General features: G+C 43.6%; 4 protein-coding genes and 1 long non-coding RNA gene across 16 annotated transcripts in view; 2 read left to right on the top strand and 3 right to left on the bottom strand.

The window, feature by feature from the left end:
* DCLK1 (doublecortin like kinase 1) overlaps positions 1 to 66783 on the bottom strand; it is a 310171-nt gene extending 243388 nt beyond the window's left edge. Inside the window, exons 1-3 of one of the 3 annotated variants that reach the window (XM_075919170.1) lie at positions 65791 to 66783; positions 60670 to 61059; positions 39610 to 39956 (exon numbers count right to left, since the gene is read on the bottom strand). In XM_075919170.1, the coding sequence (XP_075775285.1) occupies positions 39610 to 39956; positions 60670 to 61045 (723 nt within the window). In that variant the 5' untranslated portion in view covers positions 61046 to 61059; positions 65791 to 66783. The remainder of the gene's footprint in view (positions 1 to 39609; positions 39957 to 60669; positions 61060 to 65790) is intronic. The other 2 variants (XM_075919169.1, XM_075919171.1) reach the window with 2 other exon arrangements.
* A 38531-nt stretch (positions 66784 to 105314) lies between these two features.
* On the bottom strand, positions 105315 to 169469 carry CCDC169 (coiled-coil domain containing 169). The gene is made up of 8 exons (XM_006120552.4): positions 169337 to 169469; positions 164174 to 164256; positions 154411 to 154521; positions 154287 to 154327; positions 132038 to 132136; positions 131770 to 131823; positions 121810 to 121886; positions 105315 to 112270 (listed from the first exon to the last, which is right to left on the bottom strand). The coding sequence occupies exons 1-8, from the start codon at positions 169411 to 169413 to the stop codon at positions 112168 to 112170; spliced, it is 645 nt and encodes a 214-aa protein (XP_006120614.2). The 5' UTR covers positions 169414 to 169469; the 3' UTR covers positions 105315 to 112167.
* Positions 169470 to 169562: 93 nt separating this feature from the next.
* LOC102450402 (uncharacterized) lies at positions 169563 to 175288 on the top strand. The gene is made up of 3 exons (XR_012900709.1): positions 169563 to 169703; positions 171611 to 171708; positions 175081 to 175288. It is a non-coding gene; the product is annotated as an uncharacterized LOC102450402 (long non-coding RNA).
* Positions 175257 to 196507, bottom strand: SPART (spartin). 6 transcript variants are annotated; one of them, XM_075919165.1, is made up of 10 exons: positions 196313 to 196507; positions 195741 to 195812; positions 193846 to 194672; positions 191984 to 192181; positions 190340 to 190444; positions 187781 to 187910; positions 185072 to 185266; positions 181292 to 181450; positions 181114 to 181204; positions 175257 to 176553 (listed from the first exon to the last, which is right to left on the bottom strand). In XM_075919165.1, the coding sequence occupies exons 3-10, from the start codon at positions 194668 to 194670 to the stop codon at positions 176364 to 176366; spliced, it is 1893 nt and encodes a 630-aa protein (XP_075775280.1). In that variant the 5' UTR covers positions 194671 to 194672; positions 195741 to 195812; positions 196313 to 196507; the 3' UTR covers positions 175257 to 176363. The 6 variants fall into 6 exon arrangements, with proteins under 6 accessions (XP_075775280.1, XP_006120608.1, XP_025039114.1 ...); XM_025183331.2 differs by lacking the exon at positions 195741 to 195812 and adding an exon at positions 178989 to 179049 and having other exon boundaries at positions 176414 to 176553; XM_006120546.4 differs by lacking the exon at positions 195741 to 195812.
* A 110-nt stretch (positions 196508 to 196617) lies between these two features.
* Positions 196618 to 284276, top strand: CCNA1 (cyclin A1). Of its 5 annotated transcripts, none has more exons than XM_075919166.1 (12): positions 196618 to 196696; positions 202331 to 202496; positions 228531 to 228603; positions 261730 to 261800; positions 275131 to 275308; positions 278463 to 278706; positions 278878 to 279002; positions 279961 to 280184; positions 281321 to 281525; positions 282350 to 282463; positions 283255 to 283388; positions 284003 to 284276. In XM_075919166.1, exons 2-12 carry the CDS (start codon positions 202474 to 202476, stop codon positions 284052 to 284054), a joined length of 1443 nt encoding a protein of 480 aa, XP_075775281.1. In that variant the 5' UTR covers positions 196618 to 196696; positions 202331 to 202473; the 3' UTR covers positions 284055 to 284276. The 5 variants fall into 5 exon arrangements, with proteins under 5 accessions (XP_075775281.1, XP_025039108.1, XP_075775283.1 ...); XM_025183323.2 differs by having other exon boundaries at positions 196645 to 196780; XM_075919168.1 differs by lacking the exons at positions 196618 to 196696; positions 202331 to 202496; positions 228531 to 228603; positions 261730 to 261800 and adding an exon at positions 273872 to 274108.
* The last annotated feature ends 4082 nt before the right edge of the window (positions 284277 to 288358 follow it).

Raw genomic sequence — 288358 nt, 5'->3', positions numbered from 1 at the left:
ATGGTAGGACCAAGCACTGTCTAAACCAGTGGTCTCCAACCTTTAATCATAAAAATCACTTTTTGAATTTAAGTGCAATCCAGGATATATCTCAAACCCAAATACCCTTGCCCCACCACCTTCCTGCCCCTTCTTCAAGGCCCCACCCCTGCTCACTCCATTCTCCCTTCCTATCACCAGGCAGGGACAACTACAGGCAGGTTCTCCTTAACCCCCCTGTGGAGCTGTGTGCTTCTGAATGGCAACATGCTTCTGGACAAGAGGCAAATTGCAGTTCTCTCCTATAAAGAGCAGATGAGGAGTTGCATATTTTCCTACTGCTGGAAAGCAGCTGCTGCTGCATATTTTTCTGATCCACTGAACCCAGCTCTCAGACAGACAGGACAGACAGAACAGACAGACACAGACACCTGAGTGGTCCCAGCCATGTGGCAATTATCCAGGGCTTACTGTTTGTTGCCTGACATGCATCAGTCAAGCTCTGTCACAGTTACCCCTTGTCTTTCTTCACCCAGCCACCACTGCTGGTCTGGATCTCACACACAACAAGACAGGCTGTTTTGGTTTCCCCATCCTCTACCTCTGTGCAGCAGTCCATGCCTAGAAGCTACTTCTCTGAAGACCACACTTGCTTGTCAACTTATCCATTTCTTCGTCTCCCATTTGTTTGTTGCAGCCATGACTGGTTTTTTGTTTTACTAGGTTAGCGTAACTTTTTGGAGGCAAGATAGTCACATGTGAAGCACATACTACAATATGGAATCCTATCTTGTACATTGAGGTTTACACAATTTTATACTCCAAGGTTGGCTCAAATAAGAAAGATTTTAGCAAAAATGACACCACATATTCTAATCAGAATGCCAGCCCATCACATCAAAGTGGATCAGCAGAAGACTCCCAAATTAGTAAGTACAAGCATTAATTCCTCAAATATTAACACACCTAAAGCTATAAGTGCCTTTTCATTACCACTGTTTAAAACACTTGACAAGCAGGCATTGTAAAATCATATAATAAAGTCACATGTTCATTTCCAAATTAATTGCGAAGGACACACAGACTTGAATATCTATCTTTTCCTCCTCTGCCCTTAAATCTCAGCAGACACACATTGACTATATTCCACTAGTAAAGAAAGGCCACACATTTGACCACACTTCTGAGTCTAGCCAAGGCACTCACACGAGCACATCTCATGTGTGCCTAAGTTGAAAACTGCTCTAAATTCCTGTGTTTTATTTTGGACCACAGTTTTCCTTATGAATTCTTACACCCTACTATGCAGCAGATATTCAATTCACCTACAAAACCCCACACAGACATATGGCTGCTCAGGTTCTTTCAAATAACCAGTAGATTGGGATTCAGGAGATGCGATTCAATTCCCTGCATACCCACAAGTCTGAACGATCTCGGGCAAATCATTTAAGTGTCCTAGTCTTGCAGAGACACAACTTCAATGAGACTGACTATTCATGAGTGAACCTGAACACTAGTTTTTTCTCCCCATGATTCAGGCCTTAATATCTTTATGAATCAATTCCTCACCTCTAAAAATGGAGATTATGCTTACAGATATCCCAGGTAGTGCTCTGAAAAGGAATATAGGGGTGTCTATGAAGTGCTGAGATACTAGTGTCATGCAAGTGCTTTGACAAAGAGGGCCTCACGTATACTCCTAGGTACTTTGGGGGGGGGGGGGAGAAATCAAATACCCAGTGTTGCTGATCTGCCACTGTTACTTAAATTAGATTCATTTCTTTCGTGGTCTGCTATTACAGTAAACTGCTGTGAAGGACCAGCAGAAAATCAAAACTGGCTGTTGAAAAACACAAGTACGTGAACCTGTCTCCAATGCTCTAAAATTGATTGTACTACTGTTTTCTCTTTAACAACAACGTAAACAAAGACCAGTAGTTTCCATACATAGAGACATAGGATTTCTTTCCTTCAAACAGCAGTAAGCTGCCTATAAGAACTGCTGAAGTTTCAGATTTGAGTTAGCAATATTACGTATACATGTTTTAACAGCCTTGTAACATCTGATGTCTCCTCAGATGGGGAAGAGGGAAATCAGAGTTATATTGATGTTTGTTTTTTGTTTTGGATTGAAAATACCTGAATAGGATCTGATTTGTGTGCATGGTATAAAAGCACAAAGCAAAATAAATTAATATTCAAACAGCAGGGAGTTATATGCACCCCTGGATGATGATAGTGCAGGTACCTCTGCACAGTGGTTGCAGTCAATGTAGCTCTGCATTAAAAGCTTCTGACCCAGAAGAATGGTAAGTAATGGGATGAGCAGATGGACCAGCCTTCTGGCAGCTGATACCCAGAGGAGTCCAAATTAGAGTACTACCATTCCTGTCTGCATTGTTCCAGGACTGCTGTTTGTATACAGTTTACATCAAGAGCCTTCACGTTAAGGAGGGACATTTCCTCTCCCCCCCCCCCACTCCCATATCACATTTTAATGCAGAGTATCAACAAAATTTAAGTTTTGAAATTCTTCGGTTGATTTTTGTCGATTCTGACATAAATCTGAGTTATTGCTGCTGCCTTTATCTAACCTGTTTTTTCTATATAACTATATCCCCATTTGTATCTATTTGGTACCATATTTTTATATCTTTGTCTATACACCACTGGAAACCCAACACCGACAGATAACACCATCGCACTTACTGTGCCACCACATGTAATCTGATTTTGCATAAAATGGTCAGTGATGCAGGCAATGCCTGCATCACTGACCACCATTTACTTAACACCTCCCAGCCTAGTTCCAGCCCAGCCAGTCCCTATAAGCTACTCAGTTCAACACAAACCAAGAAAAAAATCCCAATAAATTTAATTTAAGAGGTAACTACTCCATTTCCTTCCAAACCGACAACATACAGATGCAATTCCCACCACAGCAATAGTATGTTATAATAGGAGCTGCACAGCCAAAGGGAAAATAAAAACCCCAAATGCATCTCCATACAAGGATATTTCCTGCACTTTTCCTAGAGGGACTATATGGACAGATGCTACCCAGCATGTTTTGTGAATGGTTCCCATTCCTCAGCTGACAGTATCCAAGGTTACATTAGCATTCAAGGAGTTTCTCTCACATACGTAATCCCAAATCTGGCAACCAGCTGGACATTTATTCTATCAAATCTTCAGCCTGTAACACAAGGAGGCATCCCAAAAACTACAGTTCTCTTGCTCCAACTGCCAACTCATTCAGGCCAAGAGTTACATTTCTGGTGCAGAACTTCAAAGCAATAATTCTAAGGAGTATTTACACTATGGATTGCCTGAGATAGATTTTACAAGGTACATGGAAAAAAGGAACCCATGGTATGATATTCTCCACTTTCCCCAGGCATGTTCCACCCAGTGTAAAGAGTCCAGTTGCAACAATTTTCCTCTGTCAGAGAACAATAGGAAGTAGTCCCTCCGAATGAACCCTTCGCTACCTGTTCCTCCTAGATGGTGGATACAGCGTGGTCTAGACTCTGATATTACTTTTTACCAGTATGAATCCAGAGTCACTCCAGTGATTTAAATGGGGTGACTCTAGACATATGCTGGGGTCATGGGAGTTGAAAACTTGCTACAGACAAAATAGCAGCTTTAAATTCTGAAATCTTTTTATCAGTCTGTGCATGCATAATATCATTTAAAACATTTTAGCATTTCAAATTTAGATTATCACTCAGTACAACATATTGATTACCTGTGCTGTTAATTTTCTCTAGGGCACCTGTTATTGTCCATTGTCAGAAGAAAGGATACTGGGCTAGATGGACCTTTAGTCAGAGCCAGTATGGCTATTCTTATGTTCTAATTTCAAAGGAGGCATCAAGAAAACTGGTGCAACAGTCTGGAAGTGAGAACAGACATTTCTGTGACACTTTTGTAACTGGCATTGCAAAGTATTTACTAGGGATGTAAGCAACTAGTCGATGAGTCTTGACTACTCACCTCCCCCCCCGCCACTTGCTGCCGGTTCCCCCCCCAACACAGTCTCTGCGGGGGACAGGGTGTAGTGGGGACCGGGCATGAGAAGGGAAGCAGCTGATTCCCGGCTAGCACCTAGTCTCAGATGCGCTTCTGCTTAAAAATATTAAGCGCTGACAGGCTCTCTTAATACATTTTAAAAGGCTAAAGCGCCGCAGGGGGACCCAGTGTGAGCCGGGACAGCTGACTGCTGGCTCCTGCAGGATCCCACCCATTGTGCACCAGGCTTTTAAATGGATTAAGAGCCGAGAGGCTCTTAATCCATTTAAAAGGCAGAGCTTTAAGGGAGCTAACCCCACTGTGGCTTCCCAATTATCAACTAGTCAATGAAAAGTCCACCAACTAGTTTATTAACTGATTAAATTTAACATCCTCAGTATTTACCTACAAAATACTATACTTGATCTTAGCCTTAAACAGGCCGTTCTCACTTCAGCCACTACTCCAGAGAACATGCTTCCATGCTGATGGCATTCGTTACAAGTTTGTTTAATGCATTTTTAAGTCAACTCCTCCGGGAAGAATTGTCTGCCTCCTACTCTGTTTTACCTGCATGTTATAGCAGTCTTGGATCACGACCCAACACATTTTGTTCATTTTAAGAACATGTTCACTTCTGATTTGACAAAATGCAAAGAAGGTACTAATGTGGGATTCTAAAATATGCTAAACCACTGAACAAAAGGCTTAAAAATTTGAAGAACCTTACAAAATATGAGAAGGATGAGGAACATGCTTTCAGAAGAGTCTTAAAAGAGCAGCACTTGATGAGGAAACTACAGAATCCACCACACTACAGAAACTACCAAAAAAGAAAAATCAACCTTCTGCTCGTAGCATCTGACTCAGAGGATGAAAATAAACTGGCTGTCAGCCAGCACTGCTTTGGACCATTAACAAGCAGAACCTGTTAGCAACACCAGTACAACAGTACCATGCAAATGTCTGTTCTCGCTTTCAGATGACACTGAAAACAAGAAGCGGGCAGCATTATCCCCTACAAGTGTAAACAAACTTGTCTGAGCAATTGGCTGAAAAAGGAGGATTAAGAGCACTCAGACTCTACAGTTTTACATTCTTTTATTTTTGAATGCAGTCATTTTTATACATGATTCTACATTTGAGAGTTCAACTTTCATGATAAAGATTGCACTACAGTACTTCTGAGGCAAATAAAAAATACCATCTGTTTAATATTTTTATTACAAATAGTTACACTGTAAAAATGATAAATTAGCAGGGTACCATTTGTATTCTTTAGTGTAATAGAAAGCAGTATATTTGGAAATGTAGAAAGGCATCCAAAATATTTCAATAAATTATGTTTTAGTATTTTGTAGGTCAAAGGAATACCCTTTTGACTGATGTGAAAGCAACCTCGCACAGGTAATGATTATCTCCATTTGTGATGTTAGGGAATCCTATATTTACACAATTTTAACCAAAAGCGAACAATTATGCATGGATATTCTTTTAAGTGGTTACCTTTGCCATTGCCAGATAGAAAAAAAATCATCATCTACAGTCTGACACCGAGCCATGAGAAACAACAGTTAAAATGTGACTTCATATTATCTACTAGCATGTTTTATTTAACAATATTATAGCTACAAATTAACCAAGGTCAACACTATGGTACCTGGCTGACTTATTTACAAGTCAATTTCCTGCAACCTTAATGAGATGTTCAAGATTATCTTGAAAACTCTAATTTTTCCTCCCATTTTTGAGGTGCTTAAAAAAAAGTTACACAAAGAAAGAACTAAAGATATGTGTTCAGTGGGGATAATCTGTGTATAAATTTCAGCAAATGTGATTTTTCTTGCTAAAAAAACAAAGACAAAGTGATATCTTTTGAATACGAAAATTACATACAATGATAATGTGATGGGAGGTGTAACAAATACCCTGTCATCAACTTTCTGACACACGTTTGTGGCTCAGTCACCATTTATATATGGACATAGGCCCAGAAGAACTAGAGTACTACATAAAGTAACTGATATCAACAAGAAGCAAAGTGTGCTGGTGACAGGGAAAAGCATTTTAGTCTTTGATCTTTTTGTCCTTCCCTTTTTGGTTCTACTCAGCTCAGCCATCCTCCCTCACTTTTTATCTTTTTATTTACCCCTTGTGATTTTGACAGATGTCTCATAGTCATTGGCCTCTTTTCCAGCTTTTACCTATGGTGCCTTCTGCCAGCCAGTTGCCTGGATCACTTTGACACAGTCTGCCATACTACAAACTCATCCTAGAATTACATCCCTAAGCCACTTTTATGCCCACCCCAAACACTATTCTCCCAACAAAAAAGCATTAATGCAACAGAAGACTACTTTTTAAAAATAACTATAAAAACAAATCTGCAACATAATGGAATTAAGATGTCACTATCGACTATACATAACCAAGAACTCTACATCAGCCTTTATTGCCCATTTATCCAATTTTCCTTCAAACACTCCAGTATTTTCTCACGCCATCCTTATGAATAGAAAGAATGCTCCAAATATCTGCAGTGCCAGTATACCACCTGCTTAAAACTCATCTCTGCTGAAGTGCATACAAGTCATTTGACAAAGACTAGACAGCTGATGAGCTGTCACTGCTACTTATTATACTAATCATATTTTGAGTTTCCCCTTATTTGTTGTGTCGATCTTTTGTGATATATTTAGATTGTAAGCACTTCGGGGCAGAAACTGTCTCCATTATATGTGGGTCTGTATACAGTGCCTATCACAATAGATGGCTCTGCAGTAGAAAACAAAACGATAAGCACCAACTACAATGCTGTCTTTTACTTGCCTTTCACCTTTCCTCCTCAGGCTTTGCATTGGCTGTTTATCCTATTTCCTCTGTATATTCTCTCTGAATAAGATTCCTCATGTCTGTAAATCAGTCATGTTGAATATAAGAGTGATAGATGCATAACAAATACCTAAGAGGCTATAATATATATATTTTCCACATATGTGCCTGAGTATTCCCCCCAAATTTGGGGAAGTTGATAGGCAGATCCAAAACTGTGTGCTTGAATGTCTTTGCAATCCAAAAAGAAACATATGGATTGTTTTCAAGTGTTGTTTTCAAAATCCTGCTTTCACAAGACATGACCTGGAGCTGAAAAAGCGGTGTATTGGGTCATTTCTACCTTGACTAGATAACACTTGTATTCAGGAGGATAAACTAATTATCAGAGAGACATTGTTTTCTTCAAGAAATGAAATACCTTCCCTACGTGAAAATAGGGACGAGGCCAGGCTGTAAATAGTTTAAATAGCAATAAATCTATTTAAAGCACCTATCTACCTCCAATATTCACTAATCAATAACTGGAGTTACTCAGAAAGGCTGGTCTCAACTACAGATGGTTAAAAGAAACTAAAAAACAGCCAACAAATCAAAAACTATCAAGCAAAAATATATTTGTCAGACACTATCTAAAATAAATAAAATTTACAACTTATTTTCATCAAAACCAAAAATGAAGTCATTTATCATCCTCCGCCCACCTAACATTTTTCAGTAGAAAAACTCAAGAGGAAGAAAGCCAACTATAGTAAAAGATTAAATATGTTCAATAAAGATGTTCATGGAAAAATTGTTAATGGATGAAAAAGTAGTTCCTTTTCAAATCCTGAGACACAAACTTAAATGACATTTTTCACAATTCTCCCTCACCCACCATTTTTAATCAGCTGTCATTTAACTTTAATATTGATAGCCAAAACAGCCTAAATGATTCAAAATATTTGTTTCCATAAGTACAGTGGAATATTTTGTTCCTAGCAAAACAGAAGTCTCATCTGGAGATCAACAGAAATTAAGCTTCCCTGTTGGGGAGGAGGGGAAAATCTATAACAACGCTTACAGTATTTCACAGAATGTGTTATTTACTCGATGGGGCTTTGGGTCAGGAAATGTTTCCTCTGAAAGAAAGAATCAGACACACATAGTATGTGATATACTGATCAAAGCTGTGTTACCAGAATTGGTTCTGATGCATTATGTCATAATTTATGTGGAATCTAAAATACTTTACAATTCTAATAGATTGTGGTAATATACCACAGCGATCAAGCGGGATAAAGAGTGAATAATTAAGGCAACTGTTCAAGTGAAAACTTGACCAGGATGCCCAAGGTTACATGTGGTTTGAAGCATAAAATGCAGTTCTTAGCATTAGGTAGTTCTTTGACCAGGGGCTCTCTCTTGTTGTCTTGAATAAGCAAAAATGATGATTCTAATGGGCTGCAAATTCCCAAAGCTTTAAGCACCATTAAGTATACTTCAGTTGAATAATTTCACACAAGGGAATTTTGTAAAATCGTAAAACAAATTTTGTCCTTGCTCATCACTAACTGCTACTTAGCCAGACTCATCTTTACCTGGCCTTAAAAGTCTCCTCAGAGTTCTTAAAGAATTATATTTTCTATTACACTAGATTTAACCTTATCAGTTCCCACTTAAACCATTTGAAATAAGAGAAATGTAAGAGTTGGGAAATCACACAACAAAAGACTGCTGCAGTGACTAATCTGTTTTGGTCATGTAGCCAGTATTTCAATATGCAGGTCCTCAAGTTACCGGTTGCAAGCTCTAGTAGAGCTTTTTCCTCTTCCTCAGCTGTAAAATGATAAATTCAGGGCATCTATGCAGCTTTGACATCAAGAATAACCAAAAGGCACAACATGTGGAGCAGAGACTGGCTAGCCACAGGAACCAATCTTCAGTAAAAGAAGTGATTATTTTACCTCTGAATATGGCAATGGTGTTACCATTGCTAGAATATGGTGTCCAGTCCTGGTGTCTGTAATTCAAGAAGGATGTTCATAAATTGGAGAAGTTCAGAGAAGATTCACAAGAAAGACTGAAGGATTAGAAAACCTGATAGTGAAGTGCTCAAGAAGCGCAATTTAACTCAGAGAAAAGTTAAGGGATGTCTTGGTCATAGCCTGCAAGTTCCCATACTGGGAGCAAAACTTTGATAATGGGTTCTATATCCTAGCAGACAAAGGTATAACAAGATCCAGTGTCTGGACTTTGAAGCTAGACAAAAAGTAAGACGGGAAATAAAGCATACATTTAACATTGGGATAAACTGTTTACCTAAATGGACGTTGCATTCTTCATCACTGACAGTTTTTCAAAAGATGCCCTCTAGTTTACACAGGAATAATTTTGCATAAGTTCTATGGCCTGTATTATACAGGAGATCAGACTAGATCAGCAGTGCTCACCTGTGGCGCTCGGGCCACTTGCAGACCACTGAGCACATAGCTACAGCCCATGACATCCTCAGTAGTATTGAATGCAACCCACAGTGGCAAAAAGGTTGAGAAGCACTGAACTAGATCATCACATTAGGTGCCTTCTGACCTCAGAATCAAGCCAGATGTTTCAGAACCATCCCAAATAGGATACAGTTAGGTTAAGACATTTTAAAAAGTTAGGTTTGTGATGAGGTTCCCACACCACTAATGGCATCTCCTCCTGGGCATCATAGGTTCTGCCAGGTGCGGTGTTCTCCTTTCTATCCACCTCCCTAGCCATCAGTATACCCATCTTCTCTCAGTCTGCAGCCTCTCTCGTTCTCGCGGGATTCAGTCCATGGCTTGATCCTCCAGCCAGTTCCCTACCCTTCCGTGAAAGTCAATTCTTTTGGGCCAGCTGTCATATCCAACATCATGTGCCACTAGCCAATGGCTGCTGGAACCCAGCCAACTCTCTCTTACAGTGGATTCCAGCCCAGGGACCCTATGAAATGCAGCCAAAGCCTGTACTGTCTTGGCCCTTGCTGCTCCTTCTGGGGGGCTTCTTCCTACATAATTCGCTACTTCCTCTCTGGGTCTGCCCACCTTCCAATTCTCTCCTCTCAGGGAATAGCTACAGCCTACCTTCCTGCAACTGCCGTCTGCTTCCAGCTCTTGGGCCTTATACAAGCCCCTCCTCTTCTTGCCCAACTAAGCCTTCAACTAATTCCTGGCCTCCTTGTAGCTTACATCTCTCCCCCACTTGCTGCTAGACTAATTTACCCTCTCAGACCCCAAAAAAGGTCTTTATCCTTTAAACAGCAAAAATTAAAAACAATTTAATTCAAATTTTGTTTAATAGTTTCTACATTTTCACTACTGTAACCATCTCCTCTCCGGCCTCACTGACTCATCTTCCAGTCTACCCAAGATACAGACACACACACACACACACACACCCCATTCCAACCATATCATCCCCTTCCCTGCCTGCATTATATTAAATTCAATCTTTCCACCTTTACTAATGAAATATCAAAGTTGCCCCGAACTCCAGCCCTGATTTCATTTCCCCTGTCCTATGCTTACTAATTGATTAACTGATGAATCTAGAAGCAAAAGCTTATAAGTTAATGCTATAGACTACATGCATTTCACCCCCCCCCCCCCCCCCCACACACACACACCCCTCTTGCCAGTACATTTTTTAGCAGCTGGCCAAGTCAGAATAAATTTGTTTCACCTTTTTCACACAGTAAGGGTACGCTTATTTCGGCTATTTCAGGTTACTAGAGGTATTCTGGAATAACTACCCCGTGTCTTAACAAGTCACCTGTTATTTTGCAATATTTTTCAAAATAACAGGCGTGCTATTTCAGCATCCCTGTAACCCTCATTCCACTGTGTAAATATGCCAAATTTCAAAATAAGCTATTTTGAAATCTAAACTCGAAATAAGAGAATTTGCATAGGGTAAATTGCATCTTATGTCAAGTTTAGGGTGCTATGTATTTGCATCCTGAATCAAATCAATTTCAGTTTGAGTTTCTCTTACTATATAATCAGACAATGCTTTAAGAATTTTCATAATATACATTTTTAAAACAAAAACATTTCTCTCTTTCTATTTTTAAACAAAGCTTTTGCTTGTGGAAGAGAAAAAGATGTGAGTATACTTAAATCACAGCCTACCATGTAGACCATTATATCTTGTTGTTTCCTCGTTTGCCCCATCTGTTGTCTCTAGGGGTGTGTCTAGACTACATGCCTCCTTCGACGGAGGCATGTAGATTAGCCAGATCGGAAGAGGGAAATGAAGCCGCGATTAAAATAATCGCGGCTTCATTTAAATTTAAATGGCTGCCCCGATCTGCTAATCAGCTGTTTGTCGGCAGATCGGGGGAGTCTGGACGCGATGCCCCGACAAAGAAGCCTTTCTTCATCGACACAGGTAAGCCTTATGTAGTCTAGACACACCCTGGGAGCTTACAACCTAAGTATAGATAAGAGACATAACCCATCTTTTTTCCCCTGCTTTGTTGGTACAGTTCATAGTGCAAGGGGATTGTGGTCCCTAACTAGAGCACATTGGGGCCATGGAATTACGAGTTATGATAATTTTAAGAAAATTCTGGAGCAGTACAAGTCTTAATGCTCACTGAGTATTTTATAGCAGGTAAAGCTACTAGTTAAAGTTATCTAACACTTTCTAGAATAAGATCTTCGTTTCCATTGCTTATAAACTAAACCAGTCTTTCATTGTTTGGTTTGGACTGAAATTTTCTACGCCAGGAATTTATTTCTAAATGAAGTTTCAGTGAAAACAGTCCAGAGATTTCTGAGAATTTTCTTCGTTTTAAAAAATTCTTGCAACTCCTTTGCTGAGATGTTCTAGTCCCTCTCTTCTTTGAGCAGACTTGAAATTAGGGTCAACCTGGTATCAGGGATGTGCTTCTTGCTCTCCCCATCAAACTCCACCTGAGTCTGGCCAAGTGATAAGCCTCTAAGGAAGCTGCAGTTTGCACACAGTCTCAGTAGAGGTTTATAAGAAGCTGACAGCTAAATTTTCTGAATATTTCATCCACACAAAATACATTCCATCCCCACACGGCTCCTTTGTGTCAGTGAAATTGCGCAAGTGGAATTTCTGTTCTACAGGCAACTGATGTTTCAAAATCCATTTTGGTCTGAATTAGAAAGAAAATAGTGAAAACCTCTGAGAACTTTTTATTTGGAAAAAAAATCACAATATTTCAATGTCAAAATGCATATAAACATCAAAACACTGACTATCTAAATGAAAGTCAAAATGTTTAGAATGATTAGATTTCCCTGTCAAAAACTACATGTTCCCAAAAACATTTCAACTTAGACAAAACTGCATTTTCCTCACAGCAAACAATTCCATCGAACAGTTTTTAACCACGTCTAATTTTGAGACAATGAATAAACAAGATCCAGTTTAGTGATTCAGAGGCCATGCAAATTGTATTCTAGTTGATCCTCTCAGCTCCTGGGGACTTGCTTCTGGTGCCAGGAACGGAGAGCAAGAGCAGGAAAGGCTGTCTCTTCTGTACTCTCAGCGGCCCTCATAGTGGTAACCAAGCTGCACCAGGGGCACTGAAAGAGGAAGCTACCTAACTTAACTAGAAAGAGATGTCGAGCAGAGTCAGGATATTAACAGGCACTGCAACCAGCATGGCATGGAGGGGACAGAGCAAAAGGGTCTATAACTAAAACACCACATGGCCCTCCAGAATCTGGAACTGAACCCAATACTCCTGAGTCTCAGTGCTGCTCTGCTGTTTTTCACAGCCATTTTCTAGACATTAGCAATGCATATTTCAGTCCGTGTCATGCTGTTGCAGTCAGCAGAAGCTGGAGCACACTCATTACATATTCTTTAAAAAAAAAAAAAAAAAAAAGGCAGGGGAGGGAAAAAGAGAGGGTTCTATAACAGCTCCAGGACTCAGCTTTACAGGATTTTAGAAATTGTTCCCTACTGTGGTCAGAAATAGCCCCAAAAGAGAACGGTTTGACCCGAGGTGGGGGGTGGGAGTAGCGGGGAAGGGGGGAGAGAAGAGAATACATTTTGTATTCTGTGTTATAATGAAAATCAATCATTTGAAAATGTAGAAAAAACATCAAAATATTTAAGAATAATAAATTTCAGTTGGTAATGTTTAACCGTGAAATAAACTATGATTAAAAAGATGAATTATCCCAGGCCAGTTCTTTAAATATCAAAGTTCTCTCCTAGATGTTTATGCTGATTGTTTCATTGAGCTAATAAAAAAATTATATATCTATGTGCAAACTATTCTTTTGAGCTCACAGGAAATCCTGGCATTCTTGAAATGATATTTGCCATGGATTTCAATAGGCCAAGTTTTTGCCTTAGAAGCCACGTCACAAATTTCTCTAATCTGGAGTGAACACATTTTTGCTCACACATTGGCTTCCTTTGTCGTTAGTTAAACACAGGCTGAAAAACTGCAGCACTGGCATCATCATTTCAATGAGACCCAAAAGAAGGCAAGTGTCCAGCAGAGATCCATCAGCATTTTTAGAGATAAAGCAACTCAATGGTGTGTTACCAGTTGGAGTTTGAGGCAAAATTAAAAGTGCCATTCTGCTGTGACCATGTATTCCAACAAATATCATTTGAGATGGTATGTAATGTCTTCAGCTGTACCATGACCCCTGTAGGGATGGGCATGAATCCCAAAATGCAAATTGAGAATTTGCCACATTTGGAAGCACAAGGATTTGGCATTCACCTACTTTGGCTTCTATTGCTGGATCCTTCTCTTGGGCTCCTTGCCCAGTCCTTGAGGGGAGCACAGCAGGATGCTCAGCATCTCACCTCTCTACTCTGTATGGTGGGTAAAATGTGCCTGGCAGTACATTCCTTCTTTCCCATTGGAGGGGGAAGCTAGGATACCTCGCCTCTTCAGGTACATTCTCCTTCTCCCCATCATGGAAGCCCCCTTTCCTATCACCTTAATCCCAATCTAGCCTTCCTATCCTTCAATCCCAGTCTGACTGAGGGGAGGGATGGAGAGCAAGTGCAAGTAATTAAGTGTCCAGTTCTTGAAATACTGCTTGGATCTCTTGGCAAAGCAGAAAGTATACTGAAAGCAAGTTCAGATTTTAAGAGGTATTTAGGCACCAAAAAAAAAAATAGAGATGGGCCTCTAGTGAGGTCTTTTGAAAATCTCTAATGAACTCTTATTGAAATGAATAGGAGTTCGGTACCTGCTAGGTGCTTTTGAAGAGTGCTACTGAGAAACCATCTTTTGGCAGCTTTAAAAGTCTGTCCCAGAGTATCTAGCAGTAGTATCACGCAGCTACTCGTGAGAAATAGCTAACCCATGGAACGATGGATCCAAGCCCTGGAATCAAAGGTCTAACAGCAAATTGCTGATCATTTGTGGGTCAGCAGCCACACAAGTTGCTTTCTCCCAAATGTGACCTCAAATCTCTTTACAATGGCCGATGGTCTTATGTGTTTTCTTCCAGATGTATTTTTAAAATTATAATTCAAAGGGCTGTATTAAACATCTCTTGTATGGCCACGGATTGTTATATGAAAAACAGGCCTCTTTTAATAACTACTCTGCTGCTGAGTGAAGACGTAGGGTAGGGCTGGGAATGTGAGTTTGTTTTGTGAGTTTGTTTTGTCTGTTTTCTGAATCCTAAACTAAGTAGTTGTATGGGAAGGGGGCAGAGTAGTAAAGGAGCCCTGTGGGATACAGCTAACTACTTGAGGAGGTGGGAACACATCAAGAGCTAAATTCCTAATCTGAGAGTATGTGGTGGAAGAAAAGGGAGGGGAGAAACATTTTGTTTAGTTACAGTAATGTGATAGGCTCTTCCAGTCTCTTGTGCTCTCAAATTAAATTGGTTCTGACACATTGGTCTATTCCATTCTCAGATATCACATACACTAACCTAGGTGTCCTGGACTTTTGCAGAACGTTTTGTTCTTTGCCCTTCCTTGAATATTATGTTTGTATATAGCTTGGAGGGATAGCAAGAACTTCAAGAGCCTTCAGAAAAGTAGCATCCCCCACATTAAGTTTCTAGCCTGCAAGACCACGGAGAAGAAGAACTTGAAAATGTTAATGCAAAAGACTCAGGAAACAGAAAGCAGATAAAAAACCACACCCACAACACTTGTTAATTTTAAAAAACCATTATTTTAAACCACTCATGATTTCTGGGGACTTGACTCCCAATACTGAATGTTCGGTGTTGGAGATACTGGCACAATATTAATAGACACCGAGAAGGAAAGCATGTGTAATCAGAGGATTCCAGTACAAGTGTAAAATCCAAGCAAAACATGTCATGATAATACTTTGTGCAGCAGGATACTCAGATTAACTAAATGGAATTATTTTGATTATAAGTAGGAAACGATGTAGAAGTTGGTTTAAGATCCGATGTTAGATTTCCAAGTTATAATGAAACAAATACCACAGTTCAGCAATATGGCTAATGCCACCAAGACACAAACTACAGAAAACGATATACCTGACAAACAGTGATTCCTTACACCAGGGAAGACACTGTACAAAACACAATAATTACTAAAACCATTGGAATTTATGGTGTGAAAGCAACTGGCTCAGGATAGCAATAAACTGCACAGGAAATAAAGTCCGGATGTATCTGTAGGAGATATACTCCAACACAAACAGAAATTAGAGATACCTAGATTCCAAGGCCAGAAGAGACCACTGTGATCATCTAGTCTGACCTTAGGGCCACAGAACTTCCCCAAAATAGTTCTAGAGCATCTTTCAGAAGAAGCATCCAATCTTGATTTTAAAATGGTCTGTGTGGTGGGGCAGCTGCCCCACTCTGGTAACAGAAGGGTTAAACACAAACAAGAAGGAGCCTGCACAAAACCCAGCCAATCATGCCAAGCTAGAGGGAAGCCAATGCCTGTAAGCCCTATAAAAAGGCTGCAGCACAGAGAGGAGCTTATTCAGGTCCTGGGACCAGCAAGGGAGAAAACCAAATTCCAAGAAGCAGAGCAGCACCTTGGACAGAGCAGTGCTGGGCAGGCTCAGAGGAGCACAGAGGAAGCTCCAACCCAGTGTTTCCCACCAGAGTTCGCAGACCCCTGGGGTTCTGCAGACCATCGTCAAGGGTTCCGTGAGAAATCGTGGAATAAATAAATAATTTTTTTCCTTACAGCGTAAGCGGACATAACAGCTCTTTACAAATAAATTTTCTTGACAATACTTTAGCGGTAATTGAATTGCGCTCCCCACGGTCAACTTTTTCTGGCCAAGCAAACGTTTTCAAAGGTAGGGGTTCCTCGGGATATGAAAAATTATTTAGGGGTTCCTCCATGGGAAAAAGGTTGGGAATCACCGCTCCAGCTTCATAGGTCCAGGCCCTCAGCCTGGCAGGCAAGGGATGAGAAGCTGCAATGACTACAGGGAAGTGGCCCAGGAGACATAGGCAGTAGAGGGCAGTTTTATGCTGCTGCTAGAGGATCCCTAGGTTGGGACCCATAGTAGCGGGAGGGCCTGGTTTCCCCCTCCACTTGCATCTCATCGAGCCACAGAAGAGCATAGCCCAAAGCAGACTGCGGCTTGCCCCTGAGCTGAGGGACTAGACTGGGGGTTGCACTTGGCTACAGAAGCAGGTGCAAAGGCAGAGAACTTGGTTGAGTCCCCCAAAAAGGGGGGGGGGAGAGAATCAGAGTTGAGGGCACAACCAGCTGGTTCAACCATATTTTATACAGTATGAGCCTTGATCTGTCTGAGGATGATCATTTGTTACAAGAGGGCAATGCACCCCCCCCCCTTCTTAACCTGTTATTTACTAGAAGTTATTCTGTTAGCTCCATTGGCAGAGTGTCCGAAACCACGATGGGAGGATGATCCCGTCTAGTGGTCAAGCCGTGGCAGTGGTGCCTACTTGTCAGATCCATGGCTTCAGATCTGGAATCTGGGGTTCACAGTGGAGCTGGAGCAAGGCTGGTATAAAAGCAGGGCTAGAACAGGTCTGGAGCAGGAGCAAGGCTGGATCAGGGTAAGGCTTGAGGAGACTATTGCCTCCTATCAGCCATAAGACCGCTCCAAGCCCTGAAATTAAGCAGACTGAGTGTTATTCTTCCTGTAAGGCTTATAGATCTGCCCTGAGAGTCACCATTTTCTGGCTTGTGGGTTGACTAGATCCTAATACAGGAATGACATCACCTTCCACAGAAGTCAGCATGGTAAATCCAAGAGTCCCAACCCTGCTGATAACTGTTGTAACTAGGCCTACAAATCCACTCTCACGTAAGAGTACATGAAAGCTCATAAGGTGTAATAACCAATAACAAATTTTAATAAAAAGTTAGATTCAACTTGTTTTGATAGCGAATGTTATAAACAGGTGCAAAAGGAACAGACGGACTAAATTAGTTGAAATGGAAAAGGCCACATTGATCTAATGCACAGACTATGTGGAAATTATGCTTGTTAGAAACAAAAGACATATGACCAATGAACTAAAATTGGTGTATCAAATCTCTCACCTACCTGGTGGACAAAATAACACGGGAATGGGCTATTAAAGCCCTTAAAGAAAGACTTTAGGGGACAAAATGAAGAGTAGACCAAGAATACTGAAGCAAGCCTCACCACCACGGCTGCCACTCCCACCATCTCCTGAAACCTGATGCCTTACACACCAGAGAGGTCCTAACCAGAGACAGAAACCTAGGAAATACCACCACCTCTGCTGACTCCAGTTGAGCCACAGTCACCAGCTGGGATGATTGGATAGGATTTTAACTGCAATGGCAGGGATTCCAGCCCATCTCTACTAACTTCCTGTCTCTGACCCAAAAAGACCATTAGCACCATCTTTGATACCACCTAAGAGACTATAAAATAAAGTTGATTTCCCATCCCAAACTCTGCTCTAAAAAGAAAAAGGCACAAAAGACGTTAAAATAAAATCCTTACTTAATACTTCACATTTCAAATGCTTCAGCTTTTCCCCCCTTCTTTTCCATACGTTTAATAAAGGCTAAAAAGGTGTTTTAATGGTGTGTTTGCCCTAGTACGGAGCAGGCAAAGTCAACATATCAAACACCAGACATTTAACACTATTCAGTGCTGGACAGTGACTGGTTTAGGAGAATACCTTTGATTTACATAATCCCTCTACACTACTACAACATGACTATAGCTAGCTAGCTTGTACAGGCACCCTTAATTCTGACATTTCCTAACTACTGAATGCATGATTTTTCAGCCTTAATAATGTTCTTTTAATGGTGGAGTGAGTGTGTGTTTGTTGGAGAGATTGACTTTGCTATCTCATGAAAATGTTGCTCTCAGAGTACCGGCAAGGAGAGTCACCAAAACCCTTCAACAGCCTCAAATACATATAAATTCAATGAGCCAAATCCATCCCTAGTACAATACAATGAAGTCAAGAAAACAACATCAAAGAAGAATTTGACCTATTTTCTGTGTTGGGAGATCTAGTAAGCCTCATATAAGCAGGGAAAAGTCTGTGCAGTTTATCCCTTTCAAGGTCAACAGGCAGATAAATGGATTTCTCCCTCCTTCTGTATTCTAGTCCCACTCATAATCCTCTGAGGGACATAGCATCCTGACTTGCAATGAATTATCACTTTCAGTCAAAGCAAGTGGGCCTGCTCGGGTCAACCAAACTTTAAAGAAACTACCATATGGTTATTCTTTGTTTATCTCTTGACACTACGATCATCATGTCTGACCTCCTATATAGGAGTGGCTATACAACTTCCCCAAAAGAATTTGTAGCAAATAGATCTTTCGGAAAAAGATCAAACATTGATTTAAAAATTGTCATTAATAGTGAATCCACCATGACACTTGGTAAATTGTTCCCGTGGTTATTCTCACCACTAAAAATATACAATACCCATGTTACTTTATGGATGCAAAATATGGTTAATGAAGAGTCTTGAGCAAAAGCAAGACACATTTGAAATGGAAGTGTCAGCATCGTATCCTAAACATGACAGGACCCCATACCAAATACCTAACATTCTTCTCTATGGAAAAGTGCATTATGTGAGATCATGGATGCCTGGACAGGGTATAAAAACCATAGTCAGTTCCCCATCAGGCTAAAAATGTAGTCCAAAAGAGAAAAAAACCCATGATATTGATGTAATCTGCTTAAAGTTCGGTAGAGCTGAGGTTATCGGAAAAACTTAAACAAAGAACAGTCTTTCAGCACCTTAGAGACTAACAAAACATGTAAATGGTATCACTGAACTCCATTCATCTGAAGAAGTGGGTTGTGCCCATGGAAGCTCATGATACCATCTACCATGGTTTGTTAGTCTAGCAGCATCTTAGAGACTATTTGTTGTTTAAGTTTTTCCAGTTACAGACTAACGCAGCTACCCCTGAAGCTTTTGACACGGGGGAAAGAGATGATGGATCAATTCAGCACCTCCTGGATGGTGAGTCATCTAAGCACATCAAGAGAGCACTCACCTGTCAAGCATTAGATACGGTTTCTAATGAAATGCATCTCTGCTGTCAGTATTCCCATTTGATCTTAAAAACAAAGAAAAACTATTCTTCTTCTAAAGCAAAAATTGACATTTGGGAAGGCTGAGTCACTACTTCTAGTAGTAAAACTGTCACTCAGAAGATTAAAAATCTAACCACAAAAACATCAGTTCAGAGTACTAGTATATAAAGTGGTAAATTGCTTTCAAATCTCCCATCAAAAGAAAGTTAAAAATCCATCCAGAGAGGAGTGTTTAGGCCATTTTTACATTTTACAAGACCAGAAGTTAAATGTTTAAAGAGCTTTATGTTTTGTATTTTTTAATGTTGTTTGCTATACTTCTAAATTATCACAAAGGCAATCAAAGTTGAGTGTAACAGATCGCTTCATAAGGTCACAAATATTAAGCGCTTTCCTGCTTCAAATTTAGTTCAGTTTGCTAATGTGTGAAATAATGCATTTTTAAAAATTCAAGTGATTAACTATAACCCCAAAATTGCAGTTCTACAAATTCTCAGTCAGATTTTTTTTTTTAAAATATGTACTACATAATTGTCCCTTGTCTCTCTAGAGATGGTTAAGATTGGGTATAACTTGGAATAAATGAGCAACAGGAAAAAACAAGCATCTTAAATCCACAGTTAAGCCCTGCTCTTGCTCACAATCAATATGAAGGCCTCACTTTAGACTATCAAGCTTTGCACTGGTTTATCAGCGCCAAGAATGAAATCACTCAGTAGCAGTGTCCCTATCCTTTGTGCTGCAGAAGCTGTTCCTTGGCAACCTGTGCAGACAATCAAGTTACCACGGAAACATGAAAGACTAATTTATATATAAAAAAACCCACTATGAAACAAAGCAACTGTGAAGACAACACTAACCGCACAGGGTAACTCTATTCTGTATCATTTTCTATTGAATTCCTATCAGTAGACATGACAAAATACTCCCAACATAAGCTATGATAAAATTGAGCTTCCAGAACACTAATATTTCAACACACAAAAGCAAGTTGCCACCTCCTTTTTTGTGATTAACTAGCTAATGCATCTAAAGATCAGGAAAGCCGCTTTCATTTTTCTATTCTACATTAATATTCCCTTCCTTTAAAAAGAATTTCTTATTCAGCGATGGACTTTAACGTAATAACTTGCAGTAGAAACGTTAACACCACAAAAAGCCGTACTCTGGCTGTCAATTACACAATGAGTAGATAGATTTTTATTTAATTTGAAAAAATATTACCTACCATAGCAAGATTTCATAGTGAGACCATCCTTTCAATATGTATCACTAAGAGAATTTTGCAAGCAATTTTTATTAACTCTTTAAATTCACAACATACAAGCATTTGTGCTACGTTTGAGTACTCAAAAAGCATAAAGACTGACTTAACTGACCAATCAGCACATCAACAATATCACACCCAAATTATTCAGAAAATAGTTTATTCCACACAGGAGAACAAACTAAGCACACTTACACGTTTTGAAGGCTAAATATACAGAACTAAAGATTTGCTTTTGAATTTAGCTGCTCTTCTCAACTGCGAAACACTTATATAAAACAATTCCTTGTGAGATGTTCAGTGAGTTGCAAACACTGGTATTTTCACTCACAACTTGGTGTCACCATGTTTGCCAGGCCTGAAAAAAATGGAATGGAAAAGCAGACTGAGAACAACCACCTCATATCCACCAGTGGTATTTTTTTTTGGGGGGGGGGGGGGGGGGAGTTAGGTGTATAAATTAAACCACTTACTTTGCAGCTTTAATTTACAAGCCTGGCTAAAAGGCAAGCAGTGCTCACCAGGATCTATTAGCATTGACGGGAATACTGGAATCAAGTTTTGAGAGGGACAAAATGTTACTCAAAATATTTTTTCCAGTGTATTAATCGTAAATATCTTATTACTAAACTAGCATTCTTCAAATCCCACAAATACTAGTACATAAAGTTTCTCTTTTTTTTAAATCAGATTTTAATAAGCAAGTTAGCAGCAAGTCACTGAGCCTTTCTAAAGCTTGAGGATTCATCATCATCTCAACTACTGTCATCTGTTGGACCACTAGATAAATTGACACTAGCCTCTGCAGAAATTCCTTACTATATTTAACAACTTCATTACTGCCATCCATATTTGTGTTTGTACCATGCAGGTTTTTCCTGAGACATTCAGAGGGCACATGTTCTCCTGCACTACCAAACATTTAGGTTACCATTAGAGAAACCTAGAGTACAGAAGACAAAGTCAGACACAACATGAACAGTTTATTTCCAGTTTGAGAACAACTTATACCTCCAGATCAGCGGCACAGCCATGGGTACACGCATGGCCCCACAGTATGCTAATATCTTTATGGCTGACCTAGAACAACGTTTCCTCAACTCCCGTCCCCTTTCACCCCTTCTCTACCTACGGTACATCGATGACATCTTTATGATCTGGACACATGGCCAAGAAACACTGGAGATATTCCACAGAGATTTCAACAACCTACACCCCACCATCGACCTCAGCATTGACCATTCTACACGAGAGATCCATTTCCTGGACACCACAGTACAAATCAACAATGGAAAATTAGACACCACTCTCTACAGAAAACCCACTGACTCATACAGTTACCTACATGCTTCCAGCTCCCATCCAGAACACACCACACGATCCATCGTCTATAGCCAAGCCATTCGATACAACCGCATCTGCTCTAATCCCACTGACAGAGACCAGAAGCTTCAGGATCTCTACCAAGCATTTATAAACCTCAACTACCCACCCCGAGAAATAAAAAAGCAAATTGAAAGAGCCAGACGAATACCTAGAAACCATCTACTTCAAGACAGACCCAAGAAAACTAACAATAGAACACCACTTGTCATCACCTACAACCCCCAACTTAAACCTGTCCAACACATTATCAATAAACTACAGCCTATACTGGAACAGGATACCATACTCCAAGAGGCTCTGGAAGACAGACCCATTGTCTCCTATAGACAACAACCTAACCTCAAGATGATTCTTACCAACAACCACAGGACATACTACACTAATACCAGCCCTGGTACCTTCCCTTGCAACAAACCCCGTTGCCAGCTTTGTCCACGTATTCATTCTGCTGATACCATTATTGGACCTAACCAAGTGAGTTATAAGATCAAGAACACATATTCCTGCGCATCCAGAAATATAATTTATGCTATCGTGTGCCGAAAGTGTCCGTCTGCTATGTACATTGGACAAACATCTCAGACACTTTGCCAAAGGATTAATGCCCACAAAACAGATATCAGACAAGATCACAAAGAAAAACCAGTTTCTTGCCATTTTAACCAGAAAGGACACTCTCTCAATGACTTAATCACCTGCATTCTGCTACAAAGACCTTTTACATCTGCATTTGAAAGAGAATCCTCTGAACTGTCATTCATGTTAAAATTCAACACTCTCCGGGAAGGAACGAACAAATGCACAAACTATCTTACCCATTACCAAGATAGCTTCCCCACTTATCACCTCTAATACCATTAGCTCACAGACGTCCCACTCTCCCCACCTCTAATATCATCAATTCACAGACACTTACCTTCCTTCCTCCCCTCCCCCCCGCATCCCCCTCCTGTTCTGAAATGTGATTTGTCCTTTTCATATGTGTTCATTTTTTTTTAATTATATCCTTTGGTATATATGGTTGTGACTATTTTCTTCCACTATTTGATCTGAGGAAGTGGGTCTGGCCCACAAAAGCTCATCATCTAATAAACCATCTTGTTAGTCTTTAAAGTGCTACATTGTCCTGCATTTTGCTACAACATGAACAGACTTCCCTAGCCACATGCTATCAGAACCCATATTAGCAGAGGTCAGAGATTCAATTACACAATTTAACAATGAATGTTAATCTTGCTCATCATGCCTTATCACAGTGCAAATGTTTGTGTATTCAAATAGCAGAAAAAAAAAACCACATCTTTGACTACCTTCAAAGCTGACAGTGAAAGACTTCTGCATCACCCAGGTATACTTCTCAGGCTATGTGTTGGAGGCATCCGAAATCAGCTGTTACTCATTTCTCAGTTTTCAAAAGAGAAATGGCCTAACATTACATAGCACAAGATATTGATCATCATCAGCTGTTACATGTATATTTGATTATTCAGGAAAGACTTATGACCTTTCACATAATTCATGAAGTGTAACACAGTGGTGGAATATTTATCTCTCTAGGTTATATATCCCTGATAGAATCCCATTTTTATCATTCTGATAGGACTTGGGGTGGGAGGGAGGGGGAGAGACAAGCCTGTCACTGCTGGTGTGGCAGGGAGACAACAGATTCCCCTCACTCTAAACACTTACACGAGAGGCCTAGTGCCAGCCCTGTCCAGGCCCCTATGGCCTGGTGCGCACAGCCCTGTAGGAGCTCTGATCCCAGATCTGGTTCGGGGAGACATGCCGCCTGCCCCACGCTGCTGCTTTGGTGCTGCCAGCTAGTGCAGCAGGAAGACGGGTACCAGGAAAACAGCTAGGTGCACCACTCCAAGGCTCTGTGGGGCTGGAGCTGCAGGGAAAACAGGGCTGGTGCTCTAAGGCAAGGTGGGGGAAGCACCCTGAGCACAGGCAGGGGCACCTATGCCTAACTTTCCTAGCCTCAGTGGGCACCAAGCCCATTCCTGGGGTGTTAGAATTCCCCCAGGAGTCCCTTGTAGGGTAAGAGATTTGCTGCCAACATCTGGCTTGTGGCATTCAAGGGGTCACAGCACACTTGGGGCCAGTGGTTGGGGCTGCGTGGCAAGGATAGAACAGTGAAACAACATTAATCAGGAAGATGTTAAGGGAGGAGTTACTGTATGCTCATCTATTGTCTAATAATTTTGTTCTTTGCTATAGTTTTAATCAATCAGTTTGCCCAGTAGTGAGGCCAGGCTTCTCTGCCTGTAATTAATGGGATTATCTCTGGAGCCTTTTTTAAAATTTGGCATCACATACGCTAGCCTCCAGTCATTAGGTACAGAAGCAGATTTAAAGGACAGGTTGCAAACTACAGTTAGCAGTTCTCCAATTTCACATCTGAGTCCCTTCAGAACTCTTGGGTGAATGCCATCTGGTCTTGGTGACTTGTTACTGTTTGTTAATTTGTTCTAAAACCTCCTCTAAATGACACCTCAATCTGGGACAGTTGCTCAGATTTGTCACCTAAAAGGAATGGCTCAAAATTGGGAAATCTCTCACATCTGTATTCATGCAGACAGACGCAAAAACACCCATTTTGTTTCTCCTTGGTAGGCTTATCCTGGAGTGCTCCTTAGCATCGCGATTGTCCAGTGGCCCATTGTTGTTTAGTAGGCTTTCTGCTTCTGATGTATTTTTTTTAAAAGTTACTATTATTTTAGTCTTTGGCCAGCTGTTATTCAAATTCTTTTCTGGACTTCCTAATTATATTTTTACACTTCATTTGTCAGAATTTATGAGCCTTTCTATTTTCCTCACTAGGATTTGACTACCACTTTTTAAACAATGCATTTGTCTGTCCCTTTCTCTCTGGCACTTTTTTGGATCTCTTGCAATGTTTTTTAATTGGGGGTTTAAATTGAGCCTCTATGATGATATTTTAAAAGTTTCCATGCATCTTGAAAGGATTTCACTTTTGGCACAGTAGCTCTTAATTTCTGTTTAACTAACCTCCTCATTTTTGTGTAGTCTCCCTTTCTGAAGTTAAATGCCGCAGTGCGGGGTTGCTGTAGTGTTTTTCCCACAACTGGGATGTTAAACAACATTATATTATGGTCGCTATTACTAAGCAGTTCAGCTATATATACACACACTCCACCACCATCTCTTGAACCAGACCCTGTACTCCATTTAGAACTAAATCAGGAATTGCCTCTCTCCTTGTGGGTTCCATGACTAGCTGCTCCAAGCAGCATTGTCTTCCATCCTAAAGTGACATGTACCTAGTCAATATGAGGATAGTTAAAATCCCCCATTATTATTGAGGTCTTTTTATTTTTGTATCTTCTCTAATTTCCCTGAACATTTCAGTCAATCACAATCACCGTCCTGGTCAGATGATCGGTAATATCTCCCTGGTGCAATATTCTTATTGTTAAAGCATGCAATTACAGTTCTATGATGAAGAGATTCTATGATACAGTTTGATTCATTGAAGATTTTTGCTTCATTTAATTCTGTGCTTTCTGTAAACATACAGTGCCACTCCCTACCAGGGCAGCCTATTGTGTCTTTCCAATATATTTCATACTCTGGTATTACTGTAGCATATTCATTATCCTCATTCCGCCAACTCTACTATATCAATATCCTCATTTAATGAAAGGCACTCCACTTCATCCATCTTCTTAGACTTCTAGCACTTGTAACTAATAAATACTTGCTTACAAAAATCAGACCTAATACAGGCAGTCCCCGACTTACGCGGATCCGACTTATGTCAGATCCGCACTTACGAACGGGGCTTTCTTGCCCCGTAGGTCGAGGTAGTGGATTGCTACCTGTGAGCTCCGGGGCGAGAAAGCCCCGTTCATAAGCTGCTCTGGTGCCCCTGGTCTGCTGGAGACCGGCTCCAGCAGACCAGGGGCACCGGGCGGGTTCCCGCGCTTCTGAGGCTTTGCCAGAGCAAAGCCTCAGAAGCGCAGGAACCCGCCGCTGCTGCCGCTTCAGTCCGGGTGCCTGTGGTCTGCTGGGGACCGTACCCAGCAGACCACAGGCACCGGGACTGAAGCCGCAGCCGCAGGGGGGGGGGGCATCCCGCGCCTCTGAGACTTTGCCAGAAAAAAGCCTCAGAGGCGCGGCACCCCGCTGCGGCTCTGCTCCCGGTGTCCCTGGTCTGCTGGGGGGGGACGGGGCGCGGCTAGTGTGCCCCCCCCCCCAGCAGACCAGGCTTTTGTTTTGGACCCTGGAGCAGAGCAGCTGGGGCGCTGCGGATTGGTCCTGCAGCGCCGCTCTGGGCACTACTGGACCAACCCGGCAGCACCCCAGCTGCTCTGCCCAGGTCCTGATTCAGCTGCTGCTGGTCAGTTTCAGCAGCGGCTGAATCAGGACGCCTGGGGCAGAGCAGCTGGGGTGCTGCTGGGTTGGTCCAGTAGCGCCGAGGAGCGGTGCTACTGGAGCAACCCAGCAGCACCCCCAGCTGCTCTGCCCCAGGCGTCCCCAAGTCAGCCGCTGCTGAAACTGAACAGCGCTGACTACAGGAAGCCCGAGGCAAAGTTGCTCTGCCCCAGGCTTCCTGGAATCAGCGCTCATCATTTTCAGAAGCAGCTGACTTGGGGAAGCTTGGGGTTCTTAAGTTGAATCTGTATGTAAGTCAGAACTGGCGGTCAGTTTCAGCAGCGGCTGAATCTGGACGCCAGTTCCGACTTACAGATTCAACTTAAGAACAAACCTACAGTCCCTATCTTGTACGTAACCCGGGGACTGCCTGTACATACATGTTATAGAACATTACTGAAAAATTACTTACTGTCTCATTTTATCATATAATTATAAAATAAGTCAATTGAGATATAGATCTTGTACTACCATTGCAATGTATAGTCTACTACGGGGTGGTCATTCGCAGCTTGTGAGCTACATGCGGCTCTTCAAAGAAAAAAAATTGCTGCTCCCACACCTGCAGCTCTTAAAGGGGCTGTGCAGCAAAGTGAAAGCAAGGGTTTCTTGAAGAGCTGACACTCCTTGCTCTCTCAAAGAGCCAGAGCCAGAGTTGTGGCATCCCATGCAGACTTCAAAATGGCAGCCTTAAAAGGGCAATGCCTGCTCTTCTCTTTTTGCTCGATTAAACACAGTGTCTGGGGTGGGGCTTTTTTTTTGGGGGGGGGGGGGGAGGAAGGGCTTAACTTTTTTCCTCTCCTCAGTTCTTTGTGCTGCATCCACCACTATTTTGGCTCTTTGTCTGTAACGGGTTAGCCGCCCCGGTCTACTAGAATCATAGACTACCAGAACTGGAAGGGACATCAACTCCAGTACCCTGCCTTCAAGCACTGTCTAGATCATCCCTGACAGAAGTCTATCTAACCTGCTCTTAAATATCTCCAGAGATGGAGATTCCACAACCTCCCTAGGCAACTTATTCCAGTGTTTAACCACCCTGACAGTTAGGAAGTTTTTCCTAATGTCCAACCTAAACCTCCCATCCTGCAATTTAAGCCCATTGCTTCTTGCCCTATCATCAGAGGCCAAAGAGAACAATTTTTCTCCTTCTTCCCTTGTGACAGCCTTTTAGATACCTGAAAACTGCTATCACGTCCCCTCTCAGTTTTCTCCTTTCCAAACCTCAACAAGTCCAGTTCTTTCAGTCTTCTTTCATAGGTCATCTTTTCTAGACCTTTAATTATTTTTTATTGCTCTTCCCTAGACCTTCTTCCATTTCTCCACTTTTCTTGAAATTTGGTGCCCAGAACTGGACATAATACTCCCAACGGAGAGCGAATAGCACTGAGTAGAGCAGAAGAATGACTTCTCGTGTCTTGCTCACAACATTCCTGTTAATACATCCCAGAACGGTGTTTGCTTTTTTTTTTGCGCGCAAACTGTGACTCATATTTAAGGTTGTGGTCCACCACGACCCTTAGATCCCTTTCTAGCAGTACTCCTTCCTAGATAATCACTTCCCATTGTGTATGTGTGAAATTGATTGTTCCTTCCTAAGCGGAGTACTTCGCATTTGTCCTGTCTGAAGGACCACAATTCAAGAATGTGTGTATTTTATGTAATGTCTCATTTAAACAAAGAAACATAAATGACAAGTTGTTTCTTCTGCAGCTCCCCATTTACATAATATTAGGACCAAACAAATTACTGATATTTGTTAATCTCTAAGGTGCTACAGGAATACTTTTTTTTTTTTTTTTTTTTTTTTTTAAAAGGGGGTGTTGAGTGGCCTTCCTGCACAAAAGAAACTCACCCAAAGATAGTTACAGGAGGAATATGTAAAGTATTAGAGGGGTAGCCATGTTAGTCTGGATCTGCAAAAGCAACATGAAGTCCTGTAGCACCTTATAGACTAACAGATGTATTGGAGCATAAGCTTTCATGGCAAAGACCCACTTTGTCAGATGCATGCATCTGACGAAGTGGGTCTTTGCCCACAAAAGCTTATGCTCCAATACATCTGTTATTCCTCCTGGAGCACCTTATAGACTATGGGAATTTGTATTTTTTTGTTTTGTTTTTGAAGTGGAATTTATTAAAGGAGAGCAGTAAGATCTTCATTTTGCGGGGGGAGGACGGGGGGGGGAGTTTTTTGGGCGTGGAAGAGGCTCACAAAGAGGCAATGAATTCCAGATAAAAAGCAGCAGTACCTGTGGGGGGGGGGGGGGAACAACCCACTACCAAAAGTGATTTTCAACAAAACAGTAGATATGAACAAGGTAACACAGCAAGCATCTGTGGGATTACACGGTTATAAAATGTTTATGCCATTATAAAATTTTTTAGGAGTTTACTCCATTCTCTAAATTTCTAAATCAAACTTCTAAAAATAATTTAGAGACAAACCAGGAATCAAAAAAAGGCAGCAAAATATACATGAGGTATGACAAATGTCTGGAACTAGTGATGCAACACATTCAATCCTTGATACATGCCTTATCATAACTGCTGCAGCCTTCCCCAGGAGCACATAGGCTAACACAGGGGTGGGCAAAAGGGCCTCTGTAGGCCGGATCTGCCCTGCCAAGCGGGTGGATCCAGCCTGTGGAGGCCCTGCTGCTCCCTTGCCTCCAGGGCAATTAAGGCCTGGGGGCAGGGGAGTGCACAAAGCCTACTCTGCCCCCACCCTGCAAGCAGCGCTTTGAAGTGCTGTGCACTGCTCACAGGGTGGGGACGGAGCAGAGAAGGCTTTGGGCACTCTCCTGACCCCACGCCGTAATTGGCCTGGGGGCAGGGGAGCATGCGAAGCCTCCTCCCGCCCTGCAAGCAGCACATGGCCCTTGGAAGTGCTGCGTGCTGCTCTCAAGGTGGGGGGAGAGCGGAGGAGGCTTTGTATGCTCCCCCACCCCGAAGTCAATCAGGGCCTGGGGACAGGGGAGCTGTGTGAAGCTTCCTTCACCCTGCCCCTGTCCTGTGAGGAGCACGCACTCCCCTGCCCACAGGCCTGATTGACCTGGGGAGGGGGGGGGGGGGGGAAAGAGTGCCAAGCCTCTTCTAGGGCATGGGTGCCTAGTGGGAAGGGGGGCAAAGGGGCTCCCCCACCCCAGACCAATCAGGGTCTGTGGGTGGGGTAGCCCCGCTCCTTCCTGTTTAGGCCCCACCCCTTTCCAGGGTGGCCCCAGGGCAAAAGTTATTGCCCACCCCTAGTCTAATGGTTTATTCTAGCCCCACTAGCCTTCCCCGGTGCTGCAGCCATTCTCTCCCAACTCCTAAAGGAATGGGGACCCTTAAAGGAGGGCTACTCTTCGTTGGGACAGCCCCAAAAAAGTCTCTCACCTTGAGATTCAGAGAGTTACGTTCCATTTGAAAAGTCGGCTACATGGGCTTCTACTCAACTATGGCTTAACTCTTCAAATCAAAGACATGCTATTCTGGCTATTCCATAAAATGCCCCCGGACAAGACTCTTTTCACTTAGTAAGTACAACTTATACAGTTTTAAGCTCTAAAGATTCAGAATAGTTTTGCATAGTAGAAGTTTCACAGATTGGGCATTCAATAGAAAAAAAAAACCCAAATCCTCATAAAACCACCAAGACAGGATGTCCAACAACCCTTAGGATTTTACTTTTATCTTGTTTTTATTTAAATAGGAATTTTACTTTTCATGAAGTCCAACTCTGCTTTCCAAGCCTTCTCTTTCACTAGTTCCTTTAGCAGCCCACCACACTGCGCCCCTCCCTCCCCCCCAGCCCAAGAAAGACACCAAGCTTTTCTGGCAATTTCACACTCCTTCCATTTGCATTTTTTTCTATTCATGAACTACTGTAACCTGCTGTGCAGATTGAGTCCTTATAGACTTCTTCATTCCCTACCTGTAACTTCAGGAGCTCAGTCCTATTGGGAAAGTGTGATGAACCGCCTCAGCAGTTAGTTGTCATCCGGAGGGAACAGTTTTAGAACTGAACTGTTGGCCCTTATTAAAATGTTTATAGAAAATAAACTTAGCATAATGTACAAATTGCAAAAACTGGAATGGAATGGTTTCTACTGAGAAGGGCATATGAAAAAGTGTAGCACCCATGCCATTAATAGTTGTACCAGGAAGGGATGACTAAAAAGATGTATTAGTTTAAAAAACAAAACAAAAAAAAAATCAGAAGCCCCATTTCATAGCATTCCTTTCTACATGCAGAAAGATGGGAGCATTTTTAGCCTACAGGTAATTGTATTAATTAGTTACTAAATCCGATTGGGTCTGCACAGGGGGAAAATGTCAACGGGCACTGAGAACAGCAGGGGGTCAGAACACAGTCAGAAGAGATTATGTCAAGTAACACTTGCTACAGGATTTAACATAGTAGTTTAAAGCTTAAAAAAAGAAAAACCTCATAAGGCACATAAGTCTAGGAGTTCACAGAACGTACTAACTTGGTGAAGTACAAGGAAAATTCAAGGACTACATAAATACCAGAATGGTCTCTGCAACTTTAGGATCCAGTCCTATTCCTACTGAAGTCCATAGGATCCAACCCTTACAAAGTGATGATATTGCATGCAGAGTAAGGTGACAGATGTAATTCTGAAACAGACATGCATGGCAGATTTAATTTAGAAACAATCATTCCAAGCGACAGAGTATAGTGTCTGGGATGCCAGGATATACAACAACCACTATTCTATGTAATTCTGATTGGATTGTGTATGGCTATAATCTCTGACATCATTCAACTCTAAACTGTGCTAATTAAACCGAACGCAAGTTTTACTATATTTACCAAAATGCCTTCTAGTGCATTTGAAAAATCATGGATTCACCACAATTCAGCCTTCATCTTTATTCATAGCAAAAATAGTGTTGTCCAGCCAATGTGCTTAAATTCCATAGACCCAATAAGCCCCGTTTTCAACAGCGCTTAGACTCCTGGGAGGTGAAGTCTTCTGAAAATCTGGTGTCTCGCCTAAATTTTCTCCACACACAGATTTTTAAAAATATCCACATTTACACTGAGTGAATGAATGCCTTCGTCCTTCACCAATGTGAGTCTTTTTACTTTAGTTTCCTGCAGCTATATAAGATGGGTACAGTGCCAAAATATTTCACATGCAGACATCAATACACTGTCTACTCTCTCAGACAATTGCTCAAGGCTACCAATTATCAGACTATTAAAAACCAGAAAACAGTTTTATTGTGAAGTTATAAAAAGAGAGCCCTCCATTTTCTGAGGCATCACCAAAACGGCCTTCAACTCTGTTGAGATAGAAAAGTAGCATGAAATAATAGTACATACTCCTTTATTCCTGTCATTGCAAATTCTCCTTGACTGCCACATTCCTGCAATCACTCACCCACAGACTTATCTTTACTATTAAGAAATGAATGAGGTTATTGACAGCTTTAAGCATGTGTATAGTGTGTGTGTAAGACCACACCAGTGGCTGAAGGGTGTTGAACAACAATACAACTAATCAACAGTACACAGCCTAACAGTTTTTAATTATTACTCTCCCAGGCAAGTCAATTTTTATTAAACTATTCACCAGCTAGTTACTGGTGACATCATAACATGAACCTATGAACCCAGAACAAAAACCACACACTAATATAGGATATACACGGCAACACATTCAAGAGCAGAAGAGCTCTCTCGATACAGGAATGGGGCCTAATATTTTTTAGTGCAAAATGCAAATTTTTCTAATTCTCTCTTATGAAAGAAGCATAACAAAAAGTGTCCAGAGGATTTTCACATTGGAAAGTGTGGTGATCAAAATAATAAAAAGTAATAGTTACAGATTAGGTAAATAAAGATTGAGCAGCTTAGTTTTTTTCTTCTGGGGTCACTATTAAGGATTTAAATTTAGGTCCATGAAGAGCAAGGAAAATACAAAAGACAAGAAGAGAAGACTACACATTAACAAAAGATCCCCTGCCATTTTGATAAACCTATTGTTATTTGTACAAACAAAGAAAAAGTAGCACTTGAAAACTTTGAGGAAAGGGGGGAAAACTAACTGCATAGAACCAACTAGATAAAGGCTATCAGACTTCCTAAGAACACACAGACTATATCTTTAAAATGCCGGAGTAATTTTCAGGCTTCAAACACAAGTAGTCCTGTGGCATCTTAAAGACTAACAAAAATATATTAGTATCATGAACTTACCTGAAGAAGTGGGTTTTGCCCACAAAGGTGCCACAAAACTACTCATTGTTTTTAAAGAAATGGGATCATGAGCTTTCTTAGGTAAAACAGACTAACAAGGCTACCCTTCAGACATTTTTCTGGCTTCAGAAGGTCTCCTTTAGTCACATTATTGACCACAGTATTCTCATGTGATTTTTTTTAGGGGTGAGGATCAAACACTTGAAAAAACTACTTCCATTTTAGATCTTTATGAAAGATCTAAGTTTGATAAAGAATAAAACAGTCTTTGTGCTTCCCAGAATCGTGTGTGTGTGTGTGTGTGTGTGTGTGTGTGTGTGTGTGTATATATATATATATATATATGCCAACTATTCAGTATTCAGTAACAATATTGTTTGTTTCAATTTTTCAGTAACAATTAAACCATGTCATACAAAGAGTTAATAACATCACTGTTGGTGAGTGTAGTAGGACCACCGAGATTTTGACCTTGGGTGGTTTCTTTTAATTCATTTTTCTAACCACAGGTCTGGGAAGCAACTACATAAGAAATAAAAGTCTTCAGCAACACTCCACATCACCTTTTGTTGTGTGCCTTCAAATTTTAAAAAAGGTACCCTAATATGGAAATAAGGCATTTACTCTTAAAAGCTCTCAAAACTCAAAGTTGCCAAACAGGCTAGTTTCTATGAAGAACCATCAGTCACACTTAGTATATAGGGGGGACTATACTTAAGAGTTAGAAATGGCTCAGTTTGTGTGTCTTTTTTTTTTTTTTTTTTTTTTAAGTTAAACACAAAAGATTCCCTGACAAGAACCAGATGCCCTTATAGCATAACATGCACTGCAAGAGAACACCCCCTTTACACATTTCATGTTATGTTCATCTGCAAACCCTCAGCGTGGTTCAACAGTTTCTCTTTGAACAGGAAAGCCAAAGACGACCGTATTCTCTTAATTTTTCAAAGTAAGAATACAGTTCATAAGACATGCTAAATATCAGCCTTGGCAACTCGTATTGTGAGAAATGGAGCAACACAACTATCAGCATTAGTTTAACAGAGAACCAAAATGAAACAATTGAACACACACTCCTTGTTTTCAATTAGGAATAGGCATCTGTCTACTCCTTTAAAAAAGAGGCACCCAATTTTTTAAAATTTTAACAATTAAATTGATCAATCAATGTCATAAACATACCACCAAAGCAATACAGCCTTCTGAAGCCAGAAGGGGAAGTCAGCTCATTTACCATATTCTGTTTTCACATTACGATACCCTCAATTGCCAAAGAGCCTTCTAGAATCCTCCAAGGACCTTTTACTGTAATGTGAAGCTTCTCCCAGAATGAAGAAACCATAGCATGTATTTAGAAGTGAAGTCCCACTCTTCTTCAGGAAAGATAATTATTAAATTCTTCGAGGCCCTTCACAGATTATCCACACACTACCTATTATTTTAGTTTTATAAAGATGTCAACTCCCGCCTCTAACTGTCCCACAGTGTCTTTGGCCTTTGTCCCTTACTTATGATTTTCAAACAAGCACCTTTGGGCTTTTTCCCATGCAGCCTTCATGCTAAGGAGGAGCTCCCCATCCACAAAGCTACCTCTTTATCCTTCTTCAAATGCCTCAAGAAGCTGATGTGATGCCTGCAAAAAGTGACAACAGTTAAGTCACTGGTATCCTGTGACAACTTGTACCAGGAAGGCCAAAATGGCCTCCTTGTTTCATTGTGCTCCTCAATATTGCTGTATTGATCTGCATAGTCTTCTGTTTTATTAGCCAAATGAAACAAGGTCTTATATGCAACACAATGGCATTTTTCTGTTTATAATTTAATCATTGCATCTAATCAGTTCTAAAATTTCAGAAAGTGTTCTAGGGCATCAGTGGGCAGAATGTATTTGAGTGAAAAATGTATTTGAGTGAAAAATCTAAGAGCTGAAAATGACACGAGGATCATAACAGAGCCTGACATCTGGTTAGCATACTCAGAAGCTCCTACCGAGAATTACAGGATTGATCAAAGAGCTGATTGATGGCTACCAATAGCACCTTCCACCATTACAATACCCCCCTTTTCAGCTCTGACCAGTCTCCCAAAAGAGTTTTAAAATATTCATTCTGAAGGACTTATTTCTGCCTGAGAAAGAAATGGGAGGGAAGGGGACACAGCATCTGCTACAGAAAAAGAAGAAATTCAGGGACTTCCTGCCACCTGTGTAAATAAAGTAGATGGGATACACAGGGAGCTTCTGAGGGGAAATCACAAGAATGCCACATGTCCCTAACACATGCAATAAATTCAGTGTGGAGAAGCAATGAAATCTGTGACCTTCTAGTACTTACTCCACTACACATTATATAAACTCTTTGAGGCAGCAAATGTCCCTGTTTCAGGCTTCTAGATGCTACCACACCAATACATCTTTCAAACAGCTCTAGCACAAGAAATAAAAGTGCCTCAGTCCTAACCAAGAGTAGCCAGCTCAGTGTAGATTTGGTTTCTTAATTGAAAATGACAAGATTAGACTAACTATAAAACCTGACGTAGATCCCTAGCTGAGCACCACTCACTCAAACTCTGGCATCTCTAAAATTTTAAAAGCTACCATTCAAACAATGCATCTCTGGAAATATGTTACAGAATAGCTATTGCCTCAATATTAAGCAAGATAGGCAAAACTGTTCAACTGGGGGTGAACAAAACAAGGTAAAGGAAAAGTACCTTCTTCATTCATGTCTGGTTGCAGATGTACAGTGACAGACAGTCTCCAACCAACAATAAAACTCTTGTTAATGACCTTTGTGGATGAGCAATTCATATATGCTCCTCTCATAAGCTGATGGGTTTTTAGAAAAAAGGAAATACTGTGCAGAAAGAATTTCTGGACTAACTTTTGGAAGAATAATCTTAAAAGAGCCTTACTTTCTTAATTACTTTTTTTGGCTCAAGGAGCTTTACAGTTTTGCTGTTTTTTTAAAAAATGAGATTTGTTTTAAATCACTAATCTCAGATTTATTAGGTTTAGCTGCATAGTGCAGGGCTGGGGTTACGTTTTCTAGATCCTTTGCAACTCCCAGCAAGATCTGCTAATGGGGTCTTCAACTGTATGTACTACTGAAAACATTTTGGCTTTATCATGGATTTTCTCCCAGTAAACATTCACAATGTGAACTTAGCAATAAAGTAATCCATTATCATGTTCCTAATGCCATACTGGAGAAAATAATTTTGGCAAAGTAAATGGAGCAACTGCCTAGCCCGGGAATGGGGGAGGGGAAAAAAAAAAATCAATAACTTCCCCTTATGCAGAGGTGACCAAGTTGTTCCTGCTGAGTGCAATATCATTGATTTCCCTTTCTACTAGAACGATGCTTTATTCTCTCTGCAGACAGACAGTGGGGCATGATTTTGTCCCTCTTACTAAAGGTTAGGCAGCAGACTATATTAGTTCAATAGAACACACTAGGACAAGAAGGGCACCTTTGTCAGGGCGCCCGTCTGAAGAGTGCTGCAGTAGCTACAAGGTTTATTGGCTAAGGACACAGAATCTCTGAGAAACATCGATTTGAACTTGTTTCACATGTCACTGCTTGACAAGGAATCCAGACGACCTATAATATCACATTTAGAAACATCCAAGTCTTCTTCTGTACATCAACTAACCAGTCCTATTTCAGATTTCCAATGGCAGAAGAAGGAACAAGGTTTTTCTGTTTTTGTTTTTGTTTTTTAAAGAAGATAGTTTGACTAGGTTCCTGCTTAGTTTTGGTTTGTTTTTCTGAAGGATGAGGATGGTAGAATGAAGTGGATGAGAGATCACAACACCACTTCCCTTAAGGCAAATTTAAAAATAAGCTTTAAAAAACTTTAAGTGAGAAAAGACACATTAGATTGCTGCCCCTGCAAGATTGAAATCCTCAACCGTGCTACAACACTCAGCATTTACACAGTGCTTTATAAAACAGAGTGCTGTGCAAACATTAATTGACCCTCCCCCCCCCCCCCTACACACACACACACCCATCCCTGTGAGATGAGCAGGTGCAACTTTTTTAAAAATAGGTATAAGCGGAAGTTATCAAGAAATTAAGACACTACTTGTTCAAGGTCACAAAGCAAGTTGTTTGGCAAAGCCAGAGCTCAGGAGTTCAACACCCAACCTCTTGCTCAACTTTAGGCAAGTTAGATTGACCCAGTTACATTGCTCAGGGGTGCAAATCCACATCCCCGAGCAATGCAATTAGGCCAAACTCACACCTGGTGTAACCAGTACTAGGCTGATGGAAGAATTCATCCATGAATCTAGTTATTCCTAAGAGGTGGATTAACTACAGTGATGGAAGAACCTGCTCTGTCAGGGCAGCAATGCTACAGTGTAGACATTTACAGCAGCTGTGCCACTGTAGAAGTAGATATTCTTAGTCTATGCTGCCTTGTGTCACAAAACCAGTACCCTATGGACAGCAGTTCTGCTAAGTTCCTCACACATACACTTCAACCTGCAATATGGTCCCTCAGAGTTGAATGCCACATACAGTCAGTCTCTGCCTTCTTTGCCCAGGCTGCCAATGAATTAGTTGCAAGATGTATATTTCAGATGCACACCCTTAAACAAACCAGGAACTGGACTTCTATCACCAAGAAGCGCTACATGGAGGTTACTGAACATTAACCTGCAGATGGGAATGGCTTTTAGTCACTGCTGACTTGGCCCCTATTTGAACTGGTATTTGAGGTAAAATGTTATTTTCCATTCCCATCCCCTGAAGTCTCCTTGTCTTACAGCTTTTCACTTCTGACATCCAGTTTTTCTTCTCTATACAGTCTCAGAATTACTAACTTTAGAAACATTTCACGTAGAATATTTAGCATCTTTTGTCTTCTGTACATAGGATTTTTGAAGATGGCAAGAGTTGTGCTATTGTTCAGTGTCTACTTCTTATATGGTGAACTGGTTAGCGTCTCAAGATAGAAATCTTCCCAATCTACTCTCCCACAATCTTGGCAGCTACAGACATGCTTGCATGAAAATATATATATTATATATTTGGACACTCACTATTGCAAAAGAGAAAAAGACTTTAAATGCAATGGTTTTTTCTGCTTTGTTTTATCCCCGCATCTTGCACCTCTCTGTTCTCAGTGTAAAATACCAAAATCTCCCCTTGTTTACTTGGAGCCATCGTCTGGTGTGACCAGAGCTGATTGGAGTAATTTGTCTGTCCTCCAGCAAGTTTATTACCTCTGTGGAGGCAGGAAAAGGGAATAAGGGAATTTGTGTGCAGCCATCTTGGTCTTGTTAACAAGAGAGCAAGAGTCAGGCTAAGTCTGTGGCCTGATAACGTGAGAACTGTAATTAGACGCTGCCTTTGCCTCTCGCCTCCATACGGAGATAAGGATAGAATGCTGACTCTGGTAGGGACCTTGAGATAAGGAGCATCTGGGTGGAACTAAATAACTGTTAGCCATTGGTGTTTGTAATGGGAAGGAGACTAATTGTTATTGTTATTATATCTAATAGACAGTATATAAACTGCTTCATAATTGCTTGTATTCGAAGATCTGCCTCGGAGGGGGGGGCTCCCCCCCGTCCGAACCAGTTTTTCCCCTTGTTGCAGCTCGTAATAAAACTGCCTCTGGCTACTTGTTGCTTACAAACTCAGAGTGAGGACAATGTTTTCTTCCACACCTCTTCAATTTTTTTATCATCTACTTACAGTAAAACTCCAATTGTCCGGCATCCAGTGGTCTGGCACTCCTGATAGTCCGGCACCAATTAGAACCCAGAAGTGCTCCAGCCAGCTGGACAATTGGAGCTGCTCTGCGCAGCTTCCCCAAGTCCACTGCTGCTGCTACTGAAACTGACCAGCTGCGGACCTGGGGAAGCGGTGCAAAGTACCACCCCTCACCTGAGCGGCGCTGCGGGACCAACTCAGCAGCACCCCAGCTGCTCCGCCCAGGGCTTCCCCAAGTTCGCCACTGGTCAGTTTCAGCAGTGGCAGCCATGAGGCAGAGCAGCTGGGGTGCTGCCAGGTTGGTCCCGCAGCGCCGTCATCACCAGCACCTGGTTCACTCCACACCGCGCTGTTCCCTGCCCGATTTCCCCTCCCCCCCAAGACCCGTCACAGTCCCCCTGCCGGAGTACCTCCTGATACTCCAGCATATCCGATAATCCGGCACCCGTTGGATCCCAAAGGTGCCGGATTATCGGAAGTCTGCTGTATTTAAGTACTGGATTGTAATCAAAAGAAAGCATAGAGCACTAGGACGCACTACACAGAATGGAGTTATTTTTATTTATTTGGTCACAAAGGCCTCTAGAACTTGAACAATGTCTTACTCAGGTTACAGTTAGCAGAAGCAGATATTGCTTGACTATGCATTATTTTAGAACGCTTAAGAAGGAGCTTTTCAGACCACATGGAAAAGACTCCTTAACAAATTTGGGAATCATAGATCAGACCTGACATCCCTGTCTGTCCAAGTGGGTGGGAAGTTTCCCTTTTTATTGAACTTGTAAGCTCTTATTTACAATAGGATAGTTTAGAATGTGAAATTACAGGATTCAAAAATAAAAAGTTACATTTGATATGCAAATGTATTACTCTCCAATACAACTTGATGTGTCCTCATTGTTAAAATTACCAGACACTAGGAACAAGGATTCATAATGCTGTTACAGAAAATAAATGATAGGTTAAAGAAATTAGTTCAGCATTCTTTAATATCATATTCTGGCTGACATTTTCAAAGTCAGTGCTGAAAATTTGATGCGTAGCAGATTCAGATCTACAAACACGCATCAATAATGAAACCATCCATTGAGGCAAAGTGTCAAACTTCCTGAAAAGATCTTCTACTAAAATCATGCTTTTGTATTAAACAGTATGCCCAAGCCTCTAACTTAAAAGTTTACAGTAACTTTCGGAAGAACAGCAAATGACCATATCAATTACATAAAGTGATAACAAGACTTACTTGCATTTGAGGCAAAGGGACATGTTACTGGAGATTATTAGGATGAAATCTATTACCTGTTTTCCATCCAGCGTGTACAGGCGTTTAACCACTCCCGAATCCAGCTTGATGGCATCAGTTATGTCGGTAAGAACCTGTTCAAATGAATGTGCTGTCTTCTTATTCAGCAGAATTCGGACTGCTTTACGTGGTTTCACACCACTCCTGATGATGGTGACCAGTTTAGGCCTAATGAAATCCTTATTCTCTCTTGCATCTGAAGGACTTCCTTTGGCCGTGGCAAGAGATGGCACCGTACGGGAAGTGGAGGTTGTCTTAACATTCACTGACCAATTTGGGTTTACATTCTTTGTGTAGTCCAGTTTTTTGAAGGGTTCTATTGAACCACACACATAGCTCTCCCCTGAAGGTAAAAAAGAAAAACAAACATCAGACCAGTAAGTCAGATGAACATAAAAGACTTTTCAAAAACTCCCATTCTTGCAATGTCCTATTTTTGATCCACCCTGTATCAGTCATGTCTTTTCTCTCTTTATCCTCTAAGAGGTTGTATCTTTCAAAGACTATACTATGATCTACACCTTGCCACCTACTAATAGCATTTTATATATTATATATAAAAAAATAAAACACACACACTGAATTAATGCAGTCGTTCTCTTGTATGCAAGATCTTCAAAGGTTTCCCTCACCCCCAGCACACTTTAAATATTGTATTGCTGCTGTTTAACAGATACACAACAGCCAGAGTTTCTCCAATCCAACAAATTAGAGCAGTTCCCTGATTTAGTGTATTCACTGAGATTTTCAGAAACCCAGAGCTAACGGGGAAAAAATCCCAAAACACCAAAATATTGGCCTCATACTTTGAGTAACATACACAATAGAATTAAGAAAAATAATTCAGACATAATGCTATTTTCCACAAAACAAGGTTCTTGGCACTTTAAATTAAAACTTAATTTCTTAGTGAATAATCAAAAGCTTATGATTTTTAAACTAAGTTAAATCCTTAATGTAATTAATATGCGAAGAGTAAATTAAAATAAGAGCTCTCACAATGTTAAATGCTTCTGGCTCAGAAGTTACAAAGCTTAACTACATTGTTATAAAAATTAAGGTCAAAAGAAACATTTTCATGGAAAATACCATTGCAATATTTTTGTTCAGAATTAAACATTTCGCCTGCAGCACAAAACGTTGTACCAGTGCATAAGCCAAAAATGATAACGGCTAGTCTGCTCAGTGAAGAAACTGAATTAAGTGCAACAGGTAAAACCAAGAGAATTCACTATGAAGTAGAATTTAGATGTTTTACCTCTTCCTGTTTCAGTAGTTTAATATGTGTTAACACAATAAAATCCACATGATTACTTTAAAGGGGCAAGGAGTCCTGTGGCACCTTATAGACTAACTGAAATGTTGGAGCATAAGCTTTCGTGGGCAAAGACCTACTTCGTCAGATGCAACTTTAGATTCTTAGTGCTATACAATGGAGTGGGAGCCAAGTATATGCCCCCATAACATTGATTTCTACTAGGAAAGCAACTGCAGGTTCCTTGTTTTTTGGTATTACAAACAGAAAGTCAATGGACAAAAGCAAAATTAGTTTTAAGAAAGTAATTAAATAAGGTTGAAATTAATGGTTGAAATTAATGGATCTCCAAACCAAGATGAGGGATGTACATCTGTCAAGACTAGCAGTGCTGGGAACTAGAAATGTTAAATTGCAGTTACTGAGCTAATAAAGGACCACTATGCAGAGATAGCCAACCAAGCTGCAGCTTGAGTAAGAGCCAACCATGCTACAGCTCTGCATTTCAAATGTAGTAGGAGCCACCAGGTAGCTCTTACTACATTTAAAATGCAGAGGCGCAGTGTCCGCCCGAGCTGGGACTGCTCAGTCCAGCAGCCCCCATTCACGGCAGACTGCCCAGCAGACCCTGCTGGGCCCCCTGCAGACAGGGGCTGTTTCGCAGCAGTCTCCCCATCCCCTCCGCTGCCTCCAATAGAGCTTTTAAGCTGGGTTCCCCCAGCACTGGCTCATATAACCCCCTTGCTGCCTCTCAGACTCAAGCAGTTGTGCTCATCCTGCATTTCCACTGTGGCACTTCAGCCTTTGAAATGTAGCAAGACGCGGGCCCTTTGCTACATGTCAAAGGCTGAAGCCCTGCAGTGAGAACCAGTGCCAGTGTGGACTGCTTCAGTCCCCGCTCGCGCAGTCTCCCTGCTTTGCCTCTGCCTCCCCTGCCCCACTCAGAGACAGTGCTGGGGAGAACTAGTTTTTAAGCCGGCTCCCCCCAGCTCCAGCTCCTATTCCCCCACCTTGTTGCCTCCGATAGAGGCAGCAAGGGGGTGTGCAGCAACTAGTCAACTCACTACTTGACACGAGAAGTCATTCTTCCCCTCTACTCTGCACTGATTAGGTCTCAGTTGGAGTATTGTGTCCAGTTCTGGGCACCACATTTCAAGAAGAATGTGGAGAAAGTGGAGAAGGTCCAGAGAAGAGCATCAAGAATGATTAAAGGTCTAGAAAACATGAACTATGAAGGAAGGCTAAAAGAATTGGCTTTGTTTAGTTTGGAAAGGAAAAGACAGAGGGGAAATTATAGCAGTTTTCAAATATCTAAAAGGGTGTCACGGGGGGGGGAGGATAAAGAGCGGGAAATTGTTTTCCTTGGCCTCTGAGGACAGGACAAGAAGCAATGGTCTTCAACTATAGCAAGGGAAGTTTAGGTTGGACATTAGGAAAAAGTTCTTAACTGTCAGGGGGGTTAAACACTGAAATAAATTGCTTAGGAAGGTTGTGGAATCTCCATCTCTAGAGATATTTAAGAGCAGGTTAGACAGATACCTGTCAGGGATGGTCTAGACCAGCAATTCTCAAACTGTGGTCCCTGGACCACTACGGGTCCATGGCCACCTCCCTGGTGGTCCACAGCTTGAGCTAATCCCCCCCTCCATCCTCCCATAGCAGGTAGCATGCTGGCACTCTAGCCTCGCGTCCACCAAACCCCGACCCTGCCAGGCCAGCTCAAGAGAGACAGAACAGAGCCACGCTGTGTTTCTCGCCTCTCTCCTGCCCAGGTCAGCTGAGGGAACAGCCGCGTAATTAAGAGCTTTCCCCACAGGGAGGAGAGAATGTGAAGAAAGCTCAGACCTGGGACAGCAGAATAATTAAGGGCTCTCCCCATGGGGAGGGGACGGGAGGAAATGTCAAGAAAGCCCCAATCCCAGGACAGCAGCATAATTAAAGGCTTTCCCCTCTGAGGGAGGGAATATGAATTAAGAGCAGAACAAGTGGCTCAAGGCTGCATTTCTTGCCTCCCTCCCACCCAGATCGCTGGGGGAACACCAGTATAATGACAGGTTTTCCTTTCCACTCTCATTGGCTGGAGATGCAGCCAATGGGATCAGTAGGAGACCATATTGGGACCCACAAAGGGGTGGAGCCAGGTAAGCAGCTCCCCCCCATCTCCCTCACTTCTTTTCCCCCCGCTCCTGCAAAAAGACTCCACACCTCCAGTTTGCTCCCATAACAGGGCTAGGCAAAGAATCTGAGAGCTGATGCAGCTCAGGAGAGCCTGAGCCAGCCCCCTGCCTGCACCACCCCCACTGGGCATTTAGGAAAGCCAGCTGCAGGGCTACATGTGTGTATCCAAGAGCCTGGAGAGAGGGGTGACAGGCTTGTCGTGCTGCCCGTGCCCTCAGTTGCTCCCATTGGCCAGTTTCGGTTAATAGCAGCTGTTTGCAGGATAGGTAGCACGGAAAGTGCCCCTCTGTCCTAGTCTCCTCCCCCCCACCCTTTACAGCATTCAGTGCAAAGCAGTAAACATGACCCCTGCAGCTCCCCTGAGCAAGTACAGAGGCTGGATGGCAGGAACCCTGACTAAGGAAACTTCTGGGCTGCTGGCTGGGAGCCAGGTAAGATCTCCCAACCAAAATAAGCCCCTCCCTCCCCCAAACCTCTGTCCCCCCTACCTCATGTAATCAAAAGCTTCTGCCCCCCTGCTCCAGACCCCATAGACCTTCCCAGACACTGCATCTCCTCATGTGCCCCACATCATGTCACAACTCCCTCCCAGGCCGTGCATCCCAATCCACCATCCCTGGTTACAGCCCGAATCCCTGAACCCCCTCCAGGTTACAACCTCCTTCCAAACCCTGCATCCTGTCCCGCACTCCTGCCCCAGGTCCTAATCACCTCCCAGGCCTTGCACCCCCTCCTCCTGCACCCCTCCACCAGGCCAGAATCCTCTCCTGCACCCATACCCTTCCCAGACTCTGCACCCCAATCACCTGCCCCAAGTCACAACTCAACCCCCTCCACCCTACTCCTGGTTATACTCCGCTCCCAGCCCCTGGACCTCATCCTGATCCTACTCTGTTGCCCCAGGGCATGATCCCCTCCTTAACCCAACCTCCATCCCAGATCCCCACACCTCCCCATTAATAATGGAAGAATGCAGCTCTCAATTACTTACCAAATTCTTGGAGTGCTCCCCGCATCAAAAATTATTGCCCACTCCTGCTCTGCACCCTTCCTCCTGGCCAGATATACTACCTCTAGCTTTCCCCTATATCCTCCCCTTGCTCCTGTACCTCTATCCTGCCCAGATACCTACCCTCACCCTGCTCCTACCAATGCTCTTGCAACCTCCTTCTTGGCCACACACTGTACTCTCCTGTCAGCCGATGGTCAGGGCAGTGCATGTGTGTGTGTTACACCCAAGTCTTCAACTACTGAGACACAAGGCCCCGTCGCAGTGGGCAGTCTAGGTGAGACTGACGGGAGCCCCGAGGAGTTTAACGTCCGTGTCTTTACCGCTAGGATTGGGATCCCTTTGCGGCGGGCAGCCAACAGATGCCCCAGAATTTACAGGGAGAGCTTATTACACCTCAGGTTTTGACTGCTAGGATACACAATCCCTTCGCAGCAGGCAGCCTAAGGAGGCTAGAGATGCCCCAATGGATCTGTCCCCTGGAAGCGACACAATCCAACGCTCAAGCTCTCCCTAGATCTGTCCCTTATGACTGGCTGGAGTTCTTTTTAAAATTGTGCTTGGTTCTGTTACAGCAACTGAAGGAATCAGGTCACAGCTTAAACAGTTACTATTTTATTGTTACAGGGTAAACTCAGCTGTTAACACAGCCACTACAAAGGACAGGACAGAAATTACACTAATAAGTCACTTACAGGTACCATGAAACCCTTTTGGTTCTCTGACCTCTTATTAAATGCATGCAAAATAGACACCTAGCAGGTATATATTCTTATCCCTGCGTTCCAGACTTGGTGTGGCCAGCGTCTTTCTCTCAATCCCTCGGGAAGAAGTAGGGCAAGGTTGGGCGTCCCACAGACCTCGGGAGTCAATCAATACCTGCCAGCAGGTGTAGATGATTGGAGCTCAAATGGGGTGGGCTACTAAACCCCTCAGGTCACGTAGGCTTCTTCCTGGTCTCAAGTGGCCAATTAGGAAAAATGGCTTTGAACGCCAAGTTTCCCACGAAGGGTGCAAAGCATAAGTCACACCTGGGAAAATGCAGACAATGGGCACCTCTGGTATGTGATGGGCAAAGATTCCTCTCCTGGGACAGTGCAGGCATGTCAATTACTGGTACTAGCCATCAGGGCAGCGGGAGGCCCCGGGTTGTCAGCTAGTTTCTGTTTATGGTAGAGTCAGGGACAGGCAGCACACCTGCATTCCCAGGGCATCAAAGGCTGACTGCCTTCTCTTGCTCTCGGGGAGGGGGGGGGAGAACAAGATGGGGTTCATGTCTGGCTGTATCTCCTCTTGCTCTCTTCCCCCCCACCCCCAGATAGACACCCTACTCCAAGCCTGCTTCTGCACCCCAGCTCCCCACCCAGATCTTGCATCCTGCACCCCTATACCTATCCCACTCACTGGCAGCTCTGTCCCACACACTAAACCCCTCATTTTTGTCCCCATCCCAGAGCCTATGGGTGGGGAGGGGTCCACAAAATCCATTAATTCTGGAACCCAGAAAAGTAAATCTGGCCTATAAGAAACCCTGTCCCTTCCCCTTGCACCATGGGGCTGGAGCACCAGAGAAATGAGGGGTCTCAGTTAGGGGCAACATCAGTGAGGGTTGGGGGTTTTTGGAGGAGTTTTTTGTTTTTTTTTTTTTTTTTTGCTTCACACTTGTGTGGTCCCCAACTGATTTTTCTATGGATCAGTGGCACGACCCTAAAAAAGGTTCCCCACCCCTGCGATAAATATTGAAACCTTTGGTGTTGGACATAAATAAAATATTAATGTATTTAAAATGAAGTTTGATAAACTAACATGAGAAAGTTGAAGTGCTTAATCTGTTTCATAATTTAAATTAATCCATTCTTCCTAGCTGCAGCACTAGCAAAATGGGTTGGGTGTAATTATGTAATGAATGAGTTTCCATTAGCAACTGGTGGTCTGTGGAAAGCTTTGCATTGAGCCAGGTGGTTCACAGGCCAAAACGTTTGAGAACCACTGGTCTAGACGGTGCTTTGTCCTGCTGTGAGGGCAGGGCACTGGACTCAATGACCTCTCAAGGTCCCTTCCAGTTCTAGTGTTCCATGATTCTATCCCATGAGCTTATGCTTATCAGACAGTTGACCAGTTGCTTACATCCCTAATGGAGACAGGAAGATCAGATTAGTAGTAAGACCTGAGGCCAATGCCAGGATGGATCTGTGTATTGCCCAAAAGGTAATGAGACGTTAAGCACTTGATGCAGTGAGGACAATTAAGGCAGTGGAGGGACTCAAAGGAAGTAGTAACAGCACCAGCACAAAAAATGAAGGAGGTAATTTTGAAGGCCATTCTGGAGAAAACAAGCATCTCAGAAAGGCCAATAAGGAGGAGATTACAGTAATCAAAATACAATTTTCTTAAGAAGTCTGCATTGTCCCTTTAAAATTACACCATGAAATGTCAGGAGACAGAAAGAGAGAAACATTTAATCTCATTTTATTTATTATGGCGATTCAAGATTGCAGTAACATTTAAAATGTCATTGCAAAGCCTCAGTATTAAGAAAGGACTGACGAAAAAAATACTGCTGCTACTTTTATGGGAGACAGAGTTAAGCTCTTCCTTTAATACAAATGTACATGGTTGGTCACCTCAGAACAAAAGGGTTTAGCGATTAACGGCAATAATGATCTAGGAGTGATCAAACAAGACAGATTCTCTTTTATCCATGTCCCTGACCAATATTTTTAGCACTAACTGTTCCATTGTTGCAAGGTCAACCACCATATAAGTGCTCCTGCTTCGTGCAAAACACCTCATCCATAGATTTCAAGAATTTTAAAGTACAGCTATTAATATAACCAGAATTTCTTTTAAAGTGTGTTTTTAAGACATGTTTTATGAAGTAAGTCAATACACTGCATAGAATGGATTTACTTTTGATATAAAGGAACTGGTGTCAAGGTGTTTTAGGCCATCTTATATTAACAAAGCCACTTATTTCTGGGCATTCACAATCTACAATATATAGCGGGCGAATACTTATTTTAAGAAACCTAATCTGCAAACTTTTCTGAAAACCACAAGTTTATATTCAGACTTAGTGTTGCTGCAACTGACTGAGGAATTAGAGGACTATTTGGGGGGGGGGGGGGGGAAATCACATTTTAGAATGCTGTCATTTCAAAGGGGAAGGCTACCACCATTCTGCATTTTAGTTTATAGCTAAATATCAAGCAGGTTATTTATTGTTACAGCCATCATTAGCCCCCCTTCTAAACTTTCCCTCCCCCCCCCCAAAAAAAAACAAAAAAACCAAAGACAAAAAAAACTACACACGACACATTGGATGTGGTGAGAATGTTGGATTTTACTCCTTTCCCAAAAAAGTTGAGGAGCCTATTCTGCATGGTATTTTGCTACAGCCACGCTTACTTAAAAGATAACTGGGTCCTTTCTGAATGCACTCACATAATCACTCATCTGTTGCTAAACAAGTATTGATTCTTGGTTATAGCAGCAGTAACTTTTTTTTTTTTTTTAAATAAATAAAAACAACCACACTGTTAGAATGAGAAAGCAGTCACTGATTATGCTGGTTGTATACCAGACTTTTCAGCAATTTTAGCTATCAGTTTTACTGCAGCATTGCACCAAACCATGATGATATCTTTCTACCAATATACATTTTCCTAAGGGGATCAGCATAGAATTCATCTAGCTCTAAATACTTGAATAGGTTTACATAACTTGCTCTACAGAAACTGGACCGTTATTTTAATGGTGTTTTGTTTGTTTTAAAGGAGGATGAAAACTAGAAGTTCGCTTAAAATAACTTCTGCATAAAGTTGTGATACAACAGAGTAAACTTCCAATACAGAATTACAAATATATTACCATTGGCCGTAGGACCACTTCAGGGAAGTCAGATTGCAGCTGTTGAAGTCACAGATATATTCCTAACGGCAGCTGATGTAATATTTGAGAAGTGTTTTGTAATTTGCTCAGGACAGGACAAGTACAACCTGGATTTGATGATGATACAAGTTTCTTAAATATACAAGTTTCTTAAACACTTCGGCCCCAATTCAGGAAGGCATCCTTACTGAGGGCAGCATTTAAGGACAGGACCCTGGCAATAGTCAAATAGTCTCAGAGGTAGCCATGTTAGTCTGTAACTTTAAAAATGAGTAGTTCTGTGGCACCTTAGAGACTAATACATACAGTATCATGAGTTTTCGTGTGCAAAACCCGAGATGAGTTGGAGCAGAACTCAACTGATAAGGTAGGTCTTACTCATGAAATTATAGTTATATGTATTTATTTATTGTTAGTCTCCAAGGTGTCACAGGACTACTCATTGTTTAGAAAGTTCAGAGTTAAGATTGGAGGATTAATCTTAATCGCTTCTGTGATAAAACAAGCCAGTCACAAGACGAAGTGTGTTCATCCTGAATTTGTTTCATGTTCTTCTAAAAAAATCCCCCCCCCCCCCAAGAAGGTAAACTAAAGGTAAATCAAAAGAAAAATATCTTTCCATGGGTAACATGTAATGCTGGAATCATGCCAGTACTCATCAGGGAGAGGATCCATAATCCAATGAAAAGATTCAATATTTCTCTTCTACTCTACACTGTTAGCCCCAGAACAAGAGTTATTTTCCTTAAATGTTCACTTACAAGTGTTATAAAGGCAAGTGTAGAACCAGCCACAGACATTTAGCCATAGTTTAAAAAGTAAGACTCTTAGCTGGGATTCAAGGAGCTGGGCCTGAATCACAGCCAGCAAGACTGAAGCTATCTGGAGAAGGTGGAAGGGAGACACAGAGGTGTATGGTAGCAATAAGACTTTGTCTGTCACTGTTCACAAATGGGGAATATTGCTAGAGTTTCAGATGCTTTACAGTTCCAGATAGCAGCAGTGACCAAGATGGTTGCAGTCACTCTTTCCCCTTTTATGGGGCATGAAGATTGCTGTTGCACAGGTTGAATCTCTGTAGTTCAGCACCCTCAGGATCTGATCAGTGTTAAACCAAAGAATTTGCTGGACCATGAAGGTCAATATTGTGTAGCAGCATTACCACTGCTTACAGGGCTCTTAGAAGACATGTAGGGGTAAATTAGAACTACGTAACAGTATGAGCACTGAGAGCCAGGACTGAGGAGAGAGGGGCTGTAAACAAACTTTGTGGGACCTGGTCACCCCCATGATAATTGGACACCTAGCTACCTAAAATCATGCTGGACCACGGCTGTTGCCAGACCAGAGTACCATACTAGAGAGGTTCAACGTGTAATTTGGTAAGGGCTAGAAAAAGCTGACAAAATGACTCTGACCATCAGAGCAATAGGGAAACCAGCTACTCCAGGAGTTATTTACCAGAAGTACTAGGATTTGTTTAGGGTTGTGCCTAAAGAAAAATCTAGCTCTAAACATAGGCCCTGGCTATCTGCCACCTAGGGGGGCAGGGAAGGAAATTATAGCCATCTGCAAGCTTTGTGTTTATACCCCATAAGGGTGAGTCTTCAAATGGTACACAATTAAGACAGACAGAACTAAGTCATGAGAAAGCATGCTGAACAACAGGAAAGATAGGAGAGACTGCAGAACAGCTTACCAAGGAAAATGACTGCATCATGAAACAGTCACTCATTTGTCACTAAGCAAGTATCGACTCTAGATTATACAGTATCAGCAGCCACTAAAATAGGCCTGCACAACTCGGAAAGCAGCGAGGGCCATATTACTCCAAAGAAAATAGCTGCGGGCCGCAAGTAGGGATGCTCTCCCAAAAAATACTGAACATGAGGGCTAAAAATTTTTGCTGAGCACAGGTTGCAGGGCTGCCAGAGCCTTTTTGTCCTGGCGTCTGCCGGCATCCTGCTCTCTAGCTCGTGCCCTGCCTCCTCACATCAGAGCTGCATGCAGGCAGCCTGGTAGCAAGAACTGCCGCACTTCCCCCTCCCGGGAGATGCTCCGCTCCTCCAGTGGATCGGATGGGGCCGTACCGCCGGCGGTCGGCACGGACCACACAGTGAGCCCCTGCGGGCCGCATGCGACCCTCGGGCCATATGTTGTGCAGGCCTGCACCAAAATAAAAAATGAGCTTCCCACTGCTGGAAACATTGGATATAGAACTTGAAAAACAGAATATTAGAAAGAGACCTAACTGACTTCCATCATTCCCCCACCCCAAAGGATAGGAATAGATTTTTTTTTTTTTTTTTAAAGTATGGGTGAGCATTTTACATACAGTTTGTTTATTGGCTCAAAAACACACAAATTCACACTCCTTACAAATTCTGAAAATGCTTAAAATTATATAATGGCACATCAGTTTAAATGCTAAGTGCAAAAAGTACAATAAAATCTTAATATTCAAAATCAAAGATAGCTGTCTTTAAAGAGAAATGTAGGCCTGGTCTATGCTTGAAGAAAAATAAATAAATAAATAGTTACCCACTGAACTGGTCTACAACAAACAAAAACCCCCTTTTCGAGCAAGATCAGTATACCTCCTTTTTTGGGGCATAAGGATCTTGCGGAAAAAGGGGGTTTTGCACAAAAAGAAAACATCCACGCTGCTTGTTTTTGCACCAAAAAAAAAAAACCTCGCACAAAAACGGATCGGCAGAAAATGTGCAAATGAGATTGCGACTCATGCAAATGAGTCCCTCATTAGCATATTTTCTGCCACAAAAACTGGTAATGTAGACATAGCCTAAGAGGCAAAATGTATGTTAGTAGGAGGCAGCATTAATTCTTTATGCAAACATACTAAGAAAAAGAGCAAAGTTGCATTTTAGTTGCCATTTTGTCTTTTCTAGTATGTTAATGTTCTCTTGATCAGGATAATGGACACACTAGTCATCAGGCTTTTTACTGGGTGGAGTTAAAGTCGAGAGGTAGAGGCTGATCCTCTTCAAAGCCTGATATCCTGCAGAGTTTCTTACAGGGGAGCTGCTTGGCCCTCCTGGCTTTGTCCAATCACAAGAGGATAATTTAGCTAGTGAATATGTTACGAGCGTGGGGAAGTAATGGGGAGTGGATAGGATTATGGATGCTAGAAAAGATGGATGAGTGACAAACTGCGAAGCCAGCAACAATTATGAGGTTGGGGTGGCAGTGGTAGCCAAACAAGTTGTTAATGCATCCTGGCTGGGAGTACTCACTGCAAGTAATTGATCCATAGGGGGCATGGTTCCATCATAAAAACACAACAAGAAGTCAACTAGGGGTAGGCATCTCCTAAAGAAGATTTGGAATGGGACTGGAATCTCCTAAAGTCTGTTATAGGAAGGAGACAACTGTGTCTTCCTCATCTCCTTAGCCCTCATATGAGGGGAGGGCAATAGAGTCCCAGGATAATTGGGTAAAGGAATGACTGTGGTCCATTCCTCCCTACTTCACAGCTCTTATCACTCGCTACTGAAAAAAAAAAAAAAAAAAAAAAAAAAACCTGTTTCCATGCAGCCCGTTTTTAGCAAGTCTCTATCGCCCACTTACTACAATACCAAACATGCCCCTTCCTTCTTTCTACCACACTGCTTGTCGTGCTTCAGGGGAGCACCATCTAGAAAGCTGCCTCGTTATTCTCCTTCAAAACTCTCATTTGGTGTAAGGCCCCCCTAAACAAAGGTTTAAGACAGTTACGTCCCTGGTGCACTGATACTATTTGCCAGTCCTGTTGACCAAAGTATCTCCTTGTTTCCTTGTACTCCTCTGTCAACATCCATCTGTTCAATCTGGGTTTTATACTTAGATTGTGAGCTCTTTGAGCTAGGGACTCTCTTACGTGTTGCACGGTGCCCAGCATAATGATTAGGAGCTTGCTGTACAGTACCTGGTCCGTGACTAGGGCTCCTAAGTATTATGCCAATACCAATAAAATCAGTACAATCATTGCCATAGAGTTCATGGTCTATTTCTTCTAAGTAATTGACCTCTTACCACAAGAGTTAAAGTTGAGGAATATATAGTCCCTGCTTTAAACTGTTCATGCTTAATCCAATCTATTATTGTTCTTAGTCAAAGATATCCAGTAACAGTTCCTAAAATAGGAACCTCTAGTCCACCTGTGTCTTGGTATTTAATATATTTTTATTAATCCCTGAAGTTTACATAGAACAGCAAGAGAAATTATTCGTTTGCCAATTCCTGCAAGTTGCACATGTATAAGGTAACAGTCTTACTTCATCTCTATGATCAGATAATCTTCGCAATATCTAGTTCCTGAATTCCACGTTGTATCAGAGGAATAAAAGACCAAACAACTATCTTTTTATGCCCAAATCCACATATAGTAAGTCAATGTTCAGATGCTTTTTACAACATTAAAATTGACAGCAGAAAGTAACAGGCCTTCATTTGGCTGAGGCGAAAGGAGAAGTAGCAAATTATCAACTTAAACTGTGCACCTTTCCTTCACAAAATTAAAGTGCATCATCCATAACATAGGTCTTATTGCCAAAGGAATCTGAGTTTAATTTTTCCACAGTAGTCCAGTAGGTTTAAGATTACATTAATAGAAAATGCATTTAAAGACTCCTAAAGAGGGGGTTTTTTTTGGGGGAAGGGGCGCGAGAGGGGAAGACTTTATTCTCACCTCACTGCTAATTTCTGGAATTGGGCTTCCTACATACCAACAAAGAACATTGCTAATGCAAAGCAGCTAATTTGCATCTTATTTGTTCCTTCAGGACTACCTCCTACACAGCTCCATTATAGCCACATCCTTGCAGCATAGAGCATTTCCCTCAGAGCCTGTCAACACTCTCATGAGTCATCCTAGAAGGATGAAGTCCTCCCTCGCCCTACTCCTACGGGAAGAAGGCAGCATTGTCTACTAGATACTTCTCTAGTAGAGAGAGAAGGATGAGAAAAAAAAAGTGAACCTTGATTGCAGAATGAACCCTCACTAGTTGCATGATCTGTACCCAAGGAATCATGTACACTTAGAGCACTGCAGCAGCACAGCTGTGCAGGTACAACTGATGTGGTGAAGACACGAGAGCGCCCTCCCTTTGGCATTTAAAAAAAAAAAAAAAAAAAAAAAAAAAAAACACACAACACACCCATCCCACAAGTGGCAGAAACTAGGGTCAGTAGGAGATGCTCCCTCCAATATGGTACTATGCACACTAGTGTCTGGAGCAGCCCCCTCACCTGCTGCTGAGCTGAAGCCCCCCCACCAACACAACCACAGAGTCCAGGTATAGGGAGGCCAGGCCGTGGGGCAGGAGTAGCGGGGGAAGGCAATGATGACAACTCAGCTAGGAGCCCCATGTTGGGGGAGGAAGGCACAGAGAGACAGGCGGCACAGAAGGGAGTTCTGGCCCATGCAGCCGAGCGAGCAGTAGCAGGGGAGCCATCAGAGGCAGTCACAGAACTCCAGCCAGAGAGCTCCAACTCCAGCAGCAGCTGGGGAGCCCTGGCCTGGGGAGCTCCAGCCAGCTAGGCAGCATCAGGGTTTGAGCACTAGCCCAGGGTAGTAGGGCATCATGGGCTATGTTGCAAGGGACCTCTTCTGGTCCGGCAAATCCCCTTGTTCAGAATCAGTTAGGTTCCGAGGATGCCAGACGAGGGAGGTCCAACCGGTAAATATACAGGTAGTCCCCAACTTACGAATGGGTTACGTTCCAAACACCTGGTCATAACTCACTTTGTTCACAAGTCGGAATACATGCTTTTAAAATGTGGCTGCACTGTTCGTAAGCGCGGATCGCGCAATCGTAACTCGGGGTCTGGCTGTAATGGGCTTAATGGGAAGTTGGTCGTAAGTATGAACGGTCATAAGTCGACTCGTTCGTACAGGGCCGGCTCGAGCCATTCCTGCGCCCCGGGCTGCGGGCATGCAAGGCTCCGCTCCCAGGTGCATGGCGCATGCGCGGCCCCGCCCCCTGGCATGCTGCGCACCTTATAGCTGCAATTGGGCGTGCAGTACCTGATGGCAGCTCTAAGGGGTGCCGTGCAGCCCCCAGCATGCAGCACCCCTTACAGCTGTCATCAGGCTCCCTCCATAGGTTGGCTCCCCGGGCAGTGCCCGGCTAGCCCCCCCCCTTAATCTGGCCCTCGTAACTCGGGGACCGGCTGTAGTGAGAGAGCGTTAGTCTAATCATAAACAAAAAACAACAACACTTTAATGACATTTCTGTTCAAGCTGTTGAAATGCGGGGAGGTGGCAAAGCCAAGTGATTTTCCAGCTCTTCACACAAAGAGCAACAGCTGCAAGCTAATTTTTACTGTTATAAACTAGCAAAATCAGTTAAATTTAATAAGAAAAAAGTTTAAATAAAAAAAAACCTCATTCCATTAGCAGGCAGAGCGTGAATCTGTACTCTGCATTGTTCTCATTGGCTAGTAAATCTGCAAAGTGTTCCATCTTGCAGTTTTACACAAAATACGTACAGCACCAGAGCTCCAGAACACACCAACTGTTTTTGGGTGGGACACAGATGTAATTTTTAAATTATGCACAAGGATTTACTCCTTTCATTCCCACCAGGCACATAAGAGATAGGAATATACAGTTTAGCTTTGAGCATTACACTAACACTCAGGTGCAGGGGCAGGCCTAGGAAGAAAAGACACTTCGTGTTTGCCTGCCCCAAATTAATAAACCCCCTTTTCTCTCTCTCAGATTTTCAGTCTGAACATTGGTATTTGAATAATCACATTATTTCACCAGGTGGCAGTAACTGATAAATTACTGGATAAGTATCAGCTGATCAGGTTAATATTTTCAAGATAATTTAATTGTAATATACCCTCTGCATTATGTTCTCTCTCCTTGGTAGCTGGCTTTTGCACAGATTTTAGCTGCCAGCATTTATATTAGGGACATCTGCTTCCTAGTGACTGAACCAATAGACAGTATGAAGAGCTCAATTAATTATTTAGAGAAAAGAGAAGCATGGTGCAGGAATGGATAGCAATGGCTATTTCTTTCCTCACCCCCACCCCAATATAAATACTGCATGCATCTACTATTGCTCCAATCCTACACTAGAATCCAAAACCCTTATTTCAACATCAGGGTTCTCTCCCTTCCCCCCCACATCTATTGTACTAAAGTTATGGTCTTGAACCTATAATCCTTTACTTAAGTGAGCAGTCAAACTGTCAATCAAGCACCCAGTCTCAACCATTTTCTACTCAAGCACCTTTACAGTCATTCATTCTACTGCTGTGCAGGGAGGAGCTCTTTCAGAAGTCCTCCTTAGCCACTTTATCCTCTTCCAAAACCTGCTCCTTTTACCTCTCTCTGCTGTGGTGCTTACAAAAAACTCGTTGATCATAGCTAAGTATTTTGTGTGCTGAAATTGCTTTGTTTTCCCAAATATAGAATTTTCACTAACATCCTGTCCTCTTTCCCTCCTCATTAGTTGAGCTCTGCGCAGATACAAAATTGATATCCACAGCTGCAAAAATGATCCATGGATACCTATGGATATAAAGCAGATATCTGCAAATTTGCAGGGTTCTACATACAAAATTTGTATCCGCAGCTGTATCCACAAAAAATGAACTACTGAGCTCCACATCTATATCTGTGGATGCAGATATATGTGGTTATCTGTGAATTTGCGGGTCTCTATATATTGGTTTTCTTCCATGTGTTCCCCTCATCATATGCTGAAATGGTTAGTTCTAGGTCACAAGGATATTAAAAATCCCAACATAAGTGGGTGGTATAGTAGCACTTAGTACACACTGGGGCCTCTAGTCATTATAGCGATACAAATAAATACCCCCTTAAATCAATAGAGCTACTCACAATAGAAAGGTTAATAAATCAGTACCAAAATTTGCAGAATTACTCACGGTATTTTTAAGAGTAGCACTGAAAAAAAAGTGGAAGGCTCTTCTTCCTTTTTACTCAAAGGCAAAGATTTCTCTTTAAGTTTTGCTAAAATACATTCACACAATCAAGGCACAGGCTGGGCTGACAGCACAACTCTAATGTTATGATATTTTGGGACTTAAGTTACAGATGAAAGGATAAAATGTAAAACTAGTATACTCCAGAACTATAACTGAAGCTCCATTACACTGGCCTACAAAAGAGAAGAGATACCAGGTAAACGGTTTCTTTATTCTACTCAGACAACTGTTCTCTCTATTCAGTGTAAGAAGTCAAAGACAAGTCAGTAGGTATCTTGGAAGCAGTGCCCTAAACTTGAGGTGAGGGAGCCCTAGTTTGGAAGAAGCCTCTGAATTCAGAACTACCTATCATTAGGGAACAGTGACGTGCACGCACGCGCACAGTTTAACCGGTTAACCATGCAGGTCTGGAATCCCGCAGTTGGGGGAGGGGAGGCCCTGCTCCGGACATACAGACACACGCGCCATATTGCGGGCAGGAGGGCCTATAGCCTAATCACACCGTGGGGAGGCAGCGGGCATGCTCCAGCTGGGACTGGGCTGCCAGTTAACTGGTTACCAAGTAAGCATGCCAGTAAGGCTAATGCTTCACAGGTAATCAGTTAGCCAGCTAAGCTTTACATCCCTAGCTCAGAACTAGTACAAGTCTCCGCCCCCCCTTCTCCTCCCCCACACACACACGCCCCCATCTCTCTTGGGAGAGCAGAGTTGAGGTGTGGGCCCCATGCCACAGTCTTCACCCCAGGGTGAGGGGTTCATAAGAACGGCCATACTGGGTCAAACCAAAGGTCCATCTAGCCCAGTATTCTGTCTGCCAATACCATGTGCCCCAGAGGGGGTGGACCGAAGACAATGATCAAAAGACTTGTCTCCTGCCATCCATTTCCAGCCTTTGACAAACAGAGGCCAGGGACACCATTCCTTACCTATCCTGGCTAATAGCCTTTTATGGACCTAACCTCCATGAATTTCTCTAGCTCTTTTTAAAAGTCTGTTATAGTCGTAGCCTTCACAGCCTCCTTTGACAAGGAGTTCCACAGGCTGACGGTGTGAAGAAGAACTTATTAGTTTTAAACCTGCTACCCATTAATTTCATTTGGTGTCCTTTTAAATAAAGAAAAGTTATTCAACCTTTCCCACACCATTCAGGATTTTATATACCTCTATCATATTCCTCCTCAGTCTCCTCTTTTCTAAAGTGAAAAGTCCCAATCTCTTTAGCCTCTCCTCATATGGGACCTGTTCCAAACCCCCTAATCATTTTAGTTGCCCTTTTCTGAACCTTTTCTAATGCCAAAATAGCTTTTTTGAGGTGAGACCACCACATCTGTATGCAGTATTCAAGATGTGGGCGTACCATTGTTTTATATAGGGGCAGTAAGATATTCTTAGTCTTATTTTCTATCCCTTTTTTAATAATTCCTAGCATCCTATTTGCTTTTTTGACTGCCACTGCATACTGTGTGGATGTTTTCAGAGAACTATGTACAATAGTCAAAGGCTTTCTGAAAATCTAAGTATACTAGGTCTACTGGATCCCCCTTGTCCACATGTTTGTCAACCCCTTCAAAAAACTCTAACAGATTAGTAAGACATGATTTCACTTTACAGAAACCATGTTGACTTTTGCCCAACAAATTATGTTGTTCTACACATCTGATAGTTTTATTCTTTACTATTGTTTCAACTAATTTGCCCAGTACTGACGTTAGACTTACCGGTCTGTAATTGCCAGGGTTGCCTCTAGAGCCCTTATTAAATATTGGCATTATGTTAGTGGTCTTCCAGCCCTTGAGTACAGAAGCTGATTTATAAAGGATAGGTTACAAATCACAGTTAATAGTTCCTCAATTTCACATATGAGTTCTTTCAGAACCCTTGGGTGAATGCCATCCGGTCCAGGTGATTTGTTACTGTTAAGTTTTTCGATTTGTTCCAAAACCGCCTCTAACGACACTTCAATCCTGGACAGCTCCTCAGATTCATCACCCACAAAGGATGGTGCAGGTTTGGGAATCTCCCTAACATCCTCAGCCGTGAAGAAATCATTTAGTCTTTCCACAATGGCTTTATCGTCCTTGATTGCTCCTTTTGTACCTCAATCGTCCAGGGGCCCCACTGGTTTTTTTTAAAGCAGGCTTCCTGCTTCTAATGTACTTAAACATTTTGCTATTACTTTTTCAGTTTTTGGCTCGCTGTTAAGAAAAGCCAAAAAAGATTGAGTATTACATTTTTACACTTAATTTGGCAGTATTTATGTTCCTTTCTATTTACCTCACTAGATTTGGACTGACTTTTTTTAAAAATGACTTTCATCTCTCACTGCTTCTTTTACATGGTCAAGCCAAGCCACAGTGGCTCTTTTTTACGTCTCTTACTAGGTTTTTTTAATTTGGGGTATACATTTAAGTTGGGCCTCTATTATGGTGTCTGAAAAGTTTCCATGCAGCTTGCAGGGATTTTACTCTAGTCACTGTACCTTTTAATTTCTGTTTAACTAACCTCCTCATTTTTGCATAACTCCCCTTTTTGAAATTAAATGCCAGAGTGTTGGACTGCTGAGGTGTTCTTCCCACCACAGGACTATTAAATGTTATTATATTATGGTTACTATTCCCAAGCAGTCCTGTAATAGTTAACTCCTGGACCAGATCCTGCGCTCCACTACGTAGTAAATCGAGAATTACCTCTCCCCTTGTGGGTTCCTGTACCAGCTGCTCCAAGAAACAGTTATTTAAAGGCATTGAGAAATTTTATCTCTGCATCTCATTCTGAGGTGACATGTACCCAATCAATATGGGGATAATTGGAATCCCTTATTATTATTATTGAGGGTTGAGGCAGGAGGGTTGGGGTCCCATGCTCAGGATTAAGGCAGAGGAATTAGGGTGCAAGATTTTGAGTGGGGATGAGGGCTCTGGCACTAGGAATGAGAAGTTTAAACTTTGGAGTACAGCAAGCAGGCAGCACTGAAGTTGGGGCCAGAGGACTTCACCCAGCTCAGGGACACGCGCACACACACACAGTTTGGCTTTCACCAAAACCCCAGAAAGGAATCATCTGCTGGAGGTAAAGGGGGTGAGACCATATGTCTCAGGAATGAGTCCTCCCCTCCTTTGCAGGAGCAGTTCAGCCTGCCTCCTGTGCCGCTCCCTTAGAGCCAGGCTGGGGGAGTGCAGATGAAGGAGGAGGGACCCTGGGGGAGGCATGCAAGGTGGAGCTGGGAAAGAGACCCGGCTCCAACACTGGTGAGGCTAAATCAGGCCTGGGAAAAATACCATCTGTAGGCCGGATCCTGCCCACCAAGCCACTGGATCCGGCCTGCAGATGCAGCAGGGAACCTCAGACAGACTCCCTGCTTGCCCCGCCCCCAACACCACTGAGAAAAGCAGTTGCTGCAGCCATTTCTGTCTGTTAGCTATGAGCTCAGGAGTCAGGGGAGGAGAAGTGGCGCTTCACATGCTCCAGCACAACCCCATTGGCCAATTTCTGGCCAATTGATACTGCCCGTTTGAAGACCAGGCAGCACAAAGTACCACTCCTCCCTCTCCTCAGGCTCTTATTCACCAACCCACACAGTGCATGCAGCTTGTGCAGGGGCAAGGCAGGCAGGGAGCCTGCCTGAGAAACATCCTGGGCTGCTGGCCAGGAGTCACCCAGTAAGTCTCCCAGCCTGAGCCTGCCTCTGCACCCCAGCTCCTCCCTCCCCCAACCCTCTACCCCACATAAGCCAAATCCTCTGTCAGACTCCTGAGCCCATACCCACCTCCCAGACCCTGTACCCCATCCTCCTGCCCAGGGTTGCACCCCAAGCCCCTGCACCCCATTTCAGTGATCCAGATCACAACCGTCTCCTTCACCCAAATTCCCTCTCAGAACACACACTCCCTCATGCACCTAAATCCCATTCCTCAAGCTCCCTTCTGCACCCAGCCTCCATCCCAGATCCCGTACCTCCTCCATTAAGGTCATGGAAGAGTGCTGCCCTTGACAACTTTCCAAAATCATAACGTGAACTGCCCCCTACCAAAAATTACCACCCACCCCGGGCTAGACCTGCAGCTGAATTTGCTAGAGCTCCAGCTCCATGGGCTATACAACTTGCTGCTCTGTAAGGGAACAATGAATATTCCACAGCTGATGGGTCTGATATCATCACTGCATTGCAGGGAGAAATAAAATGGTAATTTATGGTTCAGACAATAGGCCCTAATTGAGTAGGAGTGATATTAGCCTTTACCATAGAGCCTACTTTTACTTCAGTTAAATAGCTGGAGTACTCTTCACTAGCGTAAGGTAAGACATTTACTGCAGAGGTCTTCACTGTGAAGTGATAAAAAAATTTTAAACTCCAACAGTACTGGCCTTTTGTATCACTGAGGACATCTGCTGAAATTAGGAGTTGTCAAAATAAGAGACTTTTCATGAAAGGAGGAGAAAGGCAGAAATCCGCACAATGAGCAAGGAATACAGAACCTACTGTCTCAAACAGAGACAATATCTTTCTCCTTCAGTACAAGTAAAACGGTAATATTCTTCAAGCTCTATTCAAGATGCAAGTTCCCTCCAATGAGACAAGAAAACCTTATGTAATAACCTGAGTCACAATACCATGTACTCCTCCTATTTGTGGAAAGTTTGTCATGAAGCAGCTTACAATATGCAAAATGTTAGACATGCATTGATGCAAATGTAACAGTGGTAAAATAAAGTAGTGATACAGACAAGAAATTTATACCCTGCCTCTTAAATATTCACCTTCTACTAGCTGGTCCAAAGTAGAAATCTTCTTGGCACCATCAATGGTGTAGATTGTTCTCACACCCTGGGGCAGATTCACATTATCAGATAGAGTTCGGGTCAAATCAGCCAGCAGGGCCTCAAAAGATCTAAATCGGTCAGGGGAGATGGCATAAACAATCCCTTTGAAATACCGGTCTCCATTGCGATAGAAACGAACTTTCTTTGCTTTTTTCTCAGAACTGAGGGTTTGTAGAGTACGGGTTCGGTAAAAGCTGCAGTGGGCACTGTGGGTAGGGCTAGGCAGACCATTTACCCGTGACCCTCTGCCGTATCGCTGTGCCTTATCACGCTCATCAAAGTGTTCCAGCTCCATGTCTCTCCCAAAGGACATCTTTGATGGTAAATCTGGGATGAGAAAGAGAAAGAATTAAATGGAGAAGGTATTTTAAGAACTCTTGTTTAGAACTCATTAGTATTCAAGTACAAATAAAACATTGCAGCATGCTCTTCCACAGAGTGATTACGGTAAACTAATTAAATGCTGCCACTTTTTTTTTTTAATTATAACTTACAGCACATTGAAATTACTTGCTGGGGAACAAGTTGACTGTGTAACCTAGCTGGCATCTTTATACTATAGCAAAAAGCAGACTGTCATGGTAATGGTGGCACATACACGCATGCGCACACACAAAAAAACCTTTAGATCAAAAAATAAAGCGAGATGTGATGCCCAGGCAACATTCATATATGCTAAAAAGTTGAGGTACTGGTAAGAAGAACAGATGAACTGATTTTTTGCTAGTCTTGTTCCTAAATGAAGCTTCTAATCCTATTACAAGTGACATAACCAGCTCACTCATGTTCTCAGCACTGCTCATCCAAGTCTGACCACAGAGAATCTGCTACTTAGTGGATTATAGTTACTTCCAGCCAATACGTGACAACTAATTAGAACATTTCAGAAGGAGTATAATGAGATTTTTGCCTTGGATGTTTTAAGATTCCTTGATGCACCGTAATAAAGGCTTGCAGACAAACCTCCGAGGGATTTAAATCATAAAAATTTCACCTCACCCATTTGATACAAGTAAACTAGTGGCAGTATCATGACACTTTGATTAGCATAAAAGTAAAAAATAATGATATTTTTAAAATTAGAAGATCCAACATAGTGGACTAAAATGGTAGGTGAACCTGATAAAGTGGGTTTAACCCACGAAAGTTCATGATACAATATATTTGTTAGTCTTTAAAGTGTCATAGGACTGCTCACTGTTTTTAAAATGGCACTGCTCTTAAAATGGCAGAGATGGGAAACAGTTTAAATTTAGAAAGTAAACAAATTCCTCAACTCAGGGGGAGGAGCTTAGCTATCTAAAATAGATTAGGGGAAGGAGCTCAACCCAAGATGGCATCAGAGGGAGGAGCTTAGTTATCTATAAATAGGATAACGTCAGGGAGAAGAGCAAGACAGGAAGTACAAATATGCTAATATGTAGAAGTTGATTGGCTGAAACAAGCTGACAGAGCGCAAACAATATATAAAAGGATGGACAACCAGCAGGCTTCTGAGAGAGTTTTGGGGTTTATAAAAAGCATAAGACTTAGGAAACAGCAGCAGTGATAACAGTGTACTGGTCACCACGGTAACAGATTTCAGAGCAGCTACCTGCAGAAGCAGCAACATCTCTCATCTCCAAGCACTGACACAGTCTTTTCTAATATTAACAGGGTAGAGGGACCTTCACCAAATCAGAGGGATTCTGAGTGAGGTTGAAAATCTAATTCTTTGTGTTTTGCTAGGGAGCACCTGGATATGTTTGTCAAGAAATCTAGAAGCCGGTGTTTGAGTGAGATTCCTCCCACTCATCCTGTGATTATCTGATCATGGGCTCACTGGATGTCAAATAAAATTAACTGTTAAGACTAGCATTTAAAAAAAAATCTTCTCAAATCTAAGACAAAAGCCTTTGTATATGAAGAATCTGTATATGCTTATTACATTGGGAATACTGAGTCCTCTGTATGTGTTACATACTTTAGGCAGTCTGTGTCTCATTTTGCTGTATTGCTTTATTATACAAATTCTTAAATGCAATTTTCTTGCTTTACTAAACCCACTATAATTTTAATTTCTGTTAAAGGAACAATTATTTTGTTTTTGAAGAATTACTGCTTGTGTTGGTAATTTTCATAGATAAAAAAGCTTTGCTCCAGGCAGCCATTAAATCTCACCCCACATTCTACAATAGAAGGGTTGGAGTTAACAACACTCCCAGATATTTAGCACACATTGAAGTTGCAGGCTCTCAATTACCACAGAGTAGTCATGATTAACAGGAGCTCCTGAAACTAGTATCATCCCCTAAACAAGCAGCCTTACAGAATATATATATATATGTTTTTTAAATGGAGAGCAGTAAATCTTTTATCTAGTGTTCAGAATTTGTCATCCCTAATAGTTTATCCTGGTGTGAAAAAAAAAAGAAAAAGAAAAATCAGTAACTCCGCATGGCATAAATCACTGAGGACTTCAAAAACATTAAATGAATTAGCAACCCAATTTCAAACACCTGAGAGTCCATCTGGGGCCTTATTAGTGGTTAGGTTCTTAACTGAATAATTCCAACTTTAATATATATTTAATATACCCTTAAATATAAATAAAATGGCTTAAATTTTCATGGTATATGCAGCTCTCACTTCCTCTTTTCAACGTATTTTAAAAGCCCCTGAACTAATCGTGTCAAAAAAAGTGTCACTAACAACTGTCAGTCTTCATCTCTATATAAATCCTTCAATTTTGTTTAAAACAACAAAATACAATAAAATGAGAAAAAATAGTCTAAGAGCCACCCTAGAACGTAAAAGCATCTGCTGAATAACAAGGCACAGTAAATTTATAGTGCAGATGCACAGACCTAATTTAGAAAGGTGTTCTCCCACTGATTTCCAGTAAAAAGGATTTAAAAAATAGCAGCTTTATTACCCTTATTCCTTAAACAGGTACAAAAATAAATAATCGAGAAAGAGTTCGATATGACAAAGAGAGAGAAATGGACAGATACTAATTGGTTTACACAGCTACCTGTTAAAGTGAATAGTATGCCCCAGAGCTCAACTCTCAAGCATGTGAATAATCCCTTCCAAAATCATTGGGCTAGTCACATGCTTAGACTAAACATTTTCCAAAGTTAATGTAAGACCAGGTTAAGGGCCTTCTGGAGATTATTTATTCCAATTTCATTAGGATTTGACCCATCTTATTAACCAAATATGCCATCATGGGTATATTTGAATCAAGCATGGGGGTCTGTATTTACATATTTTACCTTGTATCTGCATATGAAGACTTGCTGCACTACCAACAAAATACCAATTATGGAAAACATCTTTCTAGACCAACCCTTTCCCCCAGTGCCCTGACACAACTTCAGTTTCAAGTCAACTAGCACTTCACTATCATCCCATTATACAGAGAATGATAAGTTATTATTTAAAGGGGGACTTTCAGATCAATATAGGCCCAAAATTAACAGCAATGTTTTGATGGGGGGGGGAGAAGGGGAAGGATTAACCTTTTTTTTTAAAATAAGGTAACATCCTCTCACAGAGCTCTCAATCTAAAGATTGCACTTTGAAAATCAAAGTGAGTAGAATAAAAAAAAAAAAACTCTGCAATGTCTACTGTGGTTTCATTGTCCCAACCAAGTGAAACCAAATAAGAAGAAGGGGGGGGGGGGGGGGAAAAAGCCTACACACATATACCTTCCCCTTAAGGGCAGCACATCTCAAAATTCCCTTTTTAATCATCTCAGGTCTTTCTAATAGAGGATAGCCTGGGTCATTCCTCTTACTTTCACATAAGTCATTTTTGCCTCCAATTAAATCCCTTTAAAAAGGGAAATAAGAGTCTCCCTGGAACAATGTGCTCCTGCCTTTCACACTCCGGAGTGTTCACATCAGAAGGCCAAACTAAAACAATGAAATTCTAGATAATAATTTGATTGTTACTCAGAGCAGATGTTACTATATAAAAAGGCACAGTTCACACCACATACATCTATAGGCAACTTATACCTATACACATATACTGCAGGTGTGAGTTGCTTAATATGTAAAACAATCTCACAGCCCCAAATACACAGAATACAAGAAAGATTACAAGAGTGTATTTTCTAATCCTTTCCTAGATTCAGTCTAATGTATGATGTAATATCATGATGTCAAAAAAGAGATTTATTCTTCTGAGGTGGCACAAAACGTGTTTGAAATGCAACTAAGCCAGCTGAACCCTCTATTCATGGCCATATTGCGCCACGCGTTTTAAAGCAGGAAGCGCTGCTTAAAAACTATGCGTCTCAATGGTAAGCGAGAAGATGCAGATTCCCCAGAACTGCACGTTTTGGGGCCGTTCCTGGGAGGGGGGCGCGGGGTTTGGGACATGCCCCCCTCCAGTCCCGCCCCTTTACCCAAGGCGCCTTTCCTTAGCTAGGTCGGGAGCCGGCAAAGTGGGGCGGGGTCGGTGGGCCCCTGCCACCCCAGCCCCGCGTCCCCTGAAGCGGGAGGCGGAGACGCCCAAAGCGCGGAGCCCAAGTCGACTGCCCTAAACCACAGGACGGGACGGGCCAAAAATTACGTAACTGGCTTCTCCAAAATCCGGGGGGTGGGGAGGGACCCGCCAGAGCCAAGCAGCAAGGTGCACGACCAGCGAACCAAAGGAAATGCAGCGCAGACTAGAGAGAGCCGGCGAGCAAGCAGTGACCCCAGCCGAGCGGGAGAGAAGCGAAGCTGCCCATTCATTCAGCTGGCATGCTCCCCAGCAGAGTCTGCCCCCCAACGCTAGACCCTGCAGGGAGCGGATCCCTCCCCGCAAGCTCTGTCACACGCAGCCAAACGGGGGTTAAGCCGCGCACCACCCGCTGCAAACCGAGTAACAGAGACGCGTGACAACACCCTGCTCTAAAACGCAGCGACCCCAAACAGCAGAGCCCCAGACAAAAGCGGCAGGTGCACCCAGGCTAGAAATGTGCATTGCAGCGTTCCCGGGAAAGCGTGGCGGGCCCCCCCCCAGCACCGGCCGGGCTGGCAATGGCAGGAGGCACTGCTGGTTTGGTAGATTAAAAGGCTTACCGGTTTCTCGGTGGTTTGGAAGCGCGTCCACCCCAAGCCTACGTCTGCTGGCTGGTTGTGAAGGACGTGCTGGGTTTCAGCTCAAAGAGCTCCGATCAGCAATGTCCCCCGCCCTGCTTGACTGCAAGTGTGGTCGCAAAGAGCAGCTTGGATGCCTTTTGTTAGGTCTCTTCTGGCCCTCCGGCTGGATGGTGCTGCGGGTGAGGTTGGGCGGCAGCTGCTTCGCCTTTCTTCTACTGTCTGCTGCTGATTGCAGCGATTTGCATTAGCCCGTCCCTCATTGAGATGCTGCTCTTCACACCAGCCTCTCGCCGGCTGTCTCTCCAGAGGGCGGCGCCGCGCCACAGCCTCCCTCCTTGCGCCGGGGGGAATTGGCACTGACGCTCCGGGCTGGCTCTCCGCGGATACTCCGAACCGAACCCTCCAGCAGCGTTCTCCCGCTGTGCACGCCCCGGCGAGGAGAAAGGGGCGCTGCTTCGCTTGGCTAGTGCCTCTTCGTTCGTGTGAACCCGAAATGGAGTGCGGGGAGGGGGAGGAGAGAGGCCCCTATCGGGAAAGCCAGTTAAAACGTGAAATAGCCCCAGCTCCGTTATTTTTCATTGCACCACAAATCCCTGTCTCTCCTCTCCCCTTTGCCCATCGATCTCCCTGCTTCTTTGCTTAAGCTTTTATATAGGCCGCGGAACGCCCAGGGATCTGTTCCGATGGTGGCGCGCCGCAGTAAATTTAAGGATGTCTTCTAATCTGAGCCAGGTCCCCTTCCTATGGGGTTCGTGAATCCCTCCATTTGGTTTCAGATAATTAAGCAAACGTGTCAGCCTTGGGAGGCTGCAGGGAGGGAAGCCAGATCCTCCATGCTATTGGCTCTGAGGGAAGTCACTTTGAAGTGCTTTGAGATCCTCAGTATATGTCTGCATCTGAAGTGCAAAATGGAGTAGTATAAAGCTGGTTGGAAAATGAGACATAATTGTCACCACAAAATTTAATCCTGGTACTTTGTGTTGAAATTTGATTATTTTTTTTACCAGTTGATCAAAAATGGGATGAAATATTTATGACCATTTTCATTTAAAATGTGTTTTTCATCAAAGTTCAGATGAAAAATGTCAGAATTGTGACCTTTGAAACCTTAACCAATAATAATTAATAGGGAGGAAGAAGCTTAGTCAAGAAGGGCTTGCAGAAATTGGAAAATGCAGGATTGCACCCAACAGTATATTCTCCAGTACTGCTTTGTGACAGCAGCCCACATTAGTTTAACTATCTCAGATTGGTGACTTCCATCATTTCCCAAGTGAGACTTTTCTACAGTTTTATAGCTCCAACTATAAAAGACATTTTCTGAATAGTTTAATAGAAAATGTGTTACACTTCAGCCCATTACTTCTCCTGCCTGCTTGTACTCACATACATGATTTCTGCTCTTCTTTGTGATTACATCCTTCAGACCGGTATTAAGCCTGCCAGCTGGGGAAGACTAGCCCTTGGCCAGTCCCACTTCCCTTTGCTCCTCCTACGGACCCACCTCCTTCCCTTATCAGAGACCCCCTTCTCCACAGCCACCAGCACCAGAGCATAGGATGATTGGGTGGTGCATGACTCCCTTCCTGCTTTGAGTGTAAGCAGGTGGCAGTGCATTTCCCCCAATCAATCCCCCAATAACAGGGCAAGCAAGAAGCCAGCAGTAGCCTCCCCAGGAATTGAAATGGGGGGGGGGAGTGTCAGGGCCAATAAGGGGTGAGACCACGAGGGTGAAGGTGGGCTGGATAGCACTATAGTTCACAAAACTGGGGGGTGTTGGGGAAATTCAGGGGGGTATACACTCCCATAGGAAATCCATGGGAGCCAGTATGTACCCTTCCTCACACCTAAGTTCAGAGCCCCCCAGGATCATTGCCACTGACCCCCTCCAGCACAGGATGGGCATCCCCACTGCTTCCAGCCTGCCCACTCCCTGCCTGAGCAGTAGGGTCCCCATCTCTGGGCAGCCCCATAGGATTACCAACTTTCTAACTGCACAGTGGGGAACACCCTTACCCCACCCCTTTCTTGAGGCTCTGATCCCCACTTACTCACTCACTCTCTCACACACCTTCCCCTGCTTTCAGTGGGCTGGAGCAGGGGGTTGGGATTAGGGTTTTCAATTGTCTGATCACACAAACCCCAATACCTTTGCCCTACCCTTTTTTTGAGGTCCCATCTTCTCCATTGTCCCTGTAATATGACAGTTTCTGGGGGCACTTCTGAAAGGGTCAAATCAGGGTGAATTGCTTAGAAACAGGGCTACTGCTTACAGCCCAAGATTGGAGAGTCCTTCACTCTTAAGGCACAAAACCAGTCACAAAGAGCACTTCAGCTACCACACAGGCCAGCAGGAAGTCACTCAAGCAATTCCCTCAAACAGTCCAACTTTTCTTGTGCCACAACAAATACCTCACCTTAGTCAGATGAGCAGTTATGAAAACTAACCTCACCAAATCTGAAAAGTTTCTTCCGATCCCAAAGAACCAGCCACATTTCCAGGTCAATTTATACCTTAGGTCTTACCCAAAAGAGCAGGGCTGTGCCAATCCTTTAGAATTTCAAATCTTAAGATTTATTAAAGAAAGAAAGGTTGAGAGTAGAATTGTTAAAGAAATTACATGACATACACCAGTCACAAAGTTCCTGGTGCAGGCCTGTAGCAAAGAAGGAATAATCTGCTATCTTAAAAAGTCTCTGGAATACAGCCTTTGTTAGAATGGGGCATAAGGCCTTCTGGGCCCTTTGTTCATAGCGAAGATGCTCCTGAAGTGATGAGCTGGAGTCAAGACAAATGGACAAATCTTGCTTATGTGGGGGGAATTCCATTGTTCTCATTGTGTGAAAGTACCTCCCTGAAATGCAGTTTGTCACGTGAACAAGTCACCTGTCCATGTCCTTTTAGTCAAGTCGCCATTGGCTGTCTGTTCGTCTGCGTGTTCACGGGGAGATTCCTTAGATGTGGATTCCACCCATAAGGCCCGTTGTTTGTTAAATAGTTCTATTCACTTGAGTAGCCACCCTTCATAACAGGTGGATGATGCCTGTAGATCTCTCCTGTTGGTGCTTGGTTCCGTAAAATGGCAGAGGTCCCAAAGGCTTAAGGCCAAATACCCAGTGAAAATACCGAATGATGGCAAGACAACAAGTTTTATCAAAGAAGGAATGATTTATTAAACTGGACAACTTAAATGAGCAACTACCTAATATTTGCCACACAACAATTTTTTAAAACCTTACCTAAGTTACAGCTAAGTCAAATATATACACATTTAAAAAAAACCTGTTTCCTTAACACTGATAATAGCAAGGGTAAAAGTTACAACAGAGCAATATATTTTCTAACCTGTCTCTTTTGAACAACTTAACAACAGTTAGGGTAGATTAAATACTTACAAACTCAGCAACAACACAAAGACACACGAGGAATGGGAGAGGAATGGGAGCATGGGAGAGGAATGGGAGCATGCTCAAGAGTCGTACACCCCCCTTTTTAGATTCTGTGGGTGGGAGGCGGCCTTTGGGTGATCAGTCCTAAGCTAGACTCAGATTCTGTCTTCCAATATTCCAGAGTCCTCCTCGAGCTACGGGCTGAGAGGTTTTTATGTTCTTGCCTATTACCATATTTGGTGTTGTTTGTGCTCTGGGAGTGGCATGGGTGTGGTCTGGGTGTGGTGCGATGCCCATATATGGTGTTGAGTGCTGGACTCTGACAAGCTCCATTTTATTGGTAGATAAGTCTTGTTGCTATCCATGTGACTGGTGAGGTTGCTGAGGTAGATCTCGGCTATACGCCAGAGGCCTGGCCAAGAGAACCCATACTTGACATCTCCCAAAAGCACATACTTGAAATACCAATACATAGCCAATACTTACAACTTTAAATAAAAAAAATCATATATGCATATGAATAGTATAAACAGAATCAGCAAAACAAGAAACTTTCAAATACATACCTTGCTTGGTCCACTTTGTACAAAATTTGGGGCAAACACAACAATGGGTGCAACAATAATCTGCATGTTCATCTCAAAATCCAATAGTGTCACAGCCCTTCCACCTGGGAGGCAGTAAGGGATGTAGACTCTGCCTGGGCAGCTTTTACCTCTGGCAGCTCAAAGTCCTGGTCAGCAGCGCAGCCAGGCTAAGGCAGGTCCTTGCCTGCCTTGATCCCACACGGCTCCTGGAATCAGTCAGCATGTTCCCATGCCCCTGCAGCCCGAAGGCAAAGGTTCCTAGTCAACAGGAGCTAGAGAAGCAGAGCTGGGGGCAGGGACAGCTTACATAGCTTCCATGGCAATCACTCTGCTAAAGAGCTGGAGAGAAATGCCAGCTGCTTTCGGGAGCAGTGTGTGGAGCCACATTAGGCAAGGAGCATGTCTTAGCCCCCGCTGCACTGCCGACTCGATTTTTAACAGCCCTATCAGCTGTGTTGATCAGAACTCAAGCAGCAGAATCAGAGGACGCCCCACGGGTTAGTTGTCCTAGCTCCAGTGGACAACCAATGAGCACAGGCTATTGGGTTTGGAGAGGGAAGGCTGTCATCTCACACTACCAATGGAAGCCCAACTGGGAACTTACAGCAGTAGCGTCAGTCAAGCACTGGGGCAGCCAGCCCCCCACCCTCATGTCACTGTCCTGAGAAGAAGCAGCCTCAGTCACTTCCAACCCCCCTGTAGCAGTGGGAGCTCTTCTTCTAGGTCCCCGACCCCCAGCACAAGCACTATTTGGGGAACTGTTACCCGGCATCTAGGGCCGTTCCCAGCCAGCCACTTTCTTACCAGTTGTCATGAACAGGAGTGCTGACCAGCACCTGATGACTAAAGGGTCAACTCAGGTACCTAGCAAAGGTGTCAGCCGATCGAGATAGAGGGTTGGAATTTGAATTGGATATATGTTCCCTGCCTGCTTTCTTTGTGTGGGAGAATCATACCAGGAGTTGAGAGACACAGAATGATTTAAACCCAAGAAGAACTACCATGCCCCCCATTGAATTCAGGGCATGGGAGTGGACTGAACCAAGAGAGAATTAGAAGTGAGTACCATTTTTGATCTGAGGAAGTGGGTCTGGCCCACGAAAGCTCATCATCTAATAAACCATCTTGTTAGTCTTTAAAGTGCTACATTGTCCAGCATTTTGCTTCAACTACCAGGGGATGTGAGTCTAGTCATGTTCAGGGTAATTTTTCTTTATTTTGTGGTTTGGTTAGAACTGTTCTGTATGATTCTATGCCTCCTCTCCCCCTTTAACATCTAAGCATTGCACCAAAGATGTTCTCTGTTTTTTTCATTTGTTTTCCTCAGTTGCTCTGTAACATCAAATATGCTTTACTAAGTTTATATTTTGTTTTGTAATAAAAATCACTTATTTTAAGGTGATGATTTGATTCTCGTGTCCTGGAAGGTCTGTCTGTGTATAACTGCATGCCTCCGACTTAGGGGTCAGCTACCAGAGACTGCAGCTTGTTTTTCTCTTTTCTTTTTCAAGCTCTTTTGGGCGAAAGAGCTTGGGGTACCTTGGGGGTGGTTTCAAGTATTCACCCCTGTTTTGGAGGGAGAGGGAGGGTTAGGGATCAAAAGCACTTGATGGTGGCAGCGAAATTCCCAAAATCTGTGTATTAGGATTTGGGGGGGAAGTTTTGTGACCACTGCCTGTAGAGGCAAGATTTTGAAACTCTCTTGCAGGCTCCCACCTTCTGCATTCAGAGTGCCAGAGTGGGGAACAGCCTTGACATCAATAATCAGAGCCATCCTTACCCATATGCAAAACACACTGCTGCATAGGGCACTTGAAAATTTGGGGCACCGCTGGGTCTTAACGTCCACCCATCTGCCTCTTCCTATCACTTTTCTGTGTCTGCTTCCTGTGGAGAGATCTAATTAACTTGAAAGTGAAATAGCTTACCAGGCTTGCTATAGAACATTCAACCCATGAAAGAACCATTCAAGTGGTAATGAAGCCAATCCTAAATATATGCTGTCAGTTTTTTAATTGACTGCGTTAGTCTATAGGACCTTAGTTTAAAATTTGCTTTTAAAATATTTCATGAGTGTGTTGCTGGAGATTATAAAATCACATTTCATTCTCCCAGTGGCCATTGAGCATAGGGACACCAGTGTAATGGTACTGCATAGGATCTCATAAATCCTAAGGATGGCCCTCCTGGTATGGCATGCCAGAGTGCACTGGCCTACTTTCACCTTTGCACAATACATGTTATAAATATTTAAGGAGCTGCTTGTCCTGTTTACTAGTCTATTGGGTGAGCTACAACAGAGCTGTTCTGCTACATCATCATGTGATTTATCAGTTAAAGTGTTGCTTTGTAAATGTTCCAGTCATTTATTGTCAGTCATTTATTGACAGTTCAGAAGTGCAAGACCTGAAATTTTGCAGGCCCCCAAGTTCAAAACATAATGTAGAAAGCAATTAAAGCAAATTGCTACTGCTTGAAAACTGCCTGCTAATCACCAGGGGAAACATTTTTATAACAATTTTGAGTATCTGTTTTCAAAGGTCATTGTGACTACTCCAGAGCACCCGTAAAAATTTATTTCCATGACTTAAAAACTAATAGTTTCTGTTTATCTCCAGTTCCAGGGAACTGGTGTTGGGGGTCAATTTTAAAAAAAATATTTCTAAACAAAGAAAACCCCCTACAAATTAGAGGGTCAAATTCTATGTTAACTAATGTAGCAATTGGAGTAAAGGAACAGCTTGATAGATCCTCTGCCCCAGGGAGCTGGCCAGATGGGGTGCAGTGAGGAGAGGGGAGGATGGTCCACACATAGCACAGATCAGAGGCAAGTGTTGTGGAGCATGCTTCACTGTTCCGAGTTGAAGCAGAATGCATGTCCGCTATCTGCTGGGCATCACTTCGCTGCTGCTGGCAACATACATGCTAGTTGGCAAAGCGCACACAAAGCCTTCTACTCATTCATACCTTGGGTATGTGCAGTGCTGGCTGGCATGTTAACCAGACTATCAGCTCTCTCTTAGTGCATGCCTGTGCACTACGGAAGTACAGGAAAGCCTTGCCATTCATAGTGGATGCATTCCTGGCACCACCGCAAATGGCAAAATTGGCAAATACGATGGGCCACAGCTCCTGGTCCCTGCGGTGAGCTCCCTGTAGCTCCCAAACTCACCATGGCTCCCTGCAGCCTCAGAACTCCCGAATTCACCATGGTTCCTGGCAGCCATGGGGCACTGAGCACTGAGGACTCTGTGGCTGCCAGGAGCTGCAGTGAATTTGGGAGCCACGGGAAACTCACCATAGGGGCTGGCCCCCCGCCACTCCACAGGCCGAGACAGGAGATACCCGTGAATATGCAGAATCACGAATAGCAATTCCAGAAATCGTGCGGGTCTCCTGTATCCTATTCAGTTGCCCACCTAGAATGCAAAGGTTCACTTCATCCTTTTCTACAGCACCTTATATATTAGCACAGCACTGGACAGCTCCTATATTAACCTAAAGCAGGACTGGGGAACCCATGGGCTATAGGTTCCCCATCCCTGATCTAAAGGCTCATCTATGGCTCAGATTTTCAAAGCTGTATGAAACATTTCTAAGCCAAATCTCCATCAAATTAATGGGAATTGGACATGCAAATTCCATTGGTAGCTTTGAAAATCTCAATCTACATATTTAACCAGGGCCAGTGCACAGTTGTGTAGAATAGTTAGGAACTGGCTATATTGCAAAATACAGGCAGTCCCCGACTTACGCGGATCCGACTTATGTCGGATCCGCACTTACGAACGGGGCTTTCTCGCCCCGGAGCTCACAGGCAGCGGTCAGCCACCTTGACCTCCGGGGCGAGAAAAGCTGCTCCCGGTGCCCCTGGTCTGCTGGGGACCGTCTCCAGCAGACCAGGGGCACCGGGAGCAAAGCGGGTCCCGCGCCAGAGCAAAGCCTCAGAGGCGAGGCACCCCGCCGCTGCGGCTTTGCTCCCTGTGTCCCTGGTCTGCTGGGGGGGGGGCGCAGCTAGTGTGCTTCCCCCCCAGCAGACCAGGCTTTTGTTGTGGACCCTGGGGCAGAGCAGCTGGGGCGCTGCCGGTTGGTCCCGCAGCGCCGCTCTGGGCACTACTGGACCAACCCGGCAGCACCCCAGCCCTCTGCCCCAGGCGTCCTGATTCAGCCGCTGCTGGTCAGTTTCAGCAGTGGCTGAATCAGGACGCCTGGGGCAGAGCAGCTGGGGTGCTGCTGGGTTGGTCCAGTAGTGCCAAGGAGCCACGCTACTGGAGCAACCCAGCAGCACCCCAGCTGCTCTGTCCCGGGCGTCCCCAAGTCAGCCGTTGCTGAAACTGACCAGCGCTGACTACAGGAAGCCCGAGGCACAGTTGCTCTGCCCCGGGCTTCCTGGAATCAGCGGCTGATCAGTTTCAGCAGCAGCTGACTTGAGGTTCTTAAGTTGAATCTGTATGTAAGTCAGAACTGGCGGTCAGTTTCAGCAGCGGCTGAATCTGGACGCCAGTTCCGACTTACATACAGATTGAACTTAAGAACAAACCTACAGTCCCTATCTTGTATGTAACCCGGGGACTGCCTGTAGTATTTGATTTGTGGAGTGCTCAGTGTTAACGGAGCTGGCTGCATCTCTGTCCCCATATGGTCTCTTAAGTGCACCCATGTCAGGTGAGAGACCTTACTGTGATGGGTTCCCCTTTCCAGCTTAGGCAATTCTTATCTCTCCTTCCCTGTGTCTCCCAATCAGCTCTCTGAGTCACCATGTCTATAACCTCTTGGTGGCCCAGGTATCCTCTTAAATCCAGCTGGAGTGAGCTAATGAGTCAGAGGTGCCCTGACTTGACTCTGCTCAATCTCCAGGATTACTGTTACCTTGTGACAGTTGTAATTAAAGTTGTATAAGAAATGGAGAAAAAAATTATAAAGTTGAAACCTCTTCTTTTTTTTTGCATATTGCACTATCAAGATTTATGTAGCATCAAATTTCACACTTTATCTCTGACCCTTCTAGAGCCTAAGCAACTGTCCAAAGTGTTATGGAGGGAATTTCGATTCAGTTTTCCCCCCCCAATTTCCTTTGCTTGATAAAGGCTACTTATCACCTAGTTTTTCTACTTTAATGAAAGAAACCCAATTGAGCGAATGTTTAAATATATCCATGCAGATGGCTTATTATATAAGATAATTACTTGGCCCATTTTAAAAATACTGAATGACGGAGAAAACAAGCAGCGATTATTTTAAGATGGCAAGAAACTTAATGTGATGTAAGTTACTATTATTTCTTACATACCAACATTTTCAATACCCAAAGTATGTGTTAGTTTGATGGTTCAGTAATTGTTGAACGTAGTGTGTTGAAGTTCTTTTCTCTATCTTCATTCTTTAAGTTGTCATGGTTCTCCACTCCTGTTTTACATAAAATACTCTTCCTTTTGCTGGTGGGGGAATTGCAAACTATGCAATTTTATAAAATATATAAAATTTATAAATAAAAAAATATTTATTCAGAACCAGTTAAAATGCCATATTGATTTGTGTTTTTACTGTGCTATTTCAGACATCCTCCTTTTATTACAACCGTTAGCTCTAGTTCAGCATTTTAGATTTGAGAGTTACATACACTTGTATAAAACAGAAACTGACAGCAGCCATGGAGGTTGGTCCAATACAAGATAATATCTCATCCAGCTTGGCTCTCTAAATGAGGAAGCATTCTTACCTCATGTCAGTTAGGCTGCAAATACTATTATTTGATCATAGGAATGAAACAGGCAGGAAAAAATATCATAAAATATCAGTCAGGACTCAGTTGTTGAAATTAGTATTCTGTATCCCAGTGAAGAAACCAGGTTTCATTCTTGGGTGCGCTCTCTCTCTTTCCCTTTGAGTGGGGTCAGCTCCTTTTTAGGCCCATCCCCTTCACCTGGCTCCTTTCTTCCTTTTCAGTCAGATAAGTTACTTGCACTGTCAGGCCTTTAATTGTTTTGGTATCAAGGCAAGGATTTCACCCCATCACACTCCCCCACTGGCTTTTCTCACCCCACTCTCCATTTCTTTCTTCTCATGGTTAGAATTGTAGATCATTAGACTGCAGTTCAGATTCTGTCCCTACAGTTACAACTCACTTCTTCTATGATGAACTGTTAAAAATGAAGGGCCAAATTCTACCATTACTACTCCGGGCCATGCAACTCCAGTGAAGTCTGCACAAGGTGTAAGTGAGGGCTGGATCCAACTAAAATACATTACTTAGGGTGCGTCTAGACAGCACCCTTCTGTTGAAATAAGCGTAGTGCAAATTGTGTAGCTTATTCCGAGTCTATTTAGAAATTTGGCGCTGTGTAGACAATGCCAAATTTCAAAATAAGGCACTATTCCAACAAATCCCTGAACTCTTGTGGAATGAGGACACTGGAATAGCGGACTCACTATTTCAGGAAATAGCATGCACATTTAAAGACATGGTGTAGCTATTTTGGGATACTTTCAGTATCCCAAAATAGTGCCGCAGTCTAGATGTACTCTTAGGCTACGTTTAGACTGGCATGATTTTCCGCAAATGCTTTTAGCGGAAAAGTTTTTCTGTTAAAAGCATTTGCGGAAAAGAGCGTCTAGATTGGCACGGACGCTTTTCCACAAAAGCACTTTTTACGGAAAAGCGTCCGTGCCAATCTAGACATGGTTTTGCACAAGAAAGCCCCGATCGCCATTTTCGCGATCAAGGCTTTTTTGCGCAAAACAATACCGCATTGTCTGCACTGGGCTTTTGCCTGAACGGGAGCAGCATAGCATTTCCGCAAGAACACTGAAAACTTACATGAGATTGTCAGTGTTCTTGCGCAAATTCAAGCGGCCAGTGTAGACAGCTGACAAGTTTTTCCACAAAAGCAGCTGCTTTTGCGGAAAAACTTGCCAGTCTAGACACAGCCTTAGACTGCAAGAGGTATTTTAACAAAGAGAATGTTAATGTAGCAGGGTGGTCCAGGCGGAACAAGGGTTAACTCTGCCCTCCAGAGAGGACTGAGATTGAAGAGCCTGCAGCTGAGGCAGGTACAGCCAATTAGTGACCATCTGTGGTAATATAAATAGGGACTCCTGGAGCAAAGGAGAGCACACTCTTGCTCCAGCTGTGAAGCAGGAGGGACTTTGCTGCCAAGGAGACTAAAAAAGATGCCAGTGGCACTGGGGAAAGGTAGGCAGAGCTGGAGCCAGACGAACTCCCAGTCTGAGGCCTTGCCTTTAAGTCCTGAGGGTATTGGGGTGGAAGGAAGCAATTATGAGTAGCTAGTTCAGGCTGCAGTCTGCCCCTGAGGCATATGACAACTAGCAGTGAGGCAAGGTGCATATAATAGGGGGTTGGGGTTCCCTGGGCAGGACTCTGCCACAGAGCAGTACTGTGAGGGAAGGGCACGATGGGCTTGGAGGGATGTGGGGCCTAAACCAGTGCAGAGACGAGCTAATGATCAAGACACTGAACAGAAAGGGGTGCCCTGCTGAGGACGGAGCTAATTCCTGGAGTGACCAGAAAGAGGCACCATGGTGGTGAGTCACAATCCTGTTACAGTTAACATTTTTCTCTTGCATTGCTTCTAGCTTCCAGCCTTTGCCACTGTGTTCCATGCTGGTTAGTCCATACTTCATTAACTCTTTCCTCTCTTCTGCCTAGGGTTGCCAGGTGTCTGCTATTGACCCAGACAGTCCAGTATTTTTGCCTCCTGTTGGGTAAAAAAAATTCAGAAGATACCAGATGCCTAAAATATCTGGTATCTTCTGAATTTTTTTTCCCCTACCAGAGGCAAAAATACTGGACACCTGGCAACCCTACACACATTCAGCAACCGGGCCCAGCCCCTGGGCTTGCCTGCCCCTCCCCACTGCTTACCTGGTTCTGCAGGGGAGCTGTCTTCTGGCTCAGAGCAGGAAAACAAGATGGCCACCAGCAAAAAGCCTCAAAGGCATTTCTTAAAGGGGCCATGCTGTTTGTATTTATTTATTATTTTACTCAACAACTTTGGTCTCCTCCCCCCTCACTTTTTTTTTTTCCCTCAACAGAATTTTTTCCCTGGTGTCTTGTTTTTTTTGGGGGGGAGCATTCAGTATTTTTGGTTAAACCATCTGGCAACCCTACTTCTGCCCCCTATTCCTCCATGGCCAGACTACAGCCAAATCTTCCTTTTTTATTGCATTTTCCTCTAACAAATGCTGTGCAGAGACATGTTTGCACCAGCTTGTATCAAAATTGGGCACTCCTCCCCTTGTTAAAGATGAGTAGGAAGATCAGTAAAGGAAAGAAAGCACAAGAGTCTTATGGAGACAGCATTGAAGTCTCAGAAAAGGACATTGTTGTCATTTAATTGAATAAAATGGTGTTCAAATATTAGTGGAACACAGCATCTCTTGTTCTTTATCTCTCAGGAAAATTCAGCAGTTTTTCGGAAGTGAAGTACTACTTTTGTATTGATCCATTGTTCTTACTAAAGTTGGCCCTAATTGCTCACAGTTTGGCACTTGTGAAAAAGTTTTGCAAACCAAGCCCTAGCAGAGCAAATTAAATTCAAATTTACAAAAGCTAATGAGACTCTGTGAACCAATGCAAGCTCTTAATATGTTCCATTTAGACATTGCAATAGAACAAGCCATCATTATAGTCAAAGGCCAATTTGTTTTGTTAAGGGGATTTTCTGCCCCAGTCATTAGAGAAAATCCAGGAATGGATGGGGCAACACTGCAAATGACTTATTTTTTGTGGGGTAGGGGGGAAGCTAGAAGACACTGGTAGAACTTACAATGGTCAATTGATTTGGTCCAGTAATGATTTAAAACTAAGCCACACTAGTAATATATCAGTATTAAAGAGAAACAACAATTTACATTGTAAGTAGTACCTTGGAAACTGTTACACTATTACAAAGTTGTGGACTGTTTGAAACATGCATTTTGTAGATTAACTTCTTAGGCAAATGAAACTGTGCTTGAATAACTTCTACAAAATTGATTTGCCCTTTCATTGTAGACTCAGATTGTAGGCAAAAGTGACAAGGATTCCTTTATTTGGGGGTTATTCAAGCACTCAAAGAGCTACTGCAATCCAAAATCCAAGACTCTAGCTCTGGTTCAAGATGAAAGTAGGGTAATAAGGATTTAGGGGGCATGTGAATTATATCCTACCTACAACCTTGTGATCAAATCTGACGACAGCAACATATTTGTATTTCAAAATAAGCAACTCTTGCAAAAAAGGAAACAGAATAAATGAGGTGTCTCAAGATTCAGTTCCATATGCAGTTTGTCTAGTATCCAAAAACAATATTAACTGTAACTTGGCAAGAGCCATTATTTCACTTTCATTCAAATGTGGAAGAGGAAAAATTCAATTTTCTCATAGCTGTTTTCTTTAATAAAAGCTTAGTTTTATGTAGAGAATACTCCTATAGTACTCAGTATAAAATCCCAGTCCAGGAAGATAGCAATCATATCTTTGAAAATGTAGATAAGGACTAATTTTTGAAAAGTTAAATGTAATACTGTATATCACAACTAAAACACATTGTACCATATTCAACAAAATAGGCTCTTACACCATGGCTGAACTTGGCGTGCCTGTCTTTATTAGCAAAAACAGTGTATTTGACTCTCTAATACAGACAGAGGTGTCTATAATCAGGTTGAAACAGACAACATAGTTTAGATATATACTGCAAAATTCTGAAAGCAGCTTTAAGTTGGTCTCCATTTTTATGTAGGTGTACCACTTGCATATGGCTTTGGTGTGCACAGTCTTTCCAATGGATAATTTGTGCAAGCTGTTTGTGATGGGGTGGTCACAGAAGACCCCTTTGGGGGGGGGGGGGGGCTTCCCAGAGTGCTGACAAAGCCACTGACGCTCACCTTCCTGTTCTCTGGGGCTTCTCAATCATCCAGCTCCACTGATCTTCCCCCAGCCAAGGACCAGAGATGAGATCGCTGCCCCCCTCAAACAGTACAGACATGAAACTCTTGTGGTCCAAGGAAAATGCAGTTTTGGGCCCAACTTCCCGGAATACCACTCCCAAATTGGATCAGAATCCCAAATGAATTATTTAGGTAAGTCCCCTTTAACAATGAAAGGAGAATGTACATGCTGGCTGCTCCCCGGGTAACCCTTATTTACAGTGGGCTTGATAGTAAATAAAAGATAGCCACTTAAAGTCTACTAAGTGAGAACAGGCAGAGCAAAGTAGATTACATGCTTGAATTAGCTACATGTTTTCTATTAACACTAAAACCTCAGTACAAACTCACCCTAGTAAGACTGTTCCTTTTCCAGCTAAGCCTTCAAACCAGGGACCCTCCCTTTCCCTGGGGTCTCTGGTTCATTCCCCTGGGTGTGCCATGCCAGTCAAAGACCTGCTAGCTTCCTATTTTAAAGATTCCCCACTTTTGCATGGGACATTACCTAGCCAGTCTCTACCAGTTAGGGAGGTCATGTGACTTCCTAAGACTGACCACTGCTAAGACTTAAGGACAAAAGGCTATTTACATATGATTGCCTAGACCATGGGTTCCAAACTGGGGGGTGTGAAGAAATTCCAGAGGGCGTGAGGTGATCCAGCCTCCCCCTGTCAATCCTCTTCTTCTCCCTCTTCCCCTCAAGTTTTGCTGCTATTTTTTTGGAGGGGAGGGGAGCGTGAGGGTTTCTCAAATCAAAAAGGGGGCATGATGCCAAAAAGTTTGGGAACCACTGGCCTAGACATTGAGGCAACCCAGCTTTAGCAACACCATTAATGGCTTTCCTTTGCACATTTAAGACCATAAAACATTCCATACTCCATATGTGTAACTTTACACCCAAGAACGATACAGAGATATATACCAGGACAAGAGATACAGGTCCAGTTGGTTATGACATGAAGATTGATATGTGGCATGAGGTAACTTGTCCAAAGTACCTTTGAGTTAGGCATATTTGAGTCCATAAATCCATTTCATAAAGCATGGGGGGGGGGGGGGCGTAGGTGAATCATCACACCATTGATAGATACTTTTAAATGTCTAACTTTTGAGTGCACATGCAAATGGGTTTTCTGCCTTTACATTCTATTGCTTGCACAACAGTGGGCAAAAATGTGATCAACAGAGCTTCAGGGTCTTTGTCAGCCATAAGTGGTTTGGGAATCATGCGGCCATCAATGTTGGAAGGCTATGATGAGAATGGGAAAATCTTAACAATTTTCTTTCTAGTAGTTAGACTGTGACATTGCAGTCTGGCCTGTTGAAAGGGCCATCATAATCCCCTTCCCAATGTCCCCATTGTTCCAGAAAGTAAATTTACTAGGCTTACAGCTGTTGCAGTGTACCTGCCCCAACATGCTGGTGTATCTACACCACTTCTCATTCTCTGTGGGAAGAGAGGGCTTGGTGTAAGGTCTCACCCTTCTGCCCCTTCCTACCCATTTGTATATGTACAATGTAGTTGGTCTGTAGCACACTGCCCCTCACTTTACTTCCTAGAAACAATGATATTGTTGAGTGTGCCTTATGCTGCCTTATTCTCTAGGCCTGCATGTAGAATGGTCCTCAATCTGGCCCTATAATTGACTCCACAAGGCATGACTTCTGCAGTATCTCCTTTCTGCATATAGTTACTAGAGGCAACTGAAGATGTGTTGCATTGAAACCACAAATGCTGAGTTACCATTTTTGTACTTGCCATCCTGCCAAGTGTTTTCAAAGCTGTACATACAAATCTTAATTCCATTAAGAAACCAAGTAAAATCAATATTATGTACCAATTTAATTGTCTGAATTGGTGGTTAAACTATCAACAAAAAATTAACCAAGCGTCTGTAAATCTTTCAACACAATAGCCCTTCTGTCTCATTTTCCCCCAGAGATCTCAAAGAGCATTTGAAGAAGGGCAGGTATGTAATTATGTCCATAGTTCCCTTTAAGGTGTGCGCCTGCATAGGCATGCACCAACAATTTGATTCCTGCCCGCCTCCTTAGACACCCAGTGACTGCTCTGGGGCAGGGCCATGTAGTGGGCAGCTGCCCTGCCCTAGGAGCAGCTGGGCAACCACCACCACAGCCCTGTCCCTAGCTTCAGCCCTTCCTTAGAGCTGGAACTGCAGAGGCATAGTGAGGGTATGATGTGTCCAGGGAAAAGGCCGAATTTGTGCCCCCTCCCATTAATCTGTTACTATGGATCTGTTATTTTTAAATCAGCAAAAAAAAAAATGCTACCAGACCATTGTTTAAGTTTTTTTCCTTTTGTTATAAAGTATCTTTTATTTAAAAAAAATAAGTAACCCCAATGCACTCACCCTCTCCCCTTCAGCCAGGTCCCCCAGTGCCTCCAATCCCAATGCACTCACTCCTGCCCAAGAGCCAGGCACCCCTCCCCCCATTCCAATGCAACCATCTCTTCCCCAGAGCAGGCACCCCAGCCCATTCTGTACCAATGCAATCTCATTAATCTCTGTATTAATAATGTTCTTGTTGAATTTTGTATTAACTTTGTATCAAGTCCTTTTGCATTGTAATACGTCTTTAGTTTGTATTAAGTCCTTTTATAGAATCTCTGTATACTTTTATAGAACATAGAAACTGTGTATTAAGCCTTTTTACATAGAAATCTTGTAGACTCTGTACCACCATTCCCCCTTGCTAAATTGATTGTCCTGGTGAGTGAGGTATGAACAGGTAAGGCATGAAAGAAAAGCACATCTGGGCACTTCCAATGGTTGGAGAAAGGTGGAAGCCAGAATCAAGAACAATGGGACCTGTGAAGTGGGCTCATCGAAAGAAGACTGGACCTATGGATGCCTTGGGAGTAAGCAGCAAGTGCCTGCCTGTGGAAGCTCTTTGGAGGTGAATGGGGCAGCATTAAAACAACACCCAGAAGAAGTTGCCACAGACAAATAAGTGCATATGCATCTGATGACTCTGCATGAGAGGGAAGACACTTTACTTCTAAGGCATCTTGCTGTCACCATGAGAGCATTGATCTGGCTTCAACCCTCCACCACCTAACTAACCTGGCCAGTGCAGTTAGGAGGAATAACTACTGGTAAAAGTGTGTGGCTATATCTACACTACAGGCTTTTTGCGCAAAAACTTGCAGAGTGTCTACACTGAACACACATTCTTGTGCAGGTAAATTTACAGTACAGCGTCAGAAAAAGAGGGCTTCTTCCGGAAGAGTTATTCCTCTCCCCACAAGGAATAAGCCCTCTTGCACAAGAACTCTTCTAGAAGAAGGCAGTGTGAACAGGCACCATGAACATCTTGTGCAAGAAAGTCCTATGTCTAAAATGGCCATCAGAGCTTTCTGGAGCAAGAGAGTGTCCACACTGCCATAGATGCTCTTGTGCAAAAGCACATGGCAGTGTGGACACGCTCTTGTGGAAGACCTTTTACACAAGAACTCTTCCACAAAACAGTTCTTGCACAAGAATTCTGCAGTATAGAGGTAGCGCGCGCGTGTGTGTGTGTGTGTGTGTGTGTGTGTGTGTGCTCTGCCCCTCCCCGCCATCCCAATGCACTCACCCCTCCTCAGAGCCAGGCATCCCCAGCATTAGGAGTACACCCCCCCCCACACACACACACACCAGAGGGATGGGAAAGGAAATGTTACCTTTAAAGTTGCTGCTCCTCCCACCCAGCTTGGCTACCTCTGCTCATAGTGGGTAGGGGAAGGCAGCACATAACGAACTCAGAGTTCCAAGTCTCTGCTCCAAAGCGTCACGTGGGCCAGAGCACCGTATGCTCCAGTCCCACCTCAGCCCAGCGCCCCGGCATACACCCCCAGCATGGCACCTCGGAGCAACTCCCCCCCCCCCCCCCCCGCTTCACTATGCCTCTGTGGAGCTGCGAGGTGGTGTATCGTGTGGCAGCTACCAGAGCTCCAGTGTGGTCCACGGTACTAAAAATAGCACTCCAGCCCCAGCCCAGAAGCAGCTGCACCATGGCCCCATGTGAGCCAGGACCACAGTGCTTTTATTAGTACCAACATCCTGGCCCCAGAAGCCATCATGCAGCCCTAGTCCCAATTGCTCCCAGGGCTGAGTCACATGGTGGGCAGCTGCCCCATGTGCCAGGATGGGAGCTTGGCTGCAGTGCAGCTGCTCTTGGGCTGGGACCAGGGTACTAAAAATAGCACTGCAGCCCCAGATCCAGCCCAGGTGCACATGGCAGGCAGCCACCCACCATGCAGTCCTGCCCCAGCACCAGATGGCTAGAAAGGGTGCAGATGTCAGGAAGGCGGAAGGGATGGGGTAGAGCTTAGGGGAAGATGGAGGAGAGGAACAAAGCCAGGGCAGCAGAAGAAAGGGGAAGGCACCAAAAGGCAGTGTGGAGGAGAGACAAATGCCAGGGGCCAAAAGGAGACAATGAGAGGAAAGGGCAGGAGGAACAGGGAAGGAATGGGGAGGTGTCAGTAAGGGTGGGAGAAGGGAGGGGACAGGGTGATACTGGAGAGGAAAGGCAGAGGGGAGGGGCAATCGGGGCAAGAATATAGGGGAGGAGTGGGTGGGAGAAGAGAGGTTGACAGGAGAGGTGGTCATAAGAAAGGCAGGGTATGGAGCAAGTCATGTGTGAGGGTGCAGAGGGGTGTGAGGAGAACTGGAGCAGAGGGTGGTGAGGGAGTGGGCACCAGGGAGAAAGAGGGAAGGTGCTGGGAGGGCAGGGGGCAGTGTGGGAAAGGGGAGGCTCCAGGTAGGTGCAAGAGATAAGGGAAGATGCGGGTGCCAGGGTGATTGTGGGGATGAAGCACTAGGGTAGACACAGGAAAAGGAGGAATGGGCAAAAGAGGGCAGAGGAGAGAGGCAGGTCAAGTGTGTAGAGGGAAGTGTTAGGGGAGGGGGAGCTACGGATTATCAGAGCGGGGCTAAAGGAAGGGTGCGTGGGTGCAGGGGTCAGAGAGGATGGGGAGAGAGACAGGTCCCAGGAGGGCTGAGGGGAATGAGGAGGGCAGGAGCCAGGACAGCAGATGGGTGAGGGGTAGAGGGTAGCAGCAGGCATCGGGGGGGAGGGGCAGATGGGGCAAGGAGAGGGTGGGAGATAGGGCAGCAGAGGGGAAAAATAAGAGGTTTATAAGATACTTATAAGATATTTGTTAATAACTTGGGTGCCACGGTGGCATGCATCTGAACAAGCACACATGACCTCAATATTGGTGCACAAGACAAAACTCACTCTACTCATGGGTGGAAAATCTTAGAAGGTACACTGTGTCCCCTGCAGATGAGAAATTAATGGAAAATCAAATAGGTTAAAAAATCCATTTTTAAATAACAAAATCTGCACTAGTTCTGTGTAGTGGTGAGAGAGAGAGAGAGCATAGTATAAAGATAGATATAATTTTGTGTTATCTATTGTCCAATGGATGAGTGACCAATCCAGAAGCTTGCTTCACTGATGATCTCTGGTAGTGTTAGAGGTGTGAGTGTTAGTGTGACAGCACTAGTATTAGTGCTGGCAGTGATTCATAGGCTATTTCATAGGTGAGGGGTTATAGTGGACCACTAGCTGAATATGAGTCAGCAGTGTGATGCTGTTGCAAAGAAAGCAAACATGATTCTGGGATGCATTAACAGGTGTGTTGTGAGCAAGACACGAGAAGTCATTCTTCTGCTCTACTTTGTGCTAGTTAAGCCTCAGTTGGAGTATTGCGTCCAGTTCTGGGCACCACATTTCAAGAAAGATGTGGAGAAATTGGAGAGGGTCCAGAGAAGAGCAACAGGAATGATTAAAGGTCTAGAGAACATGACCTATGAAGGAAGGCTGAAAGAATTGGGTTTGTTTAGTTTAGAAAAGAGAAGGTTGAGGGGGGAAATGATAGCAGTTTTCAGGTATCTAAAAGGGTGTCATAAGGAGGAGGGAGAAAACTTGTTCATCTTGGCCTTTGAGGACAGAACAAGAAACAATGGGCTTAAACTGCAGCAAGGGAGGTTTAGGTTGGATATTAGGAAAAAGTTCCTAACTGTCAGGGTGGTTAAACACTGGGGCTGTGTCTACACTGGCATGAATTTCCGGAACTGCTTAAAACGGAATACTATTCCGTTTTCAGTTTTTCCGGAAAAGGAGCGTCTACATTGGCAGGCTGCTTTTCCGGAAAAAGACTACTGGGCTGTCTACACTGGCCCTTTTCCGGAACAGTGTTCCGGAATAAGGACTTATGCCCAAGCGGGAGCAGAATAGTTTTTCCGGAATAGCGGCTGATTTTGTACAGTAGAGAGTCGTTGCTTTTCCGGAAATTCAAGGTCCAGTGTAGACAGCTTGCAGCTTATTCCGGAAAAGCGGCTGATTTTCGGAATAAGAGGCCCAGTGTAGACACAGCCTGGAATCAATTGCCCAGGGAGGTTGTGGAATCTCCATCTGTGGAGATTTAAGAGTAGGTTAGATAAATGTCTATCAGGGATGGTCTAGACAGTATTTGGTCCTGCCATGAGGGCAGGGGACTGGACTCGATGACCTCTCGAGGTCCCTTCCAGTCCTAGTATTCTATGATTTGTTATATCAACTTTATAAATGTTACTAGAGGGATTTACTCAGAATTGCTCAGATTCTTAGTTCAAATATTTTTTTTTCATTTAAACGGGGTGGGACTGGAGATGAGGGGTTCAGTATACAGGCTGCCCTGCAGAGAGAGGACAACCCCAGCCCTCTCACTGCAGCAGCTTGGGGCCAAGTGAGATGCACCTGTCCATGGCTGCTGCAGTGGGTACATCTGGAGGAGAGGGCATGTTCCCTAGCTAGGGGACAGACAGATTCACAGTCAGACACACACAGACACTTTCTCAAATATATAGCTGAGAGTTGTCCTTTTCTCCACCCTGATCCCTGCTGGCCCAATGGGGTGTTGTAGGTGTCCTGGTCCCCATCTCTGCCCTATTGCTGTCCCCTATGGTTATTATACAGTATAACTGTTCCTGCTAGCAGACCTCTCCCTTTCTGTTTTATGAGTAACAATTGCATTCCAGGTATATCCCACTGTAATATATCAGGTGGTCTGGTAGACCACTGAGGGTCAAATCAGGGCAAACTGATCAACCTGGGCTACTTATAGCCCAAAACTGAGGTCCTCTTCTATAAAGCACCAAACCAGTCACACAGAGCATGTCAGCTACCACTCTGGCCAGCAAAAAGTTTCATAAGCATCCCACTTAGACAACCCCGCCTCTCCTGTGCCACAAGCAGCACCACACCTTACACAGATGAATGATTTTGAAAACCAATCTCACCAAATCTGAACAGGTTCTCCCAATCCCAAAGGACCAGTCACATTCCAAGATCAATTTATACCTTTGAACTTAGCCAAAAGAACAGGCTGTGCCAATCCTTTAAAATCTAACATCTAAAGTTTTATTAAAAAGAAAGAAAAGGCTAAGAGTAGAACTGTTAAAGAAAGCACATTACATATATCAGTCACTAAGTTCTTGATACAGGCTGTTAGCAGAGATGTAATAAACTGTTAGCTGAAAAGTCTCTGGTGTACATCCTATGTTAGGATGGGTTAATGAATCCTTCTGGACTTCTGTTCTTAGCAAAGGTACTTCTGGAGAGGAGGGCATGAGCCAAGACAAAGATGGAGGCATCCTCAAGATAGTTTTATAATCTTGCCTGTAATTGTTTGAGCACATCATCTAATTCATTTGGATAAAATAGATGACAAACATTTATGAATAACTGAAAATTGTTTAATGAATTATTTGCTTAATTATGTTTTTGGAAGTTAATTGCTTTAGCTAACTCTATTCCATACACTTCTGTAGCACACACTTTTAGTTTGATGATATCTGCTCTAGGCTTGTTGGGATTAGTCTGATTAGGAGTCCCGTGCATTGGTTTTAGTCTACAGTAGGTAGAAATAATTGTTTTACAGCTGAGCCTTATGGACTTTTCTGGGCCAGGAAGCATTCTCATCCACAGTTCCACCCCCTTTTGACTAGGCAACAGGAAAACTAGCCAAGAGTGAGCCCACAAACCAATCTTTGTCACAAATTCATCTTGACTAAGGTCTTCTGCCTAGATGGGAGAGGAGTTCTTGCCTCTAGTTAATTCAGTTAAGTAAAAAGGATGATTGACTAGGGAAAGGGAGAGGAGAAGCTGTCACAGGCCAAGAGGAATTTTTGTTGAGGGATGGGATAATATAATTACAGTGGAAAGTTATGCAGGCATGGTTGGGCAATAAGTTTTCAAAACGCTTCTTAAAAAATTCCAGATGTACGTTGACTTGAAGGGAACCAAGATCAGACCTAATTGTAAACACAAATATCATCTGTTGAGCATAGTCAAAGAAGACACTAGATATGACTTGATATTGGTGTGATCCTAAGAGCCCCTCAGACCAATCAGCAGAGGTCCCACTATGCTGAAACTCATCAGACCTGACACACACACTGTCCCAAATATTATGTGTACTTAAGAGGAATCATGTAAGGCATCATATGTGAACTGGTGTCACACTGGTCCTGCAAATCAGTGTGTGATGTATATATGGGTTGTACATGAAGAATTATATATATATATGTATTAGAAATTGCATTTTATTGTGTTTTGTAGGCAATAAATAATTCAAGGAATGATTTACACAAAGGAATGTGAATTTACCTGTCTGACCAACTTTATTAGTCAGAGGACAATCAAAGGACATTTACATATAAGGTAAACAAAGCCATCAAGCTAATGAGGTGGTGGAAACAGTTTTGGGAGCATAGCAGAGTTCTCCTGGCTCTTGAGACAAAGACAGTGGCCTTTGGAAAAGATAAGGGTAGATCAAAAAGAGTTTGTCATTTAGATAAAACCATTCTGTGAAAGCTGGATTCCAAGATCTGAAGTAAAATGCAGGACAATGTAGCACTTTAAAGACTAACAAGATGGTTTATTAGATGATGAGCTTTCGTGGGCCAGACCCACTTCCTCAGATCAAATAGTGGAAGAAAGTAGTCACAACCATATATACCAAAGGATACAATTAAAAAAAATGAACAAATATGAAAAGGACAAATCACATTGCAGGGGGATGCAGGGGGGGGGAAGGAAGGAAGGTAAGTGTCTGTGAATTGATGATATTAGAGGTAGGGAGAGTGGGATGTTTGTGAGTTAATGGTATTAGAGGTGATAATTGGGGAAACTATCTTGGTAATGGGTGAGATAGTTCAAATGTTTGTTGAGTCCTTTTTGGAAAGTGTCGAATTTTAACATGAATGACAGTTCAGAGGATTCCCTTTCAAGTGCAGATGTAAAAGGTCTTTGTAGCAGAATGCAGGTGGTTAAGTCATTGAGAGAGTGTCCTTTCTGGTTAAAATGGCAAGAAACTGTTTTCTCTTTGTGATCTTGTCTGATATCTGTTTAAAGACCCCCCCCCCCCCCCGCATCCCCCTCCTGTTCTGCAATGTGATTTGTCCTTTTCATATTTGTTCATTTTTTTTAATTGTATCCTTTGGTATATATGGTTGTGACTACTTTCTTCCACTATTTGATCTGAGGAAGTGGGTCTGGCCCACGAAAGCTCATCATCTAATAAACCATCTTGTTAGTCTTTAAAGTGCTACATTGTCCTGCATTTTGCTTCAGCTACCCCAGACTAACACGGCTACATCTCTATCACAGATCTGAAGTGTGAGTCATTGATGATTTGATGCAAGTGAGAAACTGGCTGAGACACATTGTAACTTGCTAAAAGAAATTTTTAGTCACTGGAAAGAGTGTTGTTTGGTTTAATTGTAACCATACCTGTCTGAGTTTTTTCTTACTTAGTGTTACATAAATCTCTGTTTGTTGATAAGCTTATGCTTAGTTTTACTATAAACCACCTTGGTGCTGTTATGGTGATATATAGCATGAATCTTCAGCTAATGAAGAGGCTGGTGTGTATACTGTCTCTCTGGAGGCAGCACGCATAATTACTGCAAGTGTCCAGTGAGAGGGACATCTGTGGGGAACCTGGCTATTATCTGTAAGGCAAAGCAAACGCAGCCTGGTGAGGTGGACAATCCGGTCTGCCAGGGTACTGACACATAGCATCTGACGAAGTGAGTCTTTGCCCACGAAAGTTCATGCTCCAACACTTTGGTTAGCCTATAAGGTGCCACAGGACTCCTTGCTGCTTTTGCAGATTCAGACTAACATGGCTACCCCTTTGATACTTGACACATAGCATAGGCTCCAGTGAAGCTCACTTACTAAGACAGAGGGGAGTAACACAATAGTTTACAGCTCTGGGTGTCTTGAGTAGGGCATCACAATTGGTTAGCGCTTTATCAGACCATTCTTATAAAAGCTGTGCAGTCAGAGCCTGAGCCAGCTTCCACTGACATCAATGAGAGCTTTGCCACTGGTTCAGTGAAGGCAGATGAAGCTCCCAGTGAATAAAGCAACAATTTAAACAGCATTTTCAGCCGATAACTATTAGATTTACTGAAAGTTCTTTGCCACGTGATCATTTGCATTACAAGCACAGGGATTTCTGTTGATTTGATACTTTACTAACTAGAAAATAATACTGGTTAATGCTTTTACCTTTCAGAATTTTCTAATGTTTTATAGATGAAGAAAAACAAATTTTACATTTTGCAAACGCATTGTATCTTTTCAAGTTTAACATGTAGTTCCCCATTATGTATGTTATATATTGGTACCTCTGTCAGAAATCATATTAAATGCCAGCAGACATCATGTGCAGATTAATCTTTAACAGTTACTGGCAGGCGGAGAAAGGCACACCCCAGACAAAGCACTTAATGTGCAAAATTTTGCATTTCAGTTAAGCTGCTAACTGCTTTTAATTTGAATATGTGACTTGTTTTTAATTAGGAGTCAATTAGAAAAATATATTCAGTTTGTTCCTACACCTACATGTAGCTCATGCACACACTCACAAAACTCAGGAGTCTACTCTAGCTAAAAAGAAATGTCTTGTTGAGCTACCACAGAAATTGCATTCTTTGACACACGTCTACAGGATGCTGGCAAAAGCAATTACTCAGAACTATATAGCACTCATGAAACTGTATAGTCTCTCAACTTCCATGGGCACTGAATATTTACTTTCCATTGTAAAATACAGGGGTGGGTGCCATCCGTGTCAGGCGTAAGGACAAATGACTAACCAACAGATCTTTTCAGTATAGTCAGTCATACCTAATGCTTGAACTGCAAGAGTGCTCCAGTGGCAGGTTACAGTGTCCTGTGGTTAAGTTTCCATTCTCATCTGAAAGCAGAAGAAAAAAGCTGTAATCTGATTAAAAAAAAAAAGTAAAGAAATTCAGGAAGAACAAACATTAACAAAATAATTTACGTTAATTGGGGGCAGTTTACTTAACGTATTAGAATAAAAAAGTCTTACCTAACTAACAAAATAAATAAAGGAGACTAAATGATGCAGTCATCTAGATCAGGCAGAGGACTTCAGATCTAGTAGTACAAAGGCATGAGACATTTCCTCTTTAACATTTGAGTGATGTTCTGATACATCACTTGCATATACACCAAGAAAATCCAAGTCCATGGTCTTGGAGGCGCTTTGGGGGTAGGGAGACATTCACTGCTATGAGAGGATTTCCAGTATTTGACAACAATATCCAGTTTATCCATTGAGTGGTTCAATTAAAACAGTATCAGCTCCATATCTTGAAACACATTCTAACGCAGCAGTGGTGGATAACCTGCGGCCTGATGGCCACATGCTGCTCATCAGGCTTCTCTGTGTGACCCGTGAGACATTTTGTTTATCATTGGCCACTTGCAGGATTGTCAAATTCTGTTGGTTTCTGTCTGTCGCTTTTTTCCCCTACTTGTATTGCTAAATAGTGATAGAGATGCAGCCATGTTAGTCTGGTGTAGCTGAAACAAAAGACAGAACTGTGTAGCACTTTGAAGACTAACAAGACGGTTTATTAGGTGATGAGCTTTCGTGGGCTAGACCTGAGGAAGTGGGTCTGGCCCACGAAAGCTCATCACCTAATAAACCATCTTGTTAGTCTTTAAAGTGCTACATAGTTCTGTCTTTTGTTTCTGTATTGCTAAGGCCACACACACAAAAATCAAGGGCACATGAAGGGAGGTGAGCACTGATTGCACACACTGATTGAAAGGGTTGTGCGCTCCCTCTGCATTCAATCAAAGTGATACTGTGGTTCAGTCAACATATACTTTGCAAATTCTAGGTACTCAAGCACAGCTAGCAAAACTCCCCTGTCCTGAGAGACTGTTTGGTTACAACAATTTGTGGCCCACGGAGATGGAGGAGGGCCACTCATGCAGCCCCACTCACTAGCCTGGGTTGCCCATTGCTGTTCTAATTTCTAAGGAGACATCTGATTAAATATTAGTCTTCTACTTTTCACTTAGTGGCTAAGGAAACACAAGATTTACACACCTTCAAAATTCTCAAACTATAACAATAAACAGCAAGTTAATATTCCTCTTAGTTGAATCTGGAAAATATTTTTCAGGCTAACAAATTAAACACCTACTTTGATGAGCATCAGAACGACCACGTAGAAGATGACACACAAAAATAATATAGATGGTCTTATCTGTTTATTTTTATGATGCCTCGAAGTTCTTAAGTCAACTTTTAGTAGTTCTTAAGTCAATTTTTCAAGACATATATCTCATATTTGAGAAGAGGTGCTATTGGAAAGAAACAGAATATGTTTTTAAAGTGAATGAATAAAAGCCACTTTTCAATTCAATCAGGTTTCAGTGGCTTGGTATCGATATTGATACCTAAAGTTACCAGTTCTCCAGTTATCTGGGTGACCCACAAAAAGAAGGGTAGATGAGAACAAAGTTTACCTTTTGGGAAAAAATAATCCAGCTTTTAGATCTTCTTTATAGAAATATTCAACAAAAGACAAAACAAAACAATAAAAAAATCCATGTACACATCTGGCATTCCCTCCCCAAATTTTCAGGTCACCTTTTAAAAAAAAATTAGTCAGTGATAAATTAGTTTGCAACAGAGAAATTGTTTTATATATAACCATATTAATTTAATGGCAGGTTTATTTTTAAAAAATCAAACTATATTAACAAGTTTGGCTACTTCATTTGAGACAGATAATGTTGGAGACAATTTTCAGAACAATTTAAATAAATTGTTTAAAATGTTTTTCAAATGCAATTCAAAATTCACAACAAGAAATGTCTCAAACAATATGGCAAGCAAAATAGCTAGCTCTTATTGACAAATTCATTTCTTTCCCCAGCTCATGTTTTTAAATATCAGTTTATTTTTGATCATTTTCTCTCAGTGAATATGGTTACTCCTGACCTTTAAATGTCAACGTCCACTTGACTGAGGCCTACTGTGAACTTTAATCATACACCACAATAATATATGCATAGCTCAAGTACATGAGAAGCCATTCATGTTTAGCAATGCATTGCCAAGCTTACAAATACAATTTATTATTCCTAATGACTTCCACCAAAGAAAATCACTCAGGAAAACTGTGATGGTCCTTGCATGCGGGAAGTATTGCCTAGTGGATGGAGATTAGGTACTTTGACCTGCAGGGGAGGGAGGGATTTGTATGGGTGCTCATGACCTCCTACTATACTGGTCTCTGGCCCAAAATCCTGGGAGGGTGACAAAAGGGTCTGATATTCAGGAGTGCCTCAAAGCTATCTATCTTGGGCCTCTTCCTACCCCATTCTGTTGTCCACAGTTCACAGTGGCTACGTCTACACAGGCAGCTTCTTGCGGAAGAACAGCCATTCTTCCGCAAAAACTTGCCAGCTGTCTACACTGCCCGAGTGTTCTTCCAGAAGTAAATTTACAGTACAACATTGTAAAACAGGGTTTCTTCTGGAAGAGTTATTCCTCTCCACATGAGGAATAAGCCCTCTTGCGCAAGAGCTCTTCCAGAAGAGGCCAGTGTAGACAGGCAACATGAATTTCTTGTACAAGAAGCCCCTATGGTTAAAATGGCCATCAGAGCTTTCTTGCGGAAGAGAGTGTCTACACTGGCATGGATGCTCTTGCACAAAAGCACATCTCTTGCGCAAAAGCACATGCCAGTGTAGATGCTGTCATGTGGAAGAGTTTTTGCACAAGAATTCTTCTGCAAAAGAGTTCTTGCACAAGAAGCTGCCAGGGTAGACATAGCCAAGTTTGTACAGGAAAGCGTAAAGAGGGTCACATCAGTGTATGACATATCTTAATGGACAGGTATGGTGTGGTAAATCACTCCCTCTTGGAGCAACACTCCCTCTTGTGTCTTAATTCTCTTATCAGACTAGTTCTGAGTCTCTCCCTCCCTTCCCAGGGTAGTCCATAAACCAGTTCAAACTGGTTTAGTATGTAGAGAGGGTATATCAGAAGCTGGCTCTCCTAGTCCTTGGGTAAGCTGAGGATAGTCTCAGACAGCTGAGGATAAGAGAGATCCTGTGTCCGTCAATGCTGTCCTCAGGAGGAGTAAAGTGAAGGTCCTTTCTCTTTCCTGGCCTGCCTCAAAGGCCACGTCTACACTATGTGGGAGATCAACTATGGCAGCGTGTCTCTTCCACAATATTCTGGGGTTTGAATTAGTGGGTATAGTGAAGACGCGATGTTACCATCGACAATGGTAGTCCTGCTTCTACAAGAAGTAAGGGAAGTTGACGGGAGCCTCCCGCTGTCCGTCAAAATGTGATTTAAGATACTTCAGCTATGTAACTAATGTAGCTGGAGATGCATATCTTAATTTGAATTTATCTGTAACTAGACCTGGTCTAAGTGAGTTGTTCTACTCCCTTTTAATTCTTCTTCCAACCTGTGCATCTCAGGTGGGCAGGGCTGGCTGAGCCCTTAGCAGCTCCTTAATCCCTTGTTGCCCAGTGTGAGGTTTGTATACCCCATCAAAAGAACCTATTTCTCACCTTCAACTGCTCATAGCTTTTAAAAAAGTTAGAGAGGGTTTATGCAAGGCATGTGTGGGTGTTGATAAATATAAAAGTAAAGTCTGCTCAACACTGCTCCAGCTTAGGCTCATTCTGCAAGCTGTTGTGTGTGGGTGGAATCTTGCACCCACACAGAGAAGCTTATAAGATTGCGATCTGAATGAGTAAATTTTAATCCATAAATTGTAACTTTAAAGTAAAAAGGATGCTGACAAATTAAGCATTTATAATGTCAAGTTTCCTTGCCAGTTGTAATCACCATTTTCTATTTGCTTTGTCTCCATTTCAGTGTCCAAGTGCTTGTTAGCTGTTATGTTTGGTTTTATTCTTCACTCAATTTGGTTGCCTGGTATCTGTTCACCACCAGCCTCCATCAATCTGCAGAGGATCCGCTATAGGCACCCAGCACATCAGCCATTGCTATTAGAAGAGGCCTTCCAGACAATTAAATTTAAGAGCAGTCTGCCACAGCAGCGATAAACTCACTTGTGTAAACAGGATGTGAAGGAATGGTTCCACTGCAGCTAACTGGAATGGGAGAGAAACCCTGGGTGTGTCTATGCAAATACAGTTTGCTCCTGCTATGTTTGGGTGTGTTAGATATTCAGCAGATGAAGTGGTATTTTGCTCATTGTAATCCACTTAATTTATGACTTAATATCAGCTATGTTTGTATTAAATGCAGGGATAGTTGAAATACGGTTACCTACATTGGTAATTGTGGGAATACAGAAAAGTAGAACTGTGCTAAATTGCTCCAAATGAAAGGGCTCACAGTTAGCAGAAAGACCTTTGCTAAGTAGGGGCTCAACTTTTAGAAGCTCTGAAGGGAAGAGATGAGGGAAGGTTAATCTGGTCTAAAGACTGTATGGCTTCCCATGCCTGGACTAGTTTGGCCTCTCTCCCCTCCCCCCACACAGTTCAAAGAACAGAACTAAATAGGCAGCTAGGTGCCTCTCTTCTTACATTAATTGTGTTGGAGCTGTGTTTCTTCTACCCTGCTTGCTAAGAGTTGAAATTGTTGGAAGTTGAAATAATTTGAGACTGATGGACAGAACTCACGGCCAAGGAGTGGATGGCAGCAGCAGAAGCATAATGAGCAGCTAGCAGCATGGTGGCACAGAGGTGAGATGAATGGGTGGCGCCAGAATGTAGTGAGCAGGAGGATGGTGCGTGACCAACAGAGTACATGTCTCTTTACCTTCCCCCCTCCCCCCGACTCACGATGGAAGGTGAACTCTGCACATGCATCTCTGAACTCTGGGTTTTCCCTGACTAAGGGCAGTGACTGTGAGTGGGATGCAGACAAGGGCTGGGTATGTGAAGGGGACATTTACATTGCTGGACTTAAGAACCTGAGAGGAAAAGGACATTGCCCAACCTACTTGGGGTGGATCTTTTACTCATGGTTTTTGTTTATGAATTCTGGTGTTTTTCCAAATGAATGCCAAGTTACTTCACTTCCTGTTCATAAAAGATTGTTTTTTACACTAAGACTGTGCTTGCAAGTGGGGAAGCATTGCCTCTCACAGGCACCCGGAGTGGAATGTGAATTTACCAGGTTTTACTGGATGGGTGCTCGAGCCAGTTCTGTGTTGGATGGATGGAGAGGAACCCCTAGATATTGAACCCGGCCCTGGCTGCTGCTGGCTCTACCTGGCAGAAGGGTTACACCTGTAATCAACTGAAATGAAGGTTCAACACAATTGTGAAGTGCACTTCACAGTCGTGAGGCATATAACCAAGTGGTGGGTGGTGATTAACTCAGCTTAGTCAGGAGCAACTTAAAACTGTCAATCTCTGTTATCCACTGCCACTGCTGAGGTAATCACTACAAATGACCTCCTGAATGACAGCCAAGGTGGACCACATAAATTGGATGATGACATACTTATTTTATCACATTGTATGTCCTGAACCAGCCTCCAACCACTGCCTGCCCAGACTTGGATGATTTGGCAACCACTGGGCAGGCAGTGGACCCAGACACTTGTATTGGACCCAGACACTTGTACTAATGCATCAATGCTAGATGATGCAAAGTGCACCATTTGCAAACTGAAAAACAGATGCATAACTGGTGCTGATGCAAAACCCTCCCCCTCCCAGAGGAGCTAAAATACTCTTTTGAACCTGTGGCAGAATCACTTCTGGCTACCTTTTGCCTGGTATGGAGAACTAGAACCTTAACCACCTGAAATAATGGTAATGTGATCTCATTTTATAAGGGCACAGCACTACGAATGTAATATCCCAGGCTGAGTACCTCATTGTCCATGCTAGAGAAGATGTTCATGCAGCTGGTATGTTTAGAACCCTAGTTACTCCTTGGAAGCATCACCCCCAACAGTCAGGCTTTATGAGGAACAGATTCATGTCACATGCCATTTTGCCCGCTGCTTGTGGTTGCAGATACTCTTGAAGCCCCTCTGTGTAGATTCTGCTAGTCTTAAGGCTGCATTTGATTGTTTGACTGTGTTGCATTACGGAAGGCCTTAAAAGGCCTAGGTGTTCCAGTTGCTCTGCTGGACGTGATTAGTGAGCTGCATGATGGAACCACTGCACACATGTCTGAGAATGGGATTTGGGCACCTTTTAAATCAGTATCTGCTGTCAGGCAGAGCAGTGTCTTGGCCCCTGCACTCTTCTGTTGGGCAGTGGATTATATAATGAAGCATTTCATCAGGTCCCAAGGCATTAATATCAGTAATCTTTTGCTCTCAGATCTTGAGTATGCTGATGACTTTGGTTCTAATACAGAGCCATGATAAGTCTCTAACTTTTTCTATATGGGTGCTGTATTTACCTGTTCCTCCAACTCTCATTTGGAGGTTCTTCATTGGTTTGGCACTGCAGCATATGCCGTGGGTTGTTTACAATGAATATGAATCAGCATCATCTCAGCAGGACAACTAAGTTCAGGATCTATTCAAGCTGTATCCTCTCTGTACTGCTATATGCTTGCAAAACATGGACAATATGCCACTCAGACTTAAGTAAAGTTGGAGGCGTTCCACAGAAAATGCCAATGTCATATATTGGGCATAAAGTGGAATGGCTTTATTTGTTGCGCAAACATTTACAGACATGTTGCCAGAATGCTGCAAGATGTTCCAGTGAACACCGTTCTTTGGGTGGCTTAAAATATCAGAGAATCCACCACTCAGGGCTGGAGATGACCCAGAGGCAGACCCCCTATTACATGGGTGCATCCAGAGTTATTTAATGTTAGACTTTCAGCCCACAAAAACCTTGCGGAAGCACAGGAACAGACCAAATGACAAACAATCACTACAGAAGAATAAGATGACAACTCAATTTAAGCAGTGTAAAAAAAAAAAAGGCTAACTATTTGAAGGCTTCAATATCTGAGATATAGATGAGAGGGTGGGTGAGATTCTGTGGCCTGCATTGAGCAGGGGGGCAGACTAGATGATCATAATGGTCCCTTTTGACCTTAAAGTCTATGAGTCTATGAGGTTTGCTTTCTGCACATCATGCAGCCAGGAGGCTGGTGAAGGAGTTGAAAGTACTACAAAGTAGTCTGAAGGGCACGTCTAGACTACCTGCGGCTTCTGAAAGAAAAGATGCTCAAATTTGCATATTTTCCGTTTTTTTCCTGGAAGAGGCTTTTCCGATATTTGGCCCCTCTATACGGGGCCAAATATCAGAAAAAAAACCTCTTTTGAAAGCCCCCTTATAAAAAAATATGAAGACTTTGCATATCTTGAAGCCATGTCTATTGAAAAAAAATCTCTCTCACACACACACACACGCTTTTAAGAATTAAAACTGTTCTACTCTGGGCACAACTGTGTGATTCTTGAAAGACAAAATACAACCAAATCCAAAGTTATGCATTTAGGAACAAGGAATGCAGGGAAACAGTGTCTCTACAAAGGATTTACTAACCACAGTGGACAAACTCACCATGATTTTTTTCCTGTGTGACATTGTGGCAATAACTAATGCAGTCCTGGAATATACAACCGAGGAGTAGGGAGGTGACTTTACCTGTGTACACAGCATTAGCAAAAAACAAAAACAGAGATGATGCAGAAGAGAGCCACAAAACTGAGGGAAGATCTGGCTTAGCTAATTAAGAAGGTTGAAAGCTGACTTGATTACAGTATCTAAGTATTTTCATGGGGAGATAATACCAGATACTCAAAGGCTCTTTAATCTTGCTGAGAGACATAACAAGAACCAGCTTCCAGACATTAATCATGTAAATTAAAAATAAGGCACAAGTTTAATGGTGAGAGCAATTACCCATAGGAACAAAGTATCAAAGAAAGTGGTGGATTCTCAGTTTCTTGGAATCTTCATTTCAAGACTGGATGCCTTTCTGTAAGATAGGGATGTAGGCGACTAGTTGACTAGACGATAAATATATGCTTATTGGGTAGTAGTAGAGTAGTGACTCTACTAGTCGCTCCTCCCTGCCCTTGCTGCCTCTATCAAAGAGGCAGCAAGGCCAGGGGAGCAGGAGCCAGTGCTGGGGGGGAGCACTATCTCCACGGGTGGAGGGGGGAAGCAGGGGAAGTAGAGGTGCAGTGAGGAAACGGTGCAAGTGGGAACTGCTTTAGTCTTCGCTTGTGCCAGTTCAACTGCTGTGCCTCTTCTTTTGAAATGTAGCAAGAGTCCCGCGGGGCTCTTGCTACATTTCAACGGGAAAGGCAGAACCTGAGGCAAGCAGGGACTGCTTGAGTCCCCACTGCTCTGCCTTTTGCATGTAGTTAGAGCTGCAGGTGGCTCTAAAGGTGAATGGATTCAAGTGCCATTTCCCACAAGCCCATACGTACAGATCCAACCACCATCTTCACTCCCTTCAGCCTCCAATATAAAGGACAATGTAGAATTTATGGCCTGAATCCTGGAATTTGTACGATAATTTTTTTGGAAAGACTCAGATCCATGTTTCCTGATTAGATATGGAACTTTTTTTAAAAATTGAATTTCTGTGGGATATCATCAAAAAATTAGTATCAAGATCTGATTTCCATATACCAATGTAGTTTTGGTCTTTTTATAATACTATACAGTACAGCCCTTGCACCTTTTATATATATACATACACACACACACACACATAAATAAATAAAATGTGGAAGTATACTGCATAGAAATTGAGACTAATATAGTTCCCTTTTTTGGATTAATGTTCTAAGGGCTTTTTGTTTTTAATATAGTGCTGCGTGTCACCCTGCCAATTTCTCCTTTGCAAATTGAGAAACAGGGACAGACATTTTGATTAACATCCTTTGAGAACCAAAATTAGTTTCCTCTGAATAGTTTTGTTATACTCTTAGGTGTAAAGCTAGATTAATGACCCTAACATTATAAAACATTTATTGGTGTATTGAGAGAAAGGCAGTACATGATGCCTGATCTGCACTCAACTGAGTTCTGCAGGTCTTACTCACAGGTACTCAAGTAGTCCAAATCCCACTTTTTGATGTAAATTGGCATTTTCTGTATTGGGATGCAATAAAAAATGTTTTAAGTAGCAAAAGCTTTCCTTTATACTATGGGCCCCAAAGGCTGTTCTAACTCTGGTGCTTGTTTTGCCAAATAATGAACCACAAACAAACAAACTCTCATGATCAAATGTTTTTATAGTAAAAGTATTGTAGCTACATAAAAAGAGGCAATAATGTCACCATCCCAGCTATAGCTGTTCTCACAAGTCAGCTGACTAGATCACAATAATAATTCAATGCATTTTCAGGCCAGTTTTAGACTGTCGGTAATTTGCTTCAAATTACTATAAGATTTTGGGGGCAATATTTATAATACCTAAATGCTTTAGACAGCATTGGCTCAATTTGATCAGCAAATCTTGAATTTGCCATGATCTTGTCAATGCACTATTGACTTTAAAGTCTACTACTCATCCATATACTTCTATGACACCGCAAAGAGAGGGAGTATTAATAAGACAGATATAAACATTATTGACACACTGCCCTTTTATGTTACTTCTCCCCTATTTTCATAGCCAGAGATATTTGGGTTGCTTTGGACTATGGCATGGCATAGGTTCGACAGAAAAGCTGAGTAGGAATGTCTCCTTCTTCTCATCCAGATGCCAAGCTGCAAGCTGACTGTGCTGAAGTCATTTATGAAAATGGACACTGGCGGTGATCCAGTGAAGAATTATTTCTCCTCCCCGTTGCTCTTCGGGTCTCAAATAGTTAGGTTCACTTAACTCAAAGAAAGAGTGGATATCACTGTGCCAGCTGCCCATAATGGGGCCTACAGACTCACAGACATAGTAGAGGCCTGGTTCCATGCCCTCAGGAAGAGGTGGGGCCACAGGAAAAAGGGGTTGAGTTGGGACTAGCTTCCCCCGGCAACCCGAAGTGCACTGTGCAGTACTCTGGCAGCTACCACTGCTGAACAGCAGCAGCCAGGAGCCTGAGGCCCTTTTAAATCACTAGGCCCTGGAGCAGTTGCCTCCTTTACCCCCAGACAGCAGGCCTGGCCATCCAGCAGAGAGAGTGGAGAACATTGATTAGCCTGTCAACATTATTTTATCACTTCATGAAACTGAAACTCTGATTAGAAATATTTCTATTACAGAGCGTCGTAAGGCCCCAGTCAGGATTGGCGCAATAGGGCCCTCGAGACACGTATGGTCTCTGCCCTCAAAAGCCTGCAATCAATTACCGCTAAAGCAATATTAATAGTTAATAATTCAGCTCTTGTATTCTGCTGATCCAACCACCCAATTTAAGAATTCAGTCCATGTGATCGGAAGGCATGTGCTGAATGGGAGCAGCTGCCATTTGCACCATCCTGGCCGCAGCTGCCCCATGCCTTTGAGCTGAGAGGGCACTGGCTCTTTCTGTGGTAGGACCTGCAGTGCTCATCAGACTTTTCTTCAGATTCTAAGAATTAACAGCACCTGACTATTCTCCTTTTTTATTTAAAATTCCCAAATAGCAATCATTGCTGCAAAAGGATTCCTTTTGCTTATGGGGCAGGGGTTCGTTCTTAATGTCACATGGCTATACAACTGAAAAGTCACAAAATAACCATCTCCAACCAAAACCATCTGAGTTTCTTTTTTGTCAATGGTGCAAGTAAACACGTTTTTACCGGTATGGGAGGGGGAGGGCCCACCAGCTTCCCCATCACCTGTGGGAGGTACAGGAGCTGCTGGCACTTCTGCACCTTTCCCTGCTTCTCCTCCTAGCAAGAAAAGAAGCAGAACTTCCAGCCCTGCCCCTCCAGAGAGCTCCCATGTTTGTGTACAGGGCTGGAAGTTCTGTTCCTTTCCCTATTGGGAAGGGCAGTAGGGAAAGGAACAAAATTGCCAGCTCTGCCCCTCCTGCCAGACAGAGCGCTGTGGAGAGGCTGGGGGGTGGGGATGGGCCTGGGAGTTCTGCTCCTTTCTCTGTTGGGAGGGGCAGCGGGGAAAGGAGCAGAACACCAATAGCTCCTCTGGCTGCTGTAGTACTCCCAGACTACCCCCCGCTCCCCTGGCCACAGCACTGTTCACAAAGACGCACCAGCTCACTGGAGGGGCTGGGGATGGCTGTCAGGGAGTCTTTCTGGTATGCTGTACTGTCTGACTTACCGGTGCAGTGTACTGGACTGTACCAGTCCACTTGTATCACTGCTTCTCAGACACAGGAATGGTGAGCATGGGGTGACAGAACTGCTTGTATAGTATAATAAGGTTTAAGAGCTTAAACTCTGTGCTTACTTTTTATATTCTTTGATAACTATCTCTAACCTTTTTGTGCCTACCACTTTTAATCACTTAATCTTTCTGGAGTTAATAAAGCTGTTTTATATTTTACTTAAAATAGTGGGTTTTGGTTGAAATGCTTGGGAAATAGCTCAGGTTACAAAGGGTAATATGTGTCCCCTCCACATCAACGGAAGGGTGGTTTGGGTAATAAACTTACACTGATCAGGCTTCTGACAGGGGCATGAGGCTTACAATTCTGTGCAAGGCGAGGGACCGGGGAGAATTGATTAGTGCCTTTCTTCATGTGAGTGGCTCTGGGAGCATTCATTCAATTTGTCTGGATGTGAGACTCCACATGCTGTTGTACGGGGTGATAACAGCACCTGGAGGGGTTTGCTGCTTGTTACTAGCAAAGCATTAAGAGAGACAGCCCCAGCTGGACTGTTTAGAAGGCACAGTGGTATCTCTGTTCCGGGTTGTACCCTGGGGAGCCCATCACAATAAATTTTCCCTAACCAAGTCAAAAGCAGAAATTTATTCTTTGCCACCAACAGTTTTTGACTTAAAATTGTCCTGAAAAACATAGTACTTAAGTAAACCTTTTCAGATAGTGTTCTACAGGACAACTTATTGAGATCTGTCTCATTTTTCCAGAACAAACAATTAAAAAAATAGCATTTCTGTAAAATGCATCTCTTCTACCAAAACATCAAGACACAGATTCTGTAGGTAGGACCTTACCTCAAATACATATGTGCAAACCCATTCGCTTAGATAGGTTTAAACAGGAATAATTGAGAGGCTTTGTTATAACATGATCAAAAAGGTTTAGAATGGATGGGACATAGGTAAGACCCCTTGCCCCTCCCGCCCCCACATTTTGACCCTGTTGTAATTGGGTTGGATTATACCATTTTTACCTATAGTGTAGACAAGGTTTTAAAAACAATATTTTTAAACTTTTGTTTCCACTTTCCACAGAAGGATTTTCTGGCAAATGACACTGGTTGGATAGAAATTGGGAGGGTTTTCTGTCCTTTTAATTCTCAGGAGGGGTTTTCCTTTCCATTTCCCAGCTTTCCTTCCTCTGTAGCCATTCTAAAGGAAGCGCTCGGGGACATCAGCCTTTCCTATTTAATAACCATTTAGGACACAGTGGGCATCATCATGCTTGGGTGAGCACAGAGCACTTGAAAAGAAAAAAAGGTGCAACAGGCTCCTGTAGATATTTGGCCAGGAGATACTGGGGATTGCAAGGCCAGTGTTCAAATGCAGAGACGTGCCATTAAGTCTTCCTATGGCTCAGACTTTTAAGTAACACTAGAAACAAAAGGAGTTTAAATAAGATGGTTTAAGAGTACTATGAAATTTTAAAATATTAAGGAGAGATAGAAATTAAGCTGTAATGGAATGAACCTGGGGGGAAAGATTATCTTGATCAGCTCCAAACTAATTTTACAGTAACACATGTGGAACCCTATTGTTGCAATCAAAGCATTGTGGAATGGAATACAGAACAAATTCTGCATTAGGAATGCCATGGAGGGCAGGACTTGCTGGATCTCCCCATGCTGAGGGATTCAGTGTCTCTGCACTAAGGCTGGGCTGGGGCTTGCTAGCTTTCCTTGAATCTCGCCACACAGAGTGGGCCTCAAGAAGGACATAGCATCTCTTCCACCTCTTCCTTCTTTTACAACAGCTTCAGAAAATACTTAATATGACTGTATAATAACATAAATCAGTGTGCAAAAAAAGGCTCTTATCAATTGCATTAACTATTTTAAAGCTAAATCTGCTGTCAGTGTGGATGTTGAAGATGTAGATTGCAATAACTGTGGCCATTTCTACAAATTATTACATTTCCTATCCTATATCGAAAGTTAGTAGCTTCAACTCAAAAGTAAAATCTTTAAAATTAAGGGATTAGGAGGTCAGAAAGGAGAGAGACTTGCTAAGGGAACCCAGCACTGAAAGATAGTGTGTAGACAGTGCTCCCCACGCTACAATCTGGAGCATGATAATCCCATAATTAGTAACAGCAGGCACTAAAGTGCTTAAAATAAATCACTTCTGCATGTCAGTTAGTTATTTATGTCAATGTTATCCACCAGAACAGATCTGACAGGATGCCCTCTGTTTCAGGGCAATTTCTGGACTCTGGTTTGCCAAGTCCCATAGGAGTCAGACATTTAGTTTCAGAGAAGGCTGTAGTACATTTTAAATGGCTCCAATTGCAGATGTTAAGGACTGGGATGGTTGTAGAAAACACAAGCCAATCTTGTATACACAATTTTGTTAGTAGTACAACAAGTTGGGAAGTGGCAAACACAAGATCCCAGTCAAATTATTTGAGAGGTTATGAACACCAGGCTCCAGAGCAGGCTTGGGCAAAATATGGCCTGTTGGCTAGATCTGGCCTGCAGATGCTGCGGGGAGCCACAGGCAGGCTCCCTGCTTGCCTCACTCCCCTGCCACTCAGAAAAGAGGCTGCTATAGCCATTTCTCTTTCAAACCTGTGAGCCTGGATAGGAGTGGAGGAAGGCTTCAAGTGCTGTCCCCACCCCCAGAACAATGCCATTGGCTGGTTTCTGGCCAGAAACCAGCCAATGGGAGCTGCCTGCTTGAATAACAAGCAGCACATGAACCACCACAACACCTCACCTCTGGCTCATAGTTATTCACACATGCACATGGCCCTGCAGGCTGTGTGTGGGTGGGGCAGGCTGCCTGCCTAAGAAACTAACTGGGCTGCTGGCTGGGAGTCACCCAGGTAAGTCTCCTGGCCCCAGCCTGCCTCCTGCACACCAGTTTCTCCCTCCCCCAACCCTCTTCTCCCCATTCCTGTCCCCCTACTCCACATACCCAAACCCTCTGCCCTGCTCCTGCACCTATATCCCCTCCCATATCTGGCACCCCAATCCTCTGTCCCAGATCACAATCCTCTCCTGCCCTAGATCACAACCCAAACTCCTGCACTCCCATCCCTTGCCCTAGGTCACAAGCCAAACCCCCTGCACCACCTCCTGTAGCCCAATTCCATGCCCCAGGTCATAGCCCCCTTCTGCCTTAAGTCACATCCCAGTTCCCTGCTCTAGGTCACAACCCCTTCCTGACCTAGGTCACAGCCCAAATTCCTGGACCCCAGGCAAGTGCCCTAGATCACAACCACCTCCTTCACCCAAACTTCCTCCCAGACCCTACTCTCCCTCCTGTACCCCAATCCCTTACCCCAAGCTCCCTTCTGCACCCAACCTCCATTGCAGACCCCACATTTCCTCCATTAATATCTTGGAAGACTGTGGCCTTCAACCACTTTCCAAAATCTTGGGAGTGGCCCCCAATCAAAAATTATTGTTCTCCCTTTCTCCAGAGGAATGCATGGTGGTATGAGAGTTGTAAGTGGAGAAGTAGGATTGAAAAACAAACAACAGCCACCAAACCAATTTTAGGCTGTAAGATAAGCTTTGTGAAAGAAGCTGTGAAACTAATTCTCAGTATAAACCAAGGATGCCCCATTGCTTGGGGCATTTAAAAACAAACGAAAATGGGACACAGCTCTAGATGATCTTGCGCTGGATCACCTAATCCCTTCATAGAATTCACTTTTTCTGCTTAGATTTCCAATCTTGGTTTGTTGCCATTCCAATTTAGTCTTCCGGTTTCTATTTTGTTGTTTTCTCCCATCAGAAACTAATAAGTTTCTATTTCAGGGTATATCTATACAGCAGGGTTAGTGCAGAATTACTGACAATATTCCAAAATAACATAGTTCGCGTCTATACAGCATGCAATTAGTTCAACATAATGTCAAAATAATGTCAAGCTGGAGGACTTCTTACTCCAACTCCTGTAAGCCTCATCTTATGAGGAGTAAGGGAAGTTGGAGGAAGAGTGCTCTACCTCAGTCTTCCTGCTGCGTAGACAGTGCCAAAAGCTGAAATAAGCTATTTTGACTTAAGCTACACAATTGACGTGGCTGAAGTTGCGTAGTTTATTTTGGCTCTAGCCTTGCAGTGTAGACATGCCCTTACAGAGCATAAGCTCTTCAGTATGGGGACCTCATCTTTTCAAGCACCAAATATGTCACAATGAGCAGGACATGCGGGACTTCCTGTGCTGAGGGACTCAGTGTCCCACGCAGAGGGCAGGCCGAGGCACTGAATCTCGGTGAGTTTCCCTGCACTGAGAGAGAACCAGGAATCACTCCAGCTTCCTGCACTAAAGACCTTGGTCCCAGTCTCAGGCTGGGATGGGGCTCACTGAGTCTGCTCATGCTGAAGGCTGCCCCAGTGGCATGGCCTGATACAATAACGTGGGGAGTTCATGTTTCTTCAGCAGCTATTGTTTGAACGGAGATTGAGAGACAGAGCTGGGGAGCCTGCTTCCAGGCTACTCCAGCGCTCCATGCAGGAGGCTCACCTCAGTTCTTTGTCCCATTGAAAGAGGGGGCTGAGTGGTCTCCTTTCACGTAGTGTCTTCCACCCTTGGAACTTGATTCTTCAGCCTGGTCTGAGCTGGAGAGTTCAGCCACCAGTGGAAAGCCATAGATCAAGGCAAACCTCTCTCTCTGCACCGTACAATTTACTAACTTAGGTGAGTTGTACCAGTTTAAATGGCAACTTTATGCCTAAACCTAGAGATCTGCAGATTTTTCCCCCCCAACAGAGTAATAAATTCTGCCAGGGAGACATTGCAGTTACACCTTTCTCCCCCCAGGAGCTCCAGAAGAGAAGGCACCTGGCTCACTGCCAGAGCAGGTAATTGCATTCGCCCCTCCATTTCTGCAATGGTTCTAGCACCCTTGGTTGATGGATTGAACAATGATAACTGAAAGTCGGTGAATCCCTAGTGAAAAGCAGGCCAGAGGCTTGGCTGTCTGCTGTTTAAGTTGACATAGAACAAAGACTGTCCCAGAGGATGGATGCTGCATACTGAAGTCTTGTCTACACATAGTTGTTGCTGAAGATCTCCCGTCACTAGCACCGGCCCCAGTGCTAGCAGAGACTAGCCACCAGCATTTTTTCCACCATGTTATCCAGGCCAACGTTTAGGTAAAGGGTAAAAATACCAGTCAACTCTATTTTTTTTGCTATAGCAGAGCTGCACTGAGGAGATTGCAACATGGGGAAATTTTCAGGTGTACTCACAGCCTTAGCTAGAGTTCCTGGCTGGTGGCAGCGCTGATAGAAGTTATAATGTAGGTAAGGCACAGATTTATTTACTTATTTTTACTTCCTTGTCATCAGTGTTGCTATTGCCAACAGAGCTGCATCGGGGTGAGTAGTACATCTCATTTTCCTAATGTAGATAAGACTTCCAAGAAATTGAAGAAGCAGGAGGGGAATGGCACATGCATCTCTTTACTGACTTGTACAGTGAGCCCATCTTCAAAATAAGTCCACAAATATCTTGTCTATGGCTACAAATAGCTTTGGGATGCATATAATTATTACTAGGATCCCTGAATTCCGCATTTCATGGTAGTGTTAACTGATTACATAATAACCAGTTCCACAATCACAATCTAACCCATTTCATGGACCAGGATGTTCCTACTTTTTTATGTTGCAGAAGAGGAATACAACACTGCCAAGAACGCATTAAAATAAACCAGGCCCTGTAAAATCATATTTTGAAAATTAATCAGCTTGATTTATTTGCCTTCTGGTATTTGAGCCTTTTGTTCCGGTTTTAAAGCTTCTTTGCAAGCATGAGGCTACCTACTTTAAAAGCTGTGATTCTCTCACACAACTCCAATTTTCATCATCACTGTATAGAAAGCATGGAGAGAAACTGGAAAGGATCCAGAGGGGAAAGAGAAAGATGATTGAAGGGATGTACTCCAACACATGCCAAATGAGCAAAGGCTGAAGGAAGTGGGTCTGTTTTATTTGGAAAAAAGGAGATTAAGGGGGACATGATGGAGATTTTCAAATATTTGCAGGGCTGCAGTAAGAAAGAGAGAGAAAAGTTGTTCTCTCTTTTGCCACAGAGGGCAGTCCAAGAGGCAATGGGTTCAACCAACAGCATGGCAGATTTAGATTAAATCTCAGGAAAAATTTCCCAACTCCAAGAACAGTAGGGCAAAGAAACAGGCTGCCTTGGAAGATTGTGAAAGCTTTTTCCCTGGAGGTTTTCAAAAGAAGGCTGCATAACCATATTACCTGCACTATTTAGGCACAACAAATCCTGCATGTTGGCAGAGGGTTGAATTAGATGATCCTTGCAGTCAATGTTCCCTCTAATTTTTTTTCATCTATGTGCGGAATAAATTTTGTTATGTACACCACCAGTAGAAACACATGCTGCTGGCTGTGGGAGCTGTGCTAATTCAGCACCCGAATCTCTCCTGGGAGGCCGCCCAAGCACATGGCTTACAGGGAACACTGCTTGAAGTCCCTCTTTGCCCTAAGGTTCTATGATTCCAAGAGCTGCAGCTTTGAGAAAACCCTCAGATTGAAAACCTGGTGTAGATGTAATCTAAAAGTTGAACAATACAGGAAAAATAAATCATAAAAACAAACCAAGAACATTAAAAACCTCTTACAGCCCTCCTCCCCTAGCCAAAACAAAATACCATGGCACAGGATTTAACAGTACAAGGATTAAATTCAAGTGAAAAGAAAAGACCACATACTTGTAGCCAGAAATAAAAGGAGCCCTCTTTTTGTTTGTACAGAGAAACAGCATTTTCTTTTCTAGTCTCTCACATTGCTCTTAGGCTGGAAATGGCTAGGAGAAAAAAATGAAAACTCAAAGATATATCTCTGCTGAGAGTTAAGCACATGTCTATTTGTATCATTTTTTTCAAACCAGCGTTTATAGATAAAAGATGAACCTGCTGAAACCCCAATAGTTTAAGGCTTAAATAAGCAGCTTACTCATAGAGGAGTAGGACCGGAAGGGTATGACTACACAGCAAAGTTATTTCGGGATACCAGAGGTATCCCAAAATAGCTACCCTGCGCCTTTTGAACACATCCACCATTTCAGAATATAGCAGATGCGCTATTTCGCCATCTCTGTAAACCTCATTCTACGAGGAGTAAGGGATGGCTCGAAATAGCACTTTATTTTGAAATTTGGTGCTGTGTAGACAGCGCCAACTGATGAAATAAGCTATTTTGAAATAGACTCGAAATAAGCTAAGAAATTTGTGTAGTGCAAATTGCATATCTTATTTCTAGTTTCAGGTGCTGTGTAGATGCACTCAAAGGGACCTTGAGAGAACTAGTCCAGTCCCCTGCACTTATGGCAGAACTAAGTATTATCAGACCATCCTTGACAGGTGTTTGCACAATCTGCTCTTAAAAATCTCCAGAAATGGAAATTCCCCAACCTTTCTAGGGAATATATTCCAGTGATTAACCACTCTGCTACGAAGTTTTTCCTAAAGTCTAGTCTACACTCCCCATGCTACAATTTAAGCCCATTGCTTCTTGTCCTATCATCAGAGGTTAAGGGGAATAATTTTTTATCCTTCCTGTAAATCTTAAATTTGAAAACTGCTGTTAGATTGTAAAATGTTAGCTTTGTTTTCTGTTTTTAATCTCTGCCTTCTCTGGCTGGTAGTCACAGCATCTACTCTGCTACTCCTCCATGTAACAAGCAGAAAGCAGAACTCGATAAACGATTGAACTATAAAACTTCAAATTTATGTTCTCAGTGACATCTAGTCACATGGTACCGGTGGAAAAAACTTTGCACTATGAATGAATCATTTCTAACAGCTGTTCTGCCAGTAGCCGTGTGCAAAATTCTAGCTCCTTCAAGGCTATTAAAATGATCACAATTGACTATGCTGACAACTACTTGATATAGAGGAAAGAGTATGCTTGTCTGTTGAATGTATCTAAGAATGGGATCATCTTCATAATAGCAGATGTTCTTTGCTTTTTATGACAACAGGGGCATTATGTTTCCCCTCACTCTATCAGAATCTGGAAGCTTTCCATATGGAAAACCTGGAACTGAATGATGCTAACCTAATCCTCAGTGCTAGGCTTGCAACTGTTGTGAGGGCAAAAAGGATGAGACACACCAGTCTGCTTGTTAAAGAACCATGGCAGCTGTATCACGGAAACGTATAAATATCTTATAAATCTCAGTCCTGTTGAGGAAATAGTGTTTCCATAATGAATATGCTGTATATCATTACAGTTCTTGTTTTCTTGCATTTTAGCAATGACATCATGTTCTTTCTGTATGAGTTTAATTGCAGCCTCACTTTAATGTTACCAGAGATAAGAAGCTATGCTATTAGCACTGCTCTTAAAGAGACAAAAAGCTTTTAATGAATACAGTTAAGAGCTAAAGAAGCTCTTAAAATAAAAAAAAGCAGCCCATCAATCAGATTTATTCTAAAGACTGTTTTTTAAATCTAATCTAGTAGGCTGACTTTTAAATACCAAAACATTCTCTTCGCTGTACTGCAGTTAAAAAATAAAAAGACTGTCAAAATTCAGTTATTGAAATATTGTTGCAATTTCTTTACCAGCAACAACTGCATGGTTAAGATTGATGATATAATTGAAAATACTTAATCCCTCAGTGGCTATTTAAATGGCAGTAATTTAAAAGAATGATGTTACCAAAGACCCCCTTTCAGGATAGGGGCCTTAGAATGGAACATCAGTCTGTACGTTTAGATTTAATATACTGAAGTACATACACCAGCCACCAGGAAATAAACATAGGATTTTATAATAGTACCCTTCATTCACAATAGGTACATGCTGAAGAATCTTTACATAATATTTATTTAGGCAAATTCTCAAAACATTAACAATTTGGTTTACATAGTAAGGGCCCTACCCAGCTGAAAACAGTAGTTTTCATGCAAATTCCTAAGCTCACTGTGGATACTGGCTTTCCAGAAGACAAACCTTTTAGTATGGTCATTTGTAGGCTAGGCCTAACACTGATGCATCTTCCAGATCAAAACCATAGTCTCCTATAGACAACCACCTAACTTCAAGATGATTCTTACCAACAACCACAGGACATACCATACTAATACCAAATGTCTCAGACTGTCATTCATGTTAAAATTCGACACTCTCCGGGGGGGGCGGATTGAACAAAGACCCCAACTATCTTACCCATTACCAGGATAGCTTCCCCAATTATCACCTCTAATACCATTAGCTCACAGACATCTAACTTTCCCCACCTCTAATATCATTAACTCACAGATACTTACCTTCCTTCCTCCTCCCCCCCCCCCCCCCCGCATTCCCCTTCTGTTCTGAAATGTGATTTGTTCTTTTCATATGTGTTCATTTTTTTAAATTGTATCCTTTGGTATATATGGTTGTGACTATTTTCTTCCACTATTTGATCTGAGGAAGTGGGTCTGGCCCACGAAAGCTCATCATCTAATAAACCATCTTGTTAGTCTTTAAAGTGCTACATAGTCCTGCATTTTACTTCAGCTACACCAGACTAACATGGCTACATTTCTATTACTATTTTAAGTGATTCCCTGAGTCACCCAACTTGATTCCCATGACTTCAGTTTTCACATATAGCAATGAAGCCAGGAAGCGTCAGACTTGACTAGCATTAAGAGAACAATAGCCAGGAACTACTTGATGATCCATTTTACAAGACTACAGAGGGCTACTTTTTCCTCAGAATAGGGAGCCTCTGAAACTGCTAGGAGACACACAGATCTTCATTAGTAGCTATTGCTATTGGAATGTGTCCTAAATCAATGTGGTACATTCATTTTTCTTCAGAAAATTTAGTTAAAAATACAGACACAAGAATAAAAAATGATTGGAAGTTCTTGTTAAGCATATTAAGTCAGTGCTTTAATTTTGGAAGCAGTTTCACTCCTGCAGTCTTTTTAATTGGTCCTTTTTTGGGATCCAGAATCCTTTGATTTTCTGGAACATTATGTCTTCCTCTGAAATAAAGTCAGAAAGGTTAGTCATTACATGTCACACAATAATGCTCCAGCAACATGAATTGCTAGAAATTGGTAATTTTTATATTAACATAACTGATTATTATGGTTAATTAACAAACAAGACTGTTTCTTGCTGGGCGTGAGGTTAACAGAGCATTTAATTATCCTGTGTACAAATCCCAAACCTCATCTCTCAGTCCCAAATAACTATATTATTTAAATTATGAAATTTTAAGGACCATGAAGAGATTATTCAACATTTGTATAAAGAGGAAGGCAGCAGGTTGGGGAGACAATTTCACCAATTATGTGTTCCCCTTCAAGACACGGAAATTACTGTCACATCTGTAATTAGAGCTCTCTGCAGGCAGTATCCTCTAAAGAGCTAGGCTCCTAAGTCTCATGCTCTTACATATTAAACTTTGATAGCTGTCAAGTAGTTTACATTCACTCTGCATGAAAAGCTTTATAAAGCTTTGGGGAGTTATTTACTTTTGGATCTATAAGGTTTAATCTATAGGATTACAGAACCAAATTTCCAAAGGGAGAAAGGTGACTAAATCCACAAATGCATCTGACGAAGTGGGTCTTTGCACGAAAGCGTATGCTCCAACACTTCAGTTAGTCTATAAGGTGCCACTAGACTCCTCGCCGCTAAATCCACAAAGCCTTTCTCAGGAGGACGCAGGGAGCATTTCTCTACTATTATGCAGAAAGGCTAAGTATCTCTATTAATCTCTGCAGTATCTGAGCATTGTATATAGTCTCACATACAAGGTTTCAGTTTCTCTCTCACCCAGTTTTTAAAAGGAGGAAGGCAAAATAAATCAATTACACACATCTGTGCATGTACATTGATGGTTGGAGAAATATTCGGCATATTGTTCCATGGTGAAAGTTATGGTCATTTCATACGTTCTGGGAATGAGTTGCAGGTTTCTGGGCAAGCTGCCAAGACAGCTCCAATTCCAGTACTCACTAGTTTCACTTTTGAGGTTGCCAAGTTCCACAGGCCAACTATCATGAGCAATATACGGGGCCTGCTTCCATTTAAAACTTTGATCATCAAGGCCAAAGTCTTGAATCTGACTCAGTAATCAATAAAGAGCTGTTGCAGAGCTGAATAGAAGACAGATCAATCTCTTTCCTCTCCCCAACCTCCAGTTCCCAAGGTTGTTTTTTTTTTTTTTTTTTTTTGCTGTGGTGGAAGCGTCTAAAGCCCCATCTGACTTGATTCAGAAACCACAATAGACACTTCTATTTAAACTGGCTTTTGATTCAGTTTGGAAAGAACATGTTAGTTCAGTGAATACAATATATTTATTATCATTGTAACATATTTTGGACTATTCACTAGAACCAGCAAAAACGTGCCCCAGCAGCCATAATTAAACAAGTTTAGAAAGTGTTTATTCAGGGTACGTCTTATTTCAAAATAATCCATTTCATTTTTTCCGAAATAGCTTATTTCAAAATAGCACGTCCACACTACAGGGAAGCCTCAAAAGTAGTCTGAGACAGGCTCCTCTAATGTAGACATGCTATCTCAATTTAGAGCCCCAGGAAGCACTGGGGGGTAATTACTTTCAATGGCTCTGGGGAGGAGCTATTTCAAAAAAGAAGCAGTGGAGCGTCCACACTACAGCTATTTCAAAATAGCTATTTCAAAAGAGGCATTATTCCTTGTGCAATGAGGTTTACAGATTTCAAAATAAGCTGTCAGATATTTTGAATTTATTTTGAAATAATGGAATTGCTGTGTAGATGCTCGCATTGTTATTTCAAAATAACACTGCTGTGTAGACCAGGGGTGGGCAAAAGGGCCTCGGCAGGCTGGATTCGGCCTGCGGAGGCCCTGCTGCCTCTAGGCCAAATAGGGTCTGGGGGCAGGGAAGTGCACAAAGTTTTGTCCACCCTGCCAGGAGCACGCGGCACCTAGAAGCTCTGTACGCTCCTGACAGGGCGGGAGAAGGCTTCGCATACTCCCCCGCCCCCAGGCCAATCAGGGCCTGGGAGCAAGGGAAAGCGCATGAAGTTTCCTCTACTCTGCCCCCGTCCTCCGAGGAGCTCATTTCCCTTAGAAGCTGGAAGCATCTAGGCCCCGCTCCTTCTGTTTGAGGCCCCACCCCTTCCAGTGCGGCCCGGGGCCACTTCAAGAAAAAAATTATTGCCCACCCCTGGTATATAGGGTTGTCAGGTGTCCAGTTTTGAACCAGAGAGTCCAGTATTTGACCTTTCTGTTCAGGAAACAAATTGAGAAAATATAAATGTCCGGTATTTTCTAAATAAGATGAAATGTAGATTGTGATGTAATGTCAAGTGTGTCCGGTATTTTTGTTGAAACCATCTGGCAACCCTACTGGTATAGATACATCCTAACTTGCTTTGAAACTCAGGGAAGACGAAGCTTTGAAATACCAGTTGAAATTAGATTGGAAGCTGCTGGAGGAAATGATGAGGTTATTTTAAAGGCTTGATTTTATTGCACAGTTTTACTCTGGAATTTAAATAGAATTACTTGTAATTTACATCAGTATGAGTGAGAGCAGATTCAAGCCCCCAGTCGTTAAAGTCATTACAGTAGTATTTAGGGAGGAATAATGAAAAAACCCTGTTAAATTCTCTATACTTTAGGTAAGAGGTGGTTCCTGACCTGTGCTTGTCAATTCCTGAAGATACACATTGACAGGGCCGGCTTTAGGAAGTGTAGGGCCCAATTCGAACAATTTCGATGGGGCCCCACAGCAATTTTGGTTGAGAAAGAGAAAAAAAAAAACACACACACAAAAGTTTCAACGGGGAGGCCCAGGAATTTTCCCGTGGCATGGGAAAACCCTGCGCTAAACTCACACCTCCTGTGGTGCAGGCAGCCGACGCACTCCTCCTCCCGGGGCTGGCAGATTTGTATAATTTTTGGTGGTGCCCCATTAGCCACACCCCCTGATCCACGTTAACCACGTCCCAACCCCAATTAGCCACACCCCCTGAACCCCATTAACCACGCCCCAACCCCCATTAGTCATACCCCCTGACCCCCGTTACCTCCAGAGGTAACACGCTAGGGGCAAGATGGACACATGACCAGAAGTAAAAGGTGTCATGTCAGCCCTCTCGAAGGACTTTTCCCACCATCCTCCTACCAACAGGGATTAGTTTGACCCCCACCAAGCCCCCCTCATGCAACTATCCTGCAATTGCATTAACCCAATGTGTGTGACATTAACTTGGGGGCAGAGAGGCTGGGGAAGTGTTCCCTCTAAGGCTGTGTCTACACTCGCGGTTTCTTGCGCAAGTACAGGCATTCTTGCGCAAGAACCCACAGAGCAGCCATACTGCCCGCTTGCTCTTGCGCAAGAAAATTTACAGTATGACCTGATAAGAGAGGGTGTCTTGCACAAGAGCTACGCTCTTTTCTAACAGGTGTAAGCTCTCTTGTGCAAGAGGGCAGTGTGGATGCTCGGCAGGGATTTCTTGCACAAGAAACTCCTAAGGCTAAAATGGTCATTGGAGCTTTCTTGCTCAAGAGAGTGTCCACACTGCCACGGATTCTCTTGCGCAAAAGCACAGCTCGCACATGGCAGTGTGGATGTGTTCTTGCGCAAGACTTCTTGCAGAAAAACCCTTGCGCAAGATGTTCCTGCACAAGAAGCCGCCAGTGTAGACATAGCCTAAGCGTTTCCTCCCATGAGCAGAATGGATTATGTGTTGTGCACCTGTACGGAGTTCATGTCGCTTGTTTGGATGTGCCTCTGTGGTACCCAAGTTATTAATAATATTTTCTAGACCTTTACCTTCTCTCTGCTGCCATGTCTCCTCCCCTTGCTCCATCAGCTCCCCTGGTGCCTGCTGCCCCCCAACTCCTCACCCTCCTCTGCTGTCCTGCCCCCTGCACTTCTCACTGCCCTCCGCCTTCCTGAGACCTGCCCCCCTCCACCAGCCCTTCTTTCCCCCCTGTGCCCACTCCTCCAGTAGCCCCACTCTGCTCACATGAGCTACTCCTCCTCATCCCCTCTTCTAACACCTCCCTCTACACACCTGCCCTGCCTTTCTCCTCTGGTGCTGGTCCCTCCCCTGCAGGTGTCTGCCCTTCTGCTTCACCCCAGAATCCCCTGGCACCTGCACCTTCCCTTAGCTCTGCACCCTCCTGGTGCCTCCCCGTTCCCTTACTGCCCCGCCCTCTTTTTCCCTGATGCCCACCCCCTCATCATTCTCTGCCCCATCCCCTCCTGCCCCTCTCTGCCCTCATACATGACTTGCTCCATCCCCACCTCTCTCATGCCCACCCCTTCTTTCAAGCCTACTCCCAGCACCTCTCCCTCCCCTCTCTAGCCCCCAATGCTGTTCCCCTCTCCTTTCCTCTCCCAGCATCACCCTGTCCCCCCTTCCCACTGACACTTCCCCTCCTGCCCTTTTTCTCGTTGTCTGCACTTGTCCCCCTGGCATTTGTCTCTCCTCCTCCCTGTCTCTTGGTTCCTTACTCTCCCCCACTCCCCCTCTGCACAAGCCCTCTCCCCTCCCCCCTCCGCACAAGCCCCTTCCTCTCCCATCCTTCCCTCTAGTTTTCCCCCTCCCCTACCTTCTGCCTTCCACTTTGCGGGGCCGGAGTCTGTACTTGGGCCCCGGACTCCAAACCTGGAGCTGCTAGGCCATGCCACGCCAAGCACTTTTAAATTCCTGGGCTGTAACATCATGCCACGCCCGGGCGTCCTCCCCACCCACCTGAGAATGCTGCGCATGGCAGCAGCAGCAGCAGGCAAGGGGGAACCACACCGAGAGCTGCGCACGGCAGGGCCGGGCCGGGGCCGAGGGGAACTCTCTGGGGTCGGGGTGGGAGGCTGCGCAGGGGGGGCCGGGGCCCGCTCTAGGCAGAGCCGAGGGAGAGACCTAGCTCCAAATATTGCTGAAGCAGGGCCCCAGCTCTGAATAGTAACTCGTCGCCCAAGGCTCCCAGCACACTTCTGGGTTCAGGGCGCGGGGCCCCTTTAGGCGCGGGGCCCGATTTGGGGGAATCGGTCGAATTGGCCTAAGGCTGGCCCTGCACACTGACATATCACTACTCTTTGGTATGAGCTGCCCAGTAGAACCAAGGTGGGAAACTCATCAGGCTCTAAGCAATTGGCCATAGAAGCCAATGCAACTTCCCTGTCACAGCCCCCCATGCTCTATGAAAACTGGTTTATGACTATGAATATATATAATTCAAAGATGTTTTACACAAAACAGGTCATGTAACATCAATTTTACAATTATAATCTGCTGAATCTGTATACCCTATTTTTGTGAATGCAAGATTCTTGTGCATAAAGTGAGAATCTTGTGCATAAAGTGAAGTGTGGGTCTGTTTCTAGTAGTAAATGTACCAATGAGGGCCATTAGTAATACTTCAAGTACCTAATGATTCAAACCGTGGTTCTGTTTGTCTTGTAAGCCCAAACTGTGGTTGGTCCTAGAAAGACATGTGACCATGCCACCTGGTACTGGAATCTATCTTGAACCTGGTATTTTTCCATGGGGTGGGGAATCCCAAGTAAAGATTTTCCCCCAGGGTAGGAATCCTATTTAAACAGTGAGAAGCAGTCTTTTGTCTTCAATTGGCTTTTGAAACTGCCTGGTCCACTCTACTGGGATACAAAGAACTCTGAAGAAGCTTCAGGGGGTAGCTGAGTTACTCTGTACAGGATAAACTTAAAAAAACAATAAATGGTCTGGTAGCACTTCATAGACTAACAAAACATATAGGTGGTATCATGAGCTTTTGTGGGCACAGCCCACTTCTTCAGATGACCGGAGTTTTGAGTTTAGGATGTGCAGACCCAAAATAAACAGGGGAGAAGGGAGAGGGGGGAAGGAAAAAAATTGAAGGGGGTGGGAAATAAGGAGTAGAGGGTATGAAAATATCAAAGGGAAAACTAAATAGGCAGAACTGGTAATCAGCAAGCAACTAAAGATTGGATAGTTAAAAGAAGTGGATAAGAATCAAAGGATTGGCTTGGGGGCGGGGGAGTGTGTGAAGCCTCCTCGACACTCCCCTGCCCTGCAAGTAGCGCGTGGCACTTCAAAGTGCCACGTGCTCCTGGAAGGGCGGGAGGAAGCTTCGCATGCTTCCCTGCCCCCAAACCCTAATTGGCCTGAGGATGGGGGAGCAGGAGGGCCTCTGCGGGCCAGATCCACCTGCTTGACGGGTTGGATCCAGCCCATGGAGGCCATTTTGCCCACCCCTGTGATATACAGAGGTTAGGGACACCATTTTTACACATCCTGGTTAATTGACATTGATGGACCTATCCTCCTTTTTGTTCCTTTTTTAACCCTGGTCTTCACAACATCCTTTCATAGAATCATAGAGCTGGAAGAGACCTCAGGAGGCCATCAAGTCCGGCCCCCTGCCCAAGGCAGGACCAATTCCAACTAAATCAACCCAGCCAGGGCTTTGTCAAGCTGAGACTTAAACACCTCTAGGGATGGAGATTCCACCACCACCCTGGGTAACCCATTCCAGTGCTTCACCACCCTCCTAGTGAAATAGTTTTTCCTAATGTCCAACCTAGACCTCTCCTGCTGTAACTTGAGACCACTGCTCCTTGTTCTGCCATCTGTCACTACTGAGAACAGCCTTTCTCCATCCTCTTTGGAACTTCCCTTCAGGAAGTTGAAGGCTGCTATCAAATCCCCCCTCACTCTTCTCTTCTGCAGACTAAACAAACCCAAATCCCTCAGTCTCTCCTCATAGGTCATGCACTCCAGCCCCCTAATCATTTTGGTTGCCCTCCGCTGGACCCTCTCCAAACCGTCCACATCCTTTCTACAGAGGGGGGCCCAGAACTGGACCCAGTATTCCAGATGTGGCCTCACCAGAGCTGAATAAAGGAGATAATCACTTCTATGGATCTGCTGGCAATGCTCCTCCAAATGCACCCTAATATGAAATTAGCCGTCCTGGCTACAAGGGCACACTGTTGACTTATATCCAGCTTCTCATCCACTGTAATCCCTAGGTCCTTTTCTGCAGAACTGCTACTTAGCTATTCAGTCCCCAGCCTGTAACAATGCTTAGGATTCTTCCGTCCCAAGTGTAGGACTCTACACTTGTCCTTGTTGAACCTCATCAGATTTCTTTTGGCTCAATCCTCTAATCTGGCTAGGTCACTCTGGACCCTATCCCTGCCCTCCAGCCAATCTACCTCTCCCTCTAGCTTAGTGTCATCTGCGAACTTGCTGAGGTTGCAATCCATCCCCTCATCCAGGTCATTAATAAAGATATTGAACAAAACCGGTCCTAGAACAGATCCTTGGGGCACTCTGCTAGCAACCGACCGTCAACCTGACATTGCACCGTTGATCACTACCTGTTGGGTCCGACAGTCTAGCCAGCTTTCTATCCATCTTACAGTCCATTTATCCAATCCATAGTCCCTTAACTTGCTGTCAAGAATATTGTGGGAGACCATATAAAAGCTTTGCTAAAGTCAAGGTATATCACATCCACTGACTTTCCCATATCCACAGAGCCAGTTACCTCATCATAGAAGCTAATCAGATTAGTCAGGCACAACTTGCCCTTTGTGAATCCATGTTGACTATCCTTTGGCAAGGAGTTCCGTAGGTTGACTGTGTGTTGCGTGAAGAAATATTTCCTCTTGCTTGTTTTAAATCTGCTACCTATTAATTTCATTTGGTGACCCCACCCTCCGCTAGTTCTTATATTGTTGGAACAAGTAAATAACTTTTCCTTATTCACTTCCTCCAAACCTGTCATGATTTTATTGACCTCTATCATGTCCCCTCCCCAGCCCCAGTCTCCTCTTTTCTAAGCTAAAAAGTCCCAGTCTTTTTAATCTCTCTTCACATAGCAGCCTTTCCAAACCCATAATCATTTTCATTACCCTTTTCTGAACTTTTTCCAATGCCATATTTTTGAGACGAGGTGACCACATCTGTACTCAGTATTCAAGATGTGGATGTACCATGGATTTTTACAAAGGCAGTAAGGGGACAATCCTGAAGGGATTTCTGTGTTTCAACACATCTCATACTCTACTTTCTCTGTCAGTTCCTTTCAAGCAAAAAGTGAAGAAATCCCATTGTGTGCATAAAGTAATTTGAAAAGTGCTGATTAAAGTTACAAATCCAACATCTTTTGGAGGAGGAGGTGATGCAGTGGTAATCTGTTACAACATGTCATCTCTCCAGAACTAAAGGAAAGTATTTTTCCTTTAATGAAAAAATTACACACAACAACTATCATAATACTCCCAAATAAATATTGGTTTTAAGAACATAAAACAGTGCTACTATTCAGCCAGTATTCGACGTCTGGTTGTTACTCGCTTCCTTAGTCCCTTCACAGTGGTTCCCAAACTTTTCGGCATCATGCCCCTTTTTTGATTTTTGAGAAACCCTCACGCCCTCCCCCGAAAGCAGCAAAACTTATTGAGCAAAAAAAAAAAAAAAAAAAGAGGAAATGGGGCCAAAAAACAAAAATTGCAGCAAAACTTGAAGGGAGGGGGGATGGAGGAGGGAAGGTTGGGTTGCCTCACGCCCCCTCGTTTGGGAACCCATGCTCCACATGGACTAAGGGAGAAATGTGCTGGCTCTGTCCTCTCTGCCACCTCCACAGGAGCTATATAAAATTGCAGGCAGTCACTGAATATTTAAGACCCATACAATTCATGTTTAATCTTAAGAATTCTTAGTAGAAGACATTAAACCTTACTTTTAATAACAATAATCTACTGAACTCTCATCATGAGACCAAAGAATGGGAATCAGTGAGTATAGTTAACATTGCAGAATATATATCTTATTCATGACCCTGAGTGAGAGGTTAAAATAGAAAACAGGTGGGAAAACTATTTTTCATATAAATTAGTTTTTATAATGTAATGATGAGACAGCTGTTCTCAATTTGTATCATGGCTCAATGGTAATATACAGCTAAGATTTGTAAGTGTTTCCATTTTCAGTAAAGAATCTGCTTCAATTTAAAACTTGGCTTATCAGAGCTAAACTCTGACACATTTTTATGTTCTAAATTCCCCCAAACAGCTTGGCGTTCTTCATATTTAAACATTTGGGGGAAATTCTTTTGCACCTGTATAACTAAAAACTAGCTTTATTAAGCAATTAGGTCGTAATATGAGGTCATCTAAAATTACTCACATTCTCATTCATTAGGCAGCTGTACAATCTCTATTGACTAAGAAGAACCAGCCTGAGCATTTAATTACATTACTGTTAATGGACTGGAGCATGTAAGAGCAGATTTAGGAAAAAGGCCTATTTTTGACTGAGATTGATATGGATGGAAGCCAAAACTTTCTGTGAGGTTCCACAAAGGCTGTGTACATTGTATGAATATCGTATTTTCATTTTTGTAATAGTTTATGTTAGGTAATAAGCGGATTCAAAATCAGTGTCAAGAGTGATATGGACATCAATGTAAGGAATCTTTATCTTAGATAGAAGGCTAGGATAGTCACAGGATAGTAGAGATAAATGTATTAAGTCAGAAAAGAAAGAGAATATGAAACATTTACCTCAGGATCTGGTTTTCCCTCTTGATCTGCACTGCATCTGTTTTCTGCCTCTCAGCAATTTTAAGCGTAGCTGATGTCTGCAATATTTCAATTTTTATAAAGCAAGTTATCCTCCAAGTATGTGTATTGTTAGAAAAGCATAAACTTTCCTCAGATTGATTCTGAAAAGAGAAGCACTATGACCCTGACTCGGCAAAGAATTTACGTCCATGTTTAAGCCTAGCACATAATTAAGATTATGTCAGTTGGAGTTAGCAAGAATTGAGTACATATTTAAGTCCTCTGTTGAATTGGGGACTCCCTGCTGTCTCTACAGGGCCCCACTACAGTACTGTGATATATAAAATCCAAGACATAGTTATAAAACTTTGGTAATAAAAAGCAAAAATGTGGGGAAGATTTAAACGGTCATTTCTGTTCTCCACTGGCTGATGGTATCCCCCTGATGCAGAGCTCCTCCAGGCTCATGTCCAATTGCCACCTCAGAAACATCATGTTGTAGGGGGTTTCCATACAACGAAGAGGAAAGCAACGTGAAATGCTTCAGACTTACTTTGCAGTAAATTAGTGCTTTTGTGGCTCGTGGGCTGGGGAGTGCTTGCTGAAAAATGACACGATGCTGCCAACTTCTCAGATACACAGAGAGGTTTTGTAGAAACATGAGGCAAGGCTACATAGCAGGCCACACTAGGGAGCCATAGATTACTTTTTCTAAAAGTGTGAAGCCATGGATCTCTTTGAAGCCATTTAAACACAAAGCACATGGTTTGGATTATTTTTAAATCTTAATGTTACATTTTAAAACAATGTGAATGCATTCTTCATTGGAGGAAAAAAACCTACCATAGCAAACTGTCGCATCTGTGATTGTTTTTAACAAATAAACTGATTTCTAATGTGCTTCCATGTATGTACTAGGGATGTTAAATTTAGTTTAATCAACTAATCGACTAGTCCATTTTCCATTGACTAGACGATTAGTCGATAAGTGAGGGAGCTGCAGCAGAGTTAGCTCCCTCGAGGCTTACAGGATCTGACAACAAAGGGTGCTGGGGTCGGCTGATGCCCATCTAGACTACCGCGCTGTGCCGACAATCAGCTGATCGGCACAGTGCGGTGGCCATTTTGATGTAAATGAAGCGGCAATTATTTAAATCGCTGCTTCATTTTGCTATGTCTAATAAATTCATCTACATGGCTCCGTCGATGGAGCCATGTAGTCTAGACACACACTTAAATGTATTAACAGCCTACAGGCTCTTAATACATTTAAAAGGCTGGTGTGCAGCAGGGGGATCCCATGTGAGCCAAGAATCAGCTGTCCTGGCTCATGCTTGGTCCCTCCTGCTGCGCTTTAGCCTTTTAAATGTATTAAGAGCTGGCAGGCTCTTAATAAATTTAAAAGCAGAGGTGCAACATCTGGGCCTGGGCATGAGTCCCCACTACTCCCCTGTCCCTCATGGAGACAGTGCAGGGGGGTAACCAGCTTTTAAACTGGCTCCCCCCAGCACCATCTACTGCTCCCCCCTCGCTACCTCTGATAGAGGCAGCCGGATGAGGGGGCGGGAACAACTAGTCGCTTACATCCCTAGTATGTACTACATTAGACAACTACTATCACTAACACTATACAGGCAGTCCCCGGGTTACGTACAAGATAGGGACTGTAGGTTTGTTCTTAAGTTGAATCTGTATGTAAGTCGGAACTGGCGTCAGCCGCTGCTGAAACTGATCAGTTTCAACAGCGGCTGAATCTGGACGCCAGTTCTGACTTACATACAGATTCAACTTAAGAACCCAAGGCATCCCCAAGTCAGCTGCTGCTGAAACTGATCAGCGGCTGATTCCAGGAAGCCCGGGGCAGGGGCTTCCTGTAGTCAGCCACTGGTCAGTTTCAGCAGCGGCTGACTTGGGGACACCTGGGGCAGAGCAGCTGGGATGCTGCTGGGTTGGTCCAGTAGCGCCGCCGCTCCTCGGCGCTACTGGACCAACCCAGCAGCACCCAAGCTGCTCTGCCCCAGGCGTCCTGATTCAGCCGCTGCTGAATCTGACCAGCAGTGGCTGAATCAGGACGCCTGGGGCAGAACAGCTGGGGTGCTGCCCGGTTGGTCCAGTAGCACCCAGAGCAGCGCTACGGGACCAACTGGCAGCGCCCCAGCTGCTGTACCACAGGTGTCTGGAGCAAAGCCACAGAGCACGGGGGCAGCGGGACAGCCCAGACGCGCCGTGGCTGTCTGCTGCCCGCGCGCTCCACGGCTTGGCTCTGCTTGGCTCTGCTTTGCCTCCCCCCCCCCGTCCCCCTGGTCTGCAGACCAGGGGGAGGGGGGGGGGCAAAGCAGAGCCAAGCCGCGGAGCGCGCGATCAGCTGACAGCCCAGACGCTCTGGGCTGTCAGCTGGCCGGGCGCTCCGCGGCTTGGCTCTGCTTTGCCCCCCCCCCCTGGTCTGCAGACCAGGGGGACGGGGGGGGGGGGGGCAAAGCAGAGCCAAGCCTCGGAGCGCGTGGGCAGCGGACAGCCCTGTCCGCTGCCCACGTGTTTCGCCGCTTTGCTTCCTCTCCCTGGTCTGCTGGAGACCAGGGAGAGGAACCCCGTTCGTAACTGCGGATCCGACGTAAGTCGGATCCACGTAACTCGGGGACTGCCTGTACTACCAAAGTCCACTATAATTCAAACAAAGACACTTTCAGAGAGCATAAATGTAAAGATAGAATAAAAGCTGCCTGGATTTAATTTCTGGAAAGCACTGTTAAATCATTCACTTTCAGGAAATTCTAGCTAAAGACACTGACTTATGAGAAAGAATATATTTTTTAATTTTTTAAAATACGTGGATCAATTTAAGAAAAAAATCGTCTTAAAAACCTATTCCAATTCCCCACTCCTTGGTTCTCAAACTACTGCATTTTGCAAGTCACAAGGAAAGGTTCCCTTGACCATCAATGCTCTATAGCATGTAATCTGAGAACAAGTCTTTTCGAATTAAAAAAAAAAAAGGTAATGCCTTTTGGGTGAATACTATATCTTGTGAAATCTTTACATTTATTTAAGTGTATCACTTAAAGAAACCATTAGCAACTTACTGAACCAGAAAATGTAAAAAACACACATAAAAGATTAATATAGTTTGAAAAAAAACAAGGTAACAGAAAATGACATGTACAAGAAACTATTATTCCATACAACAGCCTTTCTGCTCCTCCTCCAGTTCCACTAAAAACTACAGAGATGATCCCAAACAAGGTGTAAAATTATTCTAGAGGGAAAGCATTCATCATGTTGTTATTTAAAATAATTATTAATAAGAAAAAAGATTCTATTGCATTTGATTTACTAAGCACACAAGAGAGCGCTAACATGATAGGAAAAATAACAAAAGTGGAATTATCTATAGTTGTACAGTTAAGATGAAATATCTATGGAATAGATTGTTGCCAGAAAACAACAATTCTCTTGGTGCTACATTTGCCTCGGTACATATGGAAATACTGCTTAGTCAGCCATGAGTGGTGATTCCCCCTTCACCTCAGCCTCTGCCAACTCCATAGGATAGAATCTAAGACAGTGGGAAGTTTAGTACAATTAAAAAAGGTGTCAGATTCTACCACCCATGACTGATTTTGACATCAGTGGAATTACTCAAGGAGTAAGCACAGCATGGATGGCAAAATCTATTGCCAATGTCTTGAATCAGCAGCGTACTGAAGCACATTCCTAACTTGAAGCAACGAGACTACCGTGGTTAAAGTTAGCCTTGTGTTTAAGTGTCTTTCAGAGCAATGGCCTAAATAATGTAAATATAAAAGAACACTTGGCACACATTAGCTGTGTTCAGATATAACACTATTTTCTAACTTACTACTTTCTTCTTCCCACAGCATCTTCATGTTATCAGTTCCAGATTCATCAGTATTTACTAATCTAAAACTGCAAATTTGTTTTCAGCAATTTTCCTCATTCCCTATGGCAGCAATGACAATACAAAGTGAACCCCTGTTAAAGTCACATGGAAATACTGCTAATTACAACTGATCATCCCAGTTAAGTATACTGGCAATTCCTGACAGTCACTTCATTGCACAGTTCTCGAGAATCATGCTAATTTATTGCTTTTACATCATTTAAGACAGCAAGTTCTCCTTCAGAATAAACAGTGCTATAAACAGAAACTTCCAATTTGTATCTTAGGCTTCTATGCATTCCACAGCAACAATCTGTGGCAGTATAAATCTAGCTACGTTATAAAATTTAATCTTTCATTTTATAAAACAATAGGAACTGGCCCTTTCTACTGTAAACTACTTCAGAACATAAACTGTCATCTGAAGCCTGCATTTGATGCTGTGAAGACCAGGACTTTAACAGGGTTCAAAAAAGAACTAGATAAATTCATGAAGGATAGATCCATCAATACTTATTAACCAGAATGAGTAGAAATGGTGCCCCTGGTCTGTTTTTCAGGGGCTGGAAGTGGATGACAGGAGAGAGATCACTTGATGATTTCCTGTTCTGTTCATTCCCTTGGCGACATCTGGCATTGGCCACAGTCAGATGACAGGATACTGGGCTAGATGGACCTTTGGTCTGACCTAGTATGGCTGTTCTTATGTTCTGCAGACTGATGGCAGCAATAACTCTAAAAGATATGAAATGGCCAATTCATAGAGTAACCATATTTCCCTACACCCAATAAGAGACACCAGGGGGCGGGGCTGTCGGTGCTCGGGGCTTTAGCCCAAAGAGGGGGCTGCCAGCACTCAGGGCTTCTGCCCCACAGTGGAGGGCAGCAAGAAATGGGATGGGGCGGGGGCTGAGCTTCAGTCCTGCAGCAAGGGCCACTCAGGAATGGGGCGGCGCTCCATGGCCACTCAGGAATGGGGCTTCAAATCTTCAGACCCACAATGAGGGTTGAGCTCCATGGCTGGGGCTGCCCTGGAATGGGGCTTCAGCCTCATGGTGAGGGCCACCCAGGAACGGGGCTGATCGCTGCAGGGCAGGAGCAGACCGAGAACGGGGCTGAACCTTATGGTGGGGAAAGGGCTTCAGCCCTGCAGCAGCTGGGGGTTGCCTGGGAATCAGGGTTGAGCCCCAAGGCAGGGAAAAGGCTATTCAGCCGTGTGGCAAGTGAAGGCCACCTGGGAACTGGGCCTGAGCCACCACGGTGGGTGGGAGCAACCTGGGAATGGGGCTTCAACCCCACAGCAGCAAAAGGCCTTGGTCCCATGGGGACAGCAGCCTGGGGACAGGGCTAAGCCCCATGGCAGCAAAAGGCTTCAGTCCCACGGGAAGGGCAGCCTGGGAAACAGGGCTGCAGCCAGCAGTGGGGGGCACTCAAGAAAAGGGTTTCAGCCCCGGGGAGGAGGGGTTGCTGGCAGTTGGGGCTTCAGCCCCATGTTCCTGAAATTCTGGCAGACTTCCCCCCTTCTTTAGGATACACTGGGAGGGAAGCTACTACCTGGTTTCTCCCTCAGCTCCCTGCCTGACTCCACACACCACGTACTGGTACCTGCTTTACCGTGAGCCCATAAATAGGAAGTTGCTGCAACCTTGCTGACAGGGAACTTGAGGAGCGGATACTGGGAGTAGCCAGCTCTCCCCAGCACCAGCACTGCAGTGCCAACAGCCCCACCCCATGTGGCTGCTTCTACTAGAAGCAGCCATGTGGGGGGAGGGACAAGGGAGACTACCACAAAGCAGCCTTTACCTGTGGCAGGCACTGGCCATGGGCAAAGACTGCTTCACAGCAGCAGCCTCTGTCTGCAGGGTATCTGAGCTCCCTACAGACTGACACTGCTGCCGGAGCAGCCTCTGTCCACAGCGAGCGTGGGCCTGCCGCGGACAGAGGCTGCTTCACTGCAGCTTCCTTTGCCCCTTCCTATCCCAGCAACCTCTGTCCATGGGGAGCTTAGACCCCCACGGTCAGGGGCTGCTGTTCAGCCCTGCACTGCTGCCTCTGTATCTGCACTGCAGGCAGCCAGTCTGTGAGGGGAGCTGTTTTTTTACTGGCTCCTATTGCAGACTGGCTCCTACCTGGCATCCCAGGCGGGATACAGAGGCAACTGCATAGGGTGCAGGGGGCTCCCCCGAATGGGGCCGGATTGCACTTGCTGCCAGCCCCATCTCTGGGAGACTACAGAATAGCTGACTAACTGCTAAGGATTCATGAGGTTAGTTGACTATTCTATTACCCACTATTTAACATCCTTATTATGGGTGTAACAGGACACACCCCATTCACCCAAACCATTTAAGAAAGAAAATAAGAAGTTAAGGGGAAAGTATCCTTGCATTCCTTTCCACCTTCATGTTGTCTGCAATGCTGGCAACAATTTGTTCCACTGCTCCATGAAGGAATTCTGTACCAAAAAATAAAATTGTGTACAATTTTTAAAATACTGCAAAATGTGTTTGTCTATAAATAGATATGGGTTCAGCATGGCAGCATGGAGCACAGGCCACTGGCTGCAGTGAGATGGAAGATCACCTCAAAGCCCCACCTCCAAGGGCTGCCAACCCTTCTACAGTGTGTGGTAGTGGTAGAGCCTAGGGACTCCGTGTGCTTCCCCTGCCCCAAGCACTGACTCCGCAGATCCCATTTCCTGGGAACTGCAGCCATGGGGACTGCTAGGGCTGCACATAGTGCCACTTGGCCCTCCCACATAGGGGCCACAGGGAGGAATGTGCTGGTCACTTTTGAGAGACTGTCAGAGCCAGGGCACTCGGAGAACCTGCCTTAGCCCTGCTGTGCCACTGACTGGGACTTGGAGCCACCTGAAGCAAGTACTGCCCAGCCAGAGCCCATATGCCTCACCCTAAACCCTTTGCCCAAGCCCTGAGCTCTCTGCATCTCTTCCTGCACCCCAACCCCCCCGCTTCAGCCCAGAGCCCCCTCCTACACCCAAACTACTCCCAGAGCCTGCATCTCCTCTTGCACCCTTGACCCAGCCCTTAGCTCCCTCCTGCACCCCAATTCCCTATCCCAGGCTGAGTCCAGAGCCTCCTCCCATATTCCAACACCCCTTGGCTTCAGCCCAGAGACTTTCACTTTCACTGGGATGGGGCAGGGGTTTGGAGTGTGGGATGCGGGAGAGAGGATGAGAAAAAGCAAGCAACGGGGGGGGGGGGGGGAAGGTGGAGTGAGAGGAAGTGGGGTCTCACGGAGGAGGCAGAGGGTAGGAAAAGGGTGTTTGGTTTTGTGTGATTAGACAGTTGCCAATCCTACCACCTCCTCTGGTACAAGGACTTGACACTAAAGGTGCACCCAACCCTTACAGTGCAAGGGCTGGGCCTGTCCCAGAAACATCCTTAGGCCTTGTCTCTCTAAGCCGGATGCACCATGTGTGAATGGACAGGCTCAGACCAGCAGGACCCAAGTGTGGAGAGGTTTAGTGTGGGGGGGTCCAGGTCTGGGGAGCGAGGTTTCTGTGTGGCGTGGTCTAGGTGCAGGTGGCTCAGTGGGAGATCTAGCTGTCCAGTGGCTCATTGGGGGCATCTGCATGCTGGGGCAATGGGATTCTACAGGGGATCAGGTGAAGATTGCTGGGGCTCAGCAGGGGTCTGGGTATGAGTAAATGGAGCTCAGCTGGAGGGGAGTCTGAGAAAATGGGGGGTCCAGGTGCAGCTAGCTGGGGCTCAGTGAGAGGGGTCTGGATGTGGGGGGTCTATATATTAGAGGGTAGGGCTTGTCAGGGTGAGGATTGAATGGCCCTGCTTAATGGGGGAGCTCCAGCTTCTGCCAAGGTGACATCGCAAGCCAGGATCCTGCTTCCCTCCGTGATTCCTCTATCCTCTTTTATCTCCCATCCCCCTGCTTCTTCCCACATGCCTCCCACTCCCCCTGCTCTCGCCCCACCATGGACACACACTGTGGCACAGAAAACAGGAAGGCTCACAGAACACAGAAGGGGAACTCAACTGGCATAAGGACCCAGAAAGCAGCAATCGGTTGCAGAGTCAGCAGAACCAAGACTGCAGCCTCCTTCAGCTGAGCAGCTCTACACTTGAAGACATGGGGGGGAGCCACTGGCACATAACCCCATGTGCTTTCCCATGCCATGCCTCTCTTTGGGGGGGCAACCCCTCCCCCCAAAAATCCTGTGCTAATGGTTTGCCTGCCTGAACTCCCTCCTTCCTTCCCTTTGCTTCCTGTAGGAAAGCATGGGAATTCGGGGGTAGAAGGAAGCATTTTCTGCAGGCATGCAGTCCTGTAGAAGTCCCCCAAAAAGCAATATGTACTCCAACTTCAAACTTGCATACTAAGGCAAAACCTTAACAGTGATTTAATATGTTTTTATGTAAATCAATAGATCAACACATCTATTGTCACTCTCTCGCTGCATTTGGGAAGATACAGACTCCATTAGTCCGGCATCCAATGCTCTGGGACTCCTGATGGTCCGGCACCATCAGGAACCCGGAAATGCTGGGGCAGCCGGACAGGCTTCCCCCATTCAGCTGCTGCTGAAACTGACCAGCACCTGAATCGGGGAAGCTGGGAGCAGAGCAGCTGGGGTGCTGCCGGGTTGGTCTCATAGCGCTGCCCCTCGGGGCTGCGGGACCAACCCTGCAACACCCCAGCTGCTTTGCCCCAGGCGTCGGGATTCAGCAGCTGCTGAAACTGACCAGCAGCGTCAGTTTCACCAGCCAGCTGAATCTGGACGCCTGGGGCAGAGCAGCTGGGGTGCTGCGGGGTTGGTCTCGTAGCGCCGCCCCTCGGTGCTGCGGGATCAACCCGGCAGCACCCCAGCTGCTCTATTGCAGGCATCCCCAATTCAGCTGCTGATGAAACTGACCAGCAGCGGCTGAATCAGGGACGCCTGGGGCAGAGCCGGACTATCCTAAGGGGGGGCTATGAAGGGTCTGGGGTGGCATCCCCTCCCACCCCACTCCAGACCCCTCATAGCCCCCCCTTCTGATAGTCCAGCATATCTGATAATCTGGCACCCCCTGGGTCCTAAAGGTGCCGGATTATCGGAAGTTTACTGTATTTTGCTTTTGCTCGGCTGAAGAGACCCCTAATGTAGATAAAGACAGTGGTGTATGAAAGGATTAGGTGCTTGTGTTCAATCAACCCTAGACAAACTTCCAATGCTTCCAACAGAATTAGATGGTACAGTGGTCCCCTAGGGTTGACTATGACCAGTTAATATGACATTATCAACAGCCAGTGGTTCAGCAGAGCTTTTCTTCTAGTATAGGTTGGAAAAACCTTAAGACAGGTCACCTGATAACAGTGATATCTTTTACCATACAAGGTTACATATATTTAGTCAAAACAATGCTTTAGCTGAACTTGCATTACATTTTTTTTAAAGTTCAAATCAGACTGAGAACTGCTTACGAACTGAATAGCATGCTACAATATACACATCTAAGTATATATAACCTGAGATTAGTTCTTTTCACTGGGCCAGCAGAGACTAGATGCTTTAAAGGGACAGTGTAGTCAGCTCTTTGACAGGATATGTACGCTGGACTTTCATTCTTAAGACTCTACGCCATTGATGCCACCAGCTCAATTCCATCTATGGTAGTAATAGTGGATGAGTAGATATAGACTGTGCACTGGCATTTTAACCTCTGTGCCATCCAAGTCTGATCAGGGCAGGGCTAGATGGTACAATGGTTAAGATGTGATGGTTACTGAATCTTTGTCTATTTTAGTGCTCTGATTAACAATATAATGGGTTTGAAAATGTAAGTCAAGAAGTCTGGTGTAAATAAGGGGGTGGGACATACACACACACACACACTCACTCACTGTCTCAACTTTCTAGCAATCATTCCAGTTGACTGAGGCCTGGCTCTAAAGGGAGCTATTCTTGGCTTTCCTTAACTGGAATAAAACTCTAGATTTGTATGGAGAAGAAAAAAAGAAAAATAAAGAATTAAACAGCAATGATCCTTCAAGTATCAAACTTGGGAGGAAAAAGATTATTAGGCTGCAAAATGTTTGTTACTTACCTGTGAGATCTCTGCTAGGTACATGCGCCGTTCATCATTAGCCTTATGGTAAGCCTACATTGTAAATTAATGGGTAAATGGTGAAAATCAAACAAAACAATTAGCAAGGTTAATCCAAAAGGAAGGTCTGAATGTAGGTACCACCCCAGCACTTTTTCATTTTACATTTCACAGAATCATTACATTCTCCATATCAATGGTTTAGACATTTCAGACAGCCGTACCAGCTTCTAAAAGGGCTGGGTCAATGGTTAAGGCAATAACAGACCTTTGCTTCTTGTTCCAGTCTAAGCTCATAATCCTTCAGTTGGTTCTGGAGACTTCTTTTTTCCTCTTCTAGTTGTTTAAGAAGTTGATTTAAGGAACCCTGCAATTGTATTCAAAATAAAATCAATAGGTTACAAACATTTGTGTCCTGAACAATGATAGAGGTTGTTATCACAATCTAGATTCTGAGTTACAGTCTTTAAGGTCTGTGTGATTATACTTATCACTCCCTTGTTATTTATAATGCTCCTGCTGATTTACGCAGACACAGACATTACCAATCACATGCTGCTACCAGCTTCACCATTTTTAAATGAGAAACATTTAGTTCTGGCTTTGCTACTCTCAGTAGTTCCACTTTGCTCAACTGCATCAGGCCACACAGAGTTGCCCTTGACCAGTAACCAAGGACTAGCCTCTGGGCTGCAATTCATCAGGCTGGTGGTTCCAGATTCCAACTGGACCTACACTTGGAAACTACTTGCCAATGGAGCAATTGGCTTTGCTTGGAGAATTACTTGGTCTGATTTGAGGTAACTCACAACAACCTAAGCTCTAAAGGAATAACAGTAGACAGCATTTATCTTCTGTGTACTTGTATAGAATATCAAGTTTGGAGGCTGGGGATGGGGAGAACGATTATCTGGCGGTCACGTGTTATTTTTTCACTGTGCGCTAGATTTGGCTGGTGGTATGATTCTGATACAATTTTGTGGTCTAGTGGGCAGTGTTCCAGATTAGGAGTCAGACGATTTGGGTCTTGTTCCCAGCTCTGCCACAGACCTGCAGTATGAGCTTGGGTAAATTACTTCATCTCACTGCTCCATGCCTCCATCCCCTGGCATCCTTTGACTGTCTGGCCAATGTAATCTGTAAGCACTTCCGGGAAAGGATTATCTCCTGCTTAGTCCATGGGGCCCCAGTCTCTGTTGGGGACTCTACTCACTAGCATAATACTAATAATTTTTCTCATGCTGCATATCTCTGCCATTGTGATAGCATACCCTCTCTGCAGCAGTTAGCTCTGAGGGTTTCAGAGGATCAGTAGGGTTGATGGCTATCTGATATTCAGCTGTGCATTTAGGCTGTGTCTAAATTACATCCCTCTGTCAGCAGAGAGATGTAAATTAGACACATCGAAAGTGCAAATGAAGCGGGTATTTAAATATCTCACGCTTCATTTGCATAATGGCAGCCGCCGCTTTTTTCCAAAACGGGGCTTTTTGAAAAAAACGGCAGTTTAGACGGGGCATTTTTGAAAGATCCTGTACTCCTTATTTTTTGTCCTTGTCAGAGCACACCCTCTTTGCGGGGCACCCAGGCCTGTCATGGACAGCGGCTGCTCTGGCCAGGACACTACAGCAGGCTCTGCTGCAGGAAGTCAGGGTGCAGGGGCTACTGCAGTTGTCTGGCCTGGAGCAGCTCCTATCTGCAGTGGGATCCCCAGGGCACTGGAGTAGCCTCCTGACCACAACGGATAGGGAGCTACTCCAGCCCCATCAGTTAACCTTAAGTCTCATCTGTTAAGGGTGAAGCTATTGGTTAAATCTTCACATCCCTCATACTGAGGGGAGTAAAAAGGGGCAGGTCTGCATGGTAAAGCCCCACCACTTGTAATTGATATGATAATGGCTGTTTTACACAAGATCGAGCTACAAGGGAATTTGGCTGAGTTACTACCAGAAAGTTGGCTCCCAGTAAGTAACGGTAGAGAGTCCAGGGATGGGGCCTCTGTAGAAAGCAGTGTTATAGACAACATGCGGAAGTAATTCCCTCATAATTTGGTCTGCTCTATCCTTGAGTTATGGCATCACAGCAGGCAAATGGTTTAGATTGATAAAGACCATCTTTTGGGTACATTAATGTTAATAAAACCATGGTCCCTTCTTTTTCACAAAAACGTGTCTGGATGCTATTAAGCTTTCCCTGCAAATGATTTTCATTAGAATCAAGAAGTATAGTGGTTTGGCCAAAGGTGAAGTGCTGTTAAAAGCTGCTACCAGGCTGAAATAACCCTTCCTGCTGATTTTTAAAAACAGAAATTGACAGCAGAGACATGGCTTTCAGGAATGCTTCACTCATGGCTGAGCTGCTAGAACTTTAGTTTTCTATTATGACAGATACATTGAAGACATGAAAAGCCATTGGTTTTGCTTTTTATATTAAAATTGGGAGGGAAACCACTCTAGCGAAAATTGTTGCATATTACAAACCTCTCCCTATTATAGAATCTAAGAGCCAAGTGTATACATTCAGCCCATTTGAAGAGAGAAAGAAAAGGACAGACTGAAGAGGGAATTTAGTTACATTCAACTACTGCCATATTCTACTTCATCATCAGCGTCCCCAAAGAACTGAAAAAAGGAGAGAAAGAAAAAGCCTTAACTCTATCAACTCTAGAAGACTGAATTTTGGTTGGAAGAAAGTCTTTAACAGCCATATCTACCTGATGGCATTTTGGGGACTGTAATCACCCGACACATCTGTAACACACTTTGTGTCCCACACAAAACTCCTCCCAACAGGAGTTAATGCTACTGTTTTAACTGTTCTGAATACACCCAAGCACCACATGCCCTTGCACTGGGTATATAATGCTGGTAAGGACAGGAAGTGCCAGTACTGCAGCTATAGCTGAAGCAGAGCAATTGAGTAACTTTTTAGTGGCTCTTTTGATCAAATTTCTGAACTTTGTGGCCACTTATTCCTAGGGATCAAGTCTTCAAGAAGTCTTTTACGTACAAAGTGGAACATACGTACCTCATGTCCCACAGCAAGTACTTCCTAAAACAGAATCTTCTTCAAGATCACTGTGTTCTAGAATTCCTTTTGTTTTTGGATCTGGGTTCATTTCTCCTCAGAAGTTCTCCTACAGTTGTACTAGCTTCTGACCAAAGCTAAATGCTGGGGAAGTCATTCAGATCTTGAACAATGGTGAGAAGCAATCCCAGATAACCCAGACTATCCAGTATACCACTGCTTCTGACAGATGAACGTGTCTCTGGCCTAGAAGTGCTTTGTATTATTTGTGCTGTTCTACATGGCCTAGTGTTAAATATACATCAGTACTGCCACAACTATTAAGAAACACAGACAAAAACAAGTGAAGGAAGAAGTCCCGCTTACTTCAACTCAGTTACTTGAACAGACACTGCAGCACCCTTTCCTCACATCCCCCGATGCAGCAGATAAAATTAAATAGCTTGCCCTCTGCCGAACCCCCTCCTCCCCAACAGCAAGTTCAGTACAGGTCCATCTCAAACAAGGTCCAGAGTCAGTTACTATTATGGAAACTGGATTCTGCTGGAGCAGATCCCCAGGAGCTGGAAAATAAAGACCCAAGGATTCTGTCCTGGCTCTCTGGTGCTCTATAGAAGTATGAACCATCATCACTTTCAAACTTCTGAAGACAATTAACTCTGCATCTGCAGCTGTTTAAGAACAAATCTGGCTCTCCGAACAAACATAAAATCCTCTTAACCTCCAGTGCAGTCCCAGTTTTGGGATAAGATGCCAAAACAGACTGCTGTTTGTCAGTGAGAGTACGTCTAGACTACATGCCTCTGTTGCCAGAGGCATGTAGTCTAGACGTACCCTAAGTTACAGGATCTGACCCCCATCTCCCATAATTCCTTTAGACGGTCCTAATCCCTTGCACAATTTCCCACAAAGTATCACTTCAAGGTCCTGTAGAATAGTGTGCCCATAAACAGCAGTGCATCTAGTGCAGGAGAGAACTGTGCCCAGCCAGATGGGTTAGTATTGATACACTATATTGTTCGTTTGCAACAGTTCAGTTTCAGAGTATAAGCAATGCAGAGATAAGGTTTCACAAGGACATTTCTACTCTGCATTATTGTAACATAGGTTCTGAAGAGGTTTGACTTATCTGAATGGTCTTAAATCATTTTCAATACCAGGGCAACGTATTTTGCTGAAAATCATTTTAAAAAATGGTTCAGTTTTCTAGTATAACTCTAGCTCTATTCCATACCTCTGGTAGTACCCTAATACCTATGTTTTCTACAAGAATAAAAGGCTAGGAAAAAATTCTATAACATATCTGAAGTATTTATATGGTCTCCATCAGTGCTATATCTGAGCACCTCACAATCTTTAATGTATTTATCTTCAGAACTCTCCTGTGAGGCAGAGGAGTAGTATTATCCCCGTTCTGCAGATGGAGAAATGAACCAGAGAGGCTAAGTGACTTGCCCACGCTAACACAGAAGCCTGAGGAGAAGAAGGGACTTTAACCCAAGTCCTTGGCTAGTGTTCCTACAACTATCTCTTCCTTCTTTTGTAATATGGAACTACTAGCTGGAGTTACCCGGCATTGCTCGGTCCCGCCCCTTCCTGCCCCCCACCAGCCCTATTTCCTGCTGGCCGGTTCTCCTCCTCCTGATCTCCCATGGTCAGCCCCACTCCCGTCGGTCACCCCCCAACCCCGATCAGCTCTGCTTCCCGCCAGTGCCCCCCCCCCCATCTTCCCCCAGCCAGCCCTTCCCCCCTAACCAGCTCTGCTTCCTGCCGGCCGCCCCTATCCCGATCTCCCCCAACCAGCCCTGCTGCCACAACCCTCCACCCCGCCAGCTCTGCTTCCCACTGGCCACCCCCTCCCGATCTCCCTCGGCCAGCCCCGCTGTCCCTGACCAGCTCTGCTTCCCATTGGCCGCCCCCTCCCGATCTCCCCTGGCCAGCCCCGCTGTCCCCAACCAGCTCTGCTTCCCGTTGGCAGCCCCTTTCCCGATCTCCCCCAGCCAGCCCCGCTGCCCCCGGCATCCCTACCAGCTCTGCTTCCCGGCCCCCCTCCTTCCTCCCAGGCAGGCCCCCCCACCCCCGCTCAAGTGTGTCCAGTTTTTTTTTTTAGATTACCTGGTAACTGTAGCTGTGGGGGGCAGGGCGGGTGCCTGAGTGCGGGTGTGCATGGGGGGGTGGGGCGAGTCCCGGATGGCAATGAGGGCTGTAGGCGGGCAAGTGACCTAGGGTGGGCAGGACTGTCCCCGCAGCGCAGCGGGTTATTTTTTAATTTTACAGGTTGAGATCAGGCCCGACTGGGTCCAAAAATACCTTAAAACCTTCTCCTGGAGGAAAGGTTATCCCATGGAAAGTTTGGTTGCGGTAGGTGTCCAAGTTGTTAGAGCACAAATATACAAACATTCTCCTTTATAAATTAGATTTGCTAGACCAAGCACTGATTCCCTGCACACAAGCACTGAATGAGGCAAGCTCTGCTGCAAAGCTATTTTTTCTTGAGCACATCCTTTGGGTATTAAATGAGGCACAGGACTTACATAGATTATACACGTGTTTACTTATGTGAAAGACCTTTCTTGGTATTCAAATACTGGAAGAGATTAAATAATGTCTCAGAAAATAGACTTAAGAACATTTAAACCAGTATAACTTCAAAGATATTATAAAAACTCTCTCTGCTAGGACAGATCATAAGTTACCTTCAACTCCTACCACCTAGGCAGTAACAGAAGAAGCAACTGAGACCATATTTTGGTTGTATCTAGCCACAAGTATAGCTCCATAAGACAAGAATGAAGGCAAGCCGAATCCAGCCAAACCCCTCCAGGGTGTGTTCACCTTCAGTTAATCTCTCTGAGAAAGGAGGGGATAAAAACTCATTGAAACAGATGTAACTGAAGAGGCTAATGGAAATGCACACAGCTTTCTGTACAAAGAAGTGAAACAGAACAAAAGAGGAAGCTCACAGCAAACAGCTCAAAGAACACAGACATACAGCCGAGACCAGTCTGCACAGAGACGTCTCAACAAAACAACAAAGACTATCAAGAGTCCAAAGAAATCCTGTGTCACTCTGAAGGGAACAGAAACCCAACTTACCTGCGCCAGACTCCATGAAGAATAAAGTAACTCAGATCCACCTGTGGATAGTTAATTGCCTAAGCTGGGTGCCAACTAATTAAGTTGGGAGCACCTGAGCCTAAATAAAGATTTATAAGCACTCAATTACAAGGCCCCAGAACAGGAGTACTTCTCAAGGGAGCTGATTAGAGAACCTGCCAGACAAGGAGAACTAGGAAAAGGTGTCCCAGGAGGGATCAGGTTCCCCAAGGAACCATGCCATAGAGAGTCTTGATTCCAGCAAAATAATTTTGCCATGCTTTGGCAGGAGGTCCACGTTACAGGGGCAATACATGCTGCACCAGTGAATAGCTGGGGCAGTCTGACCTATGCAGGGGCTGTGATTCCAGAGAAAAAAGTCTCTTGCAGGTGATGTCAGGAGGGCTGACTCCTGAAGAGTTTTCTGCCGTAAGAGGCCCGTACGAGTGAAGAGCCTCAGATAAACCAACTCAAATTAACTTGCTAGACACTGGAGTGAAAACTAATTTGAGTGCTTCTTGGAGTTGGTGGGCCTGGAACCCATGAGAGAGAGGCATTTCTTGATTTAGTCTTCAGTTATATACATCTCTTGGATCAGACCCTGTGCTCCACTGAACTGCTTGGTAACAGCAACTATAATTTAATTAAACGTAACATCCTTGTGAGGTGGCTGGAGATACCGAAGAAGCCTACCAGAGTAGTATTTAACTTCAGATAAGGGAACTACATAAAATGAGGCTAGTTATATGGAAATTAAGAAGAACAGTCCAAAGAGAAATGCCTGAAAGCTGCATGGAAACTTTTAAAAACACAATAATATTGTTCAAATTAAATGTATACCTGTAAGAATATGGCCCTTTTCTGTAGCCATATTGGAAGGCCTAAGGCCTTCATCTGCAGCCAGACTGAAAGAGCAGCAGCCATTAGTTGTAAAAAGCAGGGTGTCACATACATTAAAATAGTGTAATACCAGCAGGGTTTCCAACCGTCAGTAAATTTACAGACAGTCTGTAAAAAATTAGCTAATATTGGACATGTCCGTAAAAAAATTTAGGTGTCCGTAAATTTCGTAAAAGTACTATACAATTTCAAAAAACAGCAATTATTTTATAGCAATTACATTTCTTCTGTGCTGCTTCAGCCATTTTACTGTGGAGCAGCAGAAATTGGATGTTTTAGTTGTTTATTTAGCTCAATGGTTGAGGTGATGTAACATGAATCACATGATCCATGTGATGTCATCATCTACATTATCCTGCTGAGTTAGTGTCAGCACATTGGCAATTTATGTAATTTAATATTGTTTACCGTTAAAGTTTACAATGTCAAAATCTATGAGAAGAATGGATTGTGCCGAAGACAATAACGAGTCCGAAGACAATAACTAGTCCGAAGACAATAACGAGTCCGACGACTCTGGTGAATTATCGCCTGATGAACAGCCAGTTACCAAGAAATCAAAAGGAAGAGCATGCGTGTTTTCATCCAAATGGCTAGCAGACGGTGAGTTCAAAGATTGGATATGCGTAGACAATGAAAGCAAACACAGCGCCAAATGCATTTGGTGTAAAAAGGTGTTCAGTATAGCTTCTGGTGGAGTGTGAGATGTTCATAGCCATGCTTCAAGTGGTAAGCACCAAAGCATAATGTCTGTAAGGAGATCTAGTCCCGGAATTATGAGTTTCATTGTTAAAGTAAATCCAACAGCAACTAATCACCAGGAAACGGTCACAGAATGTGAACTAAAAGTAACAACCTTATTAGCCAGTCAAAATCTACCACTGAGTTTGATGGACGAAATGTTGCTGATTGGTTTCTGATTCCAAAATTGCAAAAGATTTCACTTTGCAGAAGAACTAAAGCATCCATGATGATTAAGAATGTTGTAGCAAAAAAGATCAAAGAGGAATTGTGTACTAAGCTGAAATCTTGCCATTTTACACTATTGGTTGATGAGTCAACTGATATACAAATGATGCCCGTAAAAATGTTTTTCCGTCCATACGTTTTTCCCATTTTGTCCGTAAATGAAATTTATGTGGGTTGGCAACCCGGAATACCAGGCTGTTAAGAAGGTCCTATAATAATGGCACCCACTATCATTAGATCTCAAGATGGGTAAAGAAAACCTACTTTGACAGTTTAGTTGTGGAATCCTCATTCTATGATTATGGGCCCTCAATTTTCCTATTGTCTGTCTTTATGATCTCTGTCTTGTCTGGTTTTTAATTGTTTGTTTTTTGTATAATTAATTTTTCTAGGTATAAATCATCTAAGATGATGTGGCATGCTTGGTTAGGTAATTCTGTTACAGTACGTCATGCTTGCTTAGTAAAATTTTAGTAAAATAACTGAAACGTATAGTTAAGCAGCACTCATGTTTCACTATATAAACTGGATCCAAGGAGACCAGGAAGAACGTAAAAGGAGGAACAGTAAAGAAAGAAGGAAAGATCTGGAAGAAGAACTCATCTCCAAGACACAGCTTAAGAGCAGACCTGCCAAGAATCTTCTCTATAATTGTGATATGAAGCAACCAGGATCCAGAGGAGACTGACCTTGCCTGGCCAACAGGGAACGTTTGCCTGCCTTGATCAGGCTTGGTAAGCATGGTACTGTAGGCTTAGTATGTGTATTCTGCTTGCTTGGTAATTGTCAATAAATAGAGAGTAAGAAAATTACTGTGTAAGGCTCTTTCACTGGTAAAAGATCCTGCAAAACTTTGCAGGAAGTTAAACCCTGAAGCCTAGGAACTGGGTAAGAGTGGGTATTTAAATTAACAGAATTACATCTTGAGGCCTACAAATTGGGTAAAGGTGTGCAGAGTGTGAGTGTGATAGAGAATGTTGTGCAGGTAAAATACTTTTTTTTTTTTTTTAAATTCGGGGGTAAGAAAACTCTCCCCCCCAAAAAAGTGCCATCATGGCTAAAGAGAAGAAAATAAGAATGGATAAGTAACTGGTAAAAGGACAGGAAATAAAGGGCAGGACCAAATGGTCAGTTTTCAGAATTGTGAGAGGTAAACAGTGTTGTCCTCCAGAGTCTGTACTGGGACCCAGGATCAGATTTAGGGGCAAGCAACACAGGCAACTGCCTGGAGCTCTTTCTGTTAGCACCCTCACACATACCCCAAAAAGGAAAGGAAAAGAGAATGTTTCAAGTAACACATATCAGATACTCCATATGTGTATTCATTTTTCTCGAATCTCCTAGAATGCTCTGGACCTTTGTGAAATCTCAGGGAAACTTCCAGATTTTCTGAGAACTATATTTTCCTTGAACGTTCAAGAATGTTGTCTGCCATGCCCTCATGGGTATAAATGGCACAGGGCACTGCCAGTCAGTCAGTGAGATTATAAGAACAAAGTGATGCAACAACCCAACTGTGGGGATATTATTGTCTCAGAGGGATAGCCATGTTAGTCTGTAACTTTAAGAGACTTACAAATATATTATTATCATGAACATTTGTGGGTAAAACCCACTTCATCAGATGAGTTAGAGTGGAAATTACAGAATCAAGGGTATATACACAACAGGAAAAGCAGTTACCCATCAATTATAGGACCATTGTTAATTAAGCTAATTGAGTTAAGACTGGATGTGTCCCATTCATAGCTTTTGAAGTGTAAATGTGAAGATTAAAGTGGGGGAAATTGTCTTTGCAGTGTGTTAACTAGTTAATATCTTTATTCAAGCCCAAGTTGTTTGTTTTATGTAAATTGTGAAAGTGTAATTGTGTTTTAAGACCTGAAGAGTGTAAATAGTGAGACACCGGATATATTTATCAATCTTCTACCTGTACAACAATATAAAAGAAATACATTTATTTCTTTTGCCATGCTTAGTAAGTGTTTGACTTTCTAAGATTGTAGAACTTAGCCTTTTGCTCTCTATGATACTATTTTCCCCCACAGAAAATAAAAGATGCCCTCAAAGAAGCCTACAGGAGCTCAGTATAGGAAGCAAAAAACTAGTTTGCAGTAAAGGGAAAGATTGATGGGAAAATATCTGAAACATAAACCAGGCAGTAGCAATCATTCCAGTGCAGAAGAAATTGAGGAGTGAAATGTAAATGGTAAGATAAATTACTAAGGAATTAGCAGATTTACCTGAAGATAAGGAATGGTGATGTAAGGAAAGTGATGGAGAATTCTCTAGTTTTCTTGGTGCCAAAAAGGAGACGATAAAGTAGAATGTGGTTCAGACAAAAAGAGTAATAACAAATAAAAATCTGGTTTACATGAAAAGGAAACAAGCAAGCAAAAAAAAGCCAAGTGTGATGACGGAAACACAGTGAGAAAAACTGCAAAATTACAAATCAATACATCAAAACTTGCTTATGGCTGGCAATCCTAAATTGTGCTGATAGTTACTTTGAAAAGGCCAAGCAAACGTGAATAGATGGCATTATCAGTAATTGAGCAGAAGCGACACTTCTCAAAGTCACACTGTGAAAAAATGCTCAAGAATGGTGAGAAACTGAATTGTCATTGGCTAGTTTGCTCCAAATCAACTGACAAGGTTACAAAATATTTGACAAGAATGCCAAATTGTTGCTTGCACTTTCCAAGTACAAATACTGCATAACTTAGCTCAAGTGGATGGAGTTGAGTTCAGGCTCAAACCGAATAAATGCACAGAACATAAAAACAGTGCATTAGTAATATAAAAACCCAGCAATGGAAGGAAAGTGCCTGAGCAACTGATCTCACTTACCATCTTGCTTTGCAGATAATTAATTTGGGTTTCTGGGGCTTATCAGATAAATTGTTCACTGAACATAGCAGTAATTTTCTCAGTTTGATGGAGCCCCTTGGGAAATATGATAGCATGTGGGAGCACCTATACTGAATAGTTTGTAAAGAAGCTCCATTATTGCAGCCTTTAGACACCCTGATGGAACTGGCTCAGTCTAGTAAGGCTGAGGCTGCAATCCAATGTGAGGCATAAAGCCTGGCAAATCGAATCACTAACTTCAAAGTTCTGGTGGTTTGGCATGATACCCTGTTCCAAGAAAAGTTGTAAGCAAGGCATTACAAACCCAGTTGATGGATGCTGCAACTGCTATTATTGTGTTGAGAAGCATCTTGATATCATTGTGGCCTATAGACACTGATATTAGAAAAAATGGCAGAAAACTTAGGAGTTGAGCCTTCAAGGAAACTTGCATTCACCGGAAGAAGAGACAGTTTGGTTATGAGGGCAGAGATGAGGTAATGGAAATCTCAGATGAAAAGAGTGCTGCTGGGTTTTTTTGCACACTTCTTGAATGTCCATCAAAGAAAGGTTTGGACAACTGAAACACCACAAAAAGACCTGGGAGGCTTTGTCTGACCTTACTAAACTGTTGGCAGACAGGAAAACACTCTTAAACAACTGTATAGACCTTAACTGGACACTGACACATGGAGAATGTTAGGGTGTCAATGATAAAGATCTCTATGTTGATTTGGACAACATCGGTCACATGAAAAGCACTCTCCACTCCAAGCTCTCCAATTGATTCATGATGCAGAGTGAAGGACACTTTTCCTATGGTATTTCATGAGAAACAGTTGCATTTCAGGCACATCCCATTGTCCTGTAACAATCAAACCCTGACCTTACTTTAAGTCATGATGTGAGGAAGCAGCATACCAAATTTGGTGGTCCTAGCTTTTACCATTTAGGAGGAGTTTGTGAGGAGGCAGACAGACACATTCAGAGAGACAAACCCTCTCAAATACATTGTAGATGGTATAACCACAATTTGAATATTCTTTGCATTTCTGGTTGTGCATATCGTTAATGAAAGCAGTATAGAAAAGGGCAAGAAAAAGTAAGGAATTTCTGGGGTGGAGGGGAGGGAGGAGTGTACTTTTTTTTGTAAATGTGGACGTCAATTTTTTTAAATATAAAGGAGTTCAAAATAGTCCTGCAATGAGTGTGCTTAAGAAAGGTTAATGAAAAATTTGAGTGGAAACAGTGATTGGTAAAATGATTTTGTTATAACATACTAAACATGTATGCAGTAATAAAGGTTTTATAGAAGTTACCTTCTGGAATCATGGCAGGCAGTACCCCCACCATGGCCCCTCCCCCCTCCCCCATTCCTTTGGCTGCCTACTGCTGCTCTACCTGCTCGGCAGGCCAGTGCTGGGTAAGTGCGGGCGGGGCTTCTGTCCAGTGGAGCTGGGCCCGGGCCTCTCTTCGTGGGTGGAGGGGTGCCATTCCCTTAGTTCCACCTGCCCCGCAACACAACACTCTCTCATCCCCCTAACACAGTGATTCTCAAACTTTTTGGTCCGTGGCTCAATGGAAACCTTTCTGTGGATCTCAAGTTGCTAATGGAAAATCGCTGTAAATTACATACTTACGCCTGAGTATGATTGGGCCTGAGTCATTTTGCTAGAGCTGCAGCTAGTGAGAAGGATTTAATTTAACCAGTAAGAAAGGAAATATGAATTTAAATTATTAAACAGACTAAGTACTTTAAATTTCTCATGTTAGTTTATCAAACTTCATTTTAAATAAAGTAAAATATTAATTTATGTCCACCAAAAGAGGTTCCCATGTTTTCTTTATTTGTGGCAGGGGAACCATTTTTTGGGACAGGGGGCCACTGACTCACAGAAAAATCAGCTGGGGACCACACAAGTGACTAGCCAAACAAACAAAAACCCCCAACCCTCTAACCACCACCTCCAACCCTCCTCACTGGTGTGGCTCCCAACTGAGATGCTTCACTCCACTGGCACTCCAGCCCCATTGGAGGAGGGGGACTGACAGGGAGGACCGAGGTTCAGGGCTTCACACAGGCCAGATTTACTCTTCTGGGGTTCCAATGTTAGTAGATTTTGTGGACCCCCCAGGCTCTGAGGGTGGGACAAAAATGTGGGGTTCAGTGTGTGGGAAAGGTCTGCCAGCAAGAGGAATGGGGAGGGTGAAGGATCTGGGCAGGAGGTGGAGTTCAGGAAGAGGTGAGGGTGCAAGGTCTGGATGGGAGAAAGGGTACAGTCTGGAAGTAGGGCATCTGGCCAGGGGGACAGAACAAGAGCAAGGAAAGATGCAGGCCATGCAGGGAAGTGTGGCCAGGAGGGAGGGCCCAGGATTGGGCTGGAGGTAGGGTGTCTGGCTAGGGGGAAGGGTGCAGGATGAGGGTGGGGGTAGGGTGTCCTGCTGGGGGGAGGGTGCAGGATCAGGCTGGGGGTGCAGGGTCTCAGCAGGATGATGGTGTGTGTGGGGGGGGGGGGTCTGGGCAGCACTTACCTGCCTTCATGCCTTATGCCGGTCTCTGGTACTGCCTCCTGCTCCCATTGTCTGGATTGCATTGGAGCACTAGTGCTGGCTTTCTGATTGGGGGAGGGGGAAGAAAGCCCTGAACCTCACTACATGATCCTGCTTGCGGGGAAGAAGCGCTCCCCGTCCACATCTCCTGGCTGGGGAGGCTGCTGATCCCCCAGCCAGGAGAGAGGGAGTGCTTCTTCCCCACAAGCCCAATTGCACAGTGAGGCTTGGGGCTTTCTCTCTTCCTCCTCCCCACAATGGGAAACCAGTGCTGGTGCTCCAACCACACGGGGTAGAGGGTGGAGAGAGATGGTGGGAGGGCGAGGCTACAGTGCCAGTGCAGGCTCCACGCTGGGGGGGTGGGAGGGGAACTGAGCTTGAGCCATGGACCACCAGGAAGGTGACTGCGGAGCCCCCTCATGCTGACCTGGGGGAACATGGTGGGGTGCATTTGTACCCTTTGCACTCCCTCCCCTGTGTACGGGCTTGATTTAGAACAGCTTACATATAAGAAGAGATTAAAAAGACTGGGACTGTTTATCTTAGAAAAGAGATGACTAAGGGGAGATATAAGAGAGAGCTATATAATCATGATGGTGTGGAGAAAGTGAATAAGAAAGCATTATTTACCTCTTCATGTTAACACAAGAGCCAGCTATCCCCCCAATGAAATTAATAGGCAACAAATTTAAAACAAAACAAGGAAGTACTTCTTCACACAATGTCCAGTCAACCCATAAAATTCATTGCCAAGGAATACTGTGGAGGCAAAAACTACCACTGGGTTAAAAAAAGAATTACATAAGTTCATGGAGCATAGGTTCATCAATCACTATTAGCCAAGATGATTAGGCATACAGCCCATGCAGATGTACCTAAGCCTCTGACTGTGAAAATCTGGGACTGGATTACAGGGAATGGATCACTTGATAATTGCACTGTTCTATTAATTCCCTCTGAAGTATCTAGAATGAGCCACTGTCGGAAGACAGGATACTGAGTTAGATGAACTAAAAAGGAAACTAAAGAAGAGACTCACCAGTGGTAACATTACGGATTGCAGGGGGTACACCAGAGTGGCCTCCACAAAACTATCTATCTCCCTCCCTTCTTTATGCAGCACTGACCTGTGAATATCTTGCTAGCAAGACCTAAATCTGAATGGGTGGGACCAATTTGATATAAACCCTGTAAAAGTCAGGATAACTTTATTGATGAAATTGGTTTTATTAAATATTGTTCTTGTATGTTAAGGTTTATTAACAGCTTCTTCTGCTAACCCCTGAATAGCCTGGACAATGTATTCCTGGAAAGGAGACATAAGCTGACTAAGGGATTTGAGATTCTTAGTTTTCATTAAACTGCCTATGTCAAGCTGCTCTGAATGAGCTGATGGGCTAAAAGACATGCTGCAGTTTTAAAAGAATACCTTGAGAGGTTTCTTTATGTAACAGAATTCCTCACTAGCAAACGTGTTATTAGCCCAATGATCCATCAAGTGTAGTTTCCAGGACTGATCAAGCTTCAAAGGAAAGGGATCCATCCCAATTAATCTTTCCTGAATTTATCCCCATGCTTTCTGTTTTTTATTGCATCCAAAATATGCTGTTGACATAACACCTGCCAGCAAATGAAATTATGCAGACTTATATTGCAGTTGGATTTTCAAACCACCCACATAATCTGTTCTCTCAGTGGATTTTTCAGTGCATTGCTGCCACTAGGAACATAAATGACAATTTCCATCAATCATTACGCCATATCCAGGGTGACAAATAGGTGACATTGACAACAGTAGGAAATTTACTTTTACCAGAGATTGATTCACTCTATTGGTCTAGTGGTAATTCACTCCAGCCCTATTCCTCTTTAATTTTCCTTTACTGGTTAGCCATTTAAGCAATACATTTGTTTGGCATGTAAAGAAAACCATGAAGCCTCTACAATCTATTCTACTTGACATTAGAAATGGGGATGTAAAATCCTGTTCAATCAGTTAACTGTGGATGGAGGCTGCTCTGGCTGGGCCCGCCACACCATGTCACACCAACCCAACCAGCTGCAGCCTCCCGACTCATTGGGCCCAGCCAGGCTGGAGCAGCCCTCTGCCCAACCATTCATATTCTTAATTTGAAATCCCATGTAGTTTCACCCAGAAAATTAACTCTCTTCTTTCCAACACCAGTAGGTCTATAAGCTGAAGTAATTAAATCTAACACAGTGCAAAAATAATGATGCATCTTTCCTGTTACTAAAATCGAAGTCCATTTTAGTTTTATTGATAAACTGTCACTAATTTCATACTGTAATAATTACTGAGACTAAATGAAATATTAAAGTTCTTTAGCAAAGCATGTTTCTGCGTACACTGTACACGTGATTTTTTTTTTGCATTGAATGCTAACTATAAATGCTTCAGTTCAGCTGAACCCAGGAAACTGCAAATTTAAATACCAAGTGCCCCCTTGTGGCTAATATAATAATTCACAGTAACACTATAATAAAAAATAATATTATGAAAGGCTGCATGAACTCTGCTGGGTCTATTTGTTTGGCTCAGAAGTTGGCATAGATTGGCTCAGGTTCTACTGGAATATCAAGTTACATGTAACACCCTTTTTCCGGAGTCAATCCTGGCAGTGCTAGGGAACAATTAGGGTTTCTGACCATTCATGACCTAGGGAACAGAAAATCAATAATCCAGTATATGGCTATAAGGATGGCTGGCAGTGGGATTTTCCTCTGCCTTACTGACAGGTGTTTCCTGCCCCACTGAAGACCATATAAATACTTAAGGGAAATGACTATGAGGTGTGACCAAAGATATCAGAGGAAGAACATCCCATGCTAGGATGGCAATGAGACAGGAAAATATAAGGAAAGGTCTCTAGTGCAGTATTTTTTAACCTTTTTAATACTAAAGATGGCTTGCTGCCTTCCTAAACAGTGTCAGGGATATATAAGGGACTGGTGTAAATGCTTTTCCAAACTGGTATTGCAATTTGCAGAGAGAGAGAGAGAGGAACTCAGACACCATTTTCACAGTCCTATTTGAGACTTAAGTGAACAAGGTCAGTGAAATTCAGTTAAAGATGACCTGCTAAGGGAATTGTCAAAATTTCCTCCACTTTGGCAAAGTGCTGATGTCTCGCGCTCCCCACATGCTCAGAGAAGTCTTCAACACATCATTGCACGACAGTTTTCACACGACACCATCACACACACTTTTCTAGTAGTGTAACATCAATTGCACAACCCCAGTAAAGAACAGGGATGGCCTGTGTGTGGCTAAGGTACATACCCAGCATTTTCATTATAATGCACTTTTGCAAGGAAATGCTTGAACAATAATTTCAGAATTTCCTCAATCATGATGCTAGACAATTCTGAACATAGTGATTTATAATAGAAACCCTGGTTCCTCAGCTAATCTTAACTAGAGCGTTGCTAAGGCAATGCTATCTGAAGTGTGTTCTTCTGAACAGATTCTGCTGTATGCCTCCTCTATTTGCATAATAAAGCCTCTATCTAGGGAGGCTTTCTTGCAGTTGCTATAAAGAAAGAAAAAAAGATGAAGATTTTTCTCTCCTAACATGGAAATTATATTTAGGAGACAGTCAATGTATATTTCACATAATATTGCTTAATGAAAAAAAAGTGAACAAATGCTAGCTGGTTTATCTAACAAAAGGAAGAAAAATTCAGGTTGGGCTGGGTTTCAAAAGGACTGCATTTCAATTTCTTCATAATTATTGATGAATTACAGTATATCTTAGATTTTATTCACTGAGACACAAAGGAAGTATAACAATCTTCACCATAGAAGTCCTTTGCACTTTTTCCCATTTTAGAGCTTTTCAATATCCAACCAACATGCAGAAATTATTTTCTAATCTCCACTTACAAACTAGTAAATGTTTACATTACTGGTTCCATATTATTGTGCTTTCTGAAGGAGATGACCTCATCACTCATTTCTATCATCACTTTTGGAAATAAGCAAACAAAGAGATGGAAAGATTTCAAGTCAAATGAGATTTGTCAAAATAATATGTGTGCGTTTAAATATGAATGAGCTACATGTTTTCTATTACTCAGCAAGATTCAGCTCCATACAGCCATCAGTATTCACCTTTGAAAGCAATTATTTCAATTTCTAAGTATGGAAAATTCAGTGTGCTTTCTTGGAGGGATGTTAGAAATCGTGTATTTCAATAATCATATGAGCACTAAGATTTTTAGCAGTTACACAATTACTCAGCACCCCCTTTCTGGGGATAGGCTGGCAGCGAGTGTGTCCCCAGCCCCACTCCTGGGAGCCCCAGCCACCTGGTGTTGCTGCCTCTGTATTAGAGGCAGCAGCGCAGGGCAGCAGCAGTCCCCGTCCGTGAGAGGTCCAAACTCCCCATGGACAGAGGCTGCTTCGGCATCCCATGGATCAGCCTATTGTGGGGAGTTCGGTCCTCCCACAGACGGGGCTGCTGTTGCCCCACATGGCTGCCTCTGACACAGAGGGAGCAGCCTGGGGTGGCAAGAGTCTCCTCTGCGTGCTCTTCATTTAAAACTAGGACAGGCGGGCTGGGACTGAGCCAGCCTGCTGATCCAAGTTTTAAATGCAGAGCATGCAGTTGGGGGGAAGGGTTCAAAGCAGTTAACTGGTATATTAACTGGCACATTAAGTGATTGCTTATTAGTTTACCAGTTAACAACTACCCTGTGGACATCCCTACTTTCTTGTCCATCATCCAAGAGTTTGCTTTGGTGTAATCTATTCTGTTTTGTTTAGATTCCTATAACTTGCTCATTGCCATGGTACCCAAGTGCCTATTTTTTGTCATTAATCTGTTTATACTCAAAACCAAGGCCTTTAGTTTGGAGGGCTGCACTCGATGACCTCCTGAGGTTTCTTTCAGCCCTGGAATTCTATGATTCCATGGAATAGAAAGTGGAGAAAGCAGACTTTTCCCAGAAATGTGGTGTGGGTGTCTGGCAAACATATACATGATATTTGCATATAATTACTAGCATCAATTTGCTCTTTGGGTCTGTTTGGTCTGTGTTTGTACAGGCCTAGCACAATGGGGCTCCTAAGTGCTACTTTTGTGCAAATACATAAAAATAATGTGAAACAAAGGTAATTTGTTTGTATTCGTTCCATTTTCTCTAATCAAAAAAGTATGCATACAAGTACCTAACTTGGTAGATTTACCATAAATCATTCAATCCCCTAAATGCTTTACCCCCTGAAGGTGTTTTAAAAGTAACAGAGTGACAAGAACAAAAAAGCCTTTTATCTTTCTACAATGTTCCTCGAAAAGGAATCTGTAATCCAATATTCAGATAATGCAGATATGATGTGACCTTTGCTGGAAGAGTAATTAATAAATCATAAGGCCAGAACAAACCACTGTGACCATCTACCCTGACCTTATATAACACAGCCCATAAGACTTCTCTGGGAGCCTATCATTTAGAAAAAAAATTATATGGATGCCTTCATGGGATCTCATATGTAATGGCAAGTTTGAGACTTTGAATTTTAATAAGTAGTATTCAAAATACTGAACATAAATGGGGTTATGGCTGGTGGCTGAGCTACCTTCACCTGTCCACCAAGAAATGTCAAGTTTCTCATTCTAATTCTCAAAGGGCTAAATATTTATCTTTTCCCTCACACAAACTCAAAGAAGCAAATACATATATATAAAAATAAAAGGTATGGATAAATATGCCAGCCTGAATACCTCCAGATCCTGAAGATTATGAGGAAGAGGGGCCTCGTGGACAGGGTAGGTGTGTGCCCTGGGAAATCAGAAGTTTCCTAGCTACCAATGAAATCCAGGCCCCTTTATGCTCCTTTTTGATTCCTCCTCTGCCTTCCAGCGGAACAAATCCCTTATAGATTGTGTTGGTTCCTGTCATCAGAGATGTGCCCAAACTTCCATGTAAGAGGGTCAGAGGTATAGAGGGAATGTAATTGCGTTCAGAGTAGTATTAAATCTAACACACACACTTCTATTTGAAAATGCACTGGATTGAGAAGAGAGTAGGGATGTAATAGTGTAATTGATTAAGCGATAAACAAAAGCGTATAGCATCATAGAATCCCAAAATGGGAAGGGACCTCAAGTGGTCATTGAGTCCAGAGCCCTGCCTTCACAGCAGGGACAAGAACCATCTAGATCATCCCTGATAGATGTCTACCCAACCTGCTCTTAAATATCTCCAGTGATGGAGATTTCACAACCTCCGTGGGCAATTTATTCTAGTGTTTAATCACCCTGGGTATGTCTACACTACCACCCTAGTTCGAACTAGGGTGGTAATGTAGGCAACCGGAGTTGCAAATGAAGCCCGGGATTTGAATTTCCCAGGCTTCATTTGCATCTTGCCGGGCGCAGCCATTTTTAAATATCCGCTAGTGCAGACTCCGTGCCGCGCGGCTACACGCGGCATGGACTAGGTAGTTCGGACTAGGCTTCCTATTCCGAACTACCGTTACTCCTCGTTTCACGGGCTTCAGTTGCAACTCCGGTTGCCTACATTACCACCCTAGTTCGAACTAGGGTGGAAGTGTAGACATACCCCCTGACAGTTAGGAAGTTTTTCCTAATGTCTAACCTAAACTTTCCTTGCTGCAATTTAAGCCCATTGCTTCTTGTCCTATCATCAGAGGCCAAGGAGAAGAATTTTTCTCCCATCTCCTGGTAACTCTGTAATGAGTCTAGGCAAGCCACATGGCCTCCCTCTGACCCAGAAGAGGAAGGGCCTTCTAAGACCCCTTTTTGGGTGGGTCCAGCCTCACCCATCCCCACCCACAGGAAGGCAGAAACAGGAGTATAAGAGATCAGTGCTCAGTTGGAGCCCAGCTGCTGAACAGGCTAGACACTTGGCCCCAGCTCCGGTGGGGAAGGGCCCAGCCACGCTGCACTCTATGGGAGAAGTGGGTTGGGCCACTAAGACACCTGCTGGCCACTGACGACTGGTCTGGGCCACTGAGACCACTGCCATGGTCTGAAGATTTGCCAAGACCTCCAGACACTCACTGGGCCCTGATGATTGGACCAGTCCTCCTGGGCCCCTGCCTGAGCCAGACCTAGAACCTACGGACACACTGCCAGCACCTCCATCCGCAGTTGACCCTGAGGAGTAGCGCCCAAGCTAGGTAGCCCCCCAGGAAGAACTGTGAAGCAATCCAGGGACAGCTGACCCCGGGGAGGCTGAGGAGATGGAGGTCGGTTGAGCAGCATGTTGCGGCTTAGATGCCCACTGACCCACAGACCTGGTCAGCATGTTGCAATCTGGATCCAAACCAACCTAGTGGCCGACATGCTGCCACTGTCAGGGCCCTGGGATGGGATGCAGTGGAGCGGGTGGGCCTGTGTCCCTCCTACCACTCCTCTCCTCAGCTGGCAGGTATCTCCCTGTAGGGGCAAAATCCCTGTGCTTGTCAGCTCTCCGCCAGCAAGGAGACCTGACCCCCGCCAGGCTGGGAGATGGACAGAGCTTTAAACTGTTCAAACAGAGGGCTTCCATGAGCTTCCAAGCTGGGAGGAACATTTCACAGAGTCACTGTCCTTTCTGTTAATTACATCTGACTATATTAGATGGACTTTCTCTTTCTTTATTCCCCACTGGACAACAGAGTGTGAAGAGCAAAAGGCCTTAAAAGTAAGAGTATCTGGAACTTGATAGATTACAAAAAAAAAAATTTCAGAATTCAACTTCGCTTTCACTCTGCCCTCTTATGGGCCTACCCATAATGTGTGTGCATACCAAATTCACAGCCATGAAAAATTCATCATGGGCAGCGAAAGATGGTCTCTCCCATGAAATCCGTGTTGTGTGTGCTTTTACTCTATACTATTCAGAGGGGAGATCAGTGTTTCCTAAATTGAGGGTCCTGACCCAAAAGGGAGCTTCAAGAGAGTTGAAAGGTTATTCTGGGCGGTCAAAGTATTACCACCTTTACTTCTGTGCTGGATTCAAAGCTGAGTGGCCAGAGAGCAGAGGCAGTTGTCCGGGCACCCAGCTCTGAAGGCAGTGTCCTTCCAGCTTCAATAGAGAGGTAAAGGTGGCAATACCATATCATGCCATCCTTACTTCTGTGCTGCTGCTTTTACAGCTTGGCAGCTGGAGAGTGGCAGCTGTTGACTGAGGGTGAGGGCCCAGCTCTACAGGCAGCAGCACTGAGGAAAGGGTGGCAATACCATACCACGCCATCCTTACTTCTGAGCTGCTGCTGCTGGGGGCTCTGCCTTCTGGGCTGGGATCTTGGCCAGCAGCCACCACTTTCCAAGCGCCCGGCTCTGAAGGCAGTGCTGCTATCTGCAGCAGCACAGAGGTAAAGACAGCAGGACGGTAATCCCCATACAATAACCTTGTACCTCCCTATAATCTCGTTTTTGGAACAGGACCTCTAAAGTTACAACACTGTGAAACTTCGGATTTAAATAGCTGAAATCATGAAATGTATGGTTTTTAAAATAATCTATAATTGTGAAATTGACAAAAATGGGCCGTGACTTTGATAGGACTAATTTTGTGTGAAAGTCTATGAGGTGTACAAGTGCCAGTCCCTAAACAGCCACACTAAGCAATGTTTCAGGATTTGGATGAATGTGAAGTCTGCATGGCTTTGGTGGAAGTGAAGAAAAAGAAATTAAAATGCTTAAGCCATTTTGTATTGTACAAATGTAACATTTATTCTACAATGAGGATTTCTCCATAAATATGTTGTATGCAATGTATCTGTAATAGTACTGAGGGTATCCAGAATATATATTATATAAATTATTAATTGAAACTGTCCAGATACTACTCAGTAAGACTCATGATTTAGCACCCAATTGTGCAGTCTTTACTCAGAAAAAACGCCCACTGAGTGTGTAGTATCATATAATCGCAGGATTCATGTCTTATTTATTTGTTTTAATATAGGCCTTACAATTATATAAATAATTGCAGAGGTGAACATGAAAAATTAAATTGGTTGGTTTGTTGTGGCCTCTGGATAGGATCATTGATTTTTTTTCTGGGCTGCAAATGACTGAAGTTATTTAATATTTTCCTTAGCTATAATGAACTGTTAGATGATTATGCCAATTAAATGCCAATGTACTCACCACAGGCATTTGATCAAAGGAGCGAATAGAAGACAATCTATCTGTAAATAAGTAAAACATGAAATATTTTTCTCTAGTATTCATAAAATTATATATTAATATATCTATGAATGTCCACTTCTACCTGTTGGATTCCCTCGAATATGTTCCATTTTTTCTTGAAGAAGAGCAGTTTGCCTTTCTAGTTGTCTGTTCAATTCTACTTGTGTCTCATACCTGGTTTTCCATTCATTACCTCAAAAGAAACACAAAGTTACTATAGTTTTAGAGGGGTAGCCGTATATGCAAAAACAATGAGGAGTCTAGTAGCACCTTAAAGACTAACAGATTTATTTGGGTATAAGCTTTTGTGGGTAAAAAACACTGTGTCATCCATATGCATCTGACAAAGGAGTTTTAGTCACAAAAGCTTATGTCTGAATAAATCTGTTAGTCTTCAAGGTTGCCACAAGCCTCTTTGTTGTTTTAAAAAAATTACTATTTTATTTCCAAAATTTAATTCATCCCACTAAAACTAGAAATTACCTTTTTCAGAATGACTCCACCTTCTTTTAGAGCCTGGCACCCCCACATCTATGTAAGGCTATATCTACACTGCAGGGAAAAGTCGGGAAAAGATACGCAAATTGCAAATCGCAATTTGCATATCTTTTTCCACTTTTCTTCTGAAAGAGGCTTTTCCGACATTTGGCCCGTCTACATGGGGCCAAATGTTGGGGAAAAACCCCTCTTTCAGAACATCCCTTCTTCCTCATAGAATGAGGTTTACAGGAATTCTGAAAAAACATCTGCTTTTCTGAAATATTTTTTTGGAAAAGAAAAAACGTTCCTTGGATGCAGCAGAGCTTTTCCGGGATACCTCTGGTATTCCAGAAAAGCTCTGCAGTGTAGATATAGTCTAACCAAGAAAATGTTCCTCTGCAAACAAGGGAATTTGAAAAAGATACTAGGAGAAATATTGGCCTCGGGGAAATCAATTGGAGTTTTGCCATTTACTTCTGTGGATATGTGTACACTGCAATGTAAATTAGGATTAGTGGGACTGGTGTTAGATGACACATGTTCAGGAACCCTTGGTTTGAGCAGCTACATTGTATTTTAACCCTAAATTAATAATTTAATGACCTGTGCTTAAACATAGGGCTCTGGCATTCACACTGCAATGCACAGATCTGAGTCACAATAACTACATCCCATAGTTCCTAGCATGCCACCCTTACCTTCTAAATAATACTATTCTAGCCTTGGACACATGGCGCATTCTGGGAAAACGTGCAGAGAGAGCCCTAAAGTTATCAAGAAGGAGCTCACTTTGCAAAAGGCTTGATCAGTTTGCTTTCCATTTCAAACCCAGGAAGCTCTCTGATAGTGTGTGTGATAGACAGGAGCAGTGCTGGCCAGCAGCTGGTGACTAAAGGGTTAAACTCAGGGAGCTAGCAGGGGCAGCACTCCTCCTATCCACCACACTGTGTTTGCAGGTCAGTGATCAGAACTAGGGATGTAAGGGTATGTCTACACTACCACCCTAGTTCGAACTAGGGTGGTTAATGTAGTCATACGAACTTGCAAATGAAGCCCGGGATTTGAATTTCCCGAGCTTCATTTGCATGTTGCCGGGCGCCGCCATTTTTAAATGTCCGCTAGTGCGGACTCCGTGCCCGCAGCTACACGCAGCACGAACTAGATAGTTCGGACTAGGCTTCCTATTCCGAACTATCTGTACTATCCACGAGGCGTATAGATAGTTTGGAATAGGAAGCCTAATCCGAACTATCTAGTTCGTGCCGCGTGTAGCCGCGGGCACGGAGTCTGCACTAGCGGACATTTAAAAATGGCGGCGCCCGGCAACATGCAAATGAAGCCCGGGAAATTCAAATCCTGGGCTTCATTTGCAAGTTCGTATGACTACATTAACCACCCTAGTTTGAACTAGGGTGGTAGTGTAGACATACCCTAAGTGACTAATCGACTATCCGATAAGCATGAGTTTATTGGACTGTCGAGTAGTGACTGAATTTGCTGCTTTCCCACCCCAGGCTGTGTCCATCAGAAGGAGCAAGGGTGAGGGAGCAGGAGCCAGTGCTGGAGAGAGCCGGCTTAAAAGCCAGTTACCCCTAGCACTGTCTTCGTGGGGGACACGAGAGGCAAAGGCGTAGGGGGACCAGGCGTGAGCTGGGAATCAGCTGATTCCCAGCTCACACACGGTCCCAGAGACTGTGCCTCTGTTTTTTAAATGTACTAAGAGCCTCTAGGCTCTTAATATATTTAGAAGGCTGAAGTGCAGTGTGGGGGACCAATACTGAGCCAGGAATCAGCTGTCGCAGTTCATGCCTGGTCTCCTCTCTGCCCCCGCTGTGCTTCAGCCTTTCAAATGTATTAAGAGCTGTCGGGAGTCAAACCCTCTGCAGTTTCCCCCCTTATCAACTAGTCAATAGAAATTGCATCAACTAGTCAATTAGTTGATTAAATGCAATTTAACATCCCTAATCAGAAAAGAATGAGTTAATGCTGATGTAAGCTGCTGTAGTTTCCCAGGAGAAGGAGTGTTTCTGTTTTCAATAGAGTGGATTGCAGACTCTCAGGATAGAGAGAACTAAGGAAGTTGTCCCATGGAATTATAGGATGCTTCCAGGTGACTTCTTGGACATAGGTCAAATGGGGCTGTAGCTACGCTGCAAAGCAACAAGACTTAGATCTTGGGTCCAATCTAGAGATACAATAGTGTAGTCGATTAAACTATTAACCGATAATCGGGTGCTTATCAGTTAACACTATGGGCTACATGCAATTCCCTCCCCCCTATGACTCTTCATGTATATTTTTTTAGTGGGCTGGCCAACAGGCAGGCTCGGTCCTGACAGCAACCTCCGCTGTGGCTCGGCATTATTATGGGACTGAGGAACAGGCACACAGGCAGGCTGTCTCAGTCCCGGAGTGCGCCGGATCCCAACATCAACCCTGCTACGGCTCTGCATTAGACGCACTTTAGGAACTGGTGCGCAGGTAGGCTAGCTCAGTCCCGGCTCAAGCTGGGTCCCAACAAATAGACTGAGCCAGCCTGCCCATGCGCCAGTTCTTAAAGTGCTTCTAATACGGAGCTGCAGTGTGGGTAGTTGCTGGGACCTGGCTTAAACTGGGACTGAGTGCTTTCACTGCTAAGCCTTATCAATTAAACGTGAAATGAGGTTTACCGGAGCGGTCGACAAAGGCTTCCTTTGTCGACCACAGTGTGTCCAGAATGCCCCGCTGTGCCGCCAAACAGCTGATCGGCACAGTGCGGTGGCCATTTTGATGTAAATGAAGCGGCGATTATTTAAATCGCCGCTTCATTTTCCTATGTCTAGTAAACTCATCTACTTGGCTCCGTCGACAGAGCCATGTAGTCTAGACATACCCCCTAGTCTTGATTTAAAAATGGTCTGAGATGGTGTCTCCATCATGACCTTTGGTGAATCATTTCAATGTTTAATTACTCTTTTTGTTAAAAATTATATCTGATTTCCAATCTGAATTTGTCTAGCTTTCAACTGCCCGCCATTGGATTGTGTTATACTTTTTTATGCTAGATTGAATATTATTAAATACGTGTTCTCTATTAAGATACTTATAGACTAATCAAGCCACCTTTTAATCCTCTTTTTTGTAACAAAAATAGACTCAAGGAGCTCAAGCTATTTCTGAGGCAAGTTTTCTAATCTTTTATTATTCTAGAGGCTCTCCTCCAAACTCTCTCCAATTTATCAACATGTTTCTTGAATCATGGACACCAGAACTAGACACAGTATTCCAGAAGCGGTCACTCCAGTGACAATGACAGAGGTAAAATAACATCTCTATGTCCATTCAAGATTCTCCTGTTTATGCATCCCAAGATCCCAATATCACTCTGGAAGCCCATGCTCAGCTGATTATCCACCCCCCCCAAAAAAAAATATTTTTCAAAGTCACTGCTTCGCAGGATAGAGTCCCCATACTGTAAGCAAGGCCTACATATTTTTTTGTTCCTTGACATGAACTTTTACATAAGTTATATTTAAAACAACATACTATTTGCCTCTGTCCAGTTTACCAAGCAATCCAGACATCCTGAATCGGTGACCTATCTTTTTCATCTATCTACCACTCCTCCAAATTTTGTGCCATCTGCAAACTTCATCAATGATGATTTTATGTTTTCTTCCTGGTCACTGATAAAAATATTAAGTAGCATAATGTAAAGTATTTATCCCTGAGAGATCCCACTAGAAATACACCCGTTCAATAATGAGTCTCCATTGATCATTACATTTTGAGAACTTTCAGATAGCCAGTTTTTAATTTAATATGTAGTATGTTAATTTTATATTGTTCCATAGTAGAACTTCAGAATTATAACCTAACTGGTCAACCTCACACTTCTTTTGGAATTAGAAGTATGCAATCAGGCAACAGCAGAGACAAAAACAAACAAAAGTAAATATAATACAGTACTGTGTTAAAAGTAAATTACTAAAAATAAAGGGAACGCTTAAAAACCAATTTGACAAGGCAAGAAAACTGTTTCTGTGCTTAGTTCATTTAAATTAAAAATGGTTAAAAGCTGCTTTTTTGCATAGTAAAGTTTCAAAGTTGTACTAAATCAATGTTCAGTTGGAAACTTTTGAAGGAACAAACATAATCTTTTGTTTAAAATTCATAAGAGAAATTAGAGGAATGGAAAGAGCATTATCATCATATGATGAGGCTGTATCATCTGTTTTTTCCCCAAATACAGGACAGAAACAATATGTACTTTTACTGATGATTCTACCATTTCCATCTGGTAATGGACCAGTACTATTGTCTTGATTCTTTTCATTATGATGTTTTAAAAACTCCTTCTTTTTGTCCTTAACACAGCTGAACATGGATTTCTCTTAGTATCCTTTACCAATTTTCTACAATTACTAACTTCTGATGTATATTCATGCTTATCAATTTGCCCTTGCTTCCATTTATTATATACTATAAGATTTACCAGGCATTGCTCAGGTCCTTAACTCAATTAATTTTCATTTTTCTTTATTTAAACCATTGTTCTGGGGTGGAGATGAGAGATTCAATATGCAGGCTGCCCCAAGGAAAGAGGTCTATGCCAGCCCTCCCTCATCACAGCAGCTTGGGGCCAGATAAGAAGCGCATCTCCATAGTTGCTACAGCTCCAGCAGGCACACCCAGGGAAGGAGTGTATGTCCCCCATCTGAGGCAGGTCCAAATTTGTCTGCCCTCCCCTCCCCCCCCCCCCCCCCCGTGCTCCCCAGCGTGTTTAAGGAATGGAGCAAACTGTGTACTTTCCCTTCACTCACTGAAGGGAAACAACCAGCAATGTTCCTATAAGAATCGGGGTGGAGCTGCGTGGTGGAGGCTCAGGTAGTCCTAGATGGGAAGGCAGGGAGCAGCCAACCCCTTTCACCTGCCTGGTGATTGTCTCTTCTCTGTATGGTTTTATGCATCCCCATAGGAATCGGGGGGATTTTCAGCCTTCCTCCTCCTGCACAATCAAACCCTTACCTTGCTTGTAAGTTATGATAAGAGGAAGCTGCATACCAAATTTGGTGGTCCTAGCTCTTACCATTTAGGAGTTTTCGAACAAACAGACTCACAGACACACACATATATACACTCTCAAATATATAGTAGATTATTTCTTATTTTATAGCTGTTTTCACTTCTCCTTTAAACCAGGTCTAAACCAACATGTCTGTCTTCCTCAATTGTGGCTTTTTTGGCATCTAGTAAGGTATTCTTAAATGATTCCCAATTATCATTAATATTTTTCTCATTAAATGTTTCCTCCCCGCTGATTTGGCTAATAACTATTTTCAGCTTTGTAGAACTGGACCTTCTAAGGCACCAAATACAAACATATTTATTTATAATTATTACTAGTCTGGACTTCATTCTGGTTGCAGGTGATAAATGTGATCAAGTCATAATCATTTGTACCTAAACTGCTGTTAGTTTTCAGTTCTGTGATCAGTTCCTCTTTATTTGTTAGGACAAGGTTCAACAAAGATTTCCCCCAAGTTGGCTGCAACAATTTCTGAGTTCAGAAATTGTCATTTATATGTTTAGAAATTCAAAGGATGTTTTAATACTGGCAGCAATACACCTCCAACATACGTCACTCAAACTGAAGTCCACCACAACAAAAAGCGTTTTTCCCTATACATTGTAATGAGGTGTGTAAGGAGGTCGTCATTTTGTTCCCCGATATGATCTGGTGGTCTGTAGCAGACATGAACAAGATGATATCCCATCTTGTGCTTTATCTTTTAGGACACTGCTCCAAAACCATTCTCAATCATATTTTTCTGAGTTAGCAAGGACTTGGAAATAGGGAATCCTGTTTTTAGCAGAGTGCCATTCCCCCGCTCCTTTTGTCCACTTGATTCTTCCTAAATAGCTTATAACCATTAATTTTAACATTTCAATCATGTGAATCACCCAACCAGGTTTCAGTAATACCAACAATATCAAGTTTATCTTCATAAATTGTGGGGGAAGCCAGACTGAGGGTGGCTAGAGAGCAAGTGATAGAACATGATTGCAGAGCTACAGAGGGCTCCCTGCATGGCCTGTGACACTAGATTCCTGCAGCAAAAAGTGCAGAGAAAGTTGTGGTCCTGGAGAGGAGGAGCAGAGAGCTCTAGACAGGGCCATGAAGATAACAAGTCCCAGGCTGCAGGGAAGGCCACTCACTGCTGAACAGCTCCTGCTCAGAGACAGAGCCATGCAAGAGTAGAATGGCCTCTTCTGAAGTCAGGGACGACAAAGACTTCTCCTCTTCCTCTTTGTAGTCCTGGCTAGGGGTCTCTGCTCTGCTGGACCAGAACCACAGCCTCCCCGACACCTTGGGCCTGTAGGGATTGGGTGTCAATGGCCATGCAGGGAACCCTCTGCCTTAGGGATGTAAGCAACTAGTCGAGTATTCAACTACCGGATAAATCTAAGCTTATCCAGTACTCAACTCGAGTGCTTTCTACTTACTTACTTACTTACTACTTGCTTTCCCCCCTTGCTGCCTCTCTGTATCAGAGGCAGCAAGGGGGAGAACAGGAGCTGGTGCTGGGGGGGAGCTGGCTTAAAAGCTGGTTCCCCCCAGCACCATCTCCACAGTGCCACCTCTCCCTCTCCTCCTCCCCCATCTGATGCCTCTATCAGAGGCAGCAGAAGGGGCAGAGGAGATAGGGGAGGTTCCTCCAGCAACAGCTCCTGTCTGCAGCGGGTCTCAATGGGAACCTGGGCCCCCCATGGACAGGGGTTGCTTTGTGGCAGCAGCCCGTCTCTGTGGCGGCCCGGAGCAAGCCGCAGGTAGGGGTTGCTTTCGGAGCAGCCTCTGCCCACAGCCAGCCCGGGCTGCCATGAACAGGGGCTGCTAGATTCAGTGCAAGACGGGACCCAGCAGCCCCAGTTCATGCCAGTCTGGGACTGATGTGACTCTGCCTTTTAAATGTAGTAAAAGCTGCCCAGCTCTTCTTATATTTAAAAGGCAGAGCCGCAGCTATCCCAGAGCCTGCGTGAGCCAGGACTGCTCAGTCCTGGCTTGCACCAGCTTCGGGAGCTACCCCCGCTGCAGCTCTACACAGGCCTCCCCTTATTGACTAATTGTGTAGTCGATACAAATTGTATCAACTACACAATTAGCCAAATATCCACTCCCTAACATACTTACTCTGCATCTCTGCTGTCACATCCTCACTGTCATTATAGGGCTCCATGCACAATTACTGGGCCAGTGATATCTGATCTCTGCAGGCACAAGATGTGGGGAAGGTTATATTCCTGGTAGGGCAAAGCAGAGAACCTTGACACTCCCAGCAGATTCCACAACAGGTATTTGCCCCTGCAGTGGGGAGCTTGTTCTCTACCTCCTCCATCCACTGCTAGCAGGAATCTCTGCTCTGCCCTGTCCTGCCACGGCCACAACCCTGCCTGCAGACGTCACTGCCCGGAGACAACGCAAGGAGCTATCTGTAGCTGTACTATTAGGGATCCGCTCACTCACTAGGGATGTAAGCGACTAGTCGACTATCCGATAAGCATAAGCTTATTGTATAGTCGGCTAGAGACTCGACTAATCACTTTTCCCCCCACTGTCCTACTGCCTCTATCAGAGAGAGGCAGCAAGTGGGAGGGACACATTCCAGTATTGGGGGGAGCTGGCTTAAAAGCCAGTTCACCCCAGCATCAACTCCGCAGGGGGGCAGGGGCAGCGAAGAGGGTAGCGAAGAAACTGAAGCAATCCCCACTCACACCAGTTCCCACTGCAGGGCTTCAGCCTTGGAACAAGAGTCCCATGTCTTGCTACATTTCAAAGGCTGAAGCACCGCAGTAGAAACATGGGGAGAGCAGGACTGCTTGAGTCCTCGCACCTGAGAGGCAACAAGGGGTGGGGAGTGGGGGGCAAACACGAGCCAGTGCTGGAGGGAGCTGGCTTAAAAGCCGGTTCCCCTCAGAACCACCTCTGGGGTGCCACCTGCGCCCCCGCTGCCTCTATTAGAGCTATGGGGGGAGGGGATAAGAGAGGCTGCTACAAAGCATGCTGCCAACCAGCCCGTTTGCGGTAGCTAGGGCTGGCTGCGGCTATAGCTGCTGCAAACAGAGGCTACTCCGGAAGCAGCCAGGGCTGTTCACTGCAAACAGGGGCTGCTGGACTCAGCGTGACCTGGGATGGAGCAGTCCTGGCTCGCACATACGTTGCACCTCTAAATTTTAAATGTAGTAAGAGCCCGGTGTCTCTTACTACATTTAAAATGCAGAGCCACAGTGCAGGTGGCTCCTGGAGCTACCCTTGCTGTAGATCTGCATAGTGGTTCTATCAAATTGTATTGAGTACATGATTAGTTCACTAATTGCAATTTAACATCCTTATCACTCACTCCATTCAATGTGTCCGCTGAACTCAACAATTACTAACACTCGTAGATTAATATCAAATCCTGTTCCCTCTCATCTGCATGCTTACACGTGCGCACACCAAAAAATTCCACCCCCGCACACCTCCTATGCAGAGCTGCAGCAGAGGCTGGTGGATCCATGAGCCACAAAGCAAGAGGAAGTGATGGCTGGGGCTGGAGGAGTCCTGAGCAGCACAGCGGGAGGCTGTTGTGATGGCTGCGGCTGGAAGAGCCATAAGCCGCAAAGCAGGAGGCTGCTGTGGTGGCTGGGGGAGTAGCAAGGGAGCCTGGGCAGAAGAACAGCAAAACAGGTACTGGGATCATACCAGAGGAGCCAAGGATGAGGGGATTGGCACAGAAGTTGGCTGGCACAGGTAAATTCAGGGGAAGGGGATGGAGGGCAAGCTGTGGGGTTGGACACAGGTCTCTGAGAAATAGGGACAGGGGAGAACAGGTGAGATGTGGGGCTGGGCACAGGTTTCTGGGCAGTGGTGCTTGGGCTGTGGGCCCTAGGCCCAGCTACTGGCTATTTGTGTTTGGAGTGCAGATAACATGGCCCAGACTTATATACTGGTGGCATACGGGGGTGGGGGTGGGGAGACAGGTTCTAGACTGCAACGCTGGACACAACTGCAGGGTGTGTAGGGGTATAGGCAGTTAACCAGGCCTATACAGGTACCACCTAGCTGTGTGTCGTCCGGAGGTACAGTGTTGTATGTAGGAAATAGCAAGTTGGGTGGTATTCAGGGTGGGTGAGTGTTAATTATCCCTTGCTTTAGTATTTTTTCTTACATAACAATTTGAAGTGTGTGTGTGTGTAATTTTGCTAGTAACTGGTGGGTGCCACAGTGGCACACATCCAAACAAGCCCACAACCTCAATACTGGTGCGTAAGACTAAACTCACTCCGCTCATGAATGAAAAAAATCTTAGGGGGAACACTGCTGCTAAGATTAATTGTTCACTTACCTTCATCCTCAACACTGTGAAGTCTTTTTTCAAGTTCTGTTATTGTGTTTCTCAATTCAAATATTGAGAGTTCAAGTGTTTCCCTGTGAGAGAAGTTAGTTAAATAGTTATACAATTTATCGTCTTACTAACAACAAAGTCTAACTTGAATTTCATGTACAGATCAAGTGTCCTTGTGTTTATATTCCACTATGTACATTAGAGCGATTGAGGCCAGAAGGGACTACCAGATCATCTAGTTTAGCCGTGGCCAACCCGAGGTTCACGAGCCGCATACAGCTCTTCCCCCCCCGGTGCAGCTCACGAAGCTGCCCCCACACTCCTCAAAAATGGCCCTCTCCTCCCAGCCCCCTGTGCTGATCTGGGCAGGGGAGTCGTCCGGCACAGCCATGAAAGATGTAGAATTAAAGATGGTGTCGAGAGCCTGCTGTGGCCAAAAAGCCTCAAAACACGTTTAAATGAGTTTTCTTAAAAGGGCAGAGCTTTTTTTTTTTGCTCAACTAAACATGACCAGAGGCTCCTTTTAAAGGGGCAAAAGGTTGCTCGACAACTTTGCCCCGTCTCTTCGTGCTGGATCCACTGCTATCTTGGCTCTTTGCCCAGAAAGGGTTGGCCACCCCGATCTAGTTTTTCCTCCTGCACATGACAGGCTACTAAACCCTACTCAGTTGTCACAGTATTAAGTTCAATACACTGGATTAGAAACTACTATATGTCATAGGCATGAAACATGAGGGGCCAAGATGCATGAATGCCTGAGGCCTCTGTAATGGCAGAGAAATGATTTGGTGAGATATACCTACATGATCCTAGCAAGTGAGCTAGACTTGTGCTGCAGAGAAAGGTGAAAAACAAAAACCCTAAACCAAACTGAACAACCCAAGGCTCATGCCAATCTAACTTGGGGGGGGAAGGACGGGAATCCTTCCCAATACCAAAAATGATGGTCAATATACCTCTGAACATGTAAGCAAGATCAATATGCCTCTGAACATGTAACATCTGAAAGAGAATTCTGTGTACCACCTTAGAGCACCAGTACACTCTGTTCAGTGGCCCATCATTAGTTCTTCTTTAGAATTGCTACAGTGCTTTAGAAACAGAGGCATTTTTGAAATTCTGTCATTGGAAATATTTTCATAAGGCAATATTATATACTATCTCTACATATCAATATTTTTCTGGCAAGACATCAAGTGTAAGGCTGTGTAGCCAGACATGAACCCCATCTTGTTTCCCCTCCCCCGCTCCAGAGAGCAAGGGAAAGGCGGTCAGCCTTTGATGCTCTGGGAACGCAGGTGTGCTGCCTGTCCCTGACTCTACCATAAACAGAAACTAGACAGTAAATGGGCTAGCTGACGACCTGGGGCCTCCCGCCGCCCTGATGGCTAGTACCAGTAATTGACACGCCTGCACTGTCCCAGGAGAGGAATCTTTGCCCATCACATACCAGAGGAGCCCATTGTTTGCATTTTCCCAGGTGTGAATTATGCTTTGCACCCTTTGTGGGAAACTTGGCGTTCAAAGCCATTTTTCCTAATTGGCCACTTGAGATCAGGAAGAAGCCTACGTGACCTAAGGGGTATAAAGAGGGGTTTAGTAGCCCACCCCATTTGAGCTCCAATCATCTACACCTGCTGGCAGGTATTGATTGACTCCCAAGGTCTGTGGGACGCCCAACCTCGCCCTACTTCTTCCCAAGGGATTGAGAGAAAGACGCTGGCCACGCCAAGTCTGGAACGCAGGGATAAGAATATATACCTGCTAGGTATCTATTTTGCATGCATTTAATAAGAGCTCAGAGAACCAAAAGGGTTTCATGGTACCTGTAAGTGACTTATTAGTGTAATTTCTGTCCTGTCCTTTGTAGTGGCTGTGTTATCTGTAACACAGTAGTAGCATTTAACAGCTAAGTTTACCCTGTTACAATAAAATAGTAACTGTTTAAGCTGTGACCTGACTCCTTCAGTTGCTGTAACAGAACCAAGCACAATTTTTAAAAAGAACTCCAGCCAGTCATAAAGGACAGATATAGGGAGAGGTTGAGCATTGGATCATGTCGCTTCCAGGGGACAGATCCATTGGGGCATCTCTCAGCTTCCCCAGGCTGCCCGCTGCGAAGGGATCGTGTATCCTAGCAGTCAAAATCTGAGGTGTAATAAGCTCTCCCTGTAAACTCTGGGGCGTCTGTTGGCCTGTTGGCTGCCTGCCGCGAAGGGATCCAGATCCTAGCAGTAAAGACACGAACGTTAAACTCCTCGGGGCTCCCATCAGTCTCACCTAGACTGCCCACTGCGACGGGGCCTTGTGTCTCAGCAGTTGAAGACTCGGGTGTAACACACACACATGCACTGCCCTGACCATCAGCTGACAGGCTGTAAGGCTAATGAACTAATGATTGTCTGAGTTTTTGATACATAACAGTATACCTGAGAAAAGTGCTATTGGAAATGTTTATCTTAGTTTAACTCAGAACTCACTGCTTAGAGACTAATAATACTTCTTTTAGATACTTTTTGGCCACATATTATGACGATTATTTAAATTTCAGGAACTGTCAAAGTATATGATAACTAGTAGCTAAACTCAAGGTCTGAAATAGTATGTAACAAAGAGAAAATTTTCTCTAGAAATATTGTAAGAGGTAAGCCATTATTATTTTCATTACCAAAGCAATAATGTGAAAAAAATGTAGAGCACTAGAGTGTGAAGTGTTTTCAAAATAGACAAATTGTCAATTGTATTGGAAATTTAAGCTTTGGTTAAATCAAGCATTTCTGAATAGGGATGTAAGAGACTAGTCGACTTTCTGATAAGCAAATGTTTATCAGGTAGTCGAGTAGGAACTCGACTAGTCGCTTCCCTCCCTTGCTGCCTCTACCAACAACAACAATTCTGCATGTGCACACTTGCACATGATTCCCCCAACAGGAACGTCTACTGACAGCAGAAGGATGGTGAGACTTAGGAATTTGGTGTTCCGTTCCAGACTCTGGAGTAGAGTGGGTAATATGCGGGCACAGATTCTTTTGCCTATTTTCCTTAAACTTGACCCTTTTTGCCCCAGTCCCTTTAATCTGTTCCCTAGTCCTGTCTCTAGCTCACCTCTGCCTTCTTGTCCAATTCTCCACATTTAGACAGCCCAATCTCCACTTCTCAGACTTCCCATCCCCATTTTAGTCTCCTTGCCCAGCAAATCTTAATTTTACCTCTCCAGACTTCCCATCCCAGCCTCCTTGCTCAGTATTCCTAATTCCATTCCTAACAGTGCCTAGAGCAGAGGTGACCAACCCATTACAGACAAAGAGCCAAAATAGTGGTGGACACAGTGCAAAGAGCCGAGGGAAAAAAGTTGTTGAGCAAAAAACAACAAAAAAAAAACCCCACTGCCCCTTTAAGAGCCCTGTGTGGCCCAAGCAGGCTTCTGTTGGCCACAGCATCAGATCTCACTGCGCCAAGTGACGCCTTGCCCAGACAAAGAAAAAAAGGTCAGATCAGAGGACCGTGAGAAGATCTGCTGGTGCAGAAGCCACAATTTTTCCTTTGAAAACCCGGGTTGGCCACCTCGGCCTAGAGAGTCCCAATCTCCCTCCTGATGCCTCATTCAATCTGTCTCCTCTGATCTAGTGACTCCCAAGTCCTCTCCCGTTGCCCTTCCCTGCTCCTATTATCATTGTTCAGCCTATTCCAGTCTCCTCTCACCTCTACTCCCTCTATTGTGAGAGCTTCCAATACAAATTTCTCCCGGATCCTCTGTGGTTCTTGTCTGCTCTGCATGCACATCAGGCAGCTTCCTTCTCTAAGCTACCTGGGCTCAGTCAGTCACTCTGAGCACAGACAAAACAAGGCTCCCTAGTCTCCAATCAAATATCTAGAACTGCAGCCCAGTGCTGTGAAAGTGCAGGGGACAGCCTGCTTAGGCCCATGCTGGAGCATGCCCAGCACAGGTGGAATTTTTTGGTAATTTATCTGCTAAAATCTTTGAGCATGTACATATTTTTCAAAGGCTTAGAATTGGGCCGAATCTGTGTGAACTTCTCAGGGCTGGCAAGAGTTGCGTCTCTAGCACAAAGGCCACCACCAGCCAAATGTCAAGTTCCTACTTCAAAGCATGGGAGCACTAGAGCAGTGTTTCTCAACCAGTGGTACAAGTACTCTTGGGGTACTCGAGAGAAGTTTGGGGAGTATGTCAACAACTGAAATTTGGAGAAAACAGAATTTTTGTTTTAAGTTTTAAAGCGCTTTATTATGTTTGTACTTTTTACACCCAAAATCGTCATCGCCCACCTGGCTACGATTAAGATATTTAAACAAATATGTTGCAAAAGTAGAAAAAAAGTGTGTCTGAAAACTGTAGGCACTGGGGGTACTTTTTTTTTTTTTTAAGAGAGTATAAAAAAAAGGTTGGGAAACACTGCACTAGAGAATCTAAAATAAAAGGTTGGCAAAACACCATAGTATAAAGAAAACATATTTCCTCGGCTTTATTCTCTGAAACAGCTAGATCTTCCCATACTGCTGGAACAGAAAACAGAACACCACATGGGGCTACCCTGAGGATCCCACTCACACCTTCATATTTTCTTCCACTATTTGATCTGAGGAAGTGGGTCTGTCCCACGAAAGCTCATCACCTAATAAACCATCTTGTTAGTCTTTAAAGTGCTACATTGTCCTGTTTTTTGTTTCAGCTACACCAGACTAACATGGCTACATTTCTATCACTATTCTTCATATACAGGGCTGACCTGAGCTAGTCACTCAAAACCCCAGCTGATTTTTTGATATAAGTGGCAAATGCACTTTGGGGAAAAAAAAAAAAGCTGTGACAGAGGATAAAAAAGGGACAGACCTGGCCAAACAGGAGGCACGGTGGCCTTACTGCTGGCGCACCTTGGCCAATCGGGACTTAGCTAGGATTGTGGTCCTGCTTTTAGCAGAGGCTGGACTTGATGACCTCCTGAGGTCTCCTCCAGCCCTAGGATTCTAGGATCATTTGCCCAAGCAGTTCAGCCCAGGGCAGGCATGGAAAGCTTATAAGCACCCGCCTGTTCTGCCCTGGGCAACCTCAACCTCCTCTGCAGCGCGTGGGGGCCTCCCCCTGGCGCCCCCCGCTCGCAGCAGGGCTCCCAGGCGCCCCGCTGCCCTGGGACAGGGACTCACTTCATCTGCTCCTCCTGCCCCAGCTCCAGCCGCAGCTGCTCCGAGCCCGGCGCGCTGGAGTCCCCGCCTTCCCCCATTGCCACCCGCAGCCCCGCGCCGCGCTGCCAGGCGCGGGGCGTCCGCTCGCGCTCGTCTCCTTGGAGAGCATCTGGGGGAGGGGGGCGGAGCGCCGGGGAGGAGCAGCCAGCGGGAGCACGTGACAGTAACCGCAGTGCCGGTCACGTGGCGACGGGCTGGCAGGGAAGGGCCGCGCGACCGGAGGGAGGCGGCCCGGCCGGTTCGGAGCGGAGCGCGGGGCGGGAGAGCATGGCCGCGAGCGCGTCCCCCGCCTCAGACGTCGCGTACGCGCGGATGGCGGCGGCGCTAGGTAACGGTCGGCGGGGCGGGGCTCCGCGGAGCGACCCCTCGCTGCTGGCGCCGGGTTGGCTTCAGCGCGGCAGGCGGCTCTGGTTGAACCGAGTCAGCGGCCGCCTGGGTCTCTTCCCCGCGCCTCGGCTGCGAGAGAGTCAGTGACGGGCCGGGATCTGCAGCCGGCTCCCCTCCCTCTGGGAGGCAGCGGAGCGCGGCAAGTGTCCCAGTGAAGCGTTGCTGGCTGGACAGCGTGATCCCCGCCTGGCACGAACTGACCCTTCCTCTCCTCCGCTTACAGACTGGATGAGTTGTAACGAGCCAGGCCGATGTGCGCTGCTGCCAGGCTGAATCTCTTCAGTCTGGCAACCCTAGGACGTGACCTTTGCAGAACCAGGGGAAGTCAATATAGTCTAGCAGCATTACCAACATTCCCACTGCTTCCTGGGCTCTTACCCTAATTTAGGGTAAATTAGGGCTCAATTACAGCACACAACACTGAGAGCCAGGACTGGTGTCTATAAGCTAACTTTATGGGATTGCAAGAAAGTTGCCTACCCACATAAGCGGACATATGACTACCTAAAATCATGCCAGACCACGGATGTTGCCAAACTAGAAAGTGCAGGACTTGAGAGGTTCAAGCTAAGGATGTTAACTAGCAATTAATTTACTAGTTGAGTAGTGGATGGAATTTCCACCCACTAGTTGATATGCACTTCTGTCTTGTTCCTTTGAAATGTACAAGAGATCCAGTGGGGGTTCTTGTGCATTTCAAAGTTGGAATGCAGCGTGGAGCCCAGGGCCAGGGTAAGTCCTGCTGACTCTGGGCTCCATGTGGGTGCTTCTGCTTTGAAATGCAGAAGAGTCCCAGCGGGGGGCTCTGTGCATTTCAAAGCGGAAGTGCCCACATGGAGCCTGGGGTTAGCAAGGGACTCAGAGTCCTGGGCTGGCCCCAGGTTCCATGCTGTGCTTCCTCTTGGAAATGCACAAGAGTCCCCATTTTAAAGTGGCAGCACTGCTTGGAGCCCAGGATCAGCTGGGGGGAGTGACTAGGTGACTAGTTAACTAGTCCTTTACATCCCTAGTTCAAGCTGTAGTAAGTAGTTCCTCAATACCTTTGGGCCCAGGATCAGCTGGGGGGAGCGACTAGGTGACTAGTTAACTTTACATCCCTAGTTCAAGCTGTAGTAAGTAGTTCCTCAATACCTTTGGGCTACGTCTAGACTGGCATGATTTTCCGCAAATGCTTTTAATGAAAAGTTTTCCGTTAAAAGCATTTGCGGAAAAGAGCGTCTAGATTGGCACGGTGCCAATCTAGATGCGCTTTTGCGCAAAAAAGCCCCAATCGCCATTTTCGCAATTGGGGCTTTTTTGTGCAAAACAAATCTGAGCTGTCTACACTGGCCCTTTTGCGCAAAAGGACTTTTGCCCGAACGGGAGCAGCATAGTATTTCCGCAAGCAGCACTGATTTCTTACATAGAATTATAGGACTGGAAGGGACCTCAAGAGGTCATCGAGTCCAGCCCCCCTGCCCTCAAGGCAGGACCAAGCTCCGTCTACACCATCCCTGACAGATGTCTATCTAACCTGTTCTTAAATATCTCCAGAGAGATCGTCAGTGTTCGTGCGGTAATTCAAGCGGCCAGTGTAGACAGCTGGCAAGTTTGAAAAACTTGCCAGTCTAGACACAGCCTTGGTCTTTAGTACTTTTGCCACAGAGATGGGAGGTTTTTATAAGCATCAGGTCAAGTGTGAAGGCACCAAATAGAATGAAGTATTGCATTTTACCTTGTAGGCTTATTTATGGTATGTAAACTTGACTGGAACTTATTTTGCAAATAAATGTGAATTATTACAGAGTTTGTTCAGCTATTGCTTTAATCTCTACATATTTGATGTCTTGCCTACTTTGCTTTATCTAGAGAAACTCACAAAAGAAGCAGAGAGCCTGGCAGAATACCAGAAACTAATGAAAAAGCACAATATAACTTTGGCCCAGTTAAACAAGAGTTTTGATGAGGTAGGATAAGCTGTTATCTTAAACCACCTTGATATATGAAGTGTAGATACAGAATGAATTTTTAGCCTTTTAATTATTTAGCTTTATAAAGACAATGAACACTGTTCTTTAGGGGAGGAACTGTTGCTGTATTGTATGTATAGGGTCTTACAAAATGGCCTTTAATACTTAGTTGAAGTATTGAGACACTACTGCAGTACCAAGTACTAGTAATCAGCACAGAGTAACAGAAAGTCTAATTTGTCAAACTGATCAGGACTGAAGAGCTGAAAACAGCTAACATTAACAGCCACTGGTCAATCTGATATGTATTGAGTGGTGGAGTTTTTTACTGGATTTTAATGTGGCTTTGGACCACACAGGTATTTTTGCATTGGCTCTTGGTTCCCTTTTCCATGTGGCTGTGGGCACTATTCCCTCTCAGGCTGTACAACAGAGGTCTGACTGAGAAGCAGAAAGACACTCCCAACATTCCCCTTGCACACTAGAGCCTAGGGCAGGGGTCTCCAAACTTTTCAGCCCGAGGGCCGCATTAACTATCAAACAGCAGTTCGGGGGCCGACTACACACTTGAGGTCCAAATAAAAAACAATCAAAACATGGATGTTGTTTTTAATTATGTATTTAATATTATTTTATTCAGTTATTATTTAATAACACATTCATACACTACACATGAACACCTGTATTAGTGTGAATGCTGAAATTGTTTCCTGGATGCCAAAATAGCAGACATTTCTGGCTTTAGATTTGTTGTCCCTAACATCAACAGTGACCTGAGATTATCATCGGACAAGTTTGTTCTCAAATTGTTCTTCACGTATTTCATTCTTGAAAATGTTTGTTCACACAGGTATGTTGTTCCAAAGATTGAAAGGTACCTTGATGCAAAAGTTTTGACATTAGGAAAGTCTTCCTTGGGCAAAAACTGGTAAAAACCCACCAGTCCTATTTTGAACTTGTCCCTAAGGAGGTCATTTGCTTGCAACTCAATGACTTCCAGCTGCAGTTCATCTGGGCAACTGGCCACATCTGCTTCAAATGGGATTTGAAACAATCTCACTTCTTCTGCCTTTGAATCCAAAAAGGTCTCCACGGGCCGGATGAGAGGGCCTCGCGGGCCGCATCCGGCCCCCGGGCCGTAGTTTGGAGACCCCTGGCCTAGGGTATGGGTGGGCAATAATTTTTTCTGGGGGCCACTTTAGAAATGTTTGATGTGGTCCTGGGCTGCACCAGAGGGGGCCGGGCCTCAAGCAGAAGGTGTGGGGCCAGGATACTTTCCTGCTTCCCCACCCACAGACCATGACTGGTCTGGGGGAGTGTTTCCTTTCCCCCTCCCACCAGGTGCCCATGCCCCGGTGGTAGGAGGAGACTTTGTACACTTCCCCTTCTGCCTCCAGGCCAATCAGGGCTTTGGGGAGGGGCATACACCTCTTGCCCTGCCAGGAGTGCAAGGTGCTTCTAAGTGCTGCATGCTCCTGGCAGGGTGGGGGCAGGGCAGAGGAAACTTTGCATGCTCCCCCTGCCCCCAGGCCCTGATTGGCCTGGGGGCAGGGAAGCTGCAGAGCCTCCACAGGTCAGATCAATCCTCTTAGTGGGCCAGATCCCGTCCACAGAGGCCCTTTTGCCCACTCCTGGCCTGGGGGGTCCCAGGCTAGTACATTTTGTGTGCTCCAGCCCCATAGGTGGGATGGCAGGGAAGGGAGGGCTGGATCACCACTGTGGGCTCCCCAGTGCTGGGGAGGAGAGTCCTGTGCATCAGGGGCTGCATCCAACCCCCAGCTTCCCCACCCCTGCTATAATGTGTGATGGTAAAGATTCTGCTCCTAAAAAGAACACAATCTAAAAAAGTGACAAAAGTAAAAGCAGTAGAGTTTTCAATTCATACAAACTTGGTCTAATTCACTATTAGCTTGGGACTTGGAGTTGAAAGTCAGTTAACTTGATGAAAACATCTGGGCAGGAGGTAATTTTGACAGTGTAAGTTATATAATTGATGCTGTTATTCTCATCAGTGAATCTAAAGTGCAAATGAAATGCAGCACAGTCTAAAATCCTCAATTGTGTATGGTAACTATTAAAAAATAGTTGTTCCTGTCATCTTGCATTGAGCATTCATTGTACACTAGATTGTTAAATGGAAGAACAGACAAAAATCAGTAATTTTAATTTTGTAAGTGACTCAGACCTAACATTCACTGTCAGATTCACTATTGCAGGAACCATAAATATATCAGTAGTCTAAAAGGAAGAGGCAGATTCACAACATCTAATGTAAGAAATATGGCAATGTAACTATACAAGTCCCATCGCTAGTTCAGTAGTTCTAATATTTTAAAGGGACTCTATAATCTAACATACTTGGCACCCTGACAAAATCAGGGCTATGAAAAATGGGTCATAGATGGAAATCTGATACCTTCTGTGAAATCTGGCTAGTGTAGGGAAGACCAGATTTCAGAGTTCAGCAGCCAGAGACTAGCACTGCCATCAGCAGCACAGAAGTGAGTTGGCCTGGTATCCTCCCTTATACATAGCCACCGCAGGGCCCTCTAACACAAGTGCTGGGCTCCTGGACAAGCTGAGGAAGGACAGGGCTTCCTCTGTACATGCCACTTTTGGTCAGACCTACCTCTTGGAATCTCCCCTAGCTGTAGGAATCTGAAAGGCTGCTGGCTGGGAGTTCAGGTCTGAAGGGTGTGCTGTTACCAGCAGTGGTGCAGAAGTGAGTATGGCATGGTATTATTCAAATTTCTGTGCTGCTGCTGGTATACTTTTCAGAGCTGGATGGCTGCCCAGTTTTGAAGACAGCAGTGAAGTAGTAAGGGTGGCATTTTGGGTTGTGGCCCTCTTGGCTACAGTACTGTGAAATAACAGATTTCAAGATCTGAAAAATGTTCACCATAGTAAAGTCCCATTACTATGAAATTGACCAAAATGAACTGAATTTGATATGGTCCTACTTGTACTCATTTGTATGATTAACATTCCTATCTTTAATACTAAGCGATGATAGAAGGCTGGCTCTGCGAGAATAAAGCTTATAAATTATGCTTCCTTATTACATGGAGTGTGGGAAGAAAATAAATTTAGCTATACAGAGAATTGAGTCTAAAAATTAGGGCACACCTCTTTTCCAGGGGTCCCTAATCCTGCAACTGCTCAAAGTCAAGTAGTTAGTCTCTTGACCTAATGCTTCTCACCATCACCAAGTACAGGCATCTAAAAACTATACAAATGCACTACCTTCTATTAATCCATTAGTATACACTAATGATTACATTTATTCATGAGTCTGAGCCAGTCACACAGTTAAGTCATTTTCTGTAATTAATGTGAAAGACTGTAAGTGTCATTTTGTTTCTATTGTAGGTTCAATCAAGACTGGAACGTATAGCAGCTGTGAAGCCCAGTAATGAATTTTTGAATCAGTAACAGATAATGTCCCGAGTTTTCCTCGTGTACTGTACTTTCCAAAGCTGTTGTAGAACACAAATGTATAAGAAACATCAGTATAGTTCATGTTGGAGTAGAAATTGGGCAAAAAGTAAAAGTTAAAGAAGCATGTTTATTACATTCATTGGGATTTTTTTTCAGAATTTTATTGTCTATTGTGTTCATGCCCATATCAAGACTGAAAGCTCACTTTAGTCAGAATTGGCATTTAATACTAGATACTGAAGTAGACAGAAGCAAATACCCTGATATTCCATTAGAGGGCAGCCATATCCACTGCTACACTATAATACAAATCTTTCTAAAGTAATCTGTGAAAAGGTATGGAGTATATAAATATCAGTGAAAGCTTTATACAATAATTTTACCTAGATAGTCTCAGCCTTATGGTCACAGAATTTGTTTCCCCTATAACACTGAATTACTTCCTTCTCCTCCCATCCCATCAGAATTCACAGAATTGTTGAATTAACTTTATGGCCAACTTGTGAGCATTCTGATATTTTCTGAGGTCTCTCTTCTACAGAGGGTACTGGTCACCATAAACAACACTTTACATCTTTGGTTTGCATAAATATTCTGAAAAGCATTCAACCTTAAAGGAGGGAGGCTACCTGAGGCTTTTTCTTTTCAGATGACTTTGGTCATTAGCTCAGCTGCTATTTAAGTGTTAGCTGTCCTAAAGGAATTTTTCTAGTCTTTGGAAATGAAAGAATGGAACCAAAAACTAATTTTAGTGCATATAATTAGATGAGACAATTCTGCCTTGGTAAATTCATTAACCATAATAATTAAAAGTGGAATTAACTATGAACCCTATACAAGATTTAATCTAAAAACCCTTTTTCTTTAGTGTTACAAAAATACTCATTCATTTTACTATTCAGATACTTTTCCACCTTACATTTTGAAAAAATAGTGGTTATAAATTCAGATTATGGAGATTTTTCTTTTGAATGTATTATGTGTAATTCTGAATCTATATCCTTCAGGTGGTCATACTTATGCATGATTGCAGAAATGCAGAATGAAGGGTATTTTCAACTCAGGAAAATGACTAGTTCTCAAGTATGTAAAGAACTAGTTTTAGTAACAAAGATAATTAGAAAAATATTTAAATTATAGATAAGCATTATCCCACTACTTTATCCCATTAAGTTATATCCATAGTGTGAGTTAACATTTAAGGTTCTGGGAAGTTATCTTCCATCTTTTTTCTCCTTCTTTTCTAGTACTTTATATTCATCCAGCACAGCATAACCAGTCTCTTTAGCAGTTTTCTTCACTATAGCTTTGACACCGATGTTGTCAATATTAAATGCTGTCACACCAACATTGATTGCAGAATTCATAGCATTGTCTGTAGCATGGCCTGCATCATCCCCATACCTGAGGAAACATTTGTAGATATGAGCATACTTTTTAAAGTTTAATACAAATGAGGTTATTTATCCACTCAATTTCACTTGTGCAAATCTCCACACCCACATTGTTCTAAATGTGTTTCAATACTGGGTCTTCACAAGCACGCAGGTACAATGGATTGTAGCAATTCACCCCTCTTGAAATCTTCACTCCCAAAGCAAGGGTTATGCATAGCCCAGGAAAGAACCCAGATCAAGTTTGGCAGAACTTACAAACAGTTACATTACAAATTGCTAAAATTCATTTCAATTATGGCTGCTAATTTGTCACAAGGCTTATTAATCACTTAACTTTTTTTTCCAAAAGTGCTAGAATACCAACTACTACTCTGTCCTTTTCTCTTTCTGCAGTAGTAGTATTGAGGGATGAAAAATCTGACTGTCCCCTTTCAGGCGTGAATAAAGAAAATGGGATATATATTGGAGACAGAACAATAGGAAAAGGACTTCTACTAGTCAGGAAGCCTCAGTCAGAAGATCTCCCTATATGGTTTCCTGGTTTCAGAAGATTCTGGGAAAGGGAGGTATTAGTCCAGTACTCACACCCAGGCCTCAGTCATGGGCTGTGTTCATGCCCCTTTACAGTCCTTCTATAGCTTAAGTGGGCAGATAAGCAACCACATCTCTCTATACAGAAATTTCTCCAACAGTATAGGGCTAGCATAACACATTTTTGTATTTGATCAACACAGGGGAATGGCTGTTCCAAGTTGCCACACAGCCCCGTGGGACATTGTAGCCATGTACAAAACTAAGAGCAAGCCAGAAATAGTCTTGATGACCCCCAAATTCCAGCTGTGCTAAGCCACCTTTGCTTTAACTTCCAAGCTGAACCTCCTACAAGGCCCAGCACAGAGGACCAGTGTCTAAATCTGTGGTGTCCAACCAATTCTGAAATCAGTCACACTCGGGGTACATCTAGACTACAGGGTTTTGTCGACAGTATCTGTCGACAAAACTTCTGTCGACAAAGAGTGTCTAGACACATTCAGTTCTGTCGAAAAAGCAAGCTGCTTTGTCGACAAAACCCTGTAGTCTAGACACAACCCTACATGCAATAACACCTTCTGTCGACAGAGTTCTGTCGACAGAAGGTGTTATGCCTCGTAAAATGAGGTTTACTAGCGTCGACAAAACTGCTGAGTTCTGTCGACAGAACTCAGTGGTAGTGTAGACGCAGGTACAGGCAGTCCCCGGGTTACATGGATCCGACTTACATCGGATCCCTACTTACAAACGGGGTGAGGCAACCCCGCACTAGCTGCTTCCCCCCAGCAGACCAGGGAGACGCGAAGCTAGCGCGCGCCCCCCCCCCCCCCCCCAAGCAGACCAGGGAAACGCGGAGCGGCTTTTCTCAGCAGACACCTCAGCTTGAGAATAAAGGACTGAGGGAAGTGAGGTGTGGGAGAATAAAACTGAGCTCTGGAGAAATGTTTGGCTAGAGTTTCCCCTACAATATGTACCAGTTCCGACTTACATACAAATTCAACTTAAGAACAAACCTACAGTCCCTATCTTCTACGTAACCCGGGGACTGCCTGTATAGTTTTGTCGACAAAAGTCCACTTTTGTCGACAAAACTCTGTAGTCTAGACGTACCCTCAGCCAGCCAAATAGCCATATGAGGCTAATAGCTAGCGTGTTGGACATCCTGGGTCTAAATGGTCTCCAGAATATTTTTTTGGAGGGCAGAGGCAGTGTTAGTATTAGATAAGGACTCAGACTTCGGTTCTCCTAACAGAGCAGCCCTGATTAGAGGGCTAGACCTAGCACTGAAACCAACTTGGAATATTCATTAAATATTCTGACAGAGTAGCAGCCTTAAATATGATTATGCTTTAATTTGAAGATCACAGAATTAGTTGCCACCAAAAAGGAGTAAATATTTGCCAGTTTGATTAGTTATTTCACCCTTCACACATTGCTGCAGTATCACTGCAAAAAGTAGCTGCACTGACAGGATTAATCAATATAGCTTTCTTCCTAAACCCTAAATTACAAGATTTGATAAACTGATTCTTCACCCCAGCTCAAAATCTTACACAGTGCCTCAACTGAGAGGGTTTGTGTTTTAAAATGTGTCAAGATGCACTCAGATACTAAATTGAGGGACACCAGTATAAAAACCTAAGTACTTAGAATCCACTTCACTTGAACCCAAACAGAGCTAGTAGTTCTGCAATTACATTCAAGTCTGGAGCACCTGTCGTTTGGTGGAAACCTGACAGTGTCCTTTAAATGTCCATTATGCTAAAATTTACTGTTTCTTATAGAAAACAGTTTTGCCACCTAAACTGAAATCAGCGTAAAAAGAGCTCTTGTAATAGTCAAATGCAAGAGATGGGGGAATGCTCAATTATCAAATACTGTAAGTTTTAATTAACTGCAAAATTTAGTTACTTATTGCTTGTCATTCTTAGTGGCTGTTGACAGCTGATCTCCATGTTTTCTATTTTTATATCTAAAATAAAAACAAACATTAATTTGGTTTTAAATGGCAGCAGAGTACTAATACAGCTTCTCCAGCTACTTATTTCTAATAAGCATGTCAGTCCATTAGGAGCAAGATAGCATTAGACAGCCAGATAACAGTAATGCTGTTTTGATTACCGTATTTTCCGGCGTATAAGACGACTTTTGATGTTAAAAAACATCCCCCCAAAATCGGGGGTCATCTTATACGCCGGGTATGCGGCTTTGCAAAGCCTCGGGGGAAGCCGGCGGCGGGGCATCCCAGGCGCGCCTGAGCTGCCCCGCCGCCGGAGCCCCTCCGCGGCTTTGCAAAGCCTCGGGGGAAGCCGGCGGCGGGGCATCCCAGGCGCGCCGGGGCTGTCCCGCTGCCAGGGCGTCCTCAGAGGCTTTGCTCCCGGTGTCCCTGGTCTGCTGGAGACGGTCCCCAGCAGACCAGAGGCACCAGGAGCAAAGCCGAAGCGGTGGCGGGACCCCGCCGCTGCTGCGGCTTTACTCCCAGTGCCTCTGGTCTGCTGGGGACCGTCTCCAGCAGACCAGGGACACCGGGAGCAAAGGAGGCGGAGGGGCGCTGGGGTATAAGACAAAACCCTATCTTTTAACTAAAAAATTAGGGGGTTGTCTTATACGCCCAGTCACCTTATACGCCGGAAAATACGGTAGTCAGTCAGACTTTTCTAAAATAATGCATGGAGCAAATACACAATAAAAGCCCTGATGAAATGGATGATTACTTCCACCTATAAGCATGTTTCTCAGACATGCCCAATCTCTAGAGCTGCAAATAGCAATATATGCTAATATTTCAACCGAAGTTCTTGCAGATATTTATAAACAAAATTACTTCATTCTACAAGGTGGGGAGTACAGAAAAGCTCATTTAAAAACACTGTATACAAGATAAAGCTAATGATTTGCTTGCCTATAGGAAGCATGGAATTCTGCTCAGCGCGCAATAAGACTTCATACTTTTTTTAGCTACTTATAAAAAAAGACCTATCAGCCTGTTTCCTTTTTCCCCAAAAAAGCATTCCAAGAGTACATTCACAGCTTCCAATCTGAAATGCACCACCAAAGAACTTAAACTTTTCACTAGTGATTTCTATTCCACATTGTTGGTCTGCTCATTGCCTTAGCTGCTTCTGTTTGTATTTACATGTACCACTTTTATCTGGCTGCTGCTGCTGGTATCTGTCACTGACTCCACTGACACAAGTACCTTTACTGAACCTTCCAGTTCTGACTATGCCAATTATGTTGTTTACCAGATAACCACCTGCTCTCTTTCATCTCCATCACCATCTTTTCAACATTCCTATTCATATATCCTCTTTGTAATTCTCATCTGTTCAGATAATTTCTACCAGATTTTCTTTCCTTCATGTAGTATAACAATCTCCTAAATCCCTATATTGCTTTTTCCTCCTACTTGTGTCTAGCAACATTTCCACTTTAACTTTAAATGCTCCGCTCAATATCTACTGCTGAGGCCTATATTTTAAGTTTGCTTCTGTAAGTCCCCTTTTATGTTCTCCTTTACACCTATTTGTAGCTGAAATTCCTTAATTGTATATTAGATTAACAAATCTTTAGATAAAGATGACGAACTTTGGTAAACTAAAGCAGTGAAGATTCAAGAGTTAGAAGTGATTACAAGTGAGAAGTATTTTAGTTAAACACAGGATTGTTTAAGCTTTTTTCTCCCCATAAATAATGATGTTGAAATACACACGTCAAAATCTGAATGGGATTTCTATATGCATCTTTCAAAGCTGTACTAATTTAGATCACAAAGCTAAAAAATAATGAATCTGTCAGGGACACTTAGTTACATAATCAGATTTAGGTAGAGGGCATGCCTGAGACTGTTCACTTGCAAGAAAAATCATTTACTTTATATCTAGTGCAAAGAGATTTTATCCTGTACAGCAAGGCTTACCATAACTTGTAAAATCTAGAAGTTTAATTAGCAGACATGTGTTTGCTATAGTTCATACATACTCCAGTATATTGTAGGAGACAAACTGGTTATAAAGCTGATAAAAATATATCTTACTTGTGCTTCACAGTGTGAACAGTCTCGGTTGAAACACTTTTAGCAATGCATTTTGCTGCACATTCCAAACCTTGCCATACTGTTGAAAACCCTGTAAAATATAATCAGTTTAAGCCAAAGCTCTGCAAAAATGACAGTCATGTAGCTTACAGCATGTATTTAGAAGTTGTTTTGTTACCTTGAACTCCACTTGCTGCTACAACCATGGCACCATCAAAAGTGGATTTTCCATCTTTGTCTTTCTTAAGGGAGTCTGGAACCAATTTGCTCCCATGCTTCTTCACATGTGGGGCTAACTCTTTTCCAACAGTGCTTGCTATTGAACACACTCCATCAACTAAACACACAAAAAAGTATTCAGAATAGGACTCAAAGTTCTTGATAAATGGGGAAGGGGGAGTATTTGGTTCATCAAATTCAAAGTTCTATTAAATCTACACCAACATTGCAATTTTATGCCATTCATGAGACAGATAGGCTTCTAAATTCATATTTAGGCACAAATAGAAGAGATTTGATTTTCAGAGATGCTAAGCAGCCCTGGCTCCCATTTAAAAAAAAAAAAAAAAAAAAAAAAAAGAGAGGAAGGATGGTCTTGTGGTTAAGACATGAAATCAAGATACAAGTTAATTTCCTAATTCTGTCCTACAGCAGGTCTACACTACCACTTATGTTATAACTTACATCACTCAGAAATGTGTGGGGGAAAAAATCCTCCTGAGTGATGCAAATTATGCCAAACTAAGCACCAGTGCGGACAGTGCTACATTGGCAGAAGTTGCTCTCCTAGAGACATAGCTCCTGACTCTTGTGGAGATGGAGTAATTATGTTGATGGAGGAGTTTTCTCCTGTCAGCCTAATGTAGAGCATCAAATAGTGCAGCCGTACCAATGTAGCACTTCTAGTGTAAACTAGCCTATTGACCAGGCCTGGGCAAAATGTCCCGCAGGCCAAATCCAGTCCACCAAGCCACCAGATCAGACCTGTGGACACTGCAGGAAGCCCCAGGCAGTCTCCCTGCTTGCCTCGCCCCACCTGCATGCTACTCAAATGTGGCTGTCAGGCAGTTTCTCTTTAAAAATCTGTGAGCCTGGAGGGGAGGAAGGTTCAGGTGCTGCTTCTGCCCCCAGTACAATCCAACTGGCCAGTGGGAGCTGCCTGTTTGAATAACAAGTTGCCATGAAGTACCACGCCCCTCCGCCTCCTCTCTGGAGTTACTCACAGAGCACAGGGCTATAGCCTGTGTGGGAGCAGGCCAGGCCAGGCAGGCAGGCTGCTTCAGAAACTGCTGGGCTTCTGGCTGGTAAGTCTCCTGGCCAGAGCCTGCCTCCAGCATCCCAACCCCTCTCGTCCTCAACCACCCTCTGCTCCCCACTCCTGCCCCCTTCTCTACATACCCAAATCCTCTGCCCCCCTCCTGCACCCATATCCCCTCCCAGATCTAGCACTCCAATCCCCTGCACCAGACCATAATCCCCTTCTGCCCTAGCTCACAACCCAACCTCCTGCACCTTAGTCCAGTGCCCCAGGTCACAACCGCCTCCTTTACCCAAAATCCCTTCCAGAAACCATACTGCCTCCTGCACCCCAATGCCTTACCCCAAGCTCCCTTCTACACCTAACCTCCATCTCAGATCCCGCACCTTCTCCATTAACATCATGGAAGAGTGCAGCACTCAACCACTTTCAAATTCTTGGAGTGCCCTTCCCCATCAAAAATTATTGCCCACCCCGCTACAGACCAGTGTTTCTTAAAGTGGGCCCGCAGCTCACTTTGAGAAACATCAACAAACTCAGTCTGGGGCAACTCTCAGTGACTCAGTTTTCTATCTGTAAATTGGGACTACCTCCTTGCCATAACTCAGTCTCATTTAGAAAGTTGTAAGCTGGTCAGGAGGGCACATATTGTCTCTTAAGTAACCAGCTCTTCCAGGTGGCTATGTAATATCTAACTCACTGGGTCATAAAGGCACTACCATAATAATACAAATAATAAAAAAAATGAAGCTAATAGGCACTGGGGCTGTTCAGCAACTCTGAAGACTAGGTCACTTCTACTGAAATGTTTAAAGTATGAAATTTAGAAGCCTAATTTTATACCCTAGGTTTGAAGAAATACAGAAGTACCAGTACAATGTAGTATTTTAATAGTTGCAGAGACTGAACAGCTGAATTCAGGGAAAACCTATCATTAATGCCTAAACAAACAAAGTTTTAGCCATTTAATTCAACATGGAAATGCCAATCTAACATTTTAAAGTACATTTAAGATTGCAGAAATATATCAAAGCAATAGGCTTGATCTTTGGGCTCAGGGGAAAAAAAAACTTGCTCTCAAAAGGCCAAATACACAGTGGTTCTCAAACTCCAGTCTGCAGACCACTAGTGATCCGCAGCTGCCTTCCAGGTGGTCTGCAGCTCAAGCTTAGCCTCTCCCTTCCTCCAGCCTTCCTTCTCCCACCACAGCAGGGAGACTGTGCAGGCACTCCTGCCTCCTGCCCCTCTCTCCCTCTTGCAAGGTTGGAGCGCCAGAAGTGGCTTCCCACAGAGGGGAGGGGGAATCCCAAGCCTTGTGGGGAAGAAGTCGAGCCAGAAGCAGATGCAACTTCCGGCTCTGCTAACTGCTACTCCCCCCTCTTCCCCAGATGAGGGGAATAGCAGCACATGGACCCACTGCCTGAAGGCTTTCCCCACTGCTCCAATTTGGGCATAGTGACTGGGAGCAGCACACAAAGGCAGGTAAATTCCCTTCATGCCCAGACCCCGCACCCTCACCCCTTTGAACCACCCCCACTCCTGCGCTTCTCCCCTAGCCAGACACCTTATTCCCAGCTTGCTCCTGCACCCTACCTTGCACCCTCACTCCCTTCTGCACCCCACATCCTGCATCCCCATCCCTATTCCACTTGCTGGCAGCACTGTCCCTCATTTTTGTCCCTTCCCCAGGGTGTCTACAAAATCCACTAACCCCAGAAGAGTAAATCTGGCCTATGGGAAGCTCTGAACCTCAGTCCTCCCTGTCCCTCCTCCTTGCCCTGTGGGGCTGGAACACCAGAGGAATGAAATGTCTCAGTTGGGGGCCACATCAGTGAAGGTTGGGGGTCCTGGATAGTTTGAAACAACAGGAGTGAAGACATAACAGGTGGTGAATAAGAATGCTCTGAAGGAAAGTACAAGTGGAGCTACCAAATGTGTCATTAATGCATAAGATGATACATAAGGTGTGTATCATAAATTGTTTCTCTCTTTCTATAAATGTTGGAGTACTTCAACTTAACTCTTTGTCCAGCCTAGAGGGAATAGTAAAATCCATACTATTAACTGAGTCAAATCCATTGTCACGGGTACAAATGCATTGGGGCTTGAAGATCATCTGGCTACTGACAACTACTAATGTACTTTGTTCAACAATAAACCTGACTCAGGTGCCTTCGTATCTTATCTAAGTCTATGGTCTTTGGGTGCTCTCACAAAGTCTATTATGTTAGCTACCTGTGCAATGCTGGCTTGATATATTGAGGGAGCATACGATAATGCATGCAGCCAATTGTTTTATCATCACTGATGGAGCAGGAGACCTGTCAGAATGCCACACCAGTGAATCTTAAATACAATACATCGCTGCCCTACTACACAAGGGAAACGAGAAGTCCTGTGGCACCTTATAGACTAACATGGCTACCCCCCGACATCCCTCTGACACTACACAAGGGAAGATTTGCATTGAGCCAGATGGGCCATGCGCCAAAAAGTTTGAGAACCACAGAAATATAGTGTCACACTTTGGGGCTAATTCTAATCTTACACTAAAGATAACCAGGAGTAACCTTAACTGATTTGTAAGTTAGGTCAGTTTATTAACTCATCTTGGTTCCTGCACTTCAGAAACCCAAGCAACTAGGGTGTCCACTGTATGCACATTCGATACATATTTTTTGTAGATTCAGATTGTCTTACCTAAAAATCGGCTGACTTTTACAGCTCCTCCAGTAGCTTGTTTTGCTACATGAAGCCCCTTTGCTACAGTTGGATTTACTTCCAAAGGTTTCTCTTCTGGTTGAATGTGTTCTCGCAATTTGGAAGCTCCTTTGTGTATTGCTTTGCCAGTATATTCTGCTCCCTTGACCAAACTCCAACTCAACCAGGATGCTCCTTCAAAATAAAAAATAATTAACTTGTATGTAGTATTTACAAACTGGACTCCTGGTGGTATTTTCTCCTTCCTCCTCCTAACATACCTAACTTATACAGCTATATTGCAAGTGGCAGCAGTACTCCCTTAGTCTTTGGCTTCCCATAGCCACCATATTATCTCCATCTTGTCTGATTTCAGTCATACTTTTTAACTCCCATCAACCTGCATTTCATACAGACTAGTAGTGAGGTAACCTGCAGCCCGAGGGCAATATGCAGCCTAATGGCATTCTATATGTGGCCAAGAGTGTTTACCATTGCCCACATGCAGGATTGCCAGATTCTGCTGGTTTCCATTTGTGTAGTTTTTCCTCCTCTACTGGTATTACTAAAGTGACACACATATAAAGCAAGGACATGTGAACTGAAGTGCATACTGACTGCACACAACATTGACAGAGCCATACGCCACCTCTCTGCAGCCAATTCAAGGTGCTGCTATGGTTCAATTGGCACACACTGCAAATTCTAGGCCCACAAGTTAGCAAAACTACCCTACCCCAGAAGATTGTCTTTGTCATGACAATTTTGTGGGCCACTGAGATAGACGGCCACTCATGTGGCCCACTCTCTAGTTTAGATTGCCCACTGTTGACCTAGACTGCTCCAGCATCTATGTGATAAAGAGCAGGGGATCATTAGCATTCTGGATGCAATACAGCCCACATGTCACCATTAACTTTTCTGCCAGCCTCTTACACACACACTTGAACAGGAGATAGGAACCACAGGAGAAAACCATGGGAGTAGAGAAACAATTGCCCCCAACTATTTTCTGCATTCTCCAGGAAAAAGCAGTACTGAGTCATTCAAGGGCAGCTGAACTTGCCCCATAAGCAAGTAGTAAGGACAAGGACTTCTCCTGTGACCATATTGTAAGGCCTACAGCCTTCGTCTTCAGCCATATTATGAGAGCAGCAGCCATTAGCCAGGAAGCAGGAAGTCACATCCTCACATTCCATCTAAAATTACATTAAAACAACTTCACCACTGTTGGAGATTATCCACGTCCATTCTGATTTAATTTGTACTGTGTCACACTTCCATCTCTTTTTTGCCTCTCTTTCTCTTAAGCACCCAAGGAAGGGAGTTGTAGCTCACAAAAGCTTATGCTCCCATTCTCTAATAAATCTTTAGTCTTTAAAAGTGCCACTGGACTCCTTGTTTTGACTAAAACAATGTTATATCTAAGGAGCTCTTGTCCTAATAGCACCCATTAATACCAGATAGAAACAGATCTTAAGATGGTTCAAGAAAGCCTAGTTTAATAGCATTCTGACAAATCACTTTGCAATAGTTATGGTTGTGAAACCCTCATTTCTTTATTGTTTTGTCTTTTTCTCTATTGTTTGTATTACCTGCTTGGTTTTTTTGACAGGGTATAGAATCATAGAATACTAGGACTGGAAGGGACCTCGAGAGGTCATCGAGTCTTCGGGCTTGATCCAGTAGGCATGCCATACACAAAACAGAGGCGATAGTAATGTCCCTCTTATACTGTATACCTGGTTAGATAACTCACTCAGGATATGGAAGATCCATGTCTAAATCCCTACTCTGCCAGAGGAGCAGGAACTTCACCCCCAGTCCCCTCCTGACCAGGTGTGGGCCCTAACCACTTGGCTATGTGGTGGTCTGGCGTGGGGATCTCAGTTTTTGTTACTGAAGCTGTTCCACTTTGTATAAAACAGGGATGTTAGTATGTAGTCGATGATAAGATTAACAGATTAGTCTGAGTTTATTGTTTAATCCTAACTACCCCCCCCATGCTACCTCTGTATCAGCTCCATAGAGCCACCTCCCCGCTCCTTGCTGCCTCCTGTAGAGTTGCCACATGCAGAGAGCCTCTGATAGAGGCAACAGCGTGGGGTGGGGTGGGATGAGGGGAAAGGAATGCAGGCAGGAGCCAGTACACGCAGGTAATGGCTTTCAAGCTGACTCCGCGTGCTTAACTCGTTCCACAGAGTTAGCTGCCCCTCCTATGTATACATGTAACCAGGGCTCACGGAACCACGGCAAGCCGCGCTGTCTGGCGATCTGCGCATGCGCAGATCACCCGAACCCGGCTCTTCTGGGTTGCAATCTACTCGCCACGGACAAGTAGATTGCATTATTTGTCGAGCCCTGCATGTAACTAAATTTTTCAGCGGTTATATGTTTACACAAATACATGGTAGTTAACATCCCTAGTATAAAATAAATATTTATTAGGCCAGAGAAAGACACTGACTCGACAGTCCAGTGATTAGGGCACTCACCTAGGACATAGGAGACCAGGGTTCAAGTCCAGGTAACTCCTATGCCTTGGAGAGAATACATGGCTATGACTGCTGAGAGAAGGAAAGCAAATGCTCCCCCGCCAGATTTAGGTGCCTAACTCCCTTTGGTGAGCTTGTCACCCAAAATCAAAACATAGTATTAACAGTATTGGTAGAACAATTATGTGAAATAAATCCCTAATTTTGGTAGTACCTGTCAAGATTCCATGGGCTACTTTCTCACTCCACTCAGGTAACTCTTTCTCTCTCTCTTCTCCTTCAGGCTGTGGTTGGATGCGTACAGTCTGAGCCAGGTTAATCACATCACTTGAAGCTTCTAAAGGCTAAGGGATGAAATATATATTCATGAAAATACAGTATTTAGCAAGCTACCAAGTTGTCCTATTTATGGACTTGGGTGGTCCTCATTAACAGCAGCTGAGATAAGGGATGTGAAGGCTAGTCGCTCCCTGCCCCCTCCTGCTGCCTCTATAAGAGGTTTTGTAAGACATGACATTGCATATAGTTGTTAATTATGTCCTCATTTGTACTGTATAAAAAAAGTATTTAACTAAATTGTTAACATTACAGACCCTAGTTTGTTTAAAGAAAGAGGTAGAAGAATCAGAGAAGGTCTAGAGAAAAGCAACAAAAATTATTAAAGGTCTAGAAAACATGATCTATGAGGGAAAGCTGAAAGAACTGGGCTTGTTTACTTTACAAAAGAGAAGACTGAGAGGGGACATGATAGCGGTTTTCAAGTATCTAAATGCATATTACAAGGAGGAGAGAGAGAAAAAAAAACTGTTCTCCTTGGCCTCTAAGGAGAAAACAAGAAGCAATAGGCTTAAATTGCAGCAAGGGAGGTTTGGGTTGGACATCAGGAAAAACTGTGTCAGAGTGGTTAAGCACGGGAATAAATTGCCATGGGAGGTTGTGGAATCTCCATCTCTGGAGATATTTAAGAAAGGTTAGACAGACATCTTTCAGGGATGGTCTAGACAGCGCTTTGTCCTGCCGTGAGGGTAGGGGACTGGACTAGATGACCTCGAGGTCCCTTCCAGTTCTAGTAGTCTATGAATATTTATTTTTGATTTGATAAAACACTTAAAATGGTCTTAAAAGTTGGTTGCCAACAAAGAGCAAAGTTAAAGATAAATGCGCTCTTCTAAAAAAAGCTTCACTCAAATCCTATTTCAGCATATTGCTCAGAATTCTTGAAATTGAAAAACAGTCCCTTCTCAATGAAATAAATCATTTAGAACTCTGCGATCGCTCACAAGTATGATCAGCCAGTCATTACAGAAAACCAATAAATATTTGCATCTCTTCCTAAATTTTATTTTAACAAAAGATCTCAAGTGGACTCTCTCAGCAACAAATATTAGGTGACTTGGTGAGCAGAAAGAAGAAAGGAGAAAGTATTTGCAAGATCAGGGAATGGGTTACTACGGGCAGATGAAAAATACATCATCATCATACACTGGGAACTGATCATGGACACTGATGACAAATTTACCCCTGACAAATACACAACAACATATAATAAATAGCATATTTTTAGCATTAAACCAAAACCACCAGATTATAAAGTATTAAAAAAAAAGTTTTGCTTTCCTAGTAAATACTGTTTGCAATTATAATTAAATTACTAAATTTGAGCGTATGTATTATTACAAGAGGAAATATCCCTTCTTGAATCCCCCACATCACAAGTCTGTCTCTTGCTGTGTATCCCTTTTGACCCTCTGTTCTATGATTTACATCAGGCTTGATGTCCCTTTTGTTTCCTTCCCACCCCTTTCCCTTGTATTCCCTTATATTTCCCTTGTATTTTGCTGTCTATGGAAAGAATGTCCTCACAATTTGCCAAGCCACTATACCTACTACTTATGTCACAGAAACAGTGATTTCTAATTAAAAAGATGAAAAAAATCTTTCCTTTTAAGTCATCTTCCCATGTTTTGCATGTCATTCTGTTAGAATACAAGCTCTTCAAAACAGGGATTTGCTATTTGTATATACTGAACAACACTAAGTATATTGTGGGCTCTAAATAATTTACACCATTGTCCAGAACAAAACCAATAATCTGATAACATTTTGAATTTGCAGATAACAGGCATCTTGTTCTCCCAGTATTACAACCTCTAAAAATACTTGTTGGAAGGCTAACATTTTGAGAAAATTACTATAAATGAGATTTTACACACCACATTATAATTGAGGGACTCTATTTTCTCTTTCTTAATTGTGATTTTTCATAAATTAATCATATTTCTTTAAAATGCCTTAACATTTTCATACTCAGCCTCTTCTCCACTGGTCCTTGACCTCCATACAGGCTGACTTACTCTTAGCACTATACAAGAAATAGTCCACAGCAGAACCTTGGAATGTTCTTCATTTTAAATTCCTTCCACAGCTATTCACTGTTGCCATCATCCTTCCAGCAAGTGTTGAGGTGCTACTCAACGTTACCATGTCATCACAAGCAGACTAATTTCGGAATGGAGTTGTGATATTTTCTTAAACAGGAATTCCTTCCCAAGAGTAATCTCTGCAGTTTTTCAAAGCCCTTTCAGATTAAGGGGCAAAATCACAGCCAAAACTCATCTTTGCATTTCTTTTGTGGCAGAGTACACCACCATGACCACAAACTACCACAGAAGCTACACTGGCAGCTTTAAACACTGTAAAATTATACTGATTACTCAATAACAATTTGCATTTTTTTAAATCACTGGTTTAAAAACTCTGCCCTAGAATTTACCTGGACTCTGAGGTCAGACATCTGTTTTAACATATTCTCATAATGTTCTCTGTCAGTTGTTGCGACTTCTGTCGATAATCCTACTCCCTCATGAGATTTTGGCACCTGCATCATCATATCAGGGCACATTAGCAGATTAATGGAATATTTCAATGCCATTCAAGGACCACTATGAATATGTAGTCTGAACTTCTGCATAATACAAACGACAGAATGTCACCCATTAATTTCTGTACTAGGAGGAAATTATTTTCTCCTGCTCTGTAATGACAATGTTACAGAGCCTCACATACAGGATCTTGGGCCAAGATAGTGCTGCATTAAGGTTAACAGGATTTTACATTGGCCAAAGGGAACTACCTGCACATAAGATGCCATAGGACTGGATTCTTCTTGAGCACGACTGAGGCTGCAGTCTTGATGGCAAAAGAAGAGCACATGTTTTAGAAAAGCAACTAGTCTTGACTTACAGGCTTTAAAATGATGACGTACTTACCACTTTCTTTGAAAAGCTGTTCCAAAGATTAATTACCCTGACTTAAGAATTTGCCAATTTGAATTTTTCTAATTTCAAATTTCCACCCATTAGATCTTGTTATTATTTCTTTGTCTGCTAAATTAAAGAGCCTTTTAATATCAGATATCTTTTCTCTGTATAGGTACTTAGACTGTAGCTAAGTTATTGTCTCAACCTTCTCTGCAGTAAGTTAAGTAGATTCAGCTCTTTAAAACTCTTCTGTTAAAGCATGCTTTCCCATTTTTGACATTCTACTCAAATCATCTGATTTTCAGAGGGGTAGCTTTTGTGGGCAAAACCCACTTCATCAGATGAGCTCATCTGATGAACTAGGACTACTCGTTGCATCTAAATTTTTTTTTTAAATGTAAGCCAAATTCAACAGTAGTCAAGCAACAGTCTCACCAGTACTGCATGCAGAGATAATGGTACCATTCTATTCAACAGTTGCCTGGAGAATCGTATTCGCCGTTTTGGGGAACTCATTCACTTGAATATCCTCTTTCACATTACTGCTTTCCAGCACGTAGTCCCCCATCCTTAAATTTTGCCTACAATAGTTGTTTCTAAACATACGACTTTGTATTTGGCTGTAGTAAAATGCATTTACTCTGCCCAGCTCACAAAGTGGTTACATAACTTCGTTACATAAGACCCCAAAGTTATATAAATTGAACCTCTCTGGTCCAGCTATTCCCAAACTAGGGAATTTGCCAGACCAGGGAGGTCAATGCTGACCCTTCCGCTGCAGGGTTCTGCTCCAGCAGCAGCTGAGGGACTGGCATTGACAGATTGGGGGCACATAGGAAGAAGTGAGGAAGTTTCAGAGCTTCTTCCCCCAAGTAATCCCTTCTCTGTTCCTTCTATCAATCCCCAATCTTGAACATCACAAATCAGCTATTTGCAGTGCTCCAGAAGTGCTGGCAGAGCAGGGGAGGAGTTGCTGGGTGCTGGCCCCAAAGCCTTTCCTGTGACTGTTCCAGCCCTGGAGCACCCATGGATGCCAGACCACAGATGTTGTTAGACAAGGGAAATCCAGATTATAGAGGTTCAACCTGCACCTGTTATGCAGTGATAATCTGTTGTATCTTTTATCCTTGGTTTAAAGCCACTGCCCTAGAATTTACCTGGATTCTGAGGTCAGACATCTGTTTTAACAAATCTTCAAAAAGCTCTCTGTCTGCCGCTGGGAGTTCTGAAGATAGGACTACTCCCACATGGGATCCTGGCACTTGCGACATCACATCAGGGAACATGTAGACTCCAGTATTACAGCACAGAACAGGAGATTGATTGCACATAAGAGGATACAGCCAGTCACAAACCTGAGAATGACAAGTACCTTTAATTGTATAAATAAGCCAAAAGAAATGTCTGTTGAAGGATCTGTACAGATTAGCATCAGACTCCAAGGCTCCCATGTAGTTTTATTACAAAATCCTCAAAGTGATCCTGAAAAGTTTATTGGGATACATCATTCTCGATAGGTTACCAACAAAGTTAAATAAGTAACAAATACAGTTCATTTTCACAGGGCTCTTGTATAGCACAGCAACCTTTTACTGAGACCCAGGAATCCCAGCTTCAGAAGAAGGAGCCTACCATAATGCCAAGCGGGTGCTGGATTTACAGTCCCTCTGCCATTCTGCTCCATTCAGCGCAGGCTTACACGACACAGTGTAAAGAATGGGCCTGGCTGCCAAAGGGCTATCTAGAGCTCTTCATTCCTGCTAAGGCGTGCTTCTGCATGGCTGTGCACAAAAAATTCTTCTCCCACCCACCTCCTTCAGAGAGCTGCACAGACACACTTGGGTGGCAGGCAGCTGCTCCAGTGGGTGGGGTCAGTTGAGACAGTGTGGTAAGGAGCTGCTGGAGCAGGGGGCTGGGACCTATTTCAGTCACGTGGCAGGGGGGAAGGGGCAGGCCTGCTCCGGTGGCTGGGGCTGCCACATTGCTGGGTGGCCAGCGCCTGTTCTGGTGGCTGGGACCAGGAACAGCACCTGCCACATGGCCGTGGGGGGGAGAGGAGGTCTGCTCTGGTGGCGAGGAATGTGTGTGTTCATAAATTGGGTGCCAGGGTGGCACACATCCAAACCAGCACACATGACCTCAACATTGGTGCACAAGCCAAAACTCACTCCTCTCATGGTTGGAAAATCTGAGGGAGAACACTGGCTGCTAGCACTCGTGGACCTGAAACAATGGTGGGAATATTTCCCCCCTGTAAACAAGGCTAAAAAGATCCAAACGAATATCTCAAAGAGAATAAGGTTAGAAACGAGGCTAGAAAAACAGCACTAAAAACATATTAAAAAATAATGCTGCACTGGCAAGGTAGTGGACTAGATAACCTAAAATATCTGTTCTGGGAATGTAAAAATCACATTTAATTGGTTAACCAATTAAGGGGGAAGAGGGTGAGTGCCACTGAGCTGGAGTGGCCCCCAGCCACTTGCAGGGACTGTGCTGATTAAGGGTAAGGCTTACCAGTTAAATAGTTAAACATTCAGATACCTAATCTGTTCTATCCCTCGTTCACATAACTAGGTTGAAATTCAGAACCATGCAGTTATCCACCTAAACTGTACTAACACGTTCAGCTAGAAAGTTAAGTATGTAAGCCATTTTAAAACTGACCTTTCATACACTAATTCAGTTAATGGCAGTATATAATTCAAAAGGTCAAATTTATCTACAAAAGGAAAAAACAATACTGTAATATCAAAAAAAGTGTTAAAAGCCAACCCATTCCCATTAAAAAAAATCCACTGAAATATCTAGAGTCTTGGAACTCTCAGACGGACACAAAAGCTATTTCTTTATAGACACAAGAGTGTGTTTTAGTGGCATCTATACAATAAATGTACATGCCTCCATTAGCTACTGGTTGTTTCATAGTAACACAATGGTTCATTACAAAACTGTAGCTCATATGCAAAAATTAATACTAGATGCAATGTATTCTAAAATTAAACTTTAGAATTGTTACCTGAAGAAACGCAGGGGGACGATTCTGGGCCATTGCACTATCAGTGTCCAAGAACTTCACAATGCGCAGGTATCCGGGGTATGAAGGAGCACTAACCTGCCCATCAGGAGTCACAAAGAATATCTGTACTCCTTGGGGAATCAGGATCAATTCATCTGCATCTACTCCTAGACTTTCAATGGGAGGAGGCTGATTGCATTTTAAATAGTAGTCCTCTCCAACTGATGAAAATTCCCCTGTGTCCGTACCATAAGATACAGTATAGTGTCCTTCAGTAGCTTGAGGAGTATACACAGGAGGAGCTTCATGTGGTAGAGAGTGAGCTATTGGAGATGAAGGACTCATAGCTGGAAGTTGCCCTTTGCTTGTAGTTGCAACATTTTCATTCACTGCAGGAGGCCCAGATGGTGGAATCAGAGAATTTGGCTCAGGGGGCCTTTCTGGCTTTTCAGTAGTGGGTATCACTGGGTATAACTTGGGCACCTGTTGAGGCATATTCATTGTGATGGTTTGCATAGCAGGGGTATTTTGTTCTAGAATATTCAGTCGAGTTCTAACATTTTGTAAAGTTTCTTGCATCTTTTGCTGCATTTGTCTGGCAGAGTCCCACTGGGATCCTGTACATTCAGGACCTTGTGATGGAATGCTAACTCCTCTAAGCAAGTGGTCAAGTCCTTGCTTGTAGTAGTTCCTTGCTTCTTCCTTTTGACCCAATTCATCTGTATTCAGCCCTTTATTGACTAGCATAAAGGCTTTCTGGAACTCTTCTTTAATAGCTTTAATGTTTGCATCTTCTAGAGTAACAGGATCCTGTTCTTGTTCCATTACTGCAAATTGGAAGATAGTGTTAGCATACTTTCCTGATCCTTATAGGCAGGGCCGGCTCTACGGAGCACAGGGCCCGATTCCGGGGGCGGGGCCGCACACGTGTGGGGCCCTCGGCGGCACGGCGCATGCATTGCGCATCCCAGATGTCACGACACATGAGCAGTGCTCCCAGGGACTCACGCATGCGCAGTTCCCTGGGGGTACAACGCATGCATGGCCCCTCCAGGTGCATGCGCCCGGAATGTCACGACGCATGCGCCTTGCGCCTGGAGGGCCTGCGCAAGCGCTGTGTTCCCGGCTCTCTGCACATGCGCTGTGCTCCCGGCGCAAACATCGCTTCTCTGGGTGCAGGGCCCCATGCTGGGGAATCGGCTGAATCGGCCTAAGGCCGGCCCTGCTTATAGGCCTGTAATAAGAAAGGTGTGCAGTCAATTGTGACACTTCTTGTAAGAAACTTGTTTGGGTTCAAATCAGTATAAAGTCATCATAGTTCAAAGTATCCATACGTGCTGTGCAAAGTCTGACCTTTTTTATTACATATTTCTGGTTAACCTTTGGATTAGAAAATAAGATTCCAGCTCAGCTCACTGAGGACTCTAACCCTGGATTAATCAGATTTTACGTTAAAGAAATCAACACCTCTGACAGAGAGAAGCTATTGAAAGGGCTTATGTTCCAAAATATTTTATGACAAAAGTGTATTTGCACACACCCTCCATTGCAAAAATTTTGATAGTTTCCCATCTTCATTTACATCAACTTAGCACTTAAGCGCATAAAGTTACAAAAACAACAAAGTGAAACTCCAACAGAATGCAACACTATATATTGCAGCTACTGTTCAAAATATTTTGAATGGAATTATAGTTTCATTCAAATTACTCATAGATTGGGTATACAAATACTGTTTTGTTGTATAAAAAGTTTTTACATGTTCAATTCCAATAACATTCTGGACAAAATCAATTTGTTCATTTTGTACTCCATATTAAAATGGGAGTTTTTATACTATAAAAACTGAGGATGTGGTTACATTAATCAACTGTTTAAATTAGTCATCGTGCTACCTTGCAAGGTTCTGTGCACCCTTGTAGCCCGGGGAACGCAAAGATCTGGAGGGTCTTGCTGGATTTCAGTCCCTGCAGTTGCAGTCTAGGTCAAATATTAAGCCCCAGGAGACAGTGCAGATTCCTGATACAACACTTTTTGCATCTTAAAAGTCTTGGCCAGCAGCAACAAGCCACATAAGAGTTTTACATTAAAAATGTGGATTTGTATTTAAAAATCCATCTTAAGTGTTTTATTTTACCAGCCAAATCATTACAACTGAATTGAAAGCGCACAGACGGCGGGGTCCTGGCTTCTCCCCAGCGCAGGGATTCCCACGTGTGGGGCTGGACCCGCCTGCTCCGGGCGAGGGGCAGCCAGGACCCCGACCTCGGCCCCCGCGGCAGCGAGACGCCCGCCGCCCGCTAAGGCACCGACGCGTGGGGGAAGGGAGGAGCTGACGCGGGACTCTCCGCTCCACACGGGGGGACGCTCCAGCCTCCCAGCCAGACCCCGGGGGGGGGGGGGCCTTGTCCCCAGCCAGGCACGAAGCTCCCTTCGCCCCCTTCCCCCGCCCGGACCCGCCACTCACGGAACCGGGGTCGCCGGCGACCTGCACCTCCCAGCAACTGCCCTGAGAATCACGTGACCGCCCGTCAGCTGCTCCCGTCGGTCACGAGGAGGCTTTTGGGCTCTGAGCGGTTCCGACCGCCAGAGGGAGGCCTCTGCACGCGCCGCGCCCCCCCCCCCAGCCCGGAACGAGCGTGGTCGCCATTGGGGGATGAGGGAGGCGTGGTACAGCACGCGACCTCGCGCGTCGTCGTGCATCTGTCGTCATCTGGCATGACATCACAATGCCGCGTGACGTCACTGCAGCACAACGCGTAGGTGCCCTTCTCACCTGTCATCTCAGGGCCGTAAGGACGTGAGGGGACAAGCGGTTGGCGTCACAACAGCAGAGGACACGTTACTGCAGGTTCTGCTGAAAGGCTGGGAGGGCTTGTTGGGTGCACAGGGGGAATCTGCAGAGGAGGACACAGAAGCCTACTCTTGGTTGTGGGTGAGGCGGCTGTTTCACGCTCCCATTTGTGTTTTCTTATTGTCAAACTTCCCATGACATTTTCTGTGCATAATAGGGTGACCAGATGTCCCATTTATACAGGGACAGTCAGCATATTCCAAGCTTTGTAATTTACACCACCACACATGCTAGTCATGTAGTTTATAGAAAGTTGGTAATATGCTTTAAGCAGTTTGTGAGTCCATTAATGGCCCTCACTGTTTTCTGTGTTTCATAAGTCATCAGGAACCCTACCAAAGCAGTAGTGTGTATATGTAGTTTGGCCTTGCATGTTATACAGATAATGAACCAACACAACCATTTGTTGTTTTTTTGAGCAAACACAGTTATTTAGACTCCCTGTGCCCATGTGGTTCTTTCATATTGCTGCTATTGTGAAAAAAGCCAAAGACCCAACATTTCCCCAGATCCATTAACAATATGCCAGCAATCTTCATTGTGACTTAATCAAATGTTATTGTGATTATCACCTAATTAAGCATCTGATTAGTGTTACGTGAGTACCAGCAGTGTATTTCATCAACAGTGCCCCAACCAGTGAAAAAAACCCAACCTGTAAATGGTTGCTGTGTGGAGAAGACCTAACTGTATGAAAAGACTAAACAGCTATTAAAAATAACAAACTTTTGAAGTGGAGGGATAAAAAATCTTTTTCTAGGATAATTTCCTCTTTCTATCAGAGAGCAGCAGTCAAATCTTGTAATCATTCACAGATCTGTCCTGAAGCAAAGTGAGGAAATTGCAAGAACATCCCCCTAACAATTTTTTCCAGTCTTATTCTGATTGAACTTAGAATGAACTGGCAGTTTGCTAAATGTGCAAAAAATATTAAGTTTATTTACTCTGAAGTGATAGACTCCGACTACAAATGAGAGTAAGGTCAGTGTACTTTTTAAAAAGTTGGACAGAGCATGACTTTTGGAAACTGACAGCTGGCTGCTACATGGACATCTTTTTTATCATATTGCACTCCTGCAACTTGCATTTAAATGTATATTTTCTAACCCTGAGAAGATGAGGTTGTTCCTTTTCTAGGATCTACCTATGAATACTGGTTGTGAATTGCTTATGGCTGGTTGTCAGACCTGATTCTCCACTGCTTTGCACTTTGAGTAATCATTCACCCATGAACAAAGTGAATATTGAATACTGGACAAGTGTAAATGACTATACAAGGGCAAGATAGGAGAGAACTGGGCCCATTTTCTCTGACCTCAATTTCTCTCACTTTCAACATTCCTGTTGTCGGTAATTCAGAGCAGTGAAAGTGAAATACTTCGAGACCAGCCCAAAACTGAGTGACATGTGCGAGACACATTGCAAGTGTGGACAAAGTAATTGCAGTGCTTAATTTGTAATGAAAGAAGTGCCAGGGCTTAAGCAAGTTAGTGCTGGGGCTCAAGCAGTTGTTTTAGGGTACGTCTAGACTACCGCGTTTTGTTGACGGACGTTTTGTTGACAGATACTGTCGACAAAACTTCCGTCGACAAAGAGCGTCCAGACACATTGAGTTCTGTCGACAAAGCAAGCTGCTTTGTCGACAGAACTCCGTAGTCTGGACGCAGTGTTACAGGCAATAACACCTTCTGTCGACAGAGTTCTGTCGACAGAAGGTGTTATGCCTTGTAAAATGAGGTATACCAGCGTCGACAAAACTGCTGAGTTCTGTCGACATCATGTCGACAGAACTCAGCGGTAGTGTAGACGCTGGTATAGTTTTGTCGACAAAAACTAGGTAGTCTAGACACACCCTTACTTTCATAACTAGAGCCCTGCAAATCTGTGGATATCAGCTTTATATGCACATATGTGGATGTGGATCTCCAGAGATAATTTCTGCAGATGCGGATACAAATTTTGTGTCGCACAAGGCTCTATTCATAACTGATGCAGCGACTCTGAAGTGCTGGGGCTGTGAACTACCAAGCCGAGGGGTGCTCAGCCCTTGTGAATCCTGGCACAAATGAAGCACTGAGTAACTGGAGCTATTCAGTATGTTGTAGGAGTCTCACTGTCATGGAGAACAATGCCTTAGAAATAACAGATGCAGGCGGCTCATCAGCTAGATCAGACTGGCTGGAAATTCAACTTGATAACTCAGTTGCATGTAACAGAAGTCATTAGCCCTCCCAACAACAATGTCCAGAACTAGAGCTGGAGAACTGCTTCAGTATAAAAAGAAATACAATCAGGAATATCAAAATGGTACACTGGGACATTTTTAAGTCCAATGTTTTGCTTGTTCCAGCTAGATTCACAACAGGATTTAAATGGCATTCACAAAACCAAGAAGGTTGTGCCTTCCCCTACACAATCCAATAGTACAGTGGGTAGGTGCTTACCTGGGATGTGGGAAAGTCAAGGGGGAATCTCCAGTCTAATGCAGAGACTTGCAAGAAGGTTTCCCCTCTTCCCTAGAGTGTCAGCTATTGGCTATCTTGGAATAGGTCTCTCTCCATTTTGAAGCTGTTCTAGTTTGTATAATTAACTGAAGCAAGAACTGGAAACTGGGCATGCCCTAATTACCAAAGTAAATAGTAATTCTAACTCTCCCTTTGGCCCACTGACTCCTCACTTTTGTGACTGGCATCTAAGTCCCCTTGTGAATCTAACCCTTTGTTTCCAGATTTACTGCTTTTATATAAAAAAAGGGTAAAAACGTGAAATTGAAATGAAATATTTTGTTCTGTCAAAGGAAATGTATCCATGAACCGGACATGGATTTTTTTCAGAATTTTCAATTCCCCAAAAATTCAGATTTTTAAAAATATTTTTGGCACTGCTAATCAGGGTTCCCTCTAAGCTGCATTTCTGCACGGCTGCATGTATGGAATTTAAGGCCTGCCCACCTCACCTGCAGATCTGCGCAGCAGCACTTATTACCACTCACTTTCCTGCTGGACTGGAAGGTGAATGGTTGTGGTGGTGGCCTGGTGGGTTCTGTCAGGGCCACATGGCAGCATGTGGCTGCCGTGCCCCCCTTTGCTCTGGCTGGAGCTGGGGTGCGGTGAGGCTGTCTCTGCTGGTGAAGCCTCACCAGTCATGGTTCCAGCTACGGTAGGCGGGATGCCACAGCCCGGCTGGTGGGGCTGCGTGGTGGGCGGCGGTAGTTCTGGCAGCCCTGGCTCCAACTGGAGCCACCATATGGCAGGTGGCGGCAGCTGCTCCGGCAGCTGGGGCTGGAGCCGTCGCATGGCCTGAAACCTTTCCCCCTGGCTCTTGGCGGCAGCACTGGCCAGGTAGGCAGCATCCAGCCAGCAGCACTGTCCGCCTTACCCCAGGAGCTGCTGGCCAGCAGCTGGGAGCACTGAGCAACGCAGCTTCAGTTCCCCTCTCACCCATCGGTTGAGGCAGCGGAGCAGCCCAGCCCCAGTCCTTCCTCCCATAAAGAGCTGTGGGTTGGCCAGAGGTTGGGCAGCCCAGCTGTGCTCCCCCCCAATGAGCAGATTCCTGGGAGCTGGGCAGCACAGTTCCCGGCCCACTCTCTGCAAGGAACCTCTAGAGGAATGCTCCAGCTGCCACCTCCTCGACCTCTCAACCCCCATCTTGAGCTCCCCCCTGCCCTGAATCCTGCATCCCCTGGCCCGAGCCCTGGTGCACAAGACAAAACTCATTCCACTGAAGGATGGGAAATCTTGGAATTCTGCTGCTAATGAACAACATCACTCGAAACCCAAACTAGTTATTTGCACAGCTCTGTTCCAAACAGCATTCTGTGAGGGGAAAAAAATTCTAGACTCTTCAAAAGCCAGCTGCAAGAGAAATAGTCTCTTGGCTGCCTTTATAAATAGATAGATCCCGGTAGTGTTATGCCACAGCAAGGCAGAGCTTCACTGAACTGAGCTTAGTTACATATCTTTATTACAGCAGCAATGTGCTTCTTACTTTATTCAGGAGTGACAGAAATTAAAATGCTAATGGAGTATTATGCTGTGCACCTGTGCAGCAACTGGAAGTGAGACTACTTTATTAAAAACTAGCTAATCATTTTCTATAGTCAGAAAAGCTGGGTTGTAGCAGGAAAAGCCAAAGCAATCTCCAGATTTTGCTCCCCTATTCTGGGGAGGCCCATTGTATATATCTTCCACTGCTTACTGGCTAAATAATGGTTGACTCATAAAAATGATAGTAAGTTTCTGAATTGTGAAAAACAGAATCATAGAATCCTTGGGCTGGAAGAGACCTCAGAAGGTCATCGAGTCCAGTGCCCTGACCAACCCCAATTAACTCATCCCAACCAAGGCTTTATGAAACTGGGACTTAAAAACCTCCCTAAGTAACCCATTCCAGTGCTTCACCACCCTCCTAGTGAAATGGGTTTTCCTAATATCCAACCTCGATCTTCCCTCACTGTAACTTGAGCCATCTGTCATTACTGTTAACAGCCTCTCTCCATTCTCTTTGGAACCTCCCTTCAGGAAGTTGAAGGCTGCTATCAAATCCCCCCTCACTCTTCTCTTCTGTAGACTAAACAAACCCAACTCCCTCAGCCTCTCCTCATAGGTCATATGCTCCAGGCCCCTAATAATTTTGGTCGCTCTCCGCTGGACCCTCTCCAATGCATCCACATCCTTCCTATAGTCGAGGGCCCTACTGTTGACTCATATCCAGCTTCTCAGCAGAGGGAAGCCACAGTCTAAGAATGCCTACCATTCTGTACCATATTCTGTACTTGATTGTGCAATTATAAATTCAGATTAACTCCATCAAATTTAATATCATTCCAGACGGACACACCTGAAATGAACTCAGAATCTGGCCTTTTATTAGCATGGTATCATAACTGCTAACAACTAAAGCTCTTTACAAACTGTATTTAAGCCTGACAACATCCTTCCCATTCTATGGGGGAGGTGTAGAACAGGGTACAGTATGTCTACCCTTCAGTTAAACACCAGCTCATGCCAACTGATTCAGGCTTGCTGGGCTGTGTAATTGCAGTGTGAATTCTCCAACTTAGGTTGCAGCCTAAGCTCTGGGTCACTTCCATCTCACAGGGCCCTAGTCCAAATGTCTACAACACAATTAACAGTCCTGAGCCCCAGTCACCTAGCACAGGCCACCTGCAGGTGTTTAACTACCATGTAGACATACCCACAGAGATCCTGAGATTAAATGACTTGCAAGCCAGTGTATAGAACTGTGGAGTTTCGATTTCCCTTCTCCTGCATTAACCAATAGACTCTATTGAAATATGAAGAGCTGATTTGAGGGTCAATTACACTGAAGATGGTTCAACAAACAAGCTAAAGTGATGATGTTTATTTCTTTGTTTATTTCTTTATTTCTAACATATATCAGACTTATGTGTCAGAAAAGAGGGAACTTCCAGGGGACAGTTATTTACACTTTACATGCCTGGAGGCAAATCTGACAGTCCTGACTCATGTGATTAATCCTTAATCATTCATGTAGTCCTATAAACTTCAGTGAGACTACCCATATCAGTGAAAGGTGCATGACTGGGAAAGCTGTATCTCACACCATAACTATAATTACAAACTGCTTATTTCACACTCATAATTATAGGGAGAAATGAGGCTGCATGCTGACAGCATTTCACCATAAACTGCCTTTGTTGAGAACATGAAATATCAGCACTTTGTCTTCTGGCTTATTCTAGCTGATTCATGCCCCCATCAGTCAGCCACTAGAAAATAAAACTGAACAATATGCATAGTTCCAGTGATGTAAGGTATTGTTAATTTCTTTCTTTTATTTCTCACTGATTTAAAAAGCTTCAGCATTTGTGATAAGTTGAACAGGCAGATTATTTTCTGTTGTCTCTGTCAACAGCAGTTCTCTTACTAACATTGATTCAACTGTGTGTATGTGCATGCATGCGCGCGCACACATGTTCACTCTGATGTTCACAATGTGCCAGCTACGCTGTTACAGAAATGGTGTTGGCAGGGTTATAGTCTCCTGATATACATTCCATAAATAAGAACTAAGCAGGAACACTCCTGGGGGTACTTGAGAGCTGTAGAGAAGAGAGAATGAGGGAATTTTTATGCTTCCTAATGCTAGTAGGAAGCAGGCTGGAGCCCTGAGTGTGGGAGTTCCATTTAGGGCTTTTTGTTTGAATCAATATCTGTTTTGTGGGTAGTAGATTTTCTAAAATCCTCATTGTGATAGTGCAGTCACAGAAGACCCTGGGGGGGCGGGGGTTCCGGGGTGCTGGCAAGGACATTGACACTTGCCTTCCTGCTCTCTGGGGCTTCTCACCGTTCTGTCCTGCTGGGCCAGCTCCCTGGTCTCCCCCAGCCAAGACACAGAGCTGAGATCAATGACCCCTCCGAGAAGCAGTACAGACACTGAAACCCTTCAGGTCCAAGAAAAATGTAGTTTTGGGCCCAGCCTCCAGGGATGCCACTCCCCAGATGGTATCAGAATCCCAAATGAATTATATAGGTAAGCCCCCTTTAACAATGAAAGGGGGAATATACACACTGATTGCCCCCTCCCTCCTGGTAAAAATTATTTGCACCGGGGTTGATAGAAAATAAAAGTGATTTTATTAAGTAGAATTTAAGTGGTTATAAGTGAGAACAGGCAGAGCAAAGCAGATTACAAACTTAAAATAACAGGAAACACTTAGCTATTTCTACACCAAAACCTCAATACAAACTTACCCTAAAATTGTTCCTTTCCCAGATAAGTCTTCAAACCCAGGGGAAATCTCTTCTCTGAGGTCTTTGGTTCTTTTCCTTGGATGTGCCATGCCAGCCAGCCAAAGACCAATCCTGCTAGTTTTTAAAGATTCCCTTTGGGTGAAACAAAAAACAGGACTATGTAGCACTTTAAAGACTAACAAGATGGTTTATTAGGTGATGAGCTTTCGTGAGCCAGACCCACTTCCTCAGATCAAATAGTGGAAGAAAATTGTCACAACCATATATACCAAAGGATACAATTAAAAAAATGAACACATATGAAAAGGACAAATCAAATTTCAGAACAGAAGGTGGTGGTGGTGGGGAGGGAGGGAAGGTAAGTGCCTGTGAGCTAATGATATTAGAGGTGATAATTGGGGAAGCTATCTTTGTAATGGGTAAGATAATTGATTGATTCCCTTTGGGTGGGAATTCTGTTTCTACATTCCACCCCTCCAGTTGGGGTTGACGTGTCATTTCCTCAGCCCAAACACTGCTAGGACTTAAGGACAAAAGGCTATTTGCATACAATTGCCCAGACTTTAGAAACACCCTTGATGGCTTTCCATTTACACATTTAAAATCATAAAGCATTCCATATTCCATATGTCTAACTTTACACACAAGAATGATACATACACCAAAATACGATATATAGATCCTGTGGATTATGTCATGAAGATTGATAGGTTACATGAGATCATTTGTCCAAAGCACCTTCAACTTATGCATATTTGTGTCCACAAGTTTATTTCATAAAGCATGAGGGAAGGGGTCTGTCACACTCAATCTTTAGAGAATAAGTCAACCATAAGCTGTGCAAGATAGGATGAAACTTTCCCCATGAGCATGGGTGATGCTTTTCAGGATACCTAAGACTGTGAATTACTTTGTGGGGATTCTTGCCTATAGTAGCTGAGTGTTAGCTCCCTTATACCACCAGCCTCTCAGCCACTCAATTACTCTTCTCCAGCTTATGCCAACCCTGTCTTGCCTGGCAGATTAACCTGTGTCCTTTTGAAACATTTCCCTGACACTGGTTAATCACAGAAATCCCAGATCCTCTTCCCAAATGAGTAGTATACTCCAGTTCAGCAGTTTTACCTCAAACACTACTCTGATATAACACGAAGTACTTCTAACATGAAGGCCTGTTTAAGAGAGAATAGCAATTCTGCTCAAAACAACAGAAAGTGATAGAAACAAATGGTTATAATGCACAACAAAATTATAAAATGCTGAGGGCCTATAGTTACCAATAGTTACTTTCCCTATCTAATAAAGTAGCTTTCTCCCCAAAGTTCAGTCCATTGAAGAGCTGATTTCATAGGAATTAAGATCCAATTGTGCATGAAAAATACCCGCTGTACAAGATGCCTCCTCAGCAAATGGATCCTGAGTGTCTCACCCTATTCTGTGTTATATTGAAAGAGTCTTTTGTCTCTATTCATAGGCAGGGTGATCCCATCTCTGTTGTTATGGTCCTTTTATTAACCTCCACGTGGTTTGATTGTTTGCATCTATCTTTTATAGTTTTCCATTATTCATTCTGTGTTGGCAATGGTAGACCACTGAGCCTTGCATTATCTCCCTGGCTAAGCAGAGAGGGTGATGACTCCCTCCAGCATAGACAGGCTATCATGGAGTAATATCACTCCCTGGTGTCTCCTTTTAACCTTAAAGACCAAATGGTCATTATTGGGATTCTCTCAGAGATCTCTTTCTACTAAAGCTTCCCAAGAGCGGAATATGATTCCTGTCTCCATCTCTCAGATATCTTTATTTGGCATACAGCAATTCTATGCTGAGTTGATCAGACTCAAACACAGAAAGGATGGATGCAGGGTACGTCAAAGCTCCAGAGTTTTACAGAAACTCTCTTTATACACATTTACACAACTGTATATTGTATCGTACATTTTACGATTGGCTTGGTTCTTAACAGAAGCCAATCCCTGTCCAGGTTGGAACTCCCTAGTCTGGCACACTTGTGACCTGACTGGTTTTGGATGAGGGATTTTGCTGGGGCAGGGGAGGTCATTTCTGTTGCTGCCGGCCCCCTCATTTCCTACCACCCCGCTGGGCTTCCTGGCCTCCCCCCTCCTCCCTGCAGTCCAGCTGAGCCTCCACCCCGTCCCCACAGCCCAACTGAGCCCCAAGCCAGCTCCCCCACACACAGCCCAACTGAGTGACGCACTGGGGTTCCTGGATCTCGCTCCCCTCCCCCCCAGCCTAGCTGGGCTGTGCATCGTCCTCCACCTCCCGCATCAACCCAGGCTCCAGCTCCCCCACCCCCTGCAGCATGCTGGGATTCTCTGATCCTGGAACATCCATGGTCTGAAGACCCACGGATGTTGCTGGACCAGAGAGTTCCAGATTATAGAGGTACAACCTGTACTGCATTCTTTTCCCACATGCTGTCCATGTTATGTTGTCTTTATCTCATCTCTATATTTTAACTCATTTTGTTCCTTATTATCTAGTTCATAACCAGTAGTTCCCTGGGTGTTCTCCCTCTTATCCTAGCTGGCTCATACATTCTGTCTTTTTAGCCTACTGACTTATTTACTTTTCTGATTTAGCACATATGTTCTCTTTTTAGCCTGCTGATTAATTTACTTCTCTTATCCTTTCTTACAAAGAATGAGGTCTCCGCACAAGTGTTAATTACTCATGTCAAGCCAGGTCTCAGCTCCAGGCATCATATACAACAGAGCTGCAATATTCCTTAAATGTTACCCATACACAGTAGGGATGTTAGATACCATGTAAATGAATAATTGTGTAACCACACAAAATATTATCAGTTGCACGATTATTTGATAGTCCCCAGGGGTGGGACCGACAAGCAGTGCCCTCCCAGACCCACTTCTGGGGAGCCCCCTGCCACCCTGTGCTCCTGCCTCTGTATCAGAGACAGCAGGGCAAAGTGGCAGGCAGGAGTTGGTCCCCAAGGGGAGCCAGTTTAAAAACTGGCTCTCCGTGCACACCAGCTCCCACCTGCCTCCCTGCAAGGCTGCCTCTGATACAGTGGCAGCAGCATGGGGCGGTAACAGCCCCTGACCTTGTGGGGGCCCGAACTCACCATAGAAGAGGCTGCACCAGCATCCAATGGAGTAGCCTCTTACCAGGGCAAAACGGGGCCTGCAATGGACATAAGAACATAAGAACGGCCGTACTGGGTCAGACCAAAGGTCCTTCTAGCCCAGTATCCTGTCTACCAACAGTGGCCAGCACCAGGTGCCCCAGAGAGGGTGGACCAAAGACAATGATCAAGCGATTTGTCTCCTGCCATCTCTCTCCAGCCTCTGACAAACAGAGGCCAAGGACACCATTTTATCCCCTGGCTAATAGCCTTTTATGGACTTAACCTCCATGAAATTATCTAGCTTCTCTTTAAACTCTATTATAGTCCTAGCCTTCACAGCCTCCTCTGGCAAGGAGCTTCGCACCTCTTCTGCCTACCCCCAAGCTGCTGCCTCTAATAGAGGCAGCATCATGGGGAGTGTCGAAGCAAAAACACGCTCCTCTGTGTTTAGGCAGCTAACAAACAGCTAACAAACAGCTAACACAGCATGAGCCAAACGTGGTTACAGCAGAGCCAGACCCAGTAAGGCTGCTAATACAATCAATCCTAGTATCTTTATACCCTTAGCCAAACAGTCTGACGTCAGGGCATCCAATTACAGAAATCCTCAATTAAATTTGGAAAAACCAAACCTTATCAACAAGATTGCGGACAGGTGCGAGGGAGTACATCTCCTGTCCCAACCAGCCCAATTAACACATACCAATAGCCCATCCTGTAGGCCTCTTCTCACGGGGTGACAGAAAGTTCACTCTGGTCTACGTGGTTGAGAGAAAAGCTGAAATGGTTTCTAATATACAAGATGGCTTTTAGCTAAACATGAAAATGGTTTCTACAGCTTCTACAGGAGGGAGGGCAGGCAGCTCTCAGGAACCAGCTTTTAAGCCGGCTCCCTCCCCCCCTCAGTACCGGTTCCTGCCTGGTTCCCTTCCTCTGTGGGAGGCAGCAAGGGGGGGAGGCTGGTGGCTCTGCAGAGCTGGCACACACGGAGAGTCGGTTTAAAAAACAGCTCCCCACATGTATTGGCTCCTCCCCCCCGCCTCCTCCCCATGCTGGTGCTTCTGATAGAGAGGCAGCAGCAGGGAGGCAAATGGCTTCACGTGAGCTGATACACGCAGCTTCCTGCATGTACCGGCTCCTATCAGAGGCAGCAGTGTTGGATAAAGAGGGGAGGTGGCTCCATGGCATCAGGTACTCGTGGGAAGCCAGCTTAAAAGCAGATTCCCCATAGGTACCTGCTCCCACCTTTCTTCCACCTTGCTGCTTCTGATACATAGACTCCAAGGTGTGTGCGTGTGTGCACGTGTAGTCGACAGGATTAACTGCTAAGACCAGGGTTATTGGTTAATCGAGTAGTCAACTAGACATTGACATCCTTAATATACGTCACACAATAATTAGGAATAATTAGGAATTTCCTTATTCCTTAAATATTACCCATATCCACATCACACAGTAATTAGGTAGCTTGATAAGCCTCAAGCTTTCAATAGAGATCTTACATGTTACCCTTTATGGACAAATACCTTATGAGCAACGTATTTGCTATCGTTTGTCAGGTTTGAGGTGAGAGTTATTTGCAAAGAACAGGGGACTGAAAGAACACAGCTTCAAGAACACAGCTACAAGATTTTTAAGAATCTGAGGAAAATCTTTGGGCCTAAGACTCCGCACGAACTGAGAAAAGTTTTATTTTTTGACTCAAAACCCCATCACCATGCTGAAGGAGTTTGCTCCCACCTTCCAGCTGACCTCCAAGCAGTGCATGGGTGAATTTTCCCCTCGTCTGGAAAATAAATGGCTGGGCAACTGCCCAAAGGGCACTATGAGCCTGTTGGTTTTCAGACACTGTACTCCCTAAAGGCCCAATACCCATACCTTGAGAGTAGAGACTTGAAGGAGAAGGCTATTCACATGGCTGGGTCACAAAAGACAGATGGAGTATAAGGGTGACAATGAGGACTGCCACTCTCATACTCAGCTTTGATTACCCATGTTTAGCATTTTCGGCCAAAATGAGGATGAATCAGAACCTTCTACCCCACGGGGGGGAGGGGGAGGGGGATGCACAACATTAAAATTTGGGCACTGAAGCAGCTTGGCAACAAGCAGAGGAGCTGAAAGACTAAATCCTGGAAGCCCCAGGTAGAGCTGATTCTTCCAGAGCTGCCAGCTGTGCAGCAGGGAGCCTGGAAGCCTTGGACTGAGCCAGAGCTTCCTACCTCCAGTCACTATAGCCTTCAAGTTCTGGGACACTGACTTGGAGGCTGCCCTACAGCTGCAGACCCTAGAAGCCTGGACTCCCTGGTGAACTGGCAGGAAAACAGGCAGGTTTCTAACAGATTTCTATTTTGGTTTTGATTAATCAACATTTTCTGACCCAAAAAAATGGCTTTGTGGAAAATTTCTGACCAGCTGTACATTGGAGTGATTTCTGGGGGAATGCCTGCCTCCCCAAAAGAAAGATGCGGTCTCTTCCACCCCAAGTCTGACGGAAAGGAAAGAGTTCAAAGCCACTGAGGCTATGTCTAGACTACAAGCCTCTTTCGAAAAAGAGTGTCTAGACTACAACCAGTACTTTCGAAAAAGCAAGCCGCTTTTTTGAAAGAGAGCATGCAGGCAGTCTGGATGCTCTCTTTCAAAAAAGCACAGTTAGCATTACATAGTACCTTTTTTCAAAAGAGCACTTTTGAAAAAAGGCGTTATTCCTCAGAAAACGAGGTTTTCCATGGTCAAAAAAACTGCCACATTCTTTCGATTTACTTTCGAAAGAAAAAGGCAGCAGTTTAGACGCAGGGGACATTTTTTCGAAAAAAACCTGTAGTCTAGACACACCGGGGCTGTGTCTAGACTGGCCAGTTTTTCTGGAAAATCAGCCACTTTTCCGGAAAAACTTGCCAGCTGTCTACACTGGCCACTTGAATTTCTGCAAAAGCACTGACGATCTCATGTAAGATTGTCAGTGCTTTTCCGGAAATACTATGCTGCTCCCGTTCGGGCAAAAGTCTTTTTCCAAAAAATTTTGCACAAAAGGGCCAGTGTAGACAGCAGAGATTTGTTTTCCGCAAAAAAGCCCCGATCGCGAAAATGGTGATCGTGGCTTTTTTGCGGAAAAGCACATCTAGATTGGCACAGACGCTTTTCCGCAAAAAGTGGTTTTGCGGAAAAGCGTCCTGCCAATCTAGACACGCTTTTCCGAAAATGCTTTTAACGGAAAACTTTTTCATTAAAAGCATTTCCGGAAAATCATGCCAGTGTAGACATAGACCCTGATAGAAAGGGGTCACCCACATGACAATATCAAAAGCAGTTAGCAGATTTTCTTCTTTCTCTGTGTGAATCTCTCTGTGTTTATACCATCCCCATCATAGCAGCGTGTGTGTCTACTACCCCATGTGTAAAATGAGACAATAGTAATTACCATCCGCAAAAGGACGCTGAGAAGGCCTGAATTATTTTTTCTGAAGTATTTTGAGAACCTGAAAAAGGTACCTTTGTAATCCCAGGTATGATATCAACCAGATCCCACTGTCAATTCTGTTTCAATGGGAGTTTCTTAGAAATGGTATCTTGTGAATATTTATTAGTATTATATTTGAGAATCAAAAGCTAAGTCTAAACAAAATATTTAATATGGTTAATTGCTATGCAGCATTAACTAAGCCACACAGTAATCCTGTGACATAAATGAGTAAGTACTCTATGCACATGGGGAAACTGAGACAGAGAAGATAAGTGACTTGACCTATGCCACGGGATGGGACATCAATAAAGACAAGATTAGAAACCAGGGATTCCTTGCTTGTTGTCTTGTACTCGGTGCCCTGACCCACAGTACTATGATACTCAGATTAAGTCTTGACACAGACAGGGAAACTTTTTATTAAACTAATTGAAAAAGAAACATTTCTGGGCAAGGGGTTCCTTGTGGAATTAGGATCATATTACCTTGTGTGAGGTGAATGGGAAAGAAGAAAGAACCCATGTGTTGCATAATTGGTTTGCTTAAATAAAAATACACCATGGATTGTAAAACAAACTGAGTGTAGTTTGCTTTTAAATAGCAAGGTAGAAGAGAACAATTCTTCCTTCTACCTCCCAGTACAATTTAAAAGTAGAAAAACCTGTTTGATGAAATTGTTGCAAGTCATCAGTGAAAGGAACATGTTTGCAAGTCATCAGTGAAAGAAACACACTTGCTGGGACTCTTCTTTGTAGAAAGAAGTGGGTTGTGCCTACGAAAGCTTATGATACCATCCACATTTTTTGTTAGTCTCTAAGGTGCTAAGACCATTTGTTGTTTCTCAAGTTTTTTCAGTTACACATGGCTACCCCTCTGAGTCTTTGTAGAAAGGATGACAGTACCTCTGTTCCTACTGAATTGTGTCCCTTGGATCTGGTTCAATTGTACATTGCCTCAAACTGCTGTAATTTACTCAGAGTGCTGGACTGGCTTCTGGATAGACGAGAATTAAAAACTCCTTTGTGCACACATACATAGATGCACGCGATCACTCCTCAGCCATAGCTCTAGCTTTAGGTTTTCTTTCTTGAGGTCCATTTTGTGTTGGATTCTAAACTGTTTTGTGTGACTTGGATTAACTTTACAGGTACCTCTATAGTGGCAAGGATTACGGGGAATATTAAATCATAACTACAGTAGACTTTTTGCATGGAGTTTTTTTTTTAAGGTGATTCCCCTTTCTAGAAACTATTGTATGAAGATCAAGCTGAATGTTTCAGGAATAGTTAGTTGCAACAGAAACTGGGGCTAAATCAGCAAGTTCATACTTCTTTATGATTCGTTGATAGTGAATGTTCACTCAAAGTTTTGTTCAAAACAATGATCAGAGAAAAAGTTTTTCAGATTTGTAGAGATTTGTTTAATTAAGAAACAAAATTGCTTTGTGGTTAGATGAAGTTTGTTTTGGGCATAAGTGGATATCCAGTTTTAAAGATTAGGTCATCCCATAAGGTAACAGGCAAAAGAACCACCTTGACTTAGGTGGCTATTGCCAAAGCTCGAAGACTGAATTATGAATATTGAATCGAGTGTTACACACTATCCACACTACAAATTTGCTCATGAAATTATTACACAATTTCAAACATGCCCTTTGTAAAAATACTCATCTGTTTGTGGACAAATCTTGAACAGAAAAAAAAGGACTATGGCTCCACCTTGCAAACACATGTGCCTGTAACTTTATGGATGTGACTAGCACCTTTACGTTGAAGGCACAAGTATAAAACTTGCAGGATAATGCACTATATTTGTAAAATAAATTTTTAACAAACAAAGTCTTATCACCTCAAGCGTTATGGTTCTGATCTTTTGAGTCATCTGTCAAAATCATCTGTCACATTAGGTATTTGATCCTTTTTTAATTAGCACAAATATACTTGGAGTTTGTATCATTATTTTTTCCAAACAGGAGGCATTAGCTCTGCACATTGGAGTCTGACTGGTGATATAATATTGTTGCATAGCTAGATGGCAGTGTTCTCATTATTTTTGAGCAATGCCAAAATTATTGGCAAGATTTTCAGGGGAACTTGGTTCCTCTTTATATAACTAATTGATGTAGCTAAATTTGAAAAGTGCTCAATGGGAATTTCTGGGTGCTGCACAGCACACTTGAATCTGTCTAAGCATCTACCCAGAACAGCTATTCCAGCAGAGCTATGCGGACATAGGTTCTGTCATACATGGCTTCAGTATAAGATGAGACAATAGATAGATACCAATGGGAAATATAAGGAAGCAATGAGAGTATTTTGGACAAGATTCAGCCATTGTGCACATAAAACCCTGGTGAAATCAAATGGTTGGTATAGTAAGTTCTACACAAATTCAAGAGGAGTCCTGGAGGATGAATTTTGTCAGGGGCATATTTTGGGGGCAGGCTGAGCTTGGGAGGGAAGAGGCAAGCCAGAGCCTTTCTATAACTTGGCTATTCCCAGGTGCTGGAACAACCACAGCATCATAGCAGTTGTGACAATTCAGGCAGGGCAGCTCATAAGTTGCTCTAACCTGCCCTGGGGGCCAAATTAGATCTCAATAGCTCCAAGATCAGGGAGGCACATTGCCTTCCCTCTCAGCTCCTGCTTCAGGCTCAGCGCTAGTACAGGAATGAATTGGGCCCTTTATGAGAAGTGGAACATTAACTGGCTTTGGGGCTATCACATTTCTACAACCAAAGAGGATGCTTCACGCTAGGCTTACCTCCCTCCATTTTATTCATCAACATAGCAGGAAGCAAGATTAAGCCCATAGCACAGACACTTCAGGCAGGTGTAGGGGTTCTCACAGTAACATTTTTGGTAGCCTCCGAGTGCAGCCACCAGCAAGAGCTATGATAATTTTTTCCAAAAAATGTAATTAACATTAGAAAAATAAATAAATATGCACACATACGTGTCCACATTGTTGTATTTTATTTATGGAGGTTGGGAGGTGGGGGAGGGGAGGCTTAATAATAACAACTATGTACAGTTGTCTCTATACTTACCTGGATCTAAACAGAATAGAAACACAAATAAGGTTCTTTGCAGGTTCTTGTCTCCTTTTTGTTGTTTCTTTTGCTTTTTATAGGCTTGCTAGTGAGTAAATCTGCTTCTGTGAAAAGTTGATATTTGCACTTTTCACAGCAGCAGACTTGTCAGACAGCTAGGAGGCAGTGACAAGTAGTATCAACAAACATACAAATATCTCTGAATGATGGGCTGGAGGGGCCAGGAAAGGCAATAAAGACGGTGGTGGTGAGCCTGAAGCCCAGTGGCCAGAGCCTGTCGCCCACCATCATGAGGTGGAGGCTGGAAACCTGAGCCCACCACCCAGGGAACTCCGACTAGCTGCTGCTCTGGCATCTGTGACTACAAAGCAGTTGTCCTCCTAGCAAACCCAGGAAGGGGCTGCTGCTTTGCTTCCCAACTTGTCCCAATACCTCTCAGGAGGCTGTAGCTGCAAGAAAAGCTTCTGGTAGCCACATTTGAGAAACATTCTCTACTGTAAGTCATTGAACCATAGAAGCACAAAAATGTAGAGCTGGCAGTGATCTCAAGAGGTTGCCCAGTCCAGCCCCCTGTGCTGAGGCAGGACTATCCCTAATAGGTATTTGTCTAATCTGTTCTTAAAAATCTCCAACAGGGATCCACTGTTATTATTTATTTAACCAGCCTTATAATTGGAAATTTCCCCCTAATATCTAATTTAAAGATCCCTTGTTGCAGATTAAGCCAATTTCTTTTTATCCTTCCTTGGGTATATATGGAAAACAGCTGATCAACACCCTCTTTATAACAAGCTCTTCCCATGTTTGAAGACTATCGGGTCCCTTCTCACTTTTCTTTTCTCAAGATTAAACATGCCTGTTTTTTAACCTTTCCTCATTGGCCAGGTTTTCTAAACCTGTTATCACTGTTGTAACTCTCCTCTGGACTCACCAGTTTGTTTACATATTTCTTAAAGTGTTGTGTCAAAAACTAGACACAATACCCCAGTAGAGGCTTCACCAATTCTAGGCATAACAGGAAAATTACCTCCTGTGTTTTATATTCAACACTGGTTAATGAACCTCTGAAGACTAACACCTTTTTTGCAACTGCATCACATTGCTGCCTCATTAAATTTGTAATCCACTATAATCCCTCAATCTTCTTTCTGCTGTATTACCTCCTGCTCAATAATTCCACCTGTTGTATTTGTGCATTTGATTTCACCTTCCTAGGTGTAATAGTTTGCACTTGTCTTTACTGAATTTCATTGTGTTGGTTTCAGACCAGTCCCCCAATTAATCAAGATAATTTTCCATTCTAATCCTGCCCTCCAACGTGTTTGCATCTCCTACTGGTTTCCTGTCACCTGCATATTTTATAAGCATACTTTCCAATCCTTTATCCAAGTCATTATGAAAATATACCTGATCCACAAGAGACCCCCTGAGGGCTCTCACTAATTATGTCCTCCCAGTTTGATAATTATTGATAACTATTCTTTGAATACAGCTTTTAAACCAGCTGGGCATCCACCTTATTGTCAGGGCTGGCTTTAGGGGCAGGCAACTGCTGGGTTTGAAAGGCACGAGGCTCAGGGTGCTGTTTTTGTTAGTGACAAAATGGAAAATAGAATGTTTCAGGTATTCCATATGTGGATTCATTTTTTTGCTAATGTTCTGGACCTTTGTAGATTTCATGAAATCTTCCAAACTTTCTGAGAACTACATTTACTTGAATCTCCTAGACAGTTGTCAGCTACTCCCTTGCAGGTACATGAGAGGCAAAAGTGTCTCCAGTCAGTCTTATGTGATAGGATAAATCTTGGATCAAAGTCATGAAATGGGTTAGAAATGCAATAAAAAATAAGGTATTCAAAAGTGGAACAGATGAAAGCTATAAAATCTGAGTAAAGAATGCACCTGGGAATTAGCCACAATCTCATCCTTTAGCTCCAGCATGCTTTAAGAAATGGCTCAGCCTTGAATATTCAGAATGGTACACTATGAAATACAATCATCTATGCGGCTGCTTGAGTTTTAATCTCACCATTATATAAAACAATATTAGGCCATCACCATGCAGACACCTTTATCTTATGTGTTGACTGACATCAATGGAACTACAGGTTGAACCTCCCAAATCCAGGACTCTCTGGTCTGGCAACATTCAGGCTGTGTCTACACTGGGCCACTTATTCCGGAAAATCAGCCGCTTTTCCGGAATAAGCTGCGAGCTGTCTACACTGGCCCTTGAATTTCCGGAAAAGCAACAATGCTCTACTGTACAAAATCAGCCGCTATTCCGGAAAAACTATTCTGCTCCCGCTCGGGCATAAGTCCTTATTCTGGAACACTGTTCTGGAAAAGGGCCAGTGTAGACAGCCCAGCAGTCTTTTCTGGAAAAAAAGCCCCAATCGCGAAAATGGCGATCGGGGCTCTTTTCTGGAAAAGCGCGTCTACATTGGCCACAGACGCTTTTCTGGAAAAAGGGCTTTTCCGGAAAAGCAGCCTGCCAATGTAGACGCTTCTTTTCCGGAAAAACTGAAAATGGAATAGTATTCCATTTTAAGCAGTTCCGGAAATTCATGCTAGTGTAGACACAGCCTCATAGTCTGGCAAGACCATGGATGTTGCTGGACCAAAGAGCCCCAGAAGTGGGAGCCAGCCTGGAGAACTTAAGGTCTGCAGAAAGCGGCTGGACCAGTAGTGGCTGGGCAGTGGTACCCCAGCATCAGCAGGGCCAGGTGGCTTCAGGGAGCCTCTGCCCCTGTTGGGGAACCCCCAGTGACAATGGGGTCACATGGGCAGAGAGCCCTTAGAAATGAGCAGCAGCCAGAGAATCCCAGAGACCTCCCTGTGGCAGGGCTGGGATGGCCAGGCAGCAGGGTCAGGCAGCCCCCTGGGAGCTCCAGCTGGGGAACCTAAGCAGTGGGGCCAGTCAGCAGCCAGGGAGTCCTGGCCCCATCAGGGGAATTCCTGGTAGCAGCGGCGCTGACCTAGCAGCCCTGGCTGGGGAACCCCCAGCAGCAATGGGAAACCCCAGAGGCAGCAAGGCAAGCAGTGGCCAGGCAGCCCTGGCTTGCAAGTCCCTGGGAATCCCTGGCGCAGTGGGTGGGCAGCAGGGCAGGGAACCTGAGCCAGGCCAGCTTTAGCGGGGCAGCAGCAGGATGGGGAGCCCCAGACTTGGGAACCCCAAAGAGACAAGCTGGCAACGGGGCAGCCAGCAGGGGCTTGCAGACCTCCCCTGGTCTGGCAAACTCCCTGGTTTGGGATGACTCAGGTCCAAAGGGTGCTGGACCATGGAGATCCAATCTGTACTCACATGTATAAATTATGCACATGTGCAACTTTCTGCAGGATCAACACCTGAGTGTTTAGTATCAGAGGGTTAGCTGTGTTAGTCTGAATCTGCATAAACAACGAGGAGTCCTGTGGCACTTTATAGACTAACAGATTTACTGGAGCATAAGCTTTCGTGGGCAAAGACCCACTTCGTCAGATGCACGTAGTGGAAATTCCAGAGGCAGGTATAAATATACTGGCACATGAAAAGAAAGGAGTACCCATCAAGAAGAAGGCCAGAAATAACAAGATCAGTTCAGTCAGGGAGGATGTGGCTCACTTCTAGCAGCTGATGTGGAGGTGTGAACACCAAGAGAAGAGAAACTTGAGTGATTGTAACCAAAATGGACATTCCTCAGCCTGGTTGGCTCTCTGTATACCTACACTGGCTTGTATGACTTTTCTTGCACAGTGTTTGGTGATCACAAACCCTTTAGTCCCCAACAAAGTGTCCACGACATTACCTCATTCAGGGGCCAACCTCTCTTGTGGTCAGAAGTCTGTTTCCTTCTCTCGCAGATACCCAGTCTCTGCTCTGCCTTAGTATTCAGAATATCTGAGTAACTGAAGGATCAACAAAGTTTGAAATGATACGGCAGTTTTATTTTTGTGTGTGTGTTGGTGTATAATGCTATTTACTCTAACATCACATACAGTTAACCATGTGCCCTATTTCTGGAGTAGTGTTCAGCTAAAATACATTAAAATTCTTGTTCTTATTCGTCATCTCACTTCTTGGAGGAAAGAATAATTTACAATATTTTGTGAACATGGAGCTCTTCATATGAACTAGAGGGTTTTTTGAATTCTACCCTTTATACTAGATAATTAAATTATTTTTAGCTATAATACTAAATATGTTTTGATTAAGTATATTAAATTGCGCTTAATCAGCTAATCGAGTAGTCAATGAAATTTCCATTGACTACTCAATTAGTCAATAAGGGGGCAAACTGCTGCGCCTATGCTTTTTAAATGTAGTAAGAGCATGGCCACCAGGCTCTTACTTCGTTTAAAATGCAGAGCTGCAGTGGGTTCCCGCGCTTTTATTACATTTAAAAGCATAGGCGCAGTGAGGGACTGGATGCAAGCCGGGACTCAACTGTCCCAGCTCGCACCCAGTCCCCCGCTGCTCCTCTGCCTCCCCTACCCCCTGCAGAGCCAGTGCTGGGGAGAACTGGCTTTTAAGCCAGCTTCCTCTAACACCAGTTCTTGCTCCCCCATGTTGCTGCCTCTAATAGAGGCAGCAAGGGTGGGAGAAGTGACTAGATGAATAGTGACTTGACTACCCAAGAAGCCTAGGCTTATTGGGTAATTGACTACTTGACTAGTCACTTACATCCCTAGTTTTGATTTCATTCAGGAATTAATAGGAAAACCCTCCTGAAGCTAATTTAACATATATAGATCCCAATAGCTAGTACTAAAAAACTCTTTTAGCCTGGTTGCTTAGTAAACTGTTTATATTATATTGAAAATGTAAGCAGCACATTCAAATCCTAAGGGTTGTATATTTATGAGAAATTCTTCAGATCTTTTGTTCTCTTGGGGACTTATTCATTCTTACCTTCTGACACAACTGTTTATAACTGGCCCTTCTACCTTGTGTTTATTAAAATATGCTAAACCCCACAAAGCATAATTAAATCCAGCTTTCCTGCCTGTACATCTTGGCATGTGCTAGGGAATGCCCTTTGTTTGGAAGCTGAAGCTTTAGAGACAAATTTGCCTCTTGCTTACATCACTGCAGCCACATCAAAATCTTTTTTATTCAAGATTGAAGTTAGCTTCACACACAGGCTGTCTCTAGATTACATCCCTTTTCTCGAAAAAGGGATGTAAATTAGACACTTTGAAATTGCAAATGAAGCCGGGATTTAAATTTCCCACACTTCATTTGCATAATGGCGGCCGCATTTTTTTTCTGAAACGGGGCTTTTCGAAAGAAAAACGGCCGTTTAGATGGGGATTGATCAAAAATAAAACCCTTTTTCAAAAGATCCTGTACTTCTAACACTCCTTGTACAGGATCTTTCGAAAAAGGGTTTTATTTTCGATTGATCCCTGTCAAAATGGCCATTTTTCTTTCGAAAAGCCCTGTTTCGAAAAAAACCACGGCCGCCATTATGCAAATGAAGCACAGGAAATTTAAATCCTGGCTTCATTTGCAATTTCGAAGTGTCTAATTTACATCCCTTTTTTGAGAAAAGGATGTAATCTAGTCACAGCCACAGAGTCCAAATATTCAGGCTTAAGTAAGAGGAGTTCAGGGAGCCTGAAGAATTGAACCCCTCTCCCCTTTTGAGGCCATTTCCAGGGCATGAAGCTGCCACATAGTCCCCCCCTGCCCTTACAGGTGCTATGCTATCCCAGCCTATGAAATAGTGGCCACTACTTCTGTGCTCCCAGCATGGGATACTAGGCCACTGGTTCTAGAAAACAAACCAACCATGATCTACAGCCCCTTTCCTGGTCTACCCTAAAGCTATCATGGCCTGCCCACCCCAGAATGATCTTCCTTACCAGCTAGTGAAGAGCAGGGTACTCTTGCTATTATTTGCAGTGGAGGCATGCAGCATGCTGAGCTCCAGCTGGGCAGCCCCCACGATAGAGCTGGGGGGGGGGTGATTTTGAGTAGAGGCGCATGAAATATTCCTATCAAAATGCAAATCTACTTTCATTACATTGTATTATGAATGCAACTCAAAGGACCCTTTGTAAACACCAGCAGGTAGATTTGAACCAGGGACCTCTAGAGCATAATGTAGAAAGCTCTACAACTTGAGTTATAAAGCCAGCTGGCTCTTAGCTCAGGTTGCAGAGCTCACTCATTCTTATCTCTCTGCTGTAAGTGGTCTAAATGCCACTACATGGGACAGTCAGCACACCCACTAGGTATGTGGGTTACTCATGCACTCATAGGCTGTGTCTAGACTGGCAAGTTTTTCCACAAAATCATCTGCTTTTGCGGAAAAAATTGCCAGCTGTTGTCGGGGAAATCTCGCTCCCCTGGGGTACAGAGCCCCCAGAAGGGTCCGAGGCTGGAGGTCAAAGCAGTGAGGCAGGAGAGAAACCTAGAAGGAAAACTTTATTATGCATGCATGCAGGCTGACCGCTACCAGAGTGAGAGCAGCCAGCATTGAGAGACAGGTTCAGGGATCCTTTCTACAGTATGTTCAGACAGTTTAGTTGTTGATTGTTTTCTTTAACATATCAAAGTCTCAGCAGAAGTACTCTGAGACTTTCTGTTCACACCAGGAGTGCTAGAAGTAAGTTTTACAGAACAAAGCCACATGAGAACTTGAGTGGAGGAGTCTACAAGGCAAACTGTGACAAAGATAAGGGTTTACATGACAAATTGTGACAGACTAGGAGTATCCATGAACTTGAGATAGGCATTGTAAGGGTCTTGATTAGAGTTAATTTGATTTCTCTCTGTTACAGGGAGAGAGGCCTGGAAAACTTTTAACCCTTACAGCAGTTTTCTTTTAGAGAGTTTTGATTTCCTGCACAGTCCTCCCTTAGACACAATTGGAGTTATTTGATTTTTCTCACACACTGTCTACACTGGCCGCTTGAATTTCCACAAAAGCACTGACAATCTCAGGTAAGATTGTCAGTGCTTTTGCGGAAAAACTATGCTGCTCTCGTTCGGGCAAAAGTCTTTTTCCGAAAGACTTTTGCACAAAAGGGCCAGTGTAGACAGCAGAGATTTGTTTTCCGCAAAAAAGCCCCGATCGCGAAAATGGTGATCAGGGCTTTTTTGTGGAAAAGTGGGTCTAGATTGGCCACGGACTCTTTTCCGCAAAAAGTGCTTTTGCGGAAAAGCGTCCATGGCCAATCTAGACGCTCTTTTTCAAAAATGCTTTAACAGAAAACTTTTTCATTAAAAGCATTTCCGGAAAATCATGCCAGTGTAGAAGTAGCCATAGAGAATGTATCTGTAACTTGTATTAGTAACTAGAAGAACCAATTGGAAGCAGGACTCCATTGTGCTAAAGGTTGTACAAATAGACCAGGAAAGACTAGCCCTAGCTTGAGCAACCTACCAACTAACTATATTTTGCAATTGTTGTTAACTTTTTTTGGTGAAAAAAATACCCCTATTTTCCACTAAAAATGGGCTTCTTTTGAGCATATCAGGCCCTTTCTTGAGTAGTGAATCTGGCTTTTACATAGAAAACATGAAAACCAGTGCAAAAATAAGAGTTTGAAACTGCAAATGAACAATATTTAGACAGCATAGAATCTTGAATAATGAAAGAGCAGGGGAAAAGCGTGAATCTCAAACAGGCAAAACATTAAATTTTGTCCAGTTCTTGGTTGGAAGGAGGAATTATGGGATAAATATAGCAGGGATTTTATATTTCTGACAGAGCTCAATAGAAGAGCACCAGAGAGGACTTTGGTAGCTGGTGGGGGGATATAGGTGAGGGTGGACAATTTTTGATTGGGGGTCACTGCAAGATTTTGGTAAGTGGTCAAGGGCTGCTGTTTCTATGGAGGAGATGTGGGGGCTGGGATAAAGGTTAGGTACAGAAGGAAGCTCAGGATAGGGGATTAGGGTGCAGGAGAAGGTATGGGGTCTGAAGGAGGGGGTTGTGATCTTGGGCAGGGGATTAGGGTGCAGGGTCCAGGGAGGATATGGGTGCAGGAGAGGATTCTGGCCTGAGGGAGAGGTGTAGGAGGGTGTGCTGGATCTGGGAAGGAGTTGTGACCTGAAGGAGAGAGGGAATGAGGTGCAGAAGGTTTGAGTGGTGATCTGGTGCAGGGAGGGGGTGGGGTGCCAGAGACAGGCTGTGGCTGAGAGACACTTACCTAGGCAGCTCCAAGCCACCAACCCGGCAGCACCCTGAGGCTCAAAGCAGTTGGCTACTACCTGTGGCTTTCTGCTCTAGGCACGGGGGGAAGCAAGGAGAAACCTTTGTGCAATGCTCCCTGCCCACCCAACAAAATCTCTCAGCTTCCATAGGCTGGAAATTGGCCAATGGGAGCTGAGAGACTTTGCTTGAGGATGGGGGATGTGACACAAAGCTTCCTCTGCCCCTAGGTCCCAGAGCAGAGACCCACAGGGAGCAGCCAGCTGCTTAAAGTGGCCGGGGGCTGCTTCTGTGCCTGAGCGTCCCTGCAGGGAGGCCAGCTTGGTGGGCTGGATCTGAGCGATGGGCCATATGTTGCCTGCCCCTGATTTAGGTGGATGTCAGTATGGGGCAGAGGTGGGCAATAATTTTTGATGGAGGGCCATGCCAAGATTTTGGAAAGTGGTCAAGGGCTGCACTTTTCCATGATGTTAATGGAGGAGGAGTGGGGTCTGGGATGTAGCTTGAGTGCAGAAAGGAGTTTGCAGTAAGGGATTGGGGTGCAGGAGGGGATGTGGGGTCTGGAAGGGAGTTTGGGTGAAGGAGGCAGTTGTGACCTCGGGCAGGGAATTGGGGTGCAGGGATTTATGTTGAGACCTTGGGCTAGAAGGGGTTGTGACCTGTGGAGCATGTGTGGAGCACATGTTGAGGGTCCTGACAAACTCAACACCCTGCCCCCGAAGCGGCTGGGTATACTCCCCCTGTGACAGGGCCACAAGCATTTTCCTGCAGGAAATGCGAAATATTGAGGGATTCCATTTTTAAAAAACAAATTTTGTAACGCAAGTTTTATGATTCTTTATTTCAGATGCAAATAATTGTCAAGACTAAAAATAAGGGGCAGGGACATACTATTTATATGGACCGTAGCTAACTTTATGAGTCAAATGAGTGACGACCCATGAAAAGAGGGAGTTTTGAGAAATACACTCATATGCAAAAAGCACTTGCATAATTGCAAGCACGATCAGGTAAAACAAAACTTAGTCCTCTTTAACCTACCCTGTTTAGATCTCATGTGAATTTAATGAATCCTAGGATAAGGATAGAGTTTGTTTTAATTATTTGTTTGTTTTATAGTTCAAAACCTGTAGGGGAACATTTTAAGTTGCCTGGGCACTCGTTAATAGATTTAAACAGCCATTCTTCTACAAAGCAATTTCACAAGCCAGCTACAGAGAGAGAGAGAGTGCGGAATTGACCTTCGGACACAAATTTGATACTGTTTCCCTTGGCCTAAACAAAGACATTAACTGGATAGCCTATTATAAAACCAGCCTTCCTTATATTTAACACATCATTGACATCAAAAGCTGAGTATGGGACACTTCCAGCTCACTCAATTAGCCTCATTAGCAACCTCATTACCTACTAATGACAGGTACATTTTTTTCCTCTCAGTACTTTTTCTTATAGATCCCCTTTTTTCTCCACTCACCTGAAGAAGTGGGTGTTGACCACGAAAGCTCATGGTATTATATATATTTTTGTTAGTCTCTCTGGTGCCACAAGATTTCTCATTTTTACAACATACTATTGATTATATAATGCATTTTAAAAATACCATCAAACTGAAATTAATGGGTATAACTCACTGAGAACTGATTCATGAGTGTGTTTTTTGCTAATTACATTAATTGCATCATTGCAATTGGATTATTTGAGGCAAGGAAGTTTACTCCAGTAGGTCATTTTGTTCACACCTCTTTCAGGATTAAGTGAGTGCCAAAGAGCCAGCTGCAGCAGGGACAGTCTCCTAGCAACACACTGGACACAATTGATCTTAACAGGGCCTGCCTGATTAAATGAACTTACTAATTGGTGGTGGGGCTGAGCTAGATACTGTTTAACCCAGCAATAGCCAGAGCTCATTGGCCGCTCAATGTGTTTTTACCAGCAGCTGTGCTTGGTCCTGCTTCCCCTGTTAGCTCCCACTTTGCCTACTTCTGTGTCTGGTTCTGCCCTTACTCTTCTCTAGTCTTGACATGCTGGGCTGCAGCATCACCAACCAGGACTGCCGCAGTCCCATGCTTCTCCAATCCACCCTACACACATCTACCCAACCCCCTGCCCTGATTCCTGCACACACACACACCCTGCACCCACCATGTGCTATGCCCCCAGGGGGGAGTTGCCATATGACAGTACTTGTAAGGCTGTGTCTACACTATAGGGATTTTCTGGGATACCTCTGGTATCCCGGAAAAACTCTGCTGCGTCCAGGCCACGTCTGCTCTTCCGTGTGTGGTGTTTTTTTTTTTTTTTTTTGCAGAAGAGCAGATGCAGTCTTTTGGAAGCCCTGTCTTCCTCATTCTATGAGGAAGAAAGGCTCTTCCGAAAGAGGAAGTTTTTCCGAAATTTGGCCCAGTGTTGATGGGCAAAATTTTGGAAAAACCTCTTCCGAAAAAACTGTTGGGAAAAGATATGCAAATGGCGGAGTGCATTTTGTGTACCTTTTTCTGATAAATCCATTGTAATCTAGACATAACCTAAGAAATGTAAATTACCTTCACTATTGTTAATCTATTCCCCTTTGTATTTGGTTACCTTTTCCAGGCCTGAAGCAGGGCTCTGTGTAACTTGGAAACTTGTATTTTTCACTAAGAGAAGTTGTTTCAATGAAAGATATTACTTCACCCACCTTGTCTCTCTAATGTCTTGGGACCAATCCGGCTACTGCAAACACAGAGAGGGCTGTGAGAGTATCAGACGATGCACTGCATTGTGTGTTATTTGTTGAACATGTGTTTAAAGCTTCTGCCAGGCGCTGCTGACAGGAACAAGGGCTGGGTTCAATATCTGGGGTTTTATCAATATGTAACCCAGAGGGGCTGACACCACTGAGAAGGGAGAGAGAAGTCTGCTCTACAGCCTTAGCTAAGAGCCAGCTGGCTTTTAGCTAGCAGACTTCACTCTCCCTACTCAGTAGTCTCAGTGCTTTTGGGTTACAAATATAAAACAGAACGGGTTCAAGCCCACCCCCCCAGTAATCTGGGAAAACTAAACATCATCCCTGGGTGCCTCTAAGAGGCAATACAACCTTGATGACAAACACTGAATCTATGTATCAGGGCTGGCCTAAGGTAACATGGAACCCTGGGTGAACTTGCATTTTGGTGCCCCAGTTCCCGTAGGTGTGACACCCCCGCATTAACCCTACCCCCCATAGGCTCTCCATCTTCCCTTTATCCCAAACCCTGCTCCCTCCTGCCCCCTAACTCTTACATTGTGCCCTCTCCCCGCCCAATCCATACACTCCTCTCTTGCACCCCTAGCCCCTGCACCTCCTTCACGCTTATCACCTGCACCTCCCACCTATGCACCTACTCTCCAGACACTGTTGCTCGGCTGCCTGGCTGCCACCTCTGTCAGCTGGTTCTTGGCAGATGAGGTGGGAATCAAACAAACACTGCGCAAGGTGCCCTCTTTGACAGGCCCAAACCACCCACTCCAGAGGCCAGCCCTGCCGTGTATAACAAAAGACAATTTTAAGTTAAAAAGGAACCCAGCCTTATTCTGTGAAAACACCACAAACATGACTCAGCAAGCGAGAAAACATAAGCAAACACCCAACCCCCAATAGCGTCCTTTGCCTCAGTTTCCTACCCTGCAGTGTGAAAGTCTGACAGATGGCTATCCCTTTAACACTCCCTCCTTTCCCTTGACAGCACTCCATTGGTCAGTAGAGTCAGAGACCAGTGCTTGTTCATGTGGGGATCACCTCCCTTCCCTGAAAGTGGGGTTGGGGCATTGATCAATATCTCTGCTGCTGCCACATGCCTCTGAAACTGGCTTACTGCTGCTGCTAGATCTTCAGCTGCTTGGCACTGCTTTCTCTGCCACCTCTGGCTGCTTTCTGCTGCTGGTATCTCTGCTGGCTTACTGCTCACTGCCACTTCTGTGACACCATGTTCTGAGGTTCCCCGCCTTAGCCCTGCTCTCAGTAATTTTACTGGGTAGCAGGGAACAGCACACATGACTTGTGTGTTCTCATACTGGGACTGCAGCCGAGCCTAGGCAGGGAGCAGAAGCTGCTACCTCCCCAGCCAGGGTCTCCCTCAGACAGCTGCTGCACTGCACAGAGCAGTGGCCGGAGCAGCCAGCTTCAGCTGCTTGAGAAGCCGTTCATTCCTGATCCCTGTCCGGGCCCAGCTGCCAGAAATAGCAGCCAAACATGCCAGAGTGCAGGCACAGCAGGAGTAAGGAGCTTATCTCCCTTCTCCCCTGGCAGACTAATCTAGGCTGCAAGGCTGGTCTAACCATATAGGTGAACTAGGTGGTCACAGGAGCCCCCGGTTTTAAGAGGTGCCAAATTTGATGGAACTGATTTTTCCTCTCTATTTAAAAATATATTAATATGTTATCTACTATATATTTTAGAGAGTTTGTCTGTCTGTTTGCTCAAGAGCTCCTTCTAAGTGGTAAGAGCTAAGGCCACCAAATTCGGCGTGCAGCTTCCTTTTATCATAACTTAAAGTGAGGTCAGGGTTTGGTTGTGCCAGGAAAATGGGATGTTCCTGCAGTGGGATTGCTTCTCATTAAACCATACAGAAAAGAGACAGAATCATCAAATTAAGTACAGTCTTCAAAACTGATATAGCCGAGCAAATGTTGAAAGACTGATGAGCTGGAAAAAGAGGATGGTACAACTGAGGTAGTTGTTACCCAGGGGATCTACAGATACAAATCGAGGTCTGGGGCTTCTTACAGTACCACACTATCACATGCAAGAATGAACTACAAGACAAAGAAGGTAGGAAGAACTCTGTCCTTTCTGAAATGCTGATGAACCACAGAGTCACATGATGGGTGAGATCAGACTGTGGGATGTGGCACCTTGGAACTCTTGTCATTTTCAAAGATCTGTAGCTCTCGAGTGCTTTAAGAATAAAGTTAGTGTGCTTACGAAATCCCTTTGCAAAGCCTGTGTTTCTGCACTTTCTTGCCATGTTGTCCCAGAAGGGGTTAAACTAGAAGTCTAGTGTTCCTGCTGTCTTGCTGGAGTGCCAGTGGCACGTACAGTCTCAGACACTGATTTCAGATGGCGAGGCTGCAGGAAGCGACAGACAAGAGGTCTGAAACTGGGAGTGTGCTGTATAGATCCACAGCTAAAAACAATGACTATGCTCCAGAAGAGAAGTCTGTAGGACCTATAACTGGATCCACTCACATGACAGCAGACCAGTCAACAGTGGGGGAGGTGGAGAATAAAGAGGTCAACCGCCCCAGATCCCAGCAATGCAGAAAAGCCTGGGACTTGTGGCTGCCACCACTGCTACTGTGGCTGCTGGGGAGGCTGGAGCCCCGGAAACTTTAAATAGCCACTGGAGACCTGGACAGTGGGGTGATGCACTCCATGTAGTGCTAAGGACTGGCTGGGTAGAGGGGTGCAACACATTCCAGGTGGTGCTGAGGACTGGTTTCTCCAGCCCCAGCTCTTTTACCTGAGTCCCTACTCTTTTCAGGAACAAGAATCCATTCCCCCACCCCCACCTTGCCCAGAGGTCTGGTAATTGTGTTGGCCTCCTACATGACAGGTAACCATACAGTGGTTTACTGGGCCAAGCTGTAACAGCCCTATTTTCAGAGATGCTGAGCACCTGTAACTTAGGCACTAAAGTTTGAAATTTTGATGTAGGTTACTTGCCCAAGGTCACAGAGTCATTGACAGAGCTGGGAGCAGAGCTCTGGTCTTGAGATAGAGCCAAGTTTGGTCCATACTGTTCCATTATATTGTGACAGTGAGATGTAACTTCCAGCAGGGCATTTTCCTTTGAAGCAGTCTTAAAAGATGATGATTAAATGTTCACTTTAGACTACTGTCTAGGACATTTGTTAGAAGCTTAAGTGATCACTACGGGGAACTTTATCGTTCTCAGACCAGAGTCAAATAAGAATTCAAACTCTACAGAAGTTGTATTGGAAAAAATCAATAGCTACCTTTATGCAATAAATTACAAGGTGAACTTGGCTGACCATTATACAATCAAATCACTGGTACACCAAATATCAGAGCCATTTATTGCAGAGGCTTTGAATGATTTTGTGTCAAGGTGTAGTGGTCATAAAATGCAAGTCACTTCTATTGTACCCTGGAGCATCTAGTTTTGCACGGCACAGAAAACCTGCTTACGAGATATTGGTTTTGTATTGTATATGTGCAAACTTCAATAACACCCTTCAGACACAGTCCTGGTACTCAAGATATCAGAGACAGCAGTTTGTGATGGAAGAACACATTTATTTCAGTTCATTTGCCGGGGCAGTATGAGAGAGTTTGTCTGAAATGCTTCTGATGAAAACTTTGGATGGATGGCTAAAACAAAAGGTCGTTCTCTACTGCGGGAATGAGTGTTGCACAGCCTGTTCAGGCTGGGGAGCTATCTGCAGCAGCAGTAGAATTTTGCTGGAACAAACTACAAGGTGAAGGAAATGGGAGGACAGTGTTTGTGGTCTATTAAAACAAGATTTTCCACTGGGAATGCTCCCTTGTTATGATATCAGGAAGCAGGAGGGACACATTCTGTGCACATGCACTCCCTTTTGAACCTGTTGTATACTGAATGTTCTCCTCCTTTGCTATTTTGCTGCTTGTTACCTTCTCGTCATCTCTCTCCTTTATTGCCACTTTAACCCCTGCAACCTTTCACCTGTTCAGTTTCTTTCTACCACTCACTATGCTTTCTAACGCTCCCCCCTCTTTTCGCCATCCCACCATCATTCCCACTCCATTTCCTCCCTTTTGACTAGTTGAAATCATTTAGTGACATTTTTGATGACAAATGGACTTTTGATCAATATGAACATTTCAAAGATTTTTTCATTGTGATCATAATTTTCAAATAAAAAATGGAAATAAAAAACTGAAAAAACTACACATTTTTCAGTAAAAATGTTCAGCTTTCAATTTTTGAAAAGCCAACCATTTGTTTTCCTGGGAAACCCAAATTTTTACCAAAAATGGGTTTTAAAAACTAGAAGTGGTTCATTTTACTATTTCTGATTTTCACCGAGAACCATTTTTAAAGAGGAAACTGTACTAATAAAAATATTGAAAAACTCTTTAAATTAATTGGGATTTTTTTTTCAACCAGGTCTAGCCTTTACCCTTGTTTCCAACAATCTCATTGCCCCATTCCTTCCCACTTCAAGCTCAAAATGCGTGTCCTCCCAAATGACACCTCACAGATTTTGTAACATAAACAAGACACACGACATGAGTACAGAACTAACAAGACTTGAGCCATCATTGCTTGTATGTTGTTATATATTTTCTGTCTTTTTTAGGGTATGTTTCCAGCTGCGGTCTAGAGACATTTCCCAGAGCAGTAAGGCTGTAGCAGCATGGACAGTGGCTCAGGTGGATGGGTTTGTACTTGTATGGCTAGCTTAAGCCACCTCCCTATTATTTTTAAATGTCCTCTTTCTAGTAGGACTAGTGTGTGTCTGTTTATCCATGGTGGGCAAAATACTCCCTTAGACGGGACACTGTTTGGACCAGTGTGGAGTCTTCCTCATTTGCAAAACACCTATTGCATCTTGGACACAGTCACTAAAATATTTCTGATTCCCACTTCTTACAGCCTTAGAAACATTCGTTATGTAATATTAATGGCTCACTTTCCATGCTGGGGATATAACTGAGAAAAAAGAGGCAAAAAAAAAAAAAAAAGAAAAAAAAAAAGAGGCACAGCCACATAGCCCTGTATATTCAGCCCTCATTTCTCCTTTTACTGTGTTATCTTTTTCTTTTAGTCTCATTGACCTTGTTGGGATGTCTTGATCAAATGTGCTTCTGGCTAAATGTTGCTTTCCTCTCTCAGGCGAAGCCAACAAAGACATTTATTTTGCCTGATGAAAGACTCCAGGATTTGGCTATAATACACTTGAGGCTAGTTTTGTACCTTACTGCTGCAGGGGACCACAATAGGGAAGTAGGGAAGGAAACTGCCTCATGCTTTTAACCCACATACAGCAGCAAGCTACAGTTGCAGTTCCCTGGGTGGGGAATTGCTCCCTGCTAATCCTCTAATAGGCAGCAGGATTATGTCCTGCCCTAGCTAATGGAGACAGCTTGTGCTGGTTAAAGTTCTCCTGTGTACTAGTGGCTTCCTGTGCCTCAGTCCCTCCCAGAAATGCCATTGGGGCAGGACAGCTCTGCCCTGACCTCAGCACACAGCCGTGCCCACTCAGCATAATTGAACCAACAATATTTTAGTGTTAATGGTAACTGAGTTGCTAGCTGCGGCCTTCATCTCAATTCATTTAGGGTCTAATAGTTTCCTTTCTTGGCTTCCAGTAGTTGGGGAGATGGTTTGATTCATCTTCATAATGTCTGATAGGGTTACGTGACACAGCTAATATAATGCTTGAATGGAACATTGCTCTCACTTTTCTTGTTGGACCAATTCTCCAGACTTCCCCACCATCTGACACTGCAATGCAGATGGTTTAGATTAGAACTGCAGGAGAACTCAGCACACTGACAGTTCCACAAATTCTCCATATTTAATTTCTGAAATAGAGGATACCAACACTGCATTTATCTCTTACCTGTCCCCTCCCCTGGGTTTAGCTTTATTGGTAACTCATATAACCAAATCTGCTGGATTTTGCTGAACTACTTCTCTCAGTCCCTAGATCCCCCAGCCTGAAGGAGACTCCAACAGCCGCTTGTATCCTGGATGAGATGAACAAGATTCACATGTCACTATGATTCTTAAGTAATAGCCCTACCCCTTAAATACACAATATTTCAGAAAGCTGGATAAATCCTCAGGTTTTTGGCAGCTAAAATTAACTGAAAGAAGCTCAAAACATTCACATTTAATATACCATTAGGAAGATACTGATTCTTACGCTTACCCTCCAGCATAACTTCAGTACCACAAGAGTGCCACAAAACTATACATATGATTTGTGAACACATTAATGGTACTGACACCGTGATAGATGACATCCTCAACTGGGGCTCAACAAAAGAAGAACATGACCGTAGACTTCAGGAGTGTAACTAGAGCAGCAAAACTGAAACTAAATAAGGAGAAAGGTGTTTTAAGGGTTACAGAAATGGCTTTTGTTAGGGCATTATTTCCAAAGAAGGCATAAAACCTGATAAGATGAAGATTTCAGCCACTGAAATGATGTCACGTCCCTAGTCAAAGAAAGATGTCTTATGGTTCTGGAAATGGTTAAATATTTTGGAAAATTCATACCTGATCTATCTCCCAAAGCAGCAGCTTTGAGAAAACACTTAGAGAATAAAAATGAATGGTGTTGGGATAGAGGCTCAGAGGAATCATGGGAAGGTTTAAAACAGCAAGTGATTCAAAACTAGTGCTGAAGTTCTGTGCACAAGTTCTGTCACACCCATCCCAGGAAAGGAGCAGTGGAGCGAAGTCTTCCAAATGGCCTGTAGAGACGGTGCAGAAACATAGCCAGACTGGAGAAAGCAGCAAAGGGCTAGTCGACAGAGGGTTGCAGCCTCTTACAAAAGGAGCCTCAGTGCAGATCTGAGACATGGAGCTCCTGACTCACCAAAGGGAATGAAGCACCATGGACAGCTCAGTGCAGGCAGGGACCAGGGGAGTGAGGAACAGCTCCTGGCTGGCTGCTGGATCAGGACATAAAAGATCTCTAGGGTAAGGTTGAAGTGTTGAGGAAGGCTGGGGCTGTGGAGAAGTGGCCTAGAGAACTGACAGCATTTTCATTACAAGGACATGGTGGCTACGTCTAGACTGCATCCCTCTATTGACAGAGAGATGTAGATTAGGTACATAGAAATTGCTAATGAAGCAGGGATTTAAATATCCCGTGCCTCATTAACATAAACATGGCCGACGCTTTTTTCGAAACTGAGTTTTTTTTAAAAAAATGGCAGTCTAGATGCAGATCTGTCGAAAATAAAACCTTTTTCGACAGATCCTGTAAACCTCATTTTTGTAGGAATACAGGATATGTCGAAAAAGGTTTTATTTTTGGCAGATCCGTGTCTAGAGTGCTGTTTTTTTTCCGAAAAAACTCCATTTAGAAAAAAAGCATTGACCATGTTTATGCTAATGAGGCAAGGGATATTTAAATCCCTGCTTCATTAGCAATTTCGATGTGCCTAACCTACATCTCTCTGTCGACAGAGAGATGCAGTCTAGACACACCCGGTGTTGTGTAGCTGCTATTCTTAGAGTCCCTGGATTGGCAGGCCCAGGTCCCCTCTAGAAGGGAATCTGGATTATTTAATGGTGCTGGAGAGTGGTGCCCAGCAAGGCCCAGGGATAACTGAACCATTCCCTCAGGAAGGAAACCTGATACCAGTGCCCGGAGATTCAAGACTGGAGTCACATCTGACCGGAAGGGGTGCTCCTGAGAGTTGCGTGCCACATAATTACCCAGAGAAATGACTGCAGATTAAGAATTCAAACAAAGATGATAAAGCTGCAAAAATATGATTTGGTTGTGACCTACTTGCCCAGTAAATTCTTGTTAATTACAGATGCACTTTCCAGAGCACTGACTCTCACCACAAAACCAGAGAAGACATTAGAGATGTAAACCCATATAGATTGGATTGTATAGTCAATGCCTGAAGCTAACAGGAAACTGCAACAAATAAGAAGGAAATGGAGAAAGATGAATCATAGCCGATCCTTAAGAAGTGATTAATGAAAGAGTGGCCTGAAGAAATAATCAGCTGCTATCCAAGTATAAGAGACTATTGGAACTGCAGACGTGAACATGCAGTGATAGATGGGGTGATTTTCAAGGACAGTAAAGTTGTAATTCCAATGAGCTTCCAAAAAGAAATGCAACAGAAGATCCACGAGGGTCATTTATGAACTGAGGCATGCAAACAACAAACACAGGAAGTGCTGTATTGGCCTCAGATCAATCACAACATCACTAATGTGGTAAGAAACAGCTTTTCAAGCTTGAAATATAAGCCATGCCAACAGGCAGACCCACTGAGACCTCTTTCACTTCTACAAAGACCTTATAAGAAGGAAGGCACTGACTTAGTTACATGATAATCAATTTTATTTAATCAGTGCAGGTTATTAGTCTCTGAATCCAGAAATTTGCACATTGCACAGTACTAACAGTAAATAAGTGATAGCCAGTATGATGGGAATCTTCTCCAGACATGGCATTCCAAATAAAGCTTTTAGCAATAATGGGCCCCAATTTTCCAGTGCAGATTTGAGGCATTTTGTGCAATAGATCGGGATTTTCATCACAAAACATCAAGTTCAAATGACTCCCAATCAAATGGAATTGTGGAAATGTCTATACAGACAGCAAAAGAACCTTATGAAAAATAATTTTGACAGTAGCGGAGATTTATATAAAGCTTTATTGGTTTATGGAAGTATATCTCTGGAGAACGGTTTTTCTCTAGCTCAGCTATTAATGGAAAGAAGGATTAGATCTAATTTAGCAATTATTGATAACTTGCTGAAATCTCACAACAATGAAACCATGCAGGAGATGAAAGAAAATCAGAAATGCAAGATGAAATGTTATTTTGACAAAAGGGTCTGTGATCTCCTATCTTTTAAACCTGGTGATAGAGTGTGGAATCAAACCTCAAATACTTGGGTGCTAAAGGGTACTGTGATGGGACATACCTAAGACTGCAAGAGTTAACCCTGTTCACCTAGCTGAGGAGGTCCCATCCCCTCAGCTCAGCTGGGCATTCTCTAGCTGGAGGCCAGGCAGAAAGGCCTCTAAAGCAGCTCAGTTTGTCCTGACCACAGATGGAGAAGGAAGGGCCATAGCAACTCATGAAGAAGAACTGCTGGTATGCCAGCATGCCAACACCAGCCAGAGGGAGGCCAATGCCAATGCCCCATCCTGGGACATCACTGAGAGGGGAGATATGGAGAGCACAGCGCTAGAGAGTCAGGTAGGAAGTACCGTAGGGGAATTTTGTGGGCAGTAGTAGCCTTACCAGAACAGCTCAATGTGTTTCACTGAGATCCCTACTGAGCTGGTGGTGGGCACCCCACCACCATCAGGGTCTTGGGTTAGGATCTGATGGAGAAGGCAGAGCCACATTCTGCTATCCCACCACCACCACTTCCCTAAGGTGGTGAACCTGCACTCGGTGTCACTGACTCTGGCTGCTAAGTTGCACTGCCCTGCAAGGGCAGGGCATTGTCATTGACCTTGGCTGTTTTGGCCACATGGCCCTGGAAGAACAAGGCTTTGCTATTGAGCCAATAACCTGCCCAGCCAGGTTGTCTGAGTAGTCAAGACTGTGGATGAAGACCCAGACTAGTGAGTCATGTGGGGTTGAACCCCACTTGCAGGGCCTTAGAGCATGTGGCCCGCCTCCAGAGAGTGTTGGGCATACCAACCCTGCAACAACAGGTGGAGAACATGGGCAACAATAGGGCCCTGAGAAAAGGACCCAGGCCTGAAAGATGAAACCCAAAAAGCTTTTGAATGGCTATTGGACAATCAGCAGTAGCAGGCTGCACAATAGCAGCAGCAGCAAGCACAGCTGCTCCAACAGCTTGTTGACCAATAACAGCTACCGGCAGCACAGCAACAGGAGCTTGAGCAACAGTTGCAGTGGGAGCTGGACTCTCAACAGGAATGACTGGTCCAACAGATGGCAGCCCTGTGGCAACCCACTCTGGCCCCTACCCCTAGCACAGCTAGAGACAGAGCTGGGGATAGCGTGATGGGTTGCCCGTACACCTTACCAAAAGGGATGAATGGAGATAAACAACAAGGGGAGAGACAGAGCAGTAAAATAAGGTGATTTTCAACATAAGGATCCACAGTTCCAGTGGCATAGTCTGAAAGGGAAGACCCCGAGCAATACCTCTACGCTCAGAGCTCAGGAGTCCTGGGCAAAGTTCCCATTCAATCATGAGTCTTTGGTGCACCTAGTCATCTTCAGCACCAGTAAACTTTCCCAAGAACCCCCCCCCCCCCCACTGCCCTTTTCTGTCACTGTCTGCAAACAGGCTGTGTCACACAGGCTGTGTTTAGACTGGCAAGTTTTTCCGCAAAATCATCTGCTTTTGCGGAAAAACTTGCCAGCTGTCTGCACTGGCCGCTTGAATTTCTGCAAAAGCACTGACGATCTCATGTAAGATTGTCAGTGCTTTTGCAGAAATACTATGCTGCTCCCGTTCGGGCAAAAGTCTTTTTCCGAAAGACTTTTGCGCAAAAGGGACAGTGTATACAGCAGAGATTTCTTTTCTGCAAAAAAGCCCCGATCGCGAAAATGGCGATCCGGGCTTTTTTTGCGGAAAAGCGCGTCTAGATTAGCCATGGACGCTTTTCCACAAAAAGTGCTTTTGCGAAAAAGCATCCTGCCAATCTAGGTGCTCTTTTCCGAAAATGCTTTTAACGGAAAACTTTTCCTTTAAAAGCATTTCTGGAAAATCATGCCAGTGTAGACTTAGCCACATTGTGTGTAAACCTCCCCACTTAGCTAGCTCCAGCCTCCCTCCTTATTCCCAGTGTGGTCTCAAGCCCCAGTACTCACAGGCCCCATATAGCTCTGGGTAGCAGTGATACTGGGTCCAACTAAAGGTAAACAGAGGGATAGCTCAGTGGTTTGAGCATTGGCCTACTAAACCCAGGGTTGTGAGTTCAATCCTTGCGGAAGCCTTTTGGGGCAAAAATTCATCAGGGATGGTAGTTGATCCTGCTGTGAAGGCAGGGGACTGGACTCGATGACCTTTCCCTTCCAGTTCTAGGAGATAGGCATCTCCATTATTAAAACTCTGGTTTCTCCTTCTTGGGTGGTTCATTTTTGGCAAAGTGCTCTTCTTGGCTCCTGTCTGATTGGTTGTCCCTCTTAGGCTGTGGGAAGGTTCTCAGCTGCTTTGTCTTGCACTCCGGACATTGTCCCTCTCCCTCTCTCCACTTCCACTTCCCCAAAACAGCACTTCCTCCTCCTGAAACAATCCACACTTCCTATCCTCAGGACAAAGATTCTCTAAACCCCAAAGGAATTACAATTATTTTACACAGTAAACTATAAAAAGGTGGTGTGGAGACTAGTGGGGGGGGGCACTTGCTAAGGGCGGAGAAACGTAACCCCCCATGTGATCTCCCCATGTGACTTATCCTGACCCTCAGACCAGGCCCCCCACATTCTCCCCATCCCATGTTACCTGGTTAGGGGAGCAGCGCTCTGTCCTCCCACTGCACTGGCTCCAGTCCCCCTGGCATGCAGAGCCACTAATGCACTCTCCTGGGCAGTCTCCAGCCACGCTGCCTGCCTAGGACACTGTCTGGTGCAGCACAGAAGCTCATGGGAGAATGCACCTGCTGAGCATCACTGGGCCACATCCCAGGCAGACAGCATGGCCAGAGGCTGCATGGATCAGGAGAGTGCAGCTGCTGCACTGAGTGTTCCAGGCAGTGTGGCTGGAAGAGGAGAAACTCTGGTCCTGTCTCTTTTCCTGCACTGGCAGTTGGCCCTCCCCTCTCTCTTCCCATTTACAACCACCCTCTAGATCTTAGTATAACAAATTACCTGTCTATTTGGCCCCAATGGCTTTTATTAGCTTGATGCCAGCTAGGCCCTCATATGTCCTGGTTTTAGTCCATTTCCATGTGGCCCAAGAATCTATTCCGTCTTCAGCTTCAACTGGCTATAAGTTATTCTTCACAGTCTAATTCTGTGGAGTCCTATAGTGTGCTGTGTACTATTTGTGTCTTATACCCTAGAAGGGACTATATTTCAATGTTGCTTTTACATAGATTATTATGCATTTTGTAAAGAGCTTTTAGTTTCTTCTGGCTAACTTGTGCTATGCAGATATAAATCATTACTCTTCCACAGGGCATTTTGAAACCTATTTGGCTGCATCTTCATTTTCCTAGCTTGGCTCTTTTAGAAAGGGTATCTATTTCTAGTGCACATTGCAGAATTATGATTGCATTCCATTGCTTTAGTTTTCTAGATGAGCTGGTGTTATCTTTCCCTAGTAGTCATCATGTCATTGAGGAGATATAAGCTCTTACTTGTAGATTACAATTATATCTTAAATCTCATAGCAGTCACCTTCAGGCAGCTTGTTTGTCCTTCAGATAAATTCCAAGCCTGAAAGCCGTTAGTAATATCTTATTATACATTATGTAGAATATCTTCACAAACCACTTAAGTGTTAACAAAGTAAATTATTTCAAAAGGACAGCGTCCAGTGTTATTGAGAATTTTTTCTTGGAAGTGATGTGAAAATAAATCCTCTCTCAGTTGCAGTTTAGTTGGGTTGTGGGAGGGTTAGAAATCCCTCATGAGAAAAAAAACAAAAGGCTGTAATTCTATGCTGGTGAGTGTATTTAGCGTAAAACCTTTTCATAATTAAAGCGGTGGACAAATATAGTTTATTCTTTAAAGGCAGCCAGTAATGAAGCAATTTGGATTATTCATCTGTTTGCCACTTCTGAGACCAGTATCAACTGATAGCTACAAATAAATACTCTACATACTTCAACACACAAATGTCAACAAGTGCATGTAAGGAAAAAAAAACCTGGTAAACAACCTTTCACAAAAGACCTCATAGAGAAGCTGTTACCAGTGGAAGTGAATGTCGTGACATATTTGTTTTACATATGGGTTTCTACAAAGTTGATGTGTACATTAGTTCCTTGAAACACAATTAGTGTGATTGCAGATCTGTTTAGGCCATCTAATACACTACTTATCTTACTGAAGAAATGTGCTGATGTGGCTACATTAATGTAATTACACAAAGGTTGTCACCTCTCAGAACAAGATCAGCCAAATTGCACAAATCAGGATTTCAGACAGTCTGAATATAAAAATTACCGGCTTACATTATGGTAAGGTTGTCCAGTGTACTGATAAAACCCTGGAAATTCAGTGCTAAAGGGGAACAGAAACATTTTTTAAAAATATAAATATAGGCCAGCTGCTGTAGGAAAGGTGCTTAGTGAATACTCAAATGAAGACTGCAAAGGAGAAAAAGCTCTATCTTTTGCTACTGACACTCCCACTTTGCTTGCTGCCACCATTAGGATTCAGTTGAATGGGATGGCATGAAAGGTTGCACAATGGCACTCAAGGGATAATCAGCAACAGCAAATGCATTCTGCTTGAACTGATTTGCAATGTCTGGCAGCTGCAGTTTAATTTTTCTTCTTTAGGTCTGTGATTCAACTCTTCCATGATCACTTAAATCCCAGGGCGCAGCATGCGTCATGTAAGGATAATAAGAACAGAAATTAGACTTGAATGACCCTTAATCTGTCAGAGGGGGGGATGCCATTTCCCCCCTGAGTCAGCAAAACTCTTTCTGTGGGAAGTCTGTAGAGGTTGAACCTCCTAAATCCCGGAATCTAGTCCAGCAACATCCATGGACAGGCAGGATCATGGATGTAGCTGGATCAGAGAGCCCCAGTGCCCAGGCATGTGAGCTGGTTGGGAGTACAGTGGCGGGAGAGCCCCATCATCAGGACTGGCGAGCCCAATCCTGGGGAGCCCCAGCTGGGCATGGCACAGTGGGGCAGCTGCGGAGCCCAATCCATGGGAAGCCCTGGCTGGGTGTGGCAGTAGCTGTACAGCTACAGAGCTCAGACCCAGCGGGGCAGCCACAGAACCTAGCCCTGGGAAACCCCAGTCAGGTGGGATAGAATCAGGGCTGCGGTAGCTGGAGAGCTCCATCCACAGAGAGCCCCAGTCATCTGACAGAAGCCAGTCAGAGTCAAGGTTCAAGCCCTGTAGTAGCAGGGATAGAGCAGAGCCAGCCAGAGAGAGGAGCAGTATTCTGGGAGGCCTATGGCAGGGGACCTCCCCTGATCCATCAAATTCCCTCATTCAGGACCAGTCAAGTCCCAAGGGTGCTGGACCAGGCAGGTCCAACCTGTACTAGTTAGATTTCAAGAGAGTGGTCAGCCAGTGTGGGGGAGGGTACCGTGTGAGCTGAAGAGGATCGCTTTCTGAGGAGGATCACTCACTTGACTAATAGCTTGGAAATTCCGGTAGGAGTGAACAGGGACTGTCACCCGTGATGCCTACCCCACACCAACTGCACAGATGGAGGAGGAGAGCCTGGGAGTGGATGGGGAAATACGGCTGTAGACACCACTGTGCTGCATATACTAAATGAAGCCATGCTCTGTGACAAGAAGGGTGTGGGAATTAGAGCAGATGCCTTGTGCTTTAAAGAAGTTCCCTGAGGATCATCATTGGGCACCTGGGCTACTGGACCATACCACCTTACCCGTGCCATAGGTCCACAAGCTGTTGTCACAAGGTTTCATGACACTGGAACTATTTCTCAGGCTGGAGCTTCTGATTTCAACATCCATTAATGAACAGTGCTTCAATGGGCATTTAGCTGCCCACAATCCATATCAAATGTCTTTCACTGAAGCAGCTATAAAACTGATTATATTAAGACGTATCATTCTCTGCTAATGCTGTCAGGCCTTATAAGATAACATAATGTGTGCTAAGAAATTCATTCAGCAGCTTTTACTATTCTTAGCAATCCAACTGCAGTCACTAGGATTACTCATCAGAATAAGAGCAGCAGAATTGGACCCATTAGCACTAGTTGTATTGGCCAGATCTATTCTGCAAAGTTGTGAATTTGAGCCCTCACTGTTAGTTACTGTTTGTATTACAGTAGGATTACAAATAAAATGAGGGGCCCATTGTGCTAACTCTAAAGATCTTACAAAGGGTGGAAGGGGAAACTAAGTCAAAGAGAGATGAAGTGACTTGCCCAAGGCCACGCAAAAGGACAGTTCTCCTCTGTCGCTCACTACAGTGTCCTACCCACTAGGATCTACTGGTAGATCTTGGAGCCTCTGACAGATAATCCTGACTGGTTTGGCCTGGAAGCTATCAAGTGCTGGCACTTCAGTTGCACCTCCACCCACTTCATGCTGCTCTTGTCCTCTGCCTTGGAGCTGCCCCCGGGAGCCTTCTGCTTGCGGTGCACGGTGTGGGAAGGAGGAGATGGGGGGCATTGATGTCAGGGTGTCCCACACAGAAAAAAGGAAATGGAGGGACCTAGGCAATGCAAATCTCTGTCACTCTCACACACTGGTTGTGTCTACACTGGGCCACTTATTCCAGAAAAGCAGCTGCTTTTCCGGAATAAGCTGCGAGCTGTCTACACTGGCCCCTTGAATTTCCAGAAAAGCAGTGACGATTTACTGTAAGAAATCAGCTGCTTTTCCGGAAAAACTATGCTGCTCCCGCTCAGGCAAAAGTCCTTTTTCTGGAAAACTGTTCCAGAAAAGGGCTAGTGTAGACAGCACAGTAGTCTTTTACAGAAAAAAGCCCCGATTGTGAAAATGACGATCGGGGCTTTTTTCCGGAAAAGCGCGTCTACATTGGCCACGGACGCTTTTCCGGAAAAGGGCTTTTCCAGAAAAGCATCCTGCCAATGTAGATGCTCTTTTTCCGGAAATACTTATAACGGAAAACTGTTCCGTTGTAAGCATTTCCAGAAAAAGGTGCCAGTGTAGACACAGCCACTGTGTGTGTGTCTGTCGTTCTCACAAACACACACAGTCGTTCACTCTCATCTCCCGACCCAACACATCTGAGGGTTGTTGTTGTTACTACTTTTACTGCTTGCAAAGTATGTTATTGTGGGTTTTTGACTGTTCTGTGCATTTCATAATTTTCATTTCTGTCTTATGCTTAAATATAATTCTCTGAGCAGTGAGTTCTAAAATGCCTAACCTGTCATGGCTGGAATATTTATCTCTCTGGTAACTGCTGGTCCTGGATGTGGCTGATAAGTCCCTGCAGCCCCTGAGAGAGGCAGAGCAGAGGGTCTCCACATGCTGTCCTTGCCTGCAGACACCCTCCTGCAGCTCTCATTGATCAGTATGAACCATGACCAGTAGAAGCTGTGGGCTCAGTGCCTGTAGATGAGGGGTATCTTGTGACTCCATGGAGCCATTGGTGTACATGCCAGCTGCTTTCAGGAGTAGTGCAGGCCTGGGGCAGGAGTAAGCCTGCCTTAAGCCCACTGCTCCACCACCTGGAGGCCATCTCAGTCAAATGATGCTAAGTCAGAACCTGCATCCTGTACCCATGTCCCAGCTCTGAACCCTCTCCTGCACCCAACCTCCTGTCCCAGACATGAGTCTCTCTCCACCTAAACTCCTTCCCATAGCTTGCATCCTGAAACCCCTCCTGGACCCCAAGGCCCACCCTGGGCTAAGCCCAGAGCTCCTCTCACATTCCAAACTCCTTGGCCCAAGACCAGAACCTGCATTCCAACCTTCTACCCCAGCCTAGTGAAAGTGAGTGAGGATGGGGGAAGAAGGGCCAGGGTGAGGCCTTAGAGAAAGGGTGCAGGAGGGGTGGGGCCTCAAAGAAGGGGTGGGAAGGAATGAGGCAAGGGTATTTGGGTTTGAGGTACAGTACATCTTACATTGCACTTAAATTGAAAAGTGATCTTGTGCTTTAAAAGATTGGAGACCACTGCACTAGTACTTTGTTTCTCAATCTGAGCAGTTCTAGCCAGTTTGCTGGGCAGGGCAGAAAACTATTGCAGTATCCCCTATCTCCCTCCAAGTGGCATACAAAGCCAGCCAATGGCATACAACATACAAAGTGGCATACAACATACAGAGCCAGCCAATGAAAAACACCAAGCAGAACAGCAGTTCAGCTATGGCCCTGCTCATTCACTCCTAGGACTGTCTTTGTTTCTCAATCTTTTAAATAAAAACAATTCATGACACCCCACTCCTTTTATATTTACTTAAAAAGAAGAAGACAAATATAACAATTATAAGCCTGTGTAATTTATAAGTCTGCTTTGGTAAATTGAGAGAGAATACTTGTCCTTGAAGGATAAAGCAAAACTGGGATTGGGAGAAATGAGTTTTTCTTTGTTTTGGATCGTAATAAACTTTTCAATCTACCACACAACTCCTGAATACCTTTCATAACCTTCCTGAAGGGTTGTGTGACCCATTAGTTGAGAAACACAGCACTAGAACATTATAAACCCTCTTCACTTCAAGGGGGTTCTGTTTGGTAATATAAAAGGAAAAGATTATTGTCAACTATGCATTGTGTTGTAACAGAATAAACCATTTGAATATAGGTAGTGAGAAAAATAAGGTGAATTATGTGACAACACACCCTTCCAGAACTGTCAGGTCTGACTTTGTCACAATAAGCATCATCTGTTACCCAGAATAAAAAGTGTTATTTAGTAGACAGATGTTTATTGAAGGCTTTGCTTATTGCTGAGTTTTTCCTTGAATTTAAAATTTCAATTGAATAGACACCCCATTCAATTAAATCTTATTATTAACACAGAAGGCTGTATTCCTGTTAAATACACCTTTTTCAAGCCATTAACAAAGGCCCAGAGAAGCAACAATTTTTTCCCCTAAAGGAAACTAACCTTATGGTGCTTGTTATGATGTAAAGGGCTGGTTTTTATATTTGCAGATAATATTGACTATAGCACAATATGTGTTGGGATTATAAAGCACAAGTGAAAAGCTTCTGCAGCGAAAAAAAAAGTGTGAGCTTTATCTCATTATCTTTAGGAGCCTCAGGATAAAACTGTAAATGGATGTTTGCCTCAAGCTTGCCAATTCTCATGCAGCACTAATTAAAACTTTGTATAAATTTGCACATCTTATGACAAGTACAAACCAGTTAAAGGGAAGTCTAAAATGCAAAGCCCTGCTGGCATTCATGTGACCTTTTTATTTTGCATATTCTCTTGTTATCTTTGTTCTTTACAAGTCAGTCAGACTTTTTCAGGAAAGTTAATCATGACCTATTGGTAGAATCCTTTTTCATAGTACAGTAGCATCCACAGGCTGCTGGGACCTCACTGTGCTAAGTGCTGGAGGGGGGAAAAGAAGAACATGGATAAAAAAAAATCACACAGTAAGTTTCTAATAGGATGCACTTTTTCCAATAGAGACATAGCTTTCCACTCTACTTGCCATGGTGTTCCATAGATCCCGGGAAACAGAGAATTACTGATGTGTGGTAGTGCATTTTTATAAATGATCTGGAGAAAGGGGAAAACAGGTGGCAACATTTGCAGATACCAAACTGCTCAAGATAGTTAAGAACAAAGCAGACTGTCAAGAGCTTCAAAAAGATCTCACAAAATGGCAACAAAATGGTGATTGGGCAACAAAATGGCAAATTAATTTTAATGTTGATAAATGCAAATATTGCAAATTGGAAAAAAAAATCCCAACCATGCATACAAAATGATGAGGACTAATTGAGCTATAACCACTCAAGAGAGAGATCTTGGAGTCATTGTGGATGGTTCTCTGAAAACATCCACTCAATGTGCAGCAGCAGTCAAAAAAGTCAACAGAATGTTAGGAATCATTTAAAAAGGGATAGAGAATAAGACAAAGAAGATCTTATTGCTGCTATATAAATCCCTGGTATGCCCCCATCTAGACTACTGTGTACAGATGTGGTCACCTCACCTCAAAAAAGATATATTGGAATTGGGAAAGGTTCAGAAAAGGGCAACAGAAATGATTAGGGGTTTGGAACTGGTGCCATATGAAGAGAGATTAAAAAGACTGGGACTTTTCAGCTTAGAAAAGAAGAGACTAAGCGGGGGGGATAATGATAGAGGTCTATAAAATCATGACAGGTATGGAGAAAGTGAATAAGGAAAAGTTATTTACTTGTTCCCATAACATAAGAAGTAGGGGTCACCAAATGAAATTAATAGGTAGCAGGTTTAAAACAAGCAAAAGGAAATTTTTCTTCGTGCAGTGCACAATCAGCTTGTGGAACTCCTTGTCAGTGGATTTTGTGAAGACCAGGACTTTAACAGAGTTCAAAAAAGAACTAGATAAATTCATAGAGGTTAGGTCCATCAATACAGGCAGTCCCCGGGTTACATGGATCCGACTTACATCGGATCCCTACTTACAAGCGGGGTGAGGCAACCCCGCACTAGCTGCTTCCCCCCAGCAGACCAGGGAGACGCAAAGCTAGCGCCCCCCCCCCCCCCCTCCAGCAGACCAGGGAGACGCGGAGCGGCTTTTCTCAGCAGACACCTCAGCTTGAGAATAAAGGACTGAGGGAAGTGAGGTGTGGGAGAATAAAACTGAGCTCTGGAGAAATGTTTGGCTAGAGTTTCCCCTACAATATGTACCAGTTCCGACTTACATACAGATTCAACTTAAGAACAAACCTACAGTCCCTATCTTGTATGTAACCCGGGGACTGCCTGTACTTATTAGCCAGGATGGATAGGAATAGTGACCCTCGTTTCTGTTTGTCAGAGGCTGGAAATGGATGACAGGAGAGGGTTCACTTGACGATTACCTCTTCTGTTTACTCTCTCTGGGGCATCTGGCATTGGCCACTGTTGGAAGACAGGATTATGGGCTAGATGGACCTTTGGTCTGACTCAGTATGGCTGTTCTTATGTTTCAGCCACATCCCCATTCTGCCCCCTCTATTAGGGTCTCAGAACAAGGCTGGTACAAAGTCCTTCTGCCAGTTCTGCAATATGTGAGAAGGACCTGTGCATAGAGGTATTCTCGGGGCATTTCTTCTATCACCAAGGACCCTGGATGTGGCCAGAGAGGCATAAAGGGACCTTAGTGTATGTGAGAATCAGGCTATCAGTTTGGAATCCAATACTATACCCCACTTACACTGTGGATAACTGTTTGACATAGTACATCTCTGCACTGGTGACCCTAATAAAACACTCTAAGAAGTACTATGATAATATAACTATGATAAATTTGGATCCCTTGAACTTACCAGGGCCTTTTTTTTTAAATCACTTTCTATCGTTTCTGCTAACCCATTCGAGTGAGCATAGCAAGGGCTCGACAAGAGGTGTTTAAAGGACAGAATCACTCCAATGAGCCACTTGAGAGTTGTGGATCATTATATGCTATTAACCCATCTGCAATTCCTTGGTGATCAAAAGCAATTTACAGTATGTTAGTATTTCTTGTTGAGTTGTGCAACAGTGTTAAAAAAGAGTAATACATTAATCAGAAGTAAGCTTTACAGTATAATGCCAACACAGCTGTGCTAAACTTGGACCAAGTGTAATCAGTGTGATCTCATGTGGTTTCAGTGTTTGTAGACTTTATACTTGGACACACAAGCCTGATTTTCCATTGCCATGAACCATGTCTACTTGTTTAGACACATGGAAAGTAAGAATGACAAGTATGTGGATCACAGTATCAGTCAGACTGAAAACAGTTTACAACTTGTACAGTTGCAACTGACTACACAACTGAAAAAAAATCAGGCTCCTTTATCTTTTACTGCAGTATTTATTACCACTAATATCAGTAATGCCACAGGGATGGAGGATCAGGCTCCAGTGCCTGAGATGAGTAACATTTAGAAGATAATAATAGCATATCCATTTTAACTTATTCTGCATGAGTATGTCTACACTGCAAAGTTAATTCGAAATAACAACCATTATTTCAAATTAACTTTAATAGTGTCTATACATACAAACCACTATTTTGAAATTAATTCGAAATAGAGGAACACTTAATTCAAATTTGGTAAACCTCATTCTACGAGGAGTAACGCCAAATTCAAAATAGCTATTTCGAATTAAGTGCTGTGTAGACACTTAATTTGAAATAGGGGGCCTCCAGCCCTTCCCAGGGAGCCCTGGTGGTCACTCTGGGCACAAGCAGGAAAACTTACTCTCCTCTCCCCCCAGCCCCGGAGCCATTAAAGGGGTAGACCCTAGCCACAGTGCCTGTGCCAGCTCCAAGCCTGCCAGCCCAGAGCCAGCAGTGGCCACCGGGGGCCTTGACACAGTGACCCCAAAACATGAGCCAGCAAGCCATTGGCAGCCAGCCCTCCACCACTTCCCAGGAGCAGTCTGCCAGCTCCCAGGAGCCTGACAGGGGCTGGAGAAGGCAAGCTCCTTCCTGGTCCAGAGTGGAGATCATGGACCTTATTCAGGTTTGAGGGGGATGCCCCTAACGTCCATGATCTCCTCTCTAGACAAAGGAATGCTGCCATCTATGGCAGGATAGCTTCCAGCCAGGCTACCGAAGGCCACATGCAAACCCAGGAGCAGATTTGCATGAAAATCAAGTTGGTCCGGCGAGACCCCCAACCCTGGGCCCTGAGCTTCCCCTCCCACTTCTTCCCCTTGCTTCTCCCTTCCAGCTCCCTCCTCCCAGGTTTCCCCCTCCCCTCCCTCCCTCCCTCTCTCTTCCCCTCTCCCACTTCCTTTTCCCAGTCACCCCAGAGGTTCATCCCCCCCCAGTTTTGTTCAATAAACCCAGTTTCTAGTTTTGAACATGCGTGTCTTTTGTTTTACATCAGGAAGGGGGACTAGGAAGGGGTAAGTGGAAGGACGTGAGGGAGGAATGGAGTACGAGCCCCCAGTGGGGAGGACCGGGGTGGCTCTGAGGGCTTCTTGGGGTGGACGCTTTCCTGCAGGGCCGCCTGGATCCTGACAGCCCCCCGATGGGCCCCCTGGATGGCAGCCTGCAGCAAGTGCAGCCAGGCTGATGGTAACGACCCCACGAGACGCACCGGCATGCCCAGGGGCAGTTCTGGCTCCATGTTGCCGAGTGCTGTGGTGTCCCGAGTTTGGGCACTCAGGGCACTCCAAGACAGACCTGCTTTGCTGTCCCTCATCGATATAGACAAGCAAGCGGGGAACCCTGAGAACTGTCTGTCCAGGGTGGGGGTAGGGTTCCTTTAAGCATGGAGCTCAGTTAGGCTCAGGCAGCAGCCCCCCACACTAAGTCTTACCTGATGCCCTGCCGGCACTGGTTCCGACCAGCCTTAACTTCGATTCAGGATCCACTCAGTGTGGACGGGCTATTTCAAAATAGAAAAATGCTATTTCGAAATAGATTTTGTGAGTAGATGTGTTAATTTGAATTAGCTTAATTTGAATTAACTGTTTCTAATTAAGTTAATTCGAATTAATGCTGTAGTGTAGATGTACCCCATTTGTGTGGCACACTCTGTATGCCTTTTCGATCATCTTTCCACTAATAACTCTAATTAACCCCACAGTATGATTTGTCAGGTACAACCTTAGGCTGTCATACATGTAAGCAGACTGTCGCAAGAGAATTTTCTACCAGTTAATATCCAAGCACCTAGCAAACAAAATGTTCTGTAAAGAGATCTATTTATTTCACTTGACAGTTTTATTAAGCTTTAATCACGTTTTCAGCACTTTCGGCGTTGAGCACCTGATGTTCCCACGGCTCAAATAAAGGACTTTTTAAAAAAATTATATTTCCCAGATTCTCTAACATAATGCAATTCTGCTGTCATTTACTATTAGCAGTAAATCAGAGACAGAAATTGGTGAGATAAAGTGGGGAAGTTAAATAAAATTAAAGAGGGCTGTCAACACTAGAGTTGTCAATAGTCAGGAGTTTAATGAGCTCTGCAGTAAAGGGCACTCAATATCTGCAATATTTCACAATGTCATTCAACAGAACAATATACTTAGGGAGAACAACATTACTGTGTTCTCACACCTCACTATGGAGGTGCCTAGACAATACATTCATGAGTGTTTTGAGCAGCCAATTCTACTTTGCTCCAAATAAGTTTGTACACATTGGATACCATCAAATGTATCTTCATCCTGGGGTTTACTTTAGTCATAGCTCAAACAAGAATAAGAGAACATATACCTCAGAGTAACCTTTCTCCTGAAGCCTAGCCATTCAGAGGGTATGTCTACCCTACCCTCCTAGTTCGAACTAGGAGGGTAATGTATGCATACCGCACTTGCTAATGAAGCCCGGGATTTGAATTTCCCAGGCTTCATTAGCATAAGCGGGGAGCCGCCATTTTTAAATCCCCGCTGCTTCGAACCCCGTGTAGCGCGGCTACACGGGGCTCGAACGAGGTAGTTCGGACTAGGGTGCGTATTCCGAACTACCGGTACACCTCGTTTCACGAGGAGTAACGGTAGTTCGGAATAGAACCCTAGTCCGAACTACCTAGTTCGAGCCCCGTGTAGCCGCGCTACACGGGGTTCGAAGCAGCGGGGATTTAAAAAATGGCGGCTCCCCGCTTATGCTAATGAAGCCCGGGAAATTCAAATCCCGGGCTTCATTAGCAAGTGCGGTATGCATACATTACCCCGCTAGTTCGAACTAGCGGGGTAGTGTAGACATACCCTTAGGGTTTATTCCAGACCCACAGTTCCCTCTGACCTGTGGGTTATGCCTACTTCTTATTTTCTGGGAGAGTTAAAAAGCTTTACGGACACAATGAGTTGGCAGAATTTACTCAGCGGCTGTAGGCATGTTTCTACCTCTTGCAAATAGACTAAACCAACAGAAGAACCCGGTGTAATGCCCAGTGGCTGAAGTGGTCTAAGGAAAATACAGAGCCATGACCAAATTCTGCAGGGGTGGTCTGGTAGCTGGGAGGTTAAGAGGTAATAGAGACAGTCCCAGCCAATGATCAGAGTTCTCAAGGTAGGCAGAAGATCCTGTCCAAAGGGAAAGGTAGGCAAGGTAAGGTCAGGCAGCAACCAAACAGGCAATGGCCTGTTGCGCAGATGGCTTCAGTTTCCTGTTGGGGACTATATATCACCATTGGGAATAGAGTGTGACTGTCAATCAGAGGCCTGGGGTGTAGCTGCTGTGGGGCTATAGGGCTTTAACACTAAGGCTATTTGGGCAGGGGCAGTGGTTCAGTACACTGTTATGGTACAGAAGTTAGGGATGCCATCTAGGGTTCTGGTGGGCCTGTATTTAATACAGGGATCCTGCAAGCCCATATGCAGGGGTCGGGGTGTGAAGGGTATCAACATACCTCCTCATGGTGCCCTAAGCTACCAACTTACCCCAGCCTGCCTCCCTCATGCTCTAGCCAGCCGGGAGAAGGCTGGGGTGGCACATTGCCCAAGCATCCCTCCTCCGTGCTCCAGTCAATCGGGGGAAGGCTAGGGCTGATTTCCTCCCCTTCCCACAGGAGTGAGGCCAGAGGCGGGGCTATGCTGCCATGGCAGCAGTGGGGCAGCCACCAGTCCCTCCCATGGCTTGGGCCAGCCTGCCGAAGCCACAGCCCAGCCAGACATGGTCTAATTCTTCCCCAGCCCTCCCGGGAGGCCAGAGAAGTGGGCTGCCAGTATGCTTCATAATCCAGCGGTTGATTGCTTGTGATCGACCCCAGATATAGGATATAATTGGGCTATAATCAGGGCTGGCCTTACCATGAGGTGAACTGAGGCGGCTGCCTCAGGTGCCAGACTGTGAGGGGGCACCACTAGGACCCAGAGGCTGTGTCTAGACTGGCCAGTGTTTCCGGAAAATCAGCCGCTTTTCCGGAAAAACTTGCCAGCTGTCTACACTGGCCGCTTGAATTTCCGCAAAAGCACTGACTTCCTACTGTAAGAAATCAGTGCTTCTTGTGGAAATACTATGCTGCTCCTCTTCAGGCAAAAGTCCCTTTTGTGCAAAGCTTTTACGCAAAAGGGCCAGTGTAGACAGCTCTGATTTGTTTTGTGCAAAAAAGCCCCAATCGCAAAAATGGTGATCGGGGCTTTTTTGCGGAAAAGCGCGTCTAGATTGGCACGGACGCTTTTCCGCAAAAAGTGCTTTTGCGGAAAAGCATCCGTGCCAATCTAGACGCTCTGTTCTGAAAATGCTTTTAACGGAAAACTTTTCCGTTAAGAGCATTTCCGGAAAATCATGCCAATCTAGATGCAGCCAGAGTGTAGACAATTGTGTCTGCTGCTGGTGCATATGTATTCTCTCTGCAGTACCATGAGAGGAGTAGAACAGAAAGAAGGCAGAATTGAGACCTTTCAAAGTTTTGACCCAAGAAAGGGGGCATAGGGGCATCATTTGAGCTCCCCACCTCAGGTGCCAAAATGTTGTGGGCCAGCTCTGGCTATAATTGGGCCCTGCTAGGCGTCCCACAGGCGTCGGGTGATTAGCGGTGCTTGGTAGCAGACTGTTGTTCTTTTCATTGCAAAGGTAGCTACCAGTTAGGATACCAATATAAGGCAACCGTAGATGAACTGGTGAAACATATGTGTTGGCTTTCTGTTGCTGACAGTTTATTTTGAAATGTCTGTATACAGGCAATTTCACTGCAACTGTACCGATTCCTTGTATTATTATTATTATAGTTTAAATTAATATTTATTTTTGAAAGTGGTTTGTAGGCACAACTGGAATATAACTGGAAAACAAGGGACCATTTTAAATTTAAATGAAAATTATTTAAAAAGAAAACCTTTTATAAAAATGGTCCCTTATATTCCACTTATGCCAGTTTTATTATTCAAAACAGATTTAAATGTTGCCATGAGGAGAAAAGAGCAGCAGGAAATATATATTTTAAAAATGTTATATTTAAAATAAATATGGTCCACATTTACAAAAAGACACCCACGCACAGAAATTCCTGCATATGGGCCTGTCCTGATACCTGAATCCTTCTATAGTCTCTTAGGGTATGTCTACACTTGCACCCTAGTTCGAACTAGGGATGCAAATGCAGGCATTTGAAATAGTCAATGAAGTGGGGATTTAAATATCTAGCACGTCATTAGCATGATCTTGCTGGCACGCTAGTTTGAATCACAGCTGATTCAAACCAGGAAGTGCGTGCCGGGACACATTGGTTCGAACCAAACCCCTTGGTTCGAACTAACGTTACTCCTCAAAAAATGAGGTTTACAGGATCTTTAGAAAAAGCGCCCCATTTTCAAAAGAACCACGTCTAGATTGCAATTTTACTTTCAAAATAGCGCTTTTTCGAAAGAGCTCCATGCTACGGTTATACAAATGAAACGCAGGAAATTCAAATCCTGGCTTCATTTGCAATTTCAAAGTGCCTAATTTACATCCCTCTGTCGAAAGAGGAATGTAGTCTAGACACACCCTATAAGTAGAACATCCACACTACCAAGCCCATTTTTTCGAAGTAAGAGGCTATTTATTTTGAAATCTGTACTTCTGCTTTTCTTGGGGAATAATGCTAATTTCAAAATAGCATTGGTTTAGATACTCCAGTGCTGCTATTTTGAAATAACTACTCCCCGGAGTAATTTGAACTAATTACTCCCAGGGCTTCCTGGGGCTTTAAGTCAAGAACGTCATCCACATTAACATAGCCTGCCTTAGACTAATCTCAAGGCTTCCCTGTAGTGGGGACATGCTATTTCGATTTTGTAAAATCAGGAGATATTAAGTTTAATTTAGTTATTTCAAAATAGTTTTCTAGTGTAGACATTGCCACCCAGAGCTCATTCCTGGAGTGGGGATTTGAGTGCCTAAGTTCTTGCATCAAGATACATGCGTAGATGTAAAAAAGCTGAAAACATCTTTTACCTGCAGAAGCAATGTTGTTCTCAGTTATTTGGGCCTAGAAAATGTGGGCACAAAACTGAAGTTTTTGAAAGGCTGGCTCCTCTGAATTAACAGGACTTCCTGCTGAAGATCAAACCAATGCTGAAAAATGGCAGTTTTGGAGCCTATGTCACCTTGCAACTGAGCAGTCTGACTCACTCACACAAATAGTCTCTTGAGATTAAAATCCTATTCATGCAAATAAATAATATCTAGTATAAGTAAGCAGGATCAGGCTCAATATCTCTTAATGAGTGAATCAATTCATACTTTGTAAATCAATAATGAAGAGCCCCTGAACTGACTCTGCTAGTTATAGCAGCTTATTAATATGCACTAGAAATTTAATATACTTTTCCTCAAGTATATTACTCTAAAATATTAAGTATTCATCAAATGTGCAGTAGTTAATGCAGCTGTATTAGAATCCCATCCTATCATTGACCCCTGCTGGACTCATAACCCTGAGCTTATAACAGAATACTAATAATTCCTGCCTCAAAATTATGATTAGCTGTATTTCTAGGCAGCACCATAACTATGTATTTTTGTACCTGGGGCAAAATATTAATTACGAGCCCCCTTTCCTTAGGTTAGCATAAATCATGCTCTTTACTTTTGCAGCTTATTATTTTTACTTATTGCATCTTTGTGCTCCTGATTATGATGGGCACGGGGAAAGCTCCCCGCTTGCCCCGCCCTTGTTACGGCCCTGTTTCTAGGTCTTTTAATGTTACAAGTATAACCCCTTTTTCCAGGTGGTCAGCAGCAACAAGTGCTGGGCTCAATATCTAGGGGTTCCTTTCCAACAAAACTACACAGAACCAGCTCGAGCACCCTACCCGGTAAACTGGGGAAATTACAAACCACCCATGAGCATCTTTAAGGGGCAATATTTCCCCACTCGCAAGAACAGTGTTAGAGTGTAGAAAAAAACCTTTTAATCAAAGGAGAAAAGACGGCCAACATTAATTTGGGAAAATTCTGCAAGCAGGATTCAAGATCATAAAACTCTGAACAAAATACCCACCAAAGAGTACACAGGACAGAATCTTTTGCCTCAGGATCTTGAGCAGGGTGGAAATAATTTTTGATGGGTGGCAACTCCAAGAATTAGGAAAGTGGTCAAAGGTCACACTCTTCCATACTAATGGAAGAGGTGCAGGGTCTGGGATGGAGGTTGGGTGCAGAAGGGAGCTTTCAGTAAGTGATTGGGGTGTAGGAGAGGGTGTGGGAGGGAGTTTGGGGAAAGAGGCAGTTGTGACATGGGTTAGGGAACTAAGGTGCAGGGGTTTGGGGTATAATGTTGGGCAAAAGGGGATTGTGACCTGGGGCAGGGGACTAGGGTACAGAAGGGAGTGGAGGCGTTTGGGCTGTGACCTGTGGGAGGGGATTGTGGTACAGGGGGCACAGGGTTTGGGTTGTGACCTGGAGCAGTTGTTTGTGGTGCAGGATCTAGGAGGGAACATGGGGGCAGGAGAGGGGTAGAGGGTTTGGGTTATGTGGGGTAGGTGTGCGAAGGGTTGAGATGTCAGAGACAGGCCCTGGCTGGGAGACTTACCTGCTTGACTCCAAGCCAGCAGCCTTCTAAAACAGACACCCTGCCTGCCCCACCCCTACACTGGCTGCAGGGGCCATGTGGTTTTTGAACAGCTACAAGCCTGAGAGGAGAGTGCTTTACAAGCTGTCTGTTGACCACAGGCAGCTCCCATTGGCTGGAAATTGGCCAATGGGATCATGCTGGGGGCAGGAGCTATTCAAACAAAGTACTGCAGAAGCCTTTCTCAGTAGTGTGGGGGGAGGCGAGTGGAAGGGGGGGCAGCAAGGAGTCAGCCTAAGGCTCCCTGCTGCACCTGCAGGCTGGATCCAGTAGCTTGGTGCCACGCACACTTTCCCAGTCTCTGTGCCCAGTCAGATACACACAATCTGTGTCATACTCTGTGCCACATACACACAAAGTCTCTCTAGCCCCCAATTCTGTCCCTTCCACCTGAGGCACCAGGTAGCCTGGAGCTAGCCCCGGATGACTTCCCAAAATTTATGGAGTGGTCCCCCTACAAAAATTATTGCCCTCCCTTGCTTTAGGTGGCCTATACCACATGATTAGATTGACAGAAAGCTGGGCAACTCAACCTTGCTACCAGCTGGGAGCTAGAATGGGAAGCCTGTGGGACTTCTTATGTTCCCAGCTCAGAGCTGAAGCCCAGGTGGCTTGGAACCCTGCTCCCAGTTGGGAACCTGGGCAAGAAGCCAGGATAGCTTGGGCCCTGCTCCTTGGGGGCAAGAAATCTCTGAAGGCCTCTCTCTTCCCATGGAGATCAGGGATAAGAAGCCTTGGGCAGCTTCCTCTCTGCTTGAAGCAGGGAAAAGGTAGGGGAGAAGCCCCAGGTGGCTTTCCTGTTCTCAGCAAGGAATGAGGATGGGGGAGGCAGCCCACCAGGAACTCAGGAACCTTCCTGGTGAGGATGTGCACTCTGTGGGCCCCTGGGTAAGGTGTGCGCAGGGGGTGGGGGTGGGAGGGCTCCATGCTCCCAGAAGGGGTTGTGCCTCAGACAGAGGGGAGAGGGTCAGCCAGCTCGCCACACAATCTAGAGCATGGTGCGCCTCCACCACTCAGAGCTGCCCAGAATGCATCACACAGCACTCCTGCGATGATTTAAAGGGCCCGGGGCTCTGACTACTGCCGCAGTAGCAGTGGCAGCAGCTGGGAGCCCCAGGCCCCTTTGAGTCACTGGGCCCTAGGGCAACTGCCCCTTTTGCCCCCCCCCCCCACTCCCCATTGGTAGGTCTGACTACTGGCCCAAAGAGGGCAGTGTGCCCATGCACCAGTACAGTAGATTTATAGTGTAGACATACCCTTTGACAACTGTATGCTTGTACCTAGGCAGAGCAGGTGTGTTAATGCAAATATAGTCTGGCCCTGAAGACTTTTTCCTTCCCCAGTTCATCACTACTTGTCAGGGGAGAGCTCACTCAGACCATGCTTACCCAAGGGGAAAACACAACTACAGACAGTCCAAAACGTACAGTACCAGTGACCTGTCCATTTGTGTGTTTAAGTGCAATTCTGAATTACCTGCTCATAGGTACTTAATGTATGTAAGTCAGCTGATCTGGATTGTTGTAAATTGGGGTAATTTTCTTAGATCCCAGTACATTTCAGCCAGGACATGTATAGTATTTTCTTTTTGTTTTGCTAAACCAATTTTGGATCATTTGTTGCAAAGCTGGTCTTCCCTTCTTTTGGGGCACACAGGAAACGTGTGTAAAAATGAAAAGGGTTCAGGAGTTCAGTAATAAGGACCTGAATCAAAACTTCTTGAAATTAATGGAAAAACTCCAATTGACTACAGTGATTGTTGGATCAGGTCCTTTGGGGTTCATTTCAGAATCCAAAATACAGAAGTACAATTCAAAGTTCAGTATACTGAAAAGTTGATTAAAATCAAGACTTTAGAGAGCTTCTGTGATGTCCTGTAAAATCAAGACTTAGAGAGCTTTTGATCTGTGGAAGTTAGCCAGCTGCTCCTTAACTGTTTGTGGAAGCCAGGCTTCTATTTCACTGTTCTCTGATTTCACAGCAAAGTGATCAAAGTTCCGTGCCCATCTCTTTACAACAAAGAGACCATGCAGTTTAACATGCACATCAGTCCAAGTGCCTAGGTATTGACAGTGAACTGTGATCAAGCTAATGCAGAAACAGCAAAACAAAATATCTGTCAATTTGAATGCCTCATTGTCCCTAGTAATTCTCTCTTTCAGATCACATTTATCAAGTGCAGAATTCCATTATGTCATTTGTGTAGGCTTGTTTTTACTGACTGAGTAAATAACTTGTGATTACAGTAGTTACAGTTTTCTCTGTGGCAACAAGCTACTTATACTTTAACCGCACTGAGAATTAAGAGACCTACATTTCCCATATTGTCAGAAACCACTGAGCTCCCTGTCACTGGGACTGCATCTTCTCCATTCTGCCAAGAAGAGTGAGAACAAGTAGCTTTGCTAGTACATCCCTCTGGATCTGTTATGACAGAGGTAGGTCATGTCTGGGGCAGTGCTTCATTTCTATCATCAGTTTTTGGAAATACATTTGTAAACAACTGCTCATGTCAGATATTTCAGTTCATAATCTTGAGCATACTGTTTATAGCAGTAATACAAACAAACAAAAAAGTATCCTTAACTGTATTCCAAACACAACTCGGGCATTTTTTATCACAATGCAAAATCCTTCATTGGCCAAACAAATTAATACCTAGAAGAACTCAGTATTATATTTGTCATGAGAAACCTGACTTGATTAATAAGACACGCATTAGTGGAGAAATTATGTATCTCTTGCAATACTAAAATCCATAGAGAGTAGAATATGCAAGAACATATATTTGCATAAATAAAACACCCCTCTTTTGTTAAGTCTTTACAAGGAGCAGTGTAGAATCTGGGCTTCAAAATTGGCTAAGTACATGAAAGGTTTGATCCTATTCTCGCTGGAGTAAACTGTAACGTTCCTATTAATTTCCATAGTAGTAGGAAAAGCCCCAAAAGAAATGGCTATAGTTTTTATTTGTACATTTAAAACTGATACAAAAATTGCTTTTTAACACATTGCATAGATAACCAGTAGAACTTACTGCTTCAAGATCTCACAGACTGAGTTCAGTAGTATTCATATGAAATAAGGACATCCACAACCACATTAGATAAAATAAAAATGTACAAAGTAGGTTTGTAATGGATAAAACTGTAATGTTTCTGGGCATGAACTAACCACTAACTTCCCAGGCTAAGGAAGAAACTTTCTCAAATGGGTACAATACTAGACACTGTCAGTGACAAGACAATGGGCTATATGAACTGTAGATGTGATCTGATACAGTAAATCTCATTTTCCTAGAGTATGTGCATTACAGATTGTTTTGTCTTTTTCTGAGGTATATAGTACTGGTCATTGCTTGAGCCAGGCTATTGGACTAGATCGACCAATGGTTTGATGAGATACAAGTCACTATATACCTGCTAGATTATTATTATTCCTAGTTAAGTATAATACGTGACACACTGTAATATATTTCCATTATATTTTAATCCTTCATCCTGACTTTCTCAAAGGATTCATAATCTATTTGCATACCCATTTCTGGGTATGTCTATACTGCCACCCTAGTTCAAACTAGGGTGGCTAATGTAGGCATTCGAACTTGCAAATGAAGCCTGGGATTTAAATATCCCGGGCTTTATTTGCATGTTCCTGGGCACTGCCATTTTTAAATGCCCCGTAGTTCGAACTGACTGCCCGCGGCTACATGCGGCACGGACTAGGTAGTTCGAATTAAAGCTCCTAATTCGAATTACCGTTATTCCTCCTGCCTGTCCTGGCACTGTCCATGCTGTACTGTACCTAAATAGAAGTTTTCTGTACCTAGTCAGGAAGATTAATAAAACTGCCAAATGTGATATTGTTACCACTACATGCTGGAGGCCACTGCCAACAAACTTCACAAAGGCCATCAAAACAATCTGACGATGGTCGGGTTGTTGTGTGCTACATGGGGGTAAATCTGAATTAATAACCTGGAGGTGAAAAACTTCATGCTCCACTTTCATAGTGTTAAGCAAATATTAGAATAAATAAAAAAAAGTTTTAAAATATACATGTGTTAGGTATAAAAATGAAAGTGTCAGTACAACAAGTGAAATCAGTTCTGAAGTATTAGCTTTAATGACTTTAATTTTGTATGGGAATTGTTTGTTTCTGATTATCTTACAAAGGTCACAGTGCTGAACTGAAACTGGAGACAAACAGAAATGATTGTCTAGTTCACATGGATACAAAAAGGCTTGGGTTGCTTGACAAAGGAAGACTCTTTTGAAGGAAAGCTTCAGAAGGGTAGCCGAGTTAGTCTGTAACAGGAAAAACTTAAAAAACAACAAATAATCTAGTAGCACTTTAAAGATTAACAAAACATGAGCTTTTGTGGGCATAGCCCACTTCTTCAGATGACCAGAGTGTTGGATGTCCAGAACCAAGAATAAATGGGTGAAGGAGGAAGGTAGAGGGGAAGAAGAAAAAAAATTGGAGGGGGTGGAGGGAGAAAAAGAGGAAGTGGGTAGATAAGTTTCAAAGGGAAAGCTGAGCCAGTCTGTAACAGGAAAAACTGAAAAACAACAGATAGTCTATTGGCACCTTAAAGACTAGATAGTTAAAAGAGGCTGATAAGAACCATTAGTTTGCACTTGGAAAGGAAGGGTACCTCTAGACTACATGCCTCTGTTGCCAGAGGCATGTAGATTAGGCTACCAGGCATAGGAAAATTAAGCGGCGATTTAAATAATCGCCACTTCATTTAAATTTACATGGCTGCCGCGCTGAGCCGATCAGCTGTTTGTTGGCTCAGCGCGGTAGTCTGGACGCGCGGGTGTCAACATCAAAGGCATTTGTCAGCCACCCAGGTATGCCTCATCCCAGGATACCTTCAAAGATTTTAAGCCAGATGAGATCATGTGGTCATCTATTCTGACCACCTGTATATTAAACCCACTAAATGTTATGAGTTACCCCACTATTGAGCTCAATAAGCCCTGGTCTACAGTAGGGAGTGATTTCAAAATAACTCCCCTTATTTCAAAATGACAAGCGAAACGTCCACACTACCAACCCTGTTATTTCAAAATAAGGGGCTGGTTATTTTGAAATAGTAACTCCCGCTTTCCTTGGGGAATAAGCTTATTTCAAAATAGTTATTTCATGAGTTATTATTTCAAAATAAGTTATTTCAAAATAATTTCTTAGTGTAGACATGCCCTAACTTGTTAGACTAGTACATATTTTCCAGACAGATATCTAGGGTACGTCTAGACTATAAACCTCTTTCGAAAGAGGCTTTTTCGAAAGAGCTCTTTCAAAAAAGCCTCTTTTGAAAGAGATTGTCTAGACAGTCACAAGACTTTCAAAAAAGCAATCTACTTTTTTGAAAGAGAGCACCCAGGCAATCTGGATGCTCTCTTTCGAAAAGCCCTGTTTGCGTTCAAGAACGCCTTTTTTTGAAAGAGCTCTTTCGAATAAAGGTGTTCTTCCTCATAAAATGAGGCTTACCGCTGTCAAAAAAACCACCACGTTCTTTTGGTTTAATTTCGAAAGAACTCGATGGCAATCTAGATGCTGGTGAAGTTTTTTTCGAAAAAAGGCCACTAGTTACAACTGTGAAAAGTTACAAAGGGATCTCACAAAACTGGATGATTAGGTGACAAAATAGGAGATGGAATTTAATGGTGATAAGTGCAAAGTACTTAATAGTAATCACAACAATCATACAAAGTGATGGGGTCTAAATCAGTTGTTAATACTCAAGAAAGAGATATTGGAGTCATTGTGCATATTTCTCTGACAACCTGCACTTAATGTACAGCAGCATTCAAAAAAGCAAACAGAATGTTAAGAATCATTTGGAAAGCAACAAATAATAAAACAAAAAAATCATAATGCCACTGTCTATATCCATGGTACACCCACACCTTGAACATTATAGGCAGTTCTGGTCACCTTATCTCAAAAAAGATACATTAGAATTGGAAAACATGCAGAAAATAGCAATGAAAATGTTTGGAGGTATGAGAATTCTATATGAGGAGAATTTTTAATGAATTTGTTGAACAGTATGAAGTCAAATTCCTTTCAATATCTTAGGTATATGCTATCTGTGCAGTTACATTTATCAATCAAGCTTGTCATCTCATAGAAACATGAAAGCAGGTTGTTTGACAAAATCTATTTTTATAACATCATCTTGACTACCATTAGTTATATCCATGTCCTTTCATTCTTTTTTAATTAAATCCTCTACAAATTTTCCCATTGGTCTGCCTGGGATTGATGTCAGCCTAACCTGGGTCATCTCACTTTTCTTTTTGAATAGTGGAATGAAAATTTCCACAGTATTCCAAGATTTATTAAAAATTAACATCAGCAGGCCAGAGGTCTCCTCTAGCAACTCTTCTGGGTGCAAGTTATCCAGATTTGCTTATTTTAAAGTATGTTTATCTCTGGTAGATGCTATTGTACTGCCACCTTAATTATTAATGGGCTTAGTCATGCTCAAGTAACATGAGTACATCACCCTGTTTCTTTCCAAATACAGAACTGAAATATTTATTGAACACATCTGCCTTTTCTGCATCATTACTAACAATTTTACCATCTCTACCTAATAATGGGCTCGTACCAGTTTTTGGATTTCTTTTGTTATATATCTGTACTAATAAAATTCTTTCACTTATAGGATAATTCTTTCCAGATACACACTGTGTTTTCATGGAAGGCATATACTTGCAATTACAAAAGCTTCAGAGGGGTAGCCGAGTTAGTCTGTAACTGGAAAAACTTAAAAACAACAAATAGTTTAGCAGCGCCTTAAAGATGAAAGAATATGTAGATGGTATCATGAGCTTTTATGGGAACAACCCATTTCAGCGCTTCATACTTCTTAACATTCATGGTTTTTTTGTGAATAAAGAGAACATAAACAAATATGGTTGATAGAAAACATTTTAGTGTTATTAGTTAAAATAAAAAAGGATTATGCAGACAAATAAATTGTGACCTGTGAGATCCAGTTGTGGTTATCTAGGATTTTAATTTAAACTCTAATATGCTGTAGAGAGGAATTGATACCATTTGTCACTAACAAGGCATTCAGAAACACATTAAAAATATCTGATCATGACTAGACTGGTAGTAGATTCTCCTACAAATGGACCTGGAGGAATGTTGTCATGTGGTGTATATCTAAAGAGAAAATGTATCTGCAATGCAATTTAATTACATATACACATTAATTGCAGACCACTTAAAATAGCAGAAACTGGATGATCCTAACTGATAGTGAGCAAGTTTTATCTGATTTATTCAGATAATCAAGGACCAAATCAGATAATGGAAACTGCATAATATTTTCAATTAAAGTATGTAAACAAAAGTAAAAGTCAGGAAATTTGTTCTAGGGAGTCATTCAAATAACAAAATGATTGGCTAATTGAATTTAGTGTTTCAAAATACCTAACAGTCCATAAATTTTATCATCTTGGTGCATACATTATAACATTATTACAAGCTGCAATATGCTTGCAATTTTCTATTCTTTTTCTTTTTTAAAAAACCTGCATTTCTAGGGCACCATGAGACACATTAGGCTTCACCTGACATTTTCTGTTGGGGAAATGTAGGAAACTGGAGGGGAGACCACTTTTAGGACCTAATCCAATGACTACTGAAGTCAATGGAAAGGGGCTGTTCCAGATCTCAGTAGGAATCTTTCCATTGACTTCAGTGATAACAGGATCTGGTCATATCTGCAGTCATGGATTCCATAGCATATCCTCTGCTTAACCGCCAGTATCACCCTCCACTAATGCAGAAAAGCTAGGAAACCCCCAGATGCCATAAAAGGGATGCAGTCCTCTGTGCAAGCTCAAACAACCCCACTACAAGGTTATTGTGATAAAGAATCTGAATTTAGAGTGGATCAAAAGCACCCCAATTACTGTGAAATTTTGTAACGGTTGTTTCTCATGGTAATCAGAATTGACAGGCAACCAAAACATTTTTTTCATTTTGGGAACTGCTTTATGTAGAAAATTTTATTTGCAGAAACTCAACAAGTTTGAAAATCAAAATCTGAAACTTTCCCTACAACGTTTCCATTTTCTTTTGTATTTTTAGTATATAATTTAAAGCAAAACTACAATCGCCTGTGAACATTTTGATTTGTTCAAAAAGCCATTTTTGTCAAGTCCCTCAATACCAAAATTGTAGCTAAATACATTGACCAGTTCTAGTAATATCCTTTGCCACAGTCCAGCAAAGCACTTTCAGAATGAACATAACTCTTTTAGCTTAAATTCACACATTTGAGTGGTGTGCTGGATCATGGCCTTTGTGAGCAACCTTTATTTATTTTTCCCACAAAACAGAGATGTCAGATCAACACACATTCTATTTTCAAAACCATGCTGATCGAGAATTTTCTTCAGAGATTATTATTTATTTTGTTGTAATTTTATATTGATGTTACAAGTATCCCACTCCCGTAAAAAACAAAATCAAATAACAGCAGGATAATTTCTGACTAGAACAAAATAGTAATAATGATGATGATATGATAATAATATTCAGTAAAGGTTTTTGAAATGTCAAGATGCTGCTCACCAAGAGAAAAGCTTGTCTGTGACTTATAACCTGAGAATTAGAGCCCAAGAATCAGTTTCCATAGGGCTGTCAAGTTGAAACATGAATTCCCTCATGAAAGATTTCAACTGTCAACATTCTGAGTGGAGATTAACAACAGCTGTCAAAAACAGTTGAGCACCAGATGGTATGAATTAAGACTCTATAAAATAAGGTCCCAATTAATGAAATCATCATTCTTCACAGAGAGTGTTTAAGCAAATGCTAAACTTTAAGCATATGCGAAAGTAATTTCCTATATCGGGCCTGTGGATACATTCCTGTGTCATTTTGAAAATTAACAACCTATGCTTTGTACTATTAATGATTAATGTGTTAAGAACATGATGTAAAATTCATAGCTATAAAAGCTTCTAAATAGGTGATACTTTTTAAACAGTATCTCAACTAAAATGAATTATGCCCAGTTTCCTTCCGGAAACAAATTCTTGAAAATTCTATGAAGTTTTATGAAGAGTTAAGCTGGCTTGGACAATCTTTTCCCATTCTCTATAACAGACCTCCTTAAAAACTCTCTTCCTTCCAAAGTCTTCAGGGTGCAGACCCTTTTTGAGTCTTTAGGGACCAACAAAGCAGGCCTACTTCTATCTCACATTGGCCAGTATGTTTTGGGAGCAGGTAGCCTGCACCCTTTCTGCAGCAATGCTGGGACGAGTTCTTTCCATCTTACTGCAGTTGCTATTACCATTGTTACACATTTTCCTTATGATTGAGCAAAGACACCCCCTCCCAAGCGCACTATTAGGGAGTGTCCATACTCATTGCTGATCCCTGACCTAGAAGTATCTGAGAATGGCACTCTATTGCACTATGTCCTGGACAAACATAGTAAGAAAGTCCCTACTCTGAGCAGCTTACAATCAAAGTAGATAGGACAACGGGATGAGGAAGGTAATATTAATATGCCTATTTTATGCATAGGGAGCTGAGCCACAGAGTGCTTACGTCACACAAGAAGTTTATAGCAGAAGCAGGACCGGAACACCCCTTTGGTAAGGCATACTGACTTAACACTAGTACATTTTCCTTTTTCTGGTTTTCAGTTTCAATCCGAGGTTTGTGGTCAGAGCCACAACCATAGGACGGTTTGAGGTGGCTGCCCCAAGGTGCATCTGCACAGCAGGGCTTAACTCAAAATAAGCTATGCAAATTGAGCTACGTTAATTGTGTAGCTTTATTCTGAAATTGGGAGTGTCTACACAGCACTTATTTTGAAATAGAGCACTCTTCCTCCAACTTCCCTTATTCCTCGTACAATGAGGGTTACACGAGTTGGGTATGTAGGGATAACATTAATGTATTGAAAATGATTCCTCCAAATGGAAGTGACTCCCCATAATTTGTTCCCCACAACTTAAAGTGTTTAGATTTATTATTAATTCTTCTATTATTATTATTTGTTAAGATTGTTAAATGTTTAGATTTATTATTATTATTGTCCCTTTAGAATATAATGTATTAGGTAATGTAACTTAGAACTGTTAAAAATATAATCCTATGTAACCAGAAACAGCCCCCCCCCCCCCTTGTGCTCCAGGGCATGCTCAAGCTTGTGCAAGGGGCTGCTTGAAATTGACATTGCAGAGATACATTGTAACAATGCATTGTCAAGCCACTAACTCTGCTATGGGAGCCAAGCCCTGTAATTGACTAAGGCCATTGTTACTTAATTGAGGCCTGTTCTCTTTAAAACATTGTAACTTTATTCAGCACTCAGAGAATGTTTTAAGCAATACCACCCAGAAACTTTCTGTAACTACAACTCTGATATATGTAAAGTTATTATTACCAGAAACTTTTTGTAACTACAACTCTGATATATGTAAAGTTATTATTATACAAAAACATTGTATGGGAAACATTAAGGAATGTATGTAAGAGAGAGAGAGTGCTTGGATGATGAGTGAATGGTTCTGAGAGGTGCCAGCCTGAGAATACAGCAACAAAGGGCTGAAGAAGGCGTCAGGTGCCAGTGCAACCAAAAGGTGTCAAGTGGAGAAACTGGAGGTCCACCCGATGAGATCACTGATGAGCACCTGGCAGCCACCCTGGAGACATCAGCATGATACAGCAATTTCCATAGACTGGCATAGGAAGAAATTCCTATAAGAACTGGACTAAAAAACTATGGAATCAGAGTCCAAGGTTCTGCTGCCAGCCCACCAGGAGCTTCAGATGCGCATCTGATCAGGACTTCGCTCCCCACTACCATCACTTGTGTACAGAGTACCTGGCCAGTATCCTGTCACAAGCAACTTCCAGGCTGGTAACTATACACAGAACTTGAATGAATGGATGTATGAATGAATGGTTATATATATATATATATACACAAGTGTATAAGGGTTAAGTAGTGTTAGGAATAAGTAGTTAAACAACGTTGTTTGCTTCTATCTTTTCTTTATTTTTTATTATTATCTTTACAATAAATGTGGCTTTTTGCCTTATCCCCCTCATAAGATCCTGCTTGCTTTTATTTGGTACAACATTTTGGTGGAGAATGCGAAAGGGGGAATATTGGTAAAAAGCCTCAGGTATTGTGAACATTAGTGTACACACAGCTGACTCTAAAAAGAGCAGTTCTATTTTTTTTTTTCTTTTTCTTTCTTTTTATTTTGGTTAACCAAAGCCTGCTGACCTCCAGAGGGTAGAGGCTTCACAAAAGAGCTCATAGTAAAAAGAAGCTACAATTATTGAAATAATTTAGGCTGTAAATAGAAGCTATGGTTATTCATTGAAATAATCTAGGCTGTGTAAGAAGCTACGATTATTCATTGGAATAATCTAGGCTGTGTAACTAGAAGCTACAATTATTGAAATAATTTAGGCTGTAAATAGAAGCTACGACTATTGTTGGAATAATCTAGGCTGTGTAAGAAGCTACGATTATTCATTGGAATAATCTAGGCTGTGTAACTAGAAGCTACAATTATTAAAATAATTTAGGCTGTAAAAAGAAGCTACGATTATTAATTAATAGTCTAGGCTGTGTCACTCGCTGCAAGGGTTCAGGGGTGATAAAGGAAACTACACAAGTATTAAAGATGTTTAAGAAAAGTCCAGGAAAAGCAGTCTCAGAGGGAGGAATAGAGTTTGAAGGAGCTCTAACCTCACCTTTCATAAAGAAATAACACCCTTTAAACAAATCCTTCAGAGATATGGGTACAAGTCCTTGGACAAGCCCTTGAAGATGTTTGTAATATTTTGGACCTAGAGGATAGATTGGCACAGTATATTCTCATGTACAAACCTTCTAATGCTGCCAAAGGATATGCAGCAGCAATTTGACTATTATGGGAGGCATGTAATAACAGTTACCTCCACTTAGCTACCTGCAAAGAAAAAAAAAAAAATCTCTCTCTGCAGGAAAAGCTAAACCCAAAAGAAAAAGGAAAAAGAAAACACAAATTCAGTTTGGCTCCTATGAAACCTGTAATGAGGTGTTCCTCAAATTAACTAATTATAAAAATTCAAATAGGAAACTGCAAAATGTAAAAGCCTCTGCTGCAAAAGCAAAAAGTTGGAAATGTCTGTCCCTCAGTACCCAGACACAGTTAGAGTCCTTTAAGGATGGGTACTGAGAGTTAAAGTAGCACTCTCAAAGTTTTCAGGGATATGCTTAAGGAAAAGAACCAGGAGGTGTGGGGTTTAGTGAACAAGGCCACCCTCCTTGCTAACCTGGTAATGGGACAAAGCCTGTGTCCATGGAAAAGGGCCATTCAGCAAGAAAAACAGGATCAGGCCCAGACAAGCAGGCAGGCAAAAGATAAATTAAAGGCCTTGTGGTAAAACTGGGAAAAAGCAGTAAGTACAGGTACTGTAAATCTAAATTCTTAAAACAATACTTACAAGAAGTAATATCTGAAGCAAGGCCAGTTTTCATTTTAAGAAATAAGAAAGCGTTTTAAGAAAGAAAAAAAAAAACACAGAAAAGTTAACTCTACAGAGTATGGAAGGAATTGAGCAATTGTGAAAATGCTAAAATGTTATAGGAAAAGAATTCTTGGTTTCTTTGCAGCCATTCTGAAGGAAAAAGGGGCCCTTTTCCAAAAGAGTGTCTGTAAATAATCCAGGCAAATTTCACTAAAGAACTTCAAGAGGGTACTATTGGAAACTTAACTACCCCCAAATAAATAAAAGTAAATGTAATCTTTGTACAGGTATGTAAAAATAGTGTTAAAAATATTCAGAGAATATATGCATGTATCTGTGTGTAAATATAGTGTAAATAGTAGGTGAAGTTTTTAAGATCCAGAACTCCTGTTTTGTAGGTTAGTAAACTGTTTTGTATGCTTAAAACAAATTGGTTTGTTAAAACTCAGTGAGCATAAAAGAAATAGTTACACCCAATTCAAAAATTAATATGGCTAAATAACATTATAAACAAAGAATGCACATTTTCCTGTGACATGCAATGCATATTGTAGAAGGAGGTAAAAACTGCAAACAAATCAAAATCCTGTGAAGGCTCCAGGAGCCACAACAGGTTGTAATTTCCTTTTCAGGTTGCTGTGTGAGAGAGCAGGACTTAAAGTAAAAACTCAAAACTGTAAATCTCTGGCAAAAGTTATTGTGTCCCTTTTTAAGACAAAGCTACAAACAGCTTTTAATCTAAAAGCAAGCCAGAAAGTGTCTGTGGTGCAAATGCCCTAGCTGGCAGCACAAACAAAAAAAAATGTTTGCAGGTAAATAAATAGTTTGATTAGCAAACTACCTGAGACCAGAACAAAAAGGGGTCTGCATATGGAAAAATTTCAAGATGGTTTTAAACACACTGGTCTCAAAGCTAAGTTGTCTAAATAAAAGGCATGCTATCACAGGATACTTAAACACCTATTGGTAAGATCCACAGGGCTACTTGTTATTTAATGCTAATGTTCATAATTAACCCTGTAATATGTACATGATTTTCTTTTTTTTTTTAAAAAAAGAAAAACCTTTAAAATGTTAAAATAATCATTGGAAACACATCTCACACTTAAAACCCTCCCAGCATTATAGTAATAATGCTTCTTGGCTACTCTCTATTCATAAACCTAACACAGCAGAAACTTACTAACTTAGTCTGCTGTATAAGAGGAAAACTAAAGTACACCTCCTAAATTTAATAATTACACAGTGGGGTAATTCACCCACAAGAAGGGGTAAAAACCATTGAAACCTGTTTTGCTACAAAACAAAAATATTTAACTATAGGAGTAATTGTAAGCAAAGAAACATGAAAACATATTTGTAAAAGAGAAAGTATGTAAATAATAATGCCACCCCCAAAGGGGTAGAAGTATGTTCTTGTTTTGTCTTTCAGAAAATCAGGACAAGCTGGTACCAGCTAAATACCCTACAACACCATGGATGTATTGTTGCAACAAAGATTGTTTTATGTTTTGTGTTTGTCTCATGTCTGTCTGTCTAACTAGCTAGTATACTGTGTTAAAGATAATCTGCAGTAGGCAGGAAAGGTTCAATAAGCATTAAACATGTTAACTGCATTTAGAAAAACCCAGTGTAAATGGCTGTGGAGAAATCTCAGAGGAACTGAGGGTTGTTTCAGAAGAGGCAGAATCAGCCAGGGAATTGGAGCAGTCTGGCAACCAAGTAACTGAGTATGACCAGCTTGCTGGGAAGTCAGTGTATTTGGGACAGGAGTGTTCCCAGGGGAGGCACACCCAGTCAGGCCTTTTGTCTTTGAAAGAGGGAGTTTTGCATTTAAAACCACAGGGCAATGGGGCAAGACCTATGTGGCCAAGGAAGGCTGCAGATTTTTCAACCTAAAAACCCAAAATTGTCAGCGTACACTTGGGATGAATTTGTTCCTGCTACTTATGCTAACTTTCATAACCACTGTACTGCAATTACTAAGAATGTAACAATGTTCAATGTGCAGGATTTTGTACCAAAACCCTGGAAATGGTTAAAAAAATGTACCCAAGAGCACATTGTATGTTCAAAAGCCTTGTAACACTGGTATTTTACTGTTAGTACTTGTAATTAGTGTTGAAGCTTCTCACCTGAGAAAGGGGAATTCCAAAATTGGTGTGTGATGTGAAAAGGGAAACTGAGGCACACCACCAATTTTGTTTTCACGGCTAAATGCAAGGATGCCTACACTATATGGGATGAGAGCATATACATTCATGCACTGTTAATTGGGTTTCAGACTGTTGCCCAAGCTGCCCTGGATAAAATCACTATTTTTTCTCTCGCTCTGGGCAAAGTCACCTAACCTGGATAAAAAAAAAAAGAATATTTGTTACATTACAATCGCAAACACATGTTGCCTCACAATACCATCTCTTAAACAGATTAAATAGAAAGTGACACTACGAGTATACCAGATATCGTAGTGTCAAAAGGGGGAGTATGTAGGGATAACATTAATGTATTGAAAATGATTCCTCCAAATGGAAGTGACTCCCCATAATTTGTTCCCCACAACTTAAAGTGTTTAGATTTATTATTAATTCTTCTATTATTATTATTTGTTAAGATTGTTAAATGTTTAGATTTATTATTATTATTGTCCCTTTAGAATATAATGTATTAGGTAATGTAACTTAGAACTGTTAAAAATATAATCCTATGTAACCAGAAACAGCCCCCCCCCCCCCTTGTGCTCCAGGGCATGCTCAAGCTTGTGCAAGGGGCTGCTTGAAATTGACATTGCAGAGATACATTGTAACAATGCATTGTCAAGCCACTAACTCTGCTATGGGAGCCAAGCCCTGTAATTGACTAAGGCCATTGTTACTTAATTGAGGCCTGTTCTCTTTAAAACATTGTAACTTTATTCAGCACTCAGAGAATGTTTTAAGCAATACCACCCAGAAACTTTCTGTAACTACAACTCTGATATATGTAAAGTTATTATTACCAGAAACTTTTTGTAACTACAACTCTGATATATGTAAAGTTATTATTATACAAAAACATTGTATGGGAAACATTAAGGAATGTATGTAAGAGAGAGAGAGTGCTTGGATGATGAGTGAATGGTTCTGAGAGGTGCCAGCCTGAGAATACAGCAACAAAGGGCTGAAGAAGGCGTCAGGTGCCAGTGCAACCAAAAGGTGTCAAGTGGAGAAACTGGAGGTCCACCCGATGAGATCACTGATGAGCACCTGGCAGCCACCCTGGAGACATCAGCATGATACAGCAATTTCCATAGACTGGCATAGGAAGAAATTCCTATAAGAACTGGACTAAAAAACTATGGAATCAGAGTCCAAGGTTCTGCTGCCAGCCCACCAGGAGCTTCAGATGCGCATCTGATCAGGACTTCGCTCCCCACTACCATCACTTGTGTACAGAGTACCTGGCCAGTATCCTGTCACAAGCAACTTCCAGGCTGGTAACTATACACAGAACTTGAATGAATGGATGTATGAATGAATGGTTATATATATATATATATACACAAGTGTATAAGGGTTAAGTAGTGTTAGGAATAAGTAGTTAAACAACGTTGTTTGCTTCTATCTTTTCTTTATTTTTTATTATTATCTTTACAATAAATGTGGCTTTTTGCCTTATCCCCCTCATAAGATCCTGCTTGCTTTTATTTGGTACAACATACACAGCACTTATTTTGAAATAGAGCACTCTTCCTCCAACTTCCCTTATTCCTCGTACAATGAGGGTTACACGAGTTGGAGTAAGAAGTCCTCCAGCTTGACAGTATTTTGACATTATTTCAAAATAACTGCCTGCGTGTAGACCCGAACTAAGTTATTTTGAAATGACACTAGTCATTTCAAAATAATGTTGCTGTATAGATGTACCCTTAGTTTCTAAGGTGCTGCAAGACTATTTGTTGAATATATTGGATTAGTAATAGGGGCTGTTAGAAAAACAAATAGGAAAACAATGGATTTAGATAAGCAGCTTCCTAAGAAAGGTTTGGTGGCCCAGCTCATAGTGGTGAAGATGCTACTTCCAGGCTCCCTCTCAAGATTATTGAGGGTGGGTCTACACTGCACTGTAACTCAAAATAAGCTATGCAATTTGAGCTAGGCAAATTGTGTATCTTATTTCGATGCTTTTTTGAAATAGCTTATTTTGTCATTTGGAGCTGCCTACACAGCACTTATTTCAAAGTAAATCGCTATTCCGAAACGTCTCTTACTCCTCGTAGAATGAGGTTTACAGGGATGTTGGAATAGCGAACCCGAAATAATGAGCTTGCTCTGAAGACGCGGGATAGCTATTTCAGGATACTACAGTATCTTGAAATAGCATTGCAGTGTAGACGTACCCTGAAGTATTTATTTTACCAATGCCTAGAGATCAAAGGGATACTTAGTAATTAAAAAGATTCTCGGAGAGCAAGGGGGGAGAGTTGTTCATTGGAGCACAGAGACAATTCCTGGGGACATGTCTGACACAACTGGGCCTTTCCCAGGCTTCCAGTGGATGGCAAGCCTTAAAGAAGACAGACATATATAGGCTGCTTATTTTTAAAGACGTTGCTCTGAAAAGCTCTGTCTCTAAAATAACAATGCTTTGTTTTAAGAAGGCTGTTTGATCTCTGGATGCCACTGGTCATAGCTCTCAGAGGGAAGATAGTCTCAGGCCACATCTACACAACAAAATTATGTTGACCTGGTTTACACAGGCATAGAGCTAACTGCAGTTATTAAATCACTTGTGTGTATGCAGTTAGCTCCTTGTGTTGGTGGTGCACATACTCACCAGGAGTGTTTGTATCAATTATACTGCCAGCGTGGGGCATTATGAGGTGGCTCCTTAAGGACAATAATAGTCAATATAAGCAACAGTGTTTACACTGACACTGAATTGCCCTAATTACATCAACTGTGACTTTGCACTGCTCTGAGAGGTGGAGTTACTCAGTTGGCATAGAGATGGACTTAGATGGGGCAGGAGCAAATTTAAGTGAAGACACTTCCACAGCTAAGTCAGTGCAAGGCAGTTTATGTTAACTTAACCATGTAGTGTAGACTAGGCTTCAGGGGGCTAAACCCAGTCAGTCCTGCTGAGATTACCATGGTTAGTACTAAACACTCCACGCTCAATAAAGAGATGGGGTGAAATCCTGGCCTCGATGAAGTCAGTGAAAGTTTTGCTGTTGACTTTAATTGGATCAGGATTTCATCTTAGGAGTTGAGACCTTGGAGGATAAAAATCTCTATGGACCTGATCCTGAAATCACATCTGTGAGTCTCTCACTACACTAGCTAGGCCTAATTATATAAATGTCAGGAGGCATGCTGGTGCTCACTGAGCAAAGCAGGACTCACAGTTTACTTCCATGGAATACTCCCATAGAAGTGAACAGCAAAAATCCCACTCACTTCAGTTGGGGAAGACTGTTCCCACTGGGGCCCAGAGAATTCAAAAGACAAAACAAACACTGCAGCAGCTAAAGCACAAAACCCTCCCAAAAATAAGGAGGTAGGAAGGATCCATCAAAGGAGAGCCTACCTCTGTCCATTTAATGACTATTCCTAGCTAGCCTGCTTGGGAAGCAGTCTCAGTAAGTCTACTGCTGCTGCTGCTACCACTCTGTGTCCCTAATCACAATAGAATTGCAAAGACAGTAATTACAGAGAGGATCCCCAAGGAGTCCTCCACACAGGGATTCCGGAGTTTCTTTCAATCACACAAAAGGGAACTCAGAAAGGAAATAATTAAAGGTCCAAAGCCTGATTGATCTGTTGCTGCAATTACATAGTAACTGGCAAAGCTCATTGATCTCCCTCTGATTCGGATCTATATTGGGTCATTTCAAGCAGCTCCTAGGATACTGACGGACAAATAATCTTATTACTCGCTATCTGCAATATATTCCAGTTACATGTATATAGTATAACTAGCAGAATTACCTGGTGTTGCCCGGGTACTTCAGGACAGGTCCTTGGGGAACGGAGGGGGTTTAGGAGGCTGGGGGCCAGGGGCCTGTTCTCCCCCCCAGCCTCCAGGGGCCTGCTCACCCCTTCATGAACCCCCAAGACACCTGGGGCATGTTATCTCCCCTCTAGGACCTCCTAGCTGCAGGGGCTTGTTCTCTCCCCACTACTATCCCCTAGCTGCCATGGGCCTGTTCTCTTCTCCCCCTCCCCCTTCCCTGCCACCAAGGGCCTTCCCTCCTGGCACTGTGACCAAGGGCTAGGAGAGGCGGAAAGGCTTTGGGATGTGGGGGCTACTTACCAGTGTACTGGCAGGCGAGATGGTGGAGCCCCAGCCCTGCTGGCTACTCCCTTGGTGGTACAGCTGCCCCCAGTGGCACTCTGCAGGATAGCTCTCCCCTGCACTCGCTGCCCCCAGTGGATACTCATATTGCGTCCCTCCAAATGACAGCACCTCCCTTTGTATGTTATGGAAAACTGTCCTTTTCCCAGGGCTTCCAGATGTTCTAGCACAACCAAACCCTGACGTGGCTTTAAGATAGAAGAAGAGGAAGTTGCATATCAAATATGGTGGCTCTATCTCATCCCATATAGGAGGAGTTCTCAATGGACTCACAAACAGACAGATGCACCATTGTCCTACCAGATGGCCATCACCCTGTGGTCATTCTGCAGTATAACTGTGACTGCTAGCAGACCCCTCCCTTTTCGTTTTATGAGAAACAATTATATTGCAAGCAAATCCCATTTTTCTGGTTCAACTGAATCCTTACCTTGCTTTAAGTAATGATAAGAGGAAGCTGCATAGCAAATTTGGTGGTCCTAACTATTACAGTTTAGGAGTTCTTGAACAAATAGATTCATAGACAGATAGACAGACGCACAAACTCTTGTAAATATATAGTAGATGTATGGGATATTTTTGCGCAAAGGCACATGCCAGTGTAGATGCTCTCTTACTCAAATACTCTAATGTAAAAACTCTTGCGTTAAAGAGTATTTGCATAAAATCTTGCCAATATAGACGTAGCCCTGCAGTATAGACAAAGCCTTAGAGTTAAAACAATGCTGTTAAAGTGTTAACCAGAGTAGGTTGAAAAAATTCTACCTTTTTTTCAATGGAAAATGTCTTTTAAAGAAAAACAGAAATGTTCACAAAAATATTAGTTTTGGTCAAGCTTTTTTTGAAAACAAATAAACAAACGGAAACCTCATTTGGTAGGGAAAAAACACTTTTACCTTTTCACTTAAAAGAGCAAAATAAAAAGAGTTTTCCCACCCCACTGAAATTAATTTGCCTGAACATTTTTGAAAATTTGCTATTAGTTTAAAAACTATTAATTTAAAAAATGAAAACTGTCACAAAAAATTCCTGTCAAAATGACTGTTCCAGTGTTGACTCACTTGGCTCAGAATCTGTAAAGACTCAAGCACATGCTTAATTTTACAGATGGCCTGTCCATCATCCAATTAAAGTTAATGGATCTACTCACAATGTGTAAAGACATGCATAATCTTTACAAGATTGGGTTCTCAGTTTGTATTTTCTCAAAGGTGTCTAGATCTTTCCATTGATGCAGAAGAAACTACAGGTTGAACCTATTCTAGTATGGCACCCTTGGGACTTGACTAGTGCCAAACCAGAGAATTTGCTGGACCCCGGGAGGTCAACAACGGCCTGGGAGCTCTGATGACAACCCCAGGGTCCCAACTGCCAGTCCCACATAACAGCCCCTCTGCTGCTGCCCAGGAACCGGTCCGCTGGTCCCTCTGCTGCTGCCTGGCGTTCTGGCTACCAGCCCTGGGACTCTTCCTGGTTCGGGCTTCTGCAGCCACCCCTGTAGTCCCAACCTGGGGCAATGAGGGGTGCAGACAGGGGCAATCATTGGCAAATGCTGGGGAGGGACACAGGGGGGCACAGACATGTGACTGCTCCTTTACGTGACTCCTTCTGGTTCCACCCCTAGCCTGTGGGAGGGCCTGCCTATTCCTGCCTGCTTCTACCCTGCTCCTATCCCAACCCTTTCCCCAAGCCCTCTGTCCCGAGTGACATGGCCTGAGGGACCAGCAGAATATCATACCAGCAGCATGGGTCTGCCCCTCCTGACCTGCATTTATATGCCGTGGGGGAGAGTGGAGAGACCCAGCCCCAGTCCACTCTTCTCCCCTGGCTCTCAGATTCCTCGCTTTGCTTCCCACCATCTGTAGGTGCAGAGGAAGGGGAGTGGTCCCAAACCCTCTCAATGTGGCTGGGGGAGTGAAGCAGGCTGGGGCCAGGTCACTCTGCTTTCAGCCACCTCTGCTAGTGAGTGCGGGAGTGGGGAGGGAGCAAACCCTGCTACTGGTGCCAGGCCCCCGATCCACACTAGTTCTCTTGGCCCCTTGGAACCTCCTTAAACAGGAACTCGGGCCAAGTGGCTGCCAGCCTTTTCCCCCTTCCCTCATGGCATTTGGGGATACTTGTGACCCTTTATGGCCCACCCACACATTACTCCAGGGGATAAAGGGGAGGAAACTTGCCCCCCCTCATGATAAGCAGACGTCTGGCTAACTAAAATCATGCTGGACCACAGATACTGCCCGCCCAGCGAGTGCCATCCAAGAGAGGTTCAACTTGTACATTTATTTCCTCTACAAATTGTATCATTTGGACTTAGGGGCCACAACTGCAAAGATCAAAGGGATTGTGGTGCCCTACACTTGCATCTGGTGCATGAAAGAACAGTAATGGATTTTTTTGAAAGATTATGTGCAAAGGGAACAAGAAGTCCTGTGGCACCTTATAGACGAACAGATTTATTGGAGCATACACTTTCCTGGGCAAAGACCCACTTTGTCAGATGCCTGCGCAAAGGGAGCAGCGGTTTTGGTTTACTGTGGCCAAAGAGTGCAGGCCCGCGTGCTGCGGTTCAGGGAGGGCAGCCCAGGGGGTGTGTAGGTCAGTGGCAGGCCAGAGGACCTGGGGGGGGAAGGGGGGGAATAGTGATAGAAATGTAGCCCTGTTAGTCTGGGGTAGCTAAAGCAAAATGCAGGACAATGTAGCACTTTAAAGACTAACAAGATGGTTTATTAGGTGATGAGCTTTCGTGGGCCAGACCCACTTCCTCAGATCAAGTATTTCAGTCTCCCGTGGCCACCAGCGTCTCTCCCCGTGGGTCCAGGAGCCGGAAGGCCGCTATCGCGGGCTCCAGCTGCAGGGCCAGCCCGGGTGCCTCGCTCGGCCAGGGCAGGCGGGGCCGGGACGCTGCCCGCTGAGCCCGCTGAGCGCAGGAACCGGCCCCTGGCTGGGGGCGCCCCGGGAGCCAGCAGCCACTCCCGGGTCTCCATGGAGACCCCTAGGCCGGCAGGGCCGCTGCGGTTGCCACGGGCGCCGGCGCCACGGGCCGGACTCGGGTTCCAACGGGTCGGAACCAACAGCCGCGGGCGGGTTGAAAGTAATCAGCGCCCGCGGGGCGGGGCCGCCGCCTCCCCGCCCCCGGCACGCGGCGGGCTACATAGGCTGGGCGGGGGCGGCGGCGCGGCTCGGCGGCTGCGGGGCGGCAGGAGAGGCGGGGTCTCCCCGGCCGGTGCGGGGCTGGCGTGTAACGCGGGGCCGCGGGCGCTGGGTTACAGCCGGGCTGCGGCGGGTCGGGCGCTTGGAGCTCGCCAGCCTCCGTCTCCCGGCTCGGTGGCGGAGGGCGCTGCCCTAGCGGTGTCCGCGGGCCAGGAGAGCCCCGGACCCGCGCATCAGGCAGCCCTGGCGACTGGGCTCTGGGGGCTCTTGCTTCCAGGAGCCTCTTGCCTTGCATCTCTGCCCCCCCCCCCCCAATAACCCCCTGGAGCTGGTGTCTCTTTGGCTTCTCCAGCCACCGCTTGGCCGGAGTTTGTGTCGCCCCAGAGCTGGCTCACCCCGGCTACAACAGCGAGGCTGGGCGGGGGCAGGGGTGCATGGATGAAGGCAAACCCGTCTCCCTGTGAGTTTGGAAGGAAGAAATGCTGCTTACAAGTCGCAGATTCTAAGTGCTGAACGGATCCTTGTGATCCTGGCCCATATAATGCAGGCTAGAGGGTGTCCCTGCAATGATTCCTATAGCCTGTCTCTTAGAAAATCCTCCACTCTCGATTTAAACATTGTCAGTGATGGATAATCCACCGTGACGCTTGGTAAATTGTTTCAGTGCTTAATGAGACCCGTAAGACACATCCTGCCTTTAGAATAAGGAGAAATCCTGGGAGAGAGATGAGCTCCTTCTGGGAGTGGGAATCTGGACTGCAGGGCACTGAAACAATGTTCATAGTGGGGAGGCTCAGAGTCATTGAACTAGGATGTAAATCCTATAGATTATGGAATCCCTTTCTAGCCAGGGGGATGGCGGCAGCCTTAGTTCCAGCATCTATGTTGAACTACTGCCTCCAGAGCGGAGTTGGGATGAACTTACCTGGGATGACTAAACTTGCTTCTCTCTTCTCTTATTAGTGGTCAGCTGCTGACCTTGGAAAAAATGCATCACAACGATAAAAGTGGGATCTCCCAAACTGGAAGTCGGGAGACCCGCCAGGTTGCAGCTGGGCCTTATTCCAACCAAAATCTCCCACAGAGGCCTGTGCTTGGGCTGCTGACTGAGAATGGCCAGTGCTTGAGGCCATGTGGCCAGGTAACTGTTGTGGAGGGGGGACCCTATTGCTTACTGTGGGATTACACTTACAAGAAGTGACTGGCAAAGTCCTAGGTGTCTTTTGTGCGTGTATGAGTGACTCTGCTTAAGTCAGCAACAATGTGGGCAGTTGCTATGGAAGCTATTCTTGTTTTCAGATTTTTGTCAAGACCCTGTTATTCCAGGATTGGGCTTCTTCTGGGGTTTCTTGTTACTATGCATTTTAAACAGAGACAGTGAGCAGCTATGGTGCTTTTTTTTCTTACTTAAACTAAGTATTTCTCTAAATCTAGTTAGCCTTTTTTTTTTTTAAACCAGAGGTAGGGAACCTAAGGCCTAGGGGCCAAATGCGGTCCCTGGCTTTACTGTATCTGGCCCCCAGGGCTCCGGGCTCCTTCCCCTCAGCATTGTGGAGACCGTGCTGGCACTCCAGTCCTCACTGCCCCCTGCCTGACTGATTTTTCTGCAGATCAGTGGCTCCCAACCCAAAAAGGGTTCACCATCTCTGTTTTAAATCTTTTGTGAACCTGCATGTAAATTGTCAAGGGCATTGTTGACAATGTTGGTAAACATGCGTTTAAAACTTGTATCCAAAACAGGTGTCTAAAAGTCTTACTGATCTAGATATTTAAGTATGTAAATACCTAACCTGACTTCATTTTTTCCCAAAATCACAAAAGCCTGATAAATTATGTGATCCTAAGCTTGCCTTAGAGAAAGACAGTACCAGCTCCAGCAAGTTTATTGTAAATGTCATAGTTTTTAGTATCTTTTTTGTAATTATAGGAGCTAGGGTTTCATGAGAATCTCAGTTCAGCTTTTATCCTTATTAAAAAAGAAAAAAATCTAGATCACTTGGTTGCAAAAACACACTTTTCAAGTGAGGCCCAAGTGCAACTTTAAAAGGCTTAAACTAGAGGGCAAATTAAAAGCACCTCATATTTATTACCTTTTGACTTTTCAGGCTATTTTGTTGTTCTTTTTGAATGCTTGGAGCTGGCAGTACTGGATTTACTATATGGAATTTGGATAGCACACATGATTTGCTTCTTTTCTCAATATTTTATCCAGAGCACACATGGGATTTAAAAGGGTAGTGCTCCCATCTCTGTTTGGTTAGCAGAGCATTTTTGGGTGGTCATGGCTAGCTAGTATTTTACAGTGGAGCTCTGCTGACCATTTCTCTCTGCCTCCACTGGTAGCCCATCTTCAAATAAGGTTTCTGGAGGGAGAGGGACTATTAGGTGGCTTCTCTATATCCGTGGCCTATGGAATGTGGGGCTCATTGGAAATGTATATGTTCCTTAACTGCCAACTACTGCTCAAAAGTTCCGTGATTCAGTCCATGACTCCTACAATGTAGTGACATGGTGGCAATACGTTCAGAGAGCAAGAATTACTTTTTGGATAGTCTTTTTTCCTATTCCCTGGTTCATGTTTCAGAACAAATTTAGATGCCAGAGCCATGATGCAGATTTTAATCTGGGTAGCAGTACTTTCACTAATACTCTACTGCAGTGGTCCCAAACGCGGTGCCCGCGGGTGCCATGGCATTTATGTGTGCCCACCTAGTGAGCAGGGCCAGCCCAAGCCATTCTTGCACCCCTGGAAGCCTGGCGCACACATGGCCCCAAAAGGTTGGGGACCACTGCTCTACTGTGTCCTGGATTGGAATGGTTCTTGCATATATAGTAGCTGTTACTCCTGTGCAAAGCACTTTAGAGAAATGCAGTCTGGTGGGATTAGAGTAATAACAGATTGCCATTTAAAGGTGTCATGGGGTAGCCAAGTTAGTCTGTAACAGGAAAAACTTTAAAAAAAACCAAATAGTCTGGTAGCACTTTATAGACTAACAAAACATGTAGATGGTATCATGAGCTTTTGTGGGCACAACCCACTTCTTCCGATGACTGGAGTGTTGCAAGTCCAGAAGTGTTGGTTCTGGACTTGCATCACTCCAGTCATCTGAAGAAGTAGGCTGTGCCCACAAAAGCTCATGATACCATCTACATGTTTTGTTAGTCTTTAAAATGCTACCAGACTATTTGTTGTTCCATTTAAAGGTGGTAATCCTTAGAGTACATCAGTATTGCGTGATGAAAACAGACCTCCACTGTCTAAAGCCAGGCTCCTAAATATAGGAGTCTGGACACAGAAGTTTAGCATATTCCACGTAAGCCAACAGGGATTGTAGGAGCTCAGCATCTCTAAAGAGTTTGAGTTACTGCAACTGCAGCTGTTATTGACATGGCAGGATTTGTGACTGCTAAACATTCTGAAAAGTTGGCCCCCTCTTATTTCAGAGCCTGAGTTTGGCCAAAGCTTTTTCAAACCTAAGTGCCTACTGTATTGATGAAATGCTGAAAGACCAGTCTTACGATGCACTTAATATAGTATACGCTTATTGGAGGCTGGGCACTCTTACCTCAGGTTCATGGGATAAACTACTTGCCCCGGAGTCAAAAAGTATAAACACGGGCTAAATTCTAACCCACTTGTGCTGTCTACTGATGTGCTTACTAGAATTGTAAGAGACTTCTAGCTTTCATCTGCAGTCTTGCTATTGGTATTCCAGGAAGATTGATTTGACCCTTATGAAAGGCTTTGTCAGCTTTTCAGTATACTCCACTTAATTAGCTCTTGAGAGAGATGGCATAGCATTAGTATACATGTGCAAAAACTGTATTAACTTTACTATCAGATTATAAAAGACTGCTTTAAACTCTTAATGCACCTTTTGCTTTCTTCAGCAAGCTAAGGTAACAACTGCTGGGTTGCATTTAATGTTGGTAGTTCTCAGCATGAATAAATTGAACTGTAGCTCAGAGTTTATAATTACAGTTGGCATTTCAGCAGAATTGTTCAGGCTGGCCATTTTGCAGATGAATGTCTGACACTAGCAATAAAAGACTGCTCAAGACTGAACCTGGCTTATTAGACTGGAAGACCACTACTTCTTAATGTGGCACAAATGTCTGTCATTACAGCAAGATGGCAGTAAGCAGAATTTCCTAAATGCCAGTTGTAATGGCAAGCTTTGTGTCAACTCATTTTTCAATTTATTGATGAAAGTGATAGCACCAAAAATATGAATTACAATGGTTCTGTTTGTACACCAATCTCTTCTGCAGGTTTAATCTGTACTTTATTTCAGGGTACCACTGTAGTCAGACGCTTCTCTGGCTCTGAAAATGCTTTCCCTCCATCTGGAAAGAATATATTGCCTAGCTGTATGGTCAGTGTAACATCCAAGCAAGGATTTTCTATATATGTAGATGAACCAGAGCAGAAAGACAGATGCAGCTGCACAGTTGTACAAGAATTGGAACCTAGCCTGTGTGAAGTGGATACTAGCACAATGAAATCCAATATTCATCTGCTGTTGGACTTGAGTACAGGTAGCTGTCATTACTCAAAATCTTGCTTGCAACATTAATCTAGTATATGAGATCTGGATTTTTTTTTTTAACAAAAGTAAATTAAATGATCTGTAGATGACGTATTCATATGTGATTTGAATCTTGTACTAACAGAAAATACCTTGTATAATAAAAATCCTGATTATGCAGGTTCTCCTATGTTGGTGGATACGTCATTCCAGTCACATCATGAAATTCCTATGGATAACAGCATAGATGTAATGAATGTGGGAGACTATGCAGAAGACATTCATCAGTACCTTAGAGAAGCTGAAGTGAGTGGCTTTTGCAAGCCTGTAACATCAGTGTTTCTTTGCTCCTACATGTTTTGGCAACACTTACCTCTTAAAATAACATAGTTTGCCGCTCCTTAGCTTGGAATATGATATACAATTTGAGCTATGCAAATTGCTTATCTTATTTCAATCTAATTTCAAAATAGCTTATTTTGAAACTTAGCGCTGTCTATGCAGCGCCAAATTTTGAAATGAACCACTGTTCTGACATGTCTCTTAATCCTTGTGGAATGAGATTTACAGAGATATCAGAATAGTGCACCTATTATTTTGAAAGCTATTTTGAAATAGCAGCCATGCTATCAAGATGCAGAAAATGGTATTTCAGGATACTGGAAGTATCCCGAAATAGTACCGCTGTCTAGACATGCCCTTAGAGTGTTGCTGCGTAATGCAAATTCTCAGGTTGCTGCTTTACATCTTTTTACTGCCTGCATTATCTTAACAAAGCATTCTTTCTTAGCTCCCTATCTTGCTGGCCAACGCAGAGCAGGAGGTAGTGAGAAGTTCTTCAGCTTTGAGTCTAACTCCTCTCTGATGGAATGTGTAACAGATCTTTGCTGGGGTGAAGACACTTGCAAAAGCTCTTGAAAACCTATTTATCAGGTTGAGAATAAAAGAATGTGGCAAAAAAGGCAGCTCCAACCTGAGGAGCTGGTAGGGGCTCCTAACACTACCAGCGCAACGCTTCCTCCTGTTACCATTACTAACGACTTTTTTTATACTCCGTGCTAGATTTTTAATTCAGTTAGGGCTATCGAACTTCATGATTAACTTCTATTGCTGAATTCAGTAATGGTCTCCATTGGTTGATGGTGGGAATCAGTGATGGCCTTAATATATTGACTATCAACATAAATAATTGCTTACACCGTGAATACGGTGAAGGTTAGTCTTATAATGTCATAATTACTGAACCTCAAATCTTTTCAAACAGACAAGATACAGACCAAAACCATATTATATGCGAAAACAGCCAGACATCACGTCAGGGATGCGTGCAATCCTGGTAGACTGGCTGGTAGAAGTTGGGCAAGAATACAAACTTCGTACTGAAACTTTGTACCTAGCTATCAACTTTCTGGACAGGTTTCTTTCCTGCATGTCTGTCCTCAGAGGAAAGCTTCAGCTTGTTGGAACAGCAGCAATTCTTCTGGCTGCGTAAGTGTCTCTTTAATTGCTCACTGAAGACAGGCAAAATCTTCCTGTGGGAAAAGATCTTTTGGTCTTATTTAGCGGCCGAAACTAAAATTTGTTTTGAAGAGTTATGCTGGTTCTGACACCAGCACATACCTTCCAGTAGGCGTGCCAATGTGTAGACAACTACACAATTAACCAATAAGCCTGCACTTATCTATTAATCCTGTCAACTACATGCATCCTCCCTGCTCTCTTGTTGCCTCTGCAGCAGAAGCAGCAATGAGGAGGGGGAGGGGGGAGTGTGAGCTGGTGCCTCTGAGGAGCCAGCTTTTAATCCAGCTCCCCACAAGTACCAGCTCCGCCTGCCCCCTCCCTCCTCCCATTTTGCCCTGCTACCTCAGAGGCAGCGGCATGGAAAGGGGGTGGGAGGGCAAGTGGAAGCTGATACACACAGGGGGCTGGCTTTTAAGCTGGCTCTCTGTGTCAGCTCTGTGGACCCACCTGCCCCCCTTCTTGCTTCCTAAAGAGGCAGTGGAGGGGGGCATGCAGGAGCTAGTGCTTGGGGAAGGTGGCTTAAAAGCCTCTATCAAAGGCAGCAATATAGGGGGGTAGGGGCAGTGCCACAAAGCAGCCTCTGTCTGCAGTGGACCCAGGCTCACTGTGGACAGAGGCTGCTCCACAGCAGGGGTAGAGGGGGGTGTGTGTGTGCGTGTGTGTGTGTCTCTGCTCTCCACAGAGGCTGCACTGGCATACCATGGAGCAGCCTCTGTCCCTAGTGAACCTGGGCCTGCCATGGACAGAGGCTACTCTGCAGCAGTAACCCCTGTTCGTGTGAAGTCCAAGCTCTCTGCCAACAGGCTGCTGCAATGGAGCAACCTTTGTTCATGGTAGGGATGTTAAATTTAGATTAACAGGCTAATCGAATAGTCAATACAATTTGCATTGACTATTAAATTAATCAATAAGGGCGCCTTTGCCTTTGAAGTGTAGCAACCATATAAGTCACAGGATGTATCTAGGTAAGAGTTCAGGTCTACATATTTTCTTGGATCAAGGTGGGCTGATGTACTCAGCCCAGCACTGATTTCTGCAAGTCTCTTTCTGATTTGGAACTTCCAACTTCATAAATGTAATGGTGGTTTTGCCCTGTTTCATAGGAAATACGAAGAGATCTACCCTCCGGAGGTAGAGGAGTTTGTGTATATAACAGATGATACTTATACGAAGAGGCAGCTATTAAGAATGGAACACCTGCTCCTGAAAGTACTGGCTTTTGACCTGACTGTACCAACCACCAACCAGTTTCTCCTGCAGTATTTACAGAGACATGGAGTCTGTGTCAGGACAGAGAACTTTGCAAGGGTATGTTACACTTCTGTAAGGGCTGTGTGAGGGCAGTGATGGTTAAAGCAGGAATAGGTGTGGGGTGGAGGAATGGGAATTTCGACTGTTTACTCTCAGGAGCAGCTTCTTGGTTGGAAAACACCTACTGTCGGGAGTATGCTGATGGTGCCTGCCTGTCAGTCAAACATGACTAACATCCTGATAAAACAGTACCTAACTGGGAATTATTACCAGTATAAAAACCCAATATGAACATCTGTCATGCTTCTTGCTTTCCGGAACAACTACACAAAGCTTTATGGGGTCAGTCTGTATTGATACTGCTGGTGATAGTAGCAGAGCCCAGAGGCCCCAACGAAGATAACAACTGACTGTACAAATATAGCTATTCACCCTTTGTCCTTTATGTTGCTTGGGAGTAAGACCTGCTTTCTTTCACACTATCACAGATGGGGAACTCAGGCATACACTAACTTAGCAGGGGCTATAAAAGAAGCCTGTGATAGAGCTGAAAACAAAGCCAGACCACCTGAGTCCCTATCAGTTCCTCAACCATGAGACTGCCCAGCCTTCACTCAACTATCCAGTATCTCTAATATGTGACTCCTGGCTCCATTGAAGACTATTGGAGTCAACAAAAGTTCTACAGTAAGGGCAGGATTTCACCCTAACTTTCTGAACAGTTAAAGCAACTTTCTAAACCAAGTATATAATCATCCACAGATCTCCAAAACTGTGGTGTTGGAAAGGCTACGAATGCTTGTTTAGAGCACACTGAATTGATTTTACTATATACACAGGGGTCTGTTGGAAAGTAACATTTTAGAACTTCTTTTGCTTAGTATGTAGCAGAGCTGAGTCTCCTGGAAGCTGATCCATTTCTGAAGTACCTTCCTTCGCAAACTGCTGCAGCAGCTTACTGTCTAGCAAATTATACTGTGAACAGGCATTTCTGGGTAAGCTCTTTATTTTCAGAGGTGCTGTAAACAGGATTTCATAAGATTCCTTCCACTTCTAAATCAGAATCTGTAATCTCCACTCCAACTAGCAGAATTATGAACTAGCAGATTTCTTGGGAGGGTTCTATTTCAGTTGAACAGGCTTTTCCACTGGCACACAATTAGTTAATATCAAGGTAGTCTAAGACTTGTTCCTCTTTCTCATCTAGAACTTCTGTACAGGAACAGTACTCCATTTTGGACACTTGGTGAAACTAACTTTAGGGTACATAATCCTAATGAGACTTGACAAGATGGCTATGACAACTTATTGACCACCCTATAAAAACTGATAGAGGCCAGTCTATGCATCATTCTTTGTGTTGGGAGTGAGAAGGATCTTAGCAGCGCATGGTTTTATCCAAATACCAGTTTCATTAGTATACTTCTGCAGCACCTGGGCAAATCACTTCTGGTATGAATGATAGGGGACACTGCTCAGAACTGGTGAAACAGATACCAGCCAGTATTCTGTCTGCATAAGAAGCTCCTTCTTATCAGACTTCTCTGCTGTAGTAGATACTTGGTGGACATTGGTACTGGGATGCTAGGGGTATTAAGTGGCTAAGATTTTTAATTGACTGCTATGGGATCTCATTTCACCAGCAAAACAGATGCATGCAATCATCCAAATATTTAGCAGAAATGTGGCCCACATCTCAATATATGCCTTGTAACAAAATCTGGAAGACATGCTACCTAACCAAATGGAAAAATGTACCAGTAACTTTTTTTCCCCTACTGATCAGCCAGAAACGCTTGCTGCATTTACTGGGTATTCGCTAAGTGAGATAGTGCCTTGTCTAAGTGACCTACATAAAGTATGCCTTGATGCTTCTCATCGACCACAGCAAGCAATTAGAGAGAAGTACAAGTTGTCAAAGTAAGTTCCTGAGACACTAAATGCCTTCTCTTTGGTTCCAATTGACAGCAGGGATTACAACTGGCCAAATCTCAACTGCTGCAAATGATGCAGTAGTAATTAATGGAATTATCAGGGCTTGACAAACTATAGAATCTACTCACCCATGGCGAGTAGATTTCAGCTGCGCTCCCCGTTTACCGGCGGCGCGCACATGCACATTGCGGCTCTTGCGCATGTGCAGTGTGGGGCTGGCGAGCGGCTTTCACCGCTGTTTGTCAAGCCCTGGGAATTATGCTATGGGAAGTTCTATGTACAACTTGCTCGAGCAAAATTTTCTGTAACTCATTCCTATCCAATGGCTCTACTAACAAGGTGATGTTAAAAACACACATCTTCAGATTTGGGGTGATGCTGAATCTTAGAAGATTGCTCTTATACAAAGAGCAGTCTTCTAATGTAGTCTTAAGCATGACTGTTTCAGATATGCGTGATGTTGAAAGACTCAACAGTTGAAAACAATTTTTTTTTTTTACCTCAAGTAGGGCTTCCTGCTTGTTTAACATTGTTAGACCGTTCTTTCATCTTTAGTTAACTAACTTGTAACTATCTGCCTGTCTGTTTCTCTGTTGTAGGTACATGTATGTGTCCTTTATGGAGCCACCAGGAGTTCTACCTCTGGAGTAAATAGCAGTGAATCAGCGCACTGACTAAAATTGAAGCACTTGCCTCCTGATCAACAGAGTTGATCGCACATTTTATAAGGCACTGCAGGTCATGTGTCAGTAACCATGGTGCTTACTATATTAGCTGACATTTTTAAATGACTTTTTTACAAGGACTCTGGACTATAGTTTTAATGTAAACCTAAAGCACTTTTAATAAATGTCTTGCCTTATGAAGTTTCTAGCTTCACTTGTCCAAGCTTCAGGTTACTAAGTTGTGGTAGATTCTACATCTTGACACTGCCTCAAATCAATATTGAGTAAGTTTGTTATGAGAAACTCAGATGCTCCACTCCTAAGTCCTTAGCCTATGTTAGGTAGGTCAGACTAGATGGTCCTTGGGATTTGATAACTTCAATGGGTTGTAAATCAAAAGGAGAAACTGCATGGTGGTCTACCATAAATTGATATCTGCAGTGAGTTAGCTATGACTAGATGACCTGGTATGACTAACATGGCTAGATATACCTTCCATGCAGATCTTGCAATTAGTCTGCCACTTGAGTCTTGTTTCAAACAATAGGAAAGAAGACTACAGCAGCATGAGATCATGTATCTATGAAAGTTAGCTGTTGCGCAAATCCTCTTGAATGTAATTCCGTCCCAATTACTGCACCATCATATCACTGTTTAGCTAGTTTTTTAGGTGATATCACAGCACAAGTGGTCTTAAGAGAATTGGAGACAGCCCTATGAATTAGTTCAGTTTCAGTGTGCCCATATAGAATGTCCAGACATGTATTGGTGAGGGAAACATGCAATCCATGAATGCCGAATTGGTAGAGTAAAGAAAGGAATCTGTGTGATGTGAGCTTACAGCAGATCAATAGTGAAGTGCAGAATTGTGGGAACTCTCTAAGCAAAGATGGAAAAAATGCTATGGGGTGAGAAGGAAAGGCATTGCAGAGAATCAAAGAAGTGATGTGATATTCATGGATTCCTTTGATGTGTCCAAATTTAGAGGACATGTAGATGGTTGAGGCCAAAGAAGTGTCCACTGCAGTCCTCAAAATGCAAGATGAGGGCTATCTATACTCAAGGTTGAACTAATCTTCTGGGAGATGGAGCAGAGTTTGGACACTACTGAGGATATAGGGGAGAGAGGAAAATGTGATGCCACTCCAGCCCCAGCTGTAGGCCTGAAAGACAATCATGACTTAATGACAGAACTTGAGCAAAAAGAGGAGTTTGGGTTTTGGCCATATTTAAGTTGTTGCGGTGCCAGGGACATATCCAAGGTGCTGTCTACACTCGTGGCTTCTTGTGCAAGTATGGCCGTTCTTGCGCAAGAATCTGCAGAGCGTCCACACTGCCCACCTGCTCTTGCGCAAGGAAATTTACAGTACAGTGTGGTAAGAGAGGGCTTCTTGCGCAAGAGCCACACTTTTTTTTAACAGGTGTAAGCATTCTTGCGAAGTAGCTCTTGTGTAAGGGCAGTGTGGACGCTTGGCAGGGATTTCTCGTGCAAGAAAGCCCTATGGCTAAAATGGCCACCAGAGCTTTCTTGCGCAAGAGAGCGTCCACACTGCCATGGGTGCTCTTGCACAAAAGCACAGTTCGCACATGGTAGTATGGACGTTTTCTTGCGCAAGATGTTCTTGTACAAGAAGCTGCGAGTGTAGATATAGCCCAGGAGTGGAGTGATGGGTGGAAAACATTTGCATCAGTGAGTAGCTAATGACAATAGAGGATTAATTTTTTTTAAATGGTGTAGGAAAACTTATCCTGTAACGCTTGTCTCTCTTTTTGAGAAAGTTAAGGCAAGTGAGTGAATTTAGGGAAGTCAGTGCAGGGTAGCAGTGAGATTAGACTTTAAAGAAGTAGAATCCATGGTGAAAGCAGTGTAGAAATCCCAAAACCTGTGGCATAAAAAAAGCCTCTGCCTGAGCTTACTTGATTTATACACATGCATTTTCTGAAACTACACTGAACTGTAAGGTCTAAGGTTTTAAACTGCAACTCATTGTGATCTTTGTCAAACCTTGCAACTTGCTGTAATCTTTGTGACTCTCAGACTTACTGTAAGATGCAACTTTGTAATCTTTGTAACTCTCAGCCACTTTGCTGTAACTTTCTCTAAACTGCATTCTCTTGTGAGCAAGAGTGTTTGAAGAAGACTGAGAACAATGGACCACATGGTGATGAGTCATCAAAGACTGCTGCTTTGCTGGATAAAGAAGTCTGGGCATGCTCCCTGGTGACCAGGCGGATGAGTCACGGGCGTCCATGGCAGTGTGGATGCTCTTTTGCGCAAGAAAGCTTTGATAGCCATTTTGGCCCTAGGGCTTTCTTGCACAAGAAACCCCTGTTGCTTTTCTACACTGCCTTCTTGTGGAAGAGCTCTTACGCAAGAGGGCTTATTCCTCGTGGGGAGAGGAATAACTCTTGCATAAGAAGCCCTGTTCTCTGACACTTTGCAAGTTTTTGCGCAAGTAAATTTACAGTAGAGTATTTATACTGCACGAGCGTTCTTGCACAAGAACAATTGTTGAGCAAAAAGCCTGTGGTGTGGACATAGCCCTTGTCTCTCTTCTTCTGACCAGCTTCCCCAGCCACGATGAGCAGACAGACCCTATGCAATCCACAGGCCGTGGCTCCTGCAATGTGTGCATGCGTGCTCTGTATCTTTTTTTTTTTTGGTTTGTTTAAACCTTTGGTGGATGCTCTCTCCTCTTTAGTTTTATCTAGTGGAAATAAATCCAGACTAGTATAACCCTGGGTGCTCTCCAGTAAGAATATTTTTGGGGTAACACAAACAACCAGAAAGAATCCAGGCTGAAGTAAGAGGACATTTAGATACAAAGGCCCAGGGCTGAACTTAGGCTTTATGGGGCCCTATGGAGTTGTTAAAATGGTACCCCACTGACTCCAGTGTGGGGGTGGGGGACACAGCTCCTGCTTACAGACGAGGGTGCTTCACTTCAGCGTGCCCTTGAGTACCCTAGAGGCAGAGCCCCTCATGTGAACTATCAAGGCTTGAATTAATTTTTTGTACAAAATTGTGGCAAATTTAAACACTGGTTAAAATGTTTTTTAAAGTAGATATGAAAACTTCATTTTATTTACCATGTCATTGTACATTGCAGTGGCTCTGAGGGGCCTGGGCTGAGGGGGTATCCTGGAATAAGGGGCACACAGAGATCAGTGTCTATCCATAGGCTGCCGGTATCATTCTCCTGCCCAGCATGGTCTGTGATCCCTCCTCCCAAGCTCCAGGGCCTCCACTGTTGAATAATAACAGGGCTGGGAGAGAGCTGCATATGCAGTGCTGCCCCAGGCCTGGCATGGGGCCCAAGAGCACAGGGAGGAGGCAGGAGCTGTGCCAAGGGGGGAGCCCAGCAGTTTGAGGTGTGACTGCCAGAAAGGGGTAGGTCAGCCACTGAATCCTCTTCTCCACCCCTGCTCACACTGCCCTCACCACTCCTATTTGGTAGAGTGGAACTGCTGAGGCTCAGGCTGCTTGGACTCCTCTCTGCCCCCACTGCTGCTGAGAGAAGCAAGGAGGGTGTGGGAGAGCAGGGAGAAAGCAGTCCTGCTGCTGTCTGATAGCAGCCCCTTACATACACAGCATGTGTGACTGCAAGGGGGCACCTGAAAATTTGGTGCCCCATGTAGCTGCATCACTTCATATGTATCCAGGAAAAGCCCTGCTGAGGCATTGAGTTTTATGCTATAGAAATTAGAGGGATATTGCTATATCCCAGCGTAGGATTGTTAAATAATGCACACATTCTAGTACTCTGATCTCAATATGTCACACAACAGCATTCCTCTTCAATTAATATGAGGCTGTTGGGGAAGATTTCTTAAGTTTGTATGAAAGAATAGAAAAACTTTCATTATACTTCTGACATTCCCATCTTATTCTTGTAACCCAAACTCTCTCCTTCTTAGGGGGTTCTTAACACCACAAAAGACTCATGGGGGCAGGAGACCTCTTGGTCCGCCCTTACTCAAACTGTAGCTTTTCAAAGAAAGCTTGAAACTAGGGGTACGCCTAGACTACAGGGTTTTGTCGACGGAAGTTTTGTCGACAGATACTGTCGACAAAACTTCTGTTGACATAGAGCGTCTAGACACATTCAGTTCTGTCGACAAAGCAAGCTGCTTTGTCAACAAAACCCTGTAGTCTAGACGCAACCCAGATGGTGTTATGCCTCGTATGTTATGTCGACAGAACTCAGCGGTAGTGTAGATGCAGGTATAGTTTTGTCGACAAAACTCAGTAGTCTAGACACACACTTGGGCTGTTAAGCAATTTAAAAA

Source organism: Pelodiscus sinensis, chromosome 1 (assembly GCF_049634645.1).
Source record: "Pelodiscus sinensis isolate JC-2024 chromosome 1, ASM4963464v1, whole genome shotgun sequence".
NCBI classification, from domain to species: Eukaryota; Metazoa; Chordata; order Testudines; family Trionychidae; genus Pelodiscus; species Pelodiscus sinensis.
Note: the sequence above shows the minus strand (reverse complement) of the source record. Positions and strands in the feature narration are given on the sequence as shown.

What these genes read in the sequence shown, in the direction of transcription:
- CCDC169 (XM_006120552.4), bottom strand. Translation starts at nt 169,413, where the DNA reads ATGGGGGAAGGCGGGGACTCCAGCGCGCCGGGCTCGGAGCAGCTGCGG. An exon ending in TCACAGTGTTGAGGATGAAG is followed by an intron (nt 154,522 to 164,173) that starts GTAAGTGAACAA and finishes GTTTCTTTTGAG; the next exon opens with GTAATGAATGGAAAACCAGG. An exon ending in TATTCGAGGGAATCCAACAG is followed by an intron (nt 154,328 to 154,410) that starts GTAGAAGTGGAC and finishes ACTTATTTACAG; the next exon opens with ATAGATTGTCTTCTATTCGC.
- SPART (XM_075919165.1), bottom strand. Translation starts at nt 194,670, where the DNA reads ATGGAACAAGAACAGGATCCTGTTACTCTAGAAGATGCAAACATTAAA. An exon ending in AGCAGCAAGTGGAGTTCAAG is followed by an intron (nt 181,205 to 181,291) that starts GTAACAAAACAA and finishes TATATTTTACAG; the next exon opens with GGTTTTCAACAGTATGGCAA. An exon ending in GTTCACACTGTGAAGCACAA is followed by an intron (nt 176,554 to 181,113) that starts GTAAGATATATT and finishes ATGTTTCCTCAG; the next exon opens with GTATGGGGATGATGCAGGCC.
- CCNA1 (XM_075919166.1), top strand. Translation starts at nt 202,474, where the DNA reads ATGCATAGTTCCAGTGATGTAAG. An exon ending in AGGACCGGAACACCCCTTTG is followed by an intron (nt 261,801 to 275,130) that starts GTAAGGCATACT and finishes TTCTCTTATTAG; the next exon opens with TGGTCAGCTGCTGACCTTGG. An exon ending in CTGTGAACAGGCATTTCTGG is followed by an intron (nt 282,464 to 283,254) that starts GTAAGCTCTTTA and finishes CCTACTGATCAG; the next exon opens with CCAGAAACGCTTGCTGCATT.